The 270,523-nt window shown below is 38.1% G+C and overlaps 6 protein-coding genes and 3 long non-coding RNA genes across 13 annotated transcripts; 5 read left to right on the top strand and 4 right to left on the bottom strand.

The window, feature by feature from the left end:
- The first annotated feature begins 50,894 nt into the window (after positions 1-50,894).
- Positions 50,895-64,796, top strand: LOC110674708 (homeobox protein Hox-A1-like). Its single transcript, XM_021838760.1, has 3 exons — positions 50,895-51,660; positions 64,348-64,502; positions 64,560-64,796. Exons 1-3 carry the CDS (start codon positions 51,000-51,002, stop codon positions 64,746-64,748), a joined length of 1,005 nt encoding a protein of 334 aa, XP_021694452.1. The 5' UTR covers positions 50,895-50,999; the 3' UTR covers positions 64,749-64,796.
- Positions 64,739-66,268, bottom strand: LOC5575824 (MKI67 FHA domain-interacting nucleolar phosphoprotein). The gene is made up of 2 exons (XM_001655799.2): positions 66,070-66,268; positions 64,739-66,001 (listed from the first exon to the last, which is right to left on the bottom strand). Exons 1-2 carry the CDS (start codon positions 66,169-66,171, stop codon positions 64,799-64,801), a joined length of 1,305 nt encoding a protein of 434 aa, XP_001655849.1. The 5' UTR covers positions 66,172-66,268; the 3' UTR covers positions 64,739-64,798.
- A 13,702-nt stretch (positions 66,269-79,970) lies between these two features.
- On the bottom strand, positions 79,971-82,474 carry LOC110674709 (inositol polyphosphate 1-phosphatase). Its single transcript, XM_021838761.1, has 3 exons — positions 81,996-82,474; positions 81,818-81,940; positions 79,971-81,753 (listed from the first exon to the last, which is right to left on the bottom strand). Exons 1-3 carry the CDS (start codon positions 82,203-82,205, stop codon positions 81,001-81,003), a joined length of 1,086 nt encoding a protein of 361 aa, XP_021694453.1. The 5' UTR covers positions 82,206-82,474; the 3' UTR covers positions 79,971-81,000.
- A 12,773-nt stretch (positions 82,475-95,247) lies between these two features.
- On the top strand, positions 95,248-102,143 carry LOC5579632 (abl interactor 2). Of its 3 annotated transcripts, none has more exons than XM_001648034.2 (5): positions 95,248-95,408; positions 95,465-95,615; positions 100,436-101,235; positions 101,434-101,854; positions 101,953-102,143. In XM_001648034.2, exons 2-4 carry the CDS (start codon positions 95,500-95,502, stop codon positions 101,841-101,843), a joined length of 1,326 nt encoding a protein of 441 aa, XP_001648084.1. In that variant the 5' UTR covers positions 95,248-95,408; positions 95,465-95,499; the 3' UTR covers positions 101,844-101,854; positions 101,953-102,143. The 3 variants fall into 3 exon arrangements, with proteins under 3 accessions (XP_001648084.1, XP_021694458.1, XP_021694457.1); XM_021838766.1 differs by having other exon boundaries at positions 95,477-95,615; positions 101,937-102,143; XM_021838765.1 differs by having other exon boundaries at positions 95,477-95,615.
- On the bottom strand, positions 102,128-195,053 carry LOC5579633 (kinesin-like protein KIF19). 3 transcript variants are annotated; one of them, XM_021838763.1, is made up of 10 exons: positions 194,004-195,053; positions 151,427-151,576; positions 149,214-149,480; positions 106,147-106,227; positions 105,047-105,938; positions 104,835-104,983; positions 102,891-102,974; positions 102,694-102,823; positions 102,469-102,625; positions 102,128-102,413 (listed from the first exon to the last, which is right to left on the bottom strand). In XM_021838763.1, exons 1-10 carry the CDS (start codon positions 194,106-194,108, stop codon positions 102,224-102,226), a joined length of 2,205 nt encoding a protein of 734 aa, XP_021694455.1. In that variant the 5' UTR covers positions 194,109-195,053; the 3' UTR covers positions 102,128-102,223. The 3 variants fall into 3 exon arrangements, with proteins under 3 accessions (XP_021694455.1, XP_021694456.1, XP_021694454.1); XM_021838764.1 differs by having other exon boundaries at positions 102,128-102,395; positions 104,835-104,992; XM_021838762.1 differs by having other exon boundaries at positions 104,835-104,992.
- LOC110674710 lies at positions 152,695-154,231 on the top strand. Its single transcript, XR_002499119.1, has 2 exons — positions 152,695-153,624; positions 153,729-154,231. It is a non-coding gene; the product is annotated as an uncharacterized LOC110674710 (long non-coding RNA).
- Positions 175,299-176,064, bottom strand: LOC110674711. Its single transcript, XR_002499120.1, has 2 exons — positions 175,561-176,064; positions 175,299-175,493 (listed from the first exon to the last, which is right to left on the bottom strand). It is a non-coding gene; the product is annotated as an uncharacterized LOC110674711 (long non-coding RNA).
- Positions 195,054-206,580: 11,527 nt separating the features above from the next.
- LOC110674713 lies at positions 206,581-212,718 on the top strand. Its single transcript, XR_002499121.1, has 2 exons — positions 206,581-206,968; positions 211,426-212,718. It is a non-coding gene; the product is annotated as an uncharacterized LOC110674713 (long non-coding RNA).
- Positions 212,719-212,991: 273 nt separating this feature from the next.
- Positions 212,992-214,416, top strand: LOC110674712. Its single transcript, XM_021838767.1, has 2 exons — positions 212,992-213,811; positions 214,035-214,416. The coding sequence occupies exons 1-2, from the start codon at positions 213,038-213,040 to the stop codon at positions 214,182-214,184; spliced, it is 924 nt and encodes a 307-aa protein (XP_021694459.1). The 5' UTR covers positions 212,992-213,037; the 3' UTR covers positions 214,185-214,416.
- Positions 214,417-270,523: the final 56,107 nt, after the last annotated feature.

The following is a 270,523-nucleotide window of genomic DNA, read 5'->3' on the forward strand; positions in this document are numbered from 1 at the left end:
ATCACAGTAGTCACGTATAGGTAGCATCAAAGTAGATATTTCTGCATGCTTTTGTGCGTGAGTGAATGTGCCTCAAATGCGCTAAAAATAAACAACCAAAGCACACCGAGCAACGATTATCAATTTCATCGCCAGCCTAGCAAAAAAAGCTTTTTTATTTATTTATTAGTATCATTCCGAACATTACATTCATTTCTTATATCTAGGTGTTCTGTGTTTTTAAACAACACTATCATCCTAATATGATAAAACAAATTTAAGATTTTATTAACATTTTGTTAACAACATATTACATTTCATTTGCCGTAACAGTTCAGATCAAGGTATTTAAAAAGGAGGTAATCCAATATGTCAGATTTACTATTCCACCATTTGAAATGCCAAGTGACAACTAGCAAGTTTGTTTTGTTCATTAACTATCACTACATAGAAACAACATCCCATATAACTTTATTATTCAGCATGGTTCGCTTATCAGGCAGCTTGACCAATTTTCGGTTTCATTTCACTAAATCGCTTCATAATTCACGGATTATCAGGTGCAAAATACGTATTGAATGTTCCTTTAGACTCATAGGGTACTTCACCACCTTTCAAGCTCGTGATAACACTTAACAGTCCATCCTTTACCTTTCCGTATTTTCGAAGATATTGTTCCTCATGGAATCATCTTCTTCTGCTGTTCAAAACGCCGGAAAACTACATTAACGATAAAAATTCAATTCGCGACAGAAAAGTTCATCAATTTGGAGAAAATTTTCACTTCACTGTTATCATGTTTGTTGGAGTAAACATTCCCTAACAACCCCATAGAAACGGTAGAGTGAAAAACAGTGTACACAAACCCGCCAGCTAGCCAACTCGCCAGCTGTCACTTCCACCTTCCCCGCAGCCAACCACACCGCGAGACCCACTGACTGCTTAGATCGGTAAACCTGTCATTAAAAAAAACCTTGGTTCAGATTTTTTACAGGTGAGTTGATTTCTTCTGCTTATTAGAGAAAAAAAAACGCTTTGAATTTACTTTACCTAAATATATAATGCATTAATCGTGACAATAGAAGATTGTAATGATTTTTGTCTGGAATTATTATTTATTTGACATTTGTTCCAATGTTTCAACATTGGATATTCTATGTAACTCATTGGTACTATACCAGGGAGGAAGCTTCAGAATAATTTTCACGATTTTATTTTCAATCCTCTGCAAAGCTTTCTTCCTGGTACTAAAACAGCTAGTCCATATTGATACAGCATGGCTGGCCTGAAAATTTGTTTGAATATCAAAAGCTTGTTCTTAAGACAAAGTTTTGATTTTCTATTAATAAAAGGATAGAGCCATTTTACATATTTGTTATATTTGGCTTGAATGCCCTCAATGTGATTTTTGAAGGTTATATTCTTATCTAGCCTGAGCCCTAGATACTTAACTTCATCTGACCAACTCTCAACGTGACACATGTCTACTTGAAGGTTTTAAATAAACGGCTTTTGGTTTATGTGGGAATATTATTAGTTGAGTTTTGGAAGCATTAGGAGAAATCTTCCATTTTTGCAATTATAGAGAAAAAATATCCCAACTTATATGCAATCTTCTACAGATGACACGCAGGCTTCGTCCTTTGGTGGAGAGGCCTGTGTCATCCGCAAACAAAGATTTTTGACATCCCTGAGGTAACTCAGGTAAGTCAGAAGTGAAAATATTGTATAATATTGGTCCCAAAATGCTGCCTTGAGGAACACCAGCTCTTACAGGAAGTCTTTCAGACCTGGAGTTCTGATAATTAACCTGAAGTGTACGATTTGACAGATAACTTTGAATTATTCTAACAATGTATGTTGGAAAATTAAAGTTTTTTATTGTTACGTTCAAGCTTTCATACCTAACTATTGTCGAATGTTTTTTCTATGTCTAGAAGAGCAAGACCAGTAGAACAGCCTACAGATTTGTTGGAACGGATCAAATTTGTTACACGTAAAAGTTGATGAGTGGTCGAATGTCCATGGCGGAATCCGTTCATTGGCAAATATTGAATTTTCGTTGAGGTGGACCATCATTCTGTTCAAAATTACCTTTTCAAAAAGTTTACTGATGTAGGAAAGCAAACTGATTGGACCATAACTAGAAGCTTCTGTGGGATTTTTGTTTGGTTTAAAAATTGGTACAACCTTAGCATTTTTCCATTTGTCAGGAAAATATGCCAACTGAAAATATTTGTTGAATATATCAACTAAAATGATAAGCTACTTTCTGAAAGTTTCTAGATGAGGATGTAGAAAATTCCATCATCGCCAGGAGCTTTCATATTTTTGATTTTTTTTTAATAATAGTTCTCACTTCTTCCAAATCAGTCTCCCAGGAATTTTCGAAAACGTTCTCTTGATTGAGAATATTTTCGAAGTCCTGAGTAACTTGATTTTCAATTGGACAAGCAAGTCCTAAATTAAAATTGTGCGCGCTTTCAAACTGCATAGCAAGTTTTTGAGTCTTTTTCGCAATTAGTTAGTAAAAATTTGTTTTCCTCTCTCAATGCCGGTATTGGCTTCTGAAGATTTTTCAAAATTTTAGATAATTTCCAAAAGGGCTGTTGTTATTTTCAAAATTTTTGTTTCTTAATTGTGAGAATCGTTTTTTAATTTTATTTCTGCAAATCCAGCCATATAATTTTCATAGCAGGATCGCGAGTGCGTTGAAATTGCCTTCTCCTCACGTTTTTAAGACGGATCAAGATTTTCAGATCATCGTCTATAATTACGGATTCAAATTTTACTTCACATTTTGGAATTGCAATGCTCCTGGCTTCAACAATGGAATTTGTTAAAGTTTCAAGAGCTTTGTCAATATCATGTTTCGTTTGTAAAGAAATGTTAACATCAAGATTAGAGTCAATATATTTTTCATAAATATTCCAGTAGGCTTGAAAATAATTGAAAGTGGAGCTGATGGGATTGAGAATCGCTTCATGGGATAGTTGAAATGTAACAGGGACATGGTCAGAATCAAAATCAGCATGAGTGACCAGTTGGCTACAGTGACTAGAGTCGGTTAAGACCAAACCAATCGTAGAAGGGTTCCTAGAAGAGGAAAAATATGTAGCGCTGTCAGGGTATTGAATTGAGTAATATCCTCATCAAAGAAAATTCTGCCGATGGAATTACTTATTCCATGACCGATGTTTGGCATTAAAGTCCCCAATGACAAAAAAATTACTTATTTCCAGTCAATTTTCGCAAGTCCGTTTGGAGCAATTTAACTTGCTTCAAAAGCATTGAGAAAGCAAATAGGCAGCTATGAAAGTATATTTACCAAGCTGTATTTCAACAGAAACACCTAAAGTTTCAAAAACTTCAATTTCAAATGACTAAAACAGTTGATGTTTTATACGCGTATGAATGATGATTGCAACTCTCCCACATGCCCCATCAAGTCGATCATTACGATAAACAAAAAAGTTTGGATTCATTTGAGTTTGGATCCAGGTTTCAAATAGGTTTCAGGGGTTTGTTCACAATTTTCATAACGCCAAAAATGGCCATTTTTGATACCCACCCACCCCCTCGTAACGCATTTTGTATGCATATTTTTCTAATTTTGTATGAACTGTAACATTTTAAGGACACCCACCCACCCTCTTCAGCGTTATGAAATTTGTGAATGGGCCCCAGTTATAACTGCTATATGTATGTTATTAGCTGTAAGAAAATTGAACAGATCGTCCTCTTTACCATTCAAAGAACGAGCATGCCAATTCAAAATATTTAAATTATTATTTATTGGATCCATTAGAAAAACGTAATCCAATAACAATTTGATTAGTAAATTTTACACCAACTTGGACTGCTTCAGTCATAGTGTGGTTTTGAACATTGCATCAATCATTTGATGTTCAGTTTGAAGGTAAAGTAAAGCGCCCATCTAACGAATTGGGAATCGTGGGTTCGATCCCCACCGGAGCACGTGGTTTCTTTTCGCAGTTTCAATTTCAATTTGTTTATTTGATACGTGTTTCGTCGTGTACATGTAAACTTCAAAAACCTTATACCAGCAAGATTCCTTAGGCGCGAATTGCCTACAACTTGATCCTTATGGTGAAGATAAATCGAAGCCAAACCTCAATTTTTCAAGAGCACCACGGATCTGGAGAACCAAGCATCCGTTTGAGCTGAAAACTTAATCGATTGGTCACCACCAGCGAGTTTTCCAGATTTGTGCTCTTGAAAATTTGAGGTTTGGCTTCGATTCATTTTTTTTTTTCTTTTTTTTAATTTCTTTATTAGTATCATTTTGAACATTACATTGATTTCTTATATCTAGGTGTTCTGTGTTATTAGACAACACTATCATCCTAATTTGGTAAAACAAATTTAAGATTTTTTTAACATTTTGTTCACAACATATTACATTTCATTTGCCGTAGCAATTCAGATTATTTACAGGTGAGTTGATTTCACCTGATTATAAGAAAAAAAACATGTTTTTAATTTACTTAACCAAAATATTGGTTTCGATTCATCTTCACCTTAATTAGCTGTGCAACTGTTGTCATTTAAAGTGATATAAGATTGGAAGTTCATAGAAATTCCTATAGACAATTCACGCCTGGATTTGTTTGCAAATTGCAGTGATGCGTTTTATACAAATTGTTGTTCAGTTTATTCGGCGTGATTTAGCATTTAGTACAATCTTACTACTCAATATATTTAGTCATTGGGTGGTCACCTTATTCTAAATCCAAAGCACGTTAATAAATGCAAAGTGAGGTATGATTATTTCAAACAATAATCTGCATCCTAATAAATGATTATAGCGTCGTTTCTATAGACTTTTTCAACCACAACACCCAAAACGTATCATACGTGGAATACAAAACAATTCCAACGATCATTTGAAAAATATTTGGTTTTTAATTGGTTATTTGTATGCCAGCGCAGCTCACTCAGCATATGCGAGACAAAACTGTATCAGGCTGGTGCACTATGTGTCGTCTTTACTCAATGTGGGATCTCCGCTCTCTACCGTTAACCATAGTCATCACGCATTCACATCTGCAATGTACAACAGTTGCTCAGTGCAAGGCTTAAGCCAGTCCCCGTCCCGACAGCTTTATGGTGTAGATTTATGTCAGAACCCTGACTGACTTGCACTTGGCCTTTGGGTTTGCACAAGAGACAAAAAATCGATGAGTCACTCCTTAACTCGTGGGGTGCTTTTCGCGAAACGTCATATATTTTGTGCCGTCACAGCAAATATTGGATGACTGCTTTTGGATTTTGATGAGTTACTGATTAATCATCAACTAAGTGATTCAACCGGATTTTGGGTTGAACCGCTTCCCATATAATTAGGTGTATGTTGATTATTGAGTACATCTACTGACAAATGATGTCCGGTTAAATGAAGCCGGAACAAACAAATTACCAACGTAAATTGAAAGCCAAATTAAAAAAAAAATGAATAAACTTCTTCAACACTTTTTTTTTAATTTAGAAGATATTTGCTTGTTCTACAACTAACTAGGCCATAAAAAATTCATTTGATTTTCTATACAACACATGTGAAGAACATTGCGACAAAAAAAAGGATAACGGAAGACTGTATCAAAGTCGTTATCAAAACCTTACCTTGATGGTTGCCTTGAAAATTCACATTTATATTCGATTGAACAGTAAATATCTGTCAATGACCTATCAAACGAATACCCGCATCGAATAAACTTTAACCTTCACCCAAATCTATTACAATTGATATTGACATTTCAAGATCTCCCAGGCGCCTGCATCTCGTACCTAAATCCCATACGCACTGAAGAAAGAATTTGATCTGTAAGATCCAACAATTACAGCGAACGTGGCTGGATGCATCAAATCTCAGAATCCAATCTTGACATTTTCGTTATCAGATCAATCAAATCATGAACGATCTGCTGCGAATGCGTCGTTCAAATTTTGTTCATTTGCTTGCGTGTGCTCTGTAAGACGAGAAGATAAATAAACTCAGGCTAAGAGCTATTGAATATCATGGCAAAGCAGCAAAGCGTTTCTCGTTTTTCTGTTTATTGGAACAATCTCTATGGATTCTGAACTTTGCCGAACTTAGCGTTCTCGCAATTTTGTTTGTTGAATGGTTCGATATGGAGGTCTAACATAGCAACTTGATTTAATAGATAGTGAACGGGGGTGCTGGATAGTTACGGTGGCGATGGTGAACAATCTTATCGCAACAATTATGGAGCAAATAATCGCTTCTCTGTGATAACGTGTTATCTTGTTTGCTGCTTCGTTTCCGATGAAAAGTATCTAGGAATTCTTAATATTTTAGTTCACGTAATCAAAGACGAGTGCGACTATGATGATATGTGATGATTACGTAATTGTTTATTTTGAACAAAGGATGTGAGATTTTTCTATTGAACGGTATTAAAATAATCTGGAGACAGAAAAAAGTTAAAGCACTTAGCTATATTGAACTGTCTCCTATATGCCTATGTGTTCTTTGTGGGTCTTGAATAGTTAGTTTGTTGTTTTTATTTGAGACGCTTTTACTGATAAAGTAGGGTCTCAAAACGAATACATTGAATAAAGTTCGCTAAATGTGGTGAAAATGTAAAAACGGCCGCGGTGCGAAAACGAAACGGTGCGATTTTTTTCAAGGAGGAAATTGATAATGTTAAAAACTGCATCACAATCGCGGACAAAATATCAATGCACTGCCTCAAAGTTCGTATAGGAATTACTGTGGAAAAACAAAGCAATCCATTCAATCGGTCATAGTGTTTGTCCACGTGCTCTTGGGATTTAGAGCAACGCTGATACTTTTAGATACATTTGTCAGCTACCACTTCGCCGAAGACCATTTTCAAACCGTATCAATTAGTAATTAGTTATAGATTTATATCCAATCGAAAATTCTTCAACAGAGCTCATTTATCTTCTGAACAGGCAACATTGAAGCATCTGGTGAAAGATAGCACACACAATTCATGGCTACTATGTTTAATTATTATAACAAATCAAAAACCATTTTTTGAACCACCTTAATACTAATATACTGCTGAGAGAGACCCGCGAAGAGGAAAAATATCAACGTCACATGCAGCCCAAATTCCGCTGTCACGAAACGTCAAATGCAGCCCACCGTTTTTATAGCTGCAAAAATGAAAAGTATTGTATTCACAATAAATTGTTTCTGAAAACGTCGATCGGCGGAGCAGTTTTTTCCAAAATTTCTGATAAATCTAAACACAAGATTTGTTATTTTTAATGTCTGCTACGTTTGCTGGCATGAAATTTCACTCAAAAGGCAATTAATGATTCGGTGTGATGCAAACGCAATCATTTTTTGCTGAGAGGTTTATGTGAGGGTTTGAACGGCTTGCGCATGATTGGTATAAACACAAAGTGGAATAAAAAAAAACTCAGCAATCACAGAAAAAGAAGACCATCTTCGCGAGTCTCGTCTCAGATATACTGTATTCATGTTAAGTTTGGTTATGTTTATTGGAAAGCTTATTTTAATCTGTTAGACAGATGAATTCAATTCACCTGTTAGAAATATGAACTGATGCATCAAATGATATGCAATCAACGAAATGTAAAGTACAGCCACAATTAATTTTACCAAATTAGTATGATAGTGTCTACAAATATATGAGAACTATAAATATATATTTGAAATGTTAATAATAAATCGATATGTACAAATATAAGCGTTCCTTATTATTCCGAATATTATTAACGAAAAATATTGAAATCATAACATAAACGTTGTACTGCCTACCCCAAGTAAACTGTAGGTGAAAATTTCTAGCTCAATGTCAGTGTTCCATGATCTAGATTGGAAGCAAATGCTCCGGTCACGATTTGTCGATAGATAATGGCATGTGGCTACGATAGTTCGAGCAGAATGTATTTGCTCAAAGTGCCATGATAAGCAACGCGGTGGAAAAAGAAAACCTGTGAATCGTACCTTCGGTGTAATATTTACGCGCTTTGAATTACTCATACTGTATTTTCGCATCCGCAGCGTCATGGACATATGGAGGTTGGCTGTCTAGTATCGGTTTCTGTACACGAAACAAATGGTTTTCTTAAACTGAACGTAAGTGCAACCCAAGTTGCAACTACCAATACAAAACGAATTAGACCCTTCAAAATCAGTCAGAAATCTGTCTACGAATCTTTATGTAGATCGTTTACACTGTTCAATTTTGCAATGGTAGTCTGAGATTTAAGCTTATTAATTTTGTTTTCATATTTCTTCATACTTTTGAAAAATCCATTATCATTTTTGATGACGGGTTTTGAGAATCTTTTTCAAAATTATAATAAATTTTAGGTTGAGACTGCTTAACAAAAAAAGGTAAAAAATAACTTGACTGCGGATCTTGATGAATACAACAGAAACTCTCGAGTTGTCCAAGAACTTCCGGAAATAAAAGACCTAAGCCCTACAAAATCTACTAGCGTTATAACCGACTGTTCGATATTTTTTGAAAGTTGACCAGTATGACCAGTAGACTGCAGTGTTCAAGATGAAGGATTTTTTAGTTCAACGGTTGATTTAATAACTTCCCATACAAATTTCAATCGCGATGCGCATATCGGAGACGAAACTGATCGTGCTCAAATTTTGTACAGTTTTGAAACATTAGAAACTATGATCTGGTTGGATTCATTGAAATTTTCGTTTTTTCCAATCAAGTAACTTTTTGAGAATTGCTGGAATAGGGACGGACCTGGTGTAGTGGTTAGAACACACGCCTCTCACGCCGAGGACCTGGGATCGAATCCCACCCCCGAGATAGTCACTAAAAATTTCAGTGACGACTTCCTTCGGAAGGGAAGTAAAGCCGTTGGTCCCGAGATGAACTAGCCCAGGGCTAAAAATCTCGCTAATAAAGATAGAAAAAAAAAAAATTGCTGGAATAGTTGATAGCTGCAATAGCACGTGGCATTTATACTGCGGGTAAAATTAACCCATCATGGTGAACCTTGGAAAATGATCCCAATACTGCCCATGTTTGCATAGTCGACGTAAGCGCCAATGCAAAATGCAGTTTTTCATTGATACTATACTCTATACTTAAAACCTCTAACGGGAGCTTCATTTTTTACCGCTTTAAAAAAGTCAAATCACGATAACTTTTTTGTTTTTCGATATTTTTGCACCAATTTTTCACAAGCTCTCAAAAAATATGTTGTGAAAAAATTAAGCAATTTGGTGCAGTCGTCTTTGAGTTATGAGCATTTATGTTTCTGATATCACACTGGACAAATAAAGATCTTGAAAGCTCTAAAAACCTCATATCGTAATTTTCAGATTTCTCCAAGAATACTGAACCGATTTGTATGATTTTTTTCAGAATTTTTTATTTATTTATTGTAGGAGAATGTCTGTCCCCCAAGGAACTTCGGAATATCCTCAAATCTAGATTCCCAATGATGAATATCGACACGGATTCTTAAACTAGAAGAGTTTTTTGAGGTCTTGTGAAAATATGGTGCAAAAATGTCGAGAAATAAAAAAGTTATCGCGATTTGAATATTTTTTAGCGGTAAAAACGAAGCTGACGGTAGAGGGGTTAAGAGGGCAGGATCCGTCATTGGTTTCGGAATTTTCAAAAGCAGTTTTTTCGTTAAAAATCAAGATAATTTACAGGAAAATGTGTCTACTGTATCTTATTCTCCAACCGAAATACAGTGCACATATTTTCGTCGAATAATTTTTAGTTTTTAAGAAAAAAATGCTTTTGAAGTTTCGATGATGACGATGATTACGATGACGGAGCGTTGAACGTTAATAACACACTCGTTGGATATGATATGAGCACTTTTTTGTTCTTGAGTATTTGAATTATGAGAGGGAAACGGATTGACATTTGCACATACACCAAATTATCCGAACAGACGTCCGGTTTATTTAGTGTTTCGGATTCGGATAGTTTAGCGTATAAACCAGGTTGTTTTTTATCTCGCGTCAAATAGCTTCTCAATCAAATTGCTATGACAGTGACTTGGTGTTTACTTCAATTCATCCATGAAATTGTACATCAAATTCATTGATTGGATGGATAAAATTATGTGTGCGTTTGCAGATGACAAAAGAAATAAAATAATCAAAAAGCCTGCCCCAGTCGACTTTTGAATTGTAATCTATACCAAATGCAAAGACTATTTGACCGAAACTGTTGAGAGATTCTAGAATGCAGCTAGGAACACAAATGCGCCTTTTTTTTATTCAGAAATGCTATAGTGTTGGTGGTTATTTCGACCATGCGAACATAGGCTGCAAAGGTGCGTCCACATTCAATAACATGGGTAGGACCTGGGAGGGAGAAACCAATACAAAATTTCTGTACGTCATAGTGAGCCGAGATTCCGCTGTCACGAACTGTCACTGTGAGCCCAGATCTCAAACATTGGACTAACATGAAAAAAGCGCGTAACTGATTAAAACACATTTTTGTATTTCTTCAAAAGGGATGAAAATCGAATGAAAATCAATTCATGCACATAACGCAAGTAATGTCTCGTGAGCACCATTTAATCTGATTGAACATAAAGCATTGAAAAAACGCATCGTTCTACTTTTTCCAATGAAAATGAATATTTAGTGCATAGAAAACTGTGGCTCTTTTTTCATGTTTGTCAGGAAAGATCGAAGGTGCACAACAAAAGGAAACTACCGATTTTCTCGAAGCCTGCCTTGATTGTTGTTGGCAAGCTGGAGTTATCTTGCAGTTCAAAATAACGTTGTCTTATATTTCGTGTGTAGTATCGGTGCCTCCCTCCCAGGGTAGGACAAACGTTCACAGAATCTCTATGTCAAAGGAAGTTCAGAAAAATTGTCAAATTAATGGAACCCTTGACAGAAGATTGAGAGTGCCTGTCCGACATTTTCACAAGAATGAGGAAGCTCCAAGATCATTGGTAAGATCAACTTCATTGATGATTCATTACTTAATCAAAATTTATATCTTTTTTCGGACCAGTTCACTTAGAACATACTTGACAAAAACTAGAACAAACTGCGAAATTCAACAGCCAGTGATATTGTTCTATAATTTCCTTATTAGAACATCAAAATGATGTGAATCTATTCCTTTGTATTCTATTTGAATTATGATTGAAGAATACCGAAGTATGTTAACAGAGCTTACAGCAGGGCTGTTAGCAGATCTCTTTTTTAACGATTTGATCTTTTTGTAATGCAAGTTCCTTAACATCCTTAACTTTGTTCCTTATTCTGCCAAATTTAGGTTCTAGAGAAAAATTTCAGAGACTATTACGCGTCTATTACACAGGCTCTTCAGAAAATTTCTCTCTGATTCCTCAGGAAATAGCTTCAGTAATTCTGCTAGTATTTTCTTTAGAGATTTTTTCGTGTATACTTTCTGGGCTTCTACAGAGATTCCTCCAGAAATTCATCTTCTGATGCCTTTACCAATTCTCCAAGAAAATCTTCCAGCGGTGTTTCAAAGGATCCTTAGAATTACAGAATTTGCTACATGAAATCGTTGAATACTCCGATGCTTCAGTAATTTCAACAATGATTATAGTGAAAACTATTCTCAGTAATACCCCCCGATATTTGTCTACTAACTCTTTCATGGATTGCTCCAATAATTAGATTTTACAAAGATTTCTACAGGTACAGTACCGGACAGAATAAAGTACGCATTGACCGTTTTTCCATACAAAATGATCAAGTTTGGAGTCTTATAACTCGGTTTCTAGTTGTCCGATTGACCTGAAATTTTCACCGCAGCTTGAAAGTAACCTCAAATTTGCTAGGCTAGAAATTCATAGTTTTTCATTAACGAACTTTTAAGTTATCGCAAATCTCAAATTTCGAGAAAAATTACAAAATTTTAAAGTAAACATAATTTTTAAATGAAAATATTTAGAGCAATATGTCCTTCTGCAAAAATGTACAATTTGATAAGACACACAAGTTTGCAGTACATCGTTTTTCGGATAAACTGATTGTTTTCAAAATATTTTCAAAATTAATTTTTGCAATTTTTTGCAAATTGAGAGATTTTCAATAATTTAATAGATTGTGTTTCAAATGCAGTGATATTTTATTTGAGTAAAATCTATGTTATATCTAGGCTGTGGTGAAAATTTCAGATCAATCGGACCACTAAAAGCTGAGATTCAGATCTCCAAACTTGACCATTTTGTATGGAAAAACGGCCAATGCGTACTTTATTCTGTCCAGTACTGTATTTATTCAATAAAAGCCAGGAAGGATTATTCCAGAGTTTTCCAGAATTTGGTTCAGGTGTTTTTTTTTTTCCTAGACAATCTACAAAAATTCAGACACCAATTTCTCCAATTATCCTTCCTGGCATTTTAATATGAATTCCTATAATGAATCATCCACATTTATCACGGAACTGCTGTAGTTCATTGAAGGTTTAATTCTGCAGTTTTTTCAAACAATTTCTCGAGTAATATCTCAAGTGAAATCTTACTGAATATTTCAAAAATGTTTTACTGATTTCACACAGACTCACAAATAATATTTCTGTAATTGTTCGAATAATTCCTTTGATCTCTTCTGCACATATTGTTTAGGAAACCCATGTGATAGTTTTTAGGGAATTCCTGTAGGATAGCAATTTGAAAATCCTCCAAGATTTCCTCGAGAGTTTAGAAGTTCTTACATTCAACCTACACAGGAAAAAAATCTGTGGTAAAAATAACTATTTTAGCTGACTACGCTTATTCTTAAAACTACCATGGAAATTCAGACCAATTCAGTATGTTTACGGCACACTCCACCGCATTACTGGTACATTTGACGGAAATAATTTACAACATTCTGATTCAACTACAAGACATGGTAAAATCATTTCTGGTCTGCTGAAAATTGCCGGTGCGAGCGCTTAAGTTAACCCCCTAAAATGGTAGTTTATACGGCACAATTTTTCTGCGTGTAGTGGGAGTTGATCAAGAGTCACTCTAGAACTCAATCAGGTTTCATCAAATGTTACTTAATTTTGGAAAGAAAAAACTACAGTTTTGTGCAGAATAATAGTAGCGAAAGCCGATTTTCATACAAAATGCTCAACTTTGGCATGCTGTAACTTTGTTTCTCTAATCGGCATGAAATTTTGACAGAGAACTACAAATATACTCAATTTTGTATTACAAAATTTGGAAATTTTCACATTACCTACTAAAAAATTAAGCACCAGGTGAAATCGCTCTCTAAAGGATTGTCCTACTCATGATGCAACACGAAGTGATATCATACTTCGTGTTGAATGATGGGTAGACAAACCATTGACTGTCCTACCCAGATATTTTTGTGCGTGGGACATGTCCTACCTGTCCTACACTGAAAATAATCCACACGTTCGATCCATATTCTTTTCAACGTGGATCTGTCGTATACGATATATCAAACGGCAAGGTGAAATAACGTGTAAAACTTGTAATTCCGTTAAGGTTTGACTTTGGTTCGATAGCAAAGGCTTTTACATACAATTTCAACGTGTTTTACAATTGCGATATCAATCACTAGTACAACTAGGTTGCCTAACATGACAAGGATTTACATATACCATCCACGTGTGACATGTGTTTTAACATGGTACTTTTTGTAAAGCCGTGCGCCCATAATGGGTGCCTGGTATCAGGATATCAAGAAATCGCTAATGAAATCTACAGAATTTTTTTTTTCGAAAATATGTAAAATCACGTGTTTTAAATTTGAATTTCGATTGCCGATAGCGACTGGTTTTACACCATCGATTGACTTGTTTTACAATTAGTGAAAATTCACGTGTGAAACACATTGATCGAGCTTGTAGAATGTTTTCAGTGTACGCACTTCCCGCGCCACTGATGGGCGGAATAGTTGGATAGGTAATTCAAGACATGCACAATATCCTGTTTACTTATATAAAGGGTTTAGAGTCTCTACCAGTGGTTCCAATTTTTTTTTACTTTCGCCCTCTTGAGGTCAATCTATTTTAGAATGTGTTGAGATTCTGATCATCATCTTACAATAAGTGTATCAAAAATTGATCAAATTTTCAAATTCACTGGTGGAACACTACAAATGTGATCAAAATATTAACCATTTTTGTTTTTAAATCATGTGTGGTCGGGGTTCAGACATACTGCAGTAAAAGTTATTTTGTCCTTGTAAAGATAAATCAGGATCTCCATCAATTCTGACCTTTTTGATGTTAATTGGGTACAGATGTTTTATTAATTAAGTACAGTTGTGGTCACCATAATAATAGTGAAAGCCGATTTTCATACAAAGTGCTCAACATTGCCACGCTGCAATTTTATTTCCCTATGAGCAATCGGCTTGAAATGCGTTTCCTTAATTTTCTGTTCTTCAAATCTAAAAGAGATTCGTTACCTAATTATTCATTTTAAATTTTCTGTTATTTCTAAAATTATAACAAAAAAGTTTAAGAAACTTCAAATTAATAATATTTGACGATCCTGAAGACACATTTCAATCCACTTATGTTTTCTTACTCAGCAATGTAGTTTATTGGAACTAAAATCTACTTGAATTGAATTTTTGCATTCACTGTTTAAGTAAAATCCGAACTATTGGTTGCTTGTGATATGCTGTTTTACAAACGAAAAGTGGAAAATAACCCTTGACTGAATGGGCCAAGACATTTTCTACAGAACGCCCAATTTGAACTGACATTTCTTTTTAACTGCGTACTGCGATCACAGAAATGTGGTTTTCTTGACCATTTCTGAAAAAAAAACTTTCCAACACATCGAGATAGGCTTTTCATTTCAAAGGCAAACCAGCCTTATGGGAAGTATGCACTTCAACAGAAAAGTAATCGCCTATTTCGATGCGTGGGAAATTTCTTGCAAGATATGCTCAAGAAAAGCATTTTTCTTTTATCGCAGTACGCTGTTGAAAAAAATGTCAATTCAAATGGAGCCCACGGTAGAAAATTTCTTGACCATTTCTTGAGCAGAAATTTTTACTTTTCTTAAGCTGCACTGCATACTTAGCTTTACATAATATAATTTTGAAGTGAGTGTCTTTATAAATTTTATGAGTCGTTGTTTTACGTTGTTTTACAAACTTCGCCTAACACTTTCAATCCTAACACTTTTGCTTTAGCTTGGCAGGGGTTATTCTGAAAGCTACTAGACTCATATTTTCTAACAATCTTCCTGGCGAGTTTCAGACAACTATACCGAGAAAACCCGTAAAACGAGTCAAAGAGATGTCCAAGTGGTTCTTTAGTCTGCTAGCAATGCTGATTATTTGTTGGATTTTTTTCAAGATCTTTTATGGAAGTTTGTCTTCGAAATCTGGGAATGGCACTTTTTTACTCCTGGATCAATTCTTATTAGACTCATCCAAGTGATCACAGGAGAATATTTCCATTATCACTATCTGTGGTGGATAATTGGCGTGACTTTTAAGCTGCGCCTGCTTAGTATGTCTGTTCAATCATCCTGAAGTATATGCAAAGCCGAATACCGAAAAGGAATCACTCAGGTGAATGTTGTAGCGCATCTTACCTCCACGCCTATCAGCAATCGAAAAAGGAGGAATAAACGTTGTCTGTTTGGATGAGCATATTACAATTCTGGCACTAGCAGTCATAGCCTACTACGATGCCGACTGAGTTGCTATACCATCCGAATGATCAGCTCAGTACTCACTATGTAGTAATAACTCAATAACACCCACACAAAGTCTTCGACAAGTTTTAACATTGATTTCAAAAACATCAATTTTTTAGGTTCCGCGAAACGTTTTCTTAAAGGGGTTCGCAGTTTCAAATAGATTGAGATCCACTGGACTATGCCATACTGCTGGCGCTTGTAGATTCTATGACCTATATTCCATGAAAGCCTTGGATGGTTGAAAACATCTACACGAATCAATATAATACTCCGTTTACTTGTATCATTAATTAATGGACTGTGCCATGTAACCAACTGGTTACGATTGTGGATATTAACGCTAATATTCCATCAGGTTTCTGGAGGACTAAGGACATCCGTACAAATTCACACCGTATTCCGTTTGGGTTGTATTCCATAAAGTCATTGCAGACCCAAGAACACCTGTACAAATGAATATAATAGTTGAGCAGTCTGGGCCGTTAATACAAAAAATCATCAGAAGATTGCCAATTACTGAAGTTATATATTCCAGGAAGGTGTTGGATAAACTAAAACTATTTAAAAAATATAGTAATGATAGATTTTTTAAATGGGAATTCAATCGTATGTATATTTCTTCTTTAAATTGTAAATAAATCTGTGTAAATGAAGTGACGTGTGAACGTAAGTCCCACCAGATCTATAGTTGGAAACACATATCAAAATAGGAATGATGTTTATCTTGAAACTGATTGACGCAAAGGATGACGAGCTCCCTATCTCAATCGTCATATTTATGTTTACCTAAGCGTCGGCTACCGCAAAATCGAACATGTATGTAGTCATAAATTTCTGAACGTTCTGCTGGCCGTCGGTTGTGTAATTCGAATTGGATCAAACGATTTTTTCCTATGCTCCGTGTCACAACCTACGACTAACAAGGTGATGTAGTGTTTAAATATAGTTGCAAATCTGGCGCCGGCCTATCAAAACAATGAATGTCTCTCTCTCTGTTCAAATATCAGCATCCCTCTAGTAAGACAAGGGTTTGCCGCCAGTCGCCAGTTAGATTTCCAACTGGTCAATGAAAGTGTGAACCAAATAAAGCTAACGTTTGTTATGTTAGGCCGAGGCTGTCTTTCTAGTCTCGGGATGAGCGAATATGATGTCACCATCGTAAATTATTGCATTGGATCTGCTCTAGTAAGTCAAAGTCGTATACTAAAATAACAGTTTAGTTTCGCATTCTGAGCAAATAGCTCAAGTGCTAGTAAACTTCTCTCCAAACCGTTTTACATGGAAGAGTATCGATTTTCTCGTAATCTATTTCAATCGTCTTTATGGCGGTATTCCAGACACATTGGCACCAGGTCGTACCTAGCTTCGCTGTTTTCAGCATACAGTAGCCAAACGGTGGTCCATATTTGCAATGTGAAGGCTGTGAGGAAAACACACAACCCATTTTCGTTAAGGCAATCATTGAACATTAGTTCTCCGGTCAAACCAATTTAATACGAGTAACGAAAATAGTTTGTCCATATGACGACGATAAACGTAGCGCAACAGATTTCAAATCGATGCAAACGTCATGATAAACAATTTCCTCCAAACTTGACGGTCACCGAACATCTGCACTACATCTGCAGTATTCAATGACGGAATGACCTTTCTTGTCACAGTCGTATAGCGAACTCTATTTGCGCATTCAATACACCTAGTTGCGAATTTCTGGCAATATCTGCGCACAGATGCTTTTACCCGACCACTACCGTATATCGTTTCTCGTTGGCTTGTTGAAAAGACAGGAAATGGAACTCGATGATAGAAGGGAGCAGTTGTAGAAAATAGCATGAATGAAAGGAGAATTTAGGGTGGAAGACATATAATTGCTACTGCTTTTTAGTTTTGGTATGCATTGAAAACTAATCAGCTACCAACTGGGAACATATGTTGAATTGAATTGTTGGATCATGTGCGGAATAGTAGAGGTGGGTAAAACAGTTCTTTTCATTTTTTATTCAATAACACGACAGAGCGTGTTCTTGCTATCACTTTGGCAAATTTTCCCGCTCAAAGAACGGCTATATCGTATTAAAATTTTAATTTCAAAAATTGGTCCAAATTTGAACCTTGACACTTATGATCATGTTTGACGTTAACGTAGTCGACAAAAACGCCACAGGGGCTCAACGTTTTTACACTGGGGTTGTTCCTATCTGACATTTCGGAAGGGACACGGAGAACAAAATACACCCAAAATTTGAGTTTAAAGCAAAGGGTGGGGCAAAATCTAAAAGTTCAGAAAAAAATGTTTTTTGGCTGGAAACTAACGAAAAGTATTTAAAAATTGAGTAAACATGTGTTTGTGGCCTAAACTTAAGCGTTTGGTGCTAAAATTGGGACAAGGACCCTATCGTAAATTTAAAAAATTAGATTAGTGCAAACTGAACAATGTTTTTTTTTAAACTGGCTTGACAGATTTTATGGGACATGAATTATACAACAATATTTTTAGGTTCATTCATTTCGCTTTCGTTTGCGCGCCAAGCTTTGCCCGTCCGTATTTAACATCATCCATTTTCTCCAGAGAAACGTCATTTAAAGATGCAGATATGACAAGAAGATTCGAAAGGTATTGCTTCACGTATTAGAATGTTGGATCTATATGTGTAGACTTTTCTTAAAATATGGTTTGAGTCTCAAATTTCAATGAAGCTATGTGAGCTATAGAGCTGTGCACTGTTTTGATTTTATATGGGATTTTTACTGGCTTATTGTTTATTAATTCCATGGAAGAGGTGGCCAAAACTACAAAAAATGGTTTTGAGATCCTCATCTTGTTTTGTCATTTCAAAATATACCTAATGTATTATATTATTATGATCCTTGTTCAAAATTGACTTCTATGCCTCAAATTGGGTGAAGCCGAAAAATTGAAAAATGCGATAATAAAATAGAGTACAACATTCATATATTACGCATGCAATGTTTCCCTAATATTATGCACTATCTGAAAACATATGGTTTAACATTTTTATTAACCATAAGGGTGAAAAACACTTTTGGTTGAAGTTTTGGTACTATTCAATATTTCACTTAAGTAATTTCGATGATTTTCAACATGAAAAACAACTCTTGTCTCGTCAAGTCACCGCCTTTTCGACATGAAAAAGAATACTTTGATCTTATAAAAATCGTTTGCAGAAATTTGCTGATTTTCAGGTCAGAGCTATTCGGATAATTTAATATTTACATATATTTTGTTGATTTTTTTCAAACTGAATTAATTTAAAATCTATTTATCCACTCTTCATACGCATTTTGATTAAACTAGATTATATGCAAATAAAATTCGTGGTTTCAAGCAAATTTTATTACACTTCTACAAAAAACAGTTTTTTTTTACGTAATATGTTCCCATCTGAAACTATAAAAAAACACCAAATACCATATTCAGATAACATATTTCTTTGATTAAGCCGATAAAATTAGTTTAGGCCAAACATTATTTCTTCCGAGCATTGTGCAACGGTTGCTAACGTATTTTTTTAAGTATTTTACGGCCATGTTGTTGTTCACGGTTCGGACTTCAAAAAAAAAATCTGTTTGCGATTGTAAAGCAACTAAGTTTAACACTTCCGCAGATTTTCAATCAAAAATATTACTAGAAGCGTTTAGTTAAGACCGATTGGAATATAAGACAGCCATGGGTGAGAACCGGTCGGATAAAGACCACAAAATTTGAACATCTCCCACTTGTTGGATATCTATATAAATAAAAATGGAATGGTGTTTGTATGTCACGTAATAACATTAGAACGGATCAACCGATTGACGTAAATTTGTCACTGTTGCACTCGACAAGGGTTGCGACGTCATCGTATGAGGCAAAAGTTTAGGAAAGTCTCCGGAATCATCAGGAAATTGGAACAAGACTAATGTGTAATTTCGTATGAAGGAGTATATGACATTTTTCAACAGCCTACTTGATGGCAAGACGAAGTTTGCTGGGACCGCTAGTTTTGAATATTTATAGGTACTGTCTTCGGGAGAATTTTGTTTGAGGAATGGTCCAATGGATCGATATCGAATCTTGGAACATCAACTCATGGAGGATTCACCAAAGACAAATAAAGCATAGAATTTTGGATGATAATGATTATAAAAATAAAAAAAACGATTGGAATTATTCTAACGTGAAAATAATTGTTTTGAATCAATGAATCTTATTATTGACAATATAAAAACTCTTCAGTAGTTACGTTCTTTTATTTTATACAAAGGGGAAACCTCGTATCAGCGCGGCGGTTCAGATTTCGGTAAATCGCGCGACAATCGTCTGGTTGTCGATCGATTGATTACCGCTAGATCCGGCTTATGAGCGATAAGTGAAATTTTTCAACATCTCCGTTGCAAAAAATACTGCGGTACAAAAGAGCTTCAACATTCCAGAAATTCGGTTCCTAAAACTCGTAATAATGTTGTTTAAAAAATTTTAAACACAAAGTAGCATATTCACTGCATTATGATTCCCCATGTTGCGATGGATGCTCTGCTCGAGGTGTCCGCTGATTATGTTTTCCCTTATAAGAATTCACTGGAGAAATCCATACATTGACTACTACGAGTTGTGGTGTCCGACAAAATAAACTGAAAAAATAGGTAAAATTACTAAAGGAATTTCATAGACAATATAGAGCCGGATTTTTTAGTTCTTTTCAAAAAATTGCTACCGGGATAAGTTTGCTCCAGATGGATGGCCAAAGTTGCAGCTAGTGTGAAAAAGTTCAACAAAATTGCTATAAATCGCCCGGAAATTAGTCGTATAGTATTGTATGATTATTTACTGTTAATCATTCTAACGGATGTTTGTGATCTAATTGTGATCTAAGCTTCGTGGCCGTGCGGTTAGTGTCGTCAGGCAATGAGCGCATTGTGTCATGGGGTGTGGGTTCGATTCCCGCTGCAGCCATTGAAACTTTTCGTCAGGAATGTTTCACGGCTGTACCATTGGAGCATGCTTGTCCGTTGTCTAGTGTTAAGTTACAGTCTGTGCAGCTAAATGGCTGAAAACGGTGTCCGTGTCTTTAAAAAATTGGGGTGAATAAAGGAAAATTACAGTATAAGAATTCTGGGAATCCAGAAGTCAAGAAAGGAATACTGATAGATTTCAAGGATAATTCCAAAAGAATATGCTTACGGAACTTCTCGAGAAATTCGTATTTTCATTGTTTAGAGAGGGCTTAACTATCTTGTAATTTTTCACTTTTAGAGAAAAGATTTCAAATAATCACTTATCTTTCGTTGTCCATCTGTTGTTTCTACCTGCTTAATCATTTTGTTGTTTTATTAGCTTCCTTCTTTGAGATTTTGTTGTTTCTCCTTCCTTAGCATAACGCTTTCTAAAGGATCTTCGCATATATTTTTTTGCATGCTTCAAGAAGCCAAAACAACAGAAACTAAAGAAAATAGGTCAATTGTAGAAGTTTCGAAAAATTGCTGATGTCTGAAAATCTATCTGGAGTTCTTCAACAAATTTTCATTATAATGCAAAAATTTACTCCAAGATTTTTTTATGGTTTTAATTTGGTGCAAACCTAAAAATGCAAATTCTTTGGCAATGTTCTTAAGAAATACCGCCAATATTTTTGCGTTCAAAAAAGGTTTTGCGTAGTGCAAAAGGTACCCAAGTTTGACAGATCGCAGTACACTTTCCACGGCATTCTAGATTACCTTATGAGCCATAAAATTCTGGGCAACTGCAAGGGACTTCTTTCTTTCTGGCGTTACGTCCCCACTGGGACAGAGCCTGCGTCTCAGCTTGTTCTTATGAGCACTTCCACAGTTATTAACTGAGAGCTTAATATGCCAATGACCATTTTTGCATGTGTATATCGTGTGGCAAGTACGAAGATACTCTATGCCCTGGGAAGTCGAGAAAATTTCCAACCCGAAAAGATCCTCGACCGGTGGGATTCGAACCCACGACCCTCAGCTTGGCCTTGCTGCATAGCTGCGCGTTTACCGCTACGGCTATCTGGGCCCCTGCAAGGGACATGAAGGTCTTTAATTTGACTAATTTGACGTTTTTGGCATGCTCCGTTTTTGGCATGCCCCATTTTTGGCACCCTCCGATTTTGGCAACATTTTTGAATACCATAAAAATTTGTAATTTTTTGTAAATATTATCGTGTCAGTTGCTTTATTTATCTGAATGGCAGGTAAAATACGCACCGATTACATTCTAGAGCTCTATTTTCGTCGATATTCCTCCAAATATCATTAACTACTAAGAGCTCCCGTACGTGCTAATTTACCTCAGAATGGTCATTGGTCATGCATTCGCAGCGTTTCATGAGGCCATTAATCTCCACCAGCATCTCAACTAGAGATTAATATCTTAGGCATTCATACTGAGTGACCAGCCCACTTAAGTCTGCCAGTAAGTGATACACTAAAAAAAACACTTCTCTTCAGATTTGGAACAGCTTGTTTGAATAAAACACAAGCACATAAGGGCAACAAAAAGTATATGACTCACACTTTAAATTTGGTCTCTTCTTTTTTGCTCACTGTTCTTATTATTATGGAGTTACAAACATTGCGTATGGAGAACAAACCGCAGTAATAGATGTCAAAATGTCATGCTCATAATTTTTGAGGAATTTCATTAAATAAATTGCGTTATTCTAGTAATTTGCAGAAGTGTCAACATATAATCCATAAAAAAAGTATATATTTTACTATATTGTAAATTATTTTTTAAGAATTCCAATGTTCCATTCAATACCGACACCAAAACAAATGCAAACACAGTCCAAACTTTATTCTCAAAAATATCATTGAAGCGTGCGATAAAAACGATTGAGAGTATTTTGTTTGTGGTTTTAATGTGTATATTAATTTTTCTGCGAGCTTCTTTCCCTATTTGTTGGAGATTCTTTAAGACGTTAGATTTGTTAAGATATGTGTTTTATACAAGATATTTAATCAAGGATACGGGTCTCAATATAATTAAAATGTTCCTTGCGAGCTGGGACTATGAATTTCCTAACTAAACCCTGGAGAATCCTTAGGGAGTTCTTAGTTCATAAGAGACTTCTCAGAAATTTTAACGGATTCTTGAGAATGTCTGCAGATTCCTAGCGAACACTGAGGGTTTCTTGCGGGATCCTCAGAATATATAATTATTGAGGATTAAGTCCGAAATTTTGTGATTCTTATAAGCTCTTAAGTTTTCTATGGCATCCTGGTAATTCCTAGCTGGATAATGTGGATTTGTAGTGGTATTTTGAATATTTCTGGCAAAATCTTGTAGATTTTGGAAAGGTTTCCAGAGAAATTTGAGGAGTGCTAGTGGTAGCCTGAGAATAATGAATTTTTGAAAATTTTTATTGAAGACTTGAGAATTTTTGGAAATATCGCAGCAATATTCCTAACAAAATGCTTCAGAGCCCTAGCGTTTCCTTGTAGATTACTTTTTTGATTAGTCGTTTATGTTTGCCATTTTGATTGCAGTCAATCATTAATTATGAAATGCTGTTATTATCAAAAAAATATATTAAAGGAGGGTATTCTAAACTTACCGAATATTGTAAAATTTTACGCTAAAGCCTTAAAGTTAAACTGATTTTCAATATTCTCAAAACTCATGCCGTTTTGTAATACCCAGCGCATTTGTTTTGTAAATACGTCTTTGTATGAAAACAGTATTAATTTTTTTTCGTATTCTTACACAGTTTTAGGAAAATGCTCAGTTCTTATATAAAGGTCACTTTTGCGATTATTTATTTTACATGGTCCACTCATACAAATAGTGTACATAAAGCTTCTGAAAATCCTTAAAGACATTGAGGCGTAAAAAGTATGTAGAACGTTTGTCACAATTAACATCACGGTGCTATAGATTCATAGTATAGTACAATATTACGGAAAACTGCTTCGAAGTGAACCGATGTTTTCAAAACCAATAGTTGAAAAATAAAATTTAAAATAAGGGTTCCGATTTTGGCACGGTTCCGTTTTTGACAACTGAAAATTTCGACTTTGTTGCCAAAAACGGAATCCCACTGTATTTTCAAAATTCAATTTAAGCTAAAATTATTCAACAAATTTCTTAAGAACTTTTCCCAAAACTTTCTTTTTGCATGTGTTATCTTATCTGATACAAATTGGATATGGATAAGGAGTGATTCTTAGACTAATTTGCAAAGAAATCTCTAAAAAAAATTGTTGGTGCATTCCTGGAGTAGTTTTTGAATCAAAAATGAAGAGTGGATAGATTTATAGAACATAAAAGAATAACTGATGGATTTTTTAAGAAGCTTTTGAGAAATTCAAGATTGAATTGCAAAGTTCTTCAGAGAATCAGTTCAACAATTTCTTTAAAAAATATCCAAAAGAATCGCTAGAAAATACTTGGATTAATCTCAAGTATATTTTTCGGAAGTAGCCTAGGACGGCATCCTAGGAGAAACAATAATATAAATCTATGAAGAAATCCTTAATCAAATTGTTAGGGAAATTTTTTAGTGTTTTCGTGAAAAAGTTTTTGAAAGAACAATTGAAAATGTATCGCAATAAACTTCATAGGAATGTTTGATTTTTTAATTTTTCTAATGTAGGCATTTTCGAAGAAATTTTAAAGTACTATTTTTGAGAGAGTTTTGAAGCAATGAGTTGTCAGAGAAATCTAAAGTTATATATGCAGAATGACGGGGTTGGTTGGTTCAATCCCAGGCCCGTCCCTTTCATCGTACTTTATAGTTGTATCTCTTTCACTTGCTTCTATCTTCCACTCTTAATCTATCATAAAACTATTCTTTCGTAGCAAACGCTAGAACCAGAGACAGACAAGAAACCGTTTCGCGTTGCTTCCATTTCTTTTATAGTTATAGCACGCCTTTCGTTACGCCTGATACATAGGCAATCTGCTAACCAAACAGCAAACCTATCTGTCATACCTTTTCCCCAACCCAAACACTCCCGCATGAACTGTTCAATGTTATTGAATTGAAAAATAAACAATGCTTATGAAAATCTCGTGGAATATTAGGCGAAATTTTTAGAGTAACACATGGAACATTTTTGCTGTGATTTTAGGCAATGCTCGAAGAATTCCCGTAAGGTTTTCTGAAGGAGAATGAAATAAATATAAATCTATGCAAACTACCAAATTTGTGAAAATCGTGATTATGACGACCTACATTATTTCTGTAGAACAAGAATTTGCTAGGTTCAGAAAAAAATCTTAGCTACGCCAATGGTCCTTCCGAAAATCCTCCAAGGATTTTTTTCAGATTTTACGCACTCCTACTCCTCCAGAAATGTTTCCAGAGTTACCTTCAAAAGCTTTTACTAATATTCACTCAGGAAATTTTCCAGAGATTCCTACAGGAATTCTTCCAGCAATGCATATAGGAATTCATCAGTGCCTGCAGAATTTGTTTCTGGAATGGCACCAAAATTTGGAAAGGTTCTCTTATGCTTTGTTTCATACATATTTCCAACGATTCCATCAGGTCCTTCTCCAGGTATTTCTTTGAGATTTCCTTTAGATTAAGAAGAAACCTTAGTTGATGAATTTAGAACTTTGCAGATTCCATCGGAGAAGTTCTGCTTAATCTGAACAACTTTTTCTTAGACAGATATTTCTATTTTATTAAGATGTCGAGATTACTTTTAACGACTTCATACGAGAAGTATTGACGTACACTAATGCATCTTACCAGATGTATTTATACTAGTGCCATAAAATGGATGAATTTGAAACTTTGCAGGTTCTATTGATAAAGTCCTTCTTTCTTTGAACAACTTTCTGAAAGAGAAACATTTTCTCTCTCATTTTTATTTAGAAATTTCTTTTAACGGCTTCATATGAGAAGAATTCACGTACACTAATGCCATGCAGTGGTGGAATTTGGATCATTGCAAGGTCCCACGGGGAAGCTCGTCTAATTGTTAACAAATTTCTAAATTTCTTAAATACAGGAGTTTCCTATCATTTGTATTAACGTAATACATCCACGCACACTAGCGCCACGTAGTGAATTAGAAAAGTTTATCCTTTGAGCCAGCTTATCAGTTTTGTGTTCTAAGAGCACTTCCACAGTTATTAACTGAGAGCTTTCTTTGCCTAAAAAGTAATTGTCACATTCGTATATCGTGTTGCAGGCATGATGATACACTAGGCCTAAAGAAGTCAACGAAATCTACCTTATGAAAAGATCCTGGACCGACCGGGAATCGAGTCCAGACTCCTTCAGCGTGGCTTTTTGTAGTAGCCACGAACTATACCGTTTGTCTAAGGAAGACCCAAGAAAAGGAACGTTTATAAGGTAAGCATCCTGGTGAATGTTACGTGAATATTACTAATTCGGATATTTTTGATCTCCCGTATCTTTGGTCGTGACACCGCTACCCCGGGCATTGGTGTGGCAATCCAGCACGTGGTTGTTGTTCTGAATGATCGCATTTCGGACGACCGATTATTTTTGATCATGCCACCCAGACAACCAGAAATCGCATGAAAGTTCACGTTACAACTCGTTTATTCATACTTATTACATCAAACCCGCAAAATACTGTGGATAAACTCGTCAGATTGATGAGTTTCCTCGCATAAAACACTTCTTTTCTGAGTTCATTCATACATTTTGTTTCGACTCGTACACTCATACAAAGTAAGTCGAATCAATCCGTAGCAGCTGTCAAATCAACATTTGTTATCATAAGTTAAGTCGCATACGATCACAGGTTAGTTCGGTAGAATATTTATACACTCGCATTGTATGTTATTATTCATATATGAACGCATATCGCCTCCACTTTTGTGCGTAGAAGGCCTTTTCGCGACATCTTATAAGTGAAATTTTGCACATATAAAGCCTCCAGGTGATTTCGTTACACGTACATTTTGGTTGTCTGGGCATGCCATGCCAAATTAAATTTGGCTGATAAAAATGGACTACAAAGCTCATGAAAATAATAATAACCTATTGTTGTGAATTATAAGGGAACTCAAAATTCTTAGAATAAGGTACAACTTTTTCAAGCAGAATGATCTATCTATTGTTTCGCATATTCTTAAATAAATAGTAGCAACAGTTGAATCATAATAGGTACTTGAATTTATTGCAACATAGCATAGCATAGCATAGCATAGACCGACTGTACATGTCAATGGTTGCTACTCCGTGATTGATCGGAACTGGTAAGAATTGCACTACGATCCAAATGAATAAGGGATGGGAGTTTCCGCTTACTCTCGAAGTGCAATTTTAGCAGATCTAATATTTTTGATCAATAACGGCGCCGGCCAAGTCCTTACAGTCAGTTGGGATGGGGAAGGAATGTTAGGGTGTAATGATTGTTGCTACTAGAGACCGAGAATACCTCTGCATCTCCACAATCACCACGGGAAGGGTGTTTATTAGTGAGGGAGGAAAAGATCTGGGAGTCACCTCTGGTCGATGATGCGATCCATGGACAAGGGGGAAATATACGACTTATATTTAAAGCAAGTTTTGTATTTTTGTCCCGAGAAGTTTTTGGTAGAAGGTTTAGAAAATACGTCAACATCTATAATGCCGAACAATTCAAGAGATGTTTTTATTAATGACGAAAACTGAAAATTACATGTATATATTTTAAATTATATGAAACAGGAATAATGCCGACACTTGTAGTGACGAACTAGAACTATACATAGTTTGTTTGAAAATTACATATGAGTATTACTGTGCATTTTGCATCTCGATATGGTAGAAGTTTTAAAAAATACGTCAACATTCACAATGTCGAACAATTCAAAAGATAATTTTTAATAATGTCAAAAAGAGGAAAATATATGTATATTGAAATTGTTTAGGAAAAGAGCAACCGTCTTGCTTGTGCCTTCCCAAATATCTACCCAGCAAGACGCTCCAAAACAGGAAAAAAATCTCCTGCGACGAAAACACGCGCGAAATCGTGAGCCATATCTATCGGACGACGCAAAACCGAACTGTCCTGCTTGGGCTTCACGAAGCGCTACCTCATAATAGGTACCGTAAAATGGGGTGAAGTTGATCACTTTTGAGCGGTTATAGTCAATAAGATCTGGTGGGATGCATGTATTATCATCCAAATATGTTTAAAACCAGTACTGTATGAATGTTCATCAAATTATGTAGAGGGAATTTTTACCAAATGCTGTTATAATAACAAAAATAATTTTTAGTAATCGAAAAGTGATTTTTTTGATTCCGGGGTGAAGTTGATCATATACTGTGATAGGTTTCCAAAAGTAAAAAGACATGCTTTTTACTAAATATGGGGTCACCGAATTCGAATCAAGTCTCAAAAATCTTACAACTTGTTGATAAATCGATAAATTTTGGAATTGAAGTTTATGAATTAAAGAATAAAACACATTAAACGCCTAAATGTAGGCAATTTTCTTTGAAATTGACGACTTGTTCACGAAAAGAACATATTTTATCTTCGGAAATGATTTTTTATACTCAATCCAAATTCGAAACTGGGATCAGAAAAGAAGTCTGGAGTTTATGAAACAGTTCATTTGAATGGTGTATTTATATGGGCTCGGTAAAACTCGATTGTTTGAAGAAGAACCCTTCAACATTTTATGAAACATATCCTGAAAATTCTGTTTTTTCATAGTATAATTATCTCCAATGTCAATTCAAATTAAGTAACATCAAGAGCAGCTATCAGACAATGCGACATCACAGAAATTTTGAAAATTGAAATCTAATTATAGCTCTGCTGGCAGACTAAACATGTGGGTACGGGAATGATCAACTTCACCCCACTGATCAACTACACCCCGAATTACGGTACTTGAATTTATTGCAACAGATCACAAAGTAAATGAAGAAATTTCTAGGTCTAGATTTTATCCTAATCTCGTGTATTTGGCATTGGTGTGGCTTGGACTGATTTTTTTATGCTACATTGATACTTGAGATGGACTGAGATCATTCGGAATGTCTATTACATTTTTAGTCTGTGGATTATAGAATAATATTTGTGAAAATCCACCAAGAAATTGAAGAACATAGGATATTGAAATTTGTCTTAATGAACACGATTTTCTTTCAAATCCTACTACGCGATCTACTGAGCAATACAAAGCGTTGCAATATTTGCTGGGAAAAATAGTTTCAAATTTGTGAACGATCACTATCGTTATGATCGTCAATAGTTTTTCAAGATGTTGTCATATAAAAACTATCCACACAAACAGATAAAACAATACACGAATGATGATTTAATGATAGGTACAACAATCCTAGTAAAAAATCATTAATTGAGGATATGTGAGTTTGAAGTGGCCTCAGAACAATCAATATATTTGTTATGTTCCCTCATCCCGACGGCATCCATAAAACAATGTAAAACGTGGAATAAAAAAGGAAAGAAATCAATATCAATCATGCTGAAGATTTTCCTACGAACAAAAATCCAAAAATGGAGAATGTGATAAAAAAGCGAATTCCAAAAACCGTTGGTGCTGTGAGATTTCTCCGTAAAACATATAAACAGGACATTTGAGTGAAGAAACTTGAATTTGAAAAAAATAGATACAGTAAACTCTTTCTAACTCGATTTTGAAGGGACCATCGAGTTAGGGAGGTATCGAGTTACAGAACACAAAACCAGTGCAACTGCGATCTAAGGAAATTATCGAGTTAGCCACGAAAACCAACTTTTACTATGGTTCTCTAACTCGATATCGAGATACAGAGTGTCGAGTAAGGGAAAATTAACTGTATCTTCCTAAACACATTTATTACAATTCTGAAATGAGATGCATTGCAAAGTGTAAACACCGACTCCACCATGCATACGCAAGAGCATATGTCGACATTAACACCTTCCTCGCGAAATGGGACTTCTATGAATGAAGCAGCGTAAAACGTTGAACAACAAGCATACAAATAGAGAGCACGTGATAGGCTTCCAATTTCAGCTCCGCACTATACGCTCATTCATGCTTTCATCGATACGCATTGCACACAGCGGAAGACGCTGGCAAGCAAGCAAATGCCTTCTTCGACCAGATGTTTAATCCGTATCTACTCTGTTCCGAGTGGTAGGCTACCGACTGACCGTTGTTGGGTCTGGTCGGATGTGTGTGGTCGCTCGACTCCACAGACGCAACGGTACGCAAAACACTGTAGGACATGTGTGCAACCGGAGAAACGAGAGCAAAGGAAGTAGATATGCAACTGCAGAAAATTGCATTTAATGTTTTGTATGCCTTGCCTTTTTTAAGTTCGCCGCCTTCTTCAACAACAATCGTGGGATTCTGCTGATGGGCTTATTCGATTCAATGCGAGTGATAAGCATCAGCCAGAAATTTAAAAGACAAAATTGTGGTGTTTAATTGGAATCAAACATTGAAAACTTATTCACCATCGCTTACGTGTGACGCGAAATGCATACTTTTGGGATCGATTGACTGAAAGTTTTGTGGTATAATCGCGTATGATTTTTTTCGTATGCTATCTGTGTATTGTATATTGAAGCCAAACACATATCGTTAACCTTCTGTGTGTGCTAGAAAAAAAACCTACGTTATATATGCCTTGGGCTGCTATTGACGCCTCCTATTGACACAAGATGGTGGGTGGGTAAAAATATCCATTTTCAGCGTTATAAAATTTACGAATAAGCCCTTATCAAGATTTAAATTTGGGATCAATATGACCTCAAGGAACAGACAATGTTTTATTTTCAAACCCTATTGTCTCAAAATTAAAAACACTTATTTTTAAAGCGATTTTTCAAGAAAACTGCTCAAATTTTCATCACAGGATGATTATCCTTCGATGATTCCAGTCCTCTACATTTAAAAGTAATGAAAATACATTGTTTTTTCGCATGTGCATTTCCCCGACAAACGTGTGGAAAACAAAAAAACTTCAAATCAATTTACTAACAACCAAGTAACAGATGTGCTCTGGACTCATATTGACCCCAGAACACAGACAAAGGGTTAAGTAGTCCACTGGAAAACCAAGCAGAGCTACGAAATTTGTTTATTTTTTCTTGAACGGCAGAAATATGCTCAATATAATTGTGAAAGATTTATTTGAGAAAATAGTTCTCTCTTCACTGTTTCTCAAGCCTCTCAACGAGATAATGAGAATTCCAGATCGCGATGAAAAACCAAAATTCAAGGTCTCATCCAGCATAGACAACTTGTCTCGAAACTCGCTCCATCGCGAAGCATTCTGGGAAAATTTTCTAGTTCACTTCCTGTAGAACAGTGTCGATTTTATGAATGAAGCGTTTTTCTCTACGTTGGGGTACAGAAAATCGCCTTCGATCCGCCCTAACAGATACGACATCATACAGAAGTATACCGCCTCGAATGCAACGGTCGATTAGTAACTGCTTTTAACCGTAGCGGAATCAACTAATTTCTGTATCTTCTTCCCGGAGGGTATATAGAATCGGTAACGGAAGATGGCTAATTACTATGCTCGTAATTTATCGCGATTGCACCCCGATTGTACACGTGCCGCCGAGTTCGGTTCCTTTTCTAACCGCGAGCCGTGAGCAGTTCTCATTCATCATCACCTCTCAAGTGGTTGCAAGGTGCTTCACTTTCAAATCCTCTGTCTTAGCACGCGAAAAGGGTAACTTGTTACAGGGGACAAACAACTGTTCAGCCTGAACATGTGCACCACGTCGAGATGGTCCTATTTAGCAGCAGGGTGCCTTTCCTTCGGGGTCAGATTTCCTCGAGTAGAAAACAAACATAAGAGCCATGTACAACTTTCACTGGTGCGGGTGAAATATTTGGCATTTCCTTTACAATAAAAATAAATATTCAGAAGCAGGTTCAGAGCACAAACAGCAAGCAATAAATTAAAATATGTATCAGGATTTATCCATAGATGCTATAGCAGATATTTTGGAAGACTGTCAGAAAATGTATGCTAAGGATTAATAAGGTTGAACACAGAAATTGGAAGAAAGAATAAAAACATTGAAGAAACGTTCAAAATTTAATAGGCACTGCGATATGTTTGAGGTAAAAATGTGGATGAAAAGACGAAAATCCTAAACTTATCATATGAATTAGCGACGAATATGGCTGATTGGTAAGCCAGGATTTAATAATCAATATTAGATTCCTTTTTCCGAGCAGCCTATATAGCCGCGTAATGTCGATAGCGATTGTTTCAATTGGCCAGGAATTAACTCTAAAGACTGCCTGTTCCGGTGGCAAAAGTCCACCTCACAGGTGACCACAGGTGGTTAGAGGAGTCTAAATAAAACCTAATCGCAAACAGAGTCTCTGGAGTACAGTAAATGGCTGGGCATGGCATATCATTGCATTGGCACCGTAACCTTGGGGAAGATCGGGTAACTAACCGCGGTGGGAACTTTGGGCGTATGCTGACAGGGAAGGGGGGGATTGCTTTTGTTCTTGCTTCTGTAAACCTGGAGCGTCTGTACTCCATGTTAGGAGCGGATCACAACAGCGTCTGTTTTCCATGTCAGGGGCGGCTGATCATCCTCCGAGTGGCAGAGAAGGACTCTGAGCTAAACTGCGCTCTATAGTCCTCCTAACATTTAGGGGGAATGGTCCTCCGGAAATCTAGGGGGTTGGTGTCAGGCCCTGCAAGCCAACCGTAAAAACACATCAGCACGCCAACGACAGAATAAGGACCGGAACAATCGGCAAAGACCATAGCGACGGAAATGGACTAGCGATTGGAAACTCGGTACGTGGAACTACAAATCTCCCAACTTCATCGGAAGCACACGCATACTCTCCGTTATACTGAAGATCCGCTGTTTCGGCATCGTAGTGCTGCATGAGGTGTGCTGGACAGGTTCGATGGTGCGAACGTTTAGAGGAAATCATACCATCTACACACGTGAGCTGCCCAGACAACCAGAATACACATATAGAGTGATTCCAAGCAACAGCACCAAAATTTGGTAAATTTTTTAATTAATTTTTTTCTATTGAGCTGAAACTTTGCACAGTTTTCCAGTTCCATCTAAATCGTCATTTTCCGATATCAAATCTTCAAGTTGAGTCACGACTAACTTTTCAAAAGGGTGTATGTGAAAACGGTTCAAAAATATTCAAAAAGCTGCACAGCAAAAACGGTTCGTTCGATTGTAAGACAACTAAAAAAACAAAGTTAGACAACTAAATAAAGATTCCAAAAAAAATACACACAGTAAAAAAAAAATTTTTTTTGCATTAAAAAACATAATTTTTGACACAAAAACTCAAATATCTCAAAACCCTATCGGAATACCAACGTAATTTTTTGAGGGAAAACGGTCCATTATATTAGCTATCTACCATAAAAATTTGGTGATGGTAAACCAATAAACAAAAAAGTTATGACATTTCAAACATGTCACAATTTTCACATTTAGTAGAAAAAAAATTTTTTTTTTCGGTGTAAATTATTACGGGAACCGCAGTTTGTTGCTGATTTTATTGTTAAGGGCCTTGCGTGAATTAAACAAGTCGTTTTCATGTATTCATTAGTATTATGTATATTATATGTATAAATATTATGTACATATAATATTTATACATAATATTATATGTATATGTATATATGTATAAATTAAAATGAATTAACAGATTACACGAAAATATTTTTTTTTTACCAGGATATTTTTTTTAGAGTATGATCGATGAGTTTCTAAATGTTATATATAAACTTTAAAAGTTTTGGATTTGGGTATGCGTTATGAGATCATGAAAACATTTTATTAATACTTATTTATTTATTTATTGTTATTCAATTTTTTTACAATATCACTTTTATTCCAGCTATCCCTTCGTTGAAGCGTTCGATGTTGACCTTCTGGATGCACTCATCTTCTGATTGATTTGTTGAAACAGATGTCGCTGATGGTACCGTGGCAAGACTATCTGCACTTGGTACTTCTGGTAACTCCTCAGTTGTTGTCGGTGCATCTAGTAATTCCTCAGTTGTTGTTGTTTTCGAACTTCCTACAACCTGATCCACCGATGATGTACAGATTGCCCGTTTGTCAACGTTTAAACGGCAGGACGTACAAATGCGTAAATTTGTATTCAATGTAGACATTGGAGCATAATCAGCCGCTTTCAGTTTATCTATGGTGCTTTCGGTGAGATTTCGTAGCTCTTTCGAACACTTTTTTTCTGCAAACGGCCTGCAACAGTTGAGAAAGCGACTACTCATGTTGCTCGTTAGATTTTAATAAACAAAATCACTTTTAAGTTTTTACAGACTAGTTTGGTGTCGTTTGCTAGACTGAAGAAAAATTTTACAATTAAATCTTTTATAACCATAGTGGTAGTATATTTTTAGCTTTTTCGTGAGTATGTTCGTGGTATGTACCTATCATGTTTTTGATGTTGTTGAAGTTACTCGCTTTCTCCCAAATATGATTAACAAAGTCTATTCTCTACCAAGGCGGGTCTATACCCAGGTGTAATCAGATTTTAACTTTGTGGAGAAAACCAGCGCCGAGAAAACCGACCTGCTTTACGTATGATAGATCACCTGGGTATAGACCCGCCTTGTTCTCTACGAGGTAAACTTTTTGCAGGTAAACTAGTCGTATACCTGTATAGAAAACTTTTTTTGTAGCTTTTGTCTTCAATATTAGATTTCTTATAGGTTTCTTTTATCAAAAGGTTTCAACACTATTGAGAGAATTTTTCTTCAGTTACGTGCAATAAAAAATATGACACTATCAAGACTTTAGATCACAACACTGGATCGCGTCTAACTTTCTAATAGATGCTATAATAGTTATGAATAATTAAATAAAATATCATGAAAACAACTTGTTAACCTCATGTGGTACCCTTAACAAAAAATTCAGCAACAAACTGCGGTCCTAAAAAAAATTAACAATGAAAAAAAAATTTTTTTTTTCACTAAGTGTCAAATTTGTGAAATATTTGAAATGTCATAACTTTTTTATTCATTGGCTTACCATCACCAAATTTTTATGGTAGATAGCTAATATAATGGACCGTTTTCCCTCAAAAAATTACGTTGGTTTCCCGATAGGGTTTTGAAATATTTGAGATTTTGTGACAAAAATGATGTTTTTTAATGCAAAATTTTTTTTTTTTTACTGTGTGTATTTTTTTTTTGAAATCTTTATTTAGTTGTCTAACTTTGTTTCTTTAGTTGTCTAACAATCGAACGAACCGTTTTTGCTGTGCAGCTTTTTGAATATTTTTGAACCATTTTCACATACACCCTTTTGAAAAGTTAGTCGTGATTCAACTTGAAGATTTGATATCGGAAAATGACGATTTAGATGGAACTGGAAAACTGTGCAAAGTTTCAGATATTTTTGAAATGGTCGATCAGAATCGACTTGCATGCCTCCGTGGAATCCCTCTATAACGAAATCACCTTTTGCGTTATGCGATGCTTATGTGTGAAAAGTTTCACGTATAAGATGCTGCGAAAAGGCCTTATACGCACAAAAGTGGAGGCGATATACGTACATATATTATATGATGAAAAATAGCATGCAATGTGAGTGTGCAGATTTTATTGCGAACTAATCTGTACTGTTATACGACTTGATTTATCATAACAAAAAAGATTTGACAGCTGCTATGGATTGATCCGACTTACTTTGTACAAGTATACGGGATGAAACGAATTGTACATATGAACTCATAAAATAGCGTTTAATGCGAGGAAACTCATCGATCAAACGATTTCACTTATCATGTAGTGCGGGTGTGATGCAATGTGTATAAATAAACGACTTTTCACGTAAACCGTTATGCGACTGCTGGTTGTCTGGGTGAGAACAGCTTTTATAGGGATGGGTGATATGCAAGGGCGCGTGATCGGGTGGTGGCCGATCAACTAAAGAATGTGCAAGTTGAGCCCGGTTCTTCAACTTCAGCATCATAAACGTGCATAGTCCTCACTACGGAAGCACTGATGATGACAAGGACGCATTTTACGCGCAGCTCGAATGCGAGTACGACCGCTGCCCAAGCCACGACGTCAAGATCATCAAAGGTGGTTTGAACGCTCAGATCCTCCTCAGAAGGAGGAGTTCAGACCGGCGATTGGAAAGTTCAGCGCCCACCGGCTGACGAACGAGAACGGCCTACGACTGATTGATTTTGCCGCCTCCAAGAACATGGCCATTCGTAGCACCTATTTTCAGCACAGCCTCCCGTATCGGTACACCTCGAGATCACCTCAGCAGACAGAATCGCAAATCAACCAAGTTTTGAGCGATGGACGGCCCTTTCCGACATAACCGACGTCAGAACCTATCGTGGCGCTAACATTGACTCCGACCACTACCTAGTGATGGTAAAACTGCGCCCAAACCATCCGTCATCAACGATGTTCGGTACCGACGCCCGCCTCGGTACAATCTAGCGCGACTGAAACAACCGGATGTCGCAAATGCGTACGCGCAGCATCTTGAGGCAGTGCTGCCGGATGAGGACTGCTGGAGTCAAAGCAGCCATTAACGGCGCTGCCGAAAGCATTATCGGATATGTGGAACGGAGCTCAAGAACCGAACTCATCAAGATGGGCCCGGACAGGTTGGCCGCTTGTCTGCATCGGCTGAAAGTCAGAATCTGGGAAACGGAATAGCTACCGGAGGAGTGGAAGCAAGGCGTTATATGTCCTATCTACAAAAAGGGACACAAACTGGAGTGTGAAAATTATCGTGCAATCACCATCCTAAACGCCGCATACAAAGTGCTATCCCAGATTCTCTTCCGTCGTCTATCACCTATAGCAAACGAGTTCGTGGGAAGTTATCAAGCAGGTTTCATCGACGGCCGCTCGACAACGGACCAAATCTTTTCCGTGCGGCAAATCCTCCAGAAATGCCGTGAGTACCAGGTCCCTACGCACCATTTGTTCATCGATTTCAAGGCGGCATACGATAGTATCAACCGCGTAGAGCTATGGAAAATCATGGACGAGAAGCTCACAAGATTGATCAGAGTTCGAGTCTCGGCGGGAACTACGACAGGGCGACGGACTTTCGTGCCTGTTGTTCAATATTGCGCTTGAAGGTGTCATGCGGAGAGCCGGACTTAACAGTCGAAGCACGATTTTTACGAGATCCGGACACTTTGTTTGCTTCGCGGACGACATGGATATTATTGGGAGAAAATTTGAAACGGTGGCAGATTTGTTCACCCGCCTAATACGCTAAGCAACAAGATTCGGGCTAATGGTCGTCAAAACAAATGCTGGTTGGCGGAACTGAGCGCGACAGGGCCCGCCTAGGAAGCAGTGTTACGATAAACGGGGATACCTTTGAGGTGGTGGACGAGTTCGTCTACCTCGGATCCTTGTTGACGGCTGACAACAATATTAGTCGGGATATACGAAGAAATACGAAACTGCGGTCAAGAAAGATTCACCCCCGCTCCCGCACCAAATGCACGATGTAAAAAACGCTCATAAGACCGGTAGTCCTCTATGGGCATGAGACGTGGACTATGCTCGAGGAGGACTTGCAAGCTCTTGGGGTTTTCGAACGCCGAGTGCTAAGGACGATCTTCGGCGGCGTGCAAGAGAACGGCGTGTGGCGGCGAAGAATGAACCACGAGCTCGCTCAACTCTACGGCGAACCCAGTATCGTGAAGGTAGCTAAAGCTGGAAGGATACGCTGGGCTGGGCATGTTGCAAGAATGCCGGACAACGAGCCAGGTGGATTGACCAGGTGCACCAGGACCTGGAGAGCGTGAGTCACAGTCGAGGATGGAGAGAAGCGGCCATGAACCGAGTGAAATTGGCAAAATATTGTTGGCGAGGCTTTATCAAGATAATTGATGTTAAGCCAAATAAGTGAAGTGAATGTTGACTTTATTCCTTCTGATGAAGAAATAGTTTTAGAATGTTTATTCAATACACATACACATCCCCTGAGGTGTGGATAGCATCTACGGATGAACCAATTGTATTTTCATGTAGTTATGAGTCTCTGGCTTCAATGGGCTATCAATAGCTTTGCTCCTTCCAAATCTCCAGGAACAGATGAGATTCATCCTGTTCCGCTACAGAAGGGATTTGAGTTTATCAAACATGTTTTGAAAAAGCTACTTGTAAGCAGTTTTGCTACCGGGTATATTCGCAGATCCTGACGTGATATTACTGTGAAGTTTATCCCGAAAGGAGGACGTACGTCGTATGAAGAAGCGAAGAGTTTTAGACCAATAAGTCTGACCTCTTTTCTTCTGAAATGTCTAGAACGCATTATCAATCATCACATCCGTGATGTTTATTTGGCAAGCATGCCTCTTCATGTGAATCAATATGCTTACCAATCTGGAAAGACTCTGTTTTACAAAGTTGTATACGGTTTCGAGAGAGCATTCGCTAAGAAGCAATCTTGCTTGGGTGTTTTCTTGGATAAAGAGGGTGCCTTTGATAACGTGTCTTTCGATACCATATTGAAAGCTGCACGAAACCATGGGCTACCTACAATGATTACCAATTAGTAGGGACAATGGAAATTAGTCAAATTTAAAGATTTTTTTATGAAAAGCACAGTGAATTCCAGTATTTTTGCTAATAAAAATGATTTATTCATCTTAAAATCAAATTTACATCAAATTTTTAGCTCCAACTTGGATGTCTTTCTTGTTGGCTACCTTTTTTGATATTTTGTATTATTACTTTGATATTAAACTTATCATCTTAAATTATAAAATGAAAACTGTATTTAATGAAATTTCAAGAAATTTGCACATATAAAGGCTATTTTCACCAAAAATGTGTATTTTTGGGTAAAATACGGTATGGGATCGCGACAAAGCCGCGAAATTTTGAATCAGTCGCCTTGGTCAGACGAAATTTCCAAAATTTTGTCGCGAATTTAATTGTCCCTACCAATTAGATTCGTCAGATGCTCAAAAACCGACATCTTTTCTCGACATTGCGTCATGTTGAAATTCGAAAATTGAGTGTTTGTGGATGCTCCCAAGGAGGAGTATTACCACCACTTTTGTGGAATCTCGTAGCAGATACGCTATTGAGGCAACTCAATAATTGCAGTTTTCCAACTTATGAAGAACTTATGAAAGAGGAAACTGCGATGGAATTCGACCTTTATGTCTTTTTGGCACGGTATGACGGTTCAGGTATGGCGGAGTCGTTCTAGATTCCAAACTTTCTTGGACACCAAACCTTGATTTCAGAGTCACAATAAAAAAAATGTATGGCTTCGGTCAGGGCCGGCGAATCTTTGGTAAAACCTAGGGCCTCGAACCCAAGAATAACAAATGGATTTACACAATAGTTGTTTGACCAATATTGGTATATGGATGTGTTGTGTGGTGGCAAAAGGGCCCAATAAAAATCTCCAAACGATGTGCTTGATTGCGATGTCTGGTGGTTCTCTACGACTCCCGCGGCAGCACTCGAAGCTCTTTTCAACATTGTGCCACCACACATACATCTTAATCACGAAACACTTTCTCTGTCTTACCGTTTAGGGGTACTGGATCTACTGGAGAAAAATCCAGTGAATCGTACATCTACACACACTTCGTTGTTTCCACTTTTGGTGAATTGGGACAAAATTATGCTTGCTCCAAGTGATCTAACAATTGTTTGTCCCTTTCCTTACAGGACATTTACCACACAATTCCCTTCACGGGAAGAGTGGAAAGAAAAATATCAAAAACAATACCAAAATATGTTACACTGATGGCTTCCTTCTTGAGTAGAGCTGGTGCTGATGTATATTCTCATGAGCTAAGGCTAAATCAGTTTACTCACTTGGTACACACTGCACCGTTTTTTTCAGCACCGATTTAAGAAATAAATCGCGTGGATTACTTTTCAAAAATTGAACAGGCTTTGACAAACTTTCAATATTTTCAACATTTTTTTAAATAGAATAATTGAAACACTAATATAATATCAACAATTAACTTAAGTGTCACATTAAATTCTTAGCCACAGCAAAACTAAAAGTTCAGCGTAATTTTGGAAATAAAAGAGAAATACTTGAAAAAAAGAACTTTTTTTTTAATTATATCCTGTTATCAAGAGATGAATAAACTTTGGGTTATCGGGCAAACTCTAGAAATAAGAAAATTCCTTTAGTGTCTCAATAGACATTTCACTGTTCAACACATGTGAAAGAAGAAAATCTGAAGATTAATCCAATGGCTCAATGTAGAAAAAAAGTTAGCCATATTTTACAGAAGATAAATTTTCAACTTTTGAAATTACAATTTGCAGGCCGCACTACTCCAATATTCAAAATCACTCCGCGGGCCGCACAAACCCTCGCTGAGGGCCGCATGCGGCCCGCGGGCCGCAGTTTGATGACCACTGCGTTAATGCTTCCAGTGCACTGAGGCAAAAAAACTTAATAATTTCTTAAGGAATAATTATGATATGGCGCCACAACGATTATTGTTGAAATTTTTAAGTATCACTTATGATTTTGGTAAAGAATTTCATTGCTAAATTTCATAAGTCAATCAATGAACTTCGACATTAAACGCAATGATATTTGGTTAAGTAAAATAATAGGGGAACTAGGGGTAAAATGAACGCCCTAAGCAATTTTCATGTTTTTTTTGCTTATGAAGCTGTCAGATTATTTTTCAATTGCTCAGAATTGAAGAAGGATGTTTATGCAATGTAACAAGATGAAATATTGTGATGGAAATAGAATTTTATCAACATTATTATAATTTTGAAAATTTCATTACATAGAGTCAATGTTCCAAACATGTGGGTAAAATGAACATGTAACGGGGGTAATATGAACATGTACTTGGGGGTAAAATGAACATACAATGGGGGTAATTTTTTTTTTTTTTTTTTTTTTTGTTTAGAGAGACTTTACCCAGAAGGGGCATTCGTCTCTAACTGGGGGTAATATGAACACATACTGGGGGTAAAATGAACATGTAGTGGGGGTAAAATGAACACCATTCAAATTGTACGGGTTGCGGTATGATTCTCGGTATCTGGTACATGATCAATGCATATCTCACAGTCATTCCGGAATCGATGGAACGTTTAACCGCGACCATTTGGATGGCTATCCATGTCTGTCCTTGTATTTTCTCCGGAAAACTCTCGGCTTCTGAAATCAAATCCGTCAGCATTCGCCCTGCCATGGTCAGTGGCGTAGCTAGAGTTTTGGAGGCCCGGTGCGGAGCTAGATTTGGGGGCCCCACAAAAAGAGGTTCGCAAAATATTACTTTTATTACCGACCTTACACGAAACCTTTTTTCGAAAACGTTTACCGTTTGGAAGAAAATTTCCTGATTTAGGGTCAGTGTTCCCTTAGTGGACAGTCCCCTATAGTCGCACTAGTGGCTTTTTACGGCTGTTTTGCTGTAAATCTTTTCAAAATATTTTTTGACATGAAGGTCAGGAGCTATTTATCTAAGTACCATTGATACAAAGCTTGATTTTGTTCAAAAAATGATCGAAAAAAATAGTTTTGCTTTAAATTTGAGCTCCCTTGCGCCTATAGTAAACCTATTGTTCCTTTAGTAGCACTACAGAGAGAAACTATTTTTATTATACGAAATAATTAATGAATTCAGAACTTTTTTTTATATCAAACGAAAGCTTTTGATCCACACTTTGAAGGAAAAATATAAAAGCTTTGTAAAAATACGGTTTTGATTAGTATTTTGCCAACGCTATGGTGCTAGTGCTACTATAGGAACAGAAATTTGAAATAGTGCTACTATAGGCACATGTATTCCTATAGTGGCACAAGCGATAATAAATACAAACATATGAGTTTTCGTAGTTTTCATATTTTTACCACAAAACCAAGATAAAAAGCTTTCAGATAATGTAGAAATAATGACGCTAGCGTTATTTTTCGATTTTATACGAATATTTGTTCTTAGCTATGCGACTATTGGTACATCGACCCTATGGGTTAACAAATATTGTGCCGATTAAAATCCACTCAAACGAGGGCGTAGCCAGAAATTCCGCCAGGAAATAGTTTTTGATGCAACGTTTTATGGAATCGTAAAATATAAATATATATATATATATATATATATATATATATATATATATATATATATATATACAATTGCTTCAGAAGTGTCTATATGTTTCTGTTTAATGGATCTTCTTGGATCTTGATATTCGCAAATCCCTGAAATTTTGTTGTTGTGGTTTTCGATGAGATAAATCTCAAGAGCTATATGTATTTGAAATAAATAAAATAACTAATTTAAGAATCGCTAGATTTCTTGGTAAAGGAATACTTGAGATTTCTCGGTCAAGGGTATGCCAAAAAATCCCTTCAGTGGTTTTCTGGGGAAAATACTCAGAGGAATTTTCAGTTGAAAGCTTGATAAATTCCTAGAACGATTCCTGTAGGGATTCTTGAAGAATCCTTTTAAAAAAACCCAGGTAGGAATTATCGAAATCCATGTTAGAACGCCACATAGATTTTTACTGAATTACTAAAATAAAATCCTGCTCTGAATATTCTGTACTATTTCTAGATGAAACTGTTGAAAAAATTCCCTGGATTTTTGCTACTGTTGATTCTGAAGAAATCCAGTTAGAATTTCTACAAAAGTTCACGAAAGAAATCTAAAACGAAATCTTGGAAATATGGTCTCGTTTTTTTTTTTTCAACGAAATCTTAGATGAATCTCTGGTTACGTTCAATAAAAAAAAATGTTGGTAAAATCCACGGCATAATATCACATAAATTATCAGGAGAATTTTTTTAAAGAAATATCTTAATGAATTATTTGAAGTCACCCGAGAATAAATTTGGACGTTTTTTTGGTAGGTATAATTGAATGATTTAATTCAATCTGGGATAACGTAGATCGTTTGTTTTAATGTTAATTTAAAATTTCATTTGAAATTGCATATGTTGCCGGTCTTATATTTTTAAAACAAGTACTGACACCCATTGCTCGTCCCAGTGAACCACGTAAGGACTGTTCATTTTATAAAGTGGACGCATTATTTATGCTATAACTTTTTTTTATTTATTGATAAAATCGTAATCGGTTTTCTGTGCATCGCTTAACCATAATTCTACAATGTAATAAAATATAAAAACTTACAAAATGCTTTTGGCTGAAGAACAAAATAGTTTTTCAAAAAAAAATAAGAAAAACTGTTCGTCAAAGTTAAGCATTATTTTTAACATGAAAAAAAACTAATTTTTATCAATAAATTGTATACTGGAATCCTTTACTATTCTACTAAAGGTAAAGCTTTGAAAACAGTAATAATATTCCGTCATTCTCTGACACTAAGTCACTTTAGTGATTTATTTCTTATGGCCAAATTTGCTGATACACCATACATTTACTTCCAGCAAAAGAGTAAAGTAAAAAGCGTGTTAAAAATTGATTTAGATTACTAAAGAAACTATATTTGTAAAAAAAGAGCTAAATCTTGAGTTTTAACCGCATTCTTAGGTAAAAATTTTACTCTTTATGGTCGTTTTATCAAAAAATCCCCACAAATCATATACGCATATTTGTCGATCTGGAGCAAATTGTAAGCGTTTTTCTCCGAATATTTTGATAGATAATCTCAGAATAACACATTTTGAAAATAATACATGGAAAATAAATTCGATTTTATTAAAGCAGACGGATTCCATGTCAAATCGGTCAGTCACAGAACTCGACCATCTTCGATTTGGATTAAATTTTGCACATGTTTTTGGTATGGTAGAATAAGTGTTTTCCATAGAAAAATTGATCATTTTGACTCAAGCGTAACTTTTGAAAATGGCCTATAAATGTTTGCATGCAACTTATTTGAAAAATTCTAACTCCGAAACTGTTGATTTTAGAGAAAAATGTTCTATGAAGAAGTTGTAGTGAACCGTTTGGACTATAAGAAAAAAATCTTCTTCTTCTTTCTGGCGTTACGTCCCAACTGGGACAAAGCCTGCTTCTCAGCTTAGTGTTCTTTTGAGCACTTCCACAGTTATTAACTGAGAGCTTTCTATGCCAATTGACCATTTTTGCATGTGTATATCGTGTGGCAGGTACGAAGATACTCTATGCCCTGGGAAGTCGAGAAAATTTCCAACCCGAAAAGATCCTCGACCGGTGGGATTCGAACCCACGACCCTCAGCTTGGTCTTGCTGAATAGCTGCGCGTTTACCGCTACGGCTATCTGGGCCCCAAAATGTTCTATGAAGAAGTTGTAGTGAACCGTTTGGACTATAAGAAAAAAATATACACTGGAAAATTATTTAATTTATTTTCATACAAAATTCAAATATTAAACTTAAATTTTAAATTACACAAAAACCCCATTTTTAATATTTTTTGAATTTTCACCATATAATCTTGATAGTAAAAACAGGTTTGGGACAAAGTTTCATGATGGAGAAATTTTTAATAAAAAAGTTTTTCTAAGAACAACTTTTGGACGATTTTCAAAATTTTGATTTTTTGTCAAAATAAATACGTTCTGATGATACAGTAAGCATCTTCAAATGATTCTAAGCCATAATGATTATATAAATAATTTCTCTAGAAGTAGCCATTTTCGAATTATTTCGAGTTTAATGCAAAAAATATTGTTTAAATATTAAAATAGGCCATTTTCATTAGTTATTCACGTTTCTCCATTAATAATAATTCGTTTTCGAGAGTAAAGACCATATTTCTTTACATTTACTTATTTTCCTTGATGGAGAATCACGAATAACTAATGAAAATGGCCTATTTTAATATTTAAATAATATTTTTTGCATTAAACTCGATATAATTCACAAATGGCTACTTCTAGAGAAATTATTCATAAAATCATTATGGCTTAGAATCATTTCAAGTTGCTTATTGTATCATCAGAACGTATTTATTTTGACAAAATATCAAAATTTTGAAAATCGTCCAAAAGTTGTTCTTAGAAAAACTTTTTTATTGAAAATTTCTCCATCATGAAACTTTGTCCCAAAACTCTTTTTACTATCAAGATTATATGGTGAAAATTTAAAAAATATTAAAAATGGGGTTTTTGTGTAATTTAAAATTTAAGTTTTATTTTTGATTTTTTTATGAAAATTAATAAAATATTTTTTCAGTGTATATTTTTTCTTATAGTCCAAACGGTTCACTACAACTTCTTCATAGAACATTTTTCTCTAAAATCAACAGTTTCGGAGTTAGAATTTTTCAAATAAGTTGCATGCAAAAATTCATAGGCCATTTTCAAAAGTTCCACTTGAGTCAAAATGATCAATTTTTCTATGGAAAACACTTATTCTACCATACCAAAAGCATGTGCAAAATTTAATCCAAATCGAAGACTATCGAGCACGATTTTTATTATTTTTCGACTCATTCTGCATGGAATTCGTCAGCAGTGTTTCCAATTTTGATTATGTAATTGTGCTTTGAGCGGTCCTCTGAAAATAAAGCACTTGTTTTTATATTGTGTTTAAAATATGACGTGGGGACTAAATAAGCAACTCTATAAAGGCGTAGGTCATTTTTCATGTTGATACTACATGATTACTTCCGTGAGGACGTACTCTAAATCTTAAAATTGTACTCATATCAGTTCTATTTAAATTCATAATATTTTTCTCTAAAAAACGATGAAAAATAATTTTATTTTATCTGGAAAAATTTTGCTCCAGAAATAACTTTATATATTTTAGCAGGCTTATTATTGATAATACTTTCGAAGAACAAGCTGTTTTTGAAAATAGAAAATATATATTGTCGAATTTTCCAGCCTTTTTTCAATAATTTTATAATAATAATAACCTAAAAAATTGACCTTTCTAAACGTTGTACCTTTTTAGTGTGAAATTCAATTATTTTGGTAACTTTTTTCTTATCACAATGTTGTTATCACAATGTTGAACGATGTACAGGAACCCGATTGCAATTAAAAAAGATATTGCATGTACAAGGTGTCCACTTTATAAAATGAACAGTCCTCATCGCATAAGAATGTGCATCCAAAATCACATAATCGTACGTCAAAAATCGGAATCGCACAAGATGCCAAATCAAGTAGTATATAAATCCAGAATACGATTCATCAATGACAATCTGTGTTGACAGTAAAATATGTCGTAAATAGTGCAACATAGATTTGCTTTAAGTTGTATAAACTGACAGATCATATATCAATCCAGAAAGTATCATATGAAATCGCAATAACTTAGCAAAAATTGCCATCCAAACATGATATCTAGTGACGATGGGCCTCAAAGAACAAGGCTAGTGTCGTTGTACATGAAACATGCAATATATTAGCAAAAAAATCACATATTGATTATGGATCTCTTTTTGGTGCAGGGGTATGGTGTCCGATTCGTAATACAAAGGTACCGCGTTCAAAGCTGGTCTGGAAACTTTTTTTTATTTTCATCTAAATTTTGTGGCATTGTATTTCTGATCGTAGAAAGTCTTAAAAAGTCGTGCCAAGTACGCATATAGCCTCCACTTTAGTAGGTATATAGCCTTTTCATGCATTCTATACGATTGAATTGATTCATATAGAATGATGTATACCAAAAGTTATACCAACCAACATGTTGACTGGGGTGTCTATATACTGTATTTTATTATCTGAAAGTTCAAACATGTTCAAAATAATGTTTCATGTGATTTTTATATTTAGCTGATATGGGGTAACATTGATCACTCATGAAAAAACGTGTGCTAATATTTTAAATATGATTTTTGGGCTAAAATAATGGTCTCTGAAGCCGAATATAAAGGCCAAACTCTTACAACTCATGTACTTTTCGAGTTATTTCAAAATTAAAAACATCGTGAATTATGGAATACGCCTAAAAGTAGGCAATTTCCTAAGGAAATTCTGCATTTTTCATTGTAATTTGTGGCTTATGCTTAACTGAATATGTTTATGAAAGTTTTGACAAGGGAATCGTTTTTGACGATGTCATTTTTAGTAACACCACTTTTCTCTTGCTCATATCGTTTTCAAATCTCATGTGAGACATGATTCTTTGATCGTGTCATCTTTAATCATTAAAATCATTGTTCCCAAAAGTTGAAAAATTTACGCATTAACACAACTCAATTTTCGCAAAAACCTTGATGTTTAGAGAATCACCATTCATGCATAGAAAATATTTCATCAATAAATGTTGATTCGAACTTTCTACGAAGAGTATCATTGCGATCAATCTTACCCCGCTGATCAAAGTTACCCCGGATTACGGTACCCTAAATATTTTTCTTCGCTTTGAGTCTCTCAAGTGCTCTCGGACATAAAATAAAACTAATATTTGCATCAGTCTGAATAGTAGATTAAAAATCAAAATCCTTAGCTTACTCATTCTACAAAATTCATGATTATGAATATATCTTAAACGTTGTAATCTAACAAAAATGTACACGTTTGGTCTTTAACTCACGTATATGCTATTGAGAAGGTCTTTGTATCATTTCTAATGGCGATAAGAATGATTCAGATAGTAAGAAAATATGTACAAGTAAAAAACTCATCAATGCTTCAGATTTGTAAGCCTTCAATTAGAAAATTGGGTTGATTTGATTAGAAATCAGAATTCATGAAGTATTATATAAATATGAATATTTATGAATTCAACATCCGTTCTCAATCATCAACATCTTCAAAATAGGTATTAGGTTCAAAATAGCACGTTTGGCTATTAGAAGGCTCAGTTCTCTCATGCGTGCCATCGATGTAACAACAAAAAAGACAATAACTTACAAAACAAATATTTGTGAAGGCCCCCGAAATGTGAAAACCCAAAGCCACCCAAAAAATGAAGAAATGTGAAACCACCCAAACCTAGATAGTGGGGATAGTGAAGGGGCCCCTGTACATCTAAACAAGGGATAATCAAGGGGCCCCTGTACATCGCTTATCCAAGTTTCCTCCAAAACTTATGCTTGCCATACTTATTTTCTTTTTGGGATCTCACAAATGTCAATTTCCTAAAAGCTATGTCGATCTTTTAATGCTATGAGAAATCCGCACTGCGATTTTGGGGCCCTTAGGATCTCGGGGCCCGGTGCGGACCGCACCCACCGCACCCCCCTAGCTACGCTACTGGCCATGGTGTTCATATTACCCCCATCTCGAGTGGTTCATTTTACCCCCAAAGAATCAACATATTCAAACCATCTGTTCTAATAATTTAGAAGATAAAAATACTTTAAATTCCGTCTACTTATCATAAATACTTTAAAGATATGGTTTGCTACGCTGTTTAATAGATTTTTAATGATTTTAGTCATTTGAAGGAAGCACCACACTATAGTCATTAACATGTCAGTAAACATGTCACGCGTGGATGGCAAATGCAAATCCTTGTCATGTTCGGCAAACTAGTACTATTAGTGATTGATATCGCCATTATAAAACACGTTGAAATTATATGTAAAAGCCTTTGCTCTCGAACCAAAGTCAAACCTCAACAGAATTACAAGTTTTACATGTTATTTTACCTTGCCATTTGACAGGACAGATCCACGTTGAAAAGAACATGGTTCGAACGTGTAGATTATTTTCAGTGTAGACAACGAACTAGCATGCAACGCCCAGTGGCACAGTCGAAAAACAGTCCTCACGAAAAGTTTACCGGCCTGAGGCGGGAATCGAACCCACACTCCCTAGCACGATGCGGCTAAATGCCTGGTGACACTAACCGCACGGCTACGAAGCCCACAAAGTTAGTTGATGAAATAGGCTCAACTATGGCGATGGCACAAATCTCTGAATCATAAGGTACATTTTCGCAACCTGCTGATCATAAAGTTAACATGGGAGAGATTTTAACAAAATTACGCAGATCTAGGGGCACATTTTTACACAGGATTCTCACATAAGTTTAACCGAGGTCAGGGGCAGAATTCTCTCAAAATTTTGAGAAAGTTTGTGACAGAATCCTTGGTAGGATTTCACAGAATCCGAGCCATGATTATCATATAATCTGGACATTATGCTGGAAAAGGATCTCATACAATCCTTAATTACTTTATAATAGAAATCCAAGCAGGACATACATTTCCAGATTATTTAACAGGACTTAGAAATTAGTTTTGAGTGGGGTTCTAACGGAATCGTCAGAACAATTTTCCTAGAATCTTTCTAATCTTCGGCAAGATTATCGCAGAAACAAATAGAAAAAAAGAATAATATATCATTTATCTTTGATTTTACTAAACCAATTTAAATAGCTGTGTTAAAAAAACTATTTGGTCCGCCGAACAATATTGTTTTTGATAAATGGCCCTCAACTTAAAAAAGATTGGGCGGGCCTGTGCTAGAGGATTGAATTAGTTAAAGAGTTGTCCTGGACTTCTGGAAGCTTATTTGCCAAGCTTTATTATACTCGTTTTCATCTCACACCTCACCTGTATGCTTCTCCCACTCAAAACGCAGGGTATAATTTCTTCAGAAGTTCTTACAACAAATCTTGGTAGAATTGATCTGCGAAACTCTCTGATTATTCCAGGTATAATAACAACTGTGGATATATTATGGAGTAGAAGTTATCAGACTATTTGGCTCATGGAGAGCTTTTTCGAATTGAATTGTTTCATGGAGCACATATGCCATAGCTTTTCACGCATTTGCAAAAATCTCAAATATTGTCATCACCCAAGCAACCAAAAGTTCGTATAACAGAGCATGTTTGGGCTTACTCAGCTCACTTTTTAAGTAATTAACCGAACATTACAGTTTATATAAAGTTCGTTTAAGTTGCCTTCAAACCTTCAAGTGAGAAAAAAGTTCAATTTAAATTTGTTTTGAACTTTCTAGTTGTTGACAAGTTCACGAGTTACTCCTTCGAGAATAAAGTTCCGTTAATATCTGTGGTGTACTCCTAATCAGCGAAAAAGTTTCACTGAAACCAGATTTATACTAGAAGTGATCTTCGGAGTTCATCGCTTAAGCAAAATTCGAACTATTGATTGCTTGGGCAGGAATTCAGTCTGTAATTTCATCAGTAATTGTAAAAATCAAAAATATTCTCAACAACTGCACAACCAGAGGACTGACACGGCTGTCATCCTGCATACATTTCGGTTCTTCCTCACATCGTTTTTGGTACTTCACGTATTGGTACCCATTTTCTGATTGGTTTGCCCTAACTTGTTCCTGATTTTCGAGTATACGACTCATGTGCTGCTAGTGCTGGCAATTAAATATATTACGTTGAATCGTAGTATTTGATAACGCTTTTCCTCTTTTCATCATAAAAACGATGTGAGGAAGAGCCGAAATGTATGCAGGATGACAGCCATGTCAGTCCTCTGGGCAGGATCAATCATTGATTTCGGTATAATTAAAAGCAATTTTTAGTTCTAAATCAAGAAAATTCGCACGAAAATGTGTTTTTTGTATTCTACTCTCCAACCGAAATACAGTCAGTCAACACAACACATTTTCATCGATTAATTTTTAGTTTAGAAAAACTGCTTTTGAAGTTTCGACGATGGTTAGATGACGGATCGTTGAACGTTGAGGTTCCACTTCCGCTGCACTTCCTTGGTTTTAACTGATAGCTTTCTTTGCCAAAGCTGACATTTTGCATTCCCCTATACTGTGATTGCGGATAAAGAGTTACTTCTTTACACAAATAAGGTGATTAGTAGATTGGAAGTGTTTTGGTAATCACTTAATTAGAACCGATTCCAAAAAATGGTAAATAAGCTGAACAAACAGGAAAATATCAACCAAAGAAGCAATGTTGTTCTACAAAACTATGTAACTCAATACGCCATCCAAAGCGAGGCTACTTCCATGCAACGATGTGTTGACAGTGTTAAAAAACGAAGAACGAAAACATCCCTGACGCTTCCCATTTGGCCCAATAACGAGGAACGGTTACATTTCAAGAACCCTCCTTAAAATAGCATTATCATCACTTCCACAGTCTCCGCACTCTACACTGATTGCATGTTCGAGCGCGCAAAGAAATAAAGATTGCTAATTAATACGATAATTATCGAGTCCGGAATGGTCGAAACTGCGGCCATTATAAATTTCAAATAAATTCACTATCTTATATAATATGTTCTCCTCTGGCAGCTTCCGAAATAAGCGCAAAGTTTAAGCGGCAATAAATTAATCCATCATCAAAGTGCTTCGCAGATGAACAACGAAAAGAAAAATCTTACTCATGTGCTCGAGATCACAGCAAGCAGCGAAAAAGAAACGCCTACTCGAACCGATCTCAACGCTGATTGGTTGATCTTTTTCCCGCTATGCTGTGTCTGGTGCAGTACAGACTCTTTGTTACTTCAGATTGACTTCTGAAGCGATCAGTACTCTCATAGAGCATACTTTTCACTATTCGTTAGTTGTACTTGAGCTACATCGGTTGCATCGTAGGTTCTGTTTCGTTTGATATTTTCAAAAGTGCAATGTTCACGCCGTTCTGTAAACTGGAAACACGTGATCATTATGTTCCCGCCACAACACCGGAATACCAGACGGTCGGTGTTCCCCTGGAAGGAAGTCAAACAGATGGACCCTATTACGATACTTGTGCAATATCGAGCAATTTTGAGCGAGTCGGAAGCCTCTACAACAATGCCTATTGTTCAAAAAGTGCACCTTACTGTAGTGGTGATTTGTGTCCGAGTCAGTGGATTAAAAGTGTCGTTCCTCAACATTCGTCTGGATACTCCGAATCGCAACATTTCATCGGTCCATTAGAAGATCAAAGATTTTCGGCAGCACCTATTGCGTCTCAATACTCATACGAATCTAGTTGTGTTCAACAAGGTGCTGGTGGTGTAACGGATTTATGCCATTACTATGTGGCCAATGGATATCAAGAATCTTGTGGGAACAACAATTGCTCATTAGATGGATACAATGGCATGGTGATCAATGACTCTAATGACGTGGCGCATACTCACAGTGAAATTTATGCAAACAGGATCACTGATAGTGTATCACGGTGTAGTGATGAGCCGGAAGTTGCGGACAATAGCGGTTTTCTGCTGGACTCTGGGAGCTCAGTAGAACAGTTCTCTGTAGAAAGTGAATCCGACGGCATACGATCTACTTCCGTGGGAGGTAATTACTTTATGTTGTTGGTTCTACAAACAGACAATAGAACAAAGTATCAAATTAAAATCCTGAAATCCAGTCTACTGCTCCGAGGAAAATTATCAGTCTATTTATCTTAAAGATCCTAAAGCATGCCAAATTGAGGCAAGGGTTCAATCAATAAATTGAATTTTATCTAATCACAGTACGCAGTTAAAATAGAGTGCCAATTAATACGAAGCTGACTGCAAAATAATGTCCACGAAGAATTTCCTAAGAAATTTCTAGAGCAATTACTTTCCAACAGCTTTAAGTAGTAAGCAGTAACTATCCTTCATCAAGTTGAAAAATTTCTTAAGGCGATTAGATTTTGTTCACAGAGAGTTTCTTTTATATAACATTTCAGCTTAATTCTGTAGTAGAGACTAAGGAGAATTCGATCCCATTTTTTATGCAGTTGTAACTCCGCAGGGAAATCAAATACGAAACAAAGGCATAGTACTCGGGCATAGAATGGGTACCACTTGTAGTACTACATTTGGTCCCTTGATACTACACTTGGTACCTAAGTATTACAGATAGCAATACATTTTCACGGCATTCTTGATTTTGCTCTATTATCTCATGTGCCATAAAACTTTGGGCAATTGCAAGGAACATGGAGGTCTTGATTTCGTCTTTGCGGAAAACTAAGATTTCTGCATCGGATTTAAGGTGCAAATGTTTTGCATGATCATACATCATCACGCAATGGTTCTAAATTGCTTTGTAAGTACTCATAATTTTGTTTTTCCTATGACCTGCTTCATGAAGCGTTTAGAAATGTTTTTTTTTATTATTATTAGTATTATTATTAGCATCATTCCAAACATTACATTTATTTCTTATATCTAGGTGTTCTGTGTTATTAGACAACACTATCATCCTAATTTGGTAAAGCAAATCTAAGATTTTATTAACATTTTGTTAACAACATATTACATTTCATTTGCCGTAGCAGTTCAGATTTTTTACAGATGAGTTGATTTCACTTGCTTATAAGAGAAAAAAAAACGCTTTATTTAGAAATGTTGATAATTGTCATTTGAGCACATGTACTAGAGTTTCCAATCCCCGTTTCTCGGGAAATATTTTTCTGTTTCTCGGGATTTCCGTATTTCCCGGGATATTCTATTTCATTAAAGAATTGACCATCTATATTTGAACAAAAACTATCGCACAATTTACTTTTCATACGCGTTTTTCGTCCTCAACTGTAAGGCCGTCTTCAGTGTAAAAATAGGTACAGGTACGCGTAATACAGTTAACTTGAGATATAAAATATAGTTGGAATTAAATTGTATAGTACTAAATACGGTTTTATTTCCTTTTAGGTTTTCCGCTAAACAGTTTGAAGATTTAATTTCATCATTACATCATACCAACTAATGTCCTAACTAGATTACTAGTTATACTTTGATGGTTATTGGTTATTTTTCGTTATCAAATAGCTATTAATAAAATGTGGATCTTTTTGACGATATGTTGTTTCAAGAAAGATTATATGCAATGCAAATCATTCAAGAGATCTATTTTATAAATCAAGGGCTCATATGGATTCTGTTCAATGCAATAGTCACAATTTCAATGTAAGACTCTAGTTGGTTATTATAAAATTTATTCAATGTTGACATTTTTATTTTACCGTTACATTTTTAAACGATTTATGGTTGTTAAGAATGAGCTTTACTAATAATATTATTGCATGAAATTTTGATTTTAAAACTTTTCTTTTTCTTAAGCCTTTTGTTCAAAATGAATTGGATAGATTTTGTGGAGATACACAAATAAATTACTTTTTGTATGGTTCTTGCCCTTCTTTTAAGCAAATATAATGCAGGTCGGACTCGATTATCCGGAGTATCGATTTTTTTTTCACTCCGGATAATCGAATCACTAAGAAAAAAATTGAAATCTTTGACAGAAGAACTTAAATATCTTAAATTATCTTTTTTCGTTATTTTATTTACATGATGTGGTGGCGTAGCCAGAAATTTTTTCTAGGAACAGTAGGGGTCCTTACAAGAAAAAAAAAATTGACCAGCATACACAAGAAAACACTTTTGCAAACTCCCATTTTCTTAAAGAAGTTCTAAACTGCAAAACCATTCATATTGTATATTTCAATACCAACTTATCTCAGGATTCAAATTCTTCTAGGGATTCCTCTATTAATGCTCCCAGAAATTCGTCCAGCGATTTTTCAAATGATGTATAGAAGATTTTCTCCAGGAAATCCCTGAGCAGACCAACGGTACTACTACCAGTAATTTCCTCTAGTATTACCCCGATTTTTCGTCTTTTCTTTTTTTTTTTTTTGAATGACTACAGTCGAATTTAGTTGTAGGTTACGTTTGTTTTTTTGTTTTTTTTTCCTGGTTGGTTCATTTTCGGCCTTTTTTTGGTTCCTGTCTTGTCTCATTTTGGTCTTTTTTTTTTTCAAGCTAGAGGCCTCTCCCAACTGTTAGCGCATAAAAGTACAAAAAATGGAGTCGATATACGCTCATGCGCCATAAGACTGTATGCAAAATGTATGTATATCACCTGCACATTTGTCCTCCTATATCCTATTATATACGATCGTGATCTAAGATCAAAGCACATAAACACTACATGCCCTGCAGTGTGATCCATATTTGATCTGTAGATATATAAATTGTATTCGAACCTAGTCTTTAACATCGTTTAAAAAGCATTCGTAACAGTTTGAAAAAACACATTTAAATTGTTGGAAACTTAAAAAAAAGGATGGAACACCACTTGTTTATCCAAATCGTTTGTGAATCTTTCTTGATTTTCTTTATTCTTGTGAATCCCATTTTGAATGTTGGATTTGTAAAAAAAAATAATATTGTTTATGATCAAAAATGCGTTTGTAAAGATTTGTGGAGCCCCTAAAATTTGGGGGCCCGGGGGCTGTGCGGGATAGCACCAACACTAGGCACACAATAAAAGTCAAAAGAACAAAAGAATTTATAGCACTTACAGAGGCTTATGTGAAGGTCAAAAAGGAGACAGTATGGCAGTATGAGAAGATTGAAAACTACACTTTGCTATTGGCTATTTTCTTTACCTGTTCTTAAATTATGAAAGCTGCAACTATCCATGAATGCTGCAGAATGTTGCGACAACACAACATCAAGTTTTCAACACGTAATTTTCAAAATGCTGAACTACCACGAATCGCAAGTCAATCCCAACTGCATTTTAGCCAAAATTGAGTTGACATTAGTTTTCAGCACGTTCTCCAATGATATTTGGGCTGCACTAAACAGGCAACACGTTTTGGCCAATAATGAAAAGTAACCGCATATACTACACCGTACTACACAAAAATGAGCCGTGTTTTGGTCATGTTTGCATGGTTACATGGAAAATGAGTTTTTGCAAATCCGTTACAAATCAGCCTACTTTTAACAAGAGAATGGACAGCATAACGGCCTACTTTTCCTACTGAAAAATACAGTGCTGAAAAGTAGTACTTTTCAGCACTAATACCAGTATCAAAAAGTAGCACTTTTCAGTACTGTTTTGGAAGTTATCAAAATGACGTCGGATTGTATCGATACGTCATTTATTCAATTGTTCTGAATTTCTAAATGACTTAGTCAACTAAGTTCTGATGCTACATCCGTATGATGAACCTGATTGAGTAGGATTCGAATTGTTGATTCGGATTTAGAATCAGAAGCTAGTTGACTGTGAATGATTCGGAGTTGAAATAGTATGTAGCTATAGGATGTAGTAGAAAATGTAAGTTCACTACAAAAAAGAGGGGAGCTTTATGGGGCGATTCGTCAAGTGAACGTAGGGACTACTTGAGTTGGTCCTAAAATGATCGAAACTTCATGTTCCTACACGGATCGGTGTTGGAATATTTGCACATGAGAAATAACTGCACAACATATTTTATGCGGCGGCTTACCTTTACCGTTCACGAACTAAGAATATAAGTAAATCAGTTTGATTTCGGGTGTTGCGTGAAAATTTGTGATTGTCATATCTATGGTTATACTACTGATTAGACGCTTCTAAATTTATGGATGCTATGTGGATTCTCTTGAAATATGATTGGGTTCCTAAAAATGATCTAACCCAAACGGTATTTTTCGTAATTGCAAAATATGTTGTATGCAACAAGTTGAAAAATGATGACTTTTTCAGCACTCGTCTTATTTATCCAAATCGGCAATCGTCGTCGGATAAATGTACAACTCGTGCTGAAAAAATCATCATTTTGTAACTTGTTGCATACAACATAACTATTTATAACTATTATAAACTTCTCAGCACATTTTCTTAATGCCTACTTTTTACAGATGGGACTGACTTGCGATTACCAGCAGTTAAGTTCTCCTTGAATAATTCATTCAAGGGCCCATGTCAAGTCAATCAAAATGACTAGTCTTTGTAGTATCCGTGAATCAGATCAATCGGCTGATTCCATTATCAGCCGAATGATTGAACTCGAAAGCCACGACACAACCGTTCGCCATAACAATATTCACAAAACTGAACTCTTGGGTTTTCTTCACGCGTCATGACGTCGAGTACACTGTAGGATCAAAGTACCCTTTAAAGGGTAAAAAAGTACCCTCTTTGAAAGAAACTAGTTTAACTCATAAAAAGAGTAAAGAGCCTTTACTGATTAAAGAGTAAACGGCTTGTACGTCAGATTAACGAGTGAATTTTACCCATTATCCAGAAACATTTTTTCTAAGAAACAGAGTAAAATTTATTCTCTTTGAAATATATAAAATGCAAATCGATTTTAATGTTTCATTTCTAAGATAAATAATCAATAGAAAACTATGACCATAAAAACATTTTATTGAATAATATAATAACACATAATTTAGTCCGATGCGGGAGCATTATTTATTAGAGGCAGACTTGCTGGCCTAGTACTGCTGCTACCGGAGGTTATGTGCAGCGGGACAAGCATACGAGACTTGGCATCAGAAGTCTCGGGCAAACATCTTGTGAAATTTGATTGTTTTCATAGTAAGAACACGATAGGAAAACAATTTGAATGCACATACCTTGAAATTACTGGCTATTCTGGTTTTTATTAAATTGTTACGGGTTTGTGTACAAAAACTATTATATCTTGTGCAGGGTCTGAGAGAGAAGTTAAATCTATTTTTAAATTGCAAGGAAATTTTCACCCATTAAAGAGTAAATGGCCGGAATATATAAAAGGGTACTAAACACCCATTATTCGAAAAAATAATTTACCCTTTATTTTGACGTCTTCATATACCAGAAAATAATGGGTATTTTTTCCACATTAAAGGGTAATGACGAGTTTACAGTGTAGGTTGGCGGAAAAAAATTGCTCTTCAAATATTATTTTGACTACCTACAGTGGCCCAATTTCATATTCGTACAGGATACTGTTTCCACATCAAGTTAGTAAAAAACTATTGAATGAAGTATTGAGCTACAAATACTTTATCCATATTGAAGGTAATAGGTGTCATCTATTGTTTGCCAATCACAAAATGTTTCCATTTACATTCATCTTTGGATTAATAGAAAAGTATTGAATTGATGCCTAAAATTTACCCAATTCCATATTCGTACACCTACCAAAATTCAAATGCACAACGTTCAAAACTAAATTTAGAAGCTCTATTTAATTACTGAAGTGCTTTATTATGATGTTCAGATGTAGTGAAATACTTTTGGACAACTTATTAGTGGACATATATAAAATTTAGGTAAAATTATGAGAAATGCCAGTTTTCCAATGATTTTTGCTATAAAATCCAATAATTCGAACAATAACGTTTATTTTTGTCATTGGATCCAATCTTTAGATTATACTCGTAAGCTCTGATAGAAATTTAGTTGAAATTTATACACTTTACAGAAATCATAAACAGTTTTTATCCCTTTTGAGTTCAGAAAATTGTTGTGCCATAAGTTCAAAACTCTTCTAAAATGATATTTTTAATCAATGTAAACCAAATTTTCATTCTAAACAATAGGTAAATGATAATTTTGAATTTGTCTGTAAAAATAATTTGAACTACGAACTTCGTTTTACAATAAAGTACCCTAAACTACGCTGTACATACCTCCACATAATTGATGTCATCGTAATATTCAATTATCTTTGAAATAATATTTAAATTATATTCAAAATAGCACCCAATTTTGCAATTTATTGATTTTATAAGAAAAATACAAAATAACTTGAATGAGCAGAGAGCATTGATACACTATTTAATAGAATATATCCTGTTGTTTTCATCATTTTAAAAACACGTTTGTGTTGCGGTTATGGCAATAATATTTATTCTATAAATCTCTATAATCATGTTTGTTAGTAAAATGTAAATTAAAAATGATAATTACGCAATGTTTTGATAGGAACATTAACTATGGATTATGTATATACATTTAGGACCCAAACATAAAGAAATTGACTAAAATTTTTGGTTTTGGATTTGTTATAAATATTGTATTACCTAAGATTCAAAAGTATAAGTTGTCGATATCCACTTTTAGCTACTCTAAAACTGATTATAATTTTTTGAAACTTGTGCAATATTCGCAGTTATCATTCTTAAGGAAGTGATGTTGAAAAAAATGCAATTTATTGTTCGACTTACCGAATATTTTAGCAAAAAACATGGGCAAACTGGTATTTTTCTTAAATTTACTAAAGTTTCAAATATATCCGTTTATAAATTTTCCAAATGTATTCTATTGCATCTGAACAACACAACGAAGAGCTTAAGTAGTCATCTAGTCCATTAAAAATTAGTTTTGAATGCTGTATATTTCTTTTTTGTTAGGTGTACGAATATGGAATTGGATCAATTATAGACACAATCTCAATACGTTTCCATTATTCCAAAGATTTAAGCAAATGAATACAGTTTGTCATTGCCAAACAATAGATGACACCTATAACCTTCATTATTGATAAAGTATATCGAAGTCCATGCACCATTTAATAGTTTTATACCAACTTGATATGAAAACAGTGCCCCGTACGAAAATGAAATTGAGCCACTGTATTTACAAAACTGAACTCTTGGCTTTTCTTCACGCGTCATGACGTCGATTAGGTTGGCGGAAAAAAATTGCTCTTCAAAATATTACACATTGATAATCGAAATAAGGGGTAGAATGGATACATTTAGCAAATGCTCATTTCAAGAAAATAAAATGGTAATATTTTTAAGTTACCCTCGGCTGGTTTACAAGTTTGTAATTAGTTCAACGTGCTGCATTTATTCAGAAAAATCATATCGAATGTCAAAAAAACGAGATACAAAATTGGGTCGAAAACAAGGCTGGTAAAAAGGTATCGGGGCAAAATGAACACTTTCGTGGGATTTAGTGAAAACTTTATTATTAATGAGTGTCAAACGTTCTGATAGGTAAAACGGCCCCCCTCTGTCACATTAGCAAGAAAAACCTTCTCTTAGTTACTATGCTCAAAAATAAGATTATTCCACCGTCTTGCTTATAAACCATTTGAAACTGAAAAAAAAAAATTAAAATTAAGTTTCAGAGGATAATTGAAGTTAACCATATACTTTTATACCGGTAAACAGTTCATATACAACGCCGATTTCATTCAATGTTTGAAGTTCAAATCCAATTTATTAAAAAGCTTTGAAAAATGTGCTAATTTTTATATTAGCATGCTAAAATTCGAGCAGTACCTATTTCTATTTTTTTTTTTAAATAATTCTGTTTTCTAATATGTACGTTGGATAATATTGTCACTCTTGTTTCACTTTGGAAAAGGTTATTTTTGAAACTAATTAGCTCATATTTTGTAACACTATGCGTCATATTGAAGGTTTAATGATTTATTGCAAAATTTCAGACGATTCGTTAAAAAAAACATGCTAAAGTGCATCATGAATGTGCCAATGTAGTTCTTTATCCTTGTGTGGAATTTTGAACTTTGTTTTCACATGATTGTTTTCCTATTTATGAACAAACATATTTTCAACAGCTAGAGAATATGATTCTATAACATTCCCCAGAAAACCATTCCCCCGAAACCCATTCCCCAGAATTCCATTCCCCAGAACCTCATTCCCCAGAATGTACCATTCCCCAGAATTTCACTCCCTAGAATGAACCATTCCCCAGAAAACCAATCCCCAGAATGGACCATTCCCCAGAAAATTATATATCACGGTAAAAAATAGGCACCATGCTATCAATAGTTCTGCACTTGGATTTGCACTACTGTTGAATCTTTACAAAATCAAGGTAACAGCACTTGAATTCAACGTTGCATGTTTTGATTTGAAATAAAAAAAAGTTAAAATAAACATTTCCGGCTGACCCAGATTTGAACCACCAACCTTCGGAGTGCAAGTCCAGTGTCTTACCTCGACACTAACTCGCATCTGTTGAAAGGGGTTGAATTGATCTCAATCAGTTTCTACAACGAGCTGTCAATGATTGCTCTCATACAAAAGACATGATGTTCAAAATCAACGACTTTTCACTTCAGAGTCTAGTTCTAGAGACAGTAGAGCAAATCCAAAGTAGAAACTCTTCAAATCATGGTGATTTGTGTTTTGAATTGAGTCAAGTGATCAATCTATTCAATCGAACGTGCTGATTTTTTACCGTGTACCTACTTTAAAGTTTTGAAATAATTTATTTAACCCTCTAATACCCAACCCCGCCTTTAGACGGGGTACACTTTGGAATTTTGTGTATTTTTTCGTAGCTCGCAAATCAAAATGATTTTATTTTTGGCTTATACCTTGACTCATAACACGCATATAAGAAAGGTTTTTTATGACTTTTGAAACTTTTTTGTGTATTTAGAAATTGTTTGAAAAATTGCATTCTTATATAACCTACAAATGCCTGGGCTTCATTTAACATATAATATAAAAAATCGTACCTTTTATATTTTTCTACGATTAACCTATCACAAACGAAGAGCCTGGTGGTATTAATATCATTTCAAACCTATTTTTCCGTTTGTTACAAGGAAAATAAAATACGTTCCGAAAAAAAAATAAAAATTTAATATTTTTAAAAATACCGTAACAATTTAAATTTTTATTGTTGCCAAAAATCAACAACTAGAAAAGGCTTCAAGAAAAATGAAAAAAGCTAGGGATGTTTAAAAAAAATTATAAAAATCAAAAACCAAAATTTAAAAATTTGCGAATAAAAATAAATAAATGCCCAAAACGTGTTTAGAACGATTTTAGATAACGAAAAATAATACTTAATTCGAAAATAAAAATTTGGGTATTAGAGGGTTAAAAAACTTGAAAATTAAACTGCAAACAAAGTTGTTTACAAGTACATGAGAAGATTAGCATTGGTGCTGCTAATTATGAACACTTTACGCATAATTCAAATTTCATTTGCAAATGAACTATCACAGTAGTTTCACTTTTATCGGCACTTATGAAGACTGATAGATCAGTCTATGGGGAAACACAATATCCAATATTTATTTAAAAGAATATACAACTCATCACTATTCTGCACAAAATAGAGCTACACCCTTCTTTCGGTATAGTAGTTTCCAAATGAATAATTTCACATGTATGTCCAATTTTTATCAAATGTAGTGATGTATGCAGCTTATCATCAATGTTTTGAGAAGGTGCATCATCTCTTACTTTTTAGGGCTACACCGATTAGAATAAAGACGTTCGTAGTATCATATTATACGTTTCCGATATAATGATTACGTCAACTCGGCAGAATAAAAACTTACTATTCTGCACATTAAAATGATACGCCCTTCTTTGCGTTAAGTATAAATTACAAATGACTTGTTTAATTTTGCACAAAATAGTGATACATCCTTCTTTCAGTCTTATCCTGTTGACGATATAGACTAAATTTTCCGTAAGGATACCAAATGGCAAGAAGGCAAGAAGGCATTTGGCATGATTGATTAAATGATCAAGGACCATTTGATATAATGGTCATTTGGCCAATGACCATTTGGCATGACATGAAGAACATCCTTTTTGAAAAGAAGGAGCATAAGTATGGCTGGATGGCAAATGGCTTTATACCAAATCATTTTATGCCAAGTGACCTTATGTTATATGGGCTCTCCATCGATATATTTTGCCTATATCATTAATGAGATAATACTGAAAGAAGGGTGCATCACTATAATGCAAAGATAAACATATAGGGAGTCGATTCCGGTTATGGACCCTTTGCGTATTATGGACCCCCTACAGAAAAACATAAAATTAACAGCGAGCCGGATTACATGGGAATCAAATGGAGGGTCCATAATACGCAACGTCAAATTTGTAAACAATCCTATTATGGACCCCGGGAGGGTCCATAATAGGCATTCGGACAACAGTTTTTCAAATGCATATTTCGCTGGAAAAATCGAATGATTTTGTATGTTTCCTAGACGTACTATGAAGTAAAGACATTGAATTTGTTGTTAGACTCCACAAAACGTATATGCGTCTGAGATATCATTGCGGAAAAGCGTCTAGAATGAATTTCAGCTACTAAGGGGTCCATTACTAGCATTGAAACCCTAGTCTGTATAGTTTATGGGAATGTGTTAAAAGAAGAGTGAATTATTATAATATGCAAAATGCATGCGGCCTCGAGAAGGTTTTGTGTGGCCCGCGAACGAATTTTGAATTCTAATATAACGTGGCCCGCATGATGTTAATATAAAGCAGGTTGTGAAATGCATAGCGAATTTGTTTAAATGTTGTCGATGTCGGAAATTTGAAAAACTAAAAAAAAATCTGGAAAATGGATTGTTTTTTAAATAGGGAAAGACTTGAACATCCTCTAAAATTCTCAAGTACTCTTGAATCCAAATAGAAAACTTTTACAGACCAATGATTTCTGAACATCCTATTGTGTTTGACTATCCTTAAAATTTGAAGAGGTATCTCAATCTTCTTGGAGGGAAGTTCTAATATATCAGCCATTTCCTTAGAGCTCTTATTTTCAAAAAATAACTTTTTTCACATAATATTGAAATTTTACCTAAGTTAAGAAATCGCTAAAATCAAACTCAGGTGTTTTTAAACGCTGGGGATACATACCACGTGAATTCAAGACTTGGTTCAATTGCGTCAAAAAGTTTATGTGGTTCTCAACGATTCATCTGAAAACGAAGACCTTCTGTTTTTTATATGGTCCGCGTAAAAATAGATTACTGCACTACTTTGACCATGATATCCTCCTGGAGAGGGCTTTGCTGAACAATGCAAAGATCTCAACTTTCTTTCTTTTAGATAGATTTTGGCAATATTATTTTTAGTCATTAATACTTATCACTAGGCCACACATTTTTTTTTTTATACCAACCCCTCTTTGGAAAGTTGATAATTTTGAAGGGAAGAAAAAAAAAAACAGATCCACTATTTTCTTGACCTTCCTAATAGTTTATATAGTAAAAAACAGGTAAAATGACGATCCAGAGGACGATGGAAAATAGCGCAAAAATGAAATCCAAATTCTAAAATTACCGTTTTTATTTTCCTTGTTTTTTTTTGTATCCCCTTCCCTTGTACCTTCCAACTGGTTTAAGACATTAAAGACAGACATTAAATTAATCTTTATATTAGCCTTACTAATCTTGTGGCCCACGCCATGATTTGAATGCATTGAGATGGCCCGCATAGTCCATTAGGCTGAGAGATTTACTTAACTTAGGTAAAATTTCAATATTATGTGAAAAAAGTTATTTTTTGAAAATAAGAGCTCTAAGGAAATGGCTGATATATTAGAACTTCCCTCCAAGAAGATTGAGATACCTCTTCAAATTTTAAGGATAGTCAAACACAATAGGATGTTCAGAAATCATTGGTCTGTAAAAGTTTTCTATTTGGATTCAAGAGTACTTGAGAATTTTAGAGGATGTTCAAGTCTTTCCCTAGTTAAAAAACAATTCATTTTCCAGATTTTTTTTAGTTTTTCAAATTTCCGACATCGACAACATTTAAACAAATTTGCTATGCATTTCACAACCTGCTTTATATTAACATCATGCGGGCCACATTATATTAGAATTCAAAATTCGTTCGCGGGCCACACAAAACCTTCTCGAGGGCCGTATGCGGCCCGCGGGCCGCACTTTGGTGATCACTGATCTAATGACAACTACTTTCACACGGACAGTACTTATTCGAAATTTCGTGATGCATATGAGAGATGGCAAGCCTATTAGAATTCAATCCAACCAATCTTTCCATTACTCAAAAATCATATAAGTGTCAAAGTAGCTCTTGACTGTCGAAGAATGGATAGATCTGGTCAAAAAGTTGTGTAATTCCAAATCACTGTCAATGGATAAAGAAATGGGAAAAAAGCAGCTCTTACAAAATCATTTAAGACTGTAAAATCTTAAAAATTTTGCGTGTTTAAATTGGTGATCCGGGAATTTTTAGATCCCGGGAAATCCCGGACAAGACCCTCTAGTGTACACTCTTATGCATACTGTACGAACCTTTGTCGAGTGCAAAATTTGCCTAAAGAAATCTAACAATATTCCCAAAAAGGCTTACATAACGGATGATCTTTGAAAATCTTCAGAGTACCTACCTACGCTTTCTGTACATAGAACAAGTGTTACGTTACTACTATATTAATCATGTGCATGTTATTCTATATCATGTATGCATAAGACACCTAATCAACAAAACATTGTTCGTATTTTTCTAGATTCAAATCCATTGAACCCACTTGACCACCCACATGATTCTCCCGTGCATAAGGATACATCTACTACAAAACGATCACAGAATAAGACAGCCACCGCCACTAGGAATGCCAATGCCAGCAATCGAAAAGAGAGAACTGCCTTCACGAAGTCCCAGGTGAGTTTCCACCGAGTATCGTCTATAATATACGACTAACATCCCACCTTATTTCAGGTCAAAGCCCTAGAGGCGGAATTCGTCCACTCGAACTATCTCACCCGGCTGCGAAGATACGAAATTGCCGTGGCCTTGCATCTCAGCGAACGACAGGTGAAAGTGTGGTTCCAAAATCGCCGAATGAAGTGGAAACGAATCAAAACCGGAGCTTCAGTTACTTGCAAGGAAAACAATAGTTTTAAATAGTACCTATTTCATATCTTTAAGAACAAGATACATTATTTATTAAACTTATACTACTTCTTCTTTTTCTTGTTGATATTCTTCGCCTGAGCCTTTTTCACGCTGGGGTCTTTCAGCAAAGCTTTGGCGGCACTCTTCACGGAACTGGTGGCTTTCTTCTGTTCCTTGGGTTTATCCTTCTTGACGTTCGGTTTCTTGGTCACTCCTCCAGCAGGTGCTTTCTGGCTTTTCGGTGCCTTTGCCGGTTGTACTTTACTCTTGGGACCTTTTTTCGCTTTTTCTGGACTCGATTCTGGTTGTGCAGGCGAAATGGGTCCACTGACTGCCTTTGCGACCTTTTTCTTCGAAATCGGTTTCTCTGGAGAAGCGTCCGTTGAACTGGGAGCCTTCAAAACCGACGGTCGAGGGCCCTTCTGAGTCTGTTTTTCCTTATCAATGCGAACCTTGGTCTTTTTGGCGAAATCAACCGCGGCGGACTTGGTCTGATTCTTGCTCGGTTTATTTTCCTGGTCTTCTTCCTCATCGTCGCTACTTTCGTCATCATCGGACATCGGAACATCCCAATCTGCTGATTCTAACGACATAAACCCAGCTTCTTCGTCATCGTCGGAAGAGTCTTCACTTGCTATGGCGCTCTCGTCCACTTTTTCCACCTTTTGCTGCTGCTTGGCTTTCTTCTGAACCTTTTTGGCGCGGATTTCCTCCTCTTCTGCGTCATGTTCTGGCATCTTCAGTTCGTCTTCCCCAAATACTGGGACAATTTCATCCACATTGTACTCGATTCCCATTTTGGCGTACTTTTCCTTTAGCTTCTTAAGTTTTCCCAGCGCTCGCAGGTTCCGATTGACCACCTTCGTTTTCGTGACTCGTGCATTGCTTTTCACAACCTGTTTCTTAAGCCACAGATTGTAAGTTGTCGTTTCCTTCCCATTGGCATCATATGCTTTCTCATACTTCCGTGGAATTCGCTTGGCACCAGCTGGCAGAACACCCGTCTTCAATAGCTTACCGAACATCAAATAGTTATTCATGGTTTCGGCCGCAATCTGGGCCACTTCCCGGTAAAGGAATTCAACGTAGGCATATCCTCGACTGCGGAGAGTTCTCTTTGATCGGGCTACGTGAACACGAGTGACATGGCCAAACTGGGAGAAGAATGCTCTCAACTGGTTCTCGAAGAAGCCATGTGGAAGATGTTTCATGTAGATAATGCCTTTTTCGTTCCGATCGCCGGAAGGTTTCTTCGGCTTGTTGCTCTGAAAAATTACACACAATTATTGGAGGTTATAAGACATCGTCTTCGACAACACATTTCACCACTTACTCTATTCGATAAAATTAGGGGCTTCTGACCAACACGTTCAACTTTACCAGTCTTCACTTTAGTTTTTTTGCCAACAGCCGGCATTTTAGGATTATTCTTCATTATTTCCACTTAAAACTTTACAATAACACGTTTAGTTGGTTTGTTTACGAAATCGCATGTGCGAGTGCTGAAGAACGATCGCGGTTTGAGTTTTGATGGGACCAAGAACTTCCCCCACGAGAGGTACGCAGAAAAATATTGATGACACAGTGTTAGTGCAAAGGAAAACAAAAACAGTGACGTCACAGTAAATAAGAAAACACGCTAAAACATCGCTACATGCACTGAGCCACAAATCAATTGATTCGATTAGATTAGCCTATTTTGAATTTCTTTTGACGCCATTCGGCTGTTTCTGACCCCCTTCCTCCCCCCCCTCGGAGCGTGACGTAATTTGTGCATGACCCCTTAACTAACAATAGGATAAGTGTTCCCTTAGTAGTGGGTGTTCCTATCCAGCTTTTTAAAAGTGCTAATGGCTGCCACAAGCAGGCTCTCTTTCTGGTTGGGAACAGTCGATTTGACGTTTGGCTTGGGTCCTTTTATATGGAGCGGACCCAAGCTAAACGTCAAACCGACTGATCCCTACCAGAAAGAGAGCCTCGCTTGCGGCGGCCATTAGCGCTCGTAAAAAGCTGGATAGTTGCGGTAGTGCCGTTTTCACTGATTTAATTACTAGCCACAGAACCGACACTGTCAATCAACGTATTGGCTTGTTGATACACGAAATAGTTGAAAAAGCGTTCAAATTGCTTTAAAACTGATGAAATACCATCAAAATTGCTAAAACTTTTCTTGCTTGTACCAATAGTTGCGGTTAAAGCTACACGGAGAACTTTGGAAATGCTAATTACACACTAAGATTTTATTACCGAAGTCGGTAAAATTTTACTGGGTTTTTGAACAGCAGAGTTATCTCAGTAATTTTTTGATCGTACCGAAAACTCCGTAATTCTCAAAGCTCCTGGAATTGTCAAAACATACCGAAATAGTCAGTACTTTTTGAAGCGTATATATTACTGGCTTTTTCAGTAAATGTTTGTTTATTATTGGTTGCTGATTTTTTTCAGCTTTTGGGAGGGCTAACCAAAATTCCGAAAATGCCTTCTAATTTGTTTTACCTTTCAATTAATATCCAAAACAAAATCCAGGATTCATAAAACAGTCATTCAGTTATGGTGTATGTTATTTTCAGTCAAATTCTCCACTCTTTTTTGTCTCCATCTTCAGCATGTTGGGCAGCTCTTCATGGTAAGGTTCTTTACGGAATAAGAAATCTAATATTTGCGACAAATAGTTTGCATTAAATCACACAATCTGAAGCTGGGAAGACTTGTCTTAGCTGGTCAACTTGTGGAGTTCCAAGCCTCAATAAACTTCTGTCTCAATATTACGTTGAACATGCAAAAAGCGGTTTAACTTAACCTCAAGCAGCACAGAAAAGTGAGTCCAGTTCTGATTCCAACAAATTTCATCGGAATACGTCGCAGATATTCGATTATTCCTACTTACCATGAGCAGCTGACCTGATGGGTGCTAGATTTGGGTAACAAAACTTTGCCGGACCAGAAAATATTCATCACTGTTGAAGCCGCGTCCGTTTTGGCTGACATGTTTTGCAGAACAATGTTTTTATTCTATTTTAACGATAGCTCAGTAGAAATAGTTTTTTACCGAAATCTCGTTACTCAACATTACTGATTTTTTACTGCAACTGAGTTTGTTCGGTAAAGTTTGAATGTTACGATGTGTTCAGTACAAGCGACTACCGTTTTCAGTAAAATACGAAAAAGCATCGCTGAATCTCAGTGATTTTCACCGAAAAAGCTGCAAATTCGGTATTTTTTGTGTTTTACGGTTCGAACACCGTAAAAATAATAGGGTCCTAAAGCCCTGTCCCAATTTTAGTGCCAAACGCTTAAGTTTAGGCCAAAAACATATGTTTACTCAATTTTCTAATGTTTTCCGATGGTTTAAGCCCAAAAAACATTTTTTTAGATTTTATCACATCCTATGGCTTAAACTCAAATTTTGGGTGTATTTTGTTTTCCGTGTCCCTTACGAAATGTCCACGGTAAAAAATCAGCACGTTCGATTGAATAGATTGATCACTTGACTCAATTCAAAACACCAATCACCATGATTTGAAGAGTTTCAACTTTGGATTTGCTCTACTGTCTCTAGAACTAGACTCTGAAGTGAAAAGTCGTTGATTTTGAACATCATGTCTTTTGTATGAGAGCAATCATTGACAGCTCGTTGTAGAAAGTGATTGAGATCAATTCAATCGATTTCAACAGATGCGAGTTAGTGTTGAGGTAAGACACTAGACTTGCACTCCGAAGGTTGGTGGATCAAATCTGGGTCAGGCGGATATGTTTATTTTAACTTTTTTTTATTTCAAATCAAAACATGCAACGTTGAATTCAAGTGCTGTTACCTTGATTTTGTCAAGATTCAACAGTAGTGCAAATCCAAGTGCAGAACTATTGATAGCATGGTGTCTATTTTTTACCGTGTCAGATAGGAACAACCCCAGTGGTCGAACTAAAACCCGTGTGGTGTTTTTGTCGACTAAGCGAACGTCAAACATGATCTTAAGTGTCAAGGTTCATTTATGGAACAAATTTAGAAATTAAAGTTTAAACATGATTTAGCCATTATTTGAGCGGGAAAAATTGCTAAAATAGTTTGGAGTAACATGCTCTTTCGTGTTATTAAATAAAAACAAGTTTTCATTAAAAATTTTAGGACCCAATTACCGAACAGAAAAAGCGCGATTAACCCAAGTAACCACAAGCATTATAACATTGCACGTATTCTACTGCATATCAACAACATTGATGCAACATTGCTTTTATTCAACAAATTTCAAGAGCTGTCAAGCAATAAAGCATTAAACCTACATTACAAATGTATCAATGCACTAACATCACTTTATAAATTGTACTGGTGCATTAATATTACTTTATAAGTTGCTTCATTGCTTCATCGTCCCTCTTGCATTAATTTAACTGTAAAAGTGCCCTTTTCCACTTTTAAACTACTTTAATGGTAAGCTTACGGCAATGCAGCTGCATTATATATGCAATGATATAATGCTCCATGGTTACTTGGGAAGTGCCCAAGTAACCATAAGCCCTTAATCAGCATCATAGATGCGTACATAGCCGTAATAGCACCACAAATGCTTACACACCTTATAACAGCACTTCCGCTGCATAGAAACCCTATTACAGCATCATTAATGCTTCTAAGCCTGATGCATACAGACATTAAATAAGCACTATATTGGCTTTATATTCGAATACAGGGCATGTTTAAATGCCACCCAGTGTTTTGACAGATATACCACGTGCTTTGTGTTTGCATATAGTGGTAAGAGGGAGTCAAACATAAATCTTCTCACTACTACAATTGCAGGTTTTATGACGGGGAAAATTGATGATTTAAATTGGTCACTTTTCTTTCCAATAATATTCATCTTATGTGGCCGTAGGAGCAAAGGAGCAGGACAACAACTCAACAATACGGGTGTCGCAGGTTCGAGACGCAAAATGAGGAATTTCATCATCATAAAACGAGGATCAAAATGTGGCAATTGCAAGTCCTCAAAAGGATGAAAACTACCAAAACGAATATGTCTGATACGGAGAAGTACTATCTGTATCATTTTATTACATTTTTTGCATACTATTAGAGGTTTCCATTTTCATTCATTCATTTATTTACCTCGTGTACCAGTTGCTTGGCCGCATACGCGAAAGCTCTCTGGCTGCGTACGCGAAAGCACAAAATATTCGCCCTAAAAACCTGGCGAAAACAACTGACGTTTCTCACGTGGTCTTATATCAGCATTAGTGGTGCAGAGAAGCACGGTTATATCTTGGCACTATAATGGCACGCTATTTCGCCTTTTCTGGCATTATAATAGCATTATATGCGTATATAAAACTGACATGCATCAAATGATTACCCTATATGCGCATATAATGCTGTTACCGTGCCGCATTATCGTGCTTACTGGTTACTTGGGTGTGTATCCATGAGGACGTTTCGTGATAGGACTGACAGCTAAAAGTGTGAATGCAACCGAAATGAAAGAGTAAACAAATCATGCGAGTGTTATCGAAGCTTTACATTTTCCTTTGTAATCGAAAGTCACTCCGATCGCGAAACGTCAAAAGCACATGGTTAACAAAAAAAAAACCAGCTGATCGCAGCTGTCTCATGGATTGCCTTATAACAATTATTACATTTCTGACTTTTTTGGATATTAAGCATGTCAAAGCTTATTATTTTATAATCTACCATGCATTTTCGAAAAATAATAAATTTCAATGATTTTTTAGCTACCTTGTGTTGGATTTGGTGATATTTTTAAAAGTTTCTGTTGCAGGATAACACACGTTTTTAGAAAAAATAAAGTTTTTGCTAGTTTCTTGTGATTTTTCATAATGAAAACTGGTAGAACTTTCAGCTTTCGTGTTACTATTAAAGATGACTGGGAAAACTTCATCGTCTGTAAGAAGGAGTCAAGGAAGGAGTGAAAAAGAGGACAAATTTCAGCTATTTGAAAGTAAGTCTCCACTCCAACCACCATTTTTTCATCAAATTCCTTGAAAGACCTAAGATTTCACCTGATGTGGACCGATACCAGTCAGCGATTCCAAAGGAAGGTTCCTCACAAGTGGAAAAATATAAAATTATGGAGACCTGTTGGTTGTAGCCACTGGGAACGGCACCACAATCGAACAATCTAACAAGGTCATCATCGTCGCGGTGTGGAACTTTATATTAGAACGCCGCGTTACAGGGAATGAGTAAAGTTGGATGTTCAGCAGAATATTTATAAAAATAAATGTCTTTTCAGATTTTGTTACATTCACTTACTTTCGATCCTTCTTTTGTTCCGGTTTGAGTCTGATAAGTAACGGGATCATAATCATTTAAGCGTCATTAAGCATTATGCATCTTAAACACCGATTATACTTATGAAAGTATGAAGCGATTATATGCATTCCAAGGGGTGAATAGACCGAATATGGTTTTAGTATAACTTTTAAGCATTTTAGTATGAAATTATTTATCCGTGTAAGTATATGCTGTTCAGCTCAAGAAAAGTAAAAATTTCTGCTCAAAAAATGGTCGAGAGATTTCCTACAGTGAGCTCTATTTGAATTGACATTTCTTTTCAACTGCGTACTACGATTAAAGAAAAATGCTTTTCTTGAGCATTTCTTGCAAGAAATACCACGCATCGAGATAGGCGATTACTTTTCTGTTGAAGTGCATATATGTCACTCTAGGATTCACCTACTAGCATGTAGCCCACTAAATCGGAACGCGCGTGTGGGACACGCGAAGTGTGACTCGTACCCGACATAACTGTCATAATGACATGTGTGGCGCTGGATTCTTACGATGTTTATAAACACAGCACACTATTTAAACATTACTCGCGACGCTTGTCAAACGTTTTAAAAGATTGAGAAAAAATATATTTAAAAAAAATGTTTGTCCTTATTTCTGTCGGATCCATAATACCATCCATCAGTCCAACTTTGACTGCCTTGCATGTGTGTCAGGGGCTTGTTCATATATGAGCGGTTCCACGCCAAATCGGTAAACGATGAAACTCGACTACCTTGGATTCAAATGGAATTTTGCACATAGTTTCGATATAATAGAATAAGTTTTTTCCACTGGTGGAGAGACCATTTAAAATCAAGAGTAACTTCTGATAAGGGCGTAAGTATTTTTAGCATCACCATTTAAAAAAATTGTACCTCGGAAACCGTTTGTTATAGAGAAAAAGTGTCTGAGGAGGGATGGCAGACAATCAAATAGGCTTTGTAAAAAAAATATACACTGAAAAAAAATACTTTTATTTTCATGAGAAAATCGAAATTTAACCTTAAAACACAAATTGCAAAAAATAGGTATCTACGATTTTTTTCAAATGTTTTCTGTAAAATTTCAATGTAAAACCAGATGTTTTAAGCACAGTTTCAACATGGTGCAATCTAAAATAAAAATTTTTTTCTAAGAGCAACTTTTGGTGCATTTCTGAAAATTCAATTTCTGGCCGTAGAAAAGACGTTTTGATGCTGTAATATGATTCTTCATCCAAAAACAATTCAAAATGCTGATAACAATGATCTTCCTAAAACTAGCCGTTTTCTAGATATTTAGGATTCAGTTATATTAATATCATAAAACTTAAGAAAATACGCCCGTTTCATAAGTTACTCCAGATGCTCCACCACCAATGTTACGTTTATCTCTTTCCACATTAATATCCCATGTTTGGTGATGCTAAAAATACTTACGCCCTTATCAGAAGTTACTCTTGATTTTAAATGGTCTCTTCACCAGTGGAAAAAACTTATTCTATTATATCGAAACTATGTGCAAAATTCCATTTGAATCCAAGGTAGTCGAGTTTCATCGTTTACCGATTTGGCGTGGAACCGCTCTCACTAATGCAAAAAAAAAACAAGGATCAGAAGAACTAAGTAACATACATCAACAAGCAAAGCTAATTCCAGGAACACAGAAATTCCATTGCTTTGTACCCATTTCCGAAAACAAAATCGTAGCAAAACTGTATTTAAGTGATGAGGCAGTAAGATATTATAATGTTTATAGAAAAGTAAAAACATAATCAAATAAGTTGACATTTAATATCTGTTCTATACCAATGTATATTGAAACAAATAAAAATATTAAAATTATGTACAATATTCGTGAGAATAAATAAATAAGGTTAAGAAGTTTAAAGGCGTCTTTCCTTCTTCCCCTCCTTAACATCATTCATATTATCATCTTCCATAGTAATACCACAGACAAACAGAAGTAACACCTAGAACATTTTTCACAAAATTCTCTCGACCACAAATACCCCAACTAACATTCACTCATTTAACAAACACCATTATAGCAGTTTTATTCAGCATCATGTTTAATAACATTTTAATAATTTTCATGGCCAACCTTTGTTCAGGCGTTGTTCACACAAATTTGTAGAAACTTTAAAGCATGTCGTTGAATTCCAACTTTATTTTTCAGCTTTTAAAACGTTTTACAAGAACTTAGTTCAGCTTTTATACGACTGGTCCAAAAATAATTAAAAACAAATAAAAACCAAAACAATATTTTTCTAGGCGCTTCAAATGTAGTGCACACAATCATCATGATATAACAACCATATTTAAAAATCGCCTGGATACTGGCTTCGAACTCGAGACCTTCCAATCGTCAGCGGTATGCCTTGCCATCTGCGCCATCCTAGAATTGATTAATAAATCGTCCAGTGCAAAATATAAACCTCTCATAGCTGAATATTGATCATGTTTGAGCTTCTATTCGACATCGTCTAATCAACACATGGTATGCTAATTAACAACTGAACAAGCATATTATTCAGTTGCTGTTTAGTGCTGATCCAAGCTGAGTTCAGTCAGCTATTTTTAGCGCACAGTGAGAAAATTTATGTCAATGATGGTCAAAACTAATTTTTATTTACACGAAGTTTAATCAGTCTGAAATGACAAAAGTGAATATGCATCGAAGCCAAACCTCAAATTTTCAAGAGCACAAATCTAGAGAACCAGACAGCGCAGCGGTTCGAGCTGAAAACCTAATCGATTGGTCACACGCTGGTGGTAATCAATCGATTAAGTTTTCAGCTTGAACTGATGTTTAGTTCTCTAGATTTGTGTTCTTGAAAATTTGAGGTTTGGCTTCGATGCATCTTCACCTCAATCTAATTTCATAATAAGTTTTAGTTTGTTCAAAACTTAAATTTGAATGATTCATCAACTTAAATTAAAATTCATTTATTTTATTTTATTTTTTTTATTATTAATTATATTATTGATTTGTATTTTTCAAAAACCTATTATGCATCAAAGAAATAGTCTTCTGTATGAATATATTTAAATCATTTGAAGTGTTCTGAAGACTATGCGCCAGAATAGAAAAATGTTCGAATACCTTGACGCGTCGGATTTTTTTCAGAAATGGCCAAGTAAATCATTTTTCTTCACTATTCAGTTGTAAAGAAATGTAATTTCAAATGTAGCTCGCTATAGCAATTTATTTAATCAATTCTGTCAAAGAATTTTCAACTTTACCTGTACGGAACAAAATCCCGAGCAGGCGAAAAAAGCAAAGCAATAGCAAATTATAATATGGATAGCTAAAAGTGATATTAACTTTATATTTTAATATATAAAAGATATGGAAATGACATCTAAAATTAACTACATACAAAGAACAAACAAAATTTTGATGTATTCTTCAGATCTTTTATGTTAATCAAGTCAAAATCACGCTTTGTTTGTCAGTACTTCGCTTCTACTAGGAATACTTAGCTCAAATGTTATTTTGTTTTTCAAAATAATCCTACATTTCTGGAGGCTGACCATGTATATTTTGTGAACAGCTATTTAAAAAGTTTCGAGAAAGCATAAGTTATAAGCTTTGAAATGCATTCGGAACTCAACACGAATTTCGGATATTTTGTCCATTTTATGAAATTTAGCTATAGTGTGATCGCTTTTACAAGGCTTATTTATTGCTGAACAATGTGTTTGTTAATCGTCATTTTGGCCCCTATTGGATCAACTGTTCTTATAATATACTGAAGCTGAATTAGGATTTTATAAGATACTTATTTAGCTCTTATTCATGCTTATGTTAAACATGTGGGAATAGCTGAAGTGCGACGCAAGTAAAACATTAGTTCGTCTTCTGAATATCCTTTTATACATATACATTTGTTTAGTGGGATATTGGCTTTTTAATTGGGGGAAACATGTCTTGTTCAGCTCATTTGTAGAACAATCTTGACTAGTCGAATGAGAATCTTTGGAAACGTTTAATAAGTGGCGATTCTACTTTTGTTCATGCTAATGCGTAACGTTGAACATTGATCTAAGTTTGTGTTAAAAATGCACCTTCTCAGCTCTTTATAGAGCAAAAATTTTATTCAGCTGCCATTACCATTATTGAACAATAATTAAACATGCATGCTTGTTTGTGGCTCTGAATTGTTAGTTGGGGTACCATCCCTGTAAGTTATGGTTCGTTTGTGCTGCTTAAGATGGTGTAAATTATCTTTTTTTTTTGTTAAACGTATTCTTTGAGGTATTTTCTTGCTTTTCAACATAATATTGAAGGAATCTCTGAATACGTTTAATCAATGTTGATAAAATCCATGCAAAAATATAATATAAATTTTGGCAGGTATTTATTTTCGATGATTAGAAACAACATTTGAAGGAATTTCGATTTACAATAAATTTGATGGAAGAGTCATTGGGGGTTCTTTAATGAAACTCGTCGAAAAATCATCATAATATTTCCTAAAACAATTTTAACAAATTTTTGTTTTATATTTGTAGCAGAATTGCGGGATAAATACCTGTAGTTATTCCTAAAAGAGTGATTTTGAAATAAGATTGTAACAAATATTGGATGAAAATAGCCCTAAAGTATTAAAATAAGGGATAATCAAGGGGCCCTTATATGTCGCCGATTCCGGTCTCTTCCAAAACTTATGCTTGCCATGCTCATTCTTTTCACTCTTAAAAATAATGCAAATTACTGTGGACGTAATTCATAGTACGACTGAATGGCACATGAAGTAAATGATAAAACGACACAAAAATGTGTCCTTGAAGATGTATTGAACAAAATATGTAATTTTACACGTTAAATAAAAGACACGAAAACGATGTCACTATGATCGGTATTTCCCGAATCAGACGCTATAGTATTTGAAATGGGACATAAATTCACGTCATTTGTCTCGCTTCTTTTATGTGCATCCAAAAGACGTAAAATCACATGATTTTTTTGGAGTTTGTTTGTAATCTTACAAAGTGTCAGTTTCCTGCAAGCTATGCCGAACTTTCAATACTTTGAGAAATCCGTGCTGCGATTTTGGGCCCCTAGGAGTTCGAGGCCCGATTCGGTCCGTAAGTATTGGAAGGATCCTGGAAGGATCCTGGAAGGATCTTGGAAGGATCCTGGAAGGATCTTGGAAGGATCCTGGAAGGATCCTGGAAGGATCTTGGAAGGATCCTGGAAGGATCTTGGAAGGATCCTGGAAGGATCTTGGAAGGATCCTGGAAGGATCTTGGAAGGATCCTGGAAGGATCTTGGAAGGATCCTGGAAGGATCTTGGAAGGATCCTGGAAGGATCTTGGAAGGATCCTGGAAGGATCTTGGAAGGATCCTGGAAGGATCTTGGAAGGATCTTGGAAGGATCCTGGAAGGATCTTGGAAGGATCCTGGAAGGATCCTGGAAGGATCCTGGAAGGATCCTGGAAGGATCTTGGAAGGATCCTGGAAGGATATTGGAAGGATCCTGGAAGGATCTTGGAAGGATTCCTGGAAGGATCTTGGAAGGATTCCTGGAAGGATCTTGAAAGGATCCAGGAAGGATCTTGCAAGGATCCTGGAAGGATCTTGCAAGGATCCTGGAAGGATCTTGCAAGGATCCTGGAAGAATCTTTAATTTATTTATTTGCTTCATCTTCAACTTGGAAGTTGCACAGACTGTTAAAATTCACTTAATCCTATTCTTATAAATTAATTTACTAATATTAAAGTCGAACACATTACACACTTGATTAAACAGTCGACAACATATATCAAAGGGATTATTCAGTCCGTAAAGGGTGCTATGGCCAGGAATCCACAACAGTTGGCGGTTTCGAAGCTGACGAATGGGCACGTGTAGTCTGACAGTCTCCAGAAGGCTGCTACAGTCAATGTTATTTCTGATAACGTCGAAGGTAAACAGGCGTTGAAGCATCACTCGACGACTCGCTAAAGGCTGCAGACCGAAGTGCACACCGATTTTCGTAGGGCGGTAAATTGACCGGATCATTCCAAGGGAGCCCACGCAATGCAAACCTTAGGAAGCGTTTTTGAACTCTTTCGATGCGTTCAATATGCACGGCGTGGTACGGTGCCCATATCTGGACTCCGTATTCGAGTATGCTTCGAACTAAAGCACAGTACAGTGATTTGAGAGCATACACGTTATCGAACTGCGATGTGTTCCGGCGCAGGAAACCGAGCATCGCGTTGGCTTTAGCTGTTGTCACCGAGATGTGTTCGTTAAATCGAAGCTTGCTATCAAGGTCCTTGATCGTTCGAACCTTTTCAAGCGACGTGTTATCTAGAGAGTAATCGAACGAGATAATAGACTGACGGCGGGTGAATGCAATCACCTTACACTTCGAAACATTCTTCTGCATTCCATTTACTTCACACCAACGAGATACGGTTCTAATATCGGCTTGCAAAGCGCAGCAATCCAAAAGCGATTTGATGACACGGAACAGCTTCAAGTCATCGGCGTACAGTAGTATGCTTGAGTTGAGGGTCTCACACAGATCGTTGATATACAGGATGAAAATGAGTGGCCCAAGATGGCTGCCCTGTGGCACTCCAGAGGGGATATCAAAAACATTTGATCTTGCGTCGTGCACTTTGACGAAAGCTTTTCTCGATGAGAGATAGGACTTCAGCCATTGAATCACCCAAAATGGCAGACCAAGCCGGCTCAGCTTTTCAATAGCTAGTTCATGCGGCACTTTGTCGAATGCTTTGGCAAAGTCAATGTAAATGGCATCGACCTGAATGCGTTTCTCCAGATGGTTGATTATAGAATGAGTATATGACATAAGATTTGTCGTCGTTGATCGTTTTCTGACAAAGCCGTGTTGATATTCGGATATCGCGTGCTGTACTACGGGGTACAATATGCCGTGTATTAAGCTTTCAAAAACTTTCGCAAGGCAATTTAGAATGGAAATCGGTCTGTAGTTCTCCACGTTGTTCATATTTCCCCCTTTATGTATTGGGGTAATTGAGGCGAGCTTCCAAGCATCAGGAAAAACTCCTTCAATCAACGAGCGATTGAAAATCGACGTAACAGGCAAAGAGAGCGAATGGGCGCATTGCTTAATAAAGACGGGTGGAAGCATATCCGGACCCGGACCCTTCGATGCGTCTAGTGTACTGAGCGCTTCAAGAATTTCAACATTACTAAATGCTACTTGCGGAACGCGAAAGTTGTATGCCGGAAGACTGTCTAAGTATTGCTGCGATAACTGAGGTGTGACATCATTATGCACGGAACGAAAGAAATCAGCAAATAGATTTGCAGTTGCGACTGGAGAACAGGAAACACGAGAGCGATAGTTAACATCAACAGGAACTCTACTAGAACTTTTACGTCTGAATCCTGGAAGGATCTTGCAAGGATCCTGGAAGGATCTTGCAAGGATCCTGGAAGGATCTTGGAAAGCTGCTGGAAGGATCCTGGAAGGATCTTGGAAGGATGCTGGAAGGACCTTGAAGGATCCTGGAAGGATCTTGGAAGGATCCTGAAAGGATCTTGGAAGGATCCTGAAAGGATCTTGGAAGGATCCTGAAAGGATCTTGGAAGGATCCTGAAAGGATCCTGGAAGGATCTTGCAAGGATCCTGGAAGGATCTTGCAAGGATCCTGGAAGGATCTTGCAAGGATCCTGGAAGGATCTTGCAAGGATCCTGGAAGGATCTTGCAAGGATCCTGGAAGGATCTTGCAAGGATCCTGGAAGGATCTTGCAAGGATCCTGGAAGGATCTTGCAAGGATCCTGGAAGGATCTTGCAAGGATCCTGGAAGGATCTTGCAAGGATCCTGGAAGGATCTTGGAAGGATCCTGGAAGGATCTTGGAAGGATCTTGGGAGGATCTTTGAAGGATCTTGAAAGGATCCTGGAAGGATCTTGGAAGGATCTTGGGAGGATCTTTGAAGGATCTTGAAAGGATCCTGGAAGGATCTTGGAAGGATCCTGGAAAGACCTTGGAAGGATCCTGGAAAGATCTTGGCAGGATCCTGGAAGGATCTTGGAAGGATGCTGGAAGGATCTTGGAAGGATCCTGGAAGGATCTTGAAGGGATCCTGGAAGGATCTTGGAAGGATCTTAAAATAGAATCAGTCAATTTATTTGCTTCGTGGATGATATGGACTTATTGACCGAAGAATTGTTTGAGATTTCTTACGCGCCATACAAATTATTTTTAATTTTCATACAAAAAATCTTACTATGGGGGAAGGGGGGGTCTAAAACCGCCAAAATTGTCTTACGTAATTAATGGATCGCCCTTTATTTGGGTCGTCATCGCACGTGGACTATGCTCGAGGACGACCTGCAAACTCTTGGGAGTTTTCGAACTCCGCATGCTTAAGACGATCTTGGGCGATGATGCAGAATGAATCACTTCAACCGAAAAGTAATCGCCTATCTCGATGGGTGGGAAATTTCTTGCCAGAAATGCTCAAGAAAAGCATTTTTCTTTGATCGCAGTACGCAGTTGAAAAGATATGTCAATTCAAATGGAGCTCACTGTAGAAAATTTCTTGAGCATTTCTTGAACAGAAATTTTTACTTTTCTTGGGCGGAACAGCATACCTATAGCTTAAAGCAGTATTCGGAAGGTTACCAAACTTGGAAGGATAGCATGAGCCTATGCATGCTATAAAACGTTTGACTTTTACTGTGCGCCCTGTTTTCAAGTTGCCCGTGAGAAGGAGCGAGATAGAACCAACACACGGCGCACAGTAAAAGTCATGAGAACAATTTATGGCATGGCACGTATAGAGGCTCGTGTTACAAGAACGCCGGACAGCAACCCTGCAACGATGGTGTTCGCTTCGGATCCAGTTGGCACAAGAAGGCGTGAAGCGCAGCGAGCTAAGTGGATTAAGTTCACAACGATTTGATGAGCGTGGGGCAGAACCGAGGATGGAGAGATGCGGTCACGGACCAAACAGTGAAACCAATATAAGTCACGTATCAGATTCACAAATACTTTATTAGGTTCAGTTTAATGACATATTACACCACAAACATCATTTGATTTAGCATTTTAAATGCACAACTATTTCTAAATATACATTAAAGCTTCGCTAATTGATGCTTGTTTTATATTCGTTTCATGCTAACACACATTTGTTGATTATCATTACTTGTATGTATATATATATATATATTTCTGCAAAACAGCTACATAATCTGAAACGGATGCCCGGTGGATCCATATTACAATAAATGCATCAATCTAAAAGTCGTCTAAATAGCATCACATAATCGTATTTCCCTATTGCATTCTATTTTAATAAAGTTATTCACATAATTTAGAGCAACTATCCGAAAGATTCCATTGCTGTTGTAGTATTAATATTGAAAGTGTGAACGTAGCCACTTCAGTGAATCTTTAGATAGGAGCGTTTTCTGTATGATAATATCTTCATCAGTGCCTGATAAATATGTCTGATTTCTATATGAACAGCAAATGTTACATTTTCGTTCATGATTTATCGACTTAAAATTTCTTTGGGTTGAAAGCATAATAGAACTATTAAACTTAACAAAAAATTAAATTATAGATTCGCTGTATTCAAATAGCAAAGCATTATTGGTCAGATTAAATTGAAAAAAAATAATACATTTTAAAAATGAAAACATACAGGTATACATTTTGTACTGTTGGTTCTGAATTATAAGTTCGTGGAGAAATTTGTTTCAAATAATTTAAAATATACTCATAAAAATAAATGATTTCCTTACCCGACTAGATTTCCTTGTTTTGATTGATTACATCAAATTTGGCTCCACGATCAACGGTTACAGCATGTCTCTTTGGGACAGCAGTTAGAGTAATGCCATCTAATGTTCAACATTTAATAAGTCAAATATCATATCATTTTCGACAACAATCAACAGCCGCTAATTCCAGTAAATTTGTTAGGATTAATAATTACTTATTTCAATACATTCAATGTGTGACATATTATAGAGGGTTACTTTGTGTTCGGTTTATAACTTGAGGAAATCTTTAAATTTTTCGATGTTTCGATATGCAATTAGTCCACCTGTATTACGCGTGATTTTTGTATCACGATATGAAATTTTCTTTAAAGATTTATTCACGAGCGTATCTTGCAAATCAAACAATTCCCCGTCCAATGAACGTAGAATAGCTTGTGGAGCACAAGTATCCCACTTGTAAGTATTAGCCCGGCTAAGCAAAAACAACTCAGCTTCTCCAGTACAAACTTTTAATATTTTATATCCAGCACCAGATGAGTATACGATATCATATTTTAGTTGTTTCTTTAGGAATTCAACATATTTTGATTGTTCTGTTGGAGATAGCACAGCTATTCTATCTTCAGTTTCAATAGATACAATATTATTAAATTTTAAATCACCAATTGTAAGTCCCCAGTACACTTTTCCTTCGAATTCATTCGGTTCAGGTTCATTAGCAAAGGGTTGATTCACAACACCGATAATTGGATTGCCTTGCACAGTCTCGAAAACGCCAATAAGAACAGTTACACACTTCAGCCCAGACGCCATGATATTGGGAAACTTTGAGTATTTTTCTTTTGCTTGAATGTATTCAGCTGTAGCGTCAATTGGATCTATCCAAATCCCCAATTCTGAAATTTCATGGTCAAGAGAAACTGATTCGCTAGGAATTTGCCATCCTTCATCATCCAAATCGATATCCCGATACACCTCGTCAATCAAACGCAGAGCAGCGGTCTTGTCACCATTCAAAACCTGAAATGTGTTTACGTAACAAGTTCAATGTTTCCAATTTTCCAATAAGAATCCTGTACACAACCTTCTGAAGATTTTCTGTGGTTTCATGTCTGTCGTCTGAAACGGAGATAATTACAGATTCACCGCAAGCATTGGTAAAGTTGGGATTTTCTTCTCCTCGAATGTTTTTCCGAAGCTCTGGAAACTATTGAAATTTTCTCATGAATGGTTATTTCTAAGTGCCTGGAAAGCCATATTACCAATTTTCCAATGTCATATTTTACAGTCTCCTGAATCAAACAATCAGCCAATGTTTTGAAATCATGTTCAAAACGTGTATTTGCCTCGTCTTTGGGTTTTTCTTGTATCAATAATCCGAAAAGATGCTCATCTTTGCGACAAACTCTTGCAATGTTTGCCGCTTTTTCAGATGCTTTGATCAATTCTCGCAACAGTTGGATGGCTGACATTTTTTTCAAGCACTTCACAAAGCCCTTTCAAGGATTATGTATGAACGAAAAATATAATTCACGGCACAGCTGGAACGTGTGTAACGAGCTAAACAACCTTCGGGAGCTTAATCACAGTCAAAAGGAAGGGGATTTTGTATTGCAAAAATGAGAGCTAAAAAGGGAGTTCCAGGATAAACTGTGCAAGTGCGAAAACTCTACTGTATAAAACCCAATCTTTTCACCAATCAATCCGAAACACTGTGCTATGCGTCCTCACAGGAGGAAAATGGAAAGCTTTGAAATGTCATGCTGTATCATATGCGATCTTGGTGCTGAATCCTTAGGAATTTCCAGGAGCCAATTCGAGTTCTTTTACCATGCTAGCACACAAGAAAAGGGATGAAATCATTCGAATTTAAATGAACAGACGTCAGTCCTGTACAATCTTTTACTTTTGATGTTTAAGGTGGAGATGAATCGAAGCCAAACATCAAATTTTGAAAAGCACAAATCTGGAGAACCAAACATCCGTTTGAGCTGAAAACTTAATCGATTGGTTACTAGCTGGTAACCAATCGATTCAGTTTTCAGCTCAAACGGATGTTTGGTTCTCCAGATTTGTGCTTTCGAAAATTTGATGTTTGGCTTCGATTTATCTTCACCTTAATCATCGTTTTTTTGGCGAACAAATAAAACAGTTGATGTTTTTTTGCGAAAAATGCAAAGAAATTAAATTTGTTCATTGTTGTCAAACTTATCTGATTCTTACAGAAACCGAGCCACTGATTGCAGCTCAGATCTTATTGATTGTATATCCGTTCTAGCACTGAACCGATTAGCACCTTCCGCTTTTTTATTAGCGCTGCCTTCCCTGTACGTTAAACCATCTGATGATCTATACATCGCATTACTTCCGACATTAGGTTAAACGTACAGGAAAGGCAGCGCTAGTAGAAAAGCGGTAAGCGCTATTCTGTTTAGTGATAGAAGGGGTATAGTGACCGAAATTGATTCCAACCGCTTTTGGCCGATTTCAACATTAGTTGTAACAATAAATACAGTCAAACCTCCCTAAGTCTGAAGGGACCATCGACTCATGCAAATATCGAGGACTGGAACAGAAATGCTTTGGAAAGTACTATTTACTATGTTAATTAGTACACCATGGTTATATGTGTTGTCGATTATTGTAGGTATTGTTTATGTTGATAATAAATAAGTCGTTTGTGTACAGTGGAATCACTCTGTTGTTGTTATTTTCGATCTATAAGCCTCGGTCTTCCTCTCTCGATCCGCTGATTATTGTCTCCACTGGTAGTTGCTTTTCAACAGTATCGACTCATAATCGTTTCACGGTATTTAAAACATTTTGAAATAAATTTAAAGAAGGCATCCATGCCTAAGTAACCATCAAGCACTTAACGCTCCAATATAGGTAATATCTGGGAGGGAGAAACCGTTACGAAATTTCTGTAAGTCATAGTGAGCCGAGATTCTGCTGTCACGAACTGTCACTGTGAGCCCGGATCTGAAACAATGGACAAACATGAAAAAGCACGTAGTTGATCAAAACATTTTTTTGTTTTTCATTTAATCGAATGTGACAAAAACACGATTGATAAGCTACTCGTGCCTATTCAAAAGTAATGTCACGATAGCACCTTTTATTCTGATTGAATATAAAGTATTTGAATACGAATCATTTTATTTTTTCTAATGAAAATGGAAATGAAATGCATAGAAAACTTTGGCCCCTTTTCCATGTTTGTCCAAAAAGATCGAAGGTACACAATAAAAGAAAACTAGCGATTTTCATCAAGTCTGCCTTGGCTGTCGTTGGCAAGCTGGAGTTTTCTTGCAGTTTGAAAAAAAAAAACCTGTCATATTTCGTGTGTAGTATCGGTGCCTCCCTCCCAGGGTAATATACACTGAAATGAATTTTATTGTTGAAACTACTGAATCCATGGTAAAATTAAGAACTGCACCAACGATTTTCAACCGACTACATTAATCTGTTAACTCTACCAAAATATAGTCAACATCACTACACAAGAAAATTTATTCTGTTGATTTAATCAGAGTTGTAGTATTTTTGACTAGAAACATTCTTGATTTGAGAAGTTTAGCATCATACTTTTGACCACACTGTGTTGTACGGTGGGTGTCACGGATTGAAATACAATGCTTTGTAGTGGATGCTACTATGGACATAGTCAAATTTACTGCACTGCTCAGTGATTTTCACCAGATTATAGTAAACTTAACAGATTTTTGTAGTCGGTTGAAAATCGTTGGTGCAGTTCTTAATTTTACCATGGATTTGGTAGATTATACAACAAAATTTGTTTGCGTGTAGTTACATGTATTGTGTCGCCAGCATTAAATTGAAGTTCGAAAGTCCAGACTTCAGACTTCCGTACTTACTTCCGAAGTTTTTTAACACTTGCATTTGGCAGCTTCGTTATGATGAAAATGAACTTGGTTTGGTTAGCAGAAAAGGGAAGTGAAGTCCGATAGCAGAGCGCCGCCAACAGGCCTACGAATAAAACGGAATCTGAAGAAAATCAGCAAAAGCAGGTGATTGAGATATTCAATGGCAGAATGAGGGAATGGCTGGTGGACCTTTACCGCCGTAATCCTGTCCTGTTCCTTGGAGAAGCAAGGCAAAAGTTCCACAGAAGATTTTTCACAACCATTATTGTGTCATCCTGCACGATGCTTTTGTTTTGATTTGCTAGGAGCAGTGTTGCGAGATCATATGATTTGAACAGAAAATAGTATCGGAAGTAAGCAAAGTTGCCAGTTTGCCAACGACCTTCCGACAATTTTTGTCTAAATGCAATATATAAACTGATTTATTAGGACATAGTGCTCAAATGTTTAGAGCCGAGTAAGATTTACTGTGAAATGTGATAAAAAAGAAGTGAAATTGCCGGTGCCCCCTCTGAAAATGGTATATATAGTGTGGTGATTTATCATTTACCGCAAGCCATGACTTGGAAGAACTATATTATTATTATTCAAGTTGTCAAGCAGTAAAGACTGGAAGTTCCACATTGGCGACGATAGAACCCACGTTCTTCTGTGAGTTACGAAATTTAGTTTATTCGGTAAGAAAAAAGTATTTGAAGAATATTATGGAATCTTGTAGAGTTCCATTGAAGAATTAGAGAAGAATGTTAATATTCGATGTCAGGATGAACGGATGACAAAAAGGATATCAAACCTGTAAGTCAAATAAGTAAAACTTCTGGGAAGTTGCCTTAGTGGTGGATGCGATCCACCGGGTCAGGCTGTTCAAAAAAAAAAAAAATGCTCGCCTTAGAAGGGAGCAGCCGCGACAGTTTCGAGCTGTCGGGTGCGGCGAGTAAGCATGTAATGCTCACCTTTAGAGGGAGCAGCCGTAGCGACGGATACGATCCGTTGGGTCCGGCGGACGTATGAAAATGCTCACTTTAGAAAGGAGCTGTCAAAGCAACGGATTCGATCCGTTGGGTCGGTGGAAAGAAAAGAAAAGCTCGTCTTAGAAGGGAGCAACCGGTGCGGATACGATCCGTTGAATCAGGTAAAAATTGAAATACTCGCCTTAGAAGGGAGTAGTCACACCGAAAATATGAGAGAGTTGAACTGTCGGATCTAGTGGACATAGAATAATGGCCTCAGTAGGAAGCGCTGAACAAGTTGTTGGTCATCCAGGTTCAGCGAAAAAATCAAAAATGTATTTGAAAGCAGTAGGGTACAACTACTTATGTCCAATGCAAGTATAACTCGGGTAAATGTGGTAAATTACACACAGGTTGTAGCAACACATGTGTCCATTAGTAGGGCGCAGATCTTGAACGACGTGTGTGGTGAAGAATAAACTCATTGGGCTCATGGAAACAGCTAGTTAGTCTTTGGACCCATCTTGGACCCATCCCTCGAAAGATTCCGAGTTCAAATTAAACATAAATGGAGTTCTTTTTATATTATCGTCTCCTCGAATCCCTTGGAAGAAAAAGAGATGTGGTGATTTATCATTTACAGCAAGCCATGACTTGGAAGAACAATATTATTATTATTCAAGTTGTCAAGCAGTAAAGACTGGAAGTTCCACATTTAGAGAAAGAATAAATAAAATAAAATAAAAAATTTAGAGAAGAATAAAACATATTCAACATTTCTTGGTTTGATTGGGCAGTAATTGTGCTTTAAACTATATTCAGTCAGTTTAATCATCACACCATAGCATGAAATGAGCGAATTCATGGAGATAATATGATTTGAAAAAGGGAAATTGTGGCAACCGGAGTGAAATTAATATGGGGGAACCATTGATTGATTGATTGTTATCGACAAATGCTGTTTTGTCATTATAAACACACAAATGAGGGCACATTGTTATGATTCAGCATTTGTGGATGTGAAATTGCCATAGCAAATGCTGATGGAAGATGATGCAGCTTTTTTTCGCTTTTCATGGTAACCAAGCAGCATTCAACAAAGTTTGCAGTTTGGGTATGTTATTATGAAGAATATACGCAGAAACATTGAAACAAAGGACATTAGTTTGTCGTTTTTTTCGTCAGGAATAAGTGTTCGGAATGCATCGCAATGCATTTGCAATGCATCAGAAGAGCCCAAAATCTGATTCATTAGGTATAAATAAGGTAAGTTATCAAGATTCAAGTGCAAGCCAATCAGTTTAATAGCAGCTTTCATGACAACAAGGTGTGTTATATCAATCTTTTATCATAGCCGTCACAAATAAGTGTCATGCAGCCACCATATGCAGTTTAAATGAGGTATTAGATGCTGCAATAAAGCTGGGTTTGAAGCCACAAAATTTCAACTTTATAGTTTGTCTCTGAAAGATTTTGAAAACAACTAAGAGCTGACTTACAAAATATCATCTTCTAGCAACGTTAAATGTCGTTTCTAGCTATCATAGCATTCACGTAACTGTCATAAAACATTAATAAATCCACACGAATGCCAAATTGCTGTGGAATTGTTACTTGGGTATCCTATCCTATCCTATCCTTTCCTATCCTATCCTATCCTATCCTATTCTATCCTATCCTATCCTATCCTATCGTATCCTATCCTATCCTATCCTATCCTATCCTATCATATCCTATCCTATCCTATCCTATCCTATCCTATCATATCCTATTCTATCCTATCCTATCCTATCCTATCCTATCCTATCCTATCCTATCCTATCCTATCCTATCCTATCCTATCCTATCCTATCCTATCCTATCCTATCCTATCCTATCCTATCCTATCCTATCCTATCCTATCCTATCCTATCCTATCCTATCACATCCTATAGCCAAGTACGGACCTGAAACGTAAATCACTTAAGTAAAATTTCCCCTTTTTACCAAAGTAATTTTGACAGCTGATTCAGTATGAGCGAAATGTCACTTTTACTTACGGAATAATTGAGCGGCACATTTTTCCGTTCGGAAAAGTGACAGCTCCCTTTGATTTGTATGGCAGGCGTTACCGACGTTATGAAATCAGCTCTACTTCTCAGCTGCGTACAGCTAAAGTAATTTCGGTAGCGGAAACATTCCTTGACCGTTTCTTGTCCTATCCTTTTGCACAGTACTTATGATCAGCGTACCGGCCATATACACGCATCAGAATTCATATTTGATAGGTTTTATTAACACCCAATAAAGACTAGGGTAACGTATATAACTTGGACATGCATATAATTTGGACAGGCTGCTTGTTCTATGCTCATTTACAATGAGATGATGAGGAATTTATGCACGGAAAATCATGTATTGCATTATTAATACACTATGCTACTTATTAATTAATATTGGGCTGCAAAATGGTGAGTCGACAATCAGGAAGGAGCGTCCAACACAGCTCTGGTCCTCACAAGTTCCTACCTCGCGCTTCCACGGGTCAAATGATGACAAAGACCGCCAGCTAAGGGTTGCGTACTTAGCTGGTAGTGCAGCCTGGGCACTGTTGTCCTTCTGACATCAGCTAGAGTGAGGAGGTGCGTTCTGAGCGTCTGTACACCAGGAGGTGCGGCTCAAACAGCGTCTGTTCTGGTATCCAGCGGCTGAGTACGAAACGCTGTATCACGTCAGCTACACCTAAGATGGCAGTCCCATCAACGTGATGTAGGTAGCGCGACCCCGGTAAGGTAGCATACCGAATTCATTATCCACCACGAAAAATGGAGAAAGAAGAAGAAACGAACGTTATTTTCGGCAACCGACCTGGCAACGAAATAAGGACTATGATTGGAAACTCGGTACCTGGAACGTCAGGACCTTAAATGAACCTGGACGAGTGAGCCTTTTGGCTCGTGAATTGCGAAAAGTTGGCGTGTGCGTGGCTGCTATTCAGGAAGTGCGTTGGCTAAGATCTGGAGAACGTGAATTCAGAGCGGTAGATCCCGTCGCTAACACCGCTTTCAAATACAACATCTATTACAGCGGTGGCGATAAAGCTGAACACGGAGTCGGTTTCATAGTGATCGGGAAGCAGATGAAGCGCGTTATTAGGTGGAGGCCGATCAACGAGCGGATCTGCGTATTGAGGATTCGGGGCAAGTTCTTCAACTACAGCCTGATCAACGTATATGCACCGACTAACGACAAACCCGATGACGTGAAGGACACGTTTTACGAATGTCTAGACAAGACCTATGGAGAATGCCCAAAACACGACGTGAAAATTGTCATCGGCGACGCTAATGCGCAGGTCGGAAAAGAGGACTTCTTCCGCCCTATCATTGGTAAAGAGAGCCTTCACTCTGTTACCAACGACAACGGCCTACGTTTAGTGAACTTTGCTGCCACCAGGGGGATGGCCATCAGTAGCACTTACTTTGCACGCAAGGATATCCGCAAGCACACTTGGCAACACCCAAATGGCGAACTTTGCAACCAAATCGACCATGTTCTGGTAGACGGCCGACATTTTTCCGACGTCATCGATGTTAGAACTTTCAGGGGTCCTAATATCGACTCAGACCACTATCTCGTTGTAAGCAAAATTCGAGCGCGATTATCAACCGTCTCGAGTTCTAGAAATCGACAATCGTTGCGTTTCAATATCCAACGCCTGTCAGCAGATGGTGTAGCAGCGGACTACCATCAAATGCTCGACGAGCGGATTAGCGAAATCGACGAAAGCGTCAACCTCAGCGATCTGTGGGAGTCAGTCCACGGAGCAGTGAGCACAGTAGCGCGAGAAGTGGTAGGTACTGCTCAACGAAGACCAAGGAACGGTTGGTTCGACGAGGAGTGCCAGAGAATGACGAACGAGAAGAACATGGCTAGAAGCCGGATGCTGGTGTCTGGTACCCGTCAGAGCAGAGAGCGGTACAAGGAAGCAAGGGCAGCCGAAAAACGGATCCATCGCAGAAAGAAAAAGGAGCATGAAGAGGCAGTAATTGCTCAGGCGCAAGAAGCTATGGAAGAGAACAACATGCGACGGTTCTACGAGTCCGTAAATGGTGTGCGGAGAAAAACAGCGCCGTCTCCCGCCATGTGCAACGACCGCGAAGGAAACTTGCTGACGGATAAGACAATGGTGGCCGCCAGGTGGAAAGAGTACTTTGAGTCATTGTTGAATGGAAATAATGGAAGTGGATCTGGTAGCAGAATTCAAATCGATGACGATGGACAGGCTGTGGAACCTCCAACGCTAGATGAGGTAAAAAAAGCTATCAATGGGCTGAAGAACAACAAGGCTGCTGGGAAGGACGAGCTCCCGGCCGAACTTCTCAAACACGGAAGCGAGCAGCTGCACGAACTCCTTCACCGTATCATATCGAGGATATGGGAGGAAGAACAAATGCCTACTAGTTGGTTGGAAGGTCTCATTTCCCCTTTGTACAAGAAAGGGCATCGACTGGAGTGCGCCAATTACCGAGGGATAACACTCCTTAATTCGGCGTACAAAATCATGTCTGGAGTTCTGTTCAACAGATTGAGACCGTATGAGGAGTCCTTTGTCGGCGAATACCAAGCTGGTTTTCGAGAGGGCCGATCAACGACGGATCAAATGTTTACCCTGCGTCAAATCCTAGATAAATTCCGGGAGTACAACTTGCAGACTCATCATCTGTTTGTAGATTTCAAAGCAGCGTACGATTCAGTGAAGAGAAACGAGTTGTGGCAAATTATGTCCGAACATGGCTTTCCGGCGAAGCTGATTAGACTGATTCGTGCAACGCTTGATGGATCAAAATCAAGTGTGCGGGTGGTGGACGAGATTTCATAATCGTTCGTAACCTTAGATGGATTGAAACAGGGTGACGCTCTTTCTAACTTGCTGTTTAACATAGCGCTCGAAGGTGCTATCAGGAGAGCCGGTGTGCAGAGAAGCGGTACCATTATCACACGTTCTCATATGCTCCTTGGCTTCGCGGACGATATCGACATCATCGGGATTGACCGTCGGGCAGTGGAAGAGGTGTTCGTGCCTTTCAAGAGGGAGACAGCGAGAATCGGGCTCACGATCAACACCACAAAAACGAAGTACATGATAGCTGGTGGTCAACGTGGGTCCGGACGTGTTAGTGGTAGCGAAATGGTGCTAGGTGGTGATAAGTTTGAAGTGGTGGAAGAACTTGTGTATCTTGGAACACTAGTGACATGCGATAATGATGTTACCCGCGAGGTGAAAAGACGTATTGCAGCTGCGAGTCGGGCTTTCTACGGGCTCCGTAACCAGCTGAAGTCCCGTAGCCTGCAAACGAAAACAAAACTCGCGTTATACAAGACACTGATCCTTCCGGTTGTCCTTTATGGCCATGAATCATGGACATTGAAGGAAGTCGACCGGAGAGCTTTCGGGGTGTTTGAACGTAAAGTGCTGCGAACAATACTCGGCGGTAAACTAGAAAACGGCATCTGGCGGCGTCGCATGAATCACGAGTTGTACCAAGTGTATAAAGAGGTGGATATTGTCAAGCGCATAAAACACGGCAGGCTGCGTTGGGCTGGTCACGTTGCCCGTATGCCGGAAGAACGACAAGCAAAGATAATATTCAACAGAGAACCCGGACGAGGCCGCCGACTTCGTGGTAGGCCGCGCACACGATGGCTTTTTGCGGTTGAGGAGGACTTAAGGGCACTTAACGTTCAGGGCGACTGGAAGCGATTGGCCCAGGACCGAGCCCAGTGGAGAAGACTTATCCATTCGGCGCAGATTCATCGTAGCGAATTGTAGCCCATCAAGTATCAAGTAAGTATCACTTATTAATGATGGCCAATTTCATAACAATTACAAATTAGCTTCAAAAATACCAATATTGTAAATTGTATCAAAAGAACACCTGTGAAACCTACGAATGCAAGGGGATGTACGTTTCGAGAACATACTTTTAACGCAATAATAGCGCTCAGAATAGGCATTCATAAAAAGTTTAAAGGCGGCAATATGATAAAATATGTCTAAAATTGAAGCTAAGTTCATCTAAAATCTTAACATTAGTATATAAGGCATAAATCAGGTGGTGTCCAAAATAGATTACGGTTTTTGTTCAGTTGATATAATTTGGCCATCTGATGAAACGCACTGGAATGTCACATGCATGCATGTCCTTTTAAGAAACTATTGAATAGATAGTGAGATAACGCCCCTGTCCAAATTATATTCACATGAAGGTGTCCAAAATGTATATTTGATGTCCGAAATGTATAACAGACAGGCAATTAAAAAACGCTATTTTGGCACCTATTGCTACAGTTTGTAAGCTTTTTCTCTCCAGAAACTCAAAAAACAATGATACATTAAGCATATAAGTATCATAACTTAATAAAATATTAGTATCTAAGGCAGTTAATCGATCGCCGTTTCCAGACATATCCTTAGCCTGTCCAAAATACATAATTTACCCTATATGAAGGTCCATCAAGCTTAGGGAAGCCGTTTGAATTTCACATATAACTTATTGGATATCGTTTAACCATTCGGTAATTGAAAAATCAGATACATGTTATATGATTTTATTTTGTGAAAAAAAATCTGTTTATATTTAGTACTACGATGGCGGCCACTGCATACAATTTGGTAGCAGATTTTGGTTTAACGACGAGCTTTTGCAAATTTGTAAAGTTAAGCTGGCACATATATATGGTGGGCCTCGTGGCCGTGCGGTTAGTGTCGTCAGGCATTTAATCGCATCGTGTCATGGGGTGCGGGTTCGATTCCAGCTTCAGCCTTTGAAACTTTTCGCCAGGAATGTTTCACGGTTGTGCCACTGGAGCATGCTTGTCCGTTGTCTAGTGTTAAGTTACAGTCTGTGCAGCTAAATGACTGAAGACGGTGTCCGTGTCTTTTTTAAGCTTTTCAATAATTTTATAATTTTATGTAGGTACATATTTTAGAATGTGAAACTATTATTTGCGAGCATTTACCTTGCTCGCTGAAGAATTTCACTGCTGATTCTATACAACTGAGAACTTTCTGAAGTTCTGTTTGACGATATCTACGTGAGTTGTTTTATTCGGATGTTAGTTTTGTGCTTAAATTTTGTTAACATGGTTCCATTACTTTAGATTTTTGTACCGACCATCCTACAACAATAAAACATGGCTTCAGGTTCCAGTAGTAACTATGAGATGGTTAGGTAGTGGATCCGTAACCATACAGTTTATGTTTAGCCGGATGATGAATGATTTGTAGACTGGAGAAGTACTTGGTCCCTCTCAAAGCATGTCAAAGAAGAAATCATTTACGTGGATTCTAATACAATATGTTATATAAATAATTTTAAAATGTACGACTCGAGCGTATTTTTATTTTTGAGCTTTTATTTAAAACAATCATGTAGTAAATGCCATTTAAAAATTTCTGCCTTCAACACCACTTTCCATTGGATTCCATATTCATCGTCTTTATGCTTAAAAGGTATGTGATTTTCATAATGAACTCTATCTATACGATTTCTAAATCAGAGCTATATGAAAAGCATTATGGAAAAAGCTATATGTTTTTGGTAATGACTTGAACATAATTACTTCTCAGAGTGTATCCTATCCTACTCTAGAAAACTTAAACGCCGTGACCAGAATCCCGTTGACGTTGATTCCGAATAAACATCGATTGAAAATAATGTCAACTCTTCATAACTCGATATGGACCAATGCACGAGTTCACTAATCTGACGTTTCAGCGGTGCCAAATTCACTCGTTTCCATGGTCACATAAATAACACGGCACCGCTCAAACGTCAACGGGTGAACTCGTGCACTGATCCATGGACCGATGCACGAGTTCACTAATTTGACGTTTGAGCGGTGCCGAATTCACTCGTTGCCATGGTCACGTAAATAACACGGCACCGCTCAAAAGTCAAATAGTGAACTCGTGCATCGATCCATTGAAGGTACCCGAGTTACTGAGATTATAGAACACAAAACCATGGACCGATGCACGAGTTCACTAATCTGACGTTTGAGCGGTGCCAAATTCACTAGTTGCCATGGTCACGTAAATAACACGGCACCGCTCAAACGTCAAATGATGAACTCGTGCATTGGTCCATGGACCGATGCACGAGTTCACTATTTGACGTTTTAGCGGTGCCGTGTTATTTATGTGACCATGGAAACCAGTGAATTCGGCACCGCTCAAAAGTCAAATTCGTGAACTCGTGCATCGGTCCATAGTGTAAATGGGATCCAAGGGAACATCGAGGTAGCAATGAAAACAAAGGTTCACTGTGGTTCTCTTAGGGTTTATTCACAAATTTCATAACACTAAAAATGGCTATTTTCGACACATACCCACCCCCTTGTAACGCTATTTGTATGAATATTTAAAAAAAAATGTATGAGCCGTAACATCACGAAGGGACCCACCCACCCCCTTCAGCGTTATAACACAGACAAACAGACGTAACACTTAGAACAAATTTCGATCAAAATCATAGTCACGAGTACATGTACGCCCAATGCTAAAATTGGTGTGTTTGGCCGACGGGCCAACAGATGGCGGTAGTGTGTAAACGTCAAACGCGAACAAAAACGATGCAAGCGCTGCAGGTGGTGGATTGGCCACCTACCATATTTTTGAATCGACCGTTAAAATGGTGGTCGATGGACAATGATGGGAGTGTGACGTCTGTTTGTCTGTGGTTATAACATATGTGAATGGGCCCTTACTCAGTATTGAGCTATGAAATATCGGGAGAGTAGACTGTTAATTCGTGTCAAAAATACGCAAGATATTTTTGGATTTGTATGTTTACGGGTCTGTTCACAAATTTTATAGCACTAAAGAAGGGTGGCTGGGTGTCCTCAATATAGTATTATGTATACATCATACAAAATTTGTAAAATATTCATGCAAAAAGCGTTACGAAGTGGTGGGTGTCAAATATGACCATTTTTGGCGTAATGAAATTTTGTGAATGAACCGTAAGTGTAAAATAATTTACCAATTCAGATAGACCACGGATTTTTCGCAAACCTTGTCAGAAATTAGCAAAAGACTATCCGATAATTCATTAACCATTTATTTATCGTGCATGGCTTTTGTCAAATGCCATTTGAACATCGTAGGTGAATCATTCGTAGATTCTTCAATGCGCGGGGTAAGCAACATGTCAAAAAAGTGAAATGGAATGTTCGGAAGATGTGTTGCGAAAGCGATCGTTCTGAATACAGGATTATGATTAATCAAATTCGTTCCATTTTTTTGTATCATGAGAGTTATAAAAATACCATTTAAATGAAATATTAGTTATGTTTGCTTGAATGAATATATCTCTTTTATTTATTTATCAAACAGCGTAAAATCGTTTTAAAACTCATTTAGGATAACCATACAGTTTATGTTTCCACCTGAACATTCAAATGCCAGCGGGAACGGATGGGAGTGGACTGAACACTGGAAATGTTTTCTTAGGAAAATGAACCCACCATAGGCCTATTCACATGACGTTTCAAATCAGCTGATCCGGAAGCTCTTTGACAGTTCTTCTATGAAAATGACAGACCCGTGTTAGCACTGGTCCTCCACCGATGTAAACAAATGCATAGACGGACCTGTCACATGAAAAGGCCTATTCTTTGACATTTGAAGGGAACATCGAAGAAGAAAAAAAATGAAAACCATCCACAAAAATTCGATTAGCTGTCCATTTTGGTGTTTCATGATTTAATTTTTTTGTTTTCTTACAATAAATCAAGTGTTTAGGTCATCTTAATCACTTTATTGGAAGAATTGCATTCCATTTATCCGTTGAAGGTAGGTCACATTCAATTTTCAATGGTGGTACCTGATATAGTTACTAATCTCCGTAGCAAACCTTCCAGATTTGCAATCGTCAGCAGCGAAAATGGACGATTTGATTACCCTGATCCGGACGGAAATCCCCGAGGGAAGGCAAAACCTGCAGGAAAGTTACACTAATTTGGAGCGGGTGGCCGAGTATTGCGAGGACACTTACTACCGGTGAGTAAGGGGTTTTGTGGGGAATTGGATTTTGGGGCGTTGTATCGTTGCGTGACAGGAAAGGGCGGGGCCTGATTTGGGAATTAGCTTAGAAGAGGCCTTCGAAGAAATCTCACGCTCCAGTTGTTTGCCATTGCCAGCTGTCGTGCAGCTTATCCATTGTTTTTCGGTATTTAAATGGAAAGCACTTAAGCAAGGGAAAGTGAAATAGGTACTACTCGTAGTAGTTATGGGGCAGATTGCTGATTATTGCACTCCACCCGAATATTGCACACTATTTGCTATGAACGATTGGCACATAATGGGCCACTTAAGCTAAGGAATGGATCTTGAAAAGCATAGAATCACATTACAAAATAATCGTCACATGGGCATAGCAGGTAGCAGGTCTATATTTCGAGACTTGGTGTCTGTTTTATAGCAAGTCTCTAATAAGTCTCTATTGATTTGTAATTTGTAATTTGTTTATTTATTCTTACGGTTACTTGTTAGTTAATGTAGAGATTGATATTATATAGCAAGCTATGTTTTAATTTAGTACTTAGCAACGATGAATAAACAAGCTAGGTGAGGATTCCTACTCTTACCGTACTGGTGAATGGTCACACAGAAATACTGTCTTTCATTCCGGAGAATTGGCCAGGATCTTGATCCCTAAGACTTACCCTTGAACCCTACAGTTAACACTTTTTATCAAGTCAAGGAAATTTAAAACTACACATTGAAGTCAAAAACAAAACAAAATTACTTAATAATGCAAAACCAAAATGACTGAAGGAAACAAAAAAAAATAACATAATTGCAAAAAAGGAGCAAAGAAAGTTTGAAGTTAAATTAAATTTTTCATCGCGCTTTTGAAAGACGATAGTGTTGGTTTTTGTTTTGTTTCGACCGGCAATCCGTTCCAGCAGGTGGCTCCGAACACCAGCAGGCTTTTGCCACTCTCTGATGTGTGCCTTGGTATGATGAAACAACGAGTTCGTTCTTGCTGTCCACGTTGTAGATGTTGCAGGATATCCTAGGATATATTCTGGTTGGTTCCCATAGTAGGCTTGCCTCATGAAAGTATTGCTGTTTGCATTTGAGATGTAAATCTTGACTAAACGGTAAACAAAACAATTAAAGGACACCTAGCAACGACAACAGAAATCACCGCCGCCCTAGCAAGAAAAATCTATCTTTGACATTGCATTTCTTGTGGAATATCTTACCGCATTTGGTGTTCCCGCATTTGATTTTTGCATTTCAAACGCACACGGCAATACTGATTCGTAGATGATAGTTCGGAAGTAAATCGTGTCCCAAAATTGAGTTGCAAACAGCTACAGTAGAATCACGCCGCCGTAGATTGAAAACAAAACGCGACGGCTTGGACCAGCTTCCTCCTCGTTGGAAGTGATAGAACTGGAGCGAAACGACGGAATCTGCGTAGTGTATTGTAGGTTCTCGTGACTACATCGTTCACCTGATTACTCCATGACAGGTTATTGTCAAGCTGCAGTCCGAGATTCGTTACCTTGGTAGACAAAGGTACCACCTCGCCGCAGAATGAAATCGGTATTTGGGGGTTAACAGTTCCAGTTTTATTGAAAACTAGCTACCGGCAAACTTCGTCTTGCCATCAAGTTACTTTTTCAAGTAGGCTGTTGAAAACCGTCTTGAAACGCCCCGTGCAAAATGGAAGTTCCATTCACTCCTGTTTTTCAATCTTTTCCGTTAAATATCCTATGCTTTTTATATACACTTCTTCTTCTTTCTGGCATTACGTCCCCACTGGGACAGAGCCTGCTTCTCAGCTTAGTGTTCTTGTGAGCACTTCCACAGTTATTAACTGAGAGCTTACTATGCCAATGACCATTTTTGCATGCGTATATCGTGTGGCAGGTACGATGATACTTTATGCCCTGGGAAGTCGAGAAAATTTCCAACCCGAAAAGATCCTCGACCGGTGGGATTCGAACCCACGACCCTCAGCTTGGTCTTGCTGAATAGCTGCGCGTTTACCGCTACGGCTATCTGGGCCCCCTTTTATATACACAAACACGCCGGAAGACTTCAGGAACATATCTATGGAAGAATTTTAAAAATCCGATAGCCCGTTCTCAAGCCATTTCGTGACATACGAACACCATTCCATTTTTATTTATATACTAGTGGTCCCGGCAAACTTCGTCTTGCCATCAAGTAGGCTGTTGAAAACCGCTATGAATCGTCCCATACAAAATGACAGTTCCGTTCAGTCCCGTTTCTCCTACATTCCCGGTGAACATCCTGAAACTTTTATACACACAAACACGTCGGAACCCTTGACGAACAAAATGGGGGAAGAATTATCCAAATCCGTTGCCCCGTTCGTGAGCCATTTCGTGACATACAAACACCATTCCATTTTTATTTATATAGATATAGATATTGCCTGAGTTTTCTTTGGATTAGGTGATAGTTTATTAGCCGTGGCCCAGTGTTTTATCACTTCGAGGTCCTCGTTTATGGTTTGGATGAGTATGTCGATTTCCGCCACAGGCCCGGTGATGTACACCTGGAGATCGTCGGCGTACAGATGTTAGTTGCACTTCAGAGATAATGGCAGGCTGTTGATGTATAAGCTGAATAGCAACGCGCTTAAGCAAAAACCTTGTGGAGTACCGTCAAGGACACCACGCTCGCCGGACACAGAATTAGAAAGGCGTACCGACTGTTTTCGTTGTGCAAGGAATGATGAGATAAGGTCACACACAGTTTGAGAAAAACGAAACTCGTTGCGCAATTTCGCTTCCAAGATTCGGTGGTTGACGCAGTTGAAAGCCAGCGAAAAATCTACTAGGACCATGACTGTGCAGAGTTCTCTGCCGAAACCGTCGTAAATATCATGAACGATTTTAGTTAGGGCGGTAGTAGTGCTGTATCCTTTGCGATATCCAGATTGGTGTTTTGCAAGCAGTGGTGCATTCGGGTTGTCGAGATGATCGGTGATTTGGGCCAATAGAATCTTTTCAAGCACCTCAGATATTGCTGGCCAACTACTGATTGGACGATAGTCTTTGGCTTGGATGGGATTCGGAATCTTAGGAATTGGAGTAATGATGGCATTTTTCCAGCTGGAGGGGAAGATCTTCGAATCGATAATTGCGTTATACAGATGGGAAAGTGCTGGTAGTATGAAGGGACAAAGAAGCTTGCTGAAAGATATCGGAATGTCATCAGATCCAGTGGCGTTGGTATGAGTTTCAAAAATCTTGCGACAGACCTCGTTGGAAATTGAAATTCGGTCCGCCATGATCTATCGCTGTAGGGTAGATTGGCTCGGTGGATGAACCAGATTGATCCATACTTTGCAATTGTCTATGACCTTCGCTGAAGAAGAAATTGAGTTCATCAGCGTTAATGGCATCTATAGATGAGCCCTTCTTTGTGTTGTTGTGGATCCCTTCTCTCCGCAGGTTACACCATAGCTTATTCGCAGATAGGTTGTGGTCAAAATGTAATTCGGCATAAGGCTTTTTAGCTGCAAAAATAAGGGAGTTAGCCCTGTCCCTCTTCCTGGTATAATCCAGCCACTGGTTGTCACCACGCACTCTGTTAGGGTTGCGTGAAAACAGGGTGTACGCCAAGTCCCTTAGTTCCACCGCTCCTTTGATTTCTTCCGTTATCCATGGTGTTTGCTTGTCGCGTATAACATATTTGATTGTATTACATTTTGCGGTACATAATCCACTTCGCGGTGTACCATTTCGTAAACCGCAAAATAATACAAACCGCGAAATGGTACACCGCGAAATGGTTGACCGCAGTTTAGCGCGAAATGACGGACAACCGTCTCTATTATTATTGGAAAGTCTCTAACGTATTATGACCCCACAGTTATGGATCAAATAATATGGAGTCCAACCTACAAAATTCAATAAAACGACATGGGAAACCTAAAATTGTAATTCAAAAGCACGAATTGAATCGTTTCAAATTGGAACTTCGGTTAGTAAACTGTTTTGAGTGTAATATTTACATAGGATTGCATAAAAATTTAAAATTGTATCGGTTTCTGAAAACCATATTATGGATCAATTTTCATATTATGGATCAAAATGTGACATATTACAGATCAGTGCATAACATCAAGAGATTTTCAACTCAATATGCTGTATTGCATGATTTGGCGAAAGTTATCAATGTGTCACATGTTACTGCAAAAAATAGCAGTGTCAGAGCTGGAAACAAGGGTAAAATGCCCATTTTTTTGTGATACTGCATTGTAGTAACTGAGACATGGACTGTTTTCGCTCCACACCAAGTTTTCCACCCATTTTGTGTCTGCTATAAAAATGAAATTTACAAACCTTGATGTTTTATTAGTTTTATCCTTAGTGCTATTGTCTGAAAATGTCGAATCCAATGCTTAAAATGGCACAAATCTACATTTTTTGGAAGTGATCCATAATCGTGGTAAACAATCATTTCCTGGCCCATATTATGGATCAGTAGTTAGAAGTGCTAATATTCGGTATTTAGAATCAACAATCAAGAAAAATGTTTTCCAAAGATGAATTCAAACTCAATCGAAACGAGCGAGCATGTTTTATGCTATAACATTTGAATGTTACCACCTGTGGGAGCTTATGGGGAAAATATGTTAGATCAAAGGGCCAGATATGAGACGATTTTTTCAAACGTTGCTTAGTTTATTGCGGGTTTTATAAATGTTTATGATTCCATGATATTTGCAGGTTTTGGGCGTAATTTACTTGAGTTTTTAGAGATTCTGACATAACTGACTCTGCTTCCATAACTATGCAATAATGGCAATTTACCCTTTTCGATTACAGTTCTGACAATAAGAAAGCTTCCCTGGAGGAAACGAAAAACTACACCACTCAGTCTTTGGCCAGCGTTGCTTACCAGATCAACACGTTGGCGTACAACTTTCTTCAGCTGATGGATCTTCAGGCCACTCAGATGGCCGAAATGGAGTCCCAGATGAATCATATATCTCAAACGGTGATGATCCACAAAGAAAAGGTAGCAAGAAGAGAGATAGGCGTCTTGACGGCCAACAAAGTCAGCACGAGGCAGTACAAGATCGTTGCACCGTTGAATCCGGAGAAGCCTATTAAGTACGTAAGGAAACCCATCGATTACGGTTTGTTGGACGAGATCGGCCACGGAATAGCACTGACCAACAACAACCAAAAGAAGCATCGCATCTCAAGTCAGGGATCCGTTCAATCCTTATCGGTGAACAATATTTCCGTTGGTCCACCTCCGACAACGAAGCCTCCAACGCCTCCCCAAATGACTCGCAGTGCTGGACATACTGGGACGCTTGGGAAGAACGCCAGCAATACCGGAACACTGGGCAAATCATCGAGAGAGTATCGTACACCACCGGTTGTTATTCCTCCGCAAGTACCATCGCATTACGCACCGAACTTCCCAGTTGGACATCCTCGGCGTACTTCTGGTTCTGGTGGCGGCGGCGGTGAACGTGGTCCAGGCTACAGCGCTCTTCCAATGCCCATGCCACCGAGTCAGATTGCAATGCACCATCCACCGCAAATAGGAATGGTACATCCGATGTCCACAACTCAGCACCAGTCTACATTCGATGAACGCAACAGTATGCCACGTGAGTATTTCGCAAGATCATTCAAATATGGGCACACTTCTTTATTGCTACTTACTTTTGCTGGTCCAAGGTTCATCCTTGAAGATACATTACGTTTTTTAATAATCAGTTTAAATTCATCCTCTTGGCTAATCTGAGAGCCCTGAAAGCACCAACATGGCTCAATCTGACACTGACGTGTATTTCCATTCCTTACAGCGCCGCCGTCTCCTCTGACCGTAACGCATGAGATGCCTGACCACGGCCACATAGGAATGCACACGCTGAGTCGAAACATGCCTCGTCCAGGGTCCCAATCGCCACCACTGCCGCCACCTCCTCCGCCAGAGGAGTCCGACCATGCCGACTTTGGCCGACCCAGGAACACTCAGAGCTTGGTGGCAGCGATCGTTCCGGACGATCAGAATCTACCTGGTTGGGTACCGAAGAACTACATCGAAAAGGTGGTCGCCATTTACGACTACTACGCCGATAAGGACGACGAGTTGAGCTTCCAGGAAAGCTCGGTGCTGTACGTGCTGAAGAAAAACGACGACGGATGGTGGGAAGGCGTCATGGATGGTGTTACGGGATTGTTCCCGGGGAATTATGTTGAACCATGCGTATAAAATATTAAGCGGTAAGTAGCGGATTATAAAGCTTTATCTTTATTTGAGTGGCGTTTCCTCTTTGGCGAGATTGATTAGATATGTTTTGATAAGTCTGTTTTTCTTTCAGATCTTTATCCGAATAATATTTAATATAATACACGTATTATAATGCTTTTTAGTTTCCTTTATATAAATTATCGATGCCCGGATATATTATAGCATTTGAATGTATTGCAGCATTAATTAAAAACCTATATCGGAATAAACGTTAGACAGTCATCAAAATCTCAGAAAGACGCTCATCGGAGTTCAAACAAATTTTTAATTGATCTTTTTAACAATAGACGAAAAGAAATCTCCCGTCCTTCCACCTTTGTGGCAATTCGACGACAGATCTTTTAATCATCGCTGGATGTGCTCTGAGTGCTGCCATAGCTGCTACGCAAACGATTGATCGAAGGCAGTTTTGGTCCCACGGGTGGACCCATGACACGGTCCGGGTTGATGAGGTTGCCTTCCGCGTCAATCGGGGGCAGCGGCGAGGGAGACCAATCCGAGCTTGAGCTTGAGCTGCCGGGGGAAGTCATTCTAAAATTGATAAAGGTTCTTGAATTAGCTGCTTGTTTTCCTAAGGGGAACTTACCCTCGTTCTCGTTGATGTATTGGAGGTAGCTTGCTGTCGTAATAATCCCCTCGACTGGCGGCCGTATAGAGGCCACTGTTATAAGTGCTAGCGTGAATCTCCTGCTGATAGAGGGCATACAGTTCCCGAAGATCCTCTGGAAGTTCTACTTTTCCCTCTGCGAAAAAGATCATTTTTATATTGGTAAATCAGTAGCATATAGCATATTTGAAATTCTATTCAAACCTTCTATAATTCTACGCTGCGTGCTTATAATATCCTCGCATAAGCGCCTTTGACGTTCCGCCCGCAAGAGTTGTAGATCTCGCCGTCGAAGTTCCGCCTGGCGAGCCAAACGTTCTGCTTGGAGAGAAACCTGTTGGAATATTTTGCCCAATTTAGTTCAGAAAATCTAATTGAGTGTTTTAGTTGAGTTCTTCTACCTTATCTGCCTCTAGCTCGTGAACCCTACATAGTAGAGATAATAATTCCCGCTCTTCATCACTGCTGATCCTTTCCGGAAGTTCCTAATTTTCATGTAAAGTTGATTAATATCATACAAAAAAGACAAAAAGTTGGAGATATTTATAAGATTAGATTAGATTGAATTGTATATTTCTTTCGACCAGTCTGATTCCGACTGCCATGTGAAGAATAGCTCGGGAAACCCAATTCGGTTTAATTGTTCCTGAACGTTGGCCAAACGTGTCCTAGAGATATCACTGAGGTATTTGTTCATTTTCACGCTGTCTTTCTCTGATAAAATGGCGACATGTTCACATCATTTTAATGGGAGAATAACATTGCAATGTAATGCTGCGCGTCTTTCTATCAGAGGAAGGACGCGTGAAGACTTAAATATCAATTTCTCTTTTGTCTCGTAAATTGTGGTATTTTTCAGTCTATAGCTCTTGAGCTTCCAATCTCCTCACTTAAAAGTTTCAAAGCTTCTGACTCAAATACTTATGAGCATCTGTTTCAGAAGCTTTCTAGCAGACGCTTTGATTCCCTCACAAGCTTTCGAGCGAAGCTTTGGAGCTTCGGTCTTAGAGGAGCTTTTGAGGTTCTTTGCTCAGCAGCTTGATAGCTTCTCCTAGAAGCATTGGAGCTTCTGTTTTAGAAGTTTTATAGATTCTGCCTCAGAGGCTTTGAAGCATTTGTCTTAGAAGCCTTGGAACTTCTGTCTCAACAGTTCTAGAAATTCCGTTAAAGAAGCTATGGAACCTTTTTCTCTGAAGCTTTGGAGCTTCTGTCAAAAAGATGCTTTGGAGCTGTTCGAGAAGCTTTGGAGCTTCTATCTCAGAATTAAAAGCTTCTGAGATAGAAGCTCCAAAGCTTCTAAAACAGAAGTTCCAAAGTCCATCCAGCAGATTTGGAGATGTTGCCCAAAAACTTTTGAGCGAACCTTTGGAGCTTCTGCCTCAGATGCATTGAGGCTTCTGTCACAGAAGCTTTCGAGATTCGTCTCAAAAAAGATGTCGAGCTTCTGTCTCAGAGAAGCTTTTGAGCTTCTGTTTCAGCAGTTTTGTAGCTTATCGCAGAAACATTGGAATTTCCGTCTCGGAAGTTTTGGGTGCTCTGTCTCAGAAGCTTCGGAGCTTCTGTCTCAAAAGCTTTGAAACTTCTGTCTCAAAAGCTTTAGAACTTCTGTCTCAGAAGCTTCGAAGCTTCACTCTCAACAGCATTGGAGCTCTCGTCTCAGAACCTCTTAAGCTTCTGTCTCAATAGCATTGGAGCTTCTATCTCAAAAGTTCTAGAGCCTCTGCTCTAGAAGCTTTGGAGCTTCTGTATACGAAGCTTTTGAACTTCTGTATTAGAGTCTTTGGAGCCTCTGTCGCAGAGGCTTTGGAGCTTCTGTCTCAGACGCTATGGAGCTTCTGTCTCAGAAGCTTTGGAGCTTCTGTCTCAAAAGCATTGCAACTTCTGTCTCAGAAGCTTTAGAGCTTCTGTCTCAGAAGCATTGGAACCTGTATATCAAAAACTTTAGAGCCTCTAGAAGCTTTTTAGTCTTAGAGGCTTTGAAGCTTCTGTTTCAGAGACTTTAGGCCTTCTGTGTCTGAAGCATTGAAACTTTTGGTACAGTTGCTTAGGATTTCTGACTCAGAAGCTTTGGATGTCTGTGTCAGAAGCTTCATAGCTGCTGTCTTTGAAGTATTAGAGTTTCTGTCTTATAAGCTTTAGAGCTTCTCTGCGAAGATTTGGAAACTTTTCCAGAATCTTCTCACCTTTTTTTCTGGTGAATTTGAGCTTTCCATAATGACGAGAATTGGTTTTTATTATACACAATGGTGTTTATACCAATACCTACTTTTTGCGAATGCCACTGATATGCGGTTATGAGCACTGTAAACGACATGTAAAACACTCAAACTCTTCAAAATACTTACATCTTCCAATGCAACTCCCCTCTTTCGGCAATCTTCCAAATCGTGCTCAGTAGCAATCCGTATCTCGCGATATCGTTTTACTTCTTTTTCTATAGCAGACAGCTCATTCCAGGCAGATCGCAGCGCAGAATTTCCCTCGGAATCGGAATCTACAACGACTGTGAATTGTTAAAATAAAAATCCCAATCATTCAAAATCCAGCACCAACTCACCATCATCCTCATCCATCCGATCGTACAACTTGCCTTGCCGGCTTTGCCAATGCGAGATCACCATATGTTGTCGTTCGGCATCCAGCTCCAAGCCCAGAAGATGACTGTCCGCCTCCAAAAGCCTTCGCCGGAGTCTCATCTGTTGCTTGAATGTTTGAACGATTTGCTCTCGGAGATATTTGAGTTCCATCTTCTTCTGCTGTTCCTCGGATGAACTGTCTTGGTCCGGTTGTTGTTGCCTTTGTAGAGCTGCTCCACTCCGCGGACGATCCGACAGCATTTTGTTCTTCAATCTGCTAACCTCTTCGCGAAGCTCAGCCACCATGCCTTGATAGTGTGCAATAGGTAGCTCGCGGTTTTCCTCCAAGATGGTTGGGTTTTGTAAGCGGGTCGTGATATGGTTGGCTCGATCTGCATAGACAAGCGTATTTTTGGTTTCATCTCGATGCTTCGCCTCAGGTGCAACATGTGCAATCATGACCGTCTTGCATCGACCGCTGAGTGCCTCTTTGAGCAATCTAGTAAGCTTGGAATCTCGGTAATTCACATATCGGGCACCGCCTGCTAAGGCGTTGATACAATTACCGAGCGCAAGTAGGCTGCGATTTATGTGAGCCCCCTCTTGAAGCCGTTTGCCACGGTTTTTGGTTTTTCGCGCCCGCTCCGATCCGGCCAGATCCGTCAGGAAAAGACGGCCTTGTTTGGTTCCGATCGGAGTCTGGTTGAGCACAGTAATACTGAGTAGAGCGTGGCTACGCGATGAGGTCTGGTTGGCGGCAGTCGGCTCCACCGTGCGTGCCTTATTTCCTTTTATGAGCAACTGGATGACTTCGAGTCGGGAAGTGGTGGATATTTCGGAGAGTCCAGTTACCAGCTGGTTACCTTTGTTATCCTGCGTTTGCCGATTAGAAATAAATTTGTGAAAATTATTCGTAATATTTAACATTTTATTTTTAAATTCTTTACATTGGCTGATTAATGCTGTATATAAAAACGTTGATTATACCGATAAATTCAGTTATTCATATAATTGTTAGAGGTGCAAATTTGAAATATTCACCATGAACGTATCGTTCTTAACAGGTATAACTTTAACTTACCTCGCGTAACTCCAGCGGACCACCTGGGTTGAGCAAGTCTCTAATTAACTCATTGTAAATTTCCAAATACGACAGTGAAATCTGTAATGAAGTTAAACATAAACGTAGGAGTGTGATTAATAGTTTACGTATGCTCTGAATTATTCTAGCTACTTTTCGGCTTATTGGCAGATTGACTACTGTTTAACCGAAATGTTTAGGAATTGGATTTTTCAGACAATTTGCAAATGAATCGAATGAAACGCGTGCGATCCGTTTTACGTTTTTATTCAAACTGATGTTGACTGTACTTTTTCTTTTTCTCTCCACACGATGCTCGCGCCAAGTGCAAGAACGACGGGGGGTCGCCTGATGGTACTCTACACGCGTCATCATACTCCCCCCGTTGAGTCCAACGGATCAACCTTTGGAAGGAAGCAAACCTTGGATACAGCTCTACGGAACTCCTTGGTATCTGCACGTACTGTGACGACTCGCACAATGCCATCATGTCCGGGGTGCGTTGCCACGATGCGTCCCATTCGCCATTGATGTGGGGGTGCGTTTTCATCCTTCAAAACGACGACATCGCCAATCTCGATCTTTGCAGTTTCGCTGTGCCACTTTGGTCTGGACTGTAAATAATGCAAATACTCACTCGACCAGCGCTTCCAAAAATGTTCCTTCATCAATTGTACGTGTTGCCAACGGTTCAATCGGCCTATCTTCTCTTCTGCATATGACGGTTCCGGAATGCTCACAGCAGATCTCCCGATGAGGAAGTGCGATGGAGTCAAAACTTCGATGTCATTCGGATCGTCCGAAACAGGAATTAACGGTCGACTGTTCAGGATTGCTTCACACTGCGCCAAAAAAGTAGTCATTTCTTCAAAGGTCAACTTCGTTTCACCGACGACACGCTACAAATGGTGTTTAATTGATTTTACTCCAACCTCCCATATACCGCCGAAGTGGGGACTACGTGGCGGGATAAAATGCCATTCGATTCCTTTCGAAATGCAGAAATCGTTCAGTTGCCGTTGATGTGTCTGGTCCTCGAACAACTTGCGTAGCTCGGCCAACTCATGATTCGCTCCCACAAACGTCGTCCCATTATCGGAATACATATTGGTGACCATACCACGTCTGCTGATAAACCGTTGCAGGGCAGCGATAAAATTTTCTGTGGTCAAATTGGAAACCAATTCAATATGGATGGCCTTCGTGGCCAAGCAAATAAACACTGCGATGTATGCCTTGTACGTTGTTTTCTTTCTACCAGTTTCTTTGAGATATACCGGTCCAGCGTAATCAACCCCGGTGTTCGAAAATACAGGTGATGGTGTAATCCGATAGTCTGGTAAGTCGCCCATGAATTGGTCAACCTGCGTTGGATTTTGCCGAAAGCAAACGTAGCATTTGGAGACAAGCTGTTTAATAAGCGTCTTCACTTTTATCGGCCAATACCGTTCCCGTACGATAGACAGCAAACCACGCTGCCCGACATGGAAATGATCGGTATGGAGTTGGCGCACAAGTATTTGGGTCACGTGATGCTTTTCAGGTAACATGATTTGGTGTTTGCCGTCGTAGGGGATCGAAGAGTATTTAAGACGTCCGCCAACCCTAATTAATCCATCCTTGTCGATGAATGGAGCCAAACCACGATATTGCTTCAAAGTCTTCTTACCTTCTTTCGGGGCGTGGAGCAGGTCGTAAAACGTTTCCCTCTGCACAAGCATCATGATAATTTGGGTTGCCTTGGTGATTTCTTGCGTTTGAAGCTCGGAAGTGTCACGTTTCTTCTTACGTACATTTTTTATGAACCGCAACACATAAGCCCAAGCTCGTTGTAGTCGTCGAAAGCTGCTCATACGTGTCAAATCGATTTGAGGTTTTTGTCGCACGGAGGTGGCGACTACTGTTGGTTTCAATTCCGGCAATTCGTCGTCATCCAAGCAAATGGTGTCCTCATTAGCTGAACAATTTGGCTGCCACAAAGCCGATGCACCTTTGAACCACTTTTCTTCTGTTAGCAGTTCCGCTGGTAGCAACCACGTGAAATAATATCTGCTGGGTTGTCCTGAGATCGCACATAGCACCACTTGTAGTCCTGCGTCAATTCGTGCACAGTGGCGACACGATTTGCAACAAACTGGTTCAAAGCAAGCGGTGATTTTGCAAACCAGCTCAAACATACTTGTGAGTCTGTGTAAAGTGTCACATTGGAAAAGGGAATTTTCATTGCAGCAGCTGTTTTTTCAACCAGACGTGCCAGAAGAAGTGTTCCGCACAATTCCAGCCGAGGAATGGTCATTGGCTTCAAGGGAGCCACTCTTGATTTGCTGCACACGAGTTCGACGTCCACTGATCCATCTGGAGAAATACACTTAGTGTACAAAACTGCTCCATACGCACGCTTGGAAGCGTCCGAAAATCCGTGGAGCTCTACTGCCGCCGCTCCGCGTGTAATAACACATCGCTTCTTCCGCAGCTCGTTCATCAACGGCAGCTGCTCCTGGAATGTAGTCCACAGGTTGTATTGCTCCTCCGGTAGTTCATTGTCCCAGCTCAACTTCAATCTCCACAAATCTTGCATCAGCAATTTTGTCGTCGTTGTCACAGGACCAAGATAGCCACATGGATCGAAAAGCTGTCCGATAGCAGAAAGCACGCTGCGTTTGGTTGGTATTGCATTCGTTACCTTGCCGTGAAGAGGACTCACATTAAAGGTGAAAAAGTCGTCGTTCGGATTCCAAATGACGCCAAGAGTTTTGATAACGCTGTTGATATCGGCGTCCTCGAAGTCGAAAAGTGTTTCTTGGAGTTCAGGCGGAATGATTTTACGGACCACCTCGCTGTTGGTGCAAAATTTATGGATTCCAAAGCCTCCTCGTCGCAGTAGCTCAGTGAGTTGCTGGTAGATTGCAATCACCTCTTGCTCACTGTTACCTCCGGTGAGGAAGTCATCGATGTAGCTATTTTCTTCAATGACTTTGGATCCATGTGGTAATTCGCTTGCTTCATCTTTCGCCAATTGTATCAACGTGCGCGTTGCCAGATAGGGTGCACTGGCGCAACCGTACGTAACCGTTGTTAATTCAAACGTGGCTATTTCATTATTGGTGTCAAGCCACAGGATACGCTGATATTTTCGATCGTCTTCATGAATACGTACCTGACGGTACATCTTCGGGATGTCTGCTGTCAGGACTACAGGATAGGAACAGAACCGCAGCAGTATTGTGACGAGATCGTTTTGAACTGTTGGGCCCACAGCTAGGGCGTCGTTCAATGAAATGCCAGACGTTGTTTTCGCCGATGCGTCGAATACTACACGGATTTTTGTAGTAGAACTCGATTCCTTGTAAACTGCGTGGTGCGGAAGAAAGTAGCAATCCTCGGGATTGTGCTGAACTTGAATCATATGCCCCAGTGTCTGGTATTCGGTCATGAACTCAGTGTAGCGCCTTTTCTTCTCGTTGTTGGCAAACGATCGTAGTAGCCGTTTGAATCGTGTCCTAGCCATTTCCAAGGAGTCGCCAAGTTGACTCTTGTTTTCATTGAAAGGAAGTTTGACGATGTACCGACCTGTTTCATCTCGGGAAAATGTTTCCTCATAGTGCTTTTCGATGGCTTGTTCCGCTGGCGTTAATGGTGATGCTTCGTTGCAACTCTCAATTTCCCAAAATTTGACAAGAGTGCGATTCAATTGCTCATCCGTAATATTCAACTGGCAGACGCTACGAGAGGGACCGTTTTGGTTTACCTTGACTGGCCCGCTGACAACCCATCCTAAGTCGGTCTCGATCAACATAGGCGACCCTTCAGCTAGATTCATCCGTCCGTTTTTGAGAAGCTCGAAAAACAGTTCAGCGCCGATGATCATTTGAATTTCATCAGGAATATGGAACAATGGATCTGCCAAGGCTATGTTAGTGGGTATTGACAAGGAATGGATATCCACCTTCATTGTCGGCAAATTAGCAGTAACTGTCGGTACGACCAAGAAGTCCAGAACCGCATCAAATGAACTGACACGTGACAGGATCTTGGTACGGAGCTTATGCTTGATTCGAGTCTCAGCGTTGTTAACTCCGGTTATCGGAATGTTCACGCTCTCCATGGGGATGTTCAGCTTCGTTGCCAACGCCTTGCTGATGAGATTTGAGTCCGAACCAGAATCCAACAAAGCTCGGCATAGTACACTTCTGTTGTTGGAATCCAGAACAAGCACTTCTGCTGTCGAAAGGAGAACTTGTTTCGGCATGGTCGTCTTGGCACAGTTAACTGATCCTGGTATTTCTTCAGCATCCTCACGATGTTCTTCTGCAACTGCTGGTGCTTCTGCGTCAGCTTGGTTTACTTGAAGTTGATTGACTGTCGATTTGCCTTCATGTAGGAGACTGTGATGTTTACGCTTGCATGTTTTGCAGGTCCTCTCCGAATTGCAATCACCGGTACCGTGACCACGTCGCAGGCAATTAAAGCAGAGGCCGGCTTGCTTTACTTTAGCGTAGCGGTCGTTCACTGTAAGGCTTTCAAATACGTCGCACTTGTAGATTACATGCTCACCGTTGCAACATGCACACCATTCGTTGGATTGGGAAGTTTGCGCAAAGTTTCTGCCTGGAGTAAGTTTCAGGTCGGATTGTTTGCCTCTCTGTTTCGATGGAATTGATGACGCTGCTTCGGTGTAACTTCTCATCTTCTGTAGGATGCGACTTCGCTCTCGAAGGAAGTCAACCATATCCGGGTACGTTGGTAGGTCATCCGATGGTATTTGTGATTCCCACAATTTCCTGGTTTCCTTATCCAAGCGTTTCGCCACTACATTGATTAGGATCATCTCGGAGAGTCCTTCAACTGGTAACGATCGGTTCTTCAAAGCGTCGACATGTTTCAAACAATTATCAAGCAAGTTCCGCAACTCAGTGCCGTTCTCACTCGTCATCTTGGGTAACGTGAGTAGAGCGTCTATGTGTGTATCGATAATTAGTCGCTCGTCCTCGTAGGTTTCCTCAAGCATTCTCCACGCTGAATCGTAGTCGTTGTTGTTGATTACGTCTTGGTCGATTTTACCAGCAGCACTTCCAGTAAGCGAGTTCTTCAAGTGGTACAGTTTTATTGCTGGGGATTCATGTGGATACCTGTTCATTATGGTTTTGAACATACACTTGAATGAATACCAATTCTCGAGGCTGCCGTCGAATGTCGGCAATGGTACTGGCAAGTGAGGCATCGAGTTGTTCATTACCACAGGCTGCTGCGGCACGAAAGCAGGGGCTAATACATTCATCGTGCTGCGTTGTTTTTCCTCTTCCGCCGCATTCAACTTCGCGATTTCTGTTTGGATGTACACAAAGAGCTCATTGTGCAGCTCCTCAGACCGGAAATGGTTTTCCCTGTGTTCATCTCGCTGATTTCGTGGTACCAGGTCGCATATTTCGATGAACGTTCGCTGCAGTTCTTCGTTGCACTGACGAAGCGTCTCGAGTTGTAGCTTGAACCAATGAATATTGACGACGTTCTTCTCCAATCCCTCGCGGATCCGGAACATCCTTTCCTTCGCAAATTCGCGGCGATCCAAGATTCGTTCCAGTTGTTTCGCCATTTCCTTTTTAGCTTGCTCTTGTTTTTGCTGCTGCACCGACACGTAAATTGATGACGGTGTACCGCTTAAAACATCCAGGATTTTCCTCGGGGTTTTACTCCGTTTCGGATGAGGAGTTTCTTCAGTCATTAGACCAACACTTCACTGAATACAAACGGTTAAAGTTTGTTCGAAGTCTTTCACTTGTTTTTCACTCTGCGTTCAACACGTTTGAACACGTTCTGTGCACGCACAAACACACTGTTCGTTGCGTCGTTCGGCGTCGTTGCCGATCGGATTTTCCACACGGTGGAAATCAATGAACTCTCGCGAATTCGACCGGAATTTCACCACAAATTAACGAAAAACCCATCACAGAATGTTCATCTGGCTCGAATGGACCAAAATGTTTAACCGAAATGTTTAGGAATTGGATTTTTCAGACAATTTGCAAATGAATCGAATGAAACGCGTGCGATCCGTTTTACGTTTTTATTCAAACTGATGTTGACTGTACTTTTTCTTTTTCTCTCCACACGATGCTCGCGCCAAGCGCAAGAACGACGGGGGGTCGCCTGATGGTACTCTACACGCGTCATCAACTACTTATAACATTTATATCATTTTTAATCACTAATAAACTACAAATCCAAGTTTTTAGATTCTACAATTATCCATGAAATACTTTTGAAGCAGTAATCATACTTGATAAAATATGCAATTGAGGAATCTTCGAGAGAGATTTTGAAAGAAAAGTAGATGTATACCGCTGGAGGATTTCAAAGAAATATGAATTGTGTTACCTACAGGAATTATACACAAAATGTTAAGTTAAACATTGAAAAGCCACTATAGACATCGCTAGATGAATGTCCGACAAAAATCCTGTAGAAATCGCTAGAGGAAGGAATCTCTATAGGAATGTTTAAAAGTTTTCAGAAAATCGCTGGAGTAAATGTTAGGAAAAATATTTGGAATTTCCTGAACAATTCTTTTAGCAATTCTGATCCCGGGATTTCCCAGGACAAGCATCAATTTTTGTTTCGAATCCCGGGACAAGCAAAATGACCGGAAAATGGACACTCTAACCAGGTAGAATTCCTTAAAGAATTTCCGGATTCGTTCGTAGAAGGATTCCATCAGGGATTCCTCTAAAACCTATTCAGTAATTTCTCCAGATGCTCATTAAAAATTTCTTCAGAAATATAATCCAAGGTTATCTCCCTGACTTCTAGAGTTTTTTTTTCAGGGATTTATCCTGAAATTGATCTCGTTGTTCCAACATTGTACTTTGACTTCCACCTAAAATATCTCAAGGTTTATTCCAAAATTACAAAAGAAGTTCCTCCAAGAAATCCTTCAGAAATACTTCTAGGAGCCTCCTAGAAAAAAAGCATATAAGAATCCCTGAAGAATTTTTTCAAAGAACATTGCTAGATGCTAGAATTCCTGCAAGGATTTTGAAAGGATTCATGAAGAAAACATTAGAGATTTTAGCGGAAAACACAGAAAAATTTGTTCCTATTGGAAACAATAAAGATTCCTTAGTGAATTTTCAAAACCCATATATGTTTTCCTTGAAGGCAAGAATTCATGCATCTATATTTGGAAAATATCTTCGAAAAATCACTGAATAAATCTCAGCAACGATTTAAGAATGAATGTGTGAAAATATTCCTGAAACATCACATCACTGTCCAAAATAATGGAGGAATCAATTCTTGAACAAATCCCTGGATGAATTATCAACATCTCTTTTGAAAACCTGCGCATATTTCTCCAATGTTCAAATTTTTAGAGGAACCTTAAAGCTTATTTCTCCCGGGAATCCACTAGAAACTCCTGCAGGAATTCGTCCAAGGATTCCTTCACGATTTTTTACGATAATACTTCCGAAGATTCCTTAACGAAATCCTCTTCCAGGAATTCTACCGAAGTTCCTCCGATATGTCTTACAGGATTTCCTCCGGGGATTTCTTTCAAAAATTTCTTCGAGGATTTGTTGCAGGAAGTCCTCCAGGAAACCTTACGAGTATTTCCATCAGAAATTACTCCGTGGATTTCATCCAGGAATTTCTCTGAGGATTTCCTGCAGCAATCCCTTCTGAGCTTCTTCCCGGGATTTCCTCCAAAAAAAATCTCCGGGGACTTTCTCCAGGAATTCCTTTGAAATTTTCCTCCGGAAATTTGGTCCAGGAATTTCATTGGGGATTTATTCCAGAAGTTCGTTAAGAAATTCCTCCGTGGATTTTCTCCAGAAATTCCTTCGGAGATTATCTCAGAGATTTTATCTGAAGATTTCCTCAAGAAATTTCTCTAGGGATTTGCACCAGGAATTTCTCCGGAGATTTTCTCCAGGAATTCTTCCTGGGGATTTCCTACAAAAATTAATCCGAGTATTTGCTCCAAAGATTCCTCATGTGATATTCCACAAAAACTCATCCAGAGATTTGCTCTAGGAATTTCTGCGAGCATTACGTCCAGGAATTCCTCTGGGGATTTCGTCGAAAAATTCTTCCATGGATTTCATTAGGAAATTCCTCCAAGGATTTTTTTCAGAGAATTCATATGAAGATTTACTCCAGGAATTTCTCTGGAGATTTAAACCAGGAATTTATCTGAAGATTTACTCCAGGATTCTTCCCAGGTATCCTCTAAGAACAACTCCTAAAATTTTCTCCAGGAATTCTTCATGAAGAATTTTTTAGAAGATTTCATCCAGAAACTCCTTTGGCGATTTACTCCAAGAATTAAACCAGGGATTTCCTTCAGGGATTTCTCAGGGGATTTTCTCCAGAAATTCCTCCGGAGGTTTTTCCAAGTATTAGTAGTTAGTCCGTACGTGTCCAGTTTATAATCGTCCAGAAATACAGCGTTCGTTCAAAGTTCAAATGAATAGTTTACAGTACAGTAGGTACATAATCAGAATCGGTAATTGAAACTAAGTTGCAATAAAATAAAGCAATAATACAGAAAACTTTGTGTAAAAGTTCTCCGTCAAATAAACGTTGTATTGTAATCCAATAAATTCGTGTAGTCAGTATTACCACAGTTCCCATTATGACCGCGACTATTCAACGTGTCCGACAGATTCCGACTACCTTGTGCTAATTTAATGCAATTAATTTGTGCATTTTAAAAAACTTAAAATTCAGAAGGTAGCTTATTTGTAGATTAAATAACCCATTTTAGTATGGCTGGATAGAACCATCCATTCAGGAGTTGAAACTGATTTTTATTACAATACTTAACCCAATGAACAATAGTTGTCTTATTTAGTATCACCATCTGTTTCAATATTCAAAAAGACGAAAGTACTGTAGTATTATCTCTAGGAGTTGTACCAGGAATTTCACTAAAGATTTCTTCAGGTATTCCAACAGACTACTCTAGGCATTTCTCGAAGAACTCTACCAGGGATTCGTCAGAAGTTCCACGAGGGATTCCTTCAGGAATTTCACCAGAGATTAAAAATTTGCAGTGCTCCATCATAATCAAAAAGTGCACCACAATAAATTGAGTACCTAATGTACCTATAAAATATAGAATATGCTACATATAAAAGCCAAAATGTTCAATAAATGGCTGAAATTGTACAGGTAAAACAAGAAATTTTCTGATTTAAAATGAAAATGGTACCATTGCATACATTAATTTACGCACCATAAAATTTAGCATTCTTTAAAATCGAGAAATGTATCCACAGTTTATACACCGATGCTTTGTATTTAAATCTGATTTACTGTTTACTGTACTCAAAATCATATCATCACTGGATACCACTATACATCAATTCATCATATTGTTCCATAAAGAGTCGGCAATACGTTGAATCATAAAATATGTCAGTTTTAATTGTATATCATAAAGTGGCAGGATTTTTTTTTCGATATTCTTCCTAGAATTTCTCATGAGATTCCTCAGATATATATTTTTTAAGAATGCATCTGGTTATTCCTCCTAGGACTCTTTCAACAGATTCGGCAGGAATTCCTCCAAGGAATCTCAGAAAAATTCTTCTTCTGAAGAGAAGTTTTTGGTGGAATCCATTGAAAAAATCCTAGAGGGATCTCAAAAATTCCTGATGGAAATTGTAGTGGATTTCCTGTAGGAATTCTTGAGGAAAATACTGCAGGTACACATGGAAGAAACCATAGAAAAAATCATGCAAGTTTGCTTGTAGAATTTCCTTGGAGAAATCGATGCAGGGATTATTAGAAGAGTTGATTTATGAATCCTTAAATTCACCAAAAAATCATACAAGGAAAACATTGGATTAATATGTCCATGAAGTATGAGTGAAATATTCACTTGAGAATTGTATGGATGAATCTTTTGAGGCGTTCCTGGCAGAAACCAAGAAGATATTCCTGAAAGGTTCCTTAGAGAAGAATGACGAGGACGAGTCTCACCGGTATACAGCAGGAACCCTGGACGAAATTCCTAATAGATTGCATGGAATGAATTTGCTGCAGAGTTTGCATAGAAATTTCCTAGAATTTTCATGCTTTGTCTATTTCAATCTGGGTGAAAAATCATAAATTTTGAGCTGTAAATGATGATATTATGTGATGTTCTGAAAATGAGCAATGTTCAAAATGGCGTCAAAATCCAAGATGGCTGCCAGACGCTTTCACTCAAAATGATACTCCTATGCTTCACTCGACTCTGCAAGAAAGAACCAACCATTGAAAACTTATCGTTTGAATTGATTGCGCCAGTATATAACGTTAAAATCCTTAGCGGACTTTGGGGCAAGTGTGCCACCCCTGCTTTTTATAAAAACTACAAAATATATTTTATCTTTGAGCTTAACAATATGTTCCCTCATAGTTCACAATACAATGATCAAAATAGGATGAAAATTGCTCTATTTTTCACGTATTCACATCGACTTTTGTAAAAACAACCAAATTTCAGTAGATTCTTATAAAATTTCGTTGTTTTTAAATAGCATGGTGAAAGGTAAATTATTAACAGATTATTCTAACGTACTGCACATCGTGAAACTATTCAAATGTGTAAGTTATTGTGGCATTTGAATGAAAAAAGTATATACTTTTACATACGAAATCCAGTTTGTTTGAAATCTATACTTGTTGGGGCAAGTGTGCCACCTATATGGTAAACGAAGATTGTTGGAGTGAAATTTATGAAAATGTTAACATCATCAACAATATCATAATAATAAACCAAAATGTGCCTGAGCATTAAGGATTCTCCCTTTTAAATAATTTATTTCTCATAAACAAAAGTTTATTCTCAACATTCGTCTATATGAGTTAATTTCACGATGTATCTCGTTTTTTTTTGACCCAGCACACAGGTGGTTATCGCCTGGCTGTTAAAAATAAATTTTCTGAGATAGTAGAAAATAAATTTGATTTATTTGATTTTCGTTTGTCCAAACAGTTATGCCTTTATCGACTGAAATGGGCACTTTCCCCGTTATCTGGATCTCGTTCATCTATCATTGAAGCCTCTCACAGCAGGCCAGGAGTTTAATGCCCAAACGATGCACCGTTCAGAGACCGTTACCATGGCGCAAATGGACATTGACCTACTACCATCAACGAAAGTGTAGCTGTTTCAAGTTCCCTTGAAAAGCGTTGGTGGCACAAAGGCTGTTCATAATGGGGTGTAAAAGTATTTAAGGGTTGGATTATAAAATCGTGCTGTGCGGTGCCCTATTAGTTCGAGCTGATGAGAACAGACCATGCGACTCCATTCCAGAACCGATGAAAGAAATGGAAACCATGGGATGGCATTGTTTGTTTTACGATTTGGAATGAATTGACCCGTTAAGGCCAGGCATCAAAATTATCAGATAGACGATGATACTATCATCTATCTGATAGACAACTGATACTATCAGTTCAGCCAGATGATACTATCACTTCTTGTCTATCTCTGATAGTATCACTGAGAGAACGGTTTCTATCAGAGATAGAGGATAGAGAGATAGTATCCCTATCCCAAAAATTTCTCATCATGATACTATCAGTTGTACATCTCTCAATTAATAATGATAGAGGTTCTATCTCTATCAATTGATAATATTATAGAATAAAAATTGTTGGACTATGGGCATAGAAAATTAACTAAATTCCATATTTAGCGGCTTCAGGAGTGTAAGAATTGTTGGAATCCCATGCAATATGAGTATTTTCGGAACAGGCGCGACGAGAGGATGACGAAAATCGATGTCCGACGCCATTTTGAAATCCAAGATGGCGGCCTGCGGATTAGTGAAATCATTGGAAACCCATGCAATATGGGTATTTTTGGAACGGGCACGACGAGGGGATGACGAAAATCGATGTCCGACGCCATTTTGAAATACAAGATGGCGGCCTCCGGATTAGTGAAATCATTGGAAACCCATGCAATATGGGTATTTTCGGAACGGGCACGACGAGGGGATGACGAAAACCGATGTCCGACGCCATTTTGAAATACAAGATGGCGGCCTCCGGATTAGTGAAATCATTGGAAACCCATGCAATATGGGTATTTTTGGAACGGGCACGACGAGGGGATGACGAAAATCGATGTCCGATGCCATTTTGAAATCCAAGATGGCGGCCTGCAGATCAGTGAAATCATTGGAAACCCATGCAATATGGGTATTTTCGGAACGGACACGACGAGGGGATGACGAAAACCGATGTCCGACGCCATTTTGAAATCCAAGATGGCGGCCTGCAGATTAGTGAAATCATTGGAAAACCATGCAATATGGGTATTTTCGGAACGGGCACGACGAGGGGATGACGAAAACCGATGTCCGACGCCATTTTGGAATCCAAGATGGCGGCCTGCAGATTAGTGAAATCATTGGAAAACCATGCAATATGGGTATTTTCGGAACGGGCGCGACGAGGGGATGACGAAAATCGATGTCCGACGCCATTTTGAAATACAAGATGGCGGCCTCCGGATTAGTGAAATCATTGGAAACCCATGCAATATGGGTATTTTCGGAACGGGCACGACGAGGGGATGACGAAAATCGATGTCCGACGCCATTTTGAAATCCAAGATGGCGGCCTGCAGATTAGTGAAATCATTGGAAAACCATGCAATATGGGTATTTTCGGAACGGGCACGACGAGGGGATGACGAAAACCGATGTCCGACGCCATTTTGGAATCCAAGATGGCGGCCTGCAGATTAGTGAAATCATTGGAAACCCATGCAATATGGGTATTTTCGGAACGGGCGCGACGAGGGGATGACGAAAATCGATGTCCGACGCCATTTTGAAATCCAAGATGGCGGCCTGCAGATCAGTGAAATCATTGGAAACCCATGCAATATGGGTATTTTCGGAACGGGCACGACGAGGGGATGACGAAAACCGATGTCCGACGCCATTTTGGAATCCAAGATGGCGGCCTGCAGATTAGTGAAATCATTGGAAAACCATGCAATATGGGTATTTTCGGAACGGGCACGACGAGGGGATGACGAAAACCGATGTCCGACGCCATTTTGGAATCCAAGATGGCGGCCTGCAGATTAGTGAAATCATTGGAAAACCATGCAATATGGGTATTTTCGGAACGGGCGCGACGAGGGGATGACGAAAATCGATGTCCGACGCTATTTTGAAATACAAGATGGCGGCCTCCGGATTAGTGAAATCATTGGAAACCCATGCAATATGGGTATTTTCGGAACGGGCACGACGAGGGGATGACGAAAATCGATGTCCGACGCCATTTTGAAATCCAAGATGGCGGCCTGCAGATTAGTGAAATCATTGGAAAACCATGCAATATGGGTATTTTCGGAACGGGCACGACGAGGGGATGACGAAAACCGATGTCCGACGCCATTTTGGAATCCAAGATGGCGGCCTGCAGATTAGTGAAATCATTGGAAACCCATGCAATATGGGTATTTTCGGAACGGGCGCGACGAGGGGATGACGAAAATCGATGTCCGACATCATTTTGAAATCCAAGATGGCGGCCTGCAGATCAGTGAAATCATTGGAAACCCATGCAATATGGGTATTTTCGGAACGGGCACGACGAGGGGATGACGAAAACCGATGTCCGACGCCATTTTGGAATCCAAGATGGCGGCCTGCAGATTAGTGAAATCATTGGAAAACCATGCAATATGGGTATTTTCGGAACGGGCGCGACGAGGGGATGACGAAAATCGATGTCCGACGCCATTTTGAAATACAAGATGGCGGCCTGCAGATTAGTGAAATCATTGGAAACCCATGCAATATGGGTATTTTCGGAACGGGCACGACGAGGGGATGACGAAAATCGATGTCCGACGCCATTTTGAAATCCAAGATGGCGGCCTGCAGATCAGTGAAATCATTGGAAACCCATGCAATATGGGTATTTTCGGAACGGGCACGACGAGGGGATGACGAAAACCGATGTCCGACGCCATTTTGGAATCCAAGATGGCGGCCTGCAGATTAGTGAAATCATTGGAAAACCATGCAATATGGGTATTTTCGGAACGGGCGCGACGAGGGGATGACGAAAATCGATGTCCGACGCCATTTTGAAATACAAGATGGCGGCCTGCAGATTAGTGAAATCATTGGAAACCCATGCAATATGGGTATTTTCGGAACGGGCACGACGAGGGGATGACGAAAATCGATGTCCGACGCCATTTTGAAATACAAGATGGCGGCCTGCAGATTAGTGAAATCATTGGAAACCCATGCAATATGGGTATTTTCGGAACGGGCACGACGAGGGGATAACGAAAACCGATGTCCGACGCCATTTTGAAATCCAAGATGGCGGCCTCCGGATTAGTGAAATCATTGGAAAACCATGCAATATGGGTATTTTCGGAACGGGCACGACGAGGGGATGACGAAAACCGATGTCCGACGCCATTTTGGAATCCAAGATGGCGGCCTGCAGATTAGTGAAATCATTGGAAACCAATGCAATATGGGTATTTTCGGAACGGGCGCGACGAGGGGATGACGAAAATCGATGTCCGACGCCATTTTGAAATCCAAGATGGCGGCCTCCGGATTAGTGAAATCATTGGAAACCCATGCAATATGGGTATTTTCGGAACGGGCACGACGAGGGGATGACGAAAACCGATGTCCGACGCCATTTTGAAATCCAAGATGGCGGCCTCCGGATTAGTGAAATCATTGCAAACCCATGCAATATGGGTATTTTCGGAACGGGCACGACGAGGGGATGACGAAAATCGATGTCCGACGCCATTTTGAAATCCAAGATGGTGGCCTCTGGATAAGTGAAATCATTGGAAACCCATGCAATATGAGTACAGTGGGATTCCGTTTTTGGCATGCTCCATTTTATGCTCCCCCCGATTTGTGCAACAAAATGGATCCGTTTTTGGCAACATTTTTAAATACCACTGAAATTTGTATTTTTTTTGTAAATATCATTGTGTCTGTTGCTTTAGTCATTTGAAAAGCAAGTCAACTACTCACTGACTACATTCCAGAGCTCAATTTTCTCGATATTCCCCCAAATCTTACTAACCACTGAGGGCTCTCGTACGCGCCTATTTACTTCGGGATGGTCATTGGTCATGTATTCGCAGCGTTTTATGAGGCCATAAATCTCCACAAGTATCTCAACTAGAGAACAGTTATTTTTTCTTAGGCATTTATACTGAGTGACCAGCCTACTTGAGTCTGCCAGTAAGTCATACACTTATTAAAACCGCTTTGCTTGAACAAAGCACAAGCACTGACAAAAGAGCCACAGAAAGTCTATGACTCATACAGAGCTATAAATTTCGTCTCACCTTCCTAGTTCACTATTGTTATTATTATGGAATTGCATACATTGCGTATATAAAAACACCACTGTAAGAGAAACAAATAAAACATAATGTCGTGTATCATAAGTTTCAAGGAATTTCATGAAATAAATTGCGTTATTCTAAAGAATTGCAAAAGTGTCAACATAAAATCCAAAAAACCGTCTACATATTTTACTAAATTGTATTTCATTTTTCAAGAATTACAATGTGCCTTTTAATATTGCTGTGTGCGTTTGAAATGCAAATATCAAATGCGGGAACACCAAATGCGGTAAGATTTTTCACAAGAAATGCGATGTCAAAGATATATTTTTCTTGCTTGGGCGGTGGTGATTTATACAATCGTTGCTGGGTGTCCTTTGATTGTTTCGTGTTACCGCATTTGGAGGACGTTTAGTCAGGATTTGCATCTCAAATTCAAACAGCAATACCATTGCCATGATGACAAATGCGACCACAGTGCAAACAACACTTTATTCTGAATACAGTGAAACCTCCATGAGTCGATGCTCCATGACTCGATATCGACTCATGGAACCATACTGAAAACAAAATTTCATGGTTACTATGATGGTCCCCTCAATCAGCTTTCCAAAGCATTTGTTTCTACTTCTCGATATTTCCATGAGTCGATAGTCCCTACAGATATCGAATCATGGAGGTTTCACTGTATTATCACTAAACCGTGCGATAAATACGCTTGAGATTGTTTAAACTTTGTCTGTGGTATTAGTGTGTAAATTGATCTTTCTGCGTCAGCTATCTAGAACTACTTTCCCGCTTTGTTAGGAATTCTGTAAGACGTTAGATTGGTTAAAAGACGATCCAACATTGTATACAAGTTTTTTTGAACAAGGATATGGGCCTCATAAGATAATCATTATGTTTTAACGAGCTGGGTCAATAAGTTTCGTAACTATACTCCGAAGAATCCGGAGATTCGTGGTTTTAGGGGACTTCTCAGATATTTCAACGTATTCTTGAGGATTTCTGCAAATTCTTATCGGAAACTGAGGGTTTCTTGCAGGATCTTGAGATTGTATAAATGATTATTGGATATAATGTCCAAAATATGGTGATTCCTAACAAACTCTTAAGATTTCTAAAGCTTCCTGTGAATTCCTAGTACGATAATGTGGATTTCTAGTGGCATTTTGAGTATTTATTGCGAAATTTTGAGGATTTTTAAAAGGTTTCCAGAGAAATTTGGACAGTGCAATTGCTAAAATTATAAGCTTTCAAAATTTTCAATCAGAGAATTTAAGAATTTTCAGCAATATAGCATTAAAATCTTAAGCGAGATCCTGAGAATTCTAGGCGGAATCATGCGGATTCCTCGCAAGATGCTTCAGAGTTCAAACGTGATCCTGTAGATTCCTTACGAGCACCCGAAGATTCTTATCAGGCTCTTCAGGTTTCATAGCAGGATTCTGTGGATTCTCGTTGATTTCATACGTTAGTTTTATAACATATATCATGCTCAATCAAAACTTATATCAAATAAACATGATAATATGCTTGTTTGTGTATTCTGCAAAATTACATGCCTTATTTTGTTAAATTTTACGCTAGGGCCTAAAAAATGAACAGTTTTTCAAAGTTCATTAAATAATAAAATCATTCAGTTTTGAAATAGTCAGCGCCATTGTTTTATAAGTACGTCTCTGTAAAAATATTAAAATACATTTCATTTATAGTATTCTTACACAGTTTTAAGGAAATGTACAGTTAATGAATAAAGGTCATTTATGCGATTATTGATTTTACATGACCCTCACATACAAATAGTGTGCACAAAGCTACTAAAATAATAATTGAAGAAATTTACGTGGTAAAAAGTATGTAGGACGTTTGTCACATTTAACATTACAGGGATTCATTACATAGTCCTTCTCAACGGAAATATGCTTCGAAGTGAACCGTTCCGAAGTCTCGATGCCGTATGGTTCCATAAGGATGATGTAATAACACTTTAATGATGTTTTCAAAACTAAGAACTAAAAACTAAAATAAAAAAAATGGGTTCCGATTTTGGAACGGTTTCCTTTTAGGCAACTAAAAATTTCGACTTCGTTGCCAAAAACGGAATCCCACTGTACTTTCGGAACGGGCGCGACGAAGGGATGACGAAAATCGTCGGACATCGATTTTCGTCATTCCCTCGTCGCGCGTTCCGAAAATACCCATATTGCATGGGTATCTTATGATTTTACTAACCCGGAGGCCGCCATCTTGGATTTCAAAATGGCGTAGGGCATCGATTTTCGTCATCCCCTCGTTGTGCCCGTTCCGAAAATACCCATATTGCATGGGTTTGCAATGATTTCACTAATCCGGAGGCCGCCATCTTGGATTTCAAAATGGCGCCGGACATCGATTTTCGTCATCCCTCGTCGCGCCCGTTCCGAAAATACCCATATTGCATTGGTTTCCAATGATTTCACTTATCCGGAGGCCGCCATCTTGGATTTCAAAATGGCGTCGGACATCGATTTTCGTCATCTTCTCGTCGCGCCCGTTCCGAAAATACCCATATTGCATGGGTTTCCAATGATTTCACTAATCCGGAGGCCGCCATCTTGGATTTCAAAATGGCGCCGGACATCGATTTTCGTCATCCCCTCATCGTGCCCGTTCCGAAAATACCCATATTGCATGGGTTTCCAATGATTTCACTAATCCGGAGGCCGCCATCTTGGATTTCAAAATGGCGCCGGACATCGATTTTCGTCATCCCCTCATCGTGCCCGTTCCGAAAATACCCATATTGCATGGGTTTCCAATGATTTCACTAATCCGGAGGCCGCCATCTTGGATTTCAAAATGGCGCCGGACATCGATTTTCGTCATCCCTCGTCGCGCCCGTTCCGAAAATACACATATTGCATTGGTTTCTAATGATTTCACTAATCCGGAGGCCGCCATCTTGGATTTCAAAATGGCACCGGACATCGATTCTCGTCATCCCCTCATCGTGCCCGTTCCGAAAATACCCATATTGCATGGGTTTCCAATGATTTCACTAATCCGGAGGCCGCCATCTTGGATTTCAAAATGGCGCCGGACATCGATTTTCGTCATCCCCTCATCGTGCCCGTTCCGAAAATACCCATATTGCATGGGTTTCCAATGATTTCACTAATCCGGAGGCCGCCATCTTGGATTTCAAAATGGCGCCGGACATCGATTTTCGTCATCCCCTCATCGTGCCCGTTCCGAAAATACCCATATTGCATGGGTTTCCAATGATTTCACTAATCCGGAGGCCGCCATCTTGGATTTCAAAATGGCGCCGGACATCGATTTTCGTCATCCCTCGTCGCGCCCGTTCCGAAAATACACATATTGCATTGGTTTCTAATGATTTCACTAATCCGGAGGCCGCCATCTTGGATTTCAAAATGGCGTCGGACATCGATTTTCGTCATCTTCTCGTCGCGCCCGTTCCGAAAATACCCATATTGCATGGGTTTCCAATGATTTCACTAATCCGGAGGCCGCCATCTTGGATTTCAAAATGGCACCGGACATCGATTCTCGTCATCCCCTCATCGTGCCCGTTCCGAAAATACCCATATTGCATGGGTTTCCAATGATTTCACTAATCCGGAGGCCGCCATCTTGGATTTCAAAATGGCGCCGGACATCGATTTTCGTCATCCCCTCATCGTGCCCGTTCCGAAAATACCCATATTGCATGGGTTTCCAATGATTTCACTAATCCGGAGGCCGCCATCTTGGATTTCAAAATGGCGCCGGACATCGATTTTCGTCATCCCCTCATCGTGCCCGTTCCGAAAATACCCATATTGCATGGGTTTCCAATGATTTCACTAATCCGGAGGCCGCCATCTTGGATTTCAAAATGGCGCCGGACATCGATTTTCGTCATCCCTCGTCGCGCCCGTTCCGAAAATACACATATTGCATTGGTTTCTAATGATTTCACTAATCCGGAGGCCGCCATCTTGGATTTCAAAATGGCGTCGGACATCGATTTTCGTCATCTTCTCGTCGCGCCCGTTCCGAAAATACCCATATTGCATGGGTTTCCAATGATTTCACTAATCCGGAGGCCGCCATCTTGGATTTCAAAATGGCGCCGGACATCGATTTTCGTCATCCCCTCGTCGTGCCCGTTCCGAAAATACCCATATTGCATGGGTTTCCAATGATTTCACTAATCCGGAGGCCGCCATCTTGGATTTCAAAATGGCGCCGGACATCGATTTTCGTCATCCCCTCATCGTGCCCGTTCCGAAAATACCCATATTGCATGGGTTTCCAATGATTTCACTAATCCGCAGGCCGCCATCTTGGATTTCAAAATGGCGTCGGACATAGATTTTCGTCATCTTCTCGTCGCTCGTTCCGAAAATACCCATATTGCATTGGTTTCCGATGATTTTACTTATCCGGAGGCCGCCATCTTGGATTTCAAAATGGCGCCGGACATCGATTTTCGTCATCCCCTCATCGTGCCCGTTCCGAAAATACCCATATTGCATGGGTTTCCAATGATTTCACTAATCCGGAGGCCGCCATCTTGGATTTCAAAATGGCGTCGGACATCGATTTTCGTCATCCCCTCAAAGTGCCCGTTCCGAAAATACCCATATTGCATGGGTTTGCAATGATTTCACTAATCCGGAGGCCGCCATCTTGGATTTCAAAATGGCGTCGGACATCGATTTTCGTCATCTTCTCGTCGCGCCCGTTCCGAAAATACCCATATTGCATGGGTTTTCAATGATTTTACTTATCCGGAGGCCGCCATCTTGGATTTCAAAATGGCGCCGGACATCGATTTCCGTCATCCCCTCATCGTGCCCGTTCCGAAAATACCCATATTGCATGGGTTTGCAATGATTTCACTAATCCGGAGGCCGCCATCTTGGATTTCAAAATGGCGTCGGACATCGATTTCCGTCATCCCCTCGTCGTGCCCGTTCCGAAAATACCCATGAGAACATACTTTGAGTTATTTCTTTTAGCTTTTTCCCATTATGCGCAAGATTTTGGTTTCGCTGTTTGTTTCAATGATAGGATAGATAGGGATAGCTATGGAAATTTGCTGATAAGATCTTTTTCCCCAAAGATAGATGATAAAGATATGCTTGATCCATCAGTGATGGAAAAATGCTGATAGTATCTCCATCCGTCTATCAATTGATAGAGATAATATAGACTATCTTCTATCCATCATTTTTCAAGAAGTGATAGTATCCCTATCACTACCCATAGGGATAGTATCATTTGATAGTATCAAAAGATAGACGTGATAATGATAAATGATAGGGATAAATTTGAAGCCTGGTTAAGGCAGGGGAGAGCAATCGCGTCAGTTCGGTTCGGGTCACTATCCTACGGGTGTAGTCTGCTTTTATGGAAAAAGTCAACCTTGAGACAAACAGCACTTATTGCTTATCGCTTGGTGGAAATCTCACGACTTCCTGATGGTCTGCACATAGTAACCTGTTCGTAAGTTTTTTTTGTCATATCTAGTGATCGATGAACTAACGAGAATGAAATTACTGGGCAGTCGGACCGTGTTTACGTGGGGTGTGTTTTTTCCTGTAAGTTTATTACCATTCGTGACTGCTTCATTGCCCTTGGTAGGTTTTTCTTCGCCACTGCACTAGAATAGTAGGCGTAGCCAGTTTGAGTTAGTAAATAGTTAGTTACTTGCTCGCAAAGCCTGCTGCGGCGATCTCTCAAGCTTCCTGGACACACAAGTTTGTCTAAGTTTGTCTTAAGACACACAATTTGTGTGAGTTGAGCAAATTATTACTTGTATACGTCTATACCAATGCCGGTACGGTTGAATCCTTTCGAAAATTAAACGCAAATTAATGAAATAACTAGCAAACCAATTCCTGAAATTAATAACTTTGAGAATTTTCATAAGACAAGTTGCAGTCAAAACATAGAACCAGTACATTGTACCATAATAAATTTGACACGACATCAACCTTAAAGTGGCGAAGATGAAGTCAAATTTCCCAGAGCATACACAAATGATACGAAACCTACAGCTTCTTATGTGTTCCTCTAGCGGGAAATCAAACAATCAAATATTAAAGACAATAAAGATTCCGAGAATGCACGTCTTTCTCGGTCTGGGTCTTCTCCTTTTATCTGCTTATCGAGATACCCAAATCGCAAACGTGATATCTTTGGAAAAGCAGTGGAAAGTGAGTTTTTTGTTCTATTTTCGATGGAAAGGATTTTGTTAAATTAGCATATAAATTCAGCTCGTTCTGCGTTGGACGGTATCGTTTGTCGATTTCTTCGATGGTATGGCATTTGCTGACACGTTATCGTCAGATTAGAGAACGATCCAATCGATTGATGCCGTTTTCACTGTCATAAGAACACACAATTTCGCAAAGTTAGAATTTGATGGGTGGATTTGTCGAAATACAATCCAAACAAGATGGAAACAATGCTAATAAACCGCTTCTACTTTTTATAGTTCATGCAGTGCTTTGAAAACTGTCTGAATCAGTTTGATTTTGAGATTTGTATGTTAGATATCAATAGCTAAATGGATTTTGTTTTCTCGGATTCCGCGATCAAATCAAAAACTTCAACGGACTGTATTTTCAACGCGTCTGTATTGATCGAAATCGTTTTTACAAGTGATTTATTTCTCGCGACAAAGTGTTGCCAGAGGTAATCGTATCCGTCTACAAGCCCCACAGTAAAAACTATGCAACACGTTCAAAAAAATTCAACCAAAGTTACACTGTGAAAATTATAATTGCAAATCAATATGAATAGTAACATTCACCCCCCGGAGCCGGATGGCTCTACTCATCTTCATCACGTATTGGCAGCACTGCGATCTGGGTGGTTGTCCGCACGTAAACACCACTGCTTGTCTTTATGGACACCACGCGTATGATTCCATCCTTGCCGGGTCGTACTTCTACAATTCTCCCAAGTTTCCACGTTTGCGGTGGGAGATTCTCTTCCTTTAGTAATACAAGAAGTCCATTGCGTAGAAGATCAGGACTCTTGTACCACTTTCCTCGTTTCTGCAAACCAGTAATGTATTCATCAGACTATCTGCGCCAGAATGACTGCTTCCGTAGCTGTATCAGCTGGTATCTGGAGAGTGTCGATTGTTTCAGATCAGTGTAGCCCGGTTCAGCGATGGCCGTCAACTCTCTTCCCACCAAAAAATGCCCAGGGCTGAGCGCCTTGAAGTCAGTTGGATCGTTACTCTGTTCAACCAATGGCCGAGAGTTGAGAATGGCTTCAATTTGAACCAATAAAGTTACCATCTCCTCGTAAGTCAAATAGGCCCCTTCAACGTTCTGTACAGATGTGTCTTCATCGCCTTAACTCCGGCTTCCCATAAGCCCCCTTGATGGGGAGCTCTTGGAGGCATGAAATGCCAGTTCGTTCCTCTGGGCTGACAGAAACTTGTCACCTTTTCCTCCAGTATCTGAGACTTCAATAGATGTAGAAATTCTTGGAGCTCTCGTCTAGCACCAATGAAATTGGAGCCATTATCTGAGTATATGTCAGACACATTTCCGCGTCGTGCGACAAAGCGCTGTAATGCTCCAAGGAAACCATCTGTTGTCATAGAGCTCACCAATTCCATGTGAATGGCTTTCGTGCACATACACACGAAAAGGCAAACGTATGCCTTAATTGGTGCCTTTGACCCTCCTTGTTTAATCATGAACGGCCCTGCGTAATCCACACCTGTTTTCTCAAATGGTTGGGCGATGGTTACACGTGCACTGGGAAGATCGCCCATATCTGGGATTAACACGGAAACACCTTACACATCTTCTTAACACTCGATTGATTGTGCGCTTGGCGTTCACCGGCCAAAATTGTTCTCTGATTTTTGCCAGTAATCCATTCTGACCAACATGTAACTGTTCCTTGTGAAGTGCTTCGATGACGATATCCGTGAAATGATGTCGTTCAGGTATGATCATCGGATGCTGATCTCATCATGGTACACGCTTCCTTGGACAATGCGCACCATACAATAGACTGAATCACGCCAATCTAACACTCCAATGTTTCCGGATCTCTTCTGGTTGCCAAGCTTCCTCGCCCGACAATTATGGATAAACCGACACACGTAAGCAAATACTCGCTGAAGCCTTCTAAAACTGCTGCACGACAAAATCACCTCGTGGAGACGATTTATCTTGGATGAGGTCACGACTGCACCCGTTACAACACTTTCTTCATTTGCATTCTGCTTTTCATTATCTTCGCCTTGTTGAGGCCACTCATCATTCATAGCACGAAGGAAATTCGGCCCATTCCACCACAGTTCACTACGCATTAGTTCATTCGGTTGCACCCCACGCGATACTAGGTCCGCTGGGTTTTCCTTCGTGCTAACATAGTTCCACTCAGTGTCCGGATTCAACTTCAGTATTTCCGTAACCCGATTCTTCACAAATACCGATTGTTCTGGTTTGATCTCCTTCAACCAACAAATCACTATTTTTGAGTCCGACCATAGAACTACTCGATTGATATCGACATCTACGGTTTCGCGCACTGTTTTCATCTGCCTAGCCAGCAATACCGCAGCACATCTTGGTACGGTCATTTCCGCTGGCGCAGCTCCATCCCTCTCCTTTCGTTGAGACTCCTTAAGCGGAGCCACTCTTGATTTTCCGCACAGAAGTCGCACCTCCACCATACCATCAGCAGCTACAGTTTTCAGATACACGCAGCATCCGTACACCTTTGTGGATGCGTCCGAAAACCCATGAAGCTCAAAGGTTGTCGGATTGTCTATTGTCACACGCCTCGGGATCTCCATGTTGTTCACGCTGCACAACTCCGATCTTAGTCTACTCCAGATATCAAGCTCTTCGTCCGGGATCGGATCATCCCAGTCTATCTTCTTGCGCCAAAGCTGCTGCAATACCATTTTGGCCAAGACTACAATCGGCCCCAGAACACCGAGGGGATCAAATAATCGCGCAATCTCGGATAAAACTTCACGCTTAGTCGGAACTCCTGTATTCGTCGGAACAAGAAATTATCGGTCACCGGGTCCCATAGTAGGCCCAGCGTTTTAATGAGCCCGTTCACATTTCTGTCTTCAAAACTGAGTTGTTTTTCACGATCCTCGACGGGCACGCCATCAAGTATTTGTGGATCATTGGCGCACCACTTATGCAGTTTGAAACCGCCCTTGTTCAGCAACAGCTGCAAATCCTCACGTAGTCGCCTTGCTTCTTCTAATGTGCTTGCTCCCGAAAGCGCGTCATCGACGTAGAATGTCTTCAACAGAACAGCATTCGCTTCCGGGTATCCCTCACGTTCGTCGTCAGCCAACTGGACTAAGCACCGAGTTGCTAGGAATCCGGCTGGTCCAATACCGTACGTAACTCTCGACAGTTCCAAATCCTTGATTGGCTGCGTTCTGTCATCGCGCCACAAACATCTTTGGAACTTGGTATGCGCTTCATCTACCACAATCTGCCTGTACATACGCTGAATGTCCGCGGAGAAGACGAATTTGTGGAGCCGCCATTGCAGGATAATATCGAAAAGAGGATACTGAACTGTTGGAGCGTCCATCAAAATGTCATTTAGTGACAAATCATTGGTCGTCTTCGCGGACGCATCAAATACTACCCGCAATCTCGTCGTTGAGCTTTCTGGTTTGAGTACGCAATGATGCGGTAAGTAGTATCCATCGCCTGATTCGGTTTCTGCGGCACCCAGAACTCTGGCATGGCCTAGTTCTAAATATTCGTTCACAAAATCCGAATACATCTTTTTCAAATCGGGGTGCTTCTCCAGTCTGTCCTCTAACGCCTTGAATTTCCTTTCGGCCTGGGCTCTGGAATCTCCCAATTGGTCAGCGTCTTCCCTGAAAGGAAGTTGCACGACGTATCTGCCGTCGTCTCTTCTGGAATACGATGCACGGAAATGCTTTTCGCAATCATCGCTCAACGGCTCGCTTATTTGTTCGTCGATCATCCAAAAACGCTCCAAATCAATTTTCAACTGTTCATCCTTCCTATCATTGATCGAAGCTTGGTAAACGTTGACCGTGGGAACAGCGCGTTCGGTATTAATAGATCCTGCCACTAACCATCCCAGCTGACTTTCCTGCAGTATAGGAAGTTCATCTGACATTCGATTTTTTCCTGCTTCCATCAGGTTGAAGAAAACACCTGCTCCAATAAGCATATCCACATGTCTTGAGCAGAAGAAAGTTGGACCCGCCAGCGGCAACTGCTCCGGAATCGGCCAAGTCGAAGCGTCGAAATGTACGAGAGGTAGTGCGCTTGTTACTCGAGGCACTATCAGAAAATCTAGGGGAAGTACGAAGTTCGACGTCCTAGACTTCACGGTGGCACGAGCTCTGAAATTCACTGATGTACGAGTTCCGTTGACTCCAACAATTGGGATGTCCACGCTTTCCTTACGTAGGCATACCATCGATGACATCAACAACCGCCGTTGCCAACAACACTTGCTTCTCTGCCGAAATCTGCAACACTGGAACCTCACTCTGAGCGATGACCTTCGGTGGATCCTTCGTGACCGACGAGCTCGTGGCGACCGATTTCACCTCCGCTTTACCCGTTGCCGTCTCCGTCCTTTCGGGTTTCTCATCAGTATGCATTAGGGGATGGTGTTTTTTCTGGCATTCACACAACTTGCTGGTATCAATCTTGCAATTGGTTGTTCGATGTCCTCTTTTCAGGCATGTAAAGCAAAGCCCACACTGCTTAGCTTTTGCATATCGACTGCTCACGCTCATCTTCTTGAACATGTCACACGCTTCAATTGAATGATCGTTGTCACAAATCGGACATCTTCCATGCTGCACTGTAGCCGCATGTGCTCTGACCGAAGCTGCAGGTGTACAACTCTTAAAGCTGGACGCCACTGGTCTAGATCTTCCGGACTGGGAAGAATCCTCGCATCTTTCTAGCATGTAGCAATACTTTCGCAAAAAATCCACTGTTTCCTTGTAGACCGGTAGGTTACCATGATTCACGGTAGCTTCCCATGCCTTCCTAGTATCGGCATCCAATTTCGAGATCAGTAAATTCACTACTATGGACTCGGACAACTGATCCGTCATTTTTAGTTTGTGGAATGCAAGAGATTCGATCCGTTTTTCCACGACATCTATCAAAGCCCTAATTCCCCATGGGTACCCTTGGTCATAGGCTTTAGATTCAGCAGTTGTGAGATGTGTGCTTGAACGACCATACGCAAATTCTCAAACCTTTTCGTTAAAATCCTCCACGCTCCTTCGTAGTTATTGTCCTGCAACGTTTGCTGATCTATTGCTCCTGCTGCCTTCCCTACCAAAGCCTTATCTAAGTAGTGAAGCTTTGTAGCAGGAGAATCCCCTACGCATTTATCAACGATGTCAATGAACCGGTCTTTGAACTTGTACCAACCTTCATACCGACCGTCAAAGGTCGGTAACGGAGTCTGCTGTAGCAAAAGGGATGGCACAACTTGCATTGGAGTCCCCAAACCACTGCCGCCAGGTTGGCTAGTAGTCGGAACTTCCATCAATTTTTTATCTCCCGACTGATGATCAGAAATTGCTCGTTGTTCTTGTTCAAGCTGATCAATCATTTCGGCCAGTGAGATCCGTACAAACTCATACACTTCTTCGAAATCAATTAATTTTTGTTCGAATTCTTCTTCCTTTGTAGGATCCGCTATGAAGACTCGGTTCATGATCGCATTATACTCACTGTACGCATTCGTAACAGTCTCAACGTACAATTTAAGAGCGTGAATATTGAACTTACCGGCATCTCCGTTCGCAATTTGGATGGCGCGTCTGATTCGTTCCACCAATAGAAATATTAGTAGTAGAATGCTAATGGCGCTGTTCTGACAAAACTGAATTGGTTTATTATTACCTTTAACTGTATCTTTCCATTGTTTGTTCGATGCCATGTTGTAGTGAATGATTTTAAAATTTATTTGACACTTTGAGGACCGGTACTCAAGCTGTCAGCGCGTGGCAAACTAGATGTTGGTAACACGAACAGCAGCGACATTAGCATTCTTAGGTTAATGCTTCTACTGTTCCACCTTACCTTGTGTTGTGGAGAGACACTGCTCCAACGAGGCCAACGTTTCAGCCATTTTGGTTTGCTCACGGCGAGCCTGCTGTTCGTTTCGTTGATCTCGTATACTCACAAATGATGTCGCTTCACCAAGACAGGTTCTCGGTGTGTGGAACACGGGAGATGCAGCTGGAGAGGCAACGGGAGTCGAAAAAAAAATTTGCTGGCTTCGGAAATGCTTCTTCTTTTTCTTTTCACTGATCTTCTACCGAGCAGCAGCAGCAACCTGCCTCGGATCGCATCTTCACCACTTTTCACAAAAAAGCTGAAATTTCTTTTTTGCCTTCGTGGCACATCCAATTTAAATTGGGATCACACTTCAGTCGCCAAATAACACCAGCGACGAATATTTCGTTTCAACGAACAGAACCCTGCTACAATTCACTTTCAAGATGGAGTCGCTGGACTCCACATGGCAATCAATTAGACCGATTTTCACTTTTCTCTTCTTCCGAACTGCAGCACTACTGATCGTTTTCATCGAAAGACTCCATTCACAGCGGACGTGCAACTACTTCCGGCCATTCAACATGGCAGCCTTTCGTCAGTTTTTCGATCGCCTGCTAACAACACTTCACAAAAAAACTCAGCCGCTTTGGCTGGCTTTTCGATTTCCTGGCTTCTTCCAGAGACGGCACATCCGGCTCGATACGGACCAATGTTTTCTCGGATTCCGCGATCAAATCAAAAACTTCAACGGACTGTATTTTCAACGCGTCTGTATTGATCGAAATCGTTTTTACAAGTGATTTATTTCTCGCGACAAACTGTTGCCAGAGGTAATCGTATCCGTCTACAAGCCCCACAGTTAAAACTATGCAACACGTTCAAAAAAATTCAACCAAAGTTACACTGTTAAAATTATAATTGCAAATCAATATGAATAGTAACAGATTTCCCACATTCGAAAATGCTTGTTACAAATTACGTTACGGTATTTAGTGCACAAGTCAATTCTTTGTTATCAATTTTGTAGGAGCATAATGGACACATTAAGCAAATGCTTATTTTAAAACCATAACATGACAATATATTTCAGTGACTTGCTGATTACCAAGTTCGTAGTTAGTATGATGTGTTGCATTTTATTGGTGAAAAATCATACCAAATGTCAGAAAAAAAACATATAGGAAATTGGGTCAATTGGTAAAAAGGGTGCCCCGATACCTTTTTACCAAATTACCCAATTTTTTATCCATGAACACTTTTGTAAAATTTAAAGAAAATTCTATTATTAATAGGTGTCAAACGTTCTGATATTCAGAATGGATCTCCTTATTTCACATTAGCAAGAAAAAACTGCTTTCTTAAAAATTTGATTCTTCCACAGCCTTGCATATCTAGTTAGAGAACCATAGTTAAAGTTGGTTTTCATGGGTACCTTGGATCGCGGTTGCACTGGTTTTGTATTTTATAAATCGATACCTTCCTAACTCGATGGTCCCTTCAATTTCGAGTTATGGATAGACTGGACTGTAATTTTGTGCTAGAATTGCTGAGTGAATATTTAAAAATTGAATCGGCATAAATATTTTACAATAGCTTTTCTGACTATTTTTGACCGTCATTTTTATCTATAAATTAACAAAATTTTATTAAAACTAGCTTTGCTTATCATATCAAGTTTAATTAAATTATGTATACTTATATTATTTTACTCTACACGGGATTAGCATAAAGCTAAGGAAGGCCACACTACCGACAACATATGGCATATAATTATTCCACAAGCTACCCAATGCTGAGTGCTGGTGGTAGTAATGGTGGCCCGCTTCAATTTATAGACCGGTTACCGAATGTTGATTGAGCAAATCGGGCAATTTATTGCATAGCTGCACCGCCTCTCTCTTCCTTAGTTGCAAAATTGAAATTTGCGTGCTACGAAAATATGGTTTATAATCAATTTCTACCATTTACATTTGTCAGACCGCTGCCGTTTTGCAATGTCCGGTTCCAGTTTTCCCGGAATTGGTCGAAGTAATGTAACAGATGGGTTTTGCGGCATGGGTGTGAGTCCACGACCAAATTATGTAAAGGTTACATTTATTACCGATTTGAAGTTATATGAAATTCATTTGTCAGAAACCGATTCGTTCGTTGGTGGTTTCCGTTGCTTGCCTTATTTATTGGATGTGACTTTTTGGACGGGCATACGTGTCTTAGTGTAATTTTAGACAAAATATCTATTTTTGGTTCATGTTATCATAATTGAACATATTATTTGTTATGTGTGTGTTTGACAACAATATCGAAAAGTTGTTTATTTTTTTAACATAAGCAGAGTAAGAACGTTAGTGGAATGAACAACATTTTCTGAAAAAAATAATCTATACAGTAGTTGAAAAGAAATTAATGCCACAAAGTGTACCTTTAAACTATTGACTACAATGTTGCTGAATAAACTTATGTTGGACATGCTTATCGAATTTTAGTTATAACAGTTTCAAAGCTGATTATCTAAAACGAGCTTTTAGCTTCCAATGCTCTTTCAGGTGCACTAATCAGATAATATGATTTGTTCGAAAAAAAAACTAGGGAAAACAGCAAGTCAAATTGTCCCATAATGAAAAGTAACCGCATGTCAGTCCCACTACAGATTTCCGCACCGTTTAACACAAAAATGAACCGTATTTCGATCATCTTTATAAATTTCTCGGAAAGATATCGTATTAAAAAGCGAATTGTGAAAGTTCCATAAAGATTTGAACATGTTCAAATCCTCTGGAATTTTTTGAACACTTGTATGGTAAGCGAGTTTGGAAACTTCACAGGCCATTTTCTCAATGCCTACTTTTACAGATGGGACTGACTTGCGTTTCACGGCAGTATAATGCCTCATACTAAGGGACCGTCCACAAATGACGTAGTTTTTACAGTGATTTTTAACACCCCCTCTCCCTCTCGTTGCATTTGGCAGGGTGACCAGCAATTCGCGAAATCGGGAAAACCGGGAAATATGCAGGAATTTTATACCACCGGGAGAAAACCGCGAAATATACGGGAATTCCAATTACTACCGAAAAAATGCTTCATTTTGGTGTATGTCCTTGTCCTTGCAAGTTGCAACTCAAAAAATAGTATGCTAGAAACTTGTTTAAGGATATCAAGTATATTTAGCTAACGTATATCGAACAACTATAATTAACATTAATCTTTGGATTTGAAAGCTTTTTTAAATCAGTCAGGTAGGGCGCCAGTTCCTATTCTTGGCACTTTTGATTAATTTCACCAGTTGTTTCGAAAAGCTGTTGAGCTCATATTCGGACACAATGTGCGTTGTATTGAACTGATTCTTATTGCAAAGTTTCAGACAATTTTGCCGAGAAAAAAAATCTATTCCAAGTGAGTTCTTTTGCCTACAATATTTGGGTTTATTAATTTATTTCATAACGCCAAAAATGATCAATTTGAACACCCACCCACCCCTTTGAACGGCTTTTTGTAGACAAATTTTGTATGAGCCGTAACATCATGAGGCACCCTTGAGCTTTATGAAATTTGTGAATGAGCCCTTTTAATACGCATTTTTTCAGCAATTTATCAGGAACTTTCTATATAAGCAGTTAGTAAATTTCTTTGCTAGCTAGAGTTTATTACAATTGGGTGTCTAAAAATCGAAAAATTGCAACTGAGCAATTATGCATGTCAGAGTGTTACAATTTTCAAACGAGCTGTTTCGGTTTTTTGATCAAAATAAGGGTTTTTATCCATTATTTACGACCGGGAATATTTTGAAAATACTGGGAAATAATCGGAAGAAAACCGGAAATTTGAAATTAGGAGTTCACTAGCCACCCTGTTTTGGTCATAAATACTGGAACCCCCCTGGAAAATACGTAACCAAACGAATATCCTCTTCCCTTCCCATTTCTATAACTTTTTTCTTTCTTCCCATTTTTTAAATCTATTTTCAAAAAACTAAAATTCAGAAATTCTATTTTTTGTTTGCTTAAACGCTTATTTAACAGGCTCAAGCGCTACTAGGCGTAACGGAGCCGAATTTGATTGATTTATTTTTACAACTTCATAACTGCTTCTTAGTAATCTATGTTAGTTTTGGGGAACCGTACAACTCGCGGTTTGGCCGAGGTTAAGGATAAACAAAAAAAGGGGGGAGGATACGGTTAAGGTTTACACGTTGACGTTCAGCATAGTAGTGAGGATCGTTGTTGCTGCAGGTCCACCGTAGAGTGGACATGATGACCACCGGTAACGGTACAAATTAACGTATTCCGAGGGGACAAGGTTGACAAACGAAGCAAAAAAAAAGGAATTAAGTGGACAATCAAAACAGCGAGAATGGAAAATCAAACAATGACATAAATTTGCTTCAAGAATTTGTAAATAAGCACCTATATGATGCTTATTTACAAATTCTAGAAGCAAATTTATGTTATTAGCTACTTGGGCACTCCCATGATTTACTTTGGCATGGGGGTTTTTCTCGACCGAATCGTCTCAAACTTTGCAATAAGAAGCACTTAAGGGGGCAGGGGACGATTCAAATATGACGTCCATCGTTTTTTGAGATTTCTAGACCCCCCCTCCCCCCTCTGTCACGCTTTTTCCAATACCTTCTACACGTACTGTCACACTTTCGTAGACCCCCCCCCTCCCCCTAATGATGGACGTCATTTTTGGATGATCCCCAGGACCGTCATCGATTTCGGAATTTTCAAAAGCAGTTTTTTCGTTCAAAGTCAAGAAAATTTACAGGAAAAAGTGTTCACTATATTCAATTCTCCTACCACAACACGGTGAACACATTTTCGTCGAATAATTTTCAGTTTTGAACAGAAAAACTGCTTTTGAAGTTTCGATGATGACGATGATTACGATGACGGAGCGTTGAGCGTTAAATACGACGCATATTGTAGCCAAATATAAGCTCAGTAGCTTCTAAAAAACCCCACTGCCGAAATGAATCAAAAGTGCCAAGAATAGGATCCGGCTCCCTATTCTGAATCCAGCCTACCTAGAACGTCTCTAATGTCTTCCTTATCTGGATTATAGATAGATTCACATAAATCGGATCTGGAAATGCCGTATTTGGAACAGTACCACATGATGTCTCTGTACCCGGCACCACAACTGCAACGGTTACTGTCTGAGAGCCCTATTCGATAGAGGTGCGATCCAACATTCCCTTGATAAAGTCCCTCATATCCAACCAAAATCAAAAATTTAATGTTGATTAATAGCTTAATGATCGGGACAGTCTGAAAAATAATATCGTAGCGCTCATTCTTAATTCGATGAATAGTGTTTTTTTTTGTCAATTCTAACCCTACATAAGTTTTTTTTAATTCTGTTGATAGTTAGCTTCAAAAGACAAATATAATGAGATTGAAAAAAGGTAAAATATTTTGAATTTACAGTGAACCCAATCTAATAGATTTTTTGGAGCTCTAAAATTATTTGACAGCATGATAAGATGCATCGAAGCCAAACCTCGAATTTTCAAGAGAATAAATCTAGAGAACCAGACAACCGTTTGTGCTGAAAACTTAATCGATTGGCCACCGTCAGCAAGTCACCAATCGATCAAATTTCAAGCCCTAACGGATGTTCGGGTTTTCAGATTTGTGCTCTTGAAATTTTGGGGTTTGGCTTTGATTTATCTTCACCTTAATTTATTCCACTTAATTTCGCTCAGTGGACCAATGTGCATTAATAGCTGAATAATAGCTTCACCAGATAAATTTCTGTTTATTCAGAATATTTCAGTTAAATAAACCGTTATTCAGCTACAAATGTTACTTGGCTACTGCTTCGACTCAGGGTCCGAAGTATTTTTTTACAGATTTTATTACATCAAATATTTTGGTTTCTTACCTTATTCCAGGGACAAGAAGCTTATCTCAGAAGGTAGGCTTTTTCACTGATTCGGAATCGCGTAACTCCTAGATATCGAAAGAAAAGCACTTGAACTAGGAAAAAACTTGTCTCGTGAATTGAGTGCTAAAGTTTCTGATGAAATCTTGTTTTTATTTCAATAACACGATAAATCGTGTTCTTGCTACCTTCTACCCGGCAGGCGTTTCTAACGTGACGAAATCGGCTCTACTTATCAGCTGCGGACGGACTGCTCAAGGAATTTAGATAGCGGAATCATTTATTGACCTTTTTTTTCCTATCCTTTGCACAGGGCTCCTGGGGTAATATGCACTGCCGGGGCAAAACGCACCTTGCCTATTTCTCAGGAATAAACGAGTTTTGAGAGGAAAACACTATGCGGATAGATAAAACGTTGCAATATGTTGACACCCTGAGAATTTGATACATTTTCAAAAACTCAACAGGGAGATAGAACAATAAATTCCAAAAGCACGATTCTGATGTAACTTTCCCGATCACTTCACTTGTTGTTTTGAAAGCAATGAATTGAGAATTTTTACAACCTTTCACCATAAAACAAAGGATTAGGGACTGGGTAAGTTGTTGATGACATAATTTGGCGATATAACACAACGATTTCTATTATCCATAACATTTTCTGTTAAGCGCCCGGTTGGGGCAACATGCACTCCATTGGTCGGGGCAGAATGATCCACGCCAAAATAAACTAAAATTATAAAAGTTAGGTTATTTGAAGTATTTACTAACGTATTTATGCACAATTGTATCATCTTGTAGACGAAAATCATCCAAAACTCGTATTTTTACGATAAATAAAATTACGTTTAAAACTCGACGGTGCATCTTACCTCATTGTTGTGGTGCATCGTGCCCCTTTGTTTAGGTGCGTTATGCCTCAATGTTGTGATGCGTTCTGCCCCAAAAAGCGGTGCATCGTGCCCCGCATCAATCTTAATTCACGCAAATGTAGTGTTTGAAAAAAGTTAAATTTTCCAACAATCTAATGTAATTATGATGGAAATTCGCTCAACACCATGTAGGGTGAACCCGAACCAACTAGATTCATGTATTGAAACACTACATACATGTTGTTTAGTGTTCATTTCCACACATTTTTCTTAAGTGGTGCATATTACCCCAGGAACCCTACTATTCAGCTGCGGACTACGCTTTAGGACACAGCTTAGTGTTCTTATGAGCACTTACACAGTTTTTAACTGAGAGCTTTCTTCGACAGTCGGGTCCTAAAATTTTTAAGGAATTCTTGTGTTTATTTAATAATACGAAAGAGCATGTTCTTACCACTCCGTTAGCAATTTTTTCAACTCAAATAACGGCTAGGGTAGGTGTACCAGATATAGTGGTCCGCCATACGTGATAATTTTTATTTATCCACATTTTAAAAGGTTCTGCGTCTTTTAGCAGTAAGATAAAGGATGTATCATGATGTCAAAACATTCAAACAGATTTAAAAATGTGAAAATTATAGAAATTTTACATATGGTCAAATAGGGGACCACTATGGCCATAACTGGTACACTTTACCTATAACATATTTAAACTTTGAAATTAAAAATGGTTCCAATATCTTATGTTCCAATTATTAACCTTGACACTTTTGATCATGTTTGATGTTCGCGTCGTCGACAAAAATGCCACAGGGCTTTCAGTTTCAACACTGGGGCTGTTCCTATCTGACATTTCGGAAGGGACCCGGAAAACAAAATATACCGAAAAATCTAAGTTTAAACCAAAGAGTGTGACAAAACCACAAAAAACGTAAAAAATGTTTTTTGGAATAAAAACAACGAAAATCATTTAAAAATAAAGTAAACATGTGTTTTTGGCCTAAACTTATGCGTGAGGTACCGTAAAATCATTGGCGTAAATACAGGGGGGCTAGGGGGGGCTTGGACCCCTCAAGAGAAGTTCAAGCCCCCCTAGAAAATTTTAACTCTTATTCTAAGTACACACTTCACTTAAGGGAAGTTTTGATGGGAAGGGTCAAGCCCCCTCTAGATTTGAGTTCAAGTTACGCTAATGCGTAAAATGGGGTCAAGTTGATCACTTTTGTGCCATTCTGTTCTGTAATTCCTAGTAGGATCCATGTATTATCGTTCAAACATTTTTAAAACCTGTACTGGTTCAATCTTTATCGAATTTTACAAATGTAATTTTGACGAAATGTTATCATAAGCTTAGCTTAGCATAGCTTAGACTGACTACACATATCAATGGTTGCTATTCCGTGATTGACCGAAGTCAGTGAAAATGCACAAAGAATCAACTAGAAGTTCGGCTGGGATTGGCCATAATCTTCTTCAGTGTGCATAATTCAGTGCCTCTATTTATACAGAGTCAATAACGACGCCGGCCACGTCCTTGCAGTCTGGTGGGATTGGAGGAAGGAATGTTAGTGTGTAACCTTTGCTATTTGGAGACCGTGTTTCCTCTGCATATCCACAAAAGTTACTGGGAGGGATGTTTGTTAATGGGGAGGATCGTTGGGTCACAGGATTCACTTTGATAAGCGATTAGACCATGATAAATAATTTGACGCGAGCAAAGGATCAAACACTGCTTCGCGAACCGCGCCACTAATTAATCATGCCACGCGAGCGACGCTCGACACGATTGATCCTGCTCACATCACCCGCCCCCGCAGGAGGAAGTGACGCGAGCAAAGGATCAAACTCTACTACAGTCGCCTCTCCACATCTCGATATCGAAGGGACCATCGAGATAGGGAGAGATCGAGACAAAGAACACATTTTTGATGAATACTAGATTGAAAAACACTCCGTTGCCAAGAAAGTAATACACAAACAGACGGCATTTTGCGCTCCTAATTTGTTTTGAATCCCAAAACTTTGGTCTAGTAACCTTCGATATTGGTCATATCGACAGGAGGAGAGAAATTTGAGAACGAAAAATCATCAGAAACACATCGAGATATGGAGATATCGAGATAAGGAGGATATTGAGATATGAAGAGTGAAAATGTATGCAGACTGAAGGGACTTATGAAATCATCGACATAGGGAGAGATATCGAGATGTAGAACATCGAGATGTGGAGAGTCGACTGTATCTGCTTCGCGATCCGCGACACTTATCATAATTTTGACGAAATGTTATCATAATAATAAAAATATTTTTTTTAAATCAAAAAGTGGAGTTTTTGACTCCGGGGTGAAGTTGATTAATTTTTGCGATAGGTTTCGTAAAAAAAAAAGCGATATGCCAATCAAAAGATTTGGGGTCACTGAATCTGAATCAAGTCTCAAAAATCTTACAGCTTATTGATAAATTAGTCAATTTTAGAGTTGTTAATTACAGAATACACCACATTAAACGCCTGAAGGTATGCAATTTTTCTTTGAATTAGCAAATCGCTTACAAAAAGAACGTGTTTTTTCTCTGAAAATTAAATTTTTTTATCAATGCAAATTCAAAACTGAGTTCACAGAATATACCTGGAATGTATGAAACAGTTTATTTAAATGGTGTTTTATATAGCCTTGGCAATAGTCGATTGTTTAAAGAAGAACCCTTCAACAGTTCATCAAACATTAAAAAAAAACTGTTTTTACAAGGTCTTATTATCTTGTATGTAAAAACAAACTTCAAAACATCAAGAGCCAACACCACAACCAACAGAAGTGAAGCGACACCGCCCTCTAGATCATAATCACTGCAGAATGAGTGATCACGTGGTAATTATTCAAGGTATTAAGGTTTTTCAGTGACCAACAAATAGTTGACATCAATCCACAGTACTGTCAAAAATATCTTACTGATAAGTTGCCGTTTTATTAACTTAATTTAAGACCCAACTTAACCTATTCTATCACCATCAGTGCACTAGTGATGGAATAACCAGCATGATGTTGATGGTATACAGAAGGATCTGAGTTGTATCGCAGTCGGCCAGTCGAAATCAGAAAATTTAAAAGCCTTGATAGTGACAGCGAGCAACTCTGATTATAGGGTACGGGAATGATCAACTTTTCCTTACTGATCAACTACACCCCGAATTATGGTGCTAATTTTGCAACACGGCTTTAGGACCATATTAACCATTTTGGAGCTGGCAATCGTGTGGCAATCGAATATACTCCAGATGTGCTGAGAAGACGAGTAAATTTATTTTACGAAAGGATTCTCGACAGGCAGGATTCAACTCACGACCCTCAGAAAATTTCAGCTCGATCGCTTGAAAGGGAACAAAACTACAGCATGTCAAAGTTGAGCATTTTGTATGAAAATCGACATGCGCTGCTATTATTCAGAACAGCATTGTATACCAGAGAGGGAGCTTCAGAATCATTTTCAAAATTTTATTTCGAATCCTCTGCAGATCTTTCATCCTAGTATTACAACAGCTACAAATTTCATAAACCAGCAACTGTTCTGAGTCTTTAGTAAATCCACATTGAAATTGATGAAAATTTGACTGTTTCTCTAAATCAAATCTGATGATCGCAAGAGCAATCCATAATTGTGAGAGGTAACAATCTGACAATACAGCAAATAGATAACTAAAACAAAGCAGTTTAGACATTTTCGATGATTTTTTGAAGTGAAAGAATTGTTTCATTACCTAGAGTGACACTGTCAACATTTCCATCTTGCTGAATCATAATTGCAGTTCTAGATTTTTAGTTCAAAATAAATTTAAACCAAGTCAAGTTCATCAGGTATGACCTCATGTTGAATTGTTTCATAAAGTAAAATCGAGAAAATTATTCTACTGTCTGCTAATTTCAAAGCACTGCCTTTGGCAGTTGTCCTGCAGACCTTTATTACCGACCTCCGTCTCTTATCTACATTCTACATTTTGCACTCAATTGAAATGGGCATGGACTAAAAACCCATCTCATAATTTGTTTTCTCGAGGAAGGAACCACGGAATTTTTATCTGCCGTTAGCTATCATTCTGATGCTGGCCATGTTTGTAAGCTTTCCATTCTGTTTTCTCGTGACCAACTTGAAAGAGATTCGTTCACGTGGCTTAGACATCACTTATTAGCACGCCATGGCCAGGGGTGTTTCAAAACAGCGAAAGAGAACGGGAAACATTAAGTTCAATGATTCGGTTAAATTCAACGGAAATTCACTTTCGTGCTTGTTTTGTGCCCTGCAGTGGGAAGTGATGATTACCCCAACTGGACATGGATCGTGTCTGCGGTTTGCTTCCGCTGACATCTTTAATTACTTTTTATTGATTAGAAGGCAGCTTGTGGAATAAGGTAAGACTGGGGTATGGGAATGCTTTGTTCATTATTTCTCAAGTCAAAATTCCCGCCCTTTTATTTACGTGGTTCGACCAGCTGTAGCGGTGAATGCACAGCTATTCAGTAAGACCACGCTAAAGCGGTGCAGGTTCGAATCCTGGTTCGGTCGATGATCTTTTTTGGTTGGAACTTTCTCGACTTCCTGGCATAGAGTGTTTTCGTTTTTTTCCAAACGATAAACAAATGTTAAGTGAAATAGTTACCTATTAGAAACCCTTGAAGTGTTCGTAGAACACTTTAACTAGGAAACACCCTTTGTCCAAAATTTGAAGTAGCAGAATGCTAGGAATAAAAAGAAGTATAAAATTAAAAGAGAAAGACAATTAAAACCTATTTAGATAATGGCTGCAAATATTGAGCATTGCAAAAGCATGTACAAGGTTTGACTGTTGGCAGAATTGGGACGAGTGTGCCACCTTAAGCAAATTGTTCTCTAATTTTGTCCAAAGCTCATCGAACCCATCAATTTAGCCTAATGATGTTAATTTCTCATCTTCTCATGAGCACTAGGCTATTTAAAAAAAGCTTCATAAAGTATTAGTTTTAGAGCTTCTCAAATTAGTATAGCATATCATTAACGACTGTACAAATCGTGGGAGGCTCTATCGGTTTTGAGCAATCTATATGTAGTGTCACAAAAAAAAACAACTTTCGGGATGAACATCTTTTTCAAAATAATAGATATAAACAAATCAAGCTTTACATTGTACTCCTGGCCACGTCCTTACAATCGCTGAAGGATGGATGGAATGTTAGTTCAACGTATACTTGAGAAAATATAGGGAAACTAAACTATCTTCGTATATGCCACAGGGGATGCTCATTACACATTACCACATGCGGAACTGGATACTAATGGATTCAAATATCTGGAGTTGTTATTTTTGTCTCCATTCTATACGAGTTCTTCATTGCATACCTTCTAGGATTCGTTTAAAATAAACACCAAGAATCTAAGAATTTCATTCCGATCATCAACATTTTTACAGAATTTCTTCATGGAACTCTTCAGCAACTTCTCCAAATTAGTAACAATAAATTCCTTCTAGAAGTATTTCAGAAATTCTTGCAGAAATTCCATCAAGGATCTCTACAGGATTTTTTTTTTCTAAAATCCCTCAACCAACTTGTGGAACTCCAGAAGCTAATGTTGAGAAATTCTCTTTTTGTGATTTTCCACGGAATTAATTCGTGGACAAATTACGTGTTAGATGCAATTTCTGTATGGAAACAAACGATATCGCTTCAGAGTAGTGTTTGTTCCGTTGAATCTGCTGTATGCTCCTTTGAGGGCGAGCGGCGGAATCCGGATCAATTGTGTCCAATTCGCGTTTTTCGGAAGAAAAAAAAAACGAAAACAAAGTGTGCGGAGTTGTGTTTGATCCTTCGATCTTGACGCTTGCTCCTGCGGGGGCCGGCGATGAGGGCAAGATCAAACATGTCGCGCGTCGGTCGAGTGAAAGTGAAAAAAAAACGCGATCGCTTAGTTGTGTTTGATCTTTCGACGTTGACGCTTGCTCCTGGGCAGTGCGCCAAGAAAGCCTGAGCAGTCGTCAGTTGTTTTCCCTCTCGGGTCACGCACCTTTTTTCTCTGAGTGCTTTTATATAGCCGAGCAAACGAGTGAACCTGAAAGTAGATTGTTGCTGCTCAAGGATGGCGAATCAATTGGTGAGCTCGTTTCATGCTACTATTTCTAATCTATAAAATATGTATGACTGCACCTTTAATCGTTACAACGGTAAGACGTAAATATGACTTTTCAACAAACTTTGAAAGGTTCGTCACTGTGAGTGTCGACATAAACTCTGATTCATAAATTATTTATGTCTATTTTTTTTTAAACTCCTTTTTCTTTTTACCTTTATTTTTGTAATTAAAAAAAAAACTTTGAATGGTTCGACACTACAAGTGTAGACTTGCGAAAGGATCACTTGATTCAACAAACTTTGCAAGGTTCATCACCTCAAGTGTCGGCATAATTTTTCTCTAAATAAATATTGTTCATATCAAATGAAAATATTATATTTACATATAAGCATGCTTATATCTCACAAATAATTATTTATCATGGTCTAATCGCTTATCAAAGTGAATCCTGTGACCCAACGATCCTCCCCATTAACAAACATCCCTCCCAGTAACTTTTGTGGAGATGCAGAGGAAACACGGTCTCCAAATAGCAAAGGTTACACACTAATATTCCTTCCCCCAATCCCACCTGACTGCAAGGACGTGGCCGGCGCCGTTATTGACCATGTATAAATAGAGGCACTGAATTATGCACACTGAAGAAGATTATGGCCAATCCCAGCCGAACTTCTAGTTGATTCTTTGTGCATTTTCACTGACTTCGGTCAATCACGGTGTGACGACGAGAGCCCCCCGGCGCTACATCATCAAGATTTACCACAGGGAAGTGAAGGCGTGTCGGCATATGTGTCGACAGACGGGAATGAACCCTCTACAGCGGAGTAGTGATAAGAGAAGAAAATGTAAACATAATCGAACAAAAAGATCTATTGCAGTATTGAACACATGCAGGTCTAAAATTTCTATAATTCATGCAAACTAAGTTCTTAAATCTATCAATTATTACTAAATTTATTACTATTATGTACAATTGGTTCTGGTGAACAGTGAAAACTATACAGTAAGTGAAATACTTTATTATCACCATAATTTGTTAACTAAATGAATTTGTTCCTATGTACAGCTTTCTACTTAACCTAAATTTGATAAAACCTAAAGGAGAATAGTACGGCAAAACTGATAAATTTGTGAGTAACACTTTTGAATTATTTATAAATTGTAAAATCCTAAATTGCAATAAAAATTCTAGCTAAAGCAGTTCCTAAACAACAACTACGAGTTCTGTGGGGCGCTAAGAAAATCAGTTGTAACACACGGAATAGCAACCATTGATATGTGTAGTCAGTCTAAGCTAAGCTAAGGAAACAAACGATATCAATTCAGGTGCTTTATCATTAATCCCTTGAATTGTGTCTCCATGCTTACTCTTGAAAGTTTACGTATTCTATAGGGGGAGATCCCCCAGTGCCGGACAGCACCCAATACCGGACAAAGTCGAAACATTGAGGTTCCGTCGATCATGGTATCAAACATGCAATAAAATTAAGAAGAATGAGCATTCAGAACGACATTGTAAAATTTGCTATTTTTCATCATATATGGAAGAGGTTTTGATAGGCATCTTGCAAACTAAGATTCATCCAAAGTTATGTTGCGGACTGTTTATAAAATCTTCAAAAATTGTTGGTCGGCAGAAAATGAGACTATGGTGCACTCCAAAAATTTCTAAATCAATCAAATAGGAATCAATCAGGACCCAATTATTTCATGAATATAAATGCTGAGGATAATTTTTGAGAAATTCACATATAAGATTTATTTCCATGACGAAAATTTTGCCATCGACCTGGGAGAGACGAGGCAACGCCATATTTGGCAGAAGTCTGATTTGATGACTCCTAGAGTTATCTACAAAATTTATCATAAGGAATTTTCATATAAATATGCTAAACACTTTTCCTAAAAGTCAACAATATATTAACATTCGTAGCAAGCCAGTTGATTTTTTTCATCGGCTAGGGGGGGGAGTAGAGGCAGCCCTCTTCTGCCCCCTTCTGGCTACACCCTTGACTATGACTTTTTAGTGTGATAGAGAACTGAAATTTGTCAAATCGACTGAACTAGCAAGTGTCGTTGTTACCGAAACTACTGGAACCAGCACTCGAATAGATTTCAGTACATTCAATAACATCAGGCTTACTAAATAAACACGTTAAATGATGTATGATTATCAAAAAAGTAAAATCTGATTTTTAACCCAAATATAACCTCATCAACCAAAATTCAAATCCACTTGGAATTCTCGAAACTAAAATAATAAATGATAACAATCAGGTAGTTGGTGTGGTTAATCGATTAAACGTCATACGTTCAATACGTTCAGGGCTTATTATGTAGGTATATATTGATGTCATATTTATATATTATGTCGTGTAGTCGTCTAATATTAGTCTAGATTTATTAATAGATCCGCAGGTGTGCTACTAGCTGGGGTGAAATTTTTATTCGTTTGGCAGACTTCCTTTACCTCCCGCAATCTTATAATCAAAGCATTTCTCGCCATCTACTTATCGAAGCCAAGCCAGATTGAGGCCATATAAATCGACCTCATAAATAAAACCCCAAGAGCAACCCACTGGATCAGAAAAATGCCCCTTTCTCAGCATGACCTCTTCAGATGGTGCCACGAAAAAAAAGGTGAGAGAAAATTTCCATTTGACTAACTAGAACTCTTCTGTTGTTGACTTGCGTGGCCTTGGTCATCAAGACAGGGTTTCCTAATCAAATATTCAGAGGTGCCCCCCTTAACACGGATTTAACGGATAAGTTGTTTACCTTAAAGTTATCCGGATTCTCTGAGGCTTCGATAAATTTGAATATATCCGCGACAGCTTTGATCATCAAGCCACTGTCCTGTTGCGATTTGGCGGAAGCAACTGTTGTGTCTCCTTGGTCGGAAGCGGCCGCTGCTCGTTTCGGGTTCGGACCCAGCATGGTGTGAGTTTTCCCGGATCCCGTTGCCCCATAAGCAAACACCGCCGCATTGTACCCGTTCAGTACGTCCTGCACGAGGGAAGCCGTGGTCGTTTTATATACGTCCTCCTGTAGGTGGGAAAAGAACCAAAAAATCGATTTTCATCGGTTGCTTTTTATCGTCTGTAGCGCTAGACTGGTTTATGGTTTCAAAATGTATAGAAAAACAGCACAGCTAGCTATGCAACTATAGCCACAGTAGTCATTGCCATACACTATCCTAGAATTAGCCTACATTGATATCGTAGTAGCCTTAGCTTAGTAGCCTAGAAGCTTTTCTCGTTATGGCTCTATTTGCTCCCTTGAGTTGATGTCGACACTATACAAATTTTCTTTTTACTACAGATTAGTGATCGAATTCATTAAAATTATATTACAAATTTTTAAATATGCATGATCGATGCTATCCCCAGAATATCCAATGAATCGTAAGCACTATTTTGGCAGACACTTCAAACCAGTCTGGCTACCGAATCGAGCTGGTCGTAGGACAGACTATCCTGTCTCACACAATGCCGCAAGGTAATTTTCCAACTCTAAAATAGCCGCCGTGTGCAAAAACGGCAATCGCTGTTGTAGCATCGTGAAACGGGGTTTCTTTGAGATTGTGGGTAACTTTGATAGCAGGTCCCATAACATATGAAATGAAATAATAAAATTTAAGGCCTGCAGAACGAATATTAAAAATAACAGTATTAGTATGACATTCCATGTTAGAGCTATTTTCATTGAAATTAAGAAAATTTGAAGCTTTATATTTGAATATATAAAATTGATAGAATCTTAAGGTGAAACATCTTGGAATACAAAGATGGCCGGCACAATGGCCGATTTGTGCCCCTACTCACGATTTCAAAGGCACTAAACTGGAGAAATAGTTGCCAAACATGTCTGATCTTCTTATTTTGAGCATTCTGCTAGTGCACAAAACCAAATTAAAAAGTTCATTGTTGTTGGATGCTTTCTTTGCGAGATTTGTGCCTTTTAAGTTTTAGTGCAATATTAGAAATTGATTCCAAACTGTTTCACCTTAAAATTAAAACGCTTACAAACAATTTGTTCTGCGATCACTATTTACTAAAGTTTTAAGGGGTTTATCACTTATCCTCAATAGCCTAGTTGTAGTAGAACATGAATTTTGTCTCAGCGAAAAGATTATTTTTACAAATTGAGTTTTTTTTTTGTTTAATAAAGTTAGATATTTTCATACAACGTACCTCTAGGCCGGTATGCAACTCCCTATATACCGTCGATGTGGGTGATAATGGGTCAGAGGGGTGAGAATGGGTTGAAACATAATTTGAAATATCTCAGCAAATATTTGAAATATTAAAGTAGGTACAATTTGAATGGGGTATTATTTTTAGACAACGAAAGCTTTCAACAAAAATAAAAGATCTTAGGAGAAAGCAGTTAATTTCAAATAAATTATCAAAAATAAGCTTGAAAACAACGCCTTATAAAAATCTATCTATCATAATACAATCAACTATCTCTTATTCGATATTTTGTATCACGATATCGGGTTAGAGAACCAATGTAAAAGTTGGTTTTCATGGTAACCTTCGCATCGCATTTACACTGGTTTTGTGTTTTTTAACTCGACCAATTTCGAGTTATGGAGAGTCAAATCATAGGTCCATTCAATCTTTCAACTGCAATCGATAACTAAAATATCAGTACTTGTTTTAAACATATTTATTGATTACCTTTACGGCGGAGTGCAGAAATGATCAGATAATTGTGAAGAAAATTACCCCGTTTCACGGTACTTTGTTACAGTAAGTATTTTTTGTTGGTTGCTACGCTGGATTATAAATCAACAATCTCGCGGTATCATTTTGAATATGCGGGCTAGCTCCGGTTTATAGGTTAGGTAGGCAGTCCAGCCGATGAGTTGGTGCAACAATGTCTCAGAGATTAATGCCACACGAGATAAGCGACCGGTAGCGCCATGACGGCAGTAGTACCCTAAGCAAAAAAAGTGGCATCATAACGATTGCGGCGGGACCTACCTGAGTCGATTTTTCACCAAACACATAGTCGTAGTTGTACTTTTTTGGCTTGTTCCTATTTCCTTCGTCGAACAGCAACGTCCGGTGAGAGGCCACCTGCACACAGTTTGGCTCGTTACCATCGCTGAGTGGTCGTATCCTTACAGCGACCTAGTTCAGGGGTAAAGTGAAGAAAATATATTTGCATGAAATTAGCATAATTCCCGGTTGTTTACTAGAGCTAGTTTTCCACTGTTTCTTGGTGGAGATGTTCAGTTGCAAATGAGAACTAAGGAGTTTCTAACGAAAAGTTTTTCAGAGAGCAGTTTTTCTAGTACAATACAATACGCTTAAAATAGTATTTTATTATAGCTTTTTTATTTTTGTGTTCTAGACGTACATACATAGTTGTTGGCTATGAGCATGTCTTGTCAAAGTTCAAGGTTCAAGAATCCGTCAAAATTATCAGCAGCCATCAAAAATGAAGAACAAGAGCAATGATATATTTTCATGAATATTGGACAGTGAGCATGGGTATAGATGACCGACCATACAATTCGTAGTTGCTACTCCGTGATTGACCAGAACAATAGAAATTGCACAGACATGTAATGATTTGAGCTTGGGATTACCTTACCATTCTCAATGTGCTCATATCGAGAGTTCAATATTTTAAAGTCAACAACAGTGCTGGTCACGACATCGGGGAAGGGAAGGAATGTTAGTTATACAACCATTGTCACTAGAGATCGAGTAAAGACTGGAACGCGCAAAAATTGGTCGACAAAAAAATCGCATCGATCAGTCAAAATTCATAATCATCTTATTTGATTTTGATAGCTTAATTCACACATATATATATATATATATATATATATATATATATATATATATATATATATATATATATATAAATAAAAATGAAATGGTGTTTGTATGTCACGAAATGGCTGGAGAACGGATTATCGAATTTCAAAAATTCTTCCGTAGTTATGTTCCTGAAGTGCTCCGACGTGTTTGTGTGTATAAAATGCTCAGGATATTCACCATGATAGTCGAAACAGTGAGAGTGGACGGGATTGTCATTTTGTATGAGACGTGCCATGACGTTTTTACAGCCTACTTGATGGCAAGACGAAATTTGCCGGGACCACTAGTATATATATATATTTATATATATATATATATATATATATATATATATATATATATATATATATATATATATATATATATATATATATATATATATTTATATATATATATATATATATATATATAAGTTACAATCGAACCCTCTACTAAAACCCCAACTCTAACAACCGACCCCAGTCTAGCAGACATTTCTGCCAAGCTCCAAAACCTCCAACTACAACAACAGCAAGCGTCAACATCCTTAGCCGCATTGGAACAACCATCACAATTATAAAGTGACCGTCAGCAGTATAATCGTCAAGCCAACACTCAGCAACCATAGCCCACCAACTTCCACGAAGTCACCTAGCAACCAACATTCCTATCATAACACGTTGGCACACCTCGCCGAATCAGCAACACGCGTCGACGACCGGACGACGCGATCCAGTTACAATATTTTTACTTAGCTAGGGCTCTTTCCTCTTCCAAGCTAGGCCTCTGTAACAATTAATTCACAAGTAATAAATCATTCTAGTTTCGTTCTCCATACCGATCAGTTCGGTCTTTCAGTTTTTTAAAAACCTTTCCATGTGACTCTGTCACATAATTGGCGCAGTCGTTTTCCGAGGGGATAGTGATCCCATGTAGTGTCAACTCCGAAGTCGATCAAAAATCACAGTGTGCTGCCGCGATCAGGAAAACCCGCCAACAATAATTAATTATTCGTCGCGCGTTCGAAAATCGCTCTTATGGTGGTAAGCACCAACGAAGTTAGTACCAGATTTAATCCGGATTTTCAAAAATCTAGGATTAAATTTAGTACTCCGTTTGGTAAGCACCAAAGTCGGTAATAACTGAAAAGAATGCAGCCACTTGCAAAAGTTTAAAGTTGTGTGAGTGTGAGAATGTCTGCACAAAAGGAAAGTTATTTTAAACCTATTTTGTTTTATTCTCACACCTTCGTAAACAAACAAACTCCGATAGTTTACGATATGGAGCCAATAAAATTTTATTTGGCGAAAGTTTGAAAGAATTTTGTAGAACCAGGACCCAGAGGAACACCAAAAACTCCACACTGCAAGGTGAGAAGCTAAATTCTATTTCGTTCACATGATAAAAGCATAATCAACTTTACCGGCAGCTAGGTGTTACTGAAGAAACAAAATCTGTTTTCTGTTTATTGCAGCGACCTTAGAACATGTTACGGAGTAGATCCGACGAATCCACACATGTCTCCATCTTTCCAATGTTTGATTCCACGCAGTAAACCGAAGTGGCCAGCTTTACCTATGCCATGATGGTGCATATTGGTTTTCCATCCGGAGCAGCTTCCGGATATAGTTCTGTTAGTTCAGAAGGAGATACTCCTAGTTAGCTCAACATGCCAAGCGATTTGGTTCTCAAACGTAACAAAATTGGCACCATGTAGCGTCCCGAAGCGCTCAAAACATGAAACTGTGGAAGAATTTGGTCACCTTCGGTCGTGTCCTCCGCATTTGAATCAGAGGTGATTCTTCAAACTGTAGCAGACCTGAGAGATGAGGTATTCAAAAAGAACCTTAATTAGTGAAACAGGTATCCCACAAAAGAATGGTAACGTGACAATGTGATTCGCATCCACGTCATGTCAGTAAAATTATTGGGTACAGTCAACTCTCCCTTACTCGACCTCCGTATCTCAATATCTAGTTAGAGAACCTTAGTAAAATTTGGTGTTCATGGCTATCTCGACGGTCCCTTGAATCGCATATTTGCACTGTTTTAGTATTCTGTAACACAATATCTTCCTAACTCGATGGTCCCTTCGTTATCGAATTATGAAGAGATGATTGTACCGTTTTGACTCATATTCCGAACACTTAAGGCCATCAGTGACTTCAAATGCATCTTATTGACATAAATTGGCTGATATTCTTTAAAGTTTTTATTTCTTGACAAAGTCTAACTGTTAGCTGTTGGGTATACCAATAATAATGTTGATTTAATTAGTTCAGGTATTGTTTTTACGTAAAAGTATGGAACAACATTTTGATTCAAATGCCGAACACTGTGTTTATTCTGTCTCATATTCCGAACACCTTGATTCAAATTCCGAACAGCACGAATAAATCGTAATCAAATGAATAATTTTGCAAATAAGTTTATCTAAGCTTGTTCTACTGGTCACAAACTAGAGAATCATCACTACTCCAGAGATATCCCAAGAAACATTTGCCTTTTTTATAATCATTTATTAAGCATTTTTTCACAACTACATACTGAATAGTTGCTTTATTATATTACTTTGCAGCTGCTACGCACACATTGTTCAAGCAAATCTGGCGAAATTATTAGGCTACCTATCATTTAGTGACTGTAATAGTATATTGAAATGATGTTTATTCAGGCTTCACTTAGCCTAATAAGGATTGATGATTTAACAACGCTAATTTAACAAACAACATTATTGCAGTTTAATTCAGCATCATGTTTAACAACATTTTAATTATACCCATGTGAAACCTTTGTTCAGGCGTTGTTCACACAAATGTGGAGAAGTTATAAAGCGTGTCGTTGTATATTGACTCTATTCTACAACTTCAAAATCGCTTCATAAGCATTTATCTCAACTTTTATTCAACTGCCACAAAATTAATTGAAAACAAATAAATGACTAAAAATTGCTAACACCGTATACATCAAATGCAGTGACCATTTTTACACCATGAATTAATTAATAATCACTTTCAATAATTACCTGGATACTGGATTCAAACTCGAGACCTTCCCATCGTCAGCGGTACACCTTGCCATCTGCGCCATCCTTGAATTCATATATCAGCCTTCCAGTGCCCAATATAAACCTCTTGTAGCTGAACATTGATCATGCTTGAGCTTCTGTTCAACAATGTCTAATCAACACGTGCCACGCTGATCAACAACTGAACAAGCGCATTACTTCTGCTGCTGTTTAGTACTGATGCGAGCTGAATTCAGTCGGCTATTTATAGCGCACAGTGAGAAAATTGAAATGTCAATGCTGGTCAAAAATAAAATTTATTCACAAAGTAAAAACTTTCTGAAAAGATTAATCAAATTTCATAATAAGTTTTAACTTGTTAAATCTTTAATTTAATTGTTCATCTAACTATACTAAAATTAATTTATTTCATATATAATATTTTTATTAGCTTAATATTTTAAGTATTTGTCGTACTTTTCCATATATTAAGCATTATAGAAATATAAAGTATATTTCAACCATTTGTATGTTAAATGTGCTCTTTTTGTTTTTCAAAATAATCCTATACCAGAAGACTGATTCAAAATATTTTCTAAACATAATTGAATAATTGTATTGAAAAACATTGCTTAGTAAATGATTATAAAATAAGCAAATGTTTTTTGGGTAGTAAGTTGATATTGTAATACATTAGGAATACAACGCAATTTTTAAATATTTTGTCCATTTTTCGAAAATTTGGCTATGGTGTAACCTCTTTTGTAAGGCTTATTTGATGCTGAACAATGCGTTTATTAATCGTTATTTTGGCCTTCTTTGGATTAACTGCTCGGATGATATATCTATGTTGTATTAAGATTTTATAAAATAAATACTTCGATTATCATTAAAAATGTTATGGTTAGTATTGTGATTTTCACGAATGATTAGACTTTCATGACGAAATTGAGAAGCTGCCAATAATGTACTCATAGTACATTTTCAAACACCATTTACCTTTCGTCCTTGATTTCAGTCGCTACCTGCTGGTTTTGACACGAAAACACAACCAGCTGGTTCATGAGAACAATGACGATGACTGTAAACATCGGAGGACCAGCTGGTTTTGTTGTGTAAACAAGACCAGCTGGTGAGTCGAGAACAAAGAGAAAATGGTAAACACTGAGCCGGCCGGAGAAAACTGTCATGAACATCAGGATAATTGCATGGGCGGCGGTGATCGAAAAGGGGCAGCGAAATCGAAGGCGAAATCTGAAAAAGACGAAATTCAGATCACTAAAGTCTAAGTGGTGAAAAAAATCGCAATAACTTTTTCCGATATCATTAACGTCGCAGATGATGATCACTACATTTGGAAAACTTAAATTATGGTGTTTTCAATCCAATTCGAACTTTACCCTCGTTGATCCATAGTCGCCTACATGTCTTAAATTTGATTTGAAAAACATTTGAAACATTTGAAAATAACATAAAAAGACATGATATGTTTATCTTGAATAAAAGCATACTCATATACTGTTATTCGCATTGCTATTAAGTTTTACTAATCATGCTGGTCAACATTTTAAGTATAAGACACTGAAACTTTTGTACGATTTGTTGTTAATCAAATGTTCAATATTTTACTAAAGTGATGGCTTCAACCTATAGAAGCTTTTAATCAGTCAATTGTTAAACTTCTTATGTGTTGTAGAACAAAAGCTACTATATTTGCATTTTCGGAGGTTTATTCAGCTCTTATTCAAAACACAAACTTCAAGTGGAATAACAGCTTTTTTATAAGCGGAAATTAAATTTATTCAATTAATGATTCAACTAAAAATTTGTTCAGCAATGGTTGCTGCTATGCAGCTTGTATTAAACACGTAAGTATCTTAAAAGCTACCAATTGTTCCTTGGGATCAATTATATTGGAGACGTTAAAATTGAATTGCAATTGAAAACCAAGTGTTCGGAATATGAGTCTGTTCGGAATTTGAGACAAAACGGTACATCATATCTTGTGGCTGCTTCTCGTGCGCTCGTTTGCCTTAAAAGATGGTGCTTACAGCACTTTATAAGGCCTCCAAAGACCGAAAGTTTTGTAGTTTATGTTTATGTAGTTTATGTTTGTAGTTATTTTTGTTGCTGTTTGTTTTTTGTACCCTACTTTTATGAAAAAGAAAATTATAAATTAGAACCCAGTTATTATGTTCACTGTCCGGTCATAGAGGACTTGCAATGGTTCACAAAAAAGGTTGCTTTTCATTGAAATTCTACATTGTGATTGATGCATAACTTACTGAAGTCAACGTACGGAGACAATTCAGCTTAAATAATTAGCAACATTTGTGGCTACACTTGTATGAAATTTTATCGTTTCACATTTTTTTGGTAAATTGTACCAGAGTGAAACTTTTAACAGCTATTGTTTGTTTACGTTTGGACATGGAAACGTCATAGTTTGTATACACTGCAAAAATATGTTTTGGTATAATCCTGGAATACTAAAATCGTAATATCATTAGGGGAAGGGGTGGTAAAATGAACACCTTAAGGAAATCATCTTGTTTCTGATAGAGAAACGAAGAATTTGTATAGTTCTATCGCACAACATCAAAAATAGGGATGTAATCTATAGCAGCGGCATGGATTCAGACTAAAATAGCTAAATTTTCACATATTTTCGTCGCTATCAAAAAGCGATGCAAATGTTCATTTTACCTGCACTATGTAAAATGAACACCATGCAAAAAACGTGAGCAAAACAAATATTTCTGAACATTTTCATTGCCCCACCGAAAATACATCCATTAATGATTGTAACCCATTCAAAAAGTATGCTAAAGGTATCAAATTTGACAAACGATATTCACCTCACTTAAGGCTCAAGAATCCATCATTCAATCATCAGCAATCATCAAAAATGAAAAACCAGTATTTTCGTTCAAATTTAAAGAAATCCTCATAAAAATCTATCATTGCCATCCAGATGGCACGTGTAATGCAATGATAGATTTTCTTGAACATTGCTTAATTTTTGAGCAAAAAAACTGGTTTTGAAAATTTGTAAAACGATGATGGTTATTTTCCTCTTAAAAACCTCAAGTCCTCCGAGCTAAAAGTTACGTCAGTTCTAATTTTCAAACGTGGTTTTCTAAAATCTTAGTTTTCGTTGATATTTTCACTTCAATTGACCTACGTATCAACTCGAACACTCGGATTTATGCTCTAAATCGTCCGTGCGTGATAAAAAATCATCGAAATTTGTTTTTTTCTCGGTAAAAGACACGGTGTTCATTTTACCACCACTTCCCCTATTCGTTTTTGGGAAATTCAAACTGTCCAGTCATAGAGAAATGGGAACATAAAAATAAAATAATTCAAATAATGAAAAAAAAAATAATATGTTTTGAACGCTTTTTTACTTTATCTTATTTTTAGAATTGAATATAGAGTAAAGTTTTTCTAATATGTTTACATATTCGGATTTGCAGTCTAGTAGAGTTCGTGTGTATTTAAAACAGTATTTTTGAACTGCCATAAAAAGCTTAAGGTGAAGAAGAATCGAATCCATAACTCAAATCTTCAAAAGCACAAATCTAGAGAAGCAGACAGTCTTCTTCTTTCTGGCGTTACGTTCCAACTGGGACCAAGCCTGCTTCTTAGATTAGTGTTCTTATGAGCACTTCCACAGTTATTAACTGGGTTGCAAAATGGTGAGTCGACAACCAGGAAGGAGCGTCCAACATAGCTCTGGTCCTCACAAGCCCCTACCTCACGCTTCCACGGGTCTAACGATGACAAAGACCGCCAGCTAAGGGTTGCGTACTTAGCTGGTAGTGCAACCTGGGCACTGTTGTCCTTCTGACATCAGGAGGTGCCAGGTGGAAGCTTGGGATTTTTACCCTTTCCAAGCGAAACTCATACATACAGCCGTATGGAATACCACCTTTAGTACTTCCTTCGGGAGGTGGCCGAGCGTCTGGTCCATCTGACCAGGGGCTCAAGCATGGTCTACCTAGGATGTGGCGGGGGTTCATCAGTGGGCTCTGGTGAATCTCTACAAAAAACCACATATCTGTAAGTAACCCTGAACAAGCGACCTGGTACCGCTTTCAAAGTGCCTTAGCCCAACCATTGGAGTGCCAACCGGCACATTAGGATCGATGCCAGTAAGATCCTAATTACGGCATACTGGCTGCAAGGACAAGGACAAGATCAAGGACTGTATCAACACGACGCTATAGAGCTGACAATCGCTCTATTCCACTTCCTTAGTAAGAATGGGTGACACTATTCTGAAACGGCAGGTGGGCTAATGGAACGGTTGCCCCCGTCCCGTTAAAACCGTGGCAGGCCTCCTAGTACGTTCAAAGCTCGCCACCTTAGCTGGTGGAAGTAGGCTCAGATGGATATTCCTGACTAGCGTCGATCTGGCTCTGAACCCGGTACCCCATGAAGGACCGTGTCAGCCCTCGCGTGGACCTCACTGCAAACAAAGGTACCCATGGGATCACAAGGACGACTACTTACGACGGGTGGAGATAGCGACTTGGAGGGGGGACCCTTAAGCATGGAAGTGAAGAACATCAACGTAGGTGAAGCAGCGAATCCGTTCGCAAAAAGTGGCTTGCCGAGGTCGCTTTCCGAGAGAGTCATGGGCGAAAAGGTGCAGGTGAAAGCCATGTGCCCTGAAGTGACACTCCAATTGCGGGATCTGGATTGGATCACCACCGAAGAGGAAGTGAGGACCGCCATAAAGGAGCAGTGCGATCTGGAAATGGTGCAGATGACAGTACGGCTAAGAAGAGCACCGCTTGGTACACAGGCGGCGTCGATAAAGCTCCCAGTAGACGCAGCCAACAAAGCGCTGGAAGTCGGGAAAATTCGAGTCGGTTGTTCAGTATGTCCACTGAAGATCTCCCAGAGACCGGAGGGATGCTACAGGTGCCTGGAATACGGCCACCTGGCACGGAACTGCGAAGGACCAGACAGAAGTAAGCTCTGTAGATGGTGTGGCGACGAAGGTCACAAGGCGCAAGATTGCAACAATAAGCAAAGGTGCCTGATATGCAAGGACAAAAGTCGCAACAGACACGCGACGGGAGGCCCTAAGTGTCCAGCCTTCAAGCGAGCGAGAAATTCTAAACCGCAGTGGAGGTAACTCAGCTAAACCTCAACCACTGTGACACAGCGCAACAGCTGCTGTGGAAGTCCGTATCGGAATCGAAGTGCGACGTAGCTATCCTTGCCGAGCCGTATCGAGTACCAGCTGGAAACGGTAACTGGATCGCTGATAAGGCGAAGACAGCGGCAATCTGGACGATGGAGAGGTATCCTATCCAGGAAATAGTGTTCCAGGCGGACGAAGGCTTCGTTATTGCAAAGGTTAACGATGTGTACGTGTGTAGCTGCTACGCACCCCCCCCGCTGGACACTGGACCAGTTCAACGAGATGCTGGACGAGCTAACCGATAAGCTAGCCGACCGGAGACCAGTCGTCATCGCTGGCGACTTCAATGCTTGAGCAGTTGAGTGGGGCAGCCGTCTCACCAACCCAAGAGGGCGTAGTCTACTAGAAGCGCTGGCAAGGCTGGACGTAGACTTGGGTAACGAAGGAACAACCAGCACCTACCGTAGAGATGACCAGGAATCAATAATCGACATCACTTTCTGTAGTCCTGTGTTGACGGGAAGCCTGAACTGGAGAGTCTGCGATGGGTACACCCATAGCGATCATCAGGAGGTCCGGTATAGAATTGGTGGAAGAACACAATGCTCACAGAGAGCGAGTACACCTCACGAGCAGATGTGGAAAACGCAACGTTTCAACGAAGAGCTTTTCGTGGAAGCCCTCAGAAGAGAAGAGCAGGTTCTGAACTTGAGATCGGAGGAGTTAACGGCTGCGCTGGTACGAGCATGCGACATTACCATGCCACGGAAGTTCGAGCCGAAATACAGACGTCGTCCGGTATACTGGTGGAATGAGACACTTGGCAACCTCCGCAAAAGATGCCTCCAAGCCAGGAGACGGATGCAAAGAGCCAAAACCGATGGTGAGAGGGAAGAGCGAAGAGTAACACTAAGGGCGGCGAAAGCCAATCTGAAAAGAGAAATTTCGCTGAGCAAGAGAACGTGCTTCAAGGAGTTGTGTCGCGATGCCAATGCAAATCCGTGGGGAGACGCATACAGGGTGGCGATGGCCAAGATCAGTGGTCCAGCCGTACCCGCTGAAACATGCCCAGAGAAGTTGCAGATTATCGTCGACGGGTTGTTCCCACAACACGCGCCAACGGTCTGGCCACCGACACCGTATGGCCAGGAAGGTGAAGAAAGAGCAATCATTACCAATGAGGAGCTCATAGAGGCGGCCAAGAAAATGAAGCCGAAGAAAGCGCCTGGCCCAGATGGTATCCCCAACGTAGCGTTGAAAGCAGCTATCACGGCCAACCCAGATATGTTCCGGACATCACTCCAGATCTGCTTAGATGAGGGAAAGCACAGTGGAAAAGGCAAAAACTGGTTCTACTACCGAAACCGGGTAAGCCCCCGGTGAACCAGGCTCGTTTCGGCCGATATGTTTGCTCGACACACTCGGAAAGCTGTTGGAGAGGATCATCCTCAATAGACTGATGGCGTTCACTGAGGGAGAGCGTGGACTGTCGGAGTGGCAGTATGGATTCCGGAAAGGAAGGTCAACGGTAGATGCCATCAAAACAGTGATTGACACAGCCGACAAAGCAAGGACAAAAAAACGAAGAGGTAACCGTTACTGTGCTGTCGTGACGATAGATGTGAGAAACGCCTTTAACAGTGCAAGCTGGGAAGCCATTGCTGTGGCGTTACATAAAATGAAGGTTCCGGATTATCTGTGCAAGATACTAGGAAGCTACCTCGAAAACCGGGTCTTGAGCTACAGCACTGGCGAAGGACAGAAGACGATGTCGGTAAATGCGGGAGTTCCACAGGGCTCTATCCTGGGTCCAACGTTGTGGAATACTATGTACGACGGAGTGCTGACGCTTAGGCTGCCAACAGGTGTCAAAATCGTTGGATTTGTAGACGACATCACGCTTGTGGTCATAGGCCAGGGGAAGTGGTTCACCTAGAGTGAATTTCTGTCAAAGAAAAAGTAGATTTTGTATGAGATTTGACAGAAAAATGAATGACAAGTTCATCCACTTCTCCTGGCCTATTGGTGACTCACTGGAAAGGGTGGAGGTTCTCGCTACAGAAGCAGTGGACGCAGTCGAAAACTGGATGTACGAGAAGAAACTGGTGATAGCCCACCAAAAAACGGAGCTGTTGCTTATCAGCAACCGAAAAGTGGTGCAGAAGGCTGAGATTACAGTGGGAGAACACACCATAGCCTCAAAGCGGGAGCTAAAACACCTCGGCGTAATGATCGACGATCGGCTGAACTTCAACTGCCATGTCGATTACGCGTGCGAGGGCAGTCACGGCGCTGTCCAGGATCATGCCGAATAACTCGGCGATTTGCAGCAGTAAGCGGAGGCTATTGTCTAGCGTGGCTACGTCGATCCTGAGGTACGCTAGCCCGGCGTGGGGAACCGCAATGAAGACGAAGAGGAACCGAGTCAAGCTTAGTAGCACGTATAGGCTGATGGCCATGCGGGTAGCGAGCGCCTACCGAACCATATCTTCGGAGGCAGTATGCGTGATTGCCGGAATGGTCCCTATCGGCTACGTTTTGGAAGAGGATAAGGAGTGCTACGAAGCTAGTAGAGGGATTCCACGGAGGCATGCAAGTCGATTCTGATCGACCATTTCAAAAATATCTGAAACTTTGCACAGTTTTTCAGTTCCATCTAAATCGCCATTTTCCGATATCAAATCTTCAAGTTGAGCCACAACTAACTTTTCAAAAGGGTGTATGTGAAAATGGTTCAAAAATATTCAAAAAGCTGCGCAGCAAAAACGATTCGTTCGATTGTTAGACAACTAAAGAAACAAAGTTAGACAACTAAATAAAGATTCCAAAAAAAAATACACACAGTAAAAAAAAATTTTTTTTTGTATTAAAAAACATCATTTTTGTCACAAAAACTCAAATATCTCAAAATCCTATCGGAATACCAACGTAATTTTTTGAGGGAAAACGGTCCATTATATTAGCTATCTACCATAAAAATTAGGTGATGGTAAGCCAATAAACAAAAAAGTTATGACATTTCAAATATTTCACAAATTTGTCACTTAGTGAAATTTTTTTTTTTTTCATTGTTAATTTTTTTTAGGACCGCAGTTTGTTGCTGAATTTTTTGTTAAGGGTACCACATGAGGTTAACAAGTTGTTTTCATGATATTTTATTTAATTATTCATAACTATTATAGCATCTATTAGAAAGTTAGACGCGATCCAGTGTTGTGATCTAAAGTCTTGATAGTGTCATATTTTTTATTGTACGTAACTGAAGAAAAATTCTCTCAATAGTGTTGAAACCTTTTGATAAAAGAAACCTATAAGAAATCTAATATTGAAGACAAAAGCTACAAAAAAAGTTTTCTATACAGATATACGACTAGTTTGTCTGCAAAAAGTTTACCTCGTAGAGAACAAGGCGGGTCTATACCCAGGTGATCTAGTATACGTAAAGCAGGTCGGTTTTCTCGGCGCTGGTTTTCTCCACAAAGTTAAAATCTGAAAACACCTGGGTATAGACCCGCCTTGGTAGAGAATAGACTTTGTTAACCATATTTGGGAGAAAGCGAGTAACTTCAACAACATCAAAAACATGATAGGTACATACCATGAACATACTCACGAAAAAGCTAAAAATATACTACCACTATGGTTATAAAAGATTTAATTGTAAAATTTTTCTTCAGTCAAGCAAACGACACCAAACTAGTCAGTAAAAACTTAATAGTGATTTTGTTTATTAAAATCTAACGAGCAACATGAGTAGTCGCTTTCTCAACTGTTGCAGGCCGTTTGCAGAAAAAAAAGTGTTCGAAAGAGCTACGAAATCTCACCGAAAGCACCATAGATAAACTGAAAGCGGCTGGTTATGCTCCAATGTCTACATTGAATACAAATTTACGCATTTGTACGTCCTGCCGTTTAAACGTTGACAAACGGACAATCTGTACATCATCGGTGGATCAGGTTGCAGGAAGTTCGAAAACAACGACAACTGAGGAATTACTAGATGCACCGACAACAACTGAGGAGTTACCAGAAGTACCAAGTGCAGATAGTCTTGCCACGGTACCATCAGCGACATCTGTTTCAACAAATCAATCAGAAGATGAGTGCATCCAGAAGGTCAACATCGAACGCTTCAACGAAGGGATAGCTGGAATAAAAGTGACTCCGATTAAATGGACGAAGATGGGTTACGTCAATTATCCCGAGAAAAAATACCGTGAAATCAACGAAGCTGTACGAAGAAACCTCTTCAAATTAGGACCTGAGGATGTGGAAAATACAGACTACGATGAGGTAATTATGAATATGAAGGAAAGGTTCTCGAATCTAGCCACGACAAGGAAAGAAAAATTATTGATTTTGTCGATGCTGCCAAGCTCGTGGTCTATTCAAGACGCCATTGATGAGTTCAAAACCAATAGAAATACAGCAAAAGAGGCAAAACAATTCAAAAATAACTGTCTTGCAACCAAAAATGCTAGGTCGAGTACTTCATTAACAGATGAGACAAAAGAAAAAATAATTCAATATTTTGAAGACGATGAAGTAAGTAGAGCTATGCCTGGCCAAAAAGATTATGTATCTGTAAAAAAAGATGGAAAGCGTCAAGCAATCCAAAAACGATTAATGATGACTACTTTGAAAGAAGCGTATACACGCTTCAAGGAAATTAACGAAAATATTAAGGTAGGTTTTTCCTCATTTGCAAGCCTTCGTCCAAGGCAATGCAAGCTTCTATCCAATTCAGGAACACATAAAGTTTGTGTGTGCACAACACACGAAAATATTAACCTAATCTTACATAGTTTGAAAAGAATCAATTTATCAAAGGATATTAAAATGTTAACTGGTAGTCTATTGTGTGAAAATACAACATCAAATTGCTATCTACGATCTTGTTCGGATTGTCCAGATTCTTCATCATTGGAAAATACTTTATTCGCTGAGTTTGAAGAAAATTATATTGATCAGTTATCATTTGAGCAATGGGATAGGTGTGACCTAGAAACCATTGTAAAACCTGTAGATGAGTTTGTGTCATTCTTTTGCTTGAAATTAGAAAGTTTAATTCCTCACGACTTTATTAAAACTGAGCAATCCCGCTTTTAAAAAAAATACGAAAAATACATTACAAGATGGTGAATTTTTAGTCATTTGTGATTTTTCTGAAAACTATAGCTTTGTATTGCAAGATGAAGTGCAGTCCCATCACTGGAACGTACAACAAGCTACAATTCATCCATTCGTTATTTATTTCAATGGAAGTACGCAAATTGAACATTTTAGTTTTATTTTATTCCACTTGACGCAGTTCTTGTCAGGTCACGGCTGCTTCAAGAAATATCTGCACAGGTTCGGCCACGCAGAGTCGCCGCTCTGCGCTGAGTGCCCAGTTGTAGAGGAGTCGCCGGAACACGTCATTTTCGAGTGTCCACGTTTTGCTGCGGAACGTAGCGAAATGACAGCGGTCTGTGGTGCTGACGTAACCGTAGACAACGTAGTGGATAGAATAGGCCTATTCACATGACGTCTCAAATCAGCTGATCGGGAAGCACTTTGACAGTTCTTTTATGAAAATGACAGGCCCGTGTTAGCACCGGTCCTCCACCGATGTAAACAAATGCATAGACGGATCTGTCACATGAAAAGGCCTATGTGTAGCGATAAGGTGATGTGGAACGCGGTGAACATGGCGGTGACGAAAATAATGTCATTGCTTCAGCGGAAATGGAGGGAGGAACAAGCCGGTGAACCGGAAGTCAGTCTCCAACCGGAATCGCCGAACCGACCTCGGCACCCAACCGGTAGGTAGGCTTGATCCACCGTCGGGGACAAGACCGAGTAGATCGCGGAAAAGCACCGGAAATTGTAGGCTTCGTGGCCGTGCGGTTAGCGGCGTCAGTCGTTTAGGCATATTGTGCCATGAAGTGTGGGTTCGATTCCCACTCCAGTCGGTGGAAACTTTTCGTCAAACGAAAAATTCATTATTGGGCTACTGGGTGTTTCGTGTTGTCCGTTGCCTAATGTTTGTGATTGTTCAGTCTGTGCAGCCTTGAGCTGAAGACGGTGTAAATTGTCTTGCCAAATTGGTCGTCAGGGCACCTGTGAACCGGAAGTCATCCGCCAACCGGAATCGCAGGATCGACCTTGGCACCTATCCGGGCAGCATCGGTACCGGAAGAACTTCCACCTCCGGGGAACTCTTCGTAGTGCGCGAGAACCTGGAGTGCTAAATGGCACGCGTCCAGCACCGAGAGAACTTCCTTCGTCAGGGAGTTTCTGGCACCCATGGTATCGTGAGCCGAATGGCTGAATATGGCATGTTTAGATCACAAACTAGGAATACTAACAAATTATTAATGGGAGCCGAAGGGCTCAGCATGGCATGGATTAGGAACTAACAAATTAATGATGGAGCCGAAGGGCTTAATGAAGGGTGCGCGTAGCATGTGTCGCCTCTTCTTCGAAGTAATACCGCAAGGTGGTGCCGGAGAAGAATTCTTTACGGTGACGGTGTACCTAGGAGACTGTTTTTTAGTGGGTAGGCGCCCCATTGCGAATCCCACACAGTGCCAAACCATACACTGTGGCATGAGCATGAACAAATACAGGCCAGTCTTAAGAAGATTTTTCTAACTCCTAGAGATGCATGAAAAAAAAAAAAAAAAAAAAAAAACAGTTATTAACTGAGAACTTTCTTTGCCGATTGACCATTTTTGCATGTGTATATCGTATGGCAGGTACGAAGATACTCAATGCCCTGGGAATCGAGGAAATTTCCTTTACGAAAAGATCCTTGACCAGCGGGATTCGAACCCACGACCCTCAACATGGTCATGCTGAATAGCTGCGAATTTTCCGCTACGCCTATTTGGGCCCCAGACAGCAGACAGCCATTCGAGTTAGAAACTTGATCGATTGGTCACCACCAGCTAGTGACCAATCAATCAAGTTTCTAGTCTCTCTAGAGTCTTGTTCTCCAGATATACGCTATTGAAAATGTGTGGCTTGGCTTCGATTTATCAAAGAGATTCGGTAAATGGAAATTTCTAAGAAAGCTGAGATGTTTTGAAAAAAGTTAGTATGTTTCAAAAAAATAAAAAAAGGTGGAGATTTTGCAAGAAAACTGAATTGTTACTGAAGAAACTAAGGTTTATTATAAAATATTGTCGAAGGATTGGCAATTATGCTGTTTTTTTTAAAGAAAGCAGAAGATAAAATATTTGAAAAATAAAGCTGGGATTTACAGAGGGCAAAAAAAGTTGGCATTTACAGATGAAACTCAGGATTCTGATTGGCAGTTGCAAACTTAAAATAAAAGCAAACTATAGGATATGCAAATTTTCAATGTCGAATAATTTTATAAATTATATATAATTATTGTAATCATCTTCCGAAATTTACCCCCAGTACGTACATATGCCACGTGCTATCGTAACATGAACGTTTTCTAGCAATTCTCAAAAAAAAAAACAGAAAAGAAAGAATTATGGCAGTTTGAAAATCAGTTTAGTTTTCTCATGCGGTTATCCCGAGGGTATCTCTGGTAGCAGATGTATTTGTTCACCGATTGAGCAACATAATATATTTTCTAAAAAATCCGAAATTTGCAGGCTTATTTCGACGAATTTTTCTGTTGCTTCTTCTTTTTTTCTTTCTGGCATTACGTTCCCAATGGGACAAAGCCTGCTTTTTAGTTTAGTGTTCATATATATTCTTCCACAGTTATTACTTGAAAACTTTCTTTGCCAATTGACCATCTTTGCATGTGTATATCGTGAAACAATCACGAAGATGGTCAAAATTCGCGGCAGGACAGACTTTTCCACATTTTAGAGCAGGATTTTTAAAATGATTTTTTGTTGGATTGGAGCATTTGGAGAATGTACTGAAAAAATGAAATTTATGAACTGAAAAAATATTGGCCCCACCCACAAGGACCGCGATTCAAGAAGGTTGGACAGGCCTGGTCTATATGGTAGCCGTGGCAATATGGTTATACGAAGCAGTATAGGACATCTCTGATTTGAGCTTGGAAACAGATTGGGCATATTGTGTACGAAATTGTACAGACGATAAAATGAATTTGCAATAAAAAAAATGTATAAAACTATAACAACACTATTCCAATCGTAATCATCAAATTTAGTGTTATGGCCCATAATGACCCACGGTGGGAACCATTTTGCCTCATATAGTGTAAACACAGACAAACAGATGTAACACTCTAATTATTTTCATCGCACAGCAGAATAGCGTCCAATTCTAATGTTTGGTAGTTGGCCGACAAGCCACTCTTGGCGCTCGCATCACTTTTGTTCGAGATTGATGGTTGCTCATTACCGCCACCTAGTTCGCGGTTGGCCAAATGAAGTATTTTTAGCATTGGGCGTAAATGTTCACGTGACTATGTTTTGAATAGACAATTGTTCTAGCTGTTACTTCTGTTTGTCTGTGCTGTTAACCACATTTTTTGACAAGAATGGAATTTTATTTTTACATCAAATAGTTTTTCGACCATTTGTTTGCTTACAGTGCAATCAATAAACTCGTGGAGTATATTCTGTAATTTCTTATATCACAAAACTTAACAACTATGTCGAAGACATCTGTACAACTGACAAGCTGTAAATGTATCGCATCGAAAAACATAATGTCTTTTATTAAAATAAATACTATTTTCGGTGATTTACTAGGTAGGTTTCTCATGTATCACAAATTTCGGGCATAAGTTCACTTTTGCTGGCACTATGCTTGAAACATGAAAGGAATTTGATTTAACAGGTTTAAGGTGAAATTTATTCAACTCTCTATTATTATTAACTTTTTATCGTAAAATACATATTAGTATTATTTGTTCCTAATTTTTTCACGCATTGTGACCGAAGCCGAATTATCGTCGGCTACTACTTTTTGATGCTAAAATTGAGCAGCTTTAGCGTGACAAAGGTGTTGTTTGAATCTGTTGTTTTGTGATATAAAAATTACAGAGTATTCCTGTTTTTTTACTGCACTGTGAGCAACAAAAGTTCAAAAAAATGTTTAAAATCCTAGAAAAATGGTCGAAAATTGTAAAATTTTACTATAATTTCATTACATCTAGCGACAAATCATCATCCGACGCTGGTTGAGTGACGATGACGATGCTTCTTTTAATTTCGTCGCCGACTTTTTCCATTTGACGGTGACGATTGTCTAGCCTGCTACAAATATAAATTATTATTTGTTCTTTTAGTAAAACAACCGTATTAATAAAAACAAAACTGAATGAAAATCATTATAAATGGTTTGCAGAAGAGGCAAAGGAACTGTTCTCACTACACTAAATTGATGCACAGACTTGGGAGTGGAAATGTAACGCCAAGTAGATGGTTTCACTGCCAGAACATTATTGTTGAAGCTGGTGCCACCAACCATAACATAAATTCTACCAACCAAACTGCCAACATAAAATAAATCAACCTACCTACGTAACGCTTTTTGTTTGAACTATGCACTATTTTCTATGAGCTGTAACATCTTAAGGTTTAAGGAGACCCACCTACCAGCATCAGCGTAATGAAATTTGCAAATGCGTCTAAACAATTTCCGATCTAAGACGAGTTTCAAATGGTACACACAAGTTATTTTATGTCAAACGACCATTATGTTTAACGTCTTTATGCCTAACGTCCATTATGCCTAACATTCTAATGCCTAATGTAGTATCACTAGGCAAAAATACTTAACATTTTTAGAAGTGATAGTTATGATTTCACGCCACAAAGATTATTGTTGACACTTGTAAGTTTGATTTATGATATTAGTAGTTTAGTCGTCGCGCTGTTGTATTTTGTACAACACTGTTGAAAAAACCTCGCTTTTCGGTCACAACAGCAGCGTGGTGATTATGACGGTGGCAAACCGCGCGACGACTGGAAGGTTAGTGCAGAATTTTGTTTCTGAATTTTATAAGTCATTTTATGGATTTCTCAAACCAACGCCTTGAATATCACATAATTAGGTAATGATTGTGAAACTGTGCTTTCAATAACAGGCAAGTATAAAAATAAAGATATGATATTCATAGAATTTCATTTTATACATTTGTTATTAAATATAAAATCAGGTATTTTAAGGTGGTGATTTTAGATATAAAATCCTATAATTCGAACAATAACGTTCATTTTTGGTATTGGATCCAGAGATGGGAAATGTACTGTAGCAAACATTTTCCACCTCGACATTCACATTTTTCTACACGACCATCAAAATCCAAAGCAAACCATGACCGTTCAAAACAAAAAAATATCACGGCTCTTCAAAACTGTAATCTTCTTCTTCCCAACGTTTTTTCAAACCCGAATGCGAAATGACTCGAGCAAGTGGTGACAGGATTTTTCATGTTTTCGGGGTTTTGCATTTTTGCTCGATATAGGCAGCATGAAATTGAACTTATTTATATGTATCGCAACGGAATGATTGTGCTCTTGCTATTAGCGCTAATAAATTTCAATTAGTTGAAAACACAAGCGAAATATTAGCGAATGAATTATTAAAAAAAAAATTCAATTATTCACCTCGGTATGGCTGCCCGAACATGATCATAGTGGAGAGACAAAAACATTCAAGCAGTGTGTGAACCGTTGGCAGCGCAACGCCTGATGGTATTGATGCTACTGCTGCTTTGTGTTTTGGTTGACTGGCAGAATTGATGAACTGTGGTAAATAGTGGTCACAGTTCCCAAGCCTGATTGGATCCAATCTATCAATTATATTCGTAAGCTCTAGAAGAATTTTGGTTGAAATGAATTCAATTTACAGAAATCATAAACAGATTTTAACCCCCTTTGAGTTCAGAAAATTGTTGTCTCGAAACTTCAAAACTCTTTTGTAAAGATATTTTTAATCAATTCAAACCAAATTTTCATTCTAAACAACAGGTAAAGGTTAGTTTTGAACTCATCTATAAAAAGAATTTGAACTACGAACTTCGTTTTACAACAAAGTACCCTACACTACGTTGTACATACCTCCACATAATTGATGTTATCTCAATATTCAATTATCTTTGAATTCATATTCAAATTATAGTCAAAATAGGACCCCATTTTGCAGTTTATTGATTTTATGAGAAAAATATAAAATAACTGGAATGAGCAGAGAGCATTGATATACTTTTTACTAAAATATATCCTGTAGTTTTCATCATTTCAAAACACGCATTTGCTGCGGTTACGGCAATAATATTTATTCTATAAATCTCTTCAATCTTCTTTTGTAATAAAATGTAAAATAATAATAACAATTACGCAATGTTTTGATAGGAACATTAACTATGGATTATGTATATTCTTTCAGGAGCCTAAGATCCTGAAATATAAGTTGTTGTATATAAAAAAAATATAAAAGAATGAATATTGCAAAATTCAAACAAAACTTTTCGTGGTTTATCGAAGCTGAATTGCGAAAGAGCAAAATAAACGAATTTCCCAATTGAAAGCATATTATCGTACTTTAAGAATAAAAAGATTTCAGTTTGTTAAACAAAAGTAAATGTATCTAATATTTTTAAACAACGAGTGTTTTTCGAGAACATCGTTAATCATAATTCTACAATACGTCTGTTAACTTACGAGAATAAAATAGATGAGTTTTCCCCAAATTATTCTAGTATTTTATCAATATTTTTTTAGTGTGAATTCATGTATTTGTAATTATATGTATTTTGATAAAATAAAGATACCGACTAAGATAATTTCAAAAGTATCAAAATGTAACATAACTAGCACTAATAACAAGAACGAGAGTAATATTATTCATACTATACATAATTACACCTCATTCGTTTTGAGAATAGATGACATTCTGTCATAAATAGGGGCAATGGGGGCAATATGAACATACGGGGCAATATGATCATACGGGGCAATATGAGCTACCCCGGTTTTTACTTCAAAAACATTGTTTTAATGTCTAGTATCATTATGATCTGCTAAAGGATGCCTCAAATAGCAACCACAATAAAAACCGTAAGAATATTCGTTTGAACACTCAAGATATTTACAAAAATGTACAAATTTGTCCTTCGTCATGAAAAGCTTATAATTTTGGCAGTTTTTAATTAAGCCTATAAGACAATTATGTTTATAATTCTGGTAAATTTTACCAATCCATTGAAACTTCTGATCACAATGAACAGTTCGTGAGCGAAATCAGATTTGTTTGTAAACAAAATTATTGAAAAACAATATATTATTTCCAAGATGAAGGGGCGGGGCAAAATGAGCCAACTAGATTTAAGCAAAACAAACGATGTTTTGAGCATAAAAATGCATTGCCTAAATATACCAGATTATTTTTATACTGCATAGTCATCTTTACAAGTGGAACACTTTGCTATAAAATACGTTGAACCAAGTATCGCAAATTAGTACTATTATAACATGGTCTGTTTACTATGTATTATGTATCTTTAAAAAATAAGCCGCTAGAATCAATAATTTCAAGCAAAGCTAATACAATTTCCTTTCCAATAATGTACTCTTCACTATTCTTCTCTATTCTTCACTACTCTTCTCTATTCTGTTTTAAATAAAAATCATTCGATTGAATGAGGTGGCTCATACTGCCCCGTAGGGTGGCTCATATGCGCAATATGCATCTCAATTCATCCAGCAAGTTAGCATAGAATCCCTCAATTTTCCAACAGATCTAGATCGATTTTGTTTTAAATATTATAACATAGTAAAACCTTAGACAAACAGACGTGACAGCGTGATCATTAACGTCTAATACTAAAAATACTGCGCAAACCGGCGACTAGGCGGCGGTAGTGTGCAAACGTCAAACTCGAACAAAAGCGATATGAGTGCTACGAGTTCGAGAGTTACGTCTGATTGTGGTAAAACATTGCTCCTGCTATTTGAGTTTATGAAGCAGGTCCAGATTATCGTTGCTTCATCATCAAATAACAAAATTAGGGTAGGTGTACCAATTATGGATGCAATATGTCAACAGTAGTAATAAAAATCAAGTTGTAACCGCGTTTCTAAAACGCAAGCATGACTTGTTGGTGTCAATTACTAGTTTAAAGCCTTGCGAATCTGTTGATTTAAACAGTTTTAGTACTAAATTGACTTTAAGCTTCTAAAAATGGATTTTAAAAAGCGATGTCTTTGTACCAATTATGGCAATAGCGTTCCTAGCATTCGACATAAATGTGTACCAATTATGGACTATCGAATATTTGCACGAAATGAACTCAAACGCCATAAAGAGCGAATGATAATGCAACGCTAATATGTAATGAAGATATCGCTCATAAAATTTTCCAAAAATTTTGGGTTAAATAGATGTTAAATCATTTTTTTGCAATGGGTTCATGGGAGAAAATTAATTTTCGAAAAAGAAGTCAAAATGTAGTGTAAATGCAAATTATGATACAAAACAGCATTAATGATCTCACATTACCTTTCCAGTGCCAATTTTTAACGAAAAAAGAGGAAAAATTCAAAAATCGAGTGTCGCTGAAAACCCCTCTCTATCATGAAATTAGCATCCTCCGCTCGCGAACCTTTTCGAACGTGTGATTGAAAAATCTTAGTAATTGAGTACAAAACATGAAGATAATGCCTTACCGAACCGTCCCGTCGTGGAAGTCATCCGTAAAATAGCTTTACTTCTTTTATTTTACTGATCAAAAAATGTAAACAAACCGCCTCCGGAGTATTGCCATAATTGGGCTCTCATACACTCTTTGTACCAGTTATCGACATAGTGGAAATAACACGATTTCCAATTTAAAACAGTAGAATTGATTGCATACCAGCTAAATTTATTCATTTGTTCTCACTAGGTAACATACATTCATCGGTTGAAACAGTTTATCCGGCTAAAAACATACATTTCGTAACGGAGGTCCCTTAGCCAACTGCTAAGAAGGTGACATATATGTGAGGCAAAATTTTCAAATGTTCATTTTTCGAAGCTTATTGCACGAATGTTCTTTTCAAGGTTTAGTTACCATCAAAAACAAATAGTTTAATCATTCCTGTGAATATAAGCCATTATAGTCTAGTGAAACAATAAGAAAAATCTCTTTTTGTTCCCACTATTGCCATAATTGGTACTATAGCCATATTTGGTACTTCCACCCTAGTGATCTTTTTTTGAAAAAAAAAGAAGAAGACTAGTGACTTGTGCAAATAGTGACATTTTATTGACAAGGCTGAAAATAGTGACCAAGTCACTAAAATGCATCTCGCTACCAGCCCTGAATATTTGATTTTGATGTTCTTTCCCGGAAATCGCACCTGCGTGCATCGGATTGTCTTGCTGTTTTCTTTAGCACACTTTCTCGCAACCTTATCAAACTAACGGTCTCACAACTTAGATCATATACAGGCAAATTCATTAATCTTATCCTCACGGTTACCGAAGTCATCGTCCTAGACGTAGTGGTTTTCTTCTCGTACCATCTACTGGTTGGGTTGAGTTGGTGTGTCCTCGAAGCGCGCAACTTAAGCTCAATCACAATGATCAGATTGCGACTAATCTGGCGCTTGACGAAATCGTGCTTGTTGATCAGGAGGCGGACCGATTCCAGCGTTGTGTACCCATAAGTCAAGTAACGGCTGGAAAATGCGCAATATGTTCTTTGTGGCCTTGTCGATCTGGTGTAGTCGGAACAACTGCAGCATCTTACCGTCCTTGTTGATTTCATAATAACGCATCACAAAGGCAATCTTCAGTTCTAGGCCGCACGAAGCCGATTCTGGCGTACACGGACCAGCTCATGAGATGACAACGCCTGTTCCAGCTGCCGGGCGGGCGATCGTCTTCATAATGTTTACCGGGACAGTCTTAACCGCAGCTGGCATTTTCTCAGCACTTTTCACGTTGAAAAGAAGTCGAAGCTGGGTGTACTTGTACGGTAGTGAGCCAATAGGAGGGTACTAGCGAGGTGGTCGTCGAATTTACGCCCAATCATGGTTGGACTTTCCATTTCGTAGCATTTGTAGCACCGAAGCTGGTTCATTTTTGGTTCACTACCGGCGCGGCGATACATTTTCAATTCAACCGGTTTATATGCCCTGCAGGTGAAACAGAAAATCCTGTAAACTGTCGAATTTGAATCGTAAATATAGTAATTCTACTAACCTTAACTGCAAAATATTGCTGGAAAGCTATCGGGAACAGCCACAAAACATCGATGCAAAAGCCAACTCAATGTTTTGCTTTGTTGTTATTTTCCATTTGACGTTTTCATGCGTACACTAGTGTGCGTGTGATCCAAATCAAGCACGTAGCCACATTTTTGTTAATCTCGGATTTTCTTTAGTGCACCAAAATCGGCGCACTAAAGTTAATACCGGGATTAAAATCAAAGATAATATCGGTTGATGCTTAGCAAAATCGAGGATAATACTCGATTGGCGTATCATCCTCGATGGAGCTTATCACCATTAGTGTAGTGTAGTGATCAGGCGATCGCTGGAAGTGCTGCAAGGAACCCACTGGCCCCCGGAGGAACTAAAACGCTCTCAACCCGGAGCTCAGCTTACCCGCCTAGGCATCACTGGTGGCATACCAGTAGATTTGTGGTGAGTATCTTTTAAAATTAAAACTATCCTTCATCCTCATAACAATTTTCCTTCTATAATAAACTAATAACTAAATAACTGGTGACTTAAAGTGAATTGTGAATCGATGACAAAAAGTGTGAATTGATGACAAAAAGTTGTGAATTGATGACAAAAAAATTGTGATTTAGAACAAAAATTCGTGAAATTGGTGAAAATATAAAACTTGTTTTGGAAAGTGATTTTCGGTATTCAGTATATTTTTGGAAAATTCAATACAAATAACTAAATAATCGATAATAAAGTGCTAAATTTAGAGTAAACTGTGAATTGATGACAACAATTGATGATGATTTAAAATATCTGCTTGGAATTGATAAAGCATATTTTTGCGAGAAGTGATTTTTCGGTATTCAGCGATCTTTTTTTTTTGGAAAATTCTTTTGGCTCTACTTGAAGCCTTTACTAAACTTAGTTTTGTTCAGAATAAATGCTAACTAGAGCAATGTCAGCAGATCTACAAGATTTAATCGATGAGCTGATGGCTAAAATGGAGCAACAGCGGCTCCAGATTTCCGCCTTAGAAGCCTCCCAAAACAGAAATGCTTCAACATTGCAACCTACAGCTGCGCATATGCCAGCTGAAAGAAAGTTCGACGGTTTCAGTGTACCTGATCCCATCAAACTCATCCCAACTTTCACAGGGGAACCAGCAATGTTGTCCTCGTGGATCGACTCCGTCGATCAAAAGATAAAATACTGTGAGAAAGTAATTAATGATCAATCCACAGTAGACCATGTTATGCCACTATGGACTGGCATAATCAGAGACAAAATTATTAATGAAGCGAATGATATCCTCATTCGCGGGCAAGTCAAATTGGTTTGGGCAGATATAAAAAAAGCCCTCCAAGACGAACTCGGCGATAAGCGTGATCTAGCCACGCTCATTTCAAAAATTTCTGGACTGAAGCAAGGTAGTCAAGATCTATTAAGCTTCTACCAACAATCAAAAAAACTCTTAGCTGACATAAATGCGAACATCCTCGCAAACGATGACACTAAAAGTTGTGCCAAAGTCCTTATGCTAAGCTATGGAGCCATGGTTACAAATGCTTTCATAGATGGCCTGCCAGACCATCTATCTTCTCTAACAAGAATCTACAAACCTAAGGATCTCCAAGAGGCCTATGAAGGGGCCTTAGAACAACACGTGGCCAGCCAGAAAAGACGCGAAAGACTCGCGAAGCTCCACGATTCTAACGTCACGAAAAATTTTAATAACAACACAAAATTTCACCCTGCAGGACAAACCGGCCGAGGGTACAACACCTCGAATAGACCAATGAATCCAACTCAAAATTCTTCCCAGGGTTACTCTCAACCCAGGATCAATAACTTTAAGAACGGGCCTGGACAATACGGCCAATCGCGGTTTTCAACACCACCAAATATAAAACCTGATCCTTCAGGACAATCTAGATTCAGAACGCAAATTAATATGCACGAAGGTGAAGAACAGCCTCACTGTTCTAACCAACTTGAGCCTCAACATAACATTCCGAATGAGGAACACTCAGCGGAAAGTTACGTACAAGATGAGGAGTATGAGGAATTAAATTTTTGTACGGATCCGGATCAAGGGATCCCGGAATAAGTAATAATTTTCTCCCGTATCTGGAAGTACCCAGAAGTGTCAATAGACCTCTGAGATTTCTAATCGATACCGGAGCGAATTATAATTATATATCTCCCGAACTAGTACCAACCCATAGCATCGGGACAGGACCACAACAGAAAATAAAGAATCTGAGTGGTCTACATCGCATCGATCGATACACGCACGTTAATCCGTTCGTGAATTTTATAAATGATCTACCGAAGTTAAAATTTTTCTTATTTAGATTCCATGACTTTTTCGATGGTCTTATTGGATTTGAATCCCTAAGGACACTTGGTGCAGTAATCAATACAGCTTCTAACACGATCTGCATAAATGACATTGAAATACCTCTTCATAAAAAATTCCCAACCAGAGAACAACTCAACTTTCATGAAGGTGAGACTTTGGTTAAAGAATTTCCAGTTCGAAAAAAGGAAGGAGACTTCTTAATCGAACACGATCTTGTCATAGGACAAGATGTGATTATACCTTCAGGAGTATATAGTGCTCATAACGGTATAGCAACTTTTCCGATGATAAATCTCAGCAACAAACAATTACAGTTATGTATCGACAAGGATGCTGTGTACACAGATCTTCTCAACTTCGAAGAAATTTCCCCAAATCCTAATTACGTTAACAGAACACAAAAGGCTGACCAAACCACAAAAGCAAAAGCAGAGCCCTTCGCTGATAAACTTAGACTCGACAACTTAAATTCTGAGGAAAGGCCCAAATTGCTTAAAGTCCTTAATAAGTTTAGAGATGTCTTTCATCACGAAGAAGAAACTCTGTCGTTCACAAATGCTATACGCCACAAGATCATTACTAAAGACGATCTACCCGTATATGCTAAATCGTACCGTTATCCTTTCTGTCATAGAGCAGAGGTTCAACGACAAATTCATAAAATGCTGGAGCAAGGCATTATCCGTGCTTCAGAAAGCCCATATTCCTCGCCCGTATGGGTAGTGCCAAAGAAGCTCGATGCTTCTGGTCAAAGGAAATGGCGTTTAGTCATCGACTACCGTAAGCTCAACGAGAAGACGGTTGACGATCGATACCCAATACCGAACATTACCGACATCCTGGATAAACTAGGCCGATGTCAGTACTTTTCGACATTGGATCTGGCCTCCGGATTTCATCAAATCGAAATCCATAAAGGTGACATCCAAAAAACTGCTTTCAGTGTCGAGGGCGGACATTATGAATTTATCCGAATGCCCTTCGGATTAAAAAATGCCCCTGCCACGTTTCAGAGAGTAATGGACAACATTCTCAGAGAACATATTGGCGTTCGTTGTCTGGTTTATATGGATGACATTATCATCTATTCAACCAGCCTTCAAGAACATTTGATAAATTTGAATTTGATATTGGAAACGTTGAGGAAATACAATATGAAAATTCAAATAGATAAATGTGAATTTCTTCAAAAGGAGGTCGCTTTTCTAGGCCATATAGTTACTCCAGAAGGAGTAAAACCAAATCCCGAGAAGATTAAAGCTATTCGAGAGTGGCCAATACCAAAGAATGAAAAGGAGCTGAGAAGCTTCCTAGGTGTAATTGGTTACTACAGGAAATTCATCAGGGATTTTGCTAGAATTTCAAAACCCTTAAGGACATATAGGAAGGAATCCCTGTCATGGCAGTGAAGTTGGCTTCCTCACATATACAAACATATTTCTGGAAGTCCACATTATTTTTCGAAATTTTTCACTTACCTGTACTAAATCCACTCCCAAATTTCTAACGAGACATCAGAACACTATTACCTTACAATTTTCGTAGTTTTAACGCTAGTAGCTGGTGGAAATTCCACGAACCGTGCTAATTTTCAACACGGACGTTTAACTTTGCCACAATTGTTTACACTTATCCGCCTGCGAACGAAGAACACTTTTCGCCCAATTTTACCACTTTCGCTAAACGTAGAACTTCCAACACAGTTTACTTTCACTACTTGATAATTAAAGATCAATTACTAGTTGATTTCTGATGAAAACAACTTAAAATTTCACCAAACCGTGCTAAAAACAATCACTTGATCACAGCATTCCGCTTTTTTTATTTTTCTAATTTTACGCCGGATGCTCGCTTGCAGGGCTGTCAGATAGGTTGATGGTTAAGTATGACATCAAGCAATCTTATTTAGTCGAAGGGGAAAAGACTCAAATTGAAGTAGCAATTACTGGCAACAACGTCTTATCAATTATAATTTCACTATTACTAACAAATAGGAGAATATTTTTCGTGCACCACTACTTTTATAAAGTTATTAGTGGATTCAAAGGAGTTTCACCTTAACGCAACAACTCCGAAAAGGAGAAACAATCCGTCACACACCAGAATTTACTGATGCTTTTCGACGGTGCAAAGAAATCCTAACCAGTAGCCACGTACTACAATACCCGGATTTCTCAAAACGATTTGTCCTCACGACGGACGCTTCTAACTTCGCATTAGGTGCGGTATTGTCACAGGGTCCCATTGGATCAGACAAGCCTATCGCCTTTGCTTCTCGTACGCTATCCGAGACTGAGGTAAGATACTCAGCTATCGAGAAGGAATTGCTTGCTATCGACTGGGCGTGCAAGTACTTCAGACCCTATTTATTTGGGCGTAAATTCAGTCTCTACACCGACCACAAACCATTAACCTACGCCTTGAACCTTAAAGGATCAAATGACAGGTTAATTAAGTGGAAATTACGGCTCGAGGAATTCGACTACGAAATCCATTACAGACCCGGAAAACAAAACGTTATCGCCGACGGCTTGTCTAGAATTCCACAACAAAAGGAATGCAACACACTAGAAATTAATGCTAATGAAGACGAAGAAGAAGAATCTTCATCGGACGCTGAAACGGTTCATTCAGCTGAATCCGATAACGAGGATCTAATTAGAATGACTGAGAAACCTCTAAATTATTATCGTAATCAAATTTTAATTTCTGAAGGTTCGCAGAACAACGAAGTACGCGAAGAAATCTTTCCCTCAAGATTTCGACAGACCCTTACTCGAGCATCATTCGGTATACCCTATGCCATAAAAATCTTACGGGATTTTATGCACCCTACCCGGACAAATTGTATATTATGCCCGGAAAAATGGTTAAATACACTGCAAATAGCATACAAAAACTATTTCTGTAGGAACAAAACTTTTAAAATTGTATTAATCCAGACTATTCTACAGGATCTCACCTCTGAAGAAGATCAAGATAAAACATTAGAGGACGTCCACCAGCGAGCACATAGGGGTGCCGACGAAAATTATGAGGCCATCAAGAGAAGATTCTACTTTCCAAACATGCGGAAAAAGGTACAAACCATCATCAATCTGTGCACCACGTGCCTGGAAAGTAAGTATGAAAGATCTCCCTACCGAATTAAATTCGCGTATACACCAATGCACTATGGTCCAGGAATCAGTTTTACGCGGAAAGATGCATTTTGAGCTTTAGAATGAAACATTAGACAAAAACGGTCTTCTACAAAGTTGTTTGTATTAGTTAAGCCCTTTGTTTGATGTTATTGAAAATTAGGGTGGACCACATTTTCATAGAAATTGTGTAACTAACTTTCTTATTTGTAGAAATTTTATTATACATGCTTCAGCAAAGTTGTAGACCATTCAATTTCAAGCCACTTTGCCAAAAAAAGTTTTTTTGTATCTCTTAAATTGACCGATTTAGAGCTTTTTTCATACGGTGACATAGGGTGGTCCGAACAAAACTGGTTTTCTGGCTCTAGAGTTTTCAATTCAAATTTCACATCAAAGTAGTCTAAGAAACACTTTTAGAGCTTTAAAAAATGCGTATTTTGGTGAGTGAAGAAACTCGCTATCTCCTTCCATTTAGGAGTTATTGTTGTTTTTCTCTCAAAAACATGCTTACTTTGAATGTGAAAATCTCTGATTGGGGCAAACATAAAAAATATCTTTTGACGGCATTCAAGAGACAAAATAATATTGTATATTATATCAAAAAATTACAGATGTGTTATTTTTGTAACTCTAATAAAACGTCTTGAAAGCCAACTATTTTTAATCACAAAAACTTTAATAACTTTTGAGCTAAAATAGATATCAACAATCTTTTTGCATGAAAATTTGCGTTTTGTTAAGTTCTAAAAGTCGTTCATAGACGACTTTGATGAAAAAATAATATTAAAAAAACTAGAGTTGAAAAACTTATTTTTGTTGGACCACCCTGCGATGATTAGGAAAAAATGCTCTAGATTGATCAAATTTTGAGCTACAGAAAAACTTTTTTGGCAAAGTTGATCAAAATTTCAAGTTCTACCACTTTGCCTAAGAGCATATACCAGTATTTTTGCAAATGAAAAAGTTGATTATATGATATGTGTGATATTGTGGACCACCCTAGTTTGCATGTCACAGTATGTTAGCTTACATTTTAAGAAACAATTTTGTAGAAGATCATTTTTGTCTAAAATTTCATTTTCATGCTGAAAATGCAAAATAATAAAAAAATACATACTATGAAAATCTTCAAAATAGTTTTAGAGCCCTATCTTTCTTATATCGGATTTCTCGTCAAAGCGTTCTATGAACGACTTCAAGAACTTAACAAAACGCAAATTTTCATGCAAAAAGATTGATGATATCTATTTTAGTTCAAAAGTTATTAAAGTTTTTCTGCCTAAAATCCTTTGTTTTTCAAAGCATTTTATTAGAGTTACAAAAATAACACATCTGTAATTTTTTGATATAATATACAATTTTATTTTATCTTTTGAATGCCGTCAAAAGATATTTTTTATGTTTGCTCCAATCAGAGATATTCACAATCAAAGTAAGCATGTTTTTGAGAGAAAAACAACAATAACTTCTAAATGGAAGGAGATAGCGAGTTTCTTCACTCACCAAAATACGCATTTTTTAAAGCTCTAAAAGTGTTTCTTAGACTACTTTGATGAGAAATTTGAATTGAAAACTCTAGAGCCAGAAAACCAGTTTTGTTCGGACCACCCTATGTCACCGTATGAAAAAAGCTCTAAATCGGTCAATTTAAGAGATACAAAAAAACTTTTTTTGGCAAAGTGGCTTGAAATTGAATGGTCTACAACTTTGCTGAAGCATGTATAATAAAATTTCTACAAATAAGAAAGTTAGTTACACAATTTCTATGAAAATGTGGTCCACCCTAATTTTCAATAACATCAAACAAAGGGCTTAACTAATACAAACAACTTTGTAGAAGACCGTTTTTGTCTAATGTTTCATTCTAAAGCTCAAAATGCATCTTTCCGCGTAAAACCGATTCCTGGACCACTGTGCAATGCCGAAAAAACCCCGGGATATATTTCATGTAGATATTTTCATTTCCTCCCCCTGTCTTTTTATATCGGCAGTAGATAAATTCTCAAGGTATGCCATGTTAGTTCCTATTAAATCTCGTTGTATCCCTGACGTAAAAAGGGGAATGGTTAAATTGTTTACCACACATGGCAAACCGAGAATGATCGTCTGCGACAATGAAACCGCTTTCAAGTCCGTCGAAATTCGTAGCCTTCTGCAAAGACTTGAAATAGAGACCTACTACACACCTTCAGACCATAGTGAGGTGAATGGAATCGTTGAACGATTTCACTCAACTCTCAGCGAAATTTTTAGATGCTCAAAGAGCAAATATCCAGATCTGAATAACAAAGAACTTTACAAAATTGCTACTTCATTATACAATGAATCCATTCACTCCGCACATAAGAGAAAACCCGTGGACGTGTTTTTCGCCGTTAGGGAGGAAGAAGAAGGGCCTTTGAACCCCGAAGTAATGTTGGAAAATAGGGACACTCTTTTCGATGAAATCATGGTCAAATTAGGAGAGTACCAAAAGAGAACCATAGAAAATCATAACAAAAATAGGAAAGATAAACCAAAATTCAAAAAAGGAGACATAATATACAACAAAATTCAGGGAATTCCAAACAAACGAAAGAACAAATTTAAGAGACAAGTAGTTAGACAGAACAGGAAGAAAACCGTCATAGATACCAGGAATATAAAATTACACAAGTCCAAATTAAAACGGAAGAGGAAGCCTTAATTATAACAATTATTTCAAAAAAATAAAAACTAACACAAAACTAACACTAATTTTAACTTACAGATAAATTGGATGTATGCCACACTTTTATTGCACATAAACTTCTATTTCATATACGCTGAACCACTACTACACATCATTAATACCTTAAATGATCCAATCGTGCAGATCAAAGAAACTGATTGTAAAATCCAAACAGGATCCCTAAAACTAATACACCCTATCAATTTAGCAAGAATAGAGGAAAGTATAGAAATAATAACAAATACTTTTTATAACAACCTTAACCCCACTAACCCACTACAAGAAGAAATCAAATTTCGAATAAAAAAGTTATACTCAACCCTCTACGGGCTGAAACCACGACGGACACACAGACGCAAAAGATGGGATTCCATAGGCACGGCATGGAAATGGATTGCTGGATCACCTGACGCCCACGATTTGGAAATCATCAATTCAACTATGAACGACCTCATCAAACAAAATAATCAACAGTACCAGATAAACGAAAATATTAACAACAGGATCATACAACTCACTGAAACAATCAACCAAATAGCCGGATCACTCAACAACAACAAGATTGGTCTCGATACACTAGATGCCATCACCACAATGCTCAATATCGACGTCATCAATGAATTACTGGATAACATTCAGGAAGCAATCACGCTTACAAAAATCGCCGTTACCAACAACAAGATGCTATCCACAAGGGAGATAAATGTCATCAAATCAACACTCCAGGACCAAGGAGTGAAAACCGATTTCCCTGACGAAGCATTACAATTCGTCACCCCTAAAATTGCAGTAAAGAATGGAGACTTGCTCTACATTTTGCATGTCCCAAAATTAGAAAATTCTACATCCACAATTATTAGAATTTATCCTCTCATCGTGGACAATCAGATCATAAAGTATTATCCAAGCCACGTTATACGGCACGGATCAAAACTTTTCACAACAGACAACCCAAAGGATTTCGTTCAAAGGTCAGCCAATATCAATGAGTTTAAAGACGAATGCCTCAGACAAATCATACTTGGCAAACATTCTCGTTGTAACTCTATTTTCAAAAACGATACCACACATCAACTGGTAAATGAGAACACCATCATAATCTCGAACGCCAAACATCATCTTCTTGAGACAAACTGCGGACCCGACAACAGAAGACTCACTGGAAACTTCATTATCAAATTCTCAAACTGTACGGTAAATTTTAATGGCCAAACCTTCAAAAATTCAGAAACTACAGTCAACACAGAAATTCTATATGGCGGAATCCACAATACCTCAATTCACTGGCATCTCTTCAAACAACACGATATAGCAGAAATCAGCAACACAGCGATAAATAATCGACAGAAACTGGAACACGTTTATCTGAAACAGAATCACATGAACATCAAATTCTGGAGCCTACTTGGTGGATTTTCGCTCACAGGAACTGCCACAATCATCATTATCATCATACTCATACTCAAAATCGGACCGAGACGTTCCTCACTTAGGGGGGGAGTAGTTACAATCGAACCCTCTACTAAAACCCCAACTCTAACAACCGACCCCAGTCTAGCAGACATTTCTGCCAAGCTCCAAAACCTCCAACTACAACAACAGCAAGCGTCAACATCCTTAGCCGCATTGGAACAACCATCACAATTATAAAGTGACCGTCAGCAGTATAATCGTCAAGCCAACACTCAGCAACCATAGCCCACCAACTTCCACGAAGTCACCTAGCAACCAACATTCCTATCATAACACGTTGGCACACCTCGCCGAATCAGCAACACGCGTCGACGACCGGACGACGCGATCCAGTTACAATATTTTTACTTAGCTAGGGCTCTTTCCTCTTCCAAGCTAGGCCTCTGTAACAATTAATTCACAAGTAATAAATCATTCTAGTTTCGTTCTCCATACCGATCAGTTCGGTCTTTCAGTTTTTTAAAAACCTTTCCATGTGACTCTGTCACATAATTTATATATATATATATATATATATATATATATATATATATATATATATATATATATATATATATATATTTATATATATATATATATTTATTTATTATATATATATATATATATATATATATATATATATATATATATGTATATATATATATATATATATATATATATATATATTATATATATATATATATATATATATATATATATATATATATATATATATATATATATATATATATATATATATATATATATATATATATATATATATATATATATATATATATATATATATATATATATATATATATATATATATATATATATATATATATATATATATATATATATATATATATATATATATATATATATATATATATATATATATATATATATATATATTATATATATATATATATATATATATATATATATATATATATATATATATATATATATATATATATATATATATATATATATATATATATATATATATATATATATATATATATATATATATATATATATATATATATATATATATATATATATATATATATATATATATATATATATATATATATATATATATATATATATATATATATATATATATATATATATATATATATATATATATATATATATATATATATATATATATATATATATATATATATATATATATATATATATATATATATATATCTATATATTTATCTTACTGCCAAACAGTTATACAAATATGGTATTGATAATGTACCAAAATTATCTCGAGTTCTCAGGGTATCTTCGTGATATGCATGCAATTTGCGAACATAAATATGAAGGAAATGCTCGAAATTGTAAGCATTTGGGGCGTAACGCCAGAAACAAGAAACAGAAGAGAAAATGTTCTCATCTACTTTTATTACTCTCTGGATACCAAGCCAATCATCAGTGAAGTCTCGCGTAACAATTCAAAAGGGCCAATCCTCAGATCGTTGACTCTGAGAAAATTCGATTTGAATATTATTCATCACATTTTCAATTCGTATTTCTCAGTATTCAAATCAATCAATGTGATTTCTTGCTAGTTGAGTGACGATTTACTATTACTACACGCTAATAATCGATTTTATTTTGAAAACTGGAAAAAATGTGGAAAAATGATGAGTTTAAATGCTTGGCCCATTTTCGATTTTCAACAAGGCATGGGCCTTTTTTATTGGCCAAAATAGAATTTTATTAGCGTGCTTGGCCCAAGGCTAGGCTTTTTCGGTTTTCAATGAATGAGCAAGAGAGAGTCATTGGCCTCTCACCATGCTAAGGCCAATGACAGTTTGCGAAATTTTCCGATTGTAGGCCCTCTTGATGGAGCGAGAACCGATCATTGGCCTTTTCGAGCGGGGGCTTCAGGAATGTCTAGTTTCGAATCCGTTTTTGGTTCTGTGGTTCTATTATTCTAATTCTCAGACTAGGTTCAAAGGACTTCCTTACAGTTCAAATAAATTTCAACTTCTTGGGCATTCAACGATCAACATGAACATTTGAAACTTTATAATTATGAATTGAACAGACATCACTTAATCCTGAGGGAACGTGGAACTAGAAAGAAGAAAAACACACAATAAAACTTGTGCCATCTGTTCGATAAAGTAATTAATGCCTCTACTCGCAAACTAAAGTTACATTTAATATAACATCTTTCATGAGCTTTCGGACAAATAAGACGATTGTAAAATGTTAATGTTGTCCTATATATGAATAATGGAGAATTCGTATTTGGCCCAAACCATTTCAAGAAGCGATATGCAATTACTCATTTTTAAATATTTTTTCATGTACTGAAATTTAGGTGACCGTCATCACTAAATACCTTTTGTGCTATTTTTACCCGAATATCGTTCTATCAAATGTAATTTCCCCGAACACCAGTTACCCGAATGACACTTTTTCCCGAATGACTCGAAATTTGTATGGATCGTGGTATTTGGATAGAACCACCTCCTTCTACCTCCCTTTAACGACCATGTGGTTTAAAGACGTCCCCAAAGAGATACAGTTCAAAATGGATAAGAAACACTCTTCAGTTATAAACTGGTGAACTAGAACGAACGATAAAGAAAACAAGAAAAAATGCTGAGTTCTGTGAAACTTTAAAGAACCGCTGATCAAAAATGAAGGGTGCTTATCATATGAACCGTTCATCGAATTGAAATATAAAAAAGTTATGACAATTATGAGTGCCAAAACATTTTCGAGGATATAGACCACTTGAGAAAACGGGGTATTCAGGGAACTGGCATTTGCGGAACTGGTGTTCGGGGTATTGATATTTGGGAGAAAATAGCACAACCATAAAAATCTTCCCAACGCAAAGAAGAAATTATCTGGTAGTTGTACGCTAAATTCTGTACAATACAATATCCTCGCGGTTATAAGAAATGTAATTTTCTCGAAGTTTAAACTAGGTAAAACAGCTTGGAATATTGTACCAAAAATTCAAAGGCAAAAATCTCGCAAAAATGTAGAATAACAGCTGTTAACAGTGTTATATTGTCTCCGCTCTTGCACTAGAAGAAAGCCTTAAATGTGAAGAACGAGATTGTCAGCATACCATTATTGCTCTTGAAAATGTAAAAAGGGGCACAAGTCGAATATTGTGACGGCCATCTTTAAATTCCGGTATGTTTCACCATGCATTAATTGATCAAAATCGACAAGAAAAATAATTCTGGCGAATAGTCTTCTGGCGAATGGTTTTCTGACAAATATAGCACAATCTTTTGTTTTGGTCTTTTATGTTCTTCTGTAATTTCAATGCCCTTAAAAATCTTGATGTGCTCGCTCACCCTGCTCGTCTGAAAAACTTTCAAATTTTTGTATGCAGATTGTTCATGTTCATATGTTATCAAAATCTTTTGATCAATCTTTTGAATATATCTCGAATTTTTGGCCCATCTAATATGCCCATCTCAACTTTTATGTCACTTAATTTTGGGAAAAGATCCTTCAGATGCTCCTTCAATTTAGATTTTTTTTTTTTGAACCAATTTTTTGAAGAGCTGTGTAACAAGTCCAAGCTTAATATGCAAATGTGGCTGAAGGTTGTCTTTTGGGGCGACTAATGGTTCTAATACACTGTATAAATCCGGTTTATTATCTGGGTACCCAGACAACCAGAAGTCGCATAACAGTTAACGAACAAAGTCGTTTATTCATACAAATTGCATCACTCTCGCACTACATAGTGGATGAAATCGTTTGATCGATGAGTTTTCTCGCATACAACGCTCTTTTATGAGTTCATATGTCAATTTCGTTTCGTCCCGTATACTCGTACAAGGTAAGTCGGGTCAATCCGTAGCAGCTGTCAAATCAACTTTGTTATGATAAATTAAGTCGTATAAAGCTACAGATTAATACGCAATAAAATCTGCACACTCGCATTGCATGCTATTTTTCATCATATAAAATATGCACGTATATCGCTTCCACTTTTGTACATATAAGGCCTTTTTACCACATCTTATACGTGAAATTTTGCACATAGAAACATTGTACAACGCAAAAGGTGCTTTCGTTATTCGTACATTCAATGTTTAATACCCAGAACAAAGCAGTTTACGGGCACCATATCGATAGGATATTCATAAGAAGGTATAGTTATCACACAAGCATAGGATTAATTAGAAATTAGTTCGAAGTCCGTTGATCTGTCAGGGATGGACGTGGACATTTTTTTGGAAATCAAGATCTCTCTCCCCTGTTGTGGGCTTTTGTCAATATACATATATAAAAAAGCCACGTGGTTTATGGAGAGCCCCTAGATCATAATAACCTGCAAGGGCTTTTTATAAATCACATGGTTGTTCAAAAACCACCATATTTCTGGATGAGATAGCTGGTGGTCCATTAGATTATGATGTGTTGGAAACTTCAAAACATACCTTTAATATTGTTTTCCTCAATACTCTGCTGAGATGACTATGTCCAGATCAACTCTATTCAGCGCATTTTTTTCACATAGCTGATGTAGATTTTACAACTTTAAGAATTCCATCTATCAAATAATTGTCCATTACGTGTGACAGGGTCTGTAACAATGTACGGTATCGACGCCCGCCTCGGTACAACCTAGCGCGACTGGCCCAACCGAACGTCGCCGCCGCATACGCGCAGCATCTCGAGGTAGCGTTGCCGGAAGAGGGCGAGCTTGACGAAGCCCCTCTTGAGGACTGCTGGAGCAACATAAAAGCAGCCATTAACAACGCAGCCGAGAGCATCGTCGGTTACGATTGGTGACGATTGGTACATGTAACGATTGGTTCGACGAAGAATGCAGGCAGGTTTTGGAGGAGAAGGATGCAGCGCGGGCTGCAATACTGCAGTAAGGACCGCGACAAAACGTGGAGCGATATAAGGGCTCCCCCAAATCAACGCGACTTTTTACGGCGACAGTGACAAAAAATCGTCGCGATTTCGTTGTTGTGTCGTTGTTTGTCACTGTCGCCGTAAAAAGTCGCGTTGATTTGGGGGAGCCCTTATATCGCTCCACGTTTTGTCGCGGTCCTTACTGCAGTATTGCAGCCCGCGCTGCATCCTTCTCCTCCAAAACCTGCCTGCATTCTTCGTCGAACCAATCGTTACATGTACCAATCGTCACCAATCGTAACCGACGATGCTCTCGGCTGCGTTGTTAATGGCTGCTTTTATGTTGCTCCAGCAGTCCTCAAGAGGGGCTTCGTCAAGCTCGCCCTCTTCCGGCAACGCTACCTCGAGATGCTGCGCGTATGCGGCGGTGACGTTCGGTTGGGCCAGTCGCGCTAGGTTGTACCGAGGCGGGCGTCGATACCGTACATTGTTACAGACCCTGTCACACGTAATGGACAATTATTTGATAGATGGAATTCTTAAAGTTGTAAAATCTACATCAGCTATGTGAAAAAAATGCGCTGAATAGAGTTGATCTGGACATAGTCATCTCAGCAGAGTATTGAGGAAAACAATATTAAAGGTATGTTTTGAAGTTTCCAACACATCATAATCTAATGGACCACCAGCTATCTCATCCAGAAATATGGTGGTTTTTGAACAACCATGTGATTTATAAAAAGCCCTTGCAGGTTATTATGATCTAGGGGCTCTCCATAAACCACGTGGCTTTTTTATATATGTATATTGACAAAAGCCCACAACAGGGGAGAGAGATCTTGATTTCCAAAAAAATGTCCACGTCCATCCCTGACAGATCAACGGACTTCGAACTAATTTCTAATTAATCCTATGCTTGTGTGATAACTATACCTTCTTATGAATATCCTATCGATATGGTGCCCGTAAACTGCTTTGTTCTGGGTATTAAACATTGAATGTACGAATAACGAAAGCACCTTTTGCGTTGTACAATGTTTCTATGTGCAAAATTTCACGTATAAGATGTGGTAAAAAGGCCTTATATGTACAAAAGTGGAAGCGATATACGTGCATATTTTATATGATGAAAAATAGCATGCAATGCGAGTGTGCAGATTTTATTGCGTATTAATCTGTAGCTTTATACGACTTAATTTATCATAACAAAGTTGATTTGACAGCTGCTACGGATTGACCCGACTTACCTTGTACGAGTATACGGGACGAAACGAAATTGACATATGAACTCATAAAAGAGCGTTTTATGCGAGAAAACTCATCGATCAAACGATTTCATCCACTATGTAGTGCGAGAGTGATGCAATTTGTATGAATAAACGACTTTGTTCGTTAACTGTTATGCGACTTCTGGTTGTCTGGGTACCCAGATAATAAACCGGATTTATACAGTGTATTAGAACCATTAGTCGCCCCAAAAGACAACCTTCAGCCACATTTGCATATTAAGCTTGGACTTGTTACACAGCTCTTCAAAAAATTGGTTCAAAAAAAAAAAATCTAAATTGAAGGAGCATCTGAAGGATCTTTTCCCAAAATTAAGTGACATAAAAGTTGAGATGGGCATATTAGATGGGCCAAAAATTCGAGATATATTCAAAAGATTGATCAAAAGATTTTGATAACATATGAACATGAACAATCTGCATACAAAAATTTGAAAGTTTTTCAGACGAGCAGGGTGAGCGAGCACATCAAGATTTTTAAGGGCATTGAAATTACAGAAGAACATAAAAGACCAAAACAAAAGATTGTGCTATATTTGTCAGAAAACCATTCGCCAGAAGACTATTCGCCAGAATTATTTTTCTTGTCGATTTTGATCAATTAATGCATGGTGAAACATACCGGAATTTAAAGATGGCCGTCACAATATTCGACTTGTGCCCCTTTTTACATTTTCAAGAGCAATAATGGTATGCTGACAATCTCGTTCTTCACATTTAAGGCTTTCTTCTAGTGCAAGAGCGGAGACAATATAACACTGTTAACAGCTGTTATTCTACATTTTTGCGAGATTTTTGCCTTTGAATTTTTGGTACAATATTCCAAGCTGTTTTACCTAGTTTAAACTTCGAGAAAATTACATTTCTTATAACCGCGAGGATATTGTATTGTACAGAATTTAGCGTACAACTACCAGATAATTTCTTCTTTGCGTTGGGAAGATTTTTATGGTTGTGCTATTTTCTCCCAAATATCAATACCCCGAACACCAGTTCCGCAAATGCCAGTTCCCTGAATACCCCGTTTTCTCAAGTGGTCTATATCCTCGAAAATGTTTTGGCACTCATAATTGTCATAACTTTTTTATATTTCAATTCGATGAACGGTTCATATGATAAGCACCCTTCATTTTTGATCAGCGGTTCTTTAAAGTTTCACAGAACTCAGCATTTTTTCTTGTTTTCTTTATCGTTCGTTCTAGTTCACCAGTTTATAACTGAAGAGTGTTTCTTATCCATTTTGAACTGTATCTCTTTGGGGACGTCTTTAAACCACATGGTCGTTAAAGGGAGGTAGAAGGAGGTGGTTCTATCCAAATACCACGATCCATACAAATTTCGAGTCATTCGGGAAAAAGTGTCATTCGGGTAACTGGTGTTCGGGGAAATTACATTTGATAGAACGATATTCGGGTAAAAATAGCACAAAAGGTATTTAGTGATGACGGTCACCTAAATTTCAGTACATGAAAAAATATTTAAAAATGAGTAATTGCATATCGCTTCTTGAAATGGTTTGGGCCAAATACGAATTCTCCATTATTCATATATAGGACAACATTAACATTTTACAATCGTCTTATTTGTCCGAAAGCTCATGAAAGATGTTATATTAAATGTAACTTTAGTTTGCGAGTAGAGGCATTAATTACTTTATCGAACAGATGGCACAAGTTTTATTGTGTGTTTTTCTTCTTTCTAGTTCCACGTTCCCTCAGGATTAAGTGATGTCTGTTCAATTCATAATTATAAAGTTTCAAATGTTCATGTTGATCGTTGAATGCCCAAGAAGTTGAAATTTATTTGAACTGTAAGGAAGTCCTTTGAACCTAGTCTGAGAATTAGAATAATAGAACCACAGAACCAAAAACGGATTCGAAACTAGACATTCCTGAAGCCCCCGCTCGAAAAGGCCAATGATCGGTTCTCGCTCCATCAAGAGGGCCTACAATCGGAAAATTTCGCAAACTGTCATTGGCCTTAGCATGGTGAGAGGCCAATGACTCTCTCTTGCTCATTCATTGAAAACCGAAAAGGCCTAGCCTTGGGCCAAGCACGCTAATAAAATTCTATTTTGGCCAATAAAAAAGGCCCATGCCTTGTTGAAAATCGAAAATGGGCCAAGCATTTAAACTCATCATTTTTCCACATTTTTTCCAGTTTTCAAAATAAAATCGATTATTAGCGTGTAGTAATAGTAAATCGTCACTCAACTAGCAAGAAATCACATTGATTGATTTGAATACTGAGAAATACGAATTGAAAATGTGATGAATAATATTCAAATCGAATTTTCTCAGAGTCAACGATCTGAGGATTGGCCCTTTTGAATTGTTACGCGAGACTTCACTGATGATTGGCTTGGTATCCAGAGAGTAATAAAAGTAGATGAGAACATTTTCTCTTCTGTTTCTTGTTTCTGGCGTTACGCCCCAAATGCTTACAATTTCGAGCATTTCCTTCATATTTATGTTCGCAAATTGCATGCATATCACGAAGATACCCTGAGAACTCGAGATAATTTTTCATCACTAATTACACTTTGCAATTATTAAAGATTTACCGTTCCATTGAAATAGATAAGTCGAAAACTGAACATCTCCACGTCCTACACCCCAAAGCAATCAGCAAGATGACACTTACCACCAATCGTTCGTCGGAATGCACATTTGTAAGGGAAGAATTGCTGCCTGAGCTACCAGGAATGTTATTCCCACTGCCAGGGGCTGACTGGAGCTGCGATGCCATAGATATTTTCCCGTCAATGGGACTTTTTTATATTCTCAGATGAAAGCGCCTAGTTTTTTCACAATTGCTATCAAGTATTGCTTCAATGACATTTACTTTCATTTCACCATTCACCGCTCCATTAAACAGGCAGGTCCTTACTGCAAGTGGCAAAATAACTTACTCATGCCACTGTTTGACTTTAGTCGTTGCTTTGTTCACTAACGCTTTGTAAATCTTCTTGCTTTTTGATCAGTTGCACATCGAGCGTATTCCATGAAACAGAACAGAAACTGTGTAGAATCGCACTTTTCAATGAGTATGGCTTGTTGTTTTGAACTGTAGAATGTATGTGATTTTTTTTCGGTTTAATTCCTTGTATTGGTATTATTTGTATGTACACGTTGTTAAAGTAACTTTTTCAGAGCTTTACCCTTTTATTTCAATCTCAAATTACCACTGTCTTAATTGTATCCGACACGCTATGACCATGTCATGTCAACGACTGTGACAGTAATATTTTCCCATCATAGGTCACCATTGATTATTTATGCCCGAGTAACGATTTCTGGCACATCGAAGCACTAATGGAATCATGTTCCTTCAACTAATCAGCACACGTGGGTCACCTTACATTGCGTTCAGCAAGGCCATCAAACTTCTTTAATATTTCCAGCAAACTCTGAAACCAATTGCAATTTACATTTACCCTTCTCTGGAAATCCAAAACATTGCGACGGACAATGGTTTCCACTTGATAACGCACAGATCCTGCGACGTCTAGTTAGCATGAAACAATAATTCTAATTTCACACACTTCGGTCGAGCAAATGTCACATTCCAATCCCAGACCAGCAAAAGGGAAATTAATTTTATTTAGAATATGCCACAGCCGGGCCCTCGAGACGAACACGACTGACTGACCGCCGACCACGGATCCTTTCTGGTGGAGACTAAACTTGAAGCCCAACTTTTTCTAGCTTTTATTTTCACCGTTTCTGTTTTCCATTATTTCCATTTCGTGTACACTTCAAATATTAATATGTGTTGGCTTGGTCGCGGTGTTGCAAGGAAGGGTATTGGGTAAGGCATGAGTCACGGAAAAGTTAAACGAGGTGAGCACGCTATTTTCCGGATGCCCTGCTGCGATATGAACCGGAAGACTTCCAACAGGGGCGAACATTGGGATCCCTACCCTGAAAGCTCGGTGGTGGAAAATTCTTGAGTTGAACTGCTGCCACTAGTACTCTACCATGGCGAAACTGGTGTACCTAATGTTGATTCAACAACAGAACTTGGACAGACGTAGGTAAACCAATGGCGGACGAAAGTGAAACAAAATAAATTCAAAAACAAATTCACATACCGCGAAATGGGGTGCCTTTGAAAACGGAGTGAACATGAATATTGCATACTTTAAGGCGTTTTTCGAGGTCTGCTTCTGCCTCTATCCGCAACCAGGTACTTCTCCTTTGTAGAGTTGAAGACTTCAAACGAGCCCCATTGTACGGTACCATCTATTCATACATGTAATGCGGTTCATGGTGCGACAACAGAGGGTCCTGATGGGTGCCTTCCATTGTATGGTGATGAGCCGCAATGGGTGTGCACAATTATTCTTGATGTGGCGATGTGTGTTGTTGGAGTCCTCCATGATGAATAAATGAATTTTTTATGCTACGCTCATACGCCAATGGTCAGTATCTATCTGATACCGCTCTAGGCCAAACATGAGTTGGTGTTTTTTGGACCATGCCGTAGAATTAATACGATTTGTTAGCCATTAGACAGTATTCCTTTTCATTCGATTGCAAACAAATGCATTATTATTACTTAGTCAATGAACCAACATTACTCTTTGTCTAGAGCGAACATCCAATGAATAGATTAATATGCCAATATCACTAACGGTGCAGACCAATGTACTCAACATCGATTAGAATTACTTCGCAACTGTATCGATGGACAACTAAAAGCAATTAATTTTTGTATTGCATCACAGAGATTAGTTCATATTTCATTCAATCCAATCGACACTGACTAACATCATCAATTTGCACTCGTCCAAACCATACTCGTTTGAATATGCAATTGCAATCCAACTGCCACACGCATAATGCGAAATAAATTCGATTGCATAACTACGATTTACTTCGTTATATCATCATGACAATTTTTTTTTTGTTTTATATCAAAGTAAAAACTGGATAGAACTTTACTAATCCGAAAATTGCTAACATGGACACAGACGGTTAAGGTTTGCAGCAGCAAACCACATTTTTCTATCGCGTACACTGATTATTAACTTTTTATGTGTGCAGTTGTGTTCGGAATAATAGAAGCGCTGGTTTTCATGAAAAATGCTTAACTTTTACATGTTGTAACTTTGAAGAATTGGCATGCAATTTAAACCAATTGCAAAGTATATTCAATGTTTAGTTTTACGGTAGTTGTTCAAGCTTCCACTCAGTGAGTTAACCGTATACGATAAATCATAATTAAAATGTATGTATTGGTCGAAAGGACATTTGGTAGAATGGCTATAAAACATTTCATAGAAAAAACTATGTGTAATGATTGATTGAAAAATCGTGTGGATCAATAGATATTAAATCGAAACAAAAATGGCGAACTGCATAAAAACATCCACCTTATACGTTTTCCTACCATAGTGTTCACTCGCATATTCAAGACTTGAAGTATATTTAAAAAATACCAGTATACTAATGCGGATTTCTTGCACTCAATCATGTTGTTCTAGCATATGTACATCCAGTAATAACACGTACCATATGCTTTTCACTTTTTCAATGACCCATACCCTGTAGCGTCAAAATGTCACTTTGTACAATAATCTGAAAAATCTCTATTCGACTAAATTTACATACGGCCACATACTGCTCAAAGCAATAAAATTCTGTTCGACCAAATGTATTTTCAACTAAACGTCATTCGAATAAATGTCAATCGACCAAATGTCATAGATTCGTTTTAATATTTTAAATTTCTGCTGTCTCTATAATTTAAAAAATTTCCTTCAATCGTCCAACATGTCATAGTTGCAACTATGACATGAACAAGCGATTTTTCTAGAATAAAGTGATTACTGTAGCAAAACTTTGAGCGATTTAATCTGGTGCATTATTTGTCGATAAATTTAAAAAATTGTGACACTGAAATTCTGCATATTTGTAGTTATCTATCAAACTTTCATCCCACTTGCTCATAGGGTAACAAAGTTACACCTTTGATGCACAATCACACCCCTCTGTCTCCCGTAAAGTGGGATGACAAAATTTCTTTTTCCGGACGTTACGTCCCAACTTGATGAAGATTGCTGATCAACTCAGTGTTTCATGAAGCACTTCTCTAGTTATTATTGAGAATTTGCTTTGTGATTTTTTAAATACGATATAAATGACAGATACGCGTATTTCGACCTCGTGTCTAGTATACGACACTGAAGACGTCCTTACAGTTGGGGTTCAAATACGCGTATCTGTCAAAGGACACTCACTGTAGTGGAAATTAATGGTATAGTACTAGTTTCGGTTTTTCATCTTCTTATAGGTATTCCACTAAACAGCTCGAAGATTTATTATTATTATTGTTACCATTTTTTTTAACAATATATTACAATTTATCAATCACTGCACTTTAACACTTTTTCTGGGTGATTAAATAAGATAAAATAAAGAATTTTCTTGATAGTGCATTTTTCATAGTTTTTGCCTTTGGGTTAGTATTTAAGTCACTATAATACATGTGTATTATTTCAAAATGTAGAGATTTTTTTAGTTTTTGTAATTCGTGTGAAAATAAAGACCTTCGTGAAATCAAGAAAATCAAGATTCGAATCGCCTACGATGAGTTGAATGAAGGTTTCTACGGCAGCTGCAACTGGTTAGCTTTTTATGAAGACATGCTAAGATATTCGGTGAGAATGTTCTCTTTAGCTTTTTCTACGCAATGATCAAATTAATATTAATATGGTCAAATTCGATATGTAAAGCATATACCTATTCCGACGACTTTTGCCACATTCATCATTTATGGAAGCAGTTTTGGTTCCGGGTGTTTTGCTAAGTGAATTAATTGACTTTTACGATTCATATCAAAAGCGATGATATAAAAGTGCGTGGCCAGGTATAAAGCTATTGTAGACTTTAGCGCAATCAACTATAACAGTGGTTAACATAGTAAAATTTGCGATGTTTGTGAGTTAAATACATAAATAATGAATGGTTTGTCACTCCGTGTGTCGGCAAAAACTTTTATCAAGAACACTCATCGTATAAAAATAAAATTATTATATTTTTTTTTTTAAATTAAGAATAATTTTTGAATAGTTTGTCACCAAAGGTGTCAACATACATTTGTCTACGTTTATAATGAAGCCATAAGAATAATTATATTCAAAATCAAAGCTTCATGAGTCACGTCACTTACCAAGTTGAATCCTGATCATGTAACTTTTTAACTCTTCCAACAAATAAAAATCCTTCCGAGTGTGTTGTGAAGGCCCTAGCCATCGGGATCGTTATTTCAATACTTCTTTAGCTGGGCAGTGTTTTGCGAAGGCCTAAGCTATCGGCCTTTCGCGCGTTTTATTGGCTTTTACCCAAGCTCGTTAAAACGGTGGGAATGTTATGTGAATACGATTATTCAGCAAAGTATGAATGGTTCGTCACTGTGAGTGTCGGCATAAGAGTGCTCTAAAATGGTCCAATCAATCGAGGTAACTTTTCTTTTCAAATGCGTAAAATACGTGTACACGCTTTCTCCTGACAGCAGAAGGAATGTTGCGTTTATGTATTGTTCAATAAACTTTGGTTTGTCACTTCAATTATCGGCATTAATTTTCTTCCACTTGGAAATTTTTCATATTCACGAAAAATATTATATTTATAAGCATTTATATCTCGCACATAATCCTTCATCATGGTCTAATCGCTCATCGCAATGAATCATGTGACCCAACGATCCTCCCCATTAACAAACATCCCTTCCCGTAACCTTTGTGCAGATGCAGAGGCAAACACGGTCTCCAAATAGCAAAGGTTACACACTAATATTCCTTCCCCCACATCCCACCTGACTGCAAGGACGTGGCCGGCGCCGTTATTGACCCTGCATAAATAGAGGCACTGAATTATGCACACTGAAGAAGATTATGGCCAATCCCAGCCGAACTTATATTTGATTCGTTGTGCATCTTCACTGACCTTGGTCAATCACGGAATATCAACCATAGATATGTGTAGACGAGAATGGTTTAAACTGACCACCCCCCCCCCCTTGACTAGACTGATCAAAGCAACGATGGATAGTGTACAGTGCTGTGTGAAGATATTGGGTGCATTATCGGACCTGTTTGAAACACGCAAAGGACTTCGACAAGGCGATGGTCCTGCCTCCTGTTCAATATTGCGCTAGAAGGTGTTATGAAACGGGCGGGCTTCAACATGCGGGGCACGATCTTCAATAAATCCAGCCAGTTCATTTGTTTCGCTGACGACGTGGACATTGTCGGAAGAACGTTCCAGGTGGTTTCTGAACAGTATACCAGGCTGAAACGTGAAGCAGATCGGGTTGGATTGAAGGTAAATACGTCGAAGACGAAATATCTGCTGGCTGGAGGAACCGAGCGCGATAGAGCTCGCATTGGCAGATGCGTGATGATCAACGGGGATGAGTTCGAGGTGGTGGACGAATTTGTCTACCTCGGATCATTGATAACGTCGGAGCTAAATAAATAAATAAAAATAAAAAATAAAGGATCATTGATAACGTCGGATAACAACTGCAGCAGAGAAATTCGAAGACGTATCATTGCCGGAAGTCGTGCTTACTACGGACTCCACAAGACTTTGAGGTCTGGTAAACTTCACTTCCGTGCTAAGTGTACCATGTACAAGACGCTGATAAGACCGGTAGTCCTATACGGGCATATGAGACGTGGACAATGCTCGAAGAGTGCAGGTCCTCTGCAGGGCGCTAGGAGTTTTTGAACGACGTGTGCTTAGGACGATCTTCGGCGGAGTATGTGAGAACGGCGTATGGAGGAGAAGGATGAACCACGAGCTTGCGCAACTCTACGGTGAACCCAGTATCCAGAAGGTCGCCAAAGCTGGATGGGTACAATGGGCGGGACACGTTGTGAGAATGCCGGACAACAATCCCGCAAAAATGGTGTTCACCTCAGATCCGGCCGGTACAAGACGAAGGGGAGCGCAACGAGCTAGGTGGTTTGACCAAGTGGAGCAGGTCATGTCTTGAAGGACGTAGAGCCAGCAAAAGTAAAGTAAGTAATATGTGTAGTCAGTCTAAGCTAAGCTAAGCTAAGCTAAGTGATTAAATAAGATAAAATAAAACGCATTTTAGTAAGCATAATCTAGCTTAACCTTAGCATATAATTTGTTGTGTCATTGGATGATTGCGACGATTTTTGCTTAATTTTAAAATTGATAAATTTATTCGACATTTGTTTCAATGTATAAATATTGGATATTCTATATGTATAACTAATTAATACTGTACCAGGGAGGCAGCTTTGAATCATCTTCAAAATTTTATTTCGAATCCTTTGTAGAACCTTCTTCCTGGTATTACAACTGTTAGCCCATATAGGTGCAGCATAAAACATACGAAGTCGAAATTTTTTTTTCAAAGATCAAATGTTCATTCCTTAGACAAAAGTTTGATTTGCTGTTAATCCTTCAATATCCAATTTCATGATTATAAAGATCTCTATCTTATTTGTCCAATTTTCTGATTTTTGATGTTGGTGAACATTACTACGTCATCAAACAATCATTAAACAAATTTGATTTTGAGTTTAAAATAACTGTTCAAAAGGATGCAATAATGTTGCCTGCTTTGTGCTGTCATGACAATTTTTCTTGAGATTTTATCCCAATCCGCAATATTTGGAACAAACGATTGTATGTACGCTTGTTTTGTTGTTTGTTTTGCGTCTGTTTCAATGACAATTCATTTCACTGTACAGAACTAAAGTTACTCAAGTTACGCTATTTGCGAGTGTTGCAATTTCAACGTGGGCAACATTTAATCTCACCGATTGAACTTTCGTCAAAACAAACACATTTTAGGACTGTTATACATATTCCATCAATATTTTCTCAGAACATAATGAAAGGTCATTCAATATATTTGCCAGTATTTCCATAGAATCAATTTTCTGTTCTGTAGGTGTACTGAAAAAATACTTGTTGAAATACATAGCGTTGCGTGGTAACGGAGTTTTTTAGATTGCATACTGAATACTGTCATGTTATTTACTTTACCACTCTTATTCCAACTACTTATGGAAACTATTTTGGATGGATCAGCTGTTCAATCATAAGTCAGAGCTGAAAAGACATGACAATTTCCATTGCCGGCCACGCCCGTCTTGATGATATGACATCTACTTAAAGACAGACCAGCGACTCACCGACGCCCTCATAGATGTCGGAGTCGGATAATAGGGAAGGGAATGGTCCAGGATTCACTATAAGCAAGTGATTCGACCGGATTCGAATTGTTGGAAGTGATTTAAGTGATGTTGGAATTCATTTAACGTCACTCCAGGGATGTGACACAGGTGTTTCCATTTTGTGTTCAAACTAAAGAGCTTTGGTTTAAGCGCCATTGCTCGCTCTCTGAAACGAGAAAACAAATTGACCCTACCTTCTGAAATAGCTAGTTTCTATGAAAATTAAATCTTGAATTGGAACAAACTCAACACCAGATTCGATCTAAGCAAATGATTTCGTTTGTCATGCAATCATGGCTGAGAACCGTCCACAAAATTTGCACATCTTCCGCTAGTTCCGTGTAAGTTAGTTATTATTATTGGGGACGGATTCGACGATTTAGATGGGTACTGTCTTCGGGAGAGTTGTACAGGACAGTGCTCGCTTCCTTTCAGAATATGTCATGGTAAAAAAATCCACAATTATCTGGATCATGTTGATGCAGACGAGATGTAGCTCATCTAAGAGACAATGGGTGGTATGAATAGAAAGCGTTGAGCTTTATTACATGTAGCATCTACTCAAAAACGAAATCCACAAAGTTTTCTACACTTTTGTTGTGAATTTCGCAGTACTGATGCTGCATGTAAAGAAAAATCCATTCAGAGTGACGCTTAAAATTAATACAATCATTCATATGAAGGACATGCATGGAATCTAATCGATAACGCGACAATTTTCACAAGTTCATGAAGGTGCTGTAGTTTGACGAGATTTATAGTGTAATTTTGCGATTAGTATTCGTATTCTTTTTATGTGTATAATTTTATGAAGTTTCTGGGTGGTTTTCGGTATTCGCCAACGCCAGAGTTTGATGAATTTTTGAATGATTTTGATCTTGAGATTACAGTTACCAAACTAGGAACCACATATTTCCTAGCACCAGTACTGAGATTCTGGTAAAATTGCGGTAGAATTTTGAGGCTCCTCGTGTTTTCTTACAGCATGTTGAATTCCGGAAAATCTAAGTGTTTCTGTGATACTCTCGTTATTTCGGTGGAGTTCCTGATAGTTTCCTTGGAATTTATAGAATATAGAGATTTTTATTGGGAATTGTAGTGACTCCGATGGTAGCCGTAAGAATTCAGTCTCCCCTAAAATTATTAAAATTGATGTTCGAAAAGGAAAATGACACAAACATGTTCCACATGTAGTGTTTACTACCGACAATGTAGTAAACTCAACTTCAATACATTTTATTCATACCGCCCAATGTCCAATCGATACGTGATTATAACTTTCTTTGTATTTGTGGCCGTGGAAGAAATTTATGATTCAGACTTTTATCAAAATTATGGCCAACCTTCTCTTCTTCTTCTTCTTCTTCTTCTTCTTCTTCTTCTTCTTCTTCTTCTTCTTCTTCTTCTTCTTCTTCTTCTTCTTCTTCTTCTTCTTGGCATTAACGTCCTCACTGGGACAGAGCCTGCTTCTCAGCTTAGTGTTCTTTTTGAGCACTTCCACAGTTGTTAACTGAGAGCTTTCTTTGCCAAAGTTGCCATTTTCGCATTCGTATATCGTGTGGCAGGTACGATGATACTTTATGCCCAGGGAAGTCAAGGAAAAAAATGGCCAACCATAATTTTTGAATTTCAAGTGCAATGAGAATTGTTATAAGATCATGCATTCCAGTTATAATTCGCAGAAGGCATTCCTGCAGAATCTCCTAAACTAAGAAGCGATTTTGTACTTGCATACCGAAATGTTCATACTGAAATTATTTCTGAGGATTTTTTAGGGGATCCCTGTAGTAATTGGATTGCTCTGGGGACCTCCATTGGTTTCTCAAGGAATTCCTGCAGGAAATTCCTCGGGAGTTGCTCCAGGGACTCTTTCAGAATTGCTCAAGGATTTTTTTTCCAGGCAATCCTAACCTTGCTTTTTTTTAGGAATTACTCTAGAGTTGCCTTTATTGCTCCAGGGATACATCAATAAATTTGTTTAGATATTATTTCAGGAGCCATCGGATGTCAGGGTTTTATAGAGATGCTTTTACGTATAATTTGTTTTTGGTATAACTTCAGGGGTTATTTTTTTGATATATCAAAGATAATTCCAGGGTTTCTTTGAAGAACGCTCCTGTGGATCCCTTCATGGATTTTGCTGAGACGCCTTCAAATATTTGTCCAGGTACTTTTTCAGGATTACTCCTAGGGATTTTATAGAAAGTGGTTCTCAAGTTGCAGCATATGGCGGGCCAAATTGCGATTCATCACCAATGCTCGCATAACAAATTTAAATGATTCTGCAAAATGCATATGCGTTACGGTGCGTCTTATTTATCGAAGGTTCTCAAAACCAAAAATTTGATTGCTCTTCTGAATTGAAATCACATTAAAAGAGAAACCTCAAAATTTAAGCCAAAAAAAGTTAAGATTTACAGATGGCGCAATTGATTGAAGGTGAATTTTAAAGTTATAGTATATGACCTCTAATAAAATCTTCATAATATTATTATTTTTTAACGAATTTTGAAATATTTACCATCATTCTCTTCATTATTAAACTTACAAAAAGTTTTTAGAACATCAAATTTCATCTTAAATCGAAACTAAGCTACAAGTAGTTTTCTCCATCTTTTTCTTGTTTTACTGAAAAATTCAACTTTGTTTGAAGCGCTATGGTCTCCATGAATACCCTACCGATTAGCAATATTTTTACATGTTTTTAAAAAAAACTTTGATTGTTTTTTTCAAAAGTAAAAGCTTTTACATCAAAAAAATCTGTTTTAACATAGTAATTTAACAAAAATTCTCAAAAACATGGATTTTTATAAGAAGAAATATTTTTCAAATTATTGTCAGTTAAACGTTAAAATTAAATCTGAAACTTGGTTTTCTCATTTATCAAACATCTCAAATGAACTGACCAATAATGTTTTATTAATTTTATGGCATAAAAATAAGTGCCCTTTTAAAAAATATATATCCACTATTCAATTCGTCGTTATAACAAAATGCATTATAAATTACAGTTGAATAGTTAAAATTGTATCTCCGTAAAAAAACATGAACAATTCTGAAAAAATAAATTTTAAATTTATTTTTTATTGTTAGTTTTTGTTGAATAACTAAGTCAAAATAATATTTATATTAATGCGGTGTGTACACAGTTTGACAACAACTTAATTAGTTTCTAAGGCATACAAAAAGATGTAAAATCGGTTGAGTATTAATGATGTTATGGTCAAACAAAAATATTTTCTAGTAAAATTACGAAAAAAATCATAACTTAAAAATTTACCTTCAAGCCACTTGCTCCACTTCTAAACCTTAATATTTTTCGCTCAAATTTTGAGTTTTTTTTTTATGTGATTTGAATCCAGAAGAGCACACGATTTTTTGGTTTTGAGAACTTTCGAAAAATAAGCCGCACGCTAGTATGCGTGTGACCATGATGATGAACATAAACTCACAGCTTGATGTTGTAATGATTTGATGCATAAGGCGATAATTGTTAAATAACACATTTAAAATAAACTTTTTTTCTTAAGTGGAAATTCTATTTTAAAATACTTGATTGATTATGAATTTTTCAAAATGGAATTGTAATATTTCTCAGAAAATTGTGGTGATAAGTGATCGACTTATATAACCTTACTTGTTTTTAATTATGATTCGTGGTTTACGGATAACCAGCCAAGTGGAAGTTTAACAACTACCGAAAAGCCAAACATTGCATATAGTTTGCAATTGGATTAAATGGACAAATTGATGTGAGGTTTTGCGAAAAAGTTACACGTCCTTCTCAGTGAGAATCAAATTCACGACTCCCTGATCTCTAGTTGGGGCGCGTTACCCCTAACTAGAGATCAGAGAGTCGTGAGTTCGATTCTCACTGAGAAGACGTTTAACTTTTTCGCAAAACTTCACATCCATTTGTCCATCTAATCCAATTGCAAACTATATGTAATGTTTAGCTTTTAGGTAGTTGTTATAAAACCTTACTCGTAACATGTTTTCTTAGTACTTCTGTTCACTTTCAATTTATTCTGTTATAGATGTTTTATTTATTCCGCGGACCGCATCGATGGGCTTTGAGGGCTACATTTGGCTCCAGGGGCGCAAGATGAGCACCATTGGCTTAAGGATTCCTTCACGGATTCCCTTAGGGATTCAGTCAGGAATATCCCAAAGAGAATAATTTACGAATTTCTCCAGTGATTCATTCAAGAATTTATGCAGGTATTACTTGAGGAATTCTCCCCAGGGTTTCCTGGAAGAATTCCATCTAAAACTCCTTCAAGATTTCCCACTAGGATTCCATCTCCGAAGGATTCATACATAATTCCCTAAAACATTTTATGCAAAACTCCTTCCAGCGATATATAGCAATTCATCAATGCAATCTTTCAGGAATTTGTTTATGGAATAGCTTTAGAAATTGGAAGTCTTACTAATAAATTAATAAATAATAAATTTGAAACTTTGCAAATACAATCAAAAAAGCTCTTCTTACTCTGAACAACTTTCTCTAAGATAGAATGATTTCTATTTAAATGAGATTCTGAGATATTTTTCAGTTGCTTCGTATCAGAAATACTAGCATACACTAGTGCCATGTACCGCCATGACTCAAAATCCGGACACTTGAGCACCGGGCTAACTTCAACATCATTTATATAATTGAGTATATCTGTTTTCATAAGATACTGTAATGTTTTACGACGGTAAATGTTTGATATTTAGGGTGGTGTAATAAAAATAACGATTATTTATGAAAAAAACGTTTAAATATGCAAAACCAAGCGATGTGTCTTGCTTCGAAATCCGGACACTCTTATTAGGTTGATTCGAAATCCGGACACTATTGCTTCGAATTCCGGACACTTCTTTTTGACGAAATATTTGCATATTTTGTATAAAAATTCAAATTTAAAAACTCACCATCTCTACATTTCAGGATTTTGAACGGTTTACTATAAGTTATCTTGAAAGTATCGAGTCGTGACAAACTCTGAAGCTACCAGAAATTAGTTAGCTACCAGAAATACGTTAGCGAAACGTAGTCATTCGCATACACTGACACACCGGATGGATGGCGATACTTACATGCATGGATAACATAGTGGATGGCGTCAACCGCCGAGTCAGCAGATTAATATTATAAAAAGGTAGTGACCGCGTGGCTCGTTCTCTTTTTTCCTGAAGGCGTCTGAACAACTACCGGTGGTAGAGGTATAGTGTAGTGAATAAAGTGGTTGTAAATTAGAATTAAAGTTTTTAAAAAGTTGAAGAAGTTCCTGCCGAACTTAAGTGGCGTCAGAAGTGGGATCGTGAAGGTGTTAAAATAGAGGAAACAGTCCCGCCGCACGATCGAGAAAACCCGGATGCAGACTTCAAGACTGTAAGTAGAAACTAATTAATCCTATTTTTCAAACCAATACTTTTTAAAATTCATATTATACAATGCCTGAAACCAGGGCTTCGGAAATGGAGGCGCTTCGAGCTGAAATTGAACAGCTCAAAGCGTTGATGACGATCGGGAATAGCAGCAAATTCTGCATTCCCGATCCAATCAAAAATTTGTCGGAATTTTCCGGCAACAAGAAGGAACTGTCGAGCTGGCTACGCGAAGTGGATGAGTTATACGACATGTTCAAAATAAAGGGCGCGAATGGACAGCCCGACTCACTAAGCTCTATGTATCTAAGAGCAATGAAAAATAAAGTACAAGGAGATGCCCGCGCGATTCTATGCGCAAATGGCGATCCCGATACCATCTATGGTATCAAACAAATTTTGATCGAACAATATGGTGACCACCGAGACTTTGCGACCAATGTGTCGTCGTTATTCAATTTACGGCGAGGTGACAAAAGCCACCTCAGGTTTTACAACGATTGCAAAGACATCAACACAAGACTTAAAGCAAATTTGTTGTCGAATCCTCTATCCGTTCGACAAATTATAGATGTTTTAAGTGTAACTAGATATTTAGATAACATTGGGGAACCTTTAGCTTCCATAATAAGACAATCGAAGCCAAATACGTTGGAAGAAGCATACGAAGCCGTATCCATAAATCAAAACGCAGAAATTAGAACGAAGCCTATTAAATTTCATTCACAGTCCAGACCTCATAACGACCCTAAAAGCAGCGGCTCATATAATAACAATAACGGCAAAACACATCCAAACGCGAGTAAATTTGTTTATAAAAAACAAGTGCAACAGCATAAACCTCGGGCAGAATACAATACTAACGAGATCGACGTGGCTAATGAATACGACGATGACAACGATGATGACGACAACGATGACAATGTGACAAACAGTGAAGTGCATAGTGATGATTCAAATTTTTTAGAAGAAGAGCGTCAGCAGGCAGCAACGTAAACAATTTTATACCTTACATTAATTACCAGACAAATAAAGGAGTGCTTAAATTCTTAATCGATACAGGCGCAAATAAATCTTACATTAGTCCGGAACATGTGCACAGGACCAAAATAACGGATCGGCCCGCAATAGTAATGAACAAAAATGGTAAATTTATCATCGACAAAATGGTCCACATAAATATTTTCCCCAGAGTATCCAATGAAAAGCTTCCTTTTCACGTTTTTAAATTTCATGAATATTTCGACGGCCTCATTGGCTACGAAAACTTAGCAGCAATGAAAGCCAAAATAGACTCAGGCAATCATCAACTGTTGATAAGAAACATTCAGTATCCACTTTCAAAATATTATCCACGTTCATGGAACTTCCACGAACAAACGGAGGAGCTAGCTGAGATATGCACCACCTCCGATGGGACATTTCTCATTGAGAACGAGTTAAACCTAACGACCGGTGTTACGTTACAACCTGGTTTATATGCAGCTAAAAATAATCGTGCCACAGTGCATTTATTCAGTACCAAGCGTGCTAAACTGAACGAAATTAAACCGCTCGAAAATGAACGCTATTTCCTTAATCAACATGAAACGTGTCCGCGACTGAACTTCCCAGCGGATCACCTAAGCAGGGAAGAAGTCAAACTCTTAGCTAAGACTCTACAACCATATAAAAGCATTTTTTATCAAGAAGGACAAAAATTAGATTTCACACATCAAGTAAAACATAAAATTGAAACTACCGACAGCAACCCGATCCACCAGCGAACCTACAAGTATCCATACCATTTGAGAGAAATAGTAAGTGACCATATACAAACAATGTTAGAGGCTGGTATCATACGAGAATCGTCTTCTGCTTGGACCTCCCCCATTTGGGTCGTCCCGAAGAAAGCAGACAATTCAGGTGTGAAGAAGTACCGCATAGTTGTTGACTATAGGAAATTAAATAAAGTCACGCCTGCGGATCGTTACCCAATACCCGAGATAAGTGAAATACTAGATCGCTTAGGCAAGGCGCAATATTTTTCTGTGCTTGATTTAGCCAGCGGATTCCATCAAATAGAGGTAGAACCAGCTGACATTCCAAAGACAGCATTTAATGTTGACAATGGAAAATATGAATTCGTGAGAATGCCGTTCGGGTTAAAGAATGCGCCCGCGACATTCCAACGTCTCATGGACTCTGTGTTACGTAAACACTTGGGAGTAAGATGTTTCGTCTATATGGACTACATCATTATATTCTCTAGTTCATTGGAAGAACATATGAAAGATATTCAGAAAGTTTTGAAAACTCTCAAAGAAGCAAATTTGAAAATACAATGTGACAAGTCGGAATTTCTTCGAAAGGAAGTAGAATTCCTTGGACACGTTGTAACCACGGAAGGGGTTAAACCTAACCCAAAAAAGGTGGAGGCAGTTGAAAATTGGCCTCTCCCGAAAACACCGAGAGAACTTAAATCGTTCTTAGGAACTTTTTCATATTATAGACGTTTTATACCAGGTTTTGCGCAAATTGCAAAACCAATGACTAGTATGCTTCGGGGGAAAAACAAACTTATCGTTTCTACTCCGGAATATGAGGAAGCATTTGCAAAATTGAAGGAAATTATGAGCTCTAAACTTCTATTAATCTATCCCGATTTCGATCAGCCGTTTATTCTAACAACGGACGCGTCGAATTACGCCATTGGAGCCGTTTTAACTCAATTGGTAGATGGACACGAAAGACCGATTGCGTACCTTTCGCGCACCTTATCGAAAGCTTAGCTTAGCTTAGCTTAGACTGACTACACATATCAATGGTTGCTATTCCGTAATTGACCGAAGTCAGTGAAAATGCACAAAGAATCAACTAGAAGTTCGGCTGGGATTGGCCATAATCTTCTTCAGTGTGCATAATTCAGTGCCTCTATTTATACAGGGTCAATAACGGCGCCGGCCACGTCCTTGCAGTCAGGTGGGATTGGGGGAAGGAATGTTAGTGTGTAACCTTTGCTTTTTGGAGACCGTGTTTGCCTCTGCATCTCCACAAAGGCTACTGGGAGGGATGTTTGCTAATGGGGAGGATCGTTGGGTCATAGGATTCACTTTGATAAGCGATTAGACCATGATAAACAATGATTTGTGAGATATATACATGCTTATACGTAAATATAATATTTTCATTTGATATGAACAATTTCTATGTAGAGGAAAATTATGCCGACACTTGAGGTGACGAACCATTCAAAGTTTGTTGAACAAATACCTAAATGTAACATTCCTACAGCTGTCAGGACGAAAGCATGTGTTATTATATTTTACTCATTTGAAAAGAAACAAAAAACTCTATTGGTTGGGACATCATAGAACACTCTTATTCTTATGCCGACACTTACAGTGGCGAACCATCCAAAGTTTGTTGAATAAAGTGAACCTTTCGTAAGTCTACACTTGTAGTGTCGAACCATTCAAAGTTTTTTTTTAATTACAAAAATAAAGGTATATAAGAGGTGTTCTGAAAAAAAAAATGTTAAACATAAATAAATCATGAATCAGAGTTTGTGTCGACACTCACAGTGACGAACCATCCATAGTTTGTTGAAAAATCATATTTACATCCCACCATTGTAATGATTGAATGTGCAGTCATACATATTTTATAGATTAGAAATAGTAGCATGAAACGAGCTCACCAATTGATCCGTTATCCTTGACTGAGCAGCCACAATCCACTTTCGGCTTCACTCGTTTGCTCGGCTATAAAAAAGCACTCAGGAAAAAAAAATAAGCGCGCGACCCAAAAAGAATTAAAAAAAAACTGTTCGGGCTTTCTTGACGCACTGCCCAGGAGCAAGCGTCAAGGTCGAAGGATCAAACAGAACTAACCGATCGCGGCACTTTTTCAGTTACTCCAACCGAACTCACCGATCACGCCACTTTTTCACTTACTAGAACAACGCGCGACATGTTTGATCCTGCCCTCGTCGCTCGCCCCGGCAAAAGCAAGTGTCAAGGTCGAAAGATCAAACAGAACTCCTTTCGCGCACCTTATCGAAAGCGGAGGAAAAGTACTCCGCTACAACAAAAGAGCTCTTGGCCATATATTTCGCAGCAAAAAAGTTTCGGCCATATCTGTATGGTAAGAAATTTACTATTTATACAGATCATGAACCGCTAACCAAAGAAATCAAACTGACTGATGCTACAGGTCGAGTAACTCGCCAACGATTGTATCTAGAGCAGTTCGATTTCGAGTTAATTTATAAAAAAGGAAAACAAAACGTGGTAGCAGATGGATTGTCCAGAATACCACGGGTTGATGAAGTGAATCTTCAAACAGTACTTGAAAATGAGCTTTTCGAAAACGATCCTATTTACGGACCGGAAATCATTAATAAATTCAAAAATCAACTCATTATGCATATATCCCAAGACAAGAAAAAATCCCCTCACATATTTTATTCCGTATTTTCAGGTTTTAGCAGACACATATTTCACCAGGAAGAATACACTGAGGACCAGCTATTGCAAATTTTAAAAAAATATTTAGCTCCCGGAATGACAAACGGAATCTTTGCCCATCCGTCGGTTGCAAAATCGTGCTTCAAAATCATAAATGACAATTTTAAAGGGATGAAAGTTCAATTTTGCAACCTGAAATTACCAGATTTAATAACCAAAAAAGACCAAGACGAATTTGTTCGTAAAACGCACAACTTTAACCATAGAAGTTGGAAGCTTAATTACGAAGAACTTCGTCAATCAGTCTTTTTTCCCGGATATGATATCGATTGTTAAGAACTTCGCGAAAAATTGCCAAGACTGTAAATTTGCCAAATACGAACGGCATCCATTTAAAATTCCAATCACGCGAAGAACATATGAGAAACCTTTAGAGAATATCTTTATAGACGTATACGTCAAGGAAGGAGAGAAGTTCTTAACAGTCATCGATTCATTTTCTAAATTTGCACAACTTTACAAAATCAGTAGCGAAACAAGCGAAGAGTTAATCGAAACTCTCATTAAATACTTCAAAACGTTTGGAATACCAAAATTGATCACTTGTGATCAAGCTACATCATTTCGGAGCCAAAATTTCAAAACCTTTTTGGAAGAAAACGGTGTTGCCGTTCACTATGCTAGTAGCAGCAATAGTAATGGCATCATCGAGAGGTTCCATAACACCCTCCTAGAGATGTTTATGGCAAACCGAAGCAAAATCAATAACCTAACTCTGTACCAAGGACTTTCACTTATAACAGCACTGTATAACGACGCAAAGCATACAACAACGAATCTCACACCAAGACAAATAATCTTCGGAAATTCGACTTCACTAGACTTGAAGGACATAAACATGATGAAACAACAAATAATACAAACTGCCAAAGACAATATTGCCAGAATAGCTACCAGACATAATTCAAAAATAGTAGAAACGGACAAAGACTATCAAGACATCAAAAACAAAGAAATTCTTGCCAAAACTAAAGCCAAACCATCTCCATATAGCAATAGATATAGACTGGTCGAGGTAAAGGAACAGAATGACAAAACAATTACCGACACAACGGACATCAAAATTCATAAGAAAAATTTAAAACTCTAATGGGATTGACGAGGTATGTTGCTTTTTCTGACTTTATTTCAGACTATGTTTCCTATTCTGGACATCTACAGCTTGGACAGACATCCGCATTTACGACCTGACTAATAATCCCATAGCAATCATACCTCTCGGACAGGCCAGGATTAGTAACAGTTATATCAGAGTAATTCATCCCGTAAATTTAACAGCCATAAAAGATGCTATAGATTTGTTTGACTATGTAACTAAAAATTCTGATTTAAATAATTCACTTTTCGATCAAGTTATTAGAAAAAAGATAAATAAAATACACTTAACGTTCAACAGAATTATACCTCAAAACAGATTCAAGAGATGGGAATCACTCGGTAGGGCGTGGAAATACGTATCAGGCAGTCCTGATGCGGACGATTTGAAAGTCATTAACTCAACAATCAATTCTTTAGTAACTGAAAATAATAATCAAATACACATACATAATGTATTCGAGAAAAGAATGAGAAACCTTACAAGAACTTTCAATCTTCTGATAGATAACGAGCAAAAATTAGAAAATGTTACATTTAAAAGCTTTGATTCACTTAATTTTGTATTCGAACTTGATGAACTATTGTATTACCTAGAAGTTGTCGAGGAATCCATTACATTGGCGAGAAGCAGCATCCCAAACAGTCGCATCATTCACGAACGGGAACTGGAAGCCATACAAAGAATCCTCAACGGCAATGGCTTTGGACTTGACTCGGTTGACAGTATTTTGAACATCGCCAGTGCTTACGTAATGTTCAACAAAGACACATTCATATACATACTGAAAATACCCAGAATCAAAAACGTACCGTACACACTCAGCTTCGTTGAACCAGTAATTGCAGAAGGTTACCGCATTCATTTACCAAAACCATTTTACCTGAAAGGGAAAACTTCATTCATCTCACAAAGCCCATGTTCTAAGTTAAAAGCTCTCTTCGTGTGTTCCAATACCAATTTAGAACCACTCACAGAATGTATGCAACAACTAATCTCCGGAGAGACAGCTGATTGCCCCATGGAACGAATCTATGGAGATAAAACTATACGAAAAGTTAACGATGGCAATATTGTTATTCACGGAGACAACATCACCCTGAGGTCCAACTGTTCAACCACCCGATTCCTTAGTGGATCATACCTCATTCAGCATTCAAACTGTACGTTAAACCTGGACGATGAGGAGTACACAAGTACTAACCTGGAAATACAACCGTTCACACCGGTTACCACAATCAAGGTAAATCCGACCAATGTGATAAACCATATCCCGTTGGAACATTTACAGGAACTACATTTAGAGCATCGGAACCAAATAGATCACCTCAACCTAACAACGGAAAATATACATTGGAAACTAAACATCTTTGGGTGGATAGTTTCCGCTTCAGCAACAACGTTACTGGTCTTCATACTGGGTACAATCATAACCATAGTCTTCAAGCTTTTCATTTTCAAAACAGTCTTTGCACCGAACATGCGAGAAGGAACCAAGGAAAATAGCAGTTCAACCGAGGCGCATCCTGAGTCGAGAAGCATACCGCTTTTCCCGTAGCAATAGAGGAAGCCGAGGACGGCTTCTAACTAGAAGGGGAGCCGTTAGCGAAACGTAGTCATTCGCATACACTGACACACCGGATGGATGGCGATACTTACATGCATGGATAACATAGTGGATGGCGTCAACCGCCGAGTCAGCAGATTAATATTATAAAAAGGTAGTGACCGCGTGGCTCGTTCTCTTTTTTCCTGAAGGCGTCTGAACAACTACCGGTGGTAGAGGTATAGTGTAGTGAATAAAGTGGTTGTAAATTAGAATTAAAGTTTTTAAAAAGTTGAAGAAGTTCCTGCCGAACTTAAGTCTTATTAGGTTGATTCGAAATCCGGACACTATTGCTTCGAATTCCGGACACTTCTTTTTGACGAAATATTTGCATATTTTGTATAAAAATTCAAATTTAAAAACTCACCATCTCTACATTTCAGGATTTTGAACGGTTTACTATAAGTTATCTTAAAAGTATCGAGTCGTGACAAACTCTGAAGCTACCAGAAATGTAAACAAAGTTTGGGCAAAATCGATTCACTCACTTCATGGCAACCGTGAGATGCAGTCCAATACGCAATGAAATGTGTAGAGAATCGGTACGCATTTTGTTCTTTTATTATTGTTACTAATAACTTGATGCCTACAGCGATACTTTCACATCTATAACATACAACTAAAGTTGAAGAATAGTTTTGTGCATAAGTATCATAATAAAATTCAAATTTACTGTAAGAAAAATGTAAAAAATAATCATAGTGTCCGGTTTTCAAAGCGTCCGGCAATTCGAAGCAAAACGGTATTGGATGAATTTGGAAATTTGCATATTCCCTTGATTAAGTTCTTCTTTCTTTGAACAAATTTCTCTAAGTGAGAAATTTTCTATCTCGTTTAGATTCCTAGATATTTATTAACGACATTATATTGGAAGTGTTTTTGTTCACTAACGTTACGGTGTGGATGAATTTGAAACTTTGCAGAGCCCCTCGAGAAAGCATTGTTAACTCTGCACAACTTCTCAAAGATTTTCTATCTCGCTTAGATTACGAAATATCCCTCAATGATAACACACCGGAAGTGATATTGTAAACTAGTGTATGAGTTAAGGATTTATTTTACCACGATATATTCTGAAAGGAAGCGAGCATTGTCTTGTACAACTCTCCCGAAGGTACTACCCGTCTTGATGGTCGAATCCGTCCCCAATAATAATAACTAACTTACACGGAACTAGCGGGAGATGGGCAAATTTTGTGGACGGTTCTCAGTCATGATTGCATACAATTACAATCGGTCTTCTTAAAACACTTATCAACTGTGATATCGTAGTGGATAGTATACCGTTTACACCGTGTTTGACCCTGTCGATAGTGAACATGTAAATGGCAACTCACTTCTCTATAATTATCCACGCACAATACGTGGATGCTTCCAAGATTTTGGTAATTCCAACCAGTGGTTCGAATGATTTTCCGCTACTTTGCCCGTATTAATGTCATGTTCATTTGTCCTGATAGAGACCGATCAACATCATTGAACACGTGGATGTGCCCACGCGCTTGAAAGTCTCATCTCAGGAAGCGTTGCATAGCTAAGTTGCTTCACCAACGCGGACAGAAAGTCCGAACCGCAAACAACAAGGCCACGAAACGTCTAACACTTAGAAATTTTTACCTTAGCAACCGCGGCGTGCAGTCCCCTATTGGCAATAACTTTACCAGTATGCTTTAGTTTATTCAAAAGCATATGATTGTTGAATAAAGTGACATTTTGTATCAATTGACCCTACAACAAGCCTGATGTCATCATAAAGATTCAATTAAAACGTAAAAACGAATGTCATCTTAAGAAATTCTAGGTTACGGACTTATTATGCCAAACGGCTTCATGCCAAACAGCTTTATGCCAAATGACCTACCACCGTTTCAGTTACTACAATGCAAATAAGACAAGACGTGTCAGTTCAAAGTACAAAAGCGAAACCAATTGCCTGTCAAAAAAGACCACTTCTCATTGGTTGTTTTGGCAAAGGCCTACTTCCACATCGTTGAGTTGGATTGCAACAGGGCACTTTGTTGCTAGCTCGGCCGTGTTGCTAGATCATAAATAAGAGTTTTCATCAAAAGTTAGAAATTTTTTCATGAAATCTTTTTGTTTAAAATCTAATTATATTCGATGTAAAGTGTACCACATGCACTCATACAATACTGAAATAAATAAAAAAATACGTTATTGAGAGCAAAATAATGGAAATTGTGTCATTTTTTTCTAAATTCATCGCTGGCTTCATTCATAAACCTGACTTTTGCAAAAGATAGCATCCTTTATTGCGCTAAACGAATGAAGCGTGCAAGAAACAGCTAAATTAAGAATCTTGATATTTGAATTTGTTCATCAGATTTGCTTAAGAAGAAAACTGGTTGCACTGGCTTTTGTATCGTCAAGGTTATCGACTGAAAAACAACGGGCCAGTCTTAGTTGAGCTGTCACGTCCTGTCCTAGCAATGCAGTATCACAAAAAAGGGCATTCTACCCTCGTTTCCAGCTCTAACACTGCTATTTTTGTTGCATTTATATGTGACACATTGTTGACTTTCGCCAAATCATTTCTTCTCTTCGAAGAAATTGTTCGCCGGAATTCACCTAATGGTATGAATCACTAAAATTGAAAATGTTCGACCCTCTCCCCTCCTGTACAGCTTTTGGTATGGAATATTCCAAAATTTCGTATGGATGGCGTTATTATTTATAGGCGTGATCACTGCACAAGTTAAAATGTAAATTGAAGACTCCAATAAAAATTGACTAATTTCTAGTTTTATACACGATCATGTAAATTCAAGCGAATGTGCAATTAAATTTCAATTGAAAATGTATGGATTTCAAAAGATGGTGTAAAATTGAAGCAAATTTGTCGTATTTCGATGTTCCAAAGATGTGCATGAAAATAAACGTAAAATTTCATACTTGTTTAGCTAAGAATCATTTTGTAATTTATTGATGTGGTTTCTGGAGAAATTGAACCAGAAATACCTAGATAAATCTGTTGAAAAATTCTGAAGCAGTTGATTATGAAATTCTTAGACGAAACCATTTCAAAAGGATGTTTTTAGAGAGATGTATGAAGAAATTTTAATGTTGAAGGAACTTCTCTATGTGGATTTCTAAGATAAATATTGCAGAAACCATCTGAAATCATTATCTTATCTAACATTCGTCAGAATAAAAGATACAGATTGATTTCAGGCCTCTAACTGGTCAGATCAAAATCGCTGTTCAATGGGACCGACACCAGTCGGTTTTTCAAACTTTCTCGGAAAACGTCATATGGCATTCTTTGAAACCGAAATGATTCTATTTTGATCGTCACAACAACAACTTTTAAAACCTTTGTATCGTTTACATAATTAATTCTTGTCAAAAAAGGATGGATAGTGAAGAAAGTTGTGAATTCAGCTTCGAAATGCTAATGAATACGTCAGCCATACAGCCATCCAGGAGCCAACAAGCACGTCATACTCTCTTCCTTGGAGACGTCATCGATTTCTCAAATAGTTTGAACTGTCGCGAAGGCGTCGAAGTGAGGAACGAAAAATCGTGACAATATGTTTGCAGCGATGGGTCAATAACTTGCCCGTTGACGTGACCGTTTAACGGAGGAATGAATAGGTCAAGAAAGTTATCGATTTCAATCCTTTGCCGAGATGAAAAGGAGATGGCAGCGGGCTGTAAGAAAAAGGTGTTAGAGTTGAAAATTACGTAAGATTTCTTTGAATCAATTTACCCAATTTTAACCTATTTGTATTTCATACATTGGTTAATCAAGTTTAATAAAATTTAGTTCGGTACAAAATATGAGGATTTTTGCAATAGGTAATAAGCTCTTATCACAAGTGGATGGGAGGTGTTAGAATCTTACAATGGGGAGAAGGGGTTCAAAATCTGAAAAAATTGCCTCACCTCATTTTTGAATGAGGCCTATGCAGAAAATAGTATAAAATATATGAACTTATACAGCGTACGTATGTACGGTACGTTATATTCCTACAGCCATGCTGATTCAATGGAGACGCATGATACGGCTTGTAGCTCAAAGAAGTCAAAGATTTCATCAACGATACGTCAATTCAAAGTATACTTCCTGTGCTTTTAAGGTGAATTAAATGCAATCCTCAATTTTTCTAGACAGACTTGTGCTCCTAAAAATTTAAGGGTTGGCTTCGTTTCATCTTCACCTTAAGGCTAAGTAGCCCGTCATTCGTTTTGGCAATAATGATGACTTTTCAGCTTGCATTTCAAAGTGATAAAACTCAGTCTTGATAGTTTATATTGACTTGAAAATGTATCACTGTACGCGCAAACATGCATAAAGTATGCTGATATTTTTTCAGCTGTGCCAATGCAAACCCAACTGATTTTATTTGATTCTAAATCGTGAGATGAATTAGCAACAATCATCAACGACGCGTACAAATTCAATGATGGCCTACTTCGCCTTAATTGGATGTTATTGTCATTTTATCACATCTACGAATCAGCTTCCAACTAGACATCACTTCTATACAGATCGTTGAAAGCGTTTCCAACTTTCTCTCACAAAATCGTAAAGTGTATTTGTATACATGTCTTGCTGACGTCCAATTCATGCATCCAATTCGTTTGCATGCAATATCCAATATTGATCAATCTGTCGACTCGTCTTTCGATTGACTCTCAATCTCAAGAACTTGCGGCATGGGGTTGTTCGTTTGCCATGCGGCACCAAGACAATAAAGGTTAGAAGAGCAGACAATTTGTTTATCACGTGGTAAGTCCGGTAAAGGGCAAGGCAACATGCTCGTCGCTCACTGCCAAGGAATCAGATGCATAAATAAATTGAATTCGGGATTTTTTTTCCAGTGCATGACACCAGCGCATGCGCTTGTCTTTTAGATTGCATTCGTTACATTTATGAATGGAATCGTTGGAGTGCATACGGTTGCTTCAGTCAGCAGAAGGATGTCCCCAAGGTACCATGCGGATCCGTGCAATCTCACCTCAAAGGTAAGCAGGGAATTCGTTTCGTTATCCGCCTCTCGCTCCTCTATTCGTCTTAGTCGGAAGCAGGCGATCAAAGTTTGAATTGGATTCTATTCTTTCCGTTATCATGTGTGCATACCAACATGGAAATCCGAAAATAAGAAACAAAACAACACTTGCTTCATTGCAACATTTTAGCTGAATTATATTGGAAGCGTGAGGGGAATATTTTCTGGACCGCTCTGTAGATAATTAAATATGAAATGAGCTAACTTTAATGAAAAGCTTGGGGCTGTGTAGCTTTTCCTGTGATGTCAAGAGGAGTACTTTCAGTCGGCTTGTAGATGGAGTATTTGCACACTGAACTGATAGATTATAAAATTATACCCGAGCGGTGGAAGATAATTTTTTCATCAATTCGATACGGCAGATCTGGAAATTCATGTTCGTAGGGTGAGTAATTGGATTTTTCCAACATCTATCCAAATTGTACATTACAATCGATCTTTGAACCAATACATTGTGCGAGTAATCTTTTGTACGACTGCTAAAACCCATATTTCAATCGAAGCATCGGAAAAACAAAGATTTTTTATCAAAGCAATTGCAAATTTTCTAAAACATCTGAAAAATGATATGGGATTGGTTTTAATGAAGTATAAGTCGGAATTACACTGAAAAGGGATTCTTTCTTTTCTATGGAACAAATAAGATCATTATTATTATTTTTTAATTTTATTTATTCAATTATTCAGTATATAACTTACATTTTCATCTTAAAACTATCTATTTTTTCAACCGGGAAGATTGTCTTTAGTTGCTTACACCAGAAGATTTTCATTTCTTTGTATTATTAAGAACAAAGCATGCTGTATTTTCTTAGTTATCATGTGCATCTGAGAATTCACTAGCAAAAATGCTTCGTTCGTCTTTTGGTATAAATGAATGATATTTTTTTGTTCCAGGAATTGGAAAAAGGTTAGAAAATCTTTCCTGAAGAAATTTTTCAGCCTCTGAATAGTCATTTTCAGTTGCATAGATAAATTCCCAATCTTTTTTAAATTTGTCTTTCACCTTTTGCGACACAGCCCAGTCGAAAAATTGTTTAGCGTTATTAATTTCCGCTGACTTTCTAATACCCATTCGCTTAATGTTGCCACCGATACCATCACAAGGAACTTTTCCATGTGAGGTTGGGAAAAAGTGCCATTCTGCTTTAATTTTAAAATTATTTTCATGGATGCATACATTTTTGAAATTTGACATGGAAATGGAGTACGAATTTATAAAATACAATATTTTTACAATGAAATGAAAAGATAAGGTAGCTTTCCATATAAAATGTTAATTATAACATATCATATTCTATACATGACTTTGCCATAGTATTAAAACAATTTGCTTCAGACATTTGAAAAGTCATTGAAACTTCAGAACAAATTAAACGATTCAAGATCAATAAAGGTATTGTACGGGATCATGCTGAAAGATAATGAATTTGCTTTCTCGGCCTAGTCTATAAAAACACTAATATTGAAGAGAAAAGAAATTAAATATACTTAGCAACTAGACACATAAATATATGTGTTGCTTATTTGGTAACTTGGTTTTTACATTAAAAGAATCACCCATGCATTCTCTATTTTGTGATATTTTTCTATTTTATCATATAAGGCTTTTCTAAGATTCCAAGATAAACGTTGTTGTTAATTTAAATTTAATGGTTTTAAACAAATTTTACGTTCATTTAGGGAATCCCGGCAATCTCGAGATGGCAGAACTTATATCCCGAGAATCGGAAAATTCCGAGATTGTTCAAATCCCGAGATTGTTTGTCTCGGTATGTCACAGGATGGTTAACCTAGCCTTATTGTATATCTATTTTATATAAGATTGGAATAGAGAGATTTTTTTTTGTGCAGAGCCCCATATTATAAAATTTGTATGCTGGATAATATTCGCTTCTTAAAACATTTGAAATCTTGGGATTTATGCGTTTTTTTTAAGTTTCTCACGAATGTTGTTTGTTTGTGTTTGAGCTGGTAGCGTAGTCCATAAAAGGCCCTATTTATAGTCGCAACTCGTCTTTAAAAAAAAAACGTCATTGTCCTAACTCAGTAAACACATGTCTACGATTTTGAATTTACTTAGAAGTGCCAATCTCATCCTTATCAAATACCACCTCACATCAACACCACTAGGACAGCCTCTTTCTTTACCTGCAACCATGTACTTAATTTTTCTTCCATCCTCCACTTGTTCGTTAGGATTTCATTTGATGTAGCTTTCATTTAGAGCGAAGAAAAGAAACAAAGAATAAGGTTAGGTAAAACGGTAAAACGACCAATGGTGTTTTTTCAGGTACTCTACACAGCCCCTGTTGACGTTGTTCACCGTGGCCAACTCCGGTCGGATCGGGTGGACTGAATTTCGTGGGTCGGGAATTCGGAATGAAAGAATTCATATCATACTTTTTAATCACTACACTACTTTACTCTATTTTATTACTCTGCATTTTCTTTCAGGTTGGTACTGGCGCAACTCATTCTGAATCACAGTTTCAACCCCAACCGAACAGGTTCGACCGAACTCCACAGCAACGCGGAACTACTCAAATATGAATTGTTTCATAGCAAACCCGTAGTTGAGCCCAATAACCCAAATTTGGCTAAATTTCCAAGGCCTCCATTAGGTACTTTGCTTTTGAAGTCATTGGAAAGAAAAAATCACTTAAATTTGGTTTGATTCAACGCAAAATTGAGTTCATTTAAGCCAAGCTTGAGAATAATGTATTTACCCAAATTTGGCTTATTGGGCCGAACTACCCCCATTGGGTAGGTGCAGCTCTCTCTGTTTTCGACAACATTGGTGGGGAAGAGAGAGAATACCGAGAGATTTTGGGTTGAGAGAATTATCCAATGACGTGTGGAACTCACGTCAATGGTTTATTCAAGGTCACTCATTTGGCACTCACCGCATCAAAACAGCGGCACCACTGTATAAAGGCGCCCCCAGATCTATGCTACTTTTTACGGCGACAGCGACAAACAATCGTAACGATTTTGTTGATGTTTCGCTGCATGTACTGTTTGATGAGCGCGTCTTAGCCACAGTGACGCGATTTTGCTGCGATTCGCGTCGTGTCAGTCAAGATGGTTCCATAGAAGAGTGCTTGCAGCGACACAACAACGAAATCGCGACGATTATTTGTCGCTGTCGCCGTACAAAGTCGCGTAGATTTGGGGGAGGCTTAAGCCATTTTTCGAAGCAGGTCAAATGACAGGAGATCTGCGGGAATTCGCGATGACGAAGGTAATTACCACAGTTGACCCTATGCGTGAAGCTCCGATTTCTTTACATGGCAAAGCAGAGGAAATCAATTCAAAACATAATTAAATTATGTTAAGTGTACGGGGTTAAATTTATGATAAGCTATAGAATCCGCAGTATATTGAGGAAAAAAACATAAAAAATCAAAATAATAAAAATAATGTGTTTAAAATGTAGCCCTTCAAAAGTTTATCAACATGTTCTTAAAAGATTTTATATAGCTACTGTAGTTAATTTTATATAGGCATTTGAAATTTCACTTCCTTTACCTTGCCGGGTAAAATTTCCGACGCTTCACGCACAGAGTAAACTTTTTCCAGGTGGCAGCACCGTACCTTCGTTGGAGCGAATAAAGTTTTCCTTTTCCAATCATTGTCATCAGTTTTCGCGGAGAAATCGTCATTATTTTTCCCTCTCGGGTGACGCGTTCTTTTCTGTCGAGCAGTGCGTTGAGAAAGTCCGAGCAGTGCGTCGAGACCGCCCGAGAAGTTGTCAGTTTTTTTTTCTCGGGTTGCGCTTACTTTGGAGTGCATGGAGAAAGCCCGAGTAATTTTAGTTTGTTTTTCCTCGGGTCGCGCGCCCTTTTTTTCTGAGTGCTTTTATATTATGGCCGAGCAAACGATTGAAGCAGAAAGTGGATTGTGGCTGCTCAATCAAGGATGAAGGATCAATATTTTTATTGATAAAAAAAAGCTTTAATGGTTCGGTCTGTTTATCTGTGCTAGAAGTGTAGGCTAGAAAAACTTTAATTTTATTCAAAAGATTTTGAATGGTTCGCCACTGTAAGTGTCGGCATAAAAATATTATGTGATGGTCAAGCCAATCGATTTTTTTTCAATTTGAGTCAAATATCCTAACAGCTGTAGGAATGTTGCTTCTAGTTATTTGTTAAACAAACTTTGAATGGTCGTCACTTCAAGTAACGACATGATTTTCTCATATTTGAAATTTTTTCATGTCAATTGAAAATATTATATTCCTAAGTATGTTATTATCTCACAAATAATCGTTTATCATGGTCTAATCGCTTATCAAAGTGAATTCTGTGACCCAACGATCCTCCCATTAACAACCATCCCTCCCAGTAACCATTGTGGAGTTGCAGAGGAAAACACGGTCTCCAAATAGTAAAGGTTACACACTAACATTCCTCCCCTCAATCCCACCTGACTGCAAGCACGTGGCCGGCGCCGCTATTGACCATGTATAAACAGAGGCACTGAATTATGCACACTGAAGAAGATTATGGCCAATCCCAGCCGAACTTCTGGTTGATTCTTTGTGCATCTTCACTGACTTCGGTCAATCACGGAATAGCAACCATTGATATGTGTAGTCAGTCTAAGCTAAGCTAAGCTAAGTTCAATCATCGTCATCAGTTTTCGCAATGATGATGGTTGATGACTGTGCGCATTTCTAGCGTAGCTTTTCATATAGGCAAAAACTTGAATTGAGAATAATTTTTAAAATATTTCTGATCACAAAAGTACTTTTTAAGTGAAAAATGGGTAACAATGTGGTAGCTGATACAATAACTACGAATAAGGGGCTGTCCATTAATTACGTAAGGGTTTTTGGGGGGAGGGGGGGTTTGAGATTTCTTACGCGTCATACAATTTATTTTTAATTTTCATACAAAAAATCTTACCATGGGGGGAGGGGGGGTCGAAAAACCTCGAAAATTGTCTTACGTAATTAATGGACCGCCCCTAAGCAGTAACGAAAATTGTTGGATCTCTGTTTTGCCATTTTCTCCATGTCCCTGTTTGGTAATATTAGGCGTTGTTAAAACCACGCTAGATTTTATCAAAACAAAATCCCAGGTCTCCTGTCAATTGACGCCGTTGCGCTGATCGTCGCAACGTTTCTGTTCCGAAACGTCTCGTAAAAGCCATATGGGATTTTACATTTTGACAGGATTGATGTTCTGTCAAACACGCAAGACTACTCTAACCTGAGTTGTTTCAACGCAAAACCGTAGTTGAGCCCAATATCCCAAATGTGGCTAAATTTTCAAGGCCTCCATTAGATACTTTGCCTTAAAGCCATAAGAAAAAAACTTAAATTTGTTTTTATTTTTCTCTTTCTTATTTAGGGATTTTCTGCAGTAGGCATCTCCAGTCATACCAGGGCTGCCACATATATAGATTTATCTGTATTACACAGATTTTCTTATTCTGACATAGATTCAATTTGTATGGAACACAGATTTTTTTTTCAACATTTTTTGTATGGACACAGATTTCTCTTGTATGGGAAACAGATTTTTTAACCTGGTGGATACAGATTTTATATCAAATCATCTGGCAGCTCTGGTCATAACTTAAATTTGGTATGACTCAACGCAAACTTGAGTTCATTCAACCCAAGTTTAAGAGTAATGCATTCACCCAAATTTGGCTTATTGGGCCAAGCTACCCCCATTGGGTAGATGCATCTTTCTCTATTTTTGACTACATTGGTGGGGAAGAGAGAGTATACCGAGAGATTTTGGGTTGAGAGAATAATATTGGGTAAAATCTACTAAAAAATTAAGTAAAATGTTTTTTTTTTTTTCGTGTGCGGTGGCGCTATCTATGCATTTCATAGCGGCCGTTTTGGTTATTTTAAGGTGAAGCGGCGTGTAAGTCAAAGAATCATTAGAATCATCATTGATGTAATAGTAGTAGTGTCGCCTTTCCATGTATATTTTCAAAACAAACAAACAAAAAATATAACATTTGTGTTAAGCATATTTTTATGTAAACACATGGGAAATTTAGCAGATTGACGAGTATTGGAAATCAAAATCAACTCTTCAATCGTACATATCTAAAGAAAACATTACAATTGATTGAAGGGCAACGGAATTTATCTGTTTTTAATTGTATTTATCGCATATTTTTGTTATGCATCGGTACGGTTTATGTTTGCAAGGGATGACGGTGTTGCCAGGTGATTGATGACAGATTTTTCTAGCAATTGTTATATGCTTGTTTTCGGAACATTTGCTGCATATCATAAAAACTTATAATTTTGCAAATAGTTTTCCATCACAAGATCACTGATTTAATAAAATTTCAATGATTTTTGTGATCAATTCACATTAAATGCTATGATTTTACAGATAGCAACTCTGACATCACTGCGCTCAACGATCGCGATGATTGTGCACACACGATAGACGCGTCCCGACGCATCCCGACGCATCGCACTGTGGAGCTTTCCAATTATTTTGGGTGGTCCAAATTTATAAACTCTTGGTATGATTTTATGCTTCGTAGAGATGATTTTTGTAATTTGAGAGAATCGAAAAACAAACAACGTATGAATTTCAAGTTTCTATGCTTTGCCCAACCTATCCGCACTGAAAATTAATACAACAGAAAAAAAAGTTGGATATTTTAGACTATAAACACAGGCATGTCTCAGTGTGTGGTGGCGGCGTCGATTCGCAGCAAGTGAAAACCACCGCCATAATAGTTTTGTGTGTTGCGGTTGATAAAACTTTATAAATATTTGATTCCTGTTTGAAATGTGTTCCTTTAAGGGAAGTGAATGAAAGATTTATTTAGTGGAAGTGTAGTGAACGCAATATGAAAAGCAAAACACAAATGTTTGCTGCAGAATTACAATGGAAAAGGTAAGCACCTTCTATTTACAAGTGTAGTTGTGCGAGGCAATGAAATGCGGCATAAATTTGGAGATTTTTTTTGAGAATATAAATCTCATGTATATTGTCGCTAAATTGATAATGCTGTACCTGAAAGTGTTGATTAAATATTGAAATACCACCTGAAGCATTTTTCTTCGCATAAATTATCCATTAAATCAGGTGATAAGCAATTATATTTCATCGATGTTGCAAATACCAATACTATCATAACAATATGTTAATGATTTTTGAAGAAGCCATTTTGTGATGACGCACCAAAAGGCCTTAATGAACCATTGGAGTAGCTCGCAATCTCGGTGACGTAGGCAGACTGGGGACTTTATTCGGTGAGTATTTCACTACATTTGGATTGGGTTTGTGACGGATCGTAGGTTGCGCTTTTCCGCACGTTCCCTACGGAACAGTCCCAATTGCATTGCTGGTAAAAAAAAACTTTATGTTCTGATGCAACTGTGATTGAGTGATTGATTTCAGTATTATGTACCGCAAACTTGAGTAACATTGATCAGTTTTTTTATATTTATTAAAAAAATCATTTGAAAATTTAAATTTTGAAAGCTTTGTATTCTCAAAACAAGTACAGGCAGTCATCGCTCGTGACAATATCCTGCATTTTGTTTTCTGAACGTTTTAAGCATACTTTTAATGCATTCGAACCCTCTAGGTAGAATTTCAATAGAGAATCAAAAAAGTAGATTGGAGTACCTTGTACCTACCCAACAAATATTTTAGCTGAATAAATAGCTAAACAAGTTTGCGCCTGTAATCAGCAATATTGAAAATGTCATACCTTACTTATATCATGGTCCCTAAACGAGATCGTTTTTGGCGATTAATTTTTTTTAGTAAAACATGTTTTTTGCTTTTATTATTTGCTGAATTCATTTAAAAGTTGAAAAACTGACGCATTTATAGAACTCAATTTCCCCAAAAATTTTAATGTTTATTAGCACATGATTATAAGAGAGAAGCGCCATTCATGCATTGAAAACATTCCACCTGTTGAGGTTGATTCGAGCTTTTTACTAGGAGGGTCATTCCGATCAACGTATCCCTGTTTTATGGTACTCAACGAACGGATGATGTGATTTCATCTGAAGGTTCGTGCACGTTGATTGTGCCTTTTTCATGGATTCAACTGTGTCTGATTGTTCAATTCTATTGGCTTTTAGCAAAGAATTGTCATATTATATTATGTTAAGTAATTTTGCCCACCCTGTTTGTAGGTTTGGGGTTGTATTTCTAATTGTTTTCTGTTGCAACACTTCGATGGTGCTACTTTTGACTACGTGTCCGAAACATTGAATTAATTATAGTTGTATCTAAAACGCACAAACTGCACACAAAACTGATATTTCAGTTACATTCTAAATATTAGCCCCCCCTGGGCTTGAAAATCGCCTACTTTGGGAATCACTGCTTTAGAAAGTTATCACAGCCAATACATGAAAACCATCATTGAATGATATTATTTTGAAAATATTCCCCAAAAAGGTATGAAAACCATCTACGGTCCCTCGAAGTCGTGGTCTTGATGAAAACCAGTTCATAAAAAAGTCGCAAATCTTTTCCGGTCGTGGTATCCATGAGAAGTAAAAAATATATATTCGATTATTTTATCGAAGCATAACACATCCCATACTTTTTTGTCCCAAGGTATCCCGGACTAAAATTTATTTCCAAGGGTATTATAAGATGTCAACTAAAGAACCATGAAGTATTTGGCTGCATATATTTGCTTTTTCAAGGCTTTTTGATTATTTTCAATATTTTTAACATGTTTTACTGAATGGCAGCTATAGATTACTTTAGGGGGTAATTGAATATCGCAAAATGGTTCGTATCAGCATTTCTATGTAAGTTCCAATATTTTCAATTGTTTTCGCAACGTTAATCGCATAAATGGTCTATATGCACCATTAGTAACGAAGTTCATTATTTTTCTGTAGGATCTATTCAAGAGTTTGTCTCGATTTTTTTTGAAAATAAAGCATCAAATGGCAAAAATATGTTTGTCTGCCAGTCTATATGGGGCTCATTATGTATAATGTATAACATTGCCATTTTAGTATTGATTTTGATACTGTTTTACAATATTTAATCAGCATTGATCAAAACCCTTGAGTGTATAGTCAAAATGAAGCCAAAATAAAACCATACGGTTGTGCAATTGTTATTAGGGATCTACGTTCATTTGGCAGAGCATGTTATACTGAAATCATATATAAGGATGTAAAAGCTTCTATATCAAAAGCTAAAGTGTCTTCGACTATTGGTTATCCTATTCTTCTAGGTATATCTGCCTCATGTTGTTATTGAATGTGATATACAATGAAACCTCTTTGAGCCGATGTTCCACGACTCGATATCAACTCATGGGAGCTTATTATTTTCGCTAAAACACATTAGACAGATGTGTCTAGAATCACACAAAATGTAGTGAAACATCTATAAATCTTTATACATAAATAATATACAATGTCATGCTCTCCTTATTTTTTTGAACCAATAAAATCACTTGTACCCTGAGTTGCTGTTACATTGTATCGTATTTGCGTAATGCTCACTGTTTGCAAGTTATAATTGAATCACTGTTCACAGCTTTCAAAGAAGTTTGTGAAAAGATTGAACTTTTTAATAAGGCCATATTTTCCGCAAGTAATTTCCGACGAAACACGATAGTTGCTGCTGCTCCTGGCTACGAATCAATTGCACAACCAGAAAATTTTGTCTTCGTCTTTGTCAAAATATCGTCCGATAAGCAGCATCTGTCGTCGGATTCGTCTATCATCGCGCGATGACTTGTTATTGCAATGGTATTGAATTATCACAAGCTGCTGCAAAGTTTTTCCGCAAAGCTGTTCTGTTAAATTGCCACGGCGACAATTTCACAACCGAGTGGTTGCCTTACTCTTTGGATTCCGGCGGATGTAGCAACCGCGGATGATGAGCGACCCGGCGTAGATAATAGTCAACAAAGAAATTCCGAAAAATAGTCCAATCAGTCCTCCCAAGGCAACTGCGGAGGAGAAAATTGTTTCATTGAAGTAGAAATTCAGTTTGATTTTAATAGGAAACTCACTGAAGAGATCCATTTCGGTTTTGACGGTGTTTCTCAGAAACCTCATATCCGGCAGTGAAAGCATTCTTATCGTCACCAGATCATCACCGCTCTCCAATTCACTTCAGTCAAGAAAATTCATAATTTTATGATAATAAGGTTATGCAAAATCGTTCATAAATTACCTGTCTGAGCTGTAAACGATGGAATATTCCGGTTCAACACAGGAAGATAGGCAGGGACATAATTTCCGTTGCTTAGCCAATTCCGCTGTAAGTTGAAAATAGAGATATTGATTTGGACAATCGTGACCTTAAATCTGCATAGAGTACCAGATTTTTCCGTTAAACAGCTTAGTCCTTTGTAGTCGCAAATTTTTAGTTGTTTGCTCGCTCTGGGCATCAAATGATGCGTGCAGTTGCAGAGTATTATTTGTGTCTGTATGGAACATTCCACCGCGCAAGATGAGAAGCTATAACTATTGTAAAGTTGCAACGCTGGAAGAATTAACGAGAAGTTAATGGGTTACTTGCTAAAATGGCGCTATCATATAACTTACACTGTTCGGGAAACTCCCATGGAAATCGGCAATCTCTACGTTTGATTGCTATATCGTGTACATTATCGTTATTTTCCAACTCGGTTACTTTGAAAATAATCTCCTTCTGCATCCCCCAGAGAACGGTCTCTTTCAAAGCACGGTCAACGAATGCATAGGGAACCGAATGCTCGTCGTGCAAATAAACCTGTAGATCTTCTTTTACCTTGAATCGAAGGGCGCCTGGACCGGTATATCTGTTATTAATCAATTTTGCCGCTGCTTTAGGCTTACTGTTCTGTGAATTAATACTGAAGCAAGTCCCAAACTCGGTCTGCAGTGGGTGAAAGAATTGACAGCAATCGAATGACCGCCCTTGCCAAGAACAGTCCGACAAGAGCGATGTACACCCTAAGCGATATACCTCAGTGATGAGAGACAAATTGGTCGGACAGTCCAGTTGCTCGGTTGTGCAATATTCACATGAGTAGCAGGTGCCACCATAGAAGGCTATGTCGCTCATGACGTTGTCCAACTTGTAGTCGCGGATGGGTCCAATTTCTCTGCAACGTTTTCGAGCGAAAACATAGTAGCCAATGTCTTTCATCAGAAGTGAAAAAATGACTCATTTGATACTTTTCACTTGGAAAAAGGTTCAATTTTCTCGCCTTGATTCGATATGCGCATAGCGCCATACTCATGAAGGGGTAATGGGAGTACCATGACACGGAGTATCTTTGATAAAGCGGATTACTCAGTTTAGCAAAAGTTATGCAATAATAAATAGTATGACGCTTCATGCCGAAGCCTATTTTCGTTGGAATCGCAAACATTTGAGGCCTTAAATTGGAATATTGAAACTTGATGAGATTTTAGCATTTTGAAACGTTTTCAAACAATTCAAACAATCACCATTTGATGAATTTTTCAATAAGTCGATATTTATCCTTAACAGCCTAGTTGTACAGTCAACTCCTCCTAACTCGATAAATATGAAAATTTTTAGATGCATTCAAAATGAATCCTTATGCAATCCTGCAACTGCAATCAATAGCTAAGATACCAGTACTTGTTTCAAAAATATAAAATAAGAATCTTTAAAGCAGAGTTTCTTTCGAAAATCTATCAATATCACCCCGTTTTACGGTACATTCATAGCACGGACAAATGAACACATGTAAACTGATTTATTGATGCCATGCTTACCTCTCCAGCAAATCTGCCATGGTTTCGTCATTCAAAATTTGACACACACTCACTGTCGGAAAGGTAGTATTCCAATGCAGGCTTATGAGAGATACAAAATGAACATGATTTCCAATATAAAGCTTGTTAACGCAATGATACGTACTATGCTGTGTCGATTGTGAACGAGAGGTTATTGAACAAAAACGACTGCAGAAGAATCCGACAAGATCTGACGAACAAATACAGCATACTGGCGAATATGGACAACCAGTATACTCTGCAAAACGTTAGCATGAGAATTAAGATTGTGTTATGTAGCAAAATTCATCTCAGCCCACCTTCTAAGATAAAGAGTAACATTTTCAGCGGCAACCATCACCTCTGACTGATGCACCAGAACGTCGGAACAAAAGTGATGGACAGACAGCGACAGTAAGGATGAAGATACAACTAAGATACAAATCAAATAATTGTTTCTGTCCTAGCGTGATCCTTCAGAAGGTGTGTCGTTCAAGCATACTAAACGTGGGATGGGATCTTTTATTCACCGATAAAATTTGATGGAGCACATCCGTATTAGTTAAAGAACGGAAACTATTGTTGTCTCTATTAACGTATAATGTAAAGCTAATGCATTACCTTTGTTCAAATAATTATCGTGAAGTAACCTTTATAAAAATGATACCCAGCAGAATGAGCGTAATTTTAACCTTAATTTCCATCGTTATCAACGTTTTTATTTAGGGTAAATAATGGCTACCCCTGAGGGTATTTTCGTCCTTGTTTCAATTTATCTACGGAACAAGAGTTAACTTCACTGTACTCAACACATTCCTTGAACTATAATCTTCCATGTATATCACATCTTTCACAAAAATATTATATAACATGGGTTTTATCGTTAAATGAAATAAATGCTTACGAAATTAACGTCATTCGTGAGCTGCCGAATAAAACAACACAAGAACAGCTTACAATAACTCACCACTTTAAAAGGTCCGATTCTCCGCTCCAATGCCGATTTTTTTCACAACAGCTACGCACCGATCACTTATGCACTATTGAACTTTTGATTTGTATATAAAGCACTCGAAAATACTTAATTTTTATGCTTTAAATCACAAATTAAAATTACTGCACTTTGATTTCCTCGGCAATCACTTTTTATTACTGGAACAGGTTGCTAAAAAACCATATTCAATTGCGGTGTATTTTTTATTCACGATTTAAATTCACAGAAAAAAATTAACATGACTAATTTATCCCTCTCATTTACCATTATCACGTCTATCTTTTGATACTATGGGTAGTGATAGGGATACTTTCACTTCTTGAAAAAAGATAGATAGAAGATAGACTATATTACCTCTATCACACTATCTGCAAAATGTTATAGCTATCCCTATCTATCCTATCATTGATACAAAAATAGAAACCAAAATCTTGCACATAATGGGAAAAATCTAATAGAAATAACTCAAGGTATGTTCTCATGGATATTTTCGGAACGGGCACGACGTGGGGATGACGGAAATCGATGTCCAACGCCATTTTGAAATCCAAGATGACGGCCTCCGGTTAAGGAAAATCGTTGAAAACCCATGCAATATGGGTATTTTCGGAACGGGCACGACAAGGAGATGACGGAAATCGATGTGCGACGCCATTTTGAAATCCAAGAAAGCGGGCTTCTGATTAGTAAAATCATTGAAAACCCATGCAATATGGGTATTTTCGGAACGAGCACGACGAGGGGATGACGAACATCGATATCCGACGCCATTTTAAAATCCAAGATGGCGGCCTCTGGTCAAGAAAAATCGTTCAAAACCCATGCAATATGGGTATTTTCGGATCGGGCACGATGAGGGGATGACGGAAATCGATGTCCGACGCCATTTTGATATCCAAGATGGCGGCCTCCGGTTTGGTAAAATAATTGAAAACCAATGCAATATGGGTATTTTCGGATCGGGCACGATGAGGGGATGACGTAAATCGATGTCCGACGCCATTTTGGAATCCAAGATGGCGGCCTCCGGTTAAGGAAAATCGTTGAAAACTCATGCAATAGGAGTATTTTCAGAACGGGCGCGACGAGGGGATGACGGAAATCGATGTGCGACATAGGTTTTCAACAATTTTCCTTGACCGGATGCCGCCATCTTGGATTTCAAAATGCGGTCGGACATCGCTTTCCGTCATTCCCTCGTCGCGCCCGTTCCAAAAATACCCATATTGCATGGGCTTTCAATGATTTTACTGATCCGGAGACCGTAATTTTGGATTTCAAAATGGCGTCGCACATCGATTTCCGTCATCTCCTTGTCGTGCCCCTTCCGAAAATACCCATATTGCATGGGTTTTGAACGATTTTCCTTGATCAGAGGCCGCCATCTTGGATTTTAAAATGGCGTCGGATATCGATGTTCGTCATGCCCTCGTCGTGCTCGTTCCGAAAATACCCATATTGCATGGGTTTTCAATGATTTTACTAATCCGGAGGCCGCCATCTTGGATTTCAAAATGGCGTCGGACATCGATTTTTGTCATCCCCTCGTCGCGCCCGTTCTGAAAATACCCATACTGTATGGGTTTCCAACAATTTTTACACTCCTGAAGCCGGCACCTTGGATTGCTAAATATGGAATTTAGTTAATTTTCTATACCCATCGTCCAACAATTTTTATTCTATAATATTATCAATTGATAAAGATAGAACCTCTATCTTTTTATTTGAGAGGTGTTGTACTGATAGTATCATCATCATCATGAGAATTTTTTGGGATAGGGATACTGTCACTCTATCGTCTATCTTTAATAAAAACCATTCTCTCAGTGATACTATCAGGATAGACAAGAAGTGATAGTATCATCTGGCTGAACTGATAGTATCAGTTGTCCATCAGATAGATGATAGTATCATCGTTTATCTGATAATTTTGATGCCTGAACCTGGAATCGAACCTAGAACCTTGCGATCGATAGGCTCGTGCACACTCTCCTCGTCTATCGACGCCTTGATGTGGGGTGATGCTGAAACGATACATAAAGCTTTTGTATTGCAATAATCGTTCCATCTTTCTAAAGGCAAAATGTACAAATTTCTATAGCCCAGATTGCCGCGTGTAGAATTGATACGCAATAAGGCAGCGTCCATTAATTACGTAACGCTAAAATTTAAAGGCCCCCTCCGTAACGCTTTTTGTATGAATAATTTTAAATTTTTGTATGAGCCGTAACGCTTTAGCCTACTCCCCCCCTCCCCCTAGAGCGTTACGTAATTTGTGGACGGCGCCTTAGTCTGCGCAAATTTAGTGGCGTTGTGTATTCAATATGACTCCCAGCTATTCTATTTATAACTGCAGTTGCATGCAATGCTGTTCTCAATGTAGTCTGTATTTTACTGCATTGGCCCTTTCAACGGGTAGAATATAATGAGTGACGTTTAAATTCAGGCATTGTCAACAAATACGAAAAGTCACCATTACATAACCTAGTTTTTGTACAGTTTTGGATTGCCGAAGCGAACAATTTAGCTGTCGACAATAGTAATTGCATTGCCGATAAAAGAACAAGTGCCTCGTGACTTTGGTGAGGAAAAATAGATGATCTAGAGAACAAAATAGTGTTTTGTGCATAATAATTACTAAATAAAGAGTGCTCAAGTGTAGTTCAGGTGTCTCCTGGCAGAGATATTGACAAAAATGATGTGCGTGCGGCTCAGGTGAAACCAAACTTTTGCACGATTTGCATCATACTGAGGGGTGAACCCAAACTTTTGCGCTATGACTTGACTGACTGTTTAATTGATTTTGAATACTTTCTAGATTTTTCCGCCAAAATTTCGTGGGGTCTCTACAAAGAACATAAGATTACGATTCTAATGATACTTTGATTTAAAATTTTGGTTGATCCAATGCTGAGGAAATTAGATATGATTTTTCAGTGTGTTTTTTTGAAAAATGTCACAACTTCAAGTAAAAATTTAATATAAAAAAATCAAAAAATGTTTTTGGAAAAATACATACGAAGTAAAAATAACTCGTTGCCTTTCGAATGCGGTTTAGAGAGTTTCAATTGGACGTGTAATTACAGAGATATGGATTGAACACTTTTGTATGTTTTTGAGGGAGTGAACCCAAACTTTTGCACGGGAGTGTATGTATGAACTTGCTTGTCGGAAAATTTCCAGACGTGATGTTCACTAGAATGCATAATACACTTACTCGTAGCCTGCATAATCGCATAGTCAATGTTAGAAAATGATGCACGTAGCGCTTTGATTTGATATTTTTAATTTTTATACCCCCACCGTACCGCTTTTCGTATAAAAATGTACAAACATTTCAATCAAATTGTAGATTAAAATCTAGATTAAATTATAGATTGTTGTAAGTTTACAGGCATTCAACAGATAATCGTCTGTTTTCACTTTTCCCCAATGATTTTGTTTTATTTATTCCAGTAATCTGTCCTGTTAAGAAAGACAAAATTCTAAAAAAAAATCAGCATGATTGGATGATTACTTCATGAATGAGATTAAAATTTTCATATGAAAAATTGGATAAAATCATTAAACTTATCCCATTTGACTACAAATACGAATGATATTAATCAACGTCAAAAATGGAAACTGTTTTAACCGAGTTTTATCTGGAGCAAGCTGTGATAATACTATCAAGTGTGTGTCTTTGAAATTAAAGTATGTTGGCTGTTGTTGGAAGCATTGCTTTATGAATTGTAATGCAACTGTTGTCTCAGCCAGTAGGCCATTGCGATGTGATAGATGCTGAACGGCATGAAGTAATACAGGAACTGTGACTCAAAGTAGTTTTTTCCTTCTCTCCTATATCTAATACTAACGGTCTAAGCAATCGGCAGCTGGCGATTTTGCAAACTTTGCCTTTCATAGTCACTAGTTTTACAGAGTTTTTCTAAACCAGTTTTTTTCGCTCAACAGTTCACCGTTACTCTGCATTTACTATCTGAAATGCCATAAAATGTTTATTTTTAAATTGTTTTTGATTATAGGGACAGAGCCTGCCAACCATTGGCTGCAAGATTACAATACAATTCTGAATGCAAATTTTGCTTCAGTAATATCGTTGCTCATACAGAAAATGCAAGGTTGTTTTAGGAGCTATCTATAAACCACGTGGTCATTTAGGAGGCTAGCGGTTTCTGATCAAAGACTACGAGGGGGAGGGTTAGATAGCCCCATACACTCGAAACTTCAAACCAGAAATGATTCTTGACCAACGGCATTGGAAACCTCTAAACCTAGCATGTCCTTGCTTAACGTTCAACGCTCCGTCATTGTATTCATCGTCATCATCGAAACTACAAAAGTAATTTTTCTGTTCAAAACTGAAATGAAAATGTGTTCACTGTGTTTCGGTTGGAGAATAGAATACAGTGAACACATTTTCCTGTTAATTTTTTTTTTGATTTTGAACGAATAAACTGCTTGTTAAAATTCTGAAATCAACGACGGATCCTGCACCCTTAATAACTGCACGTGTTCCACTACGTCTATTTAGGCTCCATAATCGAGTGTGGTTGTGCATAAACCACTTGGACATTCTTAATTTTCTGAATTTCCCATCTCCCTCGTGGTCTTCCGACTAAAAACAAGTTTTAAAATTTGTATGAACCATGGTATTTAGCTCGAACTCTCTCTCGCTTCTAAATGGCCAAGTGGTTCATTGCCATATTAAAATATATGTTGAGGAAACTATTGAAGTCTTGTTATTAGTGTGGTTCCATGAATCAATGTAGAATCATGAGGCTGCAAATAATTAACGTTTTACCATTTTGTTCTTCCAAATTGCTAGTACACAGCATTGTAGACTGCATTGCATTTCAAGTCGAAACAAACAACAACAGCTTGGCGTGACATTGTCGTTTTTCTTGAAAATTTATCTAGTATACTGCTTAAGTATTTGATTCATGCCATTCCGAAGCGGTTTTGGGTATTGCTTACACTATTCTCTTGGATGAAAAAAAAATCAAGAACGAAGTTGTTTCTCAACTACGTTGAATTTGATCCAAGTTTGGCATATGCTAACTTAAGGATTCCGCTAAAGAATACAACTTGCTTTCAATAGGAATGTGAATAATGCTTCAGTGCACTATATACATATGAATTATAAATATTTTGCTTTGAGAAAAGCCTTAAAGATAAAAATTGTCCACACAGGGTAAGACTGCCACCTTTAATTTATCTCAAGTAAAACATTCTCACCACTTCCACATATTTTTGTATAGTAATGATGCAAGCTGAAGTTAGGCATTCTGAGCCTATTATGCCTAAGCATCTGATCGGATAAATTTGTGGAAAAGCTGGATACTTGAATGAAATGTTAGCCAGTAAATCACAAACATTAACATTGTTGTTGTAAATAGGACCATACAAGATAAAGTAGTATTGTTTTTGAAGTCATGATTTAGAAAGGTGACACAAAGTGAAACAAAATGATGTTTTGTTCTTGTAAGAATGTACATTTGACACATACATCGGCGTGTACACTAGGGTGCTAATGAAAATCGATTTTTAGAATTTCAAAAAATGGTAGTGCTCAAAAGTTTTGTCTCCTCGAAAAAAGTCCCCATGCAAAATTTGAGCTCAATCGGACTTCATTAAGTAGACCCAAAGCACTCAAAGTTTGGCTTTTTTGACCCATGAAAAATCTCCCAAGGGTACATGAAATTTCCGAAATCAAATTTTTTTTTGATGCCAGATGTCTAAGAAATGCATGAAACGTCCAAATTTGGATTTTTTTTTTATTTTTAAATCGACCTTTTGGGACTTAGTAAATTTTTGAGTTGGGGGAGTGAATTGAATTTGAAACGATCGATTTGGATTCAATTGCTGAGAAATTCAAGGCAATAGTATTGAAACATATCCTATATCATTGTTGGCAACTGAAAGCATATTATATGTGATATTTCATTAGGGTGGTCCTTTTTGTTAAAAAAAAAAATAATTGAATATTGAAGACAACAGTATTGGAACATCTCTCACATTATCGTGAGCCATTTTCTACATTTAATATGTGGTATTTTATTAGGGTGGTTCACTTATTTTCCATTAGGGTGGGCCTTTCTGTCGAAAAATCATAATTTGAATGGGATATCAAAAACATTTCCCCAAGAATATTCCAAGAGTTCCTGCAGCAATTCCTACGGAGTTCCTGCAGGATTTTTTCCAGACTTCCTCTGAAAAATCATCAAGAGTTCTGTCGGGAATTCCTCCAGAGTTACTCTGAGCATATCCCCAAGAATTTTTTCAAGATTAACTTCGGAGTTTCTCCAGGAATAATTTTTGAGTTTTTCCAGGAATTCCTTCGGTGTTCCTTTAAGGCTCCTCCAAGAATTCTTCCAGACTTCCTCTGGAAAATTCTCAAGAGTTCTGCCGAAAATTCCTCCAGAGCTATTCCGAGCATACCCCCAAGAATTTCTTCGGAATTCCTTGACGATTTACTTCTGAGTTTCTCCAGAACTTCCTTCGGACTCCAGCTATTTTCGCAGGGGTTTATTACAGCAATTCTTTCAAGATTTTCCAGGAATTCCTCCAAGCTCCTTCTGGAATTTCTTTGGAGATCCTCCTGGATTTTTTTTCTCAATTCCTACGGAGTTCCTGCAGGAATTCTTCCAGACTTCGTCTGGAAAATCCTCAAGAGTTCTGCCGGGAATTCCTCCTGAGTTACTCCAAGCATACCTCCAAGAATTTCTTCGGAAATCCTTCAAGATTTACTTCGGAGTTTCTCCAGGACTTCCCTCGGACTCCAGCTATTTTCGCAGGGGTTTATTACAGCAATTCTTTCAAGATTTTCATCTCAAGCTACCCGAAGTGACAACTGATTAAGCGCAAAGCCTTGCAGCAGAGTTGCCGGACGAGGGAGAGCTCACCGAATTCCCTCTTGAGGACTGCTGGAGTCGTGTCAAAGCAGCCAATTATAACGCAGCAGAAGGTGGCGTTGGGTTCGTGGAAGGAAATCGTCGAAACGGTTCATTCGACGAGGAGTGTCAGCCAGTTTTTGGACGAGAAGAATACAGCGCGGGCGAAACGCGTGAGTTCTACAAGAAGCTCAATGCATCTCGAAAACGCTACGTGCCGCGAGCCGTAATGTGCAAGGATAAGGATGAAGGTATCTTGAAGGACGAACGTGAGGTGATTGAAAGGTGAAAGCAGCACTACGATGAACATCTGAATTGCGCAGAAGAGGAAGACCAAGGCAGCAGAAGGAATGGCTTCATCAGTACAGCGGATGAGGGAGACGTGCCAACTCACACAATAGGTGAAGTTAAGGATGCTATCAAACAGCTCAAGAACAATAAAGCGGCTTGAAAGGATGGTATTGGAGCGAAACTTATTAAAATGCAGTTAACTTTCCCTAACTCGATATTCCGTATCTCGATATCGAGTTAGAGAACCATAGTAAAAGTTAGTTGCACTGAATTTGGTTAGTGTAACTCGATACATCTCCAACTCGACGGTCTCTTCAATTGTAGCGGCCCCCCCGGCTTGGTCACTGGTTTTTTTTCGAAATATTGATCAATCTTTTTTTTCTCACAATTTTATTTATTATTAAAAAGTCGTCACAATTCACTAGCTTTCCGCCCTTAGAATCGTTCTTAAGGAATCGATGGAGACACTTTCACTTTTCCCTCGATTCTGATCGCGTATGTGGGTGGTTCCACCAATTTCCCGAAATATACTTTATCCACCTATACTTTATACACCTTATATCACTATCAAACACTCTCGACCCGAATTGGCCCGAGTTATGGTGATTTTACTGTATACCCAAAATACAAAAAGGGTGATAAGTAAGAATGTGAGAACTATCGAGCGTTCACCGTGCTTAACGCAGCCTTTCCCAGATCATCTTCCGTCGTATAGCACCACTGGCAAGCAGATTTGTGGGAAGTTATCAAGCCGGTTTTGTTAAAGGGCGATTTTCAGGCTCTGCTCCAGATCTGGCGTCACACCTGAAAAAAAGAGAATATTTATTGTAATTATTATTTCAACTTTCTAAAAAGACACTTCAAAATTTTCCACGAATGTGCTTTGCCTTATGGTCTTCGGATTGTCGTTTCCTAAAAAGGAAACTGAACAATTTTACCCCATGAGCAGGCTTGGGAACTGTGACCACTATTTACCACAGTTCATCGATTCTGCCAGTCACAGTACAATCATTCCGTTGCGATACATATAAACAAGTTCAACTTCATGCTGTCTTTATCAAGCAAAGAAGCAAAACCCCGAAAACCGGAAAAATCGTGCTCCAGTCATTTCGCATTCGGGGTTGAAAAAGCGTTGTGAAGAAGAAGATTACAGTTTTGTAGAGCCGTGACATTTTTTTGTTTTGAACGGTCATGGTTTGCTTTGGATTTTGATGGACGTGTAGAACAATGTTAATGTAGAGGTGGTAAATGTTTGCTACAGTACATTTCCCATCCCTGCCCATGAGTGCTACTACTAGGTATGAGCTGGGAGGGAGAAACCGATACGAAATTTATGTACGTCATAGTGAGCCGAGATTCTGCTGACACGAACTGTCACTGTGAGACCGGCTCTTAAACAATGGACAAACATGTTAAAAGCGCGTAACTGATGAAAACATATTTTTGGATTTCATCAAATGTGACAAAAAATTGATTGAAAAGCTATTCATGCTTATTCAAAAGTAATGTCACAGTAGCACCTTTTATTCTGATTGAATATAATATAATAGGCTCAATTTTACTTTTTCCAATTTGAAATACCTAGAAAACATTGGCCCTTTTTCCATGTGTGTCCGCAAAGATCAAAAGTACACAACAAAAGAAAACTAGCGATTCTCATCAAGTCTGACTTGATTGTCGTTGGCAAGCTGAAATTTTCTTGTAGTTTGAAAAAACTTTCTGTCATATTTCGTGTGTAGTATCGGTGCCTCCCTCCCAGGGTAAGAGTAGTGAATTCTATAGGCATTGTTGATTCACTTTGGCCGGTTTTTTGAAGCTATGGCTCTCGTTTTTGTCCACAGTATGCGTTGTATTGAAGTACTTCTTATTGCAATACATTAATATTTAATTCAAATCGGTTGAGAAAAATCCTTATGCTAAAGTGAATCATGAAAGCCCTCTCCTTTCCTATTTGTCTTCCTCTATAGTTTTACTTCCCGTTAGAATAAGGACATTAATTCGGTTAATTCCTTTTTTTGCTGGTTATGTGCCCTACCCATCTGGATCGAGCAGCAAGTCGGTTTAAAGTGCAGCACAAAAATGTAATACGGATACGAATCAGATTGCGACGTTAATTTACAGCCTTGTTGAGTGGCATACGCCAAGGTGAATCGCTTTTTTTGTGGTTGGCACCAGAAAATGTCAGGAAGGTTACCATTGGAAAAGGTTAAAAGTGTAATGAATCATAGATTAGCATCAGGTTTGATTTACAGTGGAACAAATATGTGCAACAATTGAAAGTTCCACAATAGGCGGAGCAAATCATTTGTTGTGGTGAACAATAGTTCTAAAATCAAGTACTAACAACTTTAGATACATTTATTCGCTATGTAAATGTCGATTTGTAATAGCTTTATTCTCAATTCAACTGCAAAACAATGTATTCTATTTTGATTTGTTTTGAAATAACCAGTCATAATATTATTGAACCATCCGCTGGGAATCACAATGTGTACTTGCAGACCATGTACCTAGCAGGACATTGTTGCACGAATAGCAGAGAAGCCCTGCTTAGTCCTCATACAAATTGATCGTTTAGCTCGGCTAACAGTGAGAAGAGCAGGGAACAAGAAAAACTCCCAATCCAGAAAGTTTAATCGAGTTCTGGATTGAGTCATTTCAGTTACTTAACGTGATAGCTTAATGACGTCTGCTGGAAAAGGTGTAGTCAGGGAAGTTATATAGTGGAAGCATCAATCAAGGTTATCAACTTGGAAATCATTGTACAAATTAAATCAAAATTAATTGTTTTACAGGATTTTAATGTTTGTATCCCCTTTAGATTGATCAAAACAAACAAGTTTCGTGATGCAGACGGGTGTCTTGAGGGAAAAGCAATAATTTTAGACGTACATGTATTCTGTGTCATTCGGATTTTCATACAAAGTCAACCATATGAACAATATGAATGAGTTAAAGATTAGTGATGGATCGAAAATTGACGTTCTTTCCCTACAACACGGTTTTGGGGGGAGTTGTTGAAATTCATGTTATAGAAATCCTACCGCATATAACTACGTCTTTGATAGGAGTACGATATAAAAAAAAGTTTTTGGGGATCTATATACTATATGAACATATAATATCTCGTAAATGTTGCAGTATACTAACTTTGTAGCTGTTTGATTTTCAACATATCTACTTTAAAGTTGAATAGGTTTTTAATCCCGGAGATAAAATAGATTGCCGTTTGAACGACCGTCAATTGAGTGGTTGAAAGCCTTTGACCCCACATTATCGAGTTATCTCTAACAGCACGTGCTTGGTAGCAGGCTTGGTTTCGGCCAGGAATCTGTATCACTAAGCAGCAACCTTTTTGCCTACCGCATTAGGTAGTAATTATAATTTGATCCAATTACTGTGCTGAGATTCTGCTTTAGATGATTAGATGATCAAATAAAAAGTTGAAAGATGTTTGACAACACGAGTTACAGAATTGCTAATCGACTCAATAATCTACCCTTAAATATCTAAGAACGAGCCAACGTTTTTCGACGAACAACACTCAGTCCAATTATGCATTCTGTTCTCTTTCAATCAATTGTATCAGGCAATCGAAGTGCTCCCAAGCGATATTTGGTCTGCTTCTAGGAACAAGATGTAAACAGACAAACCCGAAGTGATGCTGGCCACGGACATGCGCCCAAGAAATTTAGATCCGTTTCGGACTTCGAGGCATACTTCAGCGGAAACTGTTATCAGTTGATGATTCTTGGCGGTCTTCAGTCACACTGCAACTGCCGCGGATGGCAGTCACCAAAAGGGTTTTCACCTTAGCAAACTCAGATTCGCGCCCTTCAAAGAGCATAAGTGTACATGAAGCAGTTAGTATACGCTTAGCATCTGACCGGTAGGAAAGTGATGTAAAATTAAAGCAATTATGCTAAGTGTAACTGTCCAGCTGTAATTTTGTGGGATAAATGACGGATGTTGTGAGAGCCATTTCAGTCAGTAAGGGTCATAAGGGTCTGTGCTTCGGATAATGGAGAAGAAACCGTTGCCCTTCGTCTAGCCGTGTAGTGATGGATTCACTTGTGTTAAATACTCTGTCACGTTGCTGAAGGATTAATAACAAAGGAGTGGAACTCTGTGAAGTGTTTTCATATAGAAAGTGCATTCGGATACGTACTAGATATATTAATGTATACCATCATTGAAAAGGTCATACGATTAGAACGTGATTACCAATTAAAAACCCTTTGTATGTTTTGTTCTAATACGCAGAAGCATATTTTAATTTAACGACGAGTTAGTAGGAAAGCACCAATTTTCGACCCATTCATATAATTTTGGCCTCACTTTGTTTGAACATAACATAAACATACATAACCAATTTTTCAAAAAACTTACTTCGATCGTAGTAGTAAGGGTTCCTAGAATCAACATTGTAGAATCGAAACATCCTAGCACGCTAGGTTTTATCTCGATAACAACGTGAACATAAACTGATCAGTGGATTACAACAGAGTTTATAGTTTGTTATTTATTTTAACATAAAAATTAATAATTTTTTCTGATTACTGGTATATATAAATAAAATCATAAATATTTTTCCTTTGCATTGCACAAAATTGAAAAAAAAGCTTAAATTCAAACATAATTATGATTTAAGATGTCACAAATTAATCTAACATGCAACTCATTGTGTAATTTTGCATAACTGAATAGTTTGAAAATTTCTATTTTTTGACATAATAATACTGAATGTATAAACATCTGCGATCAGATTTTTATAAAAAAAAATGTGTTATAATTATGTTTTCAATCAAAACAACAATTTCAAATGGCCTTCATTAAAAGGCGCCACAAACTTCGTAACGCCCTAGGGGGAGGAGGGAGTAGGCTAGAGTGATGCAAATTTTGAAATTGTTGCTCCCCTATGCTTAAACGATTTTAATCATGGTTAAAGTTTGAAATGATTTTGAAGAAATTCGACTGTACACACGCCATTTGAAGTTTATATGGAGATTACTACACACTTAGAATAAATCACAGAATTCTGTGAAATTTCACCGAAATCTCAACAGCAGATTTTTCTGTAAACCGTTCTGCACAGTTAAAAAATTTGGGGTGGGTAATGTCTATTACATTACCGCGGGGTTGACGTAGAACTACGATGATTAATAATTTGATTTGTCAAGTGTATGAATTTGTAAGTGTACTAGTTTTGTGTTGTTATTGATCGGATGAAGTTTTCAGAAGTTAACTCTTTTTGGACTCATTTTGGTAGTCCTGAAAAGAACCATTTGTCGTTCTGTGGTTCCGAGAATCAGTGTTTGGTGTTCCAGGAATAATGCCAGATGATTGAATTTGTTTGTTTGGTCGTTGCTTCCTTGTGTTGCTTGGTTGGGTGATCGGTTTCTGGCTCCAGCTGTAGTTCGCCAAACTCCTCCAGTAGATTAGATGTTTGATAGCTCGGGTGCTTCGATCGTGATAATCGATAGAATCGGTCCAGTGCTTTGGTCTGTAGCAATATCCATTGCATGAGCATTTAGGCTCTGTACATTGATATTCATCAATATGCAGGCTTGGCCGCTATGATCCAATATTTCACGCAGTTCGTCTCAAAGCGTCACTAATCGATGATTGCCTAAACGCTGCAGCTCATTCCTCAAGTCAACCCTCTTGAGAGAATTGCTGCCTTTGGCGTGATGGAACTTAAAAAGTAAGAGGTTGTTTCCGAGAAACGACCGCCAAAGTGACGTTGGATAACATTAGCATCTTCTATTTCCTGGCTTGAGACCGTCACGAACTTATGAAAGATTTCTGAGAGAACAGCACCAATTTTCGACCCAACACTAACTTTCGACCGATTTTCGATACGGTTTTGGCCTACTTTGTATGAAAATCCGAAAATTGGCACAGAATTCTTGTAGGTCGAAAGTAAGTGCTCTTCTAATCAATTTTCACATTATTTGTTGCATGCCATTGTTGACCTATTATGAACATTTTGTGTTATTATTTGGTTGGTTCGATTAACTCTTCAACCGGTCGATGGAAGAAGAAGCATGAGCGATAACTTTTGCTCAACAAACAAATATTCCGCTTGAAGGTCCACGCATGATCCAGTTAGATTGATTGCTTAAGTGGGTTCCGAAGCCTTTCGATACTCGTCGTATCCGTGGCGAACGTGCTGAAATTGCATTGAAGCACAATTTCAAACAACTGCCCTTTTCAGGGCCACAATTGATTAAATAATTTAGTTAGTTATCAATTATAGTTTCGGATCAGTCTTCAAAATTGCCTTTGCTTTGTGCGTCAATGGTTTACAAATGAAATTTCTCGAAATGGTCTTGTGTGAACAGAGTGATTTTTCTAAAACATCTAAATATTCGGATTTCATCTAGGGTTGTTGCTCTACGCTGTGTTGTGTATCAATTGAAGTCATGTGTATTAAATGGACATTAATGTTCTCTTCTTGTTACAGCCACAATCAGTTTCAGTTGTCGTTTCTAAAGAAAAAGGCATGATGTTTCATCAAATATGCTGCTCATGACATTGGCGTTATGCTCGAACATGAACACCACCTCTGTAGCACTGTTGGAGTCATGGATCATTTCACGAAGCCCCCCCAAACGTTCAGAACAAAATTCTATGGAACGGACCCTGATCTTCGACACACTGCAATATGTTATTCTATGTTTTGAGCCAATAAAAAATCTCTTAAAATATCTCTAAAAATCTACCACATGAAAAATCGTTGAAAAAGTTGTTTTGCAATATGCGCTTCTATTCTCACCCCATATTGAACAAACACAATTTCGATAATGCCCGGATGGTCTAGTAGGACCAATAACGTTTTAACATATAAATTATACATTATACAACTATTTTTTCATAGATATAGCTGATCTTACGATTTCTGTTACTCAAAGAAATTATTAGTTTTTACTCATGATAGGTATACCAACTTCTTCTTCTCCTTCTGTTCTCCTTGATATTACGTCCTCACTGAAAGAGAGTCTGCTTATCAGCTTAGTGTTCCAAGAGGACTTCTACAGTTATTGACTAATAATTTTCTTTGTCAGGGTTCCTTTTTTTTAGCCGTATATTGCAGGTACGATCATATTCCCCTATTCTTGTTGACGTTCGAATTCAATTTAGATCAAAAATCGTTCTATATTTCCGTTTACGTTAGCAAAATTATATGCGACATGTATTCGAATAAATAAAAGTTGATTCAAAGCTGGATACGTCGTGAATATCTATAGGAGATTCTTCGCCCAGGTACGTCAAGGAAATCGACAGCAGGCTCGATCCCAGACACCTCCAGCTGAGAACCGTTATTGTACTTTGTGATTCATTTTCTATGCTTACCGAGGTCTATAGAGTATGCAGTTAGCATTGAAATGATTTGAATCAATGATGCATTATTTTTGATCAAGTGAGCACAGGAGCAATTAAATGCAAAAAGCGCGAAACCAACGCGAAGCATTGATTATTTCAAAGCATGCTTTTCAATGTATTTGTGCAGCAATGATGATCTTGGAAGACTGTTTCGGATGATTAGTTTTCAACGGAGATAAATGGCAAACAAAGTTTAACATAGGTTCCCGTCGTTCGGGTCGGGCGGCGGTAGCATTTTCGCAGTCTTTTCTGTGTGCGTATTTCCATTCGATCGACAATGTCTTACCAAATCGAAACGTCAACAAAGCTGTTGCTTATTAGTTTTAGCTCTGTGTTCGACGAGTTGATACTGATCGCTCTAGTATCATTTAGGTAGCGATGGCGACAACGACATTATGCGATCATCTCTAAATGCGAAACAAACCGGGAGGGATTCTTCATTCATGTGCCGTTCGCAATTTATCCGACTCATGCACACACTGTCGAGGATCGCCCCGCGCGCGCACAATGAGAAATTTATTTCCCATTTATGGTTGCGTGCAAATGACTGACCAAAATCTGAATCAATCACATCCAATCATCAGTAATGTCGCTCTTCACGGTGGAAAATTCTCACAACTCTTTTAAAATGAAATTGTCGTCCTGAAAAAGACGGTTGGTGGTAGTCACCGTCGATCAAACTGGGTTTTCATTCCATTGTTAGACAGAAACACACCAAAAGATCACCGAAAACAATTAAATTAAAATGCGGTCCGTAATTTTGTGCTTTCTTGTCCATCCTTGTATTCGATTGTTTTCTCACTCCTCCGACGGTAATTATCAAGGTTTCTGGACGCATTCTCCACGAGTTCGATGGGCTAGCTGGATGCCAAGGGCCATGATGAGCGATTACACGGAACCCGCAGCTTTTAGCTTGGGAATAAACAGCAGCAGCAGCGACGAACGTGTAAATTTTATTCCGATATGAGTCCTTCTCCGGTTGCTGGTCAACGATTGACTGATGCGCGCGTGAAGTTGAGTTTGGTTGGCTTCGACTGAACCTGAGATAATAAAGAGAAGTAAGAAGAAGACCGAAAGGGGCGTTTCCCTTTGAATGACGAAAGTGAAAAAATGTGCTTTTCTATGAAAAATAAGACATGCTTCGATATTTCCCAATTTTTCAATAGTTTAGTCATGATAATCAATAGTTTCATTGTCAGAGTAGATTCGAAAGATTTCCAATCGATTGGTGCAAGAATATTGAAAATCTATCCGGGCGTTAGTAAGTTATTAACAGTCAAAATCTAACCAATTTTCGTGAAGCGAGCGATTTTTCGTTTTTCGAAATTGTACCCCAGTATGTTGCCGTAAGACGTTATCCAACGTCAAAAAATTGGAAGAGTTTGTCAAAAATAGCCCTTGCAATGAAGTAACCCGCGAAAAACCAACATATACCAATTGCTGATCCTGGCTTTTGTCATAGTCGTACACGACCTCGAGGAAAGTTCCACCTTGCGACTTATGAACAGTAAAAGCACAGGCACTAACCATCGGGAACTGAATGCGTTTGCATTTGATTATGCCGCACAGTTTGAAAGTAAAATAAAAATTCTCTATACAGGAGTGAAATTGGAGTTTCAAAACCAAGAGCCTTACGTTGGCATGAAATATTTTGAACTCTTATAACTGTTTTCTGGTTTAACGAAATTCCTTGAATGGCACCTCAGTTGAAAGACAAGACATCAAAGGGTCATGTCGTTTACTTACTGAATCCCACATAACTGCCCAAATAGTTAAATAATTTTTGACGTAGGACTACGTCTTTGTTTTCTATATTGGGGTGCACTTTAAAAGTACGGAAAATGAGACATGTAACGAAATTAGGGGAGATTTTGAAAGTTAATAACTCACTTGTTTATGAACCAATTATTACGATTAATATCATTCGATCAGAAATGTATCTACGCATCGTTAGTAATATATCCGATAAGTGAATTTTGTTGTTAAACTATTGAAAATTTGATAAATGTTGACCCCTTTCTTATCCAACCAATCACGTTCGAGCACTTTTCGACGGTGTCGCTTCCCACTATAAAAGCAAACGGGTCCCTGCTTCTTCCTTCAGTCTTCTTTTTGCGGTCGGACTGTGAACACGGTCGGGCGAGTCATTCTCGCTTTGCTTTTGCACCCGCGTCACAGTCCAATTTGTGTCGTCGGAAGAGGAAGACGCAAGATTGATTTGCGGCGGCGATGACGATGGCTTGGGCGCTTCTCCGAGCGGCAAACTACTGCTGCTCGGAGAAGCGTCCAAGTCATCGTCGTCGCCGCCGCAAATTTATCCGCGCTCCCAGATTTCGACCCGTGATAAATTCAGCATCGGCGGTCAAGAAGCAAGCCCGTTAGGAGCCAATTACCAGAAGCCCCCAGAGTTGCTGATCCGAGGATTTGCTGCTAATCGAGCGTCGGAATCGCTCGAGATTCCACGAGTGAGCATCGTTTCCAGATTTCGACTTGTGCCCGGGGATCCACTACCCGTTGCTGTTGCTGTTTGCGTTGAGGATTTCCCGTTTGACCATGGCAATCAAGTGATAACTTCCCGCAGTGCTATTTATCTGCCATCGGACCTTGTCAGGACCATCAAATTTGAGGAAAAGAGTTGAAGGAATAATATTTCCGACGTTATTAGATCTTATATTTCTCAATCAATCTCGCAGCTTCATAAAAAATTTAATTTGTTATGAATAATTGACTATTCGTGGACGCTGCTGCAGTGCCGTCGGGGTGAGTGCTCAACATTTCACAACGATTGTAAACTAGAGTGGAATTTCCGACAGTGTCTTTGATTTGCCATATTTTATGAGAACACTTCGATTACGAAAATGATCACATGTAACAAAATTGCGACATGTTTAGAATGCTTTTGAAAAGAAATTAAAGAGTTGTTTGTGTAATATTCCCTAATGTGTTTACCACATACTTGCTATAATCTCTTAATTCATCTCATAGCATCATACAATAATTGATTTATTACGAATAATTGACAATACGGCAATTTGAGGATATTTCCGAGGACGCTGCTGCAGTGCCGTCGGGATGCAATAACAGCATAATGCTAATCTTGTACATCCCTTACCCAGACATCAGTTTCATATAGCCTATTTCCCAGATAAGAAAACGAAGAATTTGAAAGGAGGAGCATCACCTGCTATTCTAAGGGTATAAAGCATCCCTCCTTCGTCGAATTCGGTATCATTCTGTTTTCGCTTTCGAGGTGATAAGAGCTTCTCCAAACCTGCTCAGCTCCTCGCTATCAGAGCCAAGCTGTTTGTACGAGATGGCTGAAGAAAATCGACCAAAGCCACTTGTTGAAGCGTACATCGTCATCCGCACCGCAAATCTCATCGGGCGAGGAGGATTGCAACCAGTGCGCCGTCAAAATGTGTCCGTCATCAGCACCGCAAATCTCATCGGGCGAGGAGGACGCAACCAGTGCGCCGTCAAAATCCAACTCATCATCTGTGTCAAGAATCAAGCCTGTTAGGCACCATTACCACTATTATTAGGCAAATAAAGCGTCCGTCTAGTGAAATTGCTCAAGATTTCAAACTTGAGCTACATATTAAGATTTCGACTTCAGCCGTGTGGTCCAATACCTGTTGCTGATGTGTGCCATCCATACGACGAAACAATCAGCTGGTTCGTCGTATAAGCAGAGAACTTATTCATTGCATTGAGGATTTTTCGTTTAACCATGGCAATCAACTTAATTTATTACATTGCCAAGCAATGAATAATATTTCTCTCAAATCATAAGAACTACAAAGCGATGACTGTATCTACTACTGAATCACTACTGTTCTTTCCAACGCTACTGTATATTTCAGAGGAGGTTATTAATATAATTTCAAAATGAACATACATCCTGAAGTAAAATTTCACATTTTCATAGATAAATATGACGAATGATTGACCAAATTGCAAATCGTTATATGCATTAATATTTACCAAAGTTTCGAGCACTCAAAACAGTATGAAATCAAAACGAGCAACAACAATGACATCAAATTCAGTTACATAAATCATCATGGTCCTACGTCACCAGTTCGTACAACCCCATAGGGATGTACCCTTATAGTTTTTAAAAGAGAACGTTGATTTCAAGCAAGCTAGAGAAAATTTGACGTCATTTGCTTTCCATTCTCCGCTTGGATCGCATCTCAGCAGGCAACAGATCGTCTTGCTCTGACCGGGCGTGCTTCTCAGGCGCAGACATCGATAGCGAAGGACTTCCCCGTTTGTCTTGCTTCGCTCAAATCAAACTGTCGAGCGAGCGAGAGAAGATGCCGTCCGAAGCTAAGCCATCACCGCTACCGTCGCCTAGAAGAAGAAGAGGAAGCAGTCCACAGGTGAATTTGCGGTCGAATTGTGAACACGGTCGGGCGAGTCATTCTCGCTTTATGGTTCACCGCTTGTTTGCGTTCACCCAGCCATCGTCATCGCCGCCGTAAATTTCATCGGCCGAGGAGCTGTTGACCCGCGCTTCAAAATTTCGACTCGTGATGAAATCATCATTGGTGGTCAAGAAGCAATCCCGTTAGGGGCAAATACCAGAAGCCCCCTGAGTTTTGCTGGTCCGAGCAGTGTTTTTATCCGTACACACTTAAATTATTTTACGGATTCCGGTGAATTTCACCGTAATCTCAACAGCTGAACAGTTCGGTAAAATAAATTAACGGAGTACGGTAAATTTTTACAGTATTCCGTAAAAAATCACCGGAATCCGTTAAATTCCGACGAAGTTACGGTGTTTTATTTCACCGAATTGTTCAGCTGTTGAGATTACGGTGAAATTCACCGTAAGAACTTAGTGTGTAACAACATCGAAGCTTACAAAGCCATTGGTTCTTTTCAGAGCCATCAAATTTGTGGAAAAGAGTTAAAAGAGAAATATTTCCGACTTTATATATGACTTCTAATATTCCTTAATCAATTTCACACGGCTTCATACAAAATTTCATTTGTCATGAATAATTTATGACTCAACCATTTGAGATTGTATTCGCGGACGCTGCTGCAGTGCCGTCGGGGTGAGTGCTCAACGATTGTAAAATAGAGTGGCTTTTCCAACAGCGCCTTTTATGTTCCATATTTTATGGGAACACTTTGATTAGGAAAATTATCCCATGTAACAAAATTGCGACATGTTTAGAATGCTTTTGAAAAGACATTCTCATTGAACAATTGTAATAATTTTGGCACCCATGAATCAGAAATTTAACGTCATAATAAAGAAAACTATTGATTATCAATAGCTCGTATTGAATATTTAGGGAATGCCAATCATTCCAACAATTCATGTTCGACCAATTTCTCACGTATTAGTATTCTCCACAATTTTCAAGTAATTCCAAGCCCAACACATTATTGGCACATACCCATTTCCCAGACTGGGCGATCAGAAAGAGCACAAAAGGGAGGAGCATCATCTGCTATTCCAAGGTTATAAAACATGCTGCCTTCGTCGGATTCAGTTTCATTCCATTTCCGCTTTCGAGCTGGTAAGAGCTCCTCCGAACTTGCTTAGCAAGAAGTACCTCGCTGCTAGAAGCCTGCTGAGCTGTTAATCCAGAATCCGGTTTGTGAAATCGCTCACTATTGAGCTACGTTTCCAGATTTCAACTAAATCCCTGTGATCCGCTACCCTGTTGCTGTTGTGCACCCATGAAATATTTAGCTGGTTTGTCGAATAAACTGAGAACTTATTCACATCTTCTTATTCTTCTTATTCTTTTTCTTCTTGGCATTAACGTCCTCACTGGGACAGAGCCTGCTTCTCAGCTTAGTGTTCTTATGATACTTCCACAGTTATTAACTGAGAGCTTTCTTTGCCAAAGTTTCCATTTTTGCAATCGTATATCGTGTGGCAGGTACGATTATACACTATGCCCAGGGAATTCAAGAAAATTTCCATTACGAAAAGATCCTGGACCGACCGGGAATCGAACTCAGACATCTTCAGCATGGCTTTGCTTTGTAGCCGCGGACTCTAACCAAACCACTCGGCTAAGGAAGGCCCCAACTTATTCACATGCATTTGCAACTTTTTCGATTTTCCATACAAAATGACCAACTTTGGTAAGTTAGATCTCAGTTATTTATGGAAATATTGTCGAATGAAACATTCACAGAACATCAGATGTAACTTGAGTTTTAACATATATTTTTGAATAATTTTTCCAATTACAAGTTTTTAAGTAATAACGGTTTGACTAAACTATAATTTTCGACGAAAAATTCAAAACTTTTTATCTTAAATTCTGATAGCCTTACACAAAAACTGTCTTCAGCAAACTTATTCATCTCGTCAAAATCTACAACTTTGCTGTTTAGTTATGTCAATTATAAAAAATCGTCAAAAAATTCACTTTAGTCAAACCGTTACTGCTTTTCAACGTGTGATTGGAAAAATCACTCAAAAATATATGTTAAAATTTAAGTTATGTCTGATATTCTCTGAAAATTTCATTCAAATCGGTTCATAAATAACTGAGATATGGTTTATTGAAGTTGGTTATTTTGCATGAAAAATCAAAAGAGTTGCAGTTTATTTTTCTCAGCGAAGAATCATCAACGAAAATAACGCGAAAACAATAACCAATCGCGTGCGAGTAGCGAACGGAGTGACGAAACAACTAAGCGAGAACCCCACCACTCGCCATCGGTGAAAGAAGCTCGAGCAAATAAAACCACTGGTTGTTCTGCTCCCAGCTCATTCACAAATCGAACGGATCAAGCAGCGGAGCAGCAAAGAAGAGCGCGTGAAAGCCACAGCAGTGTGCGAGTAACGACGGAACCAGAGAGCAACGAAGCGAAAGCAACAACTGAAAATCATTCAGTGGACGGATTAGTAGTCAGCGCCAACCGGCGACCTGTTGGAAAGTAACGCCAGCGAAATATACACCATCTGCCTCTCCTTACCATTCATATTCTTGTACTTGATGAATTCAATGAAATGGTTTGGTTTGGCGATGGAGCAAAGAGTTATTTAGGATGATTTTACTTAACAAAGAGTTGTTGATAAATATTCCAATCAATAAGAGTTGTTTTGAAAACGTTCACTTTTAGCAGACTTTTCCTCGGAAAATTTCTGCTTTACCAAAGAGTTGTTAATGAAATTCTTGCAGCAAAGGGTCGAGTTTCTCCCCACGAATATTTCCAGCCAGAACCAGTCATGGCCCCCGCTTCCAAAAATCTCGAGTACGGAAATTGGAAAATGTATTAAAATTGCGACAAATTTTAAATACTATTCAATAAACTGTTTCTTGATCAATTGTAATGAGCAACTATTGATCTGAATTGATTTTTCTACATGTTGTCTATTGCGTTAATCTGAGAAATAGGCTATATGAAATTGATGTCTTGACAAGGGATGTACAAGATGAGCATTATGCTGTTATTGCATCCCGACGGCACTGCAGCAGCGTTCTCGGACCATCCTCAAATTGCCGTATTGTCGATTATTCGTGATAAATCAGATATTGTATGATGCTACGAGATGAATTAAGAGATTATAGCAAGTATGTGGTAAGCACATTAAGAAATATTACTAGCTATACTGTGTTTATCACGAGAAGTTCTTACTAGCTCGAAAGTGTAAATGAAATGAACCGAATCCAGTTGTTGTTACAGAGGGATTTTAATCCGAAGGTCATTCGTCCCTTAAATGAACCGAATCTGTCGAAGATAGTATGTTTTACATAATTTGAATTGCAGACGATGCTCCTCCCTTTTGTATTCTTCGCCTTCTTCTGATTGACCAATCTAGGATAAGGTACATGAAGTTGATGTCTTAGTTAGGGATTTACATACCTTGGAAAATTCACATGCGCGTTCGTATGGACAGTAAAAATATCAACATTATTTTAATAGCTTACAATTAATTAAAATCACGCATGTTTTGGTTTCGTGCAAATTTTAAATATTTCTGATCAATGTTCAATGTGTTCTGATTTATATACTATGACATTTGCAATAGACTAACATGTAGAAAAATTTCAGATCAATAGTTGCTCATTACAATGGGTCAGCAAACAATTTGTTGAACAGTATTTAAAATCTGTCGCAATTTTAATGCATTTTCCAATATCCATACTCGAGAATTTAGGAAGTGTTCCCCCATTATATAATAAATCAACGATGCTGTTAGAAATACCATACAATGCTGAGTAATATGATGTTATTACGGTCCGACGGCGCTGCAGCGGTAAATTCTCAAATTCATGTAATTATGTGGGGTAAATTATGTGAACCAAATTGTAGTATACCGCGATATTTAGATCATTATAGATAAATCAGTAAATATCATCCAATAAACCCTTTTATGAACGTATGTTGGCCCTGAAAAGGGCCGATTGAGCTTGGATGCTGTGACCACGAGTCGAATTCTAGAAGCGCGGATCGGTCAACCTAGAAATCTTGAGCGATTTCACAAACCAGATGCTGGATTGGCAGCTTGAAGATTAACAGCTCAGCAGATTTCTAGCATCGAGGTTCTTCTCGCTGAGCAAGTTCGGAGGAGCTCTTACCAGCTCGAAAGCGGAATTGGAATGAAACTGGATCCGACGAAGGAAGCATGTTTTATAACCTCAGAATAGCAGATGATGCTCCTCCCTTTTGTGCTCTTTGCTTTCTGATCGACCAATCTGGGAAATGGGTATGTGCCAATAATGTGTTGGGCTTGGAATTACTTGAAAATTGCGGAGAATGCAACTGCGTGAGAAATTGGTCGAACATGAATTGCTGGAAGGGTTGATATTAACTAAATATTCAATACGAGCTATTGTTAATCAATCGTTTTCTTTATTATGACGGTAAATTTCTGATCCATGGGTGCCAAAATTATTACAATTGTTCAATGAGAATGTCTTTTCAAAAGCATTCTTAATATGTCGCAATTTTGTTACATGTGATAATTTTGCTAATCAAAGTGTTCCCATAAAATATGGAACATCAAAGACGCTGTTGGAAATGGCACTTTATTTTACAATCGTTGTGGAATGTTGAGCACTCACCCCGACGGCACTGCAGCAGCGCCCGCAAGTACAATCTCAAATGGTTGAGTCATAAATTATTCATGACAAATGAAATTTTGTATGTAGCTGTGAAATTGATTTAGGAATATAAGAAGTCATATATAAAGTCGGAAATATTTCTCTTTTAACTCTTTTCCACTAATTTGATGGCCCTGAAAAGGGCCGATGGCTTTGTTAGCTTTGATGCTCTTACAGATAAATAACACTGCGGGATGTTATCAGTTGATTGCCATGGTCAAACGGGGAATCCTCAACTCAAATGTATAAATTTGAGCACATTGCTTATACGACGAACCGAAAGTTTCGTGGCGTGGATGGCGCACAACAGTAACAGGTAGTGGATCACCGGGCTTAAGTCGAAATCTGATGATGGCGGCGATGACGATGGCTGGGTGAACGCAAACAAGCGGCGAAGCACAAAGCGAGAATGACTTGCCCGACCGTGTTCACAGTTCGACCGCAAATTTTCCTGTGGACTGCTTCCTCTTCTTCTTCTTTTTCTTGGCGGCGGCAGCGGTGATGACTTTGGCTTTGGACGGCATCTTCTCTCGCTCGCTCGACAGTTTGATTTGAGCGAAGCAAGACAAACGGGGAGGTCCTTCGCTATCGATGTCTGTGCCTGAGAAGCACGCCCGGTCAGAGCAAGCCGATCTGTCGCCTGCTGAGATGCGATCCAAGCGGAGAATGGAAAGCAAATGACGTCAAATTTTCTCTAGCACCCCTATTTATAAATTTGCTTGAAATCAACGTTCTATTTTAAAACAGTAATTAAACTATTTGGACAGGTATGTGGGATTCAGTAAGTAGACGACATGACTTTTTGATGTCTTGTCTTTCAATTGCGGTGCCATTCAAGGAATTTCGTTAAACCAGCAAACAGTTAAAAGAGTTCAAAATATTTCATGCCAACGTAAGGCTCTTGGTTTTGAAATTCCAATTTCACTCCTGTATAGAGATTTTTTATTTTACTTTAAAACTGTGCGGCATAATCAACTGCAAACGCATTCAGTTCACGATGGTTAGTGCCTGTGCTTTTACTGTTCATAAGTCGCAAGGTGGAACTTTCCCCGAGGTCGTGTACGACTATGACAAAAGCCAGGATCAGCAATTGGTATATGTTGGTTTGTTGCGGTTTACTTCACTGCAAGGGCTATTTTTGACAAACTCTTCCAATTGTTTTAAGTTCCATCACGCCAAAGGCAGCAATTCTCTCAAGAGGGTTGACTTGAGGAATGAGCTGCAGCGCTTAGACAATCATCGATTAATGACGCTTTGAGACGAACTGCGTGAAATACTGGATCATAGCGGCCAAGCCTGCATATTGATGAGTATCAATGTACAGAGCCTAAATGCTCATGCAATGGATATTGCTACAAACCAAAGCACTGGACCGATTCTATCGATTCTAACGATCGAAGCACCCGAGCTATCAAACATCTAATCTACTGGAGGAGTTTGGCGAACTACAGCTGGAGCCAGAAACCGATCACCCAACCAAGCAACACAAGGAAGCAACGACCAAACAAACAAATTCAATCATCTGGCATTATTCCTGGAACACCAAACACTGGTTCTCGGAACCACAGAACGCCAAATGGTTTTGTTTAGGACTACCAAAATGAGTCCAAAAAGAGTTAACTTCTGAAAACTTCATCCGATCAATAACAACACAAAACTAGTACACTTACAAATTCATACACATGACAAATCAAATTATTAATCATCGTAGTTCTACGTCAACCCCGCGGTAATGTAAAAGACATTACCCACCCCAAATTTTTTTTTTCGGGGATAAACCTGCCTACAACAGAAATTTCCTAAATAAAAAGGAGTAAATAGTGTAACTTTTTCGCAAATTTCACATCAATTTGTCCGTTTAATCCAATTGCAAAGTATATGTAATGTTTAGGTTTACGAAAGTGGTTCAAACTTCACTCGGCTTGTTAGCCGTAAGGGACAAATCATAATTAAAAGTAAAATTAAGCTGAAAACACTAACCTTCAACCTTATCATTTTTCTAAACATAGAAGTTCTCTGAAAATGTCATAAGTAACATCTAAGGAACAAAATTTGGATCAGTTCCCCGACAGATATTGGGGCTCTGAACTATAAGGTTAAAACACCAGATTTCTCGCTATTTGGGATCTTAAGACGAATGAGATTGGAAAAATTTGTTATTAGAGCGGTTCCACGCCGTTTCGCTAACCCGATTATTTTTATAGTTTTTGAATCGCCTGAAAATTTGCATACAGATTCTTTATGACCAAAAATGCCATTATGCACTTTCAGACCGCCATTTTGAACCTCGCCTTATTTTTAAGAAGGGCGTATCGGAAAATGCATGGCAAATCTTTAAAAAACTGTAACTCGAAAACGGTTTGTCCGATCGATTTCAAGTCAAGTACACAACACTGAAGACGGCTTTACAGTTGAGGTTGAAATACGCGTATCTCTCGAACGATACAATAGTAGAATACAAAGGAACAGTCTGCTCATCGCTCAATCAAAATAAAATATTTCTGGAATGGAGAAACACGATATATGTTTGAAAAGGGCCTATTTTAATTTTTATTTGAAAATTTTATATAAATATGAGTATATCTCGAAATTGATGCAACCTAGAAAAAAATTACTTGAGTACTTTTCGATTGCAATTTTCCTGTACTTTCAAATAATCACATAAAAAAATATTGTTTTCCTCTATTTCGATTTTTTTTTCAAAATCTGTAATTTTTTAAAAAATCATAACTTTTTTGTCCATAATTCTTCCATTTTGAAACATTGTGCAATAAATCACATAAGTTGTCCCTTAAAACATATCCAAAAATAAAAAAAAATCGATACTGCGTTTCTGGAGAAAATCGATTTTAAAATTTTGTTTTTGAAATAAAAAATAATCTGTAACTCTTTTTTACCGTGCATATTTTTCTCCATAGAGCGGTTCCACGCCGTTTCGCAAACCCGATTAATTTTGTATTTTTTGAATCACCTGAAAATTTGCATACACATTCTTTATGACCAAAAATGCCATTATGCACTTTCAGGCCGCCATTTTGAACCTCGCCTTATTTTTGAGAAGGGCGTATCAGAAAATGCATGGCAAATCTTTAAAAAACTGTAACTCGAAAACGGTTTGTCCGATCGATTTGAGATCTTCTACAAAGTTGTAGGTATTGCTTAGGACTATATGGAGAAAAATATGCACGGTAAAAAAAGTTACAGATTATTTTTTATTTCAAAAACAAAATTTTAAAATCGATTTTCTCCAGAAACGCAGTTTCGATATTTTTTATTTTTGGATATGTTTTAGGGGACAACTTATGTGATTTATTGCACAATGTTTCAAAATGGAAGAATTATGGACAAAAATGTTATGATTTTAAAAATATTACAGATTTTGAAAAAAAATCGAAATAGAGGAAAACAATAATTTTTTATGTGATTATTTGAAAGTACAGAAAAATTGCAATCGAAAAGTGCTTAAGGTAATTGTTTCTAGGTTGCATCAGTATCGAGATATACTCATATTTATATCAAATTTTCAAATAAAAAAAATTAAAATAGGCCCTTTTCAAACATATTTCGTGTTTCTCGTTGCTAAATTGTTTATTTTTTGATCGAAACCTATATACTCAAGTATTTAAAAAAGTATGCACGGTAAAAAAAATAAACGAAATTTTCAAATGAAAATTTGAAGTTCATTGTTCTTAAAAACCGCAAAATTGATGTTTTTAATTTTGGATATGTTTTGCAGCATATTGTTTGCAATTTCTTGCACAATGCCTCAAAACGGAAAATTTTGGGTAAATTATTTGAAAAAATAAATAAAACGAATTTATGTAAAACGATATTTTTTGGTGCGTTTTTTTGAGTACAGAAAAATAACTTTATATTTTTATATATGAAAAATCAAAACTGCGTTTCTTGAGAAAATCGATTTTAAAATTTTGTTTTTGAAATAAAAAATAATCTGTAACTTTTTTTTACCGTGCATATTTTTTTCCATATAGTCCTAAGCAATACCTACAACTTTGTAGAAGATCTCAAATCGGTCGGACAAACCGTTTTCGAGTTACAGTTTTTTAAAGATTTGCTATGCATTTTCCGATACGCCCTTCTCAAAAATAAGGCGAGGTTCAAAATGGCGATCTGAATGTGCAAAATGGCATTTTTGGTCATAAAGAATCTGTATGCAAATTTTCAGGCTATTGAAAAAATACAAAAATTAAATTTGAAAAAAAAAAAATCGTTCAGTTTTCGACCTCACATCTATCGTTGTTGCACATGTATTGATCTATTGCACAACTTTTCCAAAGACACCAACCTTCCATCTAGCGTTATATTTTCACCGCCCGTGTTCCAACTGTCTAAGTGAATATTTTTCACACTCTCTCCCTCTCTCCATAAAAGCTTCTCCCACCGTTTTCCATGAACATATTTTTGGCGCCGAGTCCTAACGGTCTCATTTGCGGAGATATTGGATCATACCTATATTAATATTTACATTTTACGAGCACCATTTCACAACGTAAATAATCGAAATTTATTATCCCATACTTTTTTGCAGTTTCAATGTAAAATGATTTGCATTCATATCATTTTGTACTAAGATTCTTCAAACAGACTCGATTCTATCAGAACAAACAGAACAGGAGTATTCAAACACAATGAAGAAAAAAAAGCAATCTCAATAATGCTTCGAAAACAGAAAAAAAAACTGGAGCCTGAAGATGAAAATTTGCCACGGGAAATAATTTAGCCGGTCGATCAATTCCACTTGTGAAGGCTTGATGGACCGGAACGGAAAACTTATTTTCCTTCTTCCATTGTTGTTCTTCACCGCCTTAAATCGTCTCTTTTTCTTTTTTTAATTTTGCGGGAATTCTTAATCCGTCGGGGAGGTTTACTTACTCATCAAAGTTATGGTTTCTCTCTGCATCACCGTGCATTTTACGCGTTTAAAATGTAATTAAATTGAATGATTTTTGAACTCATGCTTGCCGTAAAAGTTTGGGGGCCTGGGGTACACGACTCATGTGTTAACAATTTACACAAATTTCCATTTTTATTGATATTGATGATGTTGATACTGATGATATTTTCATATCAGTCATAATCAGGTTTGATTCGTCTCACAACTAACGGCTCACTGTTATATAGTGAGTGTTCTAAATAAACCACTTCGACATTATAAAAAAAATATATACAGGGTGTTTGGTTCCGGACTTTAAGAATTTTGAGGGTAGATAGATCTCCACGAGTTATGAAAAAGTGCCCAAGGAACATAGGGTCGCAAGTCACTGCTAAGTGAATTAATCACAATTTAAAGTTTTTAAATTTTCTCATCTTTGACGCTCCATATCTAAATAACTATTAGTCGTACATTCAATCTCTGCGCACGAATCGAAAGCTTATGACCTCATCTTTCTTAGCTTCTTCGACATGAATTTTGTACAAAATGGTTAACATGCATAAATAATGAAAAGTTTACAAAAAGTGACGAAAAAATCAGCATTTTTTCAGGTATTTTCATGAAATTTAATATGATAATGAAAGTTCCTTTAAAAAAGTTCTTCTACAAAATACGCATTACCTTGTTAGCTGCCAAAGTTGCTTTGAGAGCAACATTGTATGTTTTGTAGATTCGTCATAATATCACTTTGAATGTTGTGCACCAAACAGTAATAAATCAATCAAATAATTGCTGGTAACCCTATTCGTTCGTGTGTTCGTTGATTGCTGCCTTCGCGTGGGAATGAAGTGGACGGTGACGACGGATGTTGGTCGTGCCGAAGCGGAGGGAAAATGACTTCGCTTTGCAATTTGCACCATGTCATCTTCGCTGCGGCGTTTGGTTTGTTAACAGTTTCACAAACAGATTCAATGCGTGCGCCGCATGACTGTCGTAGTAGCGAAGGTGTATTTATAACGACTGATCCCTTTAAATTCTTCGCACTAGTAGCTGAGCTACGGTGCAGAGCGGATGGGGGTGCGCGTGCGCGTGCTGCGAGAACTCAATTTGTGCATTTCTCGTGTACGACGTTGCACTTTTAATGCATTATTATGCTATTATGGGTCATTTATACTTGAATTACATGTGGGATATAGAGATTCATAATCTTGACCCATATTGTAAGCGATGTACATAAAGATGGGCGAGGGAGTCTCACAGGGCGAGAGGTCGGTTTTTGAATAACCATATAGGGGGAAGAGAGGTGTGGCCAATGAACACGGTACAAACAAATTTTATTTTATGTTTTTGTACAAATCACGTGATTCATGGACAACCTCTTTTCACGCAATACGCCGTTGTAATGTTGTACTTGTAATGTAACCTCGTAAACCTCGCTCGTGATACACAGCACAAGCGATGTGAAGTCTTAGGTCAATTTCTCAATGCGGTGGAAATTTGAGAAAATGTCTAACCCTAAACGACCTTCAATTGGCGGGATTCGAACCCACAATCAACAGCATGGTTCGCGGAATTACCGGTACGGCTGGCATATGATATGATATGTTTTGCATAATGTACCTTGCTAGAAGAACCTGCTCCTCAGCTAAGTGTAAGTACTTCCACTGTTATTAACTGAGCGGTTTTCTTTCCAATTGATCATTTTGTGCATTCTTGAGTCGTAAAGGTTCCTTTCAAAATCACAAGCAGCATTTCCAGAACTTTCAATAGAAATTGCTAAAGCAATTTCTCTCCTCTTTTTCACGAATTAAATTACAAGGAATTATACTGGAGATAACTCAAAACAACGACATAGTAATTCGTTTGAGGATTGCTTCAGGAATGATTTCAAGAATTATTCAAGGAACTTCAACGAAGGTTTTTTCAAAAATTAATCTGGGAGTTTCTTGATCTCGCAATTTTTATGCATGGAATGCTAGAGATAGTTGGGTCTCGGGTTTCCAACCCGACGGGATCGCGTTTAAAAAAAAATTGAGTTCAGGTTGCTTTCAACCTTCAGTTCAAAAGATTTAGGTCGGGGTTTGGCTTGATAAATGTCATGTTTCGGTCGAGTTTGAGTCGTCTTTGGTGATCATTATGAACAGAGCAACAATCGCCAACGAACATTTCTGCTAAACAAGAATTGAAAAAAACACTCTCAAGCGTACTCCAACGTATGTATGTCAGGAAAGTTTAATTTACTAGTAATTTCAAAATGGGGTTTTAGAAGGATTTTCTCAAAAATTGCTTTCGGGTTTATAATCAGAAAATTTTGGGTTTGAGTTTGGAAACGAATTATTATTTCGGGTTTAGGTCGGGCCTGGGCTTAAAAAAATAAAATATGTCGGGTACGGGTCGGGTTTAGTTTTATAAAATGTGAATTCTGACCAAACCTACCTTCTGGAGTTTTTCCAAAAGTTACATTTGAAATACTTGACAGAAAATTTGTCTGGAAATCATCAACAAAAAAAATATTTTTATTTCTCTAGAACACACTTTTGTATTTTCCAAGGAATTGTTTAGGTATTTCCACATTAAGTGGTTCTGAAATTATTGCAAAAGTTCTATTGGAAACTTTTCAATTTGTTTCTTTTGGAATTCTTAAAGAAGTCCATGATTTCTTCAGGCATAATTTTTTGAAATGCTAGATGAGTTCTTTCTGGATTTTTTTCCTCCAGAAGTGCACCTTCAGGAAGTTTTGAAGAACCTCCTGATGAAAAAAATCCTGGAACTCTGCATGAAAACCTTTGGATATTCCAAAGGACACCTCTGGGGTTTTATGCAATATTCTTTTTGGAATTCCTTATGGAAATTTGACTACAAATTGATACAGAAATGCGTATAAAGATGCTCTCAGAAAACAATCCAGTGATTACTTCCAGGATTGCTTAAAATATTCCTTTAGAGACACCTCCCGGTGCTCCAGCCAGCAAGCATTCCTTAAAAAAATTTCTCCAAGATTTTCTAAGAAACACCCTTTTTTTTATTTTCATCTGTTCTCTCAAGAACATTAACCTTATTTTTATTATTTTTTCTCTGTTTCATACACAATAATAGAGGGTGCTTTAAACATTTGCAAGATTAATTGAATAATTTTTTTTTATTTTCAGTGGTTTTCAGGTTTTTCCTCCAAAATTTTGCAAGTACCCTTCTGGATTAAATTTCTGATGCCTCATTGATTCCAAATATTGGTTGATTCAATGCTGAAAAAATTTGACTTGTTTTTTCCAGTTTAGTTTTTGACATGTGTCACAAACTCAAGTAAAAGTTTGGTAAACAATATTCAAATGTTTGGTCCAAATTCCTATAAAGTAAGATTTATTCATTCGACACGTCAATTACTCAAAAACTTATGTATGTTTTTTCAGGTGGTAACCCTAAACTATTGAACGCGAGTTTATATTAACTTAAACAAACTTAAACTAAAACTTAATCCACAAATGTAATCATAACGAATCAAACTATGTGTCTTTAAACTATAAACTAAACAAAATTCCTATAGTGGTTTTCCCAAGAATGTATCACAGGCTCTTTTTAGGTATTCTACTAGGAATTTTTTAAATTTTTTGTCCATGAAATTTTTCAAAATAATCATCCAAGAATTCTTCAATCAATTTCCTGAGGTACCGGAACTTTTTTTGCTTTGAATTAGAACATTTAAACTTTTGAACGCGAGTTTACATTAAGGATGCCTCTAGGAGATTGGATTGGAACTCCTACAAAAGTTACATTAGAAATTTATCATGATGAATTTGAATCAATGATTCTTTCAATACTTTCAGAGGTTTCTTTAAAGAATACTTAAAAATCTCTTGGAAATCATTCAAAAGTTTTCAATAATACCATAATAACTCCTGGAGCCTTTCGAAACAAAAATTGTTGATGAATTCTCCATTAATTTCATTGGGAAATTCTATAGCAGTTACCCATGAAATACTCTCAATTAATTTAACACATGACGAATTCCATCCAGAATGATTTGAAAAAAAAAAAATGGAAACCGTGCTCGATAATCTTTGATTATGATTTCATTTTACACATGTTTTAGTAACCCCCATCTGTTTTTTTTCTGAATTGCTGCGCGTTTACCGCTACAGCTACCTGTGCCCCATATTTCGTGTATAAATCCCTTAGCTTTCGGCAAGAATATGTGACGAATTCCATGTCAAATTGACCAATCACAGAACTCGAACATCGTCGATTTGCAGTGAAATTTGCACATGTTTTTGGTATGGTAGAATAAGTGTTTTCCTGCTGGAATAAAATAGACCCCTTTGTGCGGTCCTTAGCCTCTTGCCCAGCAACTCCTATCCCTACCTCCTCGTGGTACTGGCCGGGGTACGAGTAACCTTAGGGAAGATCGGGTGTACCAACCCCCGGTGGGAACTTTGGTCGTATGCTGACAGGGAAGGGGGGGTTTGCTTTTGCAAACCTGGAGCGTCTGTACTCCACGTTAGGAGCGGCTCACAACAGCGTCTGTTCCCCTTGTCAGGGGCGGCTGATCATCGTCCGAGTGCCAGAGAAGGACTCTAAGCTAAACTGCGCACTATGGCCCTCCGAACATTTAGGGGGAATGGTCCTCCGGAAATCTAGGGGGTTGGTGTCAGGCCCTGCAAGCCAGCCGTAAAAACACATCAGCACAGGAACGTCAACGAGAGAATACGGACCGGAACAATCGGCAAAGACCACAGCGACGAAAATGGACTAGCGATTGGAAACTCGGTACGTGGAACTGCAAATCTCTCAACTTCATTGGAAGTACTCGCATACTCTCCGATGTACTGAAGACCCGCGGTTTCGACATCGTAGCGCTGCAGGAGGTGTGCTGGACAGGAGCATTGGTGCGAACGTTTAGAGGTAATCATACCATCTACCAGAGCTGCGGCAACACACGCGAGCTGGGAACAGCTTTTATAGTGATGGGTGATATGCAAAGGCGCGTGATCGGGTGGTGGCCGATCAATGAACGAATGTGCAAGTTAAGAATCAAAGGCCGATTCTTTAACTTCAGCATAATCAACGTGCATAGCTCACACTCCGGAAGCACTGATGATGACAAGGACGCATTTTACGCGCAGCTCGAACACGAGTACGACCGCTGCCCAAGCCACGACGTCAAGATCATCATAGGAGATTTGAACGCTCAGGTTGGCCAGGAGGAGGAGTTCAGACCGACGATTGGAAAGTTCAGCGCCCACCGGCTGAGAAACGAGAACGGCCTACGACTGATAGATTTTGCCGCCTCCAAGAACATGGCCATTCGTAGCACCTATTTCCAGCACAGCCTCCCGTATCGGTACACCTGGAGATCACATCAGCAGACAGAATCGCAAATCGACCACGTTTTGATCGATGGACGGCACTTCTCCGACATAACCGACGTCAGAACCTATCGTGGCGCCAACATTGACTCCGACCACTACCTGGTGATGGTGAAACTGCGCCCAAAACTATCCGTCATCAACAATGTACGGTACCGACGCCCGCCCCGGTACAATCTCGAGCGGCTGAAACAACCGGATGTTGCCAATGCGTACGCGCAGCATCTTGAGGCAGCGTTGCCGGATGAGGGCGAGCTCGATAGGGCCCCTCTTGAGGACTGCTGGAGGACAGTCAAAGCAGCCATTAACGACGCTGCCGAAAGCGTTGTCGGATATGTGGAACGGAGCTCAAGAAACGATTGGTTCGACGAGGAGTGCCAGGAGGTTTTAGAGGAGAAGAATGCAGCGCGGGCTGCAATGCTGCAGCATGGTACGCGGCAAAACGTGGAACGATACAGACTGAAACGGAAACAGCAAACCCGCCTATTCCGGGACAAAAAGCGCCGCCTGGAAGAGGTGGAATGCCAAGAGATGGAGTTGCTGTACCGTTCTCAAGAAACGCGGAAGTTCTATCAGAAGCTCAACACATCCCGCAAAGGCTTCGTGCCGCGAGCTGAGATGTGCCGGGATAAGGATGGGAGCATCTTGACGGACGGACGCGAGGTGATCGAAAGGTGGAAGCAGCACTACGATGAACACCTGAATGGCGCAGAGAACACAGGCACAGAAGGTCAGGACAGCGAAGGCGATGACTAGCAGCGGACAGCGGAAATCAACCAGCTCCCACGATGGGGGAAGTTAAGGATGCCATCCAACAGCTCAAGAACAACAAAGCCGCTGGCAAGGATGGTATCGGAGCCGAACTCATCAAGATGGGCCCGGACAGGTTGGCCGCTTGTCTGCATCGGCTGATAGTCAGAATCTGGGAGACGGAACAGCTACCGGAGGAGTGGAAGCAAGGCGTTATATGCCCTATCTACAAAAAGGGCGACAAACTGGAGAGTGAAAATTATCGTGCAATCACCATCCTAAACGCCGCCTATAAAGTGCTATCCCAGATTCTCTTCCGTCGTCTATCACCTAAAGCAAACGAGTTCGTGGGAAGTTATCAAGCAGGTTTCATCGACGGCCGCTCGACAACGGACCAGATCTTTTCCGTGCGGCAAATCCTCCAGAAATGCCGTGAGTACCAGGTCCCTACGCACCATTTGTTCATCGATTTCAAGGCGGCATACGATAGTATCGACCGCATAGAGCTATGGAAAATCATGGACGAGAACAGCTTTCCCGGGAAGCTCACAAGATTGATCAGAGCAACGATGGACGGTGTGCAAAACTGCGTGAAGATCTCGGGCAAACACCCCAGTTCGTTCGACGGACTTTCGTGCCTGTTGTTCAATATTGCGCTTGAAGATGTCATGCGGAGAGCCGGACTTAACAGTCGAGGCACGATTTTCACGAGATCCGGACAATTTGTTTGCTTCGCGGACGACATGGATATTATTGGGAGAAAATTTGAAACGGTGGCAGATTTGTTCACCCGCCTGAAACGCGAAGCAACAAGAGTCGGGCTAATGGTGAATGCGTCGAAAACAAAGTACATGCTGGTTGGCGGAACTGAGCGCGACAGGACCCGCCTAGGAAGCAGTGTTACGATAGACGGGGATATCTTCGAGGTGGTGGACGAGTTCGTCTACCTCGGATCCTTGTTGACGGCTGACAACAATGTTAGTCGGGAAATACGAAGGCGCATCATCAGCGGGAGTCGTGCCTACTATGGGCTCCAGAAGAAACTGCGGTCAAGAAAGATTCACCCCCGCACCAAATGCACGATGTACAAAACGCTCATAAGACCGGTAGTCCTCTATGGGCATGAGGCGTGGACTATGCTCGAGGAGGACTTGCAAGCTCTTGGGGTTTTCGAACGCCGAGTGCTAAGGACGATCTTCGGCGGCGTGCAGGAGAACGGCGTGTGGAGGCGAAGGATGAACCACGAGCTCGCTCAACTCTACGGCGAACCCAGTATCGTGAAGGTAGCTAAAGCTGGAAGGATACGCTGGGCAGGGCATGTTGCAAGAATGCCGGACAACAACCCTGTAAAGATGGTGTTCGCCACGAATCCGGTCGGAACAAGAAGGCGTGGGGCGCAGCGAGCTAGGTGGATTGACCAGGTACACCAGGACCTGGAGAGCGTGGGTCGCAGTCGAGGATGGAAAGAAGCGGCCATGAACCGAGTGAATGGGCGAAATATTGTTGGCGAGGCTTTATCAAGATAATTGATGTAAAGCCAAATAAGTAAGTAAGTAAGTAAGAGGCATCAGAAATTTAATCCAGAAGGGTACTTGCAAAATTTTGGAGGAAAAACCTGAAAACCACTGAAAATAAAAAAAAATTATTCAATTAATCTTGCAAATGTTTAAAGCACCCTCTATTATTGTGTATGAAACAGAGAAAAAATAATAAAAATAAGGTTAATGTTCTTGAGAGAACAGATGAAAATAAAAAAAAGGGTGTTTCTTAGAAAATCTTGGAGAAATTTTTTTAAGGAATGCTTGCTGGCTGGAGCACCGGGAGGTGTCTCTAAAGGAATATTTTAAGCAATCCTGGAAGTAATCACTGGATTGTTTTCTGAGAGCATCTTTATACGCATTTCTGTATCAATTTGTAGTCAAATTTCCATAAGGAATTCCAAAAAGAATATTGCATAAAACCCCAGAGGTGTCCTTTGGAATATCCAAAGGTTTTCATGCAGAGTTCCAGGATTTTTTTCATCAGGAGGTTCTTCAAAACTTCCTGAAGGTGCACTTCTGGAGGAAAAAAATCCAGAAAGAACTCATCTAGCATTTCAAAAAATTATGCCTGAAGAAATCATGGACTTCTTTAAGAATTCCAAAAGAAACAAATTGAAAAGTTTCCAATAGAACTTTTGCAATAATTTCAGAACCACTTAATGTGGAAATACCTAAACAATTCCTTGGAAAATACAAAAGTGTGTTCTAGAGAAATAAAAATATTTTTTTTGTTGATGATTTCCAGACAAATTTTCTGTCAAGTATTTCAAATGTAACTTTTGGAAAAACTCCAGAAGGTAGGTTTGGTCAGAATTCACATTTTATAAAACTAAACCCGACCCGTACCCGACATATTTTATTTTTTTAAGCCCAGGCCCGACCTAAACCCGAAATAATAATTCGTTTCCAAACTCAAACCCAAAATTTTCTGATTATAAACCCGAAAGCAATTTTTGAGAAAATCCTTCTAAAACCCCATTTTGAAATTACTAGTAAATTAAACTTTCCTGACATACATACGTTGGAGTACGCTTGAGAGTGTTTTTTTCAATTCTTGTTTAGCAGAAATGTTCGTTGGCGATTGTTGCTCTGTTCATAATGATCACCAAAGACGACTCAAACTCGACCGAAACATGACATTTATCAAGCCAAACCCCGACCTAAATCTTTTGAACTGAAGGTTGAAAGCAACCTGAACTCAATTTTTTTTTAAACGCGATCCCGTCGGGTTGGAAACCCGAGACCCAACTATCTCTAGCATTCCATGCATAAAAATTGCGAGATCAAGAAACTCCCAGATTAATTTTTGAAAAAACCTTCGTTGAAGTTCCTTGAATAATTCTTGAAATCATTCCTGAAGCAATCCTCAAACGAATTACTATGTCGTTGTTTTGAGTTATCTCCAGTATAATTCCTTGTAATTTAATTCGTGAAAAAGAGGAGAGAAATTGCTTTAGCAATCTCTATTGAAAGTTCTGGAAATGCTGCTTGTGATTTTGAAAGGAACCTTTACGACTCAAGAATGCACAAAATGATCAATTGGAAAGAAAACCGCTCAGTTAATAACAGTGGAAGTACTTACACTTAGCTGAGGAGCAGGTTCTTCTAGCAAGGTACATTATGCAAAACATATCATATCATATGCCAGCCGTACCGGTAATTCCGCGAACCATGCTGTTGATTGTGGGTTCGAATCCCGCCAATTGAAGGTCGTTTAGGGTTAGACATTTTCTCAAATTTCCACCGCATTGAGAAATTGACCTAAGACTTCACATCGCTTGTGCTGTGTATCACGAGCGAGGTTTACGAGGTTACATTACAAGTACAACATTACAACGGCGTATTGCGTGAAAAGAGGTTGTCCATGAATCACGTGATTTGTACAAAAACATAAAATAAAATTTGTTTGTACCGTGTTCATTGGCCACACCTCTCTTCCCCCTATATGGTTATTCAAAAACCGACCTCTCGCCCTGTGAGACTCCCTCGCCCATCTTTATGTACATCGCTTACAATATGGGTCAAGATTATGAATCTCTATATCCCACATGTAATTCAAGTATAAATGACCCATAATAGCATAATAATGCATTAAAAGTGCAACGTCGTACACGAGAAATGCACAAATTGAGTTCTCGCAGCACGCGCACGCGCACCCCCATCCGCTCTGCACCGTAGCTCAGCTACTAGTGCGAAGAATTTAAAGGGATCAGTCGTTATAAATACACCTTCGCTACTACGACAGTCATGCGGCGCACGCATTGAATCTGTTTGTGAAACTGTTAACAAACCAAACGCCGCAGCGAAGATGACATGGTGCAAATTGCAAAGCGAAGTCATTTTCCCTCCGCTTCGGCACGACCAACATCCGTCGTCACCGTCCACTTCATTCCCACGCGAAG

The sequence above is a fragment of the Aedes aegypti genome, chromosome 1 (genome assembly GCF_002204515.2).
Source record: "Aedes aegypti strain LVP_AGWG chromosome 1, AaegL5.0 Primary Assembly, whole genome shotgun sequence".
Classification (NCBI taxonomy): Eukaryota; Metazoa; Arthropoda; class Insecta; order Diptera; family Culicidae; genus Aedes; species Aedes aegypti.

Coding starts and splice junctions, on each gene's coding strand:
- LOC110674708 (XM_021838760.1), top strand. CDS start 51,000: ATGTTCACGCCGTTCTGTAAACTGGAAACACGTGATCATTATGTTCCC. Junction 51,661..64,347: donor ACGATCTACTTCCGTGGGAG/GTAATTACTTTA, acceptor GTATTTTTCTAG/ATTCAAATCCATTGAACCCA. Junction 64,503..64,559: donor CTGCCTTCACGAAGTCCCAG/GTGAGTTTCCAC, acceptor ACCTTATTTCAG/GTCAAAGCCCTAGAGGCGGA.
- LOC5575824 (XM_001655799.2), bottom strand. CDS start 66,171: ATGAAGAATAATCCTAAAATGCCGGCTGTTGGCAAAAAAACTAAAGTG. Junction 66,002..66,069: donor CCCTAATTTTATCGAATAGA/GTAAGTGGTGAA, acceptor GTAATTTTTCAG/AGCAACAAGCCGAAGAAACC.
- LOC110674709 (XM_021838761.1), bottom strand. CDS start 82,205: ATGTCAGCCATCCAACTGTTGCGAGAATTGATCAAAGCATCTGAAAAA. Junction 81,941..81,995: donor AATATGACATTGGAAAATTG/GTAATATGGCTT, acceptor AAATTTCAATAG/TTTCCAGAGCTTCGGAAAAA. Junction 81,754..81,817: donor CCACAGAAAATCTTCAGAAG/GTTGTGTACAGG, acceptor AACACATTTCAG/GTTTTGAATGGTGACAAGAC.
- LOC5579632 (XM_001648034.2), top strand. CDS start 95,500: ATGGACGATTTGATTACCCTGATCCGGACGGAAATCCCCGAGGGAAGG. Junction 95,616..100,435: donor TGCGAGGACACTTACTACCG/GTGAGTAAGGGG, acceptor TTTCGATTACAG/TTCTGACAATAAGAAAGCTT. Junction 101,236..101,433: donor TGAACGCAACAGTATGCCAC/GTGAGTATTTCG, acceptor CATTCCTTACAG/CGCCGCCGTCTCCTCTGACC.
- LOC5579633 (XM_021838762.1), bottom strand. CDS start 194,108: ATGGCATCGCAGCTCCAGTCAGCCCCTGGCAGTGGGAATAACATTCCT. Junction 105,939..106,146: donor GTCCGCTGGAGTTACGCGAG/GTAAGTTAAAGT, acceptor CGGCAAACGCAG/GATAACAAAGGTAACCAGCT. Junction 102,824..102,890: donor ACGAGCTAGAGGCAGATAAG/GTAGAAGAACTC, acceptor ATATTCCAACAG/GTTTCTCTCCAAGCAGAACG.
- LOC110674712 (XM_021838767.1), top strand. CDS start 213,038: ATGAGAAACCTTACAAGAACTTTCAATCTTCTGATAGATAACGAGCAA. Junction 213,812..214,034: donor CACCGGTTACCACAATCAAG/GTAAATCCGACC, acceptor TTTTCAAAACAG/TCTTTGCACCGAACATGCGA.